This window comes from Aquarana catesbeiana, linkage group LG05 (genome assembly GCF_042186555.1).
Source record: "Aquarana catesbeiana isolate 2022-GZ linkage group LG05, ASM4218655v1, whole genome shotgun sequence".
NCBI classification, from domain to species: Eukaryota; Metazoa; Chordata; class Amphibia; order Anura; family Ranidae; genus Aquarana; species Aquarana catesbeiana.
In genome coordinates, this window is record NC_133328.1 from 25,824,245 (window position 1) to 26,062,882 (window position 238,638).

The following is a 238,638-nucleotide window of genomic DNA, read 5'->3' on the forward strand; positions in this document are numbered from 1 at the left end:
ATGTCAGCCAAGCAAGTCTTTAACAGGAACACAGGAGAGCGCCTCTAGAGATGTGGCAAAGGCGAAGGCAGAGATCAGAGGAGCGGGGCTCCGTGCGGTCGCATCGCTGGACCATGGAACAGGTAAGTGTCTGTTTATTAAAAGTCAGCAGCTATACTTTTAGCTGCTGACTTTTAATAAACAAAAAAAGCCTGGAACTCCGCTTTAACGAATAGTACATGGCAGAGCTCCTCCTGTAAATGGTGCATATCTTCCCATTACAGATGCAGCTGACCATTGATAGTCCCTACTCTGTCCCTCTTCCATAGGAGCCTGACCCTATGCTACTCCAACTGTCCTTTTCCAGCATAATATCTGTCCCTGTCCTAAACCCCTATGCAAAATGCACGCCAACCCAAAGGGGACAGATCTTTTCATAAGCAGTGTACACCTCAAAGACAGCCCCCATTTCAATCAGGGCAGCAGCGCCCAATTGGACAGCTGCTTTCCTACAAAGGCCTACAGAGGCCCCAGCGGAACCTGGCTCCCCCTTGTCCTTCGTCCTCTCTGCACGGCGGCTGTCAAAAAGTGCTACCCTTGCAGGGAGGCTGAACTGCATCTGCCTACAGGCTAAATATCAGACATGTGCAATTCGTTTAGTTCCGAATTCATTTTTTAATGAATTTTGTCAAATTCATTAATTCCAAAATTTCAGAATTTTTAAATTTCTGAAATTTCGAATTTCCGAACTTCGAAATTGGAAATTCGAAAATTCGAAATTTAAGAAATTTGAAATTCGGAAATTCGAAATTTTCGGAAATTGGAACATTTCGGAAATGTGAAAATTCGAATTCGGAAATTCGGAAGTCCGGAAATTTGGAAATTTGAAAACTCGAAATTAGGAAATTCGAAAATTCGAAAATTCGAAATTAGGAAATTCGAATGTTCGAAATTACATAAATTGGAAAATTCTAAAATTTGGAAATTTGAAATTCCAAAAATAAGAATGAAAATCTGAAAATTCAAAAGAATGAAAAACAGAAAAATCAAAAACTTGAAAATCTGAAATAATAACTAACTAATAATAAATATTAAATTATAGGTATTGGAATTTCCTTTCAAAATCAGATTTTCGAATTTCCAAATTCTGAAAATCCGAAAATTCGGAATTTAAAAATTCGGAAATTCGGAATCTGAAAATTCGGAATTCGGAAATTTGAACATTTGGAAATTCGAAAATTCGGAAATATGAAAAATCGAAAATTCGAAATTCAGAAATTCGGAAATTTGGAAATATGAAAATTCGGAAATTCGGAAATTTGAAAATCTGAATTTTCGGATTTCTGAATTCTGAATTTTCGAATTTTTGAATTTCCGAATTTCTGAAAAAAGAAAAAAAACCGAATGAAACAAAAAGGAACAAATTTTTTGTCAGTGCACATGTCTACTAAATATCACAATAATGGGCCCATAGCATCTGCTCCAGGCCATTCAATCTGTGCGCATGCACAGTATGTCCTCTCCCCGTTTCAGCTGAGACTAGAAGCGGCTACTCCGGACCATGAAGACTGTGCAAGGCCGTGCATGGCGCGGTTTTCTTCTCTAGGTGAGCTCACCTGCACCATTTTACAACAGCAGGAGCTCTGGTATGTACAAACCATTGGATATAGGATTGCATAGGGGGATTTTTGAGTGTAAGGCGAACTTACACTTTAAAGAGGAACTTTGGTAAACATAATTCTGTTAGTAAACTGACCATGTAAAGTGTATTTCAAGGGAGGGTTACAACCCTTGTTTTTTTTTTTTTTTTTGCTGGGTATAAGAAGTCCTCCATTGCATGATTTTTACAAATAATTTCAAGTGAGTTGTGGACTGTAGTAGGCATGGCTGAGCCCACTACGCTTGCCTAATTTTAGCCATTAATTTTTTTTTTTTGTCAAAGTGATTAAGCAAGGGTCCTGATTGCATTAGCTGACACACAGCTGGACATCAAGAAAACAATCTACAAATCTGCACAAATACTCTCCTGATATGATAGAGCAGTAAAAATGTAAAAATTGTAATGTTCCAATCAAAATCTACTGCGCATAATATTCACAATACTCACTAACATAACTCAAAAGAGGTAAATACACTTGGATTTCACCTTAAAAAACTCTAAAAATGTATCAAACTCATTACCAGATGGTACGGGTGCCCTGCTGTTCTCAACTGCTTTTATCTATCACGTCTTCATGTTTATTGGCAATGTCAAAGATCTAAGGGTACTATGACCCATATATGGTGGGAATGCCCCCTGATCAAAGAAGTTTGGGCTAAAATTCTTACCATCTACTTTAGGATCATGGGAACATGTATTCATTATGTCTCGAAAATTGTACTTCTCTCAAGAATACCAGGCTCCATCATATCAGCAAAAAAGCTTTCACTGAAAAAAAAAATCTGAAAAAAAGGATGTTCTTTGTCATTTTACTATCTTGAGTTTGGCAGAACGAGCCTCAGAGTTGGATTCTATAAAACATTTAGAAGACCTCCTATCCAAGGAATCTGACAGGTCAGACCAGTTCATGATACCATGGGCCTCCTGGTCAATATTCAGATTCTCCCAGTAGTTTCAGACCATGTTCTCTGAGTAAAGGCTTCTGCTTTTATATAAGCCATGATGGAGAAGGGATGTGACTCCATCAGGGGTGGACTGACAACTCATGGGGCCCCCGGGCAATAGGAGATTATGGGGCCCCCGGGCAATAGAAGAAGATTATGGGGCCCCCGGGCAATAGGAGATTATGGGCCCCCCCAGGCATTAGGAGATTATGGGGCCCCCAGGCATTAGGAAATTATGGGCCCCCCAGCCTTTAGGAGATTATGGGCCCCCCCAGGCATTAGGAGATTATGGGGCCCCCAGGCAATAGATTATGGGGCCACACAGTATACACACACACACATACAGTATACACATACAGACACACAATATACACACACAGTACACACACACAGAATACACATACACACACTGAAAAGGTACTGGAGAGGCGGGGCAGCTATAATCTTGGGATGTAAAAAAAAAAACACAGATTTTTACATACTGTCCCTGGTTTTATTGAGGCTGGAAACCCTGATGGGGCCCCCTAGTGGCATGGGGCCCTTGGGCAGTGCCGGAGTGCCCGAATGTTCAGTCCGCCCCTGGACTCCATCCAACCTCACCTTTTTCTTACTTTTCCCTACCCTTTCTCTCTATCTTTACAGTGCCTTAAAAAAGTATTCATACCCCTTGAAATTTTCCTCAGCTTGTCACTTTTTAACCAAAAATGTAAATGTATTTTATTGGGATTTTATGTGATAGACCAACACAAAGTGACACATAATTGTGAAGTGGAAGGAAAATGAAGAACCTACTTGTAGAACCTCCTTTCGCTGCAATTACAGCTACAAGTCTTTTTGGGGATGTCTCTACCAGCTTTGCACATCTAGAGAGGGACATTTTTGCCCATTCTTCTTTGCAAAATATCTCAAGCTCTGTCAGATTGGATGGAGAACATCTGTGAACAGCAATTTTCAAGTCTTGCCACAGATTCTCAATGAATTTAGGTCTGGACTTTGACTGGGCCATTCTAACACATGAATATGCTTTGATCTAAACCATTCCATTGTAGCTCTGGCTGTATGTTTAGGGTTGTTGTCCTGCTGCAAGGTGAACCTCCGCCCCAGTCTCAAGTCTTTTGCAGACTCTAATAGGTTTTCTTCTAAGATTGCCCTGTATTTGGCTCCATCCATCTTCCCATCTACTCTGACCAGCTTCACTGTCCCTGCTGAAGAAAAGCATCTCCACAACATGATGATGCTGCCACCACCATGTTTCACAGTGGGGCTAGTGTGTTCAGGGTGATGTGCAGTGTTAGTTTTCCGCCACACATAGCGTTTTGCTTTTAGGCCAAAAAGTTTGATTTTGGTCTTATCTGACCAGAGCACCTTCTTCCACATGTTTGCTGTGTCCATCACATGGCTTTTTCACAAACTACAAACAGGACTTCTTATGGCTTTCTTTGAACAATGGCTTTCTTCTTGCCACTCTTCTATAAAGGCCAGATATTTTACGAATTTATGAATTTACGAATTGTGCTCATAATGAATGACCCAAAAAATAAAAAAATAAAAACGAATGAAACGAAAACGAACAATTTTTTTCGGCAGTGCACATGTCTACTGTACATAACCTTTCATTTCATTAATAAAGTTACTGAAAGCAGTTAACCACTTGCCGACCGCCGCATGTACATACACAACGGCAGAATAGCACGGCTGGACAAATGGACGTACAGGTGCGTCCCTTTGTTTTTTCCACCTTGTGGTCACGTGTGACCCTGCCGGGAGCTCCGTGAGTCGGATCGCAGGTATGGCGGACTGAATCACCGCGAGGATACCCGCGATCGTCTCACAGAGCTGAAAAACAGGGAGATGCTAATGTAAACAAGCATCTCACCGCTCTGCCTAGTGACACAGTCACTGATCATAGCTCCCTGTGATCAGGAGCTGTGATCAGTGAAGTGTCGTTCGTAGCCTATCCCCCTAACAGTTAGAAACACTCCGCAGGACACACTTAACCCCTCCCTAGCCCCCTAGTGGTTAAACCCTTCACTGCCAGTGTCATTGTTACAGTAATCAATGCAATTTTATAGCACTGATAGCTGTAAAAATGACAATGGTCCCAAAAATGTGTCAACATTTTCGATGTGTCCGCCATAATGTCTCAGTCACGATAAAAATCGCAGATCGCCGCTATTACTAATTTATAAAAAAAATTATTAATAAAAATGTCATAAAACTAACCCCTATTTTGTAGACGCTATAACTTTTGCGCAAACCAATCAATAAACGCTTATTGCGATTTTTTTTACCAAAAATATGTAGAGGAATACATATCGGCCTAAACTGAGGAAAAAAATAGTTTTTTTTAAATATTTTTTGGGGATATTTATTATAGCAAAAAGTATTTTTTCTAGTATTTTTATAACAATAAGTTTTTTTCAAAATTGTCGCTCTATTTTTGTTTATAGCGCAAAAAATAAAAACCACAGAGGTGATCAAATACCACCAAAAGAAAGCTCTATTTGTGGGGGAAAAAAAAGGACATCAATTTTGTTTGGGAACCACGTCGCACGGCCGTGCAATTGTCAGTTAAAATGACGCAGTGCCGAATCGCAAAAAGTGCTCTGGCCTATAATTGGGCTTACCTGTAGCTACCCAGGATACCTCCTAAACCAGCACGGTTTAGGAGATATCCCCTGTATTTGCCGACATCATTGGCACATGCGCACTGACACAAACTGAAGCAACGGCACGTATATGCCGTTGCTTCAGTGAGTGTGCCGTTACTGCGCGCATTCGCGGGAGTGACGTCATTGCGGCTCCGGCCAATCACAGCGCCGGAACCGTGATACCCGGAAGTAACCCTCGGGAGTGATGTCGGCCGCCGGAGCGGTGTACAGGCACCACAGCGAGGGCTTCGATCTCAGGTGAGTATGCTATGCATACTAGCTCATTATGCCTTTGTCTTGCAGGTGTTAGTTTTTTTTTTTTTTGTAAAGTGGGTTTAAACCACTTTAAATGCCACTGGGACCTCTGATTGTCCCTGGATGCAGACAGTTTGCCTCCAGCAGTCGCAGCATCGGACAAGGGGCACCTTGCTGCAAGAGCCATGTGATGGGTGCCCGGCGCTAGTGACGGCCATGGCATCCAGCCCCGACGGTTCTGGCCACATACAAACTGGCGGCAGCTAACCATCCAGCTATAGCGCAGAGTGCTGCTGCGTCCAGATGTGGCGATGAAGCCCAGTCGCTCGTATGAATGAGCTGTCATTAGTAAATCTTTCTGAATGAGAAGATGTAAGCACAATACATCAGGACTCCCCCCTCCTCTTGCTGCTGGTGGGGTGGGGGGGGGGGGTGGGGGGGCGTTCCTAGCTAGTATTACAGGGCTGGACACACACACCTCCCTGCACTCTGCTGTACAATGCTGCTGGAGTGTGGACATTTCCAGCACTGACCCCCCTACCCCTGATGGGATCCTAACAACTGTGACTATTGCATTTAATCACCAGTAAAGGAAACAAATTGGAAAGCGTTTACATTGTGAAGGGCGCTGAGCAGGGGGGGGCTCCATCAGCATTCCCACCCTGAGATCTTCTGCTACAATGTTACCAAACTTCCCTGGAACGTTCTATACTCTATGGATTATACTCATCATCCTGCAAACAGCCGCCTGTCAACAAGGTAACCATTTACCATCACTTCTATCACTGACATTGTTACAGTTCTTTTATTTCTGTAAATCACAGGAATTTTTTTTTTTTTCTTTTGAACTTTCCTAAACCACTTTGGATTGTAAAGATTATAAAAGCAACTGTTGATTTTAGAAAAAAAAAAAATGTTGAAGAGTAATCAGGGAGTCAACCATGAAGTAAATTTGAAGATGTGATATACTAATTGATAGCGGTATTAAACCCAAAAGCAAACTTTTATTATATTGTATCTTATAAGGATGCACCAATACCGTTTTTTTTTTACAATGAGTACAAGTACTGATACTTTTTTTTTATTTCTCGCTGATACCAATTACCGATACCTACCGCAACTATTATGTTTTAACTTCAGCTGTCAGCAATGGCACAAAGCATTGAAAAGTTATTTACAAATGAAATAAATAGATTTTTTTTTTTTAAATTTAGCGCTTTTTCAATGTGAAATGTGTAAATATATGTTAATATATATGTGTAAAAATATTCACTAACAAAGCAAACAAAAAAAAAAAAAGTTTTAGTTGTTTATCGTTTATAAAATAGACCTGAACAAAAGAAAAAAGCAGGAAAATAATAATTAAATGGAGGAGAATAGGGAGTCAATTAAGGCTGATTAGAGTAAATTAAGAGTTAATAAGGGGTTAAACAGAGGAACATTTGTTCATCCCTCTGATGAAGAAACAGAAATATACAAAAAGAAACAATGTTTCTTTTTATTTTAATGTTTCAGGGCTGAGCAATGTTGTTAATAAACATTTTCGGCTGCTTTTTCTTTTTTTTTGACAGCTCCAATTACCGGACTTCTTTAACACCAGGGAGACCCACCGACAGCTCAAAGAACCGTTCCTGAAAGTATCAGTTTCAGGTATCGGTGCATTTGCACGAGTACCGATACTTGTGCAAATACTCAGTATCGACACCGATACTAGTATCGGTGCAACCCTAGTATCTTACTAATACTTAGATGTGATGGCTGCATTCGTCTTCTTTTTTAGGTTTTCTTTCTTCTATTATCACCTGGTGATCTGACCAATAAGTCTGTTAGTTTTCAAAAGAACAAGCTCTCCTGCAGATGTAACCATTTACCACTGGTGCTTACAATGATCAGCTTTCATTTATTTATTTCAAACTTTTATCCCAAAAGGAAACAAACTGCTGTAACTGCAGTGTGAGCAGGAGTTTGGCTTCGGTTTGTTAATGTATTTAAATCTGCTAGTACATTTAACACTCCCCTGCCCCCCAGACTGACAATACTGCTGTCCATAGGTGCCCTTTGTGCTCCTCCATGCAGGGTGGAGGCGCTCCAATACAGGAGGTGTGTTACTGGCCAGATCACCAGGTGAAAACAGAGGGTGAAAAAAATATAACTTGTCATCAGCATGGGTTTATGAAAGGTCGTTCTTGCCAGACCAATCTGTTAACGTTCTATGAGGAAGTGAGTTGCCATCTAGACGGGGGAGGCATGTGGATGTGGTGTATCTGGATTTTGCAAAGGCATTCGATACAATCCCCCATATGCTCTTGATCTACAAGCTGAGGTCTTCAGGGGTGGACCATAAGGTTTTTTCTTGGGTAAAAAAAAATGGTTACATGGGCGTGTCCAAAGGGTGGTGATAAATAACGTGTACTCAGACTGGCTTGGAGTGGTAAGTGGGGTGCCCCAAGGCTCTGTCTTGGGACCAATTCTTTTCAATGTATTCATAAATGATATAGAGGATGGGATAAACAGCTCAAGCTCAGTTTTTGTGGACGACACAAAATTAGGCAGGGCAATAACTTCACATCAGGATATCGAAATTTTACAGAAAGACCTGAACAAAATAATGGGGTGGGCAACTACATGGCAAATGAGGTTTAATGTAGGGTGACCAGACGTCCCGTTTCCAGGGACAGTCCCCGAACTGAGGACAATGTCCCCGGACCAAGTCTGTCCCCGGTTTTGTCCCCGGATTCAGGGTCGGATTATAACGTAGACTGGGCATCCCATGCTGGCTGAGAAACAGCCTTTTCGGCTTGGATGCCGACGCCCCCTGCTGGACAATCTCACCGCCGCTCCTGCTGCTCTATAGTGGAGCCAAAAATTGACTGTGTGGAGGGCTGAGACTGAGAGGTGAGCCGATGGTGGGGGGAGGGGGGGTCTGTTTGTATACAGGTGAGGGCAGTGGGGGAGCAGGGGTCAGAGCTGATGGAGCGTGGAGCGATAGAGAGTTTGGAGAGTTTAGCTGTTGTGGGGAAAGGGCTAAGAGGTGTTGTGCCTAGCGCTCTGTGTATTATGCAGTCCTGTGACCAGTGCTCTGTGTATTATCATACCTCCCAACTTTTTGAGATGGGAATGAGGGACACCTATCAGCAAAAGTATGCAAGTATGCAGGCATAGGACACACCCCTTGCCACGCCTCCTTAAAGGAGAATTTTACAAGAAAAAAACAAGATTGGTTAAACCCACAAGTACTTTTTTATACCCCTACTGTTCCTTTATATTGACTTTTGGAATTGACAAATGCAGCAATTTAGAAATCAGATGAAAGGTTTAGTGCTGGGAAACACTTTTTGATAGATAAAAAGTGCATTTTATATACAACTATATAGATCAGACCAAAATGAGGGACAAGAGTAGGGATGAGCTTCGTGTTCGAGTTGAACCCATGTTCGACTCGAACATCGGCTGTTCGCCCGTTCGCCGAATTGCGAACGATATGGGCCGTTCGCGCTAAATTCGTGTGGCGCGTCACGGCCCATAATTCACTGCGGCATCGCAGTGCATTGCTGGCTGATGATTGGCCAAGCATGCACTATGACCCGCATGCTTGGCCAATCACAGCGCCGTCAGTAGAGAGAGCTGTAATTGGCCAAAGCCAGGGTGGCTTTGGCCAATTATGGCTCAGGGGATTTAGTACACACCCCACACTATATAAGGCCGCCTGCACGGCGGCCCTGTGTAGTGTGTGTTCCGGTGTGCTGAGAGATAGAGAGAGAGAGAGAGAGAGACAGTGTCATTTGATTTGAGTTAGATAGATTAGGCAGAACAGTCAGTCAGTTAGCTGCACTTACAGTCAGGGCCATCTTTAATTTTGATTGGGCCCTGGGCAAACATTTTCTTGGGGCCCCCCCTCCATTCTGAGACATACAAAAAATAGCAGGTAGACTCAAAATCAGTTTACTGCAGCAGATCACGCAGCGATTGCAATTGTTTGCCAGAGGTTACAGCCTATCATTACTGCTCAATGGCTGGTTTCTAGAGGTTACAACACATAATTTCTGCTTGCCGATTGGTTGCTAGAGGTTAATGTACATTATTAGCGCTCACTAATTGGTTGCTAGGGGTTACAGCACATCATTAGCACTTACTGATTGGTTGCTAGAGATTAAAGCAGATCACTACTGTTTGCTGATTGGTTGCTAGAGGTTCATGCACATCATTACCTCTCACTGAGCAGTGGAGCAATCCCAAATAATTGAGCAAGCAAAGGGGCACATTAATACACATACTACAGGAGAGGTTCAGAGACTGCGGACATACTGCAGGAGATTACCAGAGACTGCGGACATACTGCAGGAGACACTCAGAGGCTGCGGACATACTACAGGAGACAATCAGAGACTGTGTACATACTGCAGGAGACAATCAGAGACTGCGGACATACTGCAGGAGACAATCAGAGACTGCGGACATACTGCAGGAGACACTCAGAGACTGCGGACATACTGCAGGAGATTACCAGAGACTGCAGACATACTGCAGGAGACAATCAGAGACTGCGGGCATACTGCAGGAGACAATCAGAGACTGCGGACATACTGCAGGAGATTACCAGAGACTGCAGACATACTGCAGGAGATTACCGGAGACGGTGGACATACTGCAGGAGACAATCAGAGACTGCGGACATACTGCAGGAGACAATCAGAGACTGCGGACATACCGCAGGAGACAATCAGAGACTGCGGACATACTGCAGGAGACAATCAGAAACTGCGGACATACTGCAGGAGACAATCAGAGACTGCGGACATACTGCAGGAGACAATCAGAGACTGCGGACATACTGCAGGAGACAATCAGTGACTGCGGACATACTGCAGGAGACAATCAGAGACTGCGGACATACTGCAGGAGACACTCAGAGACTGCGGACATACTGCAGGAGATTACCAGAGACTGCAGACATACTGCAGGAGACAATCAGAGACTGCGGGCATACTGCAGGAGACAATCAGAGACTGCGGACATACTGCAGGAGATTACCAGAGACTGCAGACATACTGCAGGAGATTACCGGAGACGGTGGACATACTGCAGGAGACAATCAGAGACTGCGGACATACTGCAGGAGACAATCAGAGACTGCGGACATACCGCAGGAGACAATCAGAGACTGCGGACATACTGCAGGAGACAATCAGAAACTGCGGACATACTGCAGGAGACAATCAGAGACTGCGGACATACTGCAGGAGACAATCAGAGACTGCGGACATACTGCAGGAGACAATCAGTGACTGCGGACATACTGCAGGAGACAATCAGAGGCTGCGGACATACTGCAGGAGACAATCAGTGACTGCGGACATACTGCAGGAGATTACCAGAGACTGCGGACATACTGCAGGAGACAATCAGAGACTGCGGACATACTGCAGGAGACAATCAGAGACTGCGGACATACTGCAGGAGACAATCAGTGACTGCGGACATACTGCAGGAGACAATCAGAGACTGTGGACATACTGCAGGAGACAATCAGAGACTGCGGACATACTGCAGGAGACAATCAGAGACTGCGGACATACTGCAGGAGACAATCAGAGACTGCGGACATACTGCAGGAGACAATCAGAGACTGCGGACATACTGCAGGAGACAATCAGAGACTGCGGACATACTGCAGGAGACAATCAGAGACTGCGGACATACTGCAGGAGACAATCAGAGACTGCGGACATACTGCAGGAGACAATCAGAGACTGCGGACATACTGCAGGAGATTACCAGAGACTGCGGACATACTGCAGGAGACAATCAGAGACTGCGGACATACTGCAGGAGACAATCAGAGACTGCGGACATACTGCAGGAGATTACCAGAGACTGCGGACATACTGCAGGAGACAATCAGAGACTGCGGACATACTGCAGGAGACAATCAGAGACTGCGGACATACCGCAGGAGACAATCAGAGACTGCGGACATACTGCAGGAGACAATCAGAAACTGCGGACATACTGCAGGAGACAATCAGAGACTGCGGACATACTGCAGGAGACAATCAGAGGCTGCGGACATACTGCAGGAGACAATCAGTGACTGCGGACATACTGCAGGAGATTACCAGAGACTGCGGACATACTGCAGGAGACAATCAGAGACTGCGGACATACTGCAGGAGACAATCAGAGACTGTGTACATACTGCAGGAGATTACCAGAGACTGCGGACATACTGCAGGAGACAATCAGAGACTGCGGACATACTGCAGGAGACAATCAGAGACTGCGGACATACTGCAGGAGACAATGAGAGACTGCGGACATACTGCAGGAGACAATGAGAGACTGCTGACATATTGCAGAAGACAATCAGAGACTGCGGACATACTGCAGGAGACAATCAGAGACTGCGGACATACTGCAGGAGATTACCAGAGACTGCGGACATACTGCAGGAGACAATCAGAGACTGCGGACATACTGCAGGAGATTACCAGAGACTGCGGACATACTGCAGGAGACAATCAGAGACTGCGGACATACTGCAGGAGACAATCAGAGACTGCGGACATACTGCAGGAGACAATCAGAGGCTGCGGACATACTGCAGGAGACACTCAGAGACTGCGGACATACTGCAGGAGACACTCAGAGACTGCGGACATACTGCAGGAGACAATCAGAGACTGCGGACATACTGCAGGAGACAATCAGAGACTGCGGACATACTGCAGGAGACAATCAGAGACTGCGGACATACTGCAGGAGACAATCAGAGACTGCGGACATACTGCAGGAGACAATCAGAGACTGCGGACATACTGCAGGAGACAATCAGTGACTGCGGACATACTGCAGGAGACAATCAGAGGCTGCGGACATACTGCAGGAGACAATCAGTGACTGCGGACATACTGCAGGAGATTACCAGAGACTGCGGACATACTGCAGGAGACAATCAGAGACTGCGGACATACTGCAGGAGACAATCAGAGACTGTGTACATACTGCAGGAGATTACCAGAGACTGCGGACATACTGCAGGAGACAATCAGAGACTGCGGACATACTGCAGGAGACAATCAGAGACTGCGGACATACTGCAGGAGACAATCAGAGACTGTGTACATACTGCAGGAGACAATCAGAGACTGCGGACAATATACAGGGAATGGTCAGAGAACTTTCAGCAATGCACAGCTTTACAGTTAAATAACACAGCTCAGAGTTTAAACATTCAGGCATTTTATGGGTGTAAGGACATACCTGGCCAGCCAAACTCACTACATACATTCAGGACTGTGGGCGGGGCTTCCACTCTCTGCTCTCACTAAAGCAGCTGGAAGCTCCACTGATGCTTTGTTGGGGGGCCCACGTCACCCGTGAATTGTCACCCCGATGACAGCTTTGCAGAGCGCACAGAGGACACGGGAGGATATATTCCGCGCTAGCCAGCTGAGAGGGGCGGGGCCAGGAGCTCCACTGACGCTCTGACCCCGCCCACGTGCAGCCTGTGTACTGGGAATAGAGCGCCTGTAGCGAGAGCCAGTGATCGGAGTGGGAGTGTCATTGGAGCTCCCGGCCCCACCCCCGGACCTCTGTATTCACCAGCCAGTATAGAGGGGGCGGGGCCGGAAGCTCCACTGACACTCCCACTCCGATCACTGGCCCTCACTACAGAAGCTCTTTTCCGAGTACACAGGCTGCACGTGGGCGGGGTCAGAGCGTCAGTGGAGCTCCCGGCCCCGCCCCTTCTCAGCTGGCTAGCGAGGAATACATCCTCCCGTGTCCTCTGTGCGCTCTGCAAAGCTGTGATCGGGGCCCCAATTCACGGCTAGCGCGGGCCCCCCAACAAAGATTGGGCCCAGGGCAAGTGCCCCGTTTGCCCTGCGCTAAAGACGGCCCTGCTTACAGTGTATTGTGTATATATATGCATCCCAGGTGTTGCATATATATATATATATACACTGTATTCAGTTTAGCTAGATCCGTTCCACTTAACCACTTCAGCCCCGGAAGGATTTACCCCCTTCCTGACCAGAGCACTTTTTACAATTCGGCACTGCGTCGCTTTAACTGCTAATTGCGCGGTCATGCAATGCTCTACCCAAACGAAATTTGCGTCCTTTTCTTCCCACAAATAGAGCTTTCTTTTGATGGTATTTGATCACCTCTGCCGTTTTTATTTTTTGCGCTATAAACGGAAAAAGACTGAAAATTTTGAAAAAAAATGATATTTTCTACTTTTTGTTATAAAAAAAATCCAATAAACTAAATTTTAGTCATACATTTAGGCCAAAATGTATTCGGCCACATGTCTTTGGTAAAAAAAATGTCAATAAGCGTATATTTATTGGTTTGCGCAAAAGTTATAGCGTCTACAAACTAGGGTACATTTTCTGGAATTTACACAGCTTTTAGTTTATGACTGCCTATGTCATTTCTTGAGGTGCTAAAATGGCAGGGCAGTACAAACCCCCCCCAAATGACCCCATTTTGGAAAGTAGACACCCCAAGGAAATTGCTGAGAGGCATGTTGAGCCCATTGAATATTTATTTTTTTTGTCCCAAGTGATTGAATAATGACAAAAAAAAAAAAAAAAAAAAAAATTTACAAAAAGTTGTCACTAAATGATATATTGCTCACATAGGCCATGGGCATATGTGGAATTGCACCCCAAAATACATTCAGCTGCTTCTCCTGAGTACGGGGATACCACATGTGTGGCACTTTTTGGGAGCCTAGCCACGTACGGGGCCCCGAAAACCCAGCACCACCTTCAGGATTTCTAAGGGCATACATTTTTGATTTCACTCCTCACTACCTATCACAGTTTTGAAGGCCATAAAATGCCAAGATGGCACAACCCCCCCCCAAATGACCCCATTTTGGAAAGTAGACACCCCAAGCTATTTGCTGAGAGGCATGGTGAGTATTTTGCAGCTCTCATTTGTTTTTGAAAATGAAGAAAGACCAGAAAAAAAATTTTTTTTTTTCTTTTTTCAATTTTCAAAACCTTGTGACAAAAAGTGAGGTCTGCAAAATACTCACTATACCTCTCAGCAAATAGCTTGGGGTGTCTACTTTCCAAAATGGGGTCATTTGGGGGGGTTTTGTGCCACCTGGGCTTTCCATGGCCTCCGAAACTGTGATAGGCAGTGAAGAGTGAAATCAAAAATTTACGCCCTTAGAAAGCCTGAAGGCGGTTCTTGGTTTTCGGGGTCCCGTACGCGGCTAGGCTCCCAAAAAGTCCCACACATGTGGTATCCCCGTACTCAGGAGAAGCAACAGAATTTATTTTGGGGTGTAATTTCACAAATCCCCATGGCGTGTTTGAGCAATATAACATTTAGTGACAACTTTGTGCAAAAAAAAAAAAAAAAAAAAAAAATTTGTCTCTTTCCCGCAACTTGTGTCACAATATAAAATATTCCATGGACTCGACATGCCTCTCAGCAAATAGCTTGGGGTGTCTACTTTCCAAAATGGGGTCATTTGGGGGGGTTTGAACTGTCCTGGCATTTTATGCACAACATTTAGAAGCTTATGTCACACATCACCCACTCTTCTAACCACTTGAAGACAAAGCCCTTTCTGACACTTTTTGATTACATGAAAAAATTATTTTTTTTTGCAAGAAAATTACTTTGAACCCCCAAACATTATATATTATTTTAAAGCAAATGCCCTACAGATTAAAATGGTGGGTGTTTCATTTTTTTTTTTCACACAGTAATTGCGCAGCGATTTTTCAAACGCATTTTTTGTGGAAAAAACACACTTTTTTAAATTTTAATGCACTAAAACACACTATATTGCCCAAATGTTTGATGAAATAAAAAAGATGATCTTAGGCCGAGTACATGGATACCAAACATGACATGCTTTACAATTGCGCACAAACGTGCAGTGGCAACAAAATTAATACATTTTTAAAAGCCTTTAAAAGCCTTTACAGGTTACCACTTTAGATTTACAGAGGAGGTCTACTGCTAAAATTACTGCCCTCGATCTGACCTTCGCGGTGATACCTCACATGCATGGTGCAATTGCTGTTTACATTTGACGCCAGACCGACGCTTGCGTTCGCCTTAGCGCGAGAGCAGGGGGGACAGGGGTGCTTTTTTTTTTTTTTTTTTTTTTTTTCTTTATTATTTTTTTGCTTTTTTATCTTATTTTTAAACTGTTCCTTTCATATTTTTTTTTAAATCATTTTTATTGTTATCTCAGGGAATGTAAATATCCCCTATGATAGCAATAGGTAGTGACAGGTACTCTTTTTTGAAAAAATTGGGGTCTATTAGACCCTAGATTTCTCCTCTGCCCTCAAAGCATCTGACCACACCAAGATCGGTGTGATAAAATGCTTTCCCAATTTCCCAATGGCGCTGTTTACATCCGGCGAAATCTAAGTCCTAAAATGCTCGTAGCTTCCGGTTTCTTAGGCCATAGAGATGTTTGGAGCCACTCTGGTCTCTGATCAGCTCTATGGTCAGCTGGCTGAATCACCGGCTGCATTCTCAGGTTCCCTGTTGAGACAGGAGAGCCAGAGAAAAACACGGAAGACGGTGGGGGGGGGGGGGCATTCCCTCCCACTGCTTGTAAAAGCAGTCTAGAGGCTAATTAGCCGCTAGGATTGCTTTTACATGAAAGCTGACCGCTGGCTGAAAAGAATGATACCAAGATGATACCTAAACCTGCAGGCATCATTCTGGTATAACCACTCAAAGTCGTGAATGGCGTACCTGAAGACAAAAAAATGGTTAACAATAAAGCACAGTAAACGGTTAAGTATAAAAAATTGCATACCTGAAAAGCAAACATGATAAAACATAATAACAATAAAACATTGCAGAATAGAATACAGTAAAAAAGAGCAGAACAAGAGAGAGAGAATAGAGAGAGAGAGAACAATAAAACAACAACTATTTTTTTTTTATTTTTGTTTGTGTTTTTTTTTTTTTTTTACACTTTTTTTTTGTAACTGTAACTTTTATAACTGTAACCGGTTCCAGGTTCGGGTCTCTCAAAATGCGATGGCATCTTGGGAGACCCTGTGAAAGTGTGCCTAGTCTGTGCAATGCTGTACCCTACGCTAATACTCAACTAGTGAATGGTAGCGTTCAAAACATTCACCAATGCAAAGACCAGGATTATCAGGACAGGAGGGACAATAATAGCGGGTGTCACGTCTATATACGCGCTTGCTGCAGACACATCTTTTTTGGGGGGGTTCGTTGGGTAGGGGTACTCGGGAGGACATATAAATGCCTCTCATGCAGCCGACTGCATTTGGTTGGGGATGTGAATGGGGGAAGTACGGGCGCTGCAGAAGTGGTGGGTTCCCAATTAGGATTGGCGAATGCAGCAGGAAGGGCATTATGGGCATGACGGGCCTGTGTTTGTCTTTTTGGTGGCAGCGGGACACTACTTGTGCTTGCCACCTCACCAGCTTGAACTGCACTTATGGGACTCGCCACGTCACCAAGTGTTACTGCAGTGCTGGTATGACTACGACCGGGGTGTACTAGGCCGCTGGCGCTTGCCAGTTCACCAAAACGCTACAAAAAAAAGTGACAGTGATCGATCGATACTGCACTTGGGTGGGCTGGGCTGGGCCGGGCGGAGGGGCAAAACGCAGGTGCTAGCAGGTATCTGGGCTGATCCCACTAACACTGCGTTTTTGGGAACCCTAAACTGCTGGGGACGCTAGTATAGATCTGATCGGATCAGATATTGATCCGATCAGATACTATACCACTAAGGGAGGTGTACGGTGCGTGCGTGGGTGTTAGTGGTACTGGCGCTAATCTGACGCTGCTTGGGGCTGGTGCTTGCCAGTTCACCAAAATGCTACCAAAAAAATTGTTAGCGATCGCAGGGATCAGGCCTGACTCTGCGAACGCTGCAGTTATGCGTTTAGTGTTTTGTAAGTGACAGTGATCGATCGATACTGCACTTGGGTGGGCTGGGCGGAGGGGCAAAACGCAGGTGCTAGCAGGTATCTGGGCTGATCCCGCTAACACTGCGTTTTTGGGAACCCTAAACTGCTGGGGACGCTAGTATAGATCTGATCGGATCAGATATTGATCTGTTCAGATACTATACCACTAAGGGAGGTGTACGGTGCGTGTACGGTGCGTGCGTGGGTGTTCGCGGTACTGGCGCTAATCTGACGCTGCCTGGGGCGACGCATATCACCGCCGGGCGATCAGGGGGCTAAACCTTTATTCGGTAATAAACGGCGGGTGCCCTGACACTAAAAAAAATAAACGAACTAACCAGCGTCACCCGTAACAGTTATACGGTGATCAGTGGTGAAAGGGTTAACTAGGGGGCAATCAAGGGGTTAAAACATTTATTAGGTAGTATATGGGGGTCCCTGTCGCTATAAAACGCTGACAGCGAACCTAAATATTTACGTTCCTAACTAGCGTCACCAGCGACACTAATACAGCGATCAGAAAAATGATCGCTTAGCGACACTGGTGACAGGGGGTGATCAAGGGGTTAAAACTTTATTAGGGGGGGTTAGGGGGGTACCCTAGACCTACAGGGGGCTAATACTAACTGTCCTACCACTGCTAACTGTCACAAACTGACACTATGCAGTAATCAGGAAAAAAACAAAACAAAACAAAAAAACCTGCTTGGTGTCAGTTTGTGACAGGGGGGGGGGGTGATTGGGGGGGATCGGGGGGGCGATCGGGGGGGGATCGGGGGTGTTTAGTGTGCCTGGCATGTTCTACTGTGTTGTGTGAGTGTTGGTGCACTTACATGTCTTCTCTCCTCGGTGCTGGAACGGAAACTGGCCAGCCGAGGAGAGATGACATCACATCCTCTGCCTCTGTGTACTATACAGAGGCAGGGGATGTTTCTCATTGGCTGGGAGCGATCGCGAGGGGGGGGCCACGATCGGATGGTCTCCCCCTCGTCTCTCAACTCTCCCAGCCAAACGCCGACCGCCGATGGCACCGGGGGGGGGTCCGATCGGACCCCCCGCCCGCGGGAAGGCAATCACGTACCAGGTACGTGATTTTGCCTGCCCGTGCCGCTCTGCTCACGTATATATGCGTGAGGCGGTCGGCAAGTGGTTAAAGACCAGCCTCGTTTTGGATTTTAGGTGTTTACAAGTTTAAAACAGGTTTTTTTGCTAGAAAATTACTTAGAACCCCCAAACATTATATATTGTTTTTTTTCTAACATCCTAGAGAATACAATAGCGGTCATTGCAATACTTTTTTTTGCACCGTATTTGCGCAGCGGTCTTCTAAGCGCACTTTTTTTGGAAAAAATTCACTTTTTTGAAAAAAAAAATAAGACAACAGTAAAGTTAGCCCAATTTTTTTTTATATTGTGAAATATAATGTTACGCCAAGTAAATTGATACCCAACATGTCACGCTTCAAAATTGCGCCCGCTCGTGGAATAGCGTCAAACTTTTACCCTTAAAAATCTCCATAGGCGACATTTAAAAAATTCTACAGATTGCATGTTTTGCGTTACAGAGGAGGTCTAGGGCTAGAATTATTGCTCTCACTCTACCGGTCGCGGCGATACCTCACATGTGTGGTTTGACCACCGTTTTCATATGCGGGCGCTACTCACGTATGCGTTCGCTTCTGCGTGCGAGCTCGTCGGGACAGGGCGCTTTAAAAATTTTTTTTTTTTTTTTATTATTTATTTTATTTTATTTATTTTTTCACTGTTTTTAAAAAAAAAATTGGATCACTTTTATTCCTATTACAAGGGATGTAAACATCCCTTGTAATAGAAAAAAGCATGACAGGTCCTCTTAAATATGAGATCTGGGGTCAAAAAGTCCTCAGATCTCATATTTAGACTAAAATGCAAAAAAAAAAAAGTCGTTTAAAAAAATGACACTAAAAAAATTTGTGCCTTTAAGAGAGTGGGCGGAGCCGTCGTAATGACGTCGCTCCGGCCGTCACATGGTATGGAGACGGGTAGGCGCCATCTTGGCCTCACTTGTCTCCATACCTCAGCAGGGAAAGGACCCGATCGCCTCCGCCGCTACCGACGGCTCCGGTAAGCGGCGGAGGGTGCGGGAGAGCGGCGGGAGGGGGGGTGGCACCTCTCCCGCCGCCGATAACGGTGATCTCGCGGCGAACCCGCCGCTGAGACCACCATTATCGTGTACAGAATCGCTCACTGAAAAGATGGATATCTCGGTTGTGGCAGCAGCTGCTGCCGTTACCGAGATATCCATCTTCAAAAAAATGACGTATATATACAGTGAGCGGGGCTGAAGTGGATATACACTGTATTCAGTTTAGCTAGATCCGTTCCTGTTATCTTCTATCTAGACTATTTACATTTAATGCAGTGCGTCCTGCTCACAGTGTTCAGCTAGATCCGTTCCTGCTATTTACATTTAGTGCAGTGCGTCCTGCTCACAGTGTTCAGCTAGATCCGTTCCTGCAATTTACATTTAGTGCAGTGCGTCCTGCTCACAGTGTTCAGCTAGATCCGTTCCTGCTATTTACATTTAGTGCAGTGCGTCCTGCTCACAGTGTTCAGCTAGATCCGTTCCTGCTATTTACATTTAGTGCAGTGCGTCCTGCTCACAGTGTTCAGCTAGATCCGTTCCTGCTATTTACATTTAGTGCAGTGCGTCCTGCTCACAGTGTTCAGCTAGATCCGTTCCTGCTATTTACATTTAGTGCAGTGTGTCCTGCTCACAGTGTTCAGCTAGATCCGTTCCTGTTATCTTCTAGACTATTTACATTTAGTGCAGTGCGTCCTGCTCACAGTGTTCAGCTAGATCCGTTCCTGCTATTTACATTTAGTGCAGTGCGTCCTGCTCACAGTGTTCAGCTAGATCCGTTCCTGTTATCTTCTAGACTATTTACATTTAGTGCAGTGCGTCCTGCTCACAGTGTTCAGCTAGATCCGTTCCTGTTATCTTCTAGACTATTTACATTTAGTGCAGTGCGTCCTGCTCACAGTGTTCAGCTAGATCCGTTCCTGTTATCTTCCTACTGACAGGCAGGCTTGTCTGGTTACAGTATATAAAGCTACCTGAAGAAAATTACAGGTGTTCTATTTGATCCTATTAGTACCACGGTCAGGCAGCTAGACTATTTACATTTAGTACAGTGCGTCCTGCTCACAGTGTTCAGCTAGATCCGTTCCTGTTATCTTCCTACTGACAGGCAGGCTTGTCTGGTTACAGTATATAAAGCTACCTGAAGAAAATTACAGGTGTTCTATCCCAGCTTAGTGCAGCTACAGGCCATTAGTATGTCTGGAAGGCCAAGAAGGAGAGGCAGACAGTCACAAGCCAATAAGAGAGGGCAAGCAGGCTCTGTGTCTAGTGCTGGTCGTGGAGATGGTGCATCCTCATCAGCACGTGGCCATGGGACACGCTTGGCCTTTTTTTCGGCAGCTGGCCGTGTTGAGCCGCAACATGCGGAAGACTTGGTCGAGTGGATGACCAAGCCGTCCTCATCCTCCTCATCCTCTCTCACCCATGCCCAGGGTGCTTTGTCTGGCAAAGCAGCGGCCTCTTCCCTCAGCTCAATGTCATCAGTGACTCCTTCCCTAGCTCCACCATGTCCTCATGAGGATTCCCTCGAACTGTTTGACCACAGTGTTGGGTACATGCTCCAGGAGGATGCCCAGCGTTTGGAAGGCTCTGATGACGATACTGAGCTCGATGAAGGCAGTAACATGAGCACGGACAGAGGGGGTGCCCAAGAAGGACAGCAATCTGGCAGTCATGCTCCCCCTGCTGCAGCATACTGCCAGGTTTGCTCCAGTGATGAGGAGGGAGGGGATGATGAGGTCACTGACTCAACGTGGGTGCCTGATAGGAGAGAGGAGGAGGAGGAGGAGGAGGAGGCGGCGGCACATCACCAACGAGGCAGGATGCCCTCCAGGGGCCAGCCTAAGGGCAGCACATTGACTGCATCACACCCCAAAGCTCCACATGTGCAGGGCGCTGCAGTCTCTGCGCGTTATTCAAAAAGTTCTTTGGTGTGGGCCTTTTTTGAGACGAGTGCATCAGATCGCACCGCTGCTATTTGCAACATATGTCTCAAGCGTATCTCGCGTGGCCAAAACATCTCCCGCTTGGGTACCACATGCTTGACCAGACATATGTTGACCTGCCATGCAGTTCGTTGGCAAGCGTATCTAAAAGACCCACACCAAAGAACAAAGAGGATCTCTCCTTGCTCCTCATCAGCTGAGATTTCCAACCCCACTAGACCTTCAGTCCTCTCTGAGACCTGCAGTGAGAGGAATGAAGGTGTAGAATTAGGTGTGTCACAGCCAAGTACTTGTGGGCAATCTGCTTTTGGTACACCGACGTCAGATTGTACCAGGCAAATTTCCCTGCCCCAGCTGCTGCACCGCCGAAAGAAGTTTGCTCCCAGCCATCCACATGCCCAGCGGTTGAATGCTAGCTTGGCAAAATTGCTAGCACTTCAACTGCTGCCTTTTCAGTTGGTAGACTCTGCCCCCTTCCGTGAGTTTGTGGAATGTGCGGTTCCTCAGTGGCAGGTACCCAAACGCCACTTTTTCTCACGGAAGGCGATTCCGGCTCTCTACCGGCATGTGGAAGGCAATGTCCATGCCTCGCTGGACAGGGCGGTCAGCGGTAAGGTGCATATTACCGCTGACTCATGGTCCAGCAGGCATGGACAGGGACGTTACCTAAGTTTCACGGCGCATTGGGTGACTCTGCTGGCAGCTGGGAAGGATGCAGGACAAGGTGCAGTAGTGTTGGAGGTTGTTCCGCCACCACGCCTCCAAAATGCTGATTGTGACACACCTCTCTCCTCCACCCCCTCCTCTTCTTCTTCCTCCATGGCCTCTTCCTCGGAACCAGCGGTGCTCCGTAGGCGTTCAAGGGGCTACGCAAGTACGCAGGCCAAAAGATGCCATGCGGTGCTTGAGCTGGTGTGCTTGGGGGACAGGAGCCACACTGGGGCAGAGGTTCTGTCAGCTCTGCAGGGGCAGGTTCAGAGGTGGTTGACGCCACGCCAACTTAAGGCAGGAATGGTGGTTTGCGACAATGGCACCAACCTCCTCTCTGCCCTCCGACAGGGACAAATGACCCATGTGCCCTGTTTGGCTCACGTCCTTAACTTGGTGGTGCAGCGGTTCTTGGGCAGGTACCCGGGCTTACAGGATGTCCTGAGGCAGGCCAGGAAAGTCTGTGTGCATTTCCGCCGGTCATATAATGCCAGTGCTCGGCTGACGGACCTCCAAAAGGAGTTTAACCTGCCCAAGAACCGCCTAATCTGTGACATGCCCACCAGGTGGAACTCAACGTTGGCCATGCTGCAGCGGCTGCACACGCAGCAGAGGGCCATCAATGAGTACCTGTGCGACTATGGCACCAGGACAGGGTCAGGGGAGCTTGGTTTTTTTTCCCCACGCCAGTGGGCCATGATCAGGGATGCATGCACTGTCCTGTCACCATTCGAGGAGGCCACGAGGATGGTGAGCAGTGACAGTGCATGCATCAGTGACACTGTCCCCCTTGTCCACCTGTTGGAGCACACGCTGCGTGGAATAATGGACAGGGCACTTGAGGCAGAACAGAGGCAGGAAGAGGAGGACTTCCTTAGCTCTCAAGGCCCCCTTTATCCAGACAGTGTTCCTGCGTGCCCGCCGATCACACAGGAAGAGGACGAGGAGGAAGAGGAGGAGGAGGAAGATTGTGTCAGTATGGAGGTGGAGCCTGGCACTCAGCATCAGCAGCAGTCTTTAAGGGATCAGTCCCAAGAAACACATGGACTTGTACGTGGCTGGGAGGAGGTGGCTGCGGACCATGTCGTTCTTAGTGACCCAGAGGACTCCGGACCGAATGCCTCAGCAAACCTACGCTGCATGGCCTCCCTGATCCTGCAAAGCCTGCGTAAGGATCCTCGTATTCGTGGTATCAAGAAGGACCAATACTGGCTGGCAACCCTCCTTGATCCACGTTACAAGGGTAAGGTTGCGGACCTTATCTTGCCATCGCAGAGGGAGCAGAGGATGAAACATCTTCGGGAGGCCTTGCAGAAAGGTCTGTGCAACGCGTTCCCAGAGACTGGGAGGTTACAAACTCCTGTTTCTGGACAACGTGTTGCTGAGGCTTCGGTCAGTCAAAGAAGGAGCGGTGGAGAAGGTGGCCGTCTGACCGATGCGTTCAGACAATTTTTTGGTCCGCAGCCCCAAGGTATGATCGGTTCCAGCAACCATCGCCAGCGTCTGTTTTACATGGTGCAGGAATACCTAGGGGCAAGATCAGACTTGGACACCTTTCCCACCGAAAATCCTCTGGGTTACTGGGTCTTGAGGATGGATCACTGGCCAGAGCTTGCACAGTATGCAATTGAGCTACTGGCCTGTCCTGCATCCAGCGTTCTTTCGGAACGCACATTCAGTGCTGCTGGAGGCGTGGTAACCGATCACAGGGTGCGTCTGTCCACCGACTCAGTCGATCGGCTGACCTTCATAAAAATGAATGAGTCTTGGATCACCACCAGCTACCAAGCACCTGATGCTGATGTAACCGAATAATTTTTTTTAAAATCTCAGATCCCTTCAAAGACTGCCTATGCTGATGCTGAGTGACTATCCCTGAGTAATTATCCTCTTCCTCCTCAATCATCACGCTGATAGCTTGTAAGAACATTTTTGGTTCTGGGCGCCACCACCAGTGCCTAAGGCACAATTTTTCAGCCCCTGTTTAACAGGGGCGTGTAATTACAATTTTTGATGTAATACTTTGCAGCAGGGCTCGTTCCTGCATTCCAACTAGAGTGTCTGTGAGGGGTTGCAGTGTTGTGGCACCAGCACCAGTGCCTAAGGCCCAATTTTTCTGCCCCTGTCTAACAGGGGCGTGTAATTACAATTTTTGATGCAATACTTTGCAGCAGGGCTCGTTCCTGCGTTCCAACTAGAGTGTCTGTGAGGGGTTGCAGTGTTGTGGCACCAGCACCAGTGCCTAAGGCCCAATTTTTCTGCCCCTGTCTAACAGGGGCGTGTAATTACAATTTTTGATGCAATACTTTGCAGCAGGGCTCATTCCTGCGTTCCAACTAGAGTGTCTGTGAGGGGTTGCAGTGTTGTGGCACCAGCACCAGTGCCTAAGGCCCAATTTTTCTGCCCCTGTCTAACAGGGGCGTGTAATTACAATTTTTGAAGCAATACTTTGCAGCAGGGCTCGTTCCTGCGTTCCAACTAGAGTGTCTGTGAGGGGTTGCAGTGTTGTGGCACCAGCACCAGTGCCTAAGGCCTAATTTTTCAGCTCCTGTTCAACAGGGGCATGTAATTACAATTCTTGATCTAATATTTCACAGCAGGGCCCTGTGAGGGCTTACAGTGTTGTGGCCACAGCAACACCTAAGGCCCAAATTTCTGCTGAGTATATAGGGCAGGACCCTACTTTCAAACATCTAACTTACAAACGACTCCTACTTGCAAACGGAAGGAGACAACAGGAAGTGAGATGAAATCTACCCCTAGGAAGGGAAATTCTCTCCTGTAAGAGTTAATATGGGAAAACAATTTCTCCTTTCCACTGATGCTTTCCAATCCTTGTTCCACAAAAAAACCCAAATTTTCAAAAAACATTTTTCATTGGGACAAAAAAGTGAGGTGAAATCTTCTGAAGAGGAGGAAAGACAGCAAAACAAATGTCACAGGGGTGATAACCCTTCCCTATGTTTTCCAAAAAGCTTAGAAAAGATTTTTTGGCTGGAGCTAAACACGTTAAAAATGTTCAAAATTACAAACAGATTCTACTTAACAACAAACCTACAGTCCCTGTCTTGTTTGCACCGCCTGTATACTGCTGTTCAGAGTATATAGGGCCTGGTGGCCCCACACCTTTCCTTATTTTAATTTGGGTGCGGGGTTCCCCTTAATATCCATACAAGACCCAAAGGGCCTGGTAATGGACTGGGGGGTACCCATGCCGTTTGTCTCACTGATTTTCATCCATATTGCCATGACCCGACATGACATTAAACCCGCAAGCAGTTTTAAATGAGATTTTTTCCTTTAAAAATGACATTTGGTGCAGGGACTGTTCTAAACATGGGAAACACGCGTCACTTTACAGGCATACTATAGACACCCCCCAGGTACGATATTTAAAGGAATATTTCACTTTTTTTTTTTTTACTTTAAGCATCATTAAAATCACTGCTCCCGAAAAAACGGCCGTTTTTAAAAGTTTTTTTTGCATTGATACATGTCCCCTGGGGTAGGACCCGGGTCCCCAAACCCTTTTTAGGACAATACCATGCAAATTAGCCTTTAAAATGAGCACTTTTGATTTCGAACGTTCGAGTCCCATAGACGTCAATGGGGTTCTAACGTTCGTGCGAACTTTCGGTCCGTTCGCGGGTTCTGGTGCGAACCGAACCGGGGGGTGTTCGGCTCATCCCTAGACAAGAGGGACATTGCTCCAAATTAAGGACAATCCCTTGAAATCAGGGACAGTTGGGAGCTATGAACTATGAGGGGGAAAATATTAAAAAGGAAAATAAATGCAGCCACCACGTCTAATGATTGGTTACCTGCAATTTATTACATTTTTGGTTTTGGGTTTAATATCACTTAAACCCTAACTGCTGTCCATAGGTGCCCCCCGTGCTCCTTCATCCAGAGTGGGGGGCACTCTAATAGACGAGGTGTGTTGCTGGCCAGATCACCAGGTGAAAACGGAGGGGGAAAAAAGACTCAAAGGGAAAACGAATGCAGTCACCGCATTTAATGATTGGTAAGCTGCAATGTATTACATTTTTGGTTTTGGGTTTAATATCACTTTAACCCTAACCGCTTCGTACACACCCACCGGTATATGTGTTTTTGCAGTTTTGTTTAGTTGCATTATAACATTTCTTTAATGGAAAGTAATAAAGAAATCCAGGGCAGGAAGAAAGTTTTTTTTTTATTATTATATATCTGATCGCCTACTGAAAATGGAAGGTGCCTGGCTGTCTCTGGCTCCTATGTAATGGGATTCTGACTCAGAACAACATGCAGGCAGAAAAATCAGAGTGACGTGCAAGCTCCTAGTCTGCGCACTTGTCCCAAAGCAGTGACTGAAGCCACTGGATCAACATGACAGCCAGGGAACTAGCAATGACAGAAGGGGAGGTCAGCCCTGCTGGAGTCAGTTCTCAGTATAGGTTTCCTTGTATATAAGATGCTGTTCTGTTCATATAGACTAATGCAGGGTTGCCATTTATAATGAAACTGCATTGTATTCCCAGTGAGTAGAATATTTTGAGCCAATACTGTACCAGAAGCTGAAAGAAATATTTGATGAGTATTTCTTTTTTATTATTTGCTGAACAGCTGCTAAGGCAAGATCAGTTACAGGATAAGCCAAAATGGACAGTGCTCAGTTTGTCCAAGCTTGGCTGCCATTGATGAATTTCTCCTTCTGAAAATGCTACATACCTGGCTACCATGCTGAAGTAATGGCTTCAATATTTCCTGAGTCAGGCCCGTAACGAATGTGCGGATCAAGGGCTCCAACTTCTGACTACACTGTAATTACTGCATAGCTTTTTAACTACTTAAGGACCAGGCTTATTTTTCAAATGTGTTGTTTACAAGTTAAAATCAGTTTTTTTTTTTTTTGCTAGAAAATTACTTCAAACCCCCAAACTTTATATATATTTTTTCAGGCACCCTAGAGAATAAAATGGCGGTCATTGCAATACTTTATGTCACACCGTATTTGGGCAGCGGTCTTACAAGCACACTTTTTTGGGAAAAAATATACTTTTTCGAATTAAGAAAAATAAGACAAGTTAGCCCAATTTTTTTCTCTATTCTGAAAGATAATATTACGCCGAGTAAATTGATACCCAACATGTCACGCCTCAAAATTGCGCCCGCTCGTGGAATGGCGACAAACTTTTACCCTTAAAAATCTACATAGGCGACGTTTTATAATTTTTATTCAAAAAAAATTATAAAAATTTCTACAGGTTACCAGTTTTAAGTTACAGAGGAGGTCTTGGGCTAGAATTATTGCTCTTGTTCTAATGATCGCGGCGATACCTCACATGTGTGGTTTGAACACCGTTTTCATATGCAGGCATGACGTACGTATGCATTTGCTTCTGCACGTGAGCTCGGCGTGAGGGGGCGCTTTGAATTTTATTTTTTTCTTATTTATTTTACTTTTTATTTTTTATTTTTACACTGTCTTTTTAAAAAAAAATGTTGGGTCACCTTCATTCCTACCACAAGGAATGTAAACATCCCTTGTAATAGAAAAAAAGCATGACAGGACCACTTAAATGTGAGATCTGGGGGTCAAAAAGACCTCAGATCTCATATTTACACTTAAAAGCAATAAAAAAAATACAATTTCTTTTTTTTTTTTAATAATTTGTTTTTTTTGCCCCTTTAAGACCATTGGGCGGAAGGGACGTTTGACGTTGCTGTGGTATGGAGACAAGTGGGGGCCATCTTTCCCTCACTCGACTCTATGCCTCAGAGGGGAGAGGACCCGATCGTCTCCACCGCTACCGACGGTTCCGGTAAGCGGCGGGAGGGGGGTGGGCACCTCTCCCACCGCTGATAAAAGTGATCTTGCTGCAAATCTGCCACAAAGACCACTTTTATCTGAAAGCGGACCGCTCGCTCTTTAAAAAGATACTGGAGGTTATGGCAGCTACCTGCTGCCATAACCCCGGCATTCAACGTCAAACAGCCGCCGTATAATGACGGTGGGCGATCCGCAAGTAGTTAAGGCCAATCAACTTACAAAGTAGTGGTGTCAAAAGATAAGCACGACAGACAGCAAGCAGCATTCCCTCCATATTTCTCAAATAATTTCATATCTTAGATTGTAAGCTCTAATGAGCAGGGCCCTCTGATTCCTATTCCTACTGTATTAAAGTGTATTGTATTTCTACTGTCTACCTTCAAGTTGTAAAGTGCTACGTAAACTGTTGACGCTATATAAATCCTGTATAATAATAATAATAATAATAATATGCAGTGTTAATTTCGTAGACTAAAATGTTTTTCTCGCCTAAATTAATACCAATTTAGTCGACTAAAATACAACTAAAACTAAAACAATTCAGATGACTAAAATACAACTAAAACGGCATTTTAGTCAAAAGACTATGACTAAAACGAAATTGAAATTAGACGTCAAAATGAACACTGCACTATCACATAAAAATATATAGGGGGCATCTACTAAGCTGCTGAAAGAAATAAAATTAAGAAAAAGGCTTTTCTTATTTTTTTTTTCTTAATATTTAATGTTGGTAATATATTCAGGTAATGTGTGCGATGGCATTACAGCCAATAGAATTTACAGGTTTTTTTGTTTTTATTTTTTTTTTTATATTTTCAAGTTGTACTATTGCTTGTCTAAAAGCAATAATTTTGTTTGTTTCTGAAACTTGGTTTTATTTATAAAGATATTATATATCGCAATGGGTAAATCTGTGTCTGTAGTGAATGTTCAAACCTTAATACCAGAAATAATAAAGTTATAGTTACTCCACGAGTATATAATGTTTGGCAAATCTAAAGAAATATTGCATAAAAATTTAACTAAACCCATTAGATTTTAGTAATGGAGATTTTAGTTGACTAAAATACGACTAAAAAAATTCAGATGACTAAAATATGACTAAAACTAAAACAATTCTCTTAATGGCAGCCCCACGCACTGCAAATCGCATGTGGAAATCGCATGGTACAAAGGCACTAGCTGCGCGTCTGTGTTTTATAAAAGGTGCATCTTTTCCTTGCAGAAAATGCAAGCACAACGGCCCATTGAAATGAATGGGCTGCTGTGCCTGCGCAAAGGCAGTATGGAGAGCTGCACAGATGTGAACCAAGCCTTTATCACGGCTAGGATGCTGGCCGAGGTGGCAACTGTTGTCCACTATCCAAGCCCTGATGAAGGAGTTTTAAACCACCGAAATGCATTGGTTTTTGACCTCTTCAAAAAATAAATTTTTACTGTACTTTGTGGCACTCTCATCCTTTACATACTCTCCTCCTACTCTTTAAAACAAACCAGGATGAACAGCTGTCCCCAATTTCCAGAGACAGTCCCTGCTTTCAGAAGGCTGTCCCTGGTTAAAAAGTGTCCCCGATTGTGTCCCGGGCCCAAGCAAGAGTGAGAAGGAGGGAGAATACCATATTATTTTTCTGAATTCTAGTCATGCTCGCATATTAGCACACTGTTTTGGCATTAGCCAGGCAGATTACCCTTATAGGTATTGTTAATACTGGTAAAATAGGGATTGAAGGGGGCGTGGCCTGACACAGCATGGAGTAGGACGTGTGATCACAGAGCTCCGTCCATTACTCCTTTTCCTTATTAATCCTGGACATTCTAAACTAAAATTCCGGCTGGATTGTTCCCTTGGGACACCTAGAGGAGAACCACCTGGTCCCTGTGAAGAAGGAGTGAGCGCCGACCCGACCGGAGCGGCGATCTCCCGCTCGGCGGCGCAATAAATTTAGACCGCGGCTTCGGCCTACCATCGGAGGTCGCGGCCATCTTGATCCTCCTCCATTGCGGCCCTGACTAAGGCCTACCTCAGTAAACAGGTACACAACTGCTGGATAACCCCCTGGGAGAGCTAGGCAGCACACATCCCCTTGACCACTGGCTTATTTGGCTGTCGGAGACCCGGGGAGACTGTCATCCATAGCTGGCCTGGTTTGCAGCCTGAGCTTACATGCTGTGAACGGCGGCCATCTTGGTACACCTTCCTTCCCTGCCTGCACTCCAGACACAGTCAGGGGTCCTGTGGTTCCCCTCTCAAGAGCATATACTTGACCCCCTGTGTCTTGCAGGACATAGCTTCGGTCTACTGGGCTCCCTGAAGGAGGAGGAGTAACACTCCGCACATTGTCGCAGCAAGATTGGCTCCTGTCCCCGTCTCCCCAGATACCCCAACATCCGGACACCATGTCGCCATCGAAACCCCAGAAAGCTGCCACATCCAAGTTGGATCAATTCCGCCGTCAGGATAGGGAGGACCAGGCGAAGAATGGCGGCGATGCTGCACATGGCGAGGAGCGCACAGCGGGAGACACGGAAAAACTGCTGGAAGCAATAACCCTCTGCAGAACATCACTTGCCTCGCAGATAGAAGAAGTCAAGGTAGACATATCCCTGATCAGACAAGACTTCCACAAACTCCGGGATCGAGTTAAAGAAGCTGAAACCCGCATCAGTGACATGGAAGACACCATTCCTCCAATGAGAACGGAGGTGCACCACATGAAGCAGCAAATCCAACAACTATTCTCCAAGCAAGAAGATCTTGAGAACAGAAGCAGGAGATGTAACCTCCGTCTCATTGGACTGCCAGAGGGGGCTGAGGGTAAGGACCCCGCACTTTTCCTGGAGCAACTGCTCATCAAGACTTATGGTAGAGAAGCCTTCTCCCCCATGCTGGCAGTTGAAAGAGCTCATCGTATGCCCGCCAGACCACCACCACACGGAGCCCCACCACGTACTTTTATAGCCAAAATGCTCAACTACAGAGATAGAGACGCCGCCTTGCGACTTGCAAGGGAGAGGGGTAACATCCCCCTAGACAACGTAAAAATAGCAGTGTTCCCTGACTTTTCGGCGGAGGTGCAGCGACGCAGACAAAATTTTATGGAAGCCAAGCGCAAGCTTAGAAACCTCAACATGAAATATGCCATGTTGTTTCCGGCGCGTCTCCGTGTGGAACATGATGGCCGTGTTTCCTTTTTTGAAGATCCCGCTGAACTGATGGCCTGGATGGAACGCAGAAACAACTTGGAGAAGGCGGATTAAAGTGATTGTGAGTATGTAACTACACATCAATCTTCCACACGCATACCCTACAACAGATGCAACAGCAACTCAATACCAAATTCTCACACTAAGCACTCACCCCCATTTACTTCACCAGTTGTTACCATTGTGAAGATAACCTAAGGGGTAGAGAGACATAGTGGCCACACAAATATACACACGTACTCCCCTATTGTGGGCACCGATCCAGTTTATACTCTGCGGATCACTATTGATACACAATGCTGGAACTTTCCTGGGATAACTTCTTAAGTAACCGAACTATACTCACTACTTTATACACCTCAACGGAGCTCTGGGCAGCTGCAGTCCTGCAATCCACAAGCAGAGTGCAGCGTACTCTGCCCCCATGCAAGTCTGGAATTGACGGCTTAAGAAGAAACTACCACAACAGCATCAATCCTGATAATGTGCAACCCCCAGATATACACCTGAGTGAAGAGAGACTAGTCCTTTCCATGTTTTTTCTTTTATGGAAAGAGAAATTTAGAGGTGCACAGACACTTATCCTACTTCAAATAATTTACTTTCATTACTTTTTTTCTCAATGTGCCGTCAAGGCCGAGACTGCAAAGAAAGTTTTGTTATGGGTGAATGCTAGCATCAGTTGGGGAAGATGCAAAGCAGGGAGGGGGGAGGGGGGAGGGGAAACATACAAGTTGAATTTCAATATATGCGTTTTAATGTTCGAACGTGCAGCACTGACATACCTTATGTTTTACTGGTATTCGAGTGCTGTAAGCAGTGAGTTATATCACATGACCAGAAAGAATCTAACCCCATTTATTTTTTTCCTATCAAGGAGAGAGAGAGGTGGATTGAGACCACCAAAACATATTCTATTACAATTCCTGTATCCATATCAATGCGTTACCCCTCAATATAGTGTCAAGTTTGGGTCCACAGGGAGAGTATTGTCATGCATACATACTGAGACCAATTGGAGAGAATACGTCTTAGGGAAGGGGGAGGAGGAGGGGGAAACTAAAAAGCTGGATTCAACCACACCCGCTTCGGTTTATATATGTATGACAATGCTATACCCCACGTATATCTGGTGTTCATTTGCTACCCATAACAAGTTATATTGCGGATGTATTGGGAACCTGATACTCTCTGTATTGTCTCTCCTAAGAAAAGGGATCTTCAGGCTGGGTACACAGAAGTCCATCCCATCTTACTTATTGCCCTCTTATTATTTCTTCTTTTACTATGCTACCAGACGCAAAAGCATAAAGAAAACTCAATTACTGATGCAAGCAGACATTGGCTGGGCGAGAGACATTGCAGGGAGGAGGGAGAGAGGAGGAGAAGCTGAAAAAATGAACTTAAATGTGTGCACTTTAACTGATACGTCTGCAACATTAACAAGTCCCGGTTCTATCGGATGTCCCCTGGACAAACGCAATGCGTTATATCACCTATCCCTTCTGTCTTACTATTCTACATCGCCCTGCCACAATAGGGCTAAAGGCTACATTAATATACTGATGTATAGTCACAAACAACAATGCCCAAACTGTCATTGAAGTTCCTTACATGGAACGTGAGGGGATTACGAGACAAAATTAAACGGGCGGCAGCTCTCGCATTTCTTAAAAAGCAAAGAGCGGATGTGGTGACCCTGGTTGAGACACACATAGAGGGTAGACTTCGGATGGCACTCCGTCGCCCATGGGTGGGTTGGGCGTTCCACTCGACCCACACAACGCACTCAAGAGGTGTCTCAGTACTCATCGCAAAAACAGTACACTTTGAACTATGCGAGCTACACACTGACCCACAAGGTAGATATATATTTATATCCTCTAAATTACACGGGGAACCCTTCTTGATCCTGGCTGTATATGTCCCCCCCCCATTCTCCACCTCTATACTACTGGAGGGAATCTCCTTCATAGCAAAATACCCAACAGCTCAAACAATATGGATGGGAGATTTCAATAGTACACTTAATGAAGAACTAGACAGACTGAGACCAACTTCACTCGCTATAAACCCTCCCAGAGATACTAGACTCGCCAGGCTTTTCTCACCCTTTCACTTGATAGACACCTGGAGACATAAACATCCACACACACGTAAATACTCCTGCTTCTCAGCAACACACAATACTATGTCAAGAATTGATTTTATTTTTATATCCCAAAATCTGTTAGCACGTCTTCTTGAGACAGAGTTTGGTCCTAGAATGCTCTCGGATCATGCTCCATACTGGATTACCCTTACCTTCCACATAGACAAACCACCAATTTCATGGCGCCTCAATCCGTTCTGGCTGAAGTTGTTGCCAGAGGATGACGACTTGTCATCCGAATGGGAGACCTTCTTCCGGGAAAACACAAACTCTGCCTCCTTCCTGATAGTGTGGGAGACCTTTAAAATACACGCCAGGGCCACCCTAATAACTCGCATCAACAGGATCAAAACAAACTCATCAGACATGTATGAGAAGGCGGAAACTGAATTATCGCGTACAGAACACACATATCAAACTGACCCATCCCAAGCTAACGCCTCCCATTTAAAACTACAATCCAGGGTTATGAATCAACTCCAATACGAAAAAGCAAGACAGAAATTATTTTTTGCCAAACAGAAGTATTTTGAGCAAGGAGAGAGAGCTGGAAAACTCCTGGCGTTCCTGGCTCGAAATGAGGATAGGCCCCCAGTGGTAATTGCACTTCAGGGCCCAGAAGGGCAAAAAATCACAGATCCTCCTGTTGTATCATCTAAGTTCAGGGAGTTCTTCATGGACTTATACAACTCTAGGACCCAAGAGGGACCAGATGAGATGACTCCCTTCCTGGAAGGAATAGCATTCCCTCAACTTACGATTGACCAAAGGGAGCTTCTAGAGGCCCCTCTCACTAGGGAGGAAATAGACACCGCAATTGCGAGTTTCGCCAAATCTAAATCCCCTGGCTCAGATGGGTTACCCATAGAATTTTACTCTCACTACAATGAAATAATCACCCCCAAATTACTTACCCTCTACAATACCATGTTTAAACAATTCACCCTCCCAGCCTCTATGGGTGAAGCCACAATAGTCTTAATACCTAAACCAGGCAAGGACCTGGGTAACCCGGAATCCTACCGCCCTATTTCATTATTACAGGCTGATATCAAGATTCTGGCCAAAATCCTAGCCATGCGACTCAACCGAGCGATACTCAGCCTTATACACGCTGACCAGGCAGGTTTTATGCCAGGACGTAACACTTCCTTTAACCTACGGAAACTATTTATAAACATGCAGGCTACACATGAGAATGTAGGCACAAGAGTGATAGTCACCCTTGATACAGCCAAGGCTTTCGACTCGGTTGAGTGGGGATACCTCTGGTGCTGTCTTGAACGATATGGTTTTGGTCCAAAATTCATTCAATGGGTACAATTACTATACCAGAACCCTAAGGCCAGAGTGGTGGCGAATGGATGGCCGTCTCAGAAGTTCGACCTCCACAGAGGCACGAGACAGGGCTGCCCATTGTCCCCATTACTGTATGCTCTGGTTGCGGAACCATTAGCTATTTCTATTCGGACAGACCCAGAGATCATAGGATTAAAAACTGGAACCCTTACAGAAAAAATCAGCATGTACGCTGATGACACATTATTATATCTGGCGGACCCAGGTCCTTCCCTCCACCGGGCTCTTCAGATAATCGAACGTTTTGGGAAATTCTCGGGTCTCAAAATAAATTGGGGGAAATCCCAAGTTTTACCAATAGACACCTTCCCACTTACGGAATTCCAAGCCACCCTACCATTACAAAGAGTAAACACAATAAAATACCTAGGAATAAATACCTCCAACAATTCAGCAGACTATATAACACTCAATATTAAACCATTATATTCCCTTATTAAAATTAAAATACAGTCGTGGACCAAACTGCCCTTAGGAGTATGGGGCTGCATCAATCTCATAAAAATGATACTACTCCCTAAAATATTATATATACTCTGGCATGCCCCAACATACATACCCCTAAAACACTTTAAAATAATGGAGTCCCTTATCAAACCCTTTGTGTGGGGGAAAAATAGACACAAGATTGCATGGCAAACCCTCAAAAACCCAACAGACATGGGAGGCACAGCACTCCCAGATTTCAATCACTACTATATTGCGTCCCAACTTTCCCAACTTTACCATATAGATAAGGTAGACAGTGAAAGATTCCGGATGCTACTTTGCCCACGGTGGGCCCAAGGAACCTCAGACTCTATATATGCTATCACCATGGGCACTAAGACCAATGAAGGTAACATAAACAGAACATCCCTGATATACCAGTACAGACGCATCTGGGAACTCGCAAACAATAAACTCAACATACCCAGACATAACGACTTCACTCCCTTATGGTGTAACAGGGATCTATCAGAACTCCACAACATCCAGGATCCGCGGCCTTGGATGGAGAGGGGTGTACTATACTTACACCATGTTTGGTCGGGTGGAACCCTTAGGAGTTTTGACACTCTTAGAGAGGAATTCCATTTGGCCAACAATATGGTATTCAAATTCCTTCAATTAAGACATGCAATGCAGGCACAATTTCCACAACTCTCATTACAGTCAGCTTCCAATCCTTTAATAGCAATCATAAAAGACACAGACCCAAAAAAATTAATCTCCTGTTTCTACAACATGCTTACTATCCCAATAGCCACAAAAATAGCATACGGTCTCAAATCCCGCTGGGAAAGGGATCTGGGTAACCTAGAAGATGAGGAATGGGAAGAAGCACTGGACGCGTGTAGGGAGGTGTCCCCCAGACTGTCAGACAGACTGACACACTTATATATAATACATCGCACATACCTAACCCCACATAGGGTAGCTAGATACAAACACAACTACCCAACTTTGTGTCCAATGTGTAAGTCCTCAGAATGTTCATTCTATCACCTCCTCTGGTCATGCCCACAGATACAGGGCCTATGGAAACAGATAGTGACCTTTCTTCACGACAACATGGGCTCACCTGTGACACTAGACCCCAAACAATGCCTGTTAGGGGTATTCCCGAACCCACTGGAAAAATATACCAAGGTATTTCTACAGGAGACCCTCTTCTCATGTAGAAAGATAATAGCTAGGAAGTGGATGCGTCCTTTACCACCCGAGATTAAAGAGTGGAAAGCAGAAGTAAATGGGACACTCCCGTACAAACGAGTGATATACATAAATAGAGGGTGCCCAGACAAATACTATAAAATATGGGATCGATGGATACAGGACTCGGAAACTTGTTCATGATCATTATAAATTGCTTTTACACCTGAAAAATCTCTCCTCAATGAAAGTATAATAATTATATTCTACTTTAAATGATAATATTAATAGAGAACGTCAGTAGAAACGTACAACAAACCATTTATGTATGTAACCATCTTTATTTTACGTACAATTACCTTGTAATGTATACTGGTATAAGTATGTGCAAATAACATAACTTGTATGCAAACTGTTTCACAATAAAATAAAAAACTTTGTTAAAATAAAAAAAATAATAAAAAAAAAAAAAAAATAGGGATTGAAATGTGGGGGACATGGTTTTTTGGGTGTGGTTAAAAGTGGGAGTGGTCAGTAAGATATTCTTGGATCCAATTTTGAAAATCTTTTCACCTTAGGACAAACATGCATGTTCAATAGCCAGATCCAAAATGCATAGCCATCTGAAGCTTGTAGGTATCAATAGAGAACACATTCTGTACAGCATTACATAGCAGGTAGCACAGCATGTATATATGAGATAAGCAATAATGGGGCCTTATTACTTACCCAGTAAAAACACTGACCTGGGATAAAGAGGCAGCATGGTAGTTTAGGCTTTCTTAGACTTCACTGGCTGCCTGCTTGTTCTGTCTTAAGCCATCCATAGATAGACCAAAATTCAATCAGTTCAGCAGGCACTGGCCAAATTTTGATCCATCTATGGGCAGTCATTACATCGGTCGATTTCAGTACAAACAGCTTGTCAGGTTTTTTTTCACCTGATCAACAATGAAAAATACTCCTCTCATCCTCTACTCTCTGTGGTCAGCAACACAGCACCACCTACGGAGGGGAGGTTAAATTGCACCTGCCTACAGACGTGTCTGGTGTAGTTCCCCATATTGGCCATTAGGTGTCGCCATAAATAGAGCTGGGAACCCTGTAGAGTAGGGTAGGTAGTGCAAGTGTCTAGGTAACCTCTAGAGATCCTCAGCATGGGATTTACTATAAAGAGTGAGGTAATGCCAGTTCTGCCAGAGCGGTGCATCTTGGGTAGAGGGCTTTGCATAACTAGTCTGGCAGGAGTCCCATGGTGGTTGGTTGGTCATGGGAAGCAGTGCAAGGGCCAAGGCAGCAGTGAATATTTGAGGATCTAGCTTCTGGGAGCTTCCCCTAAAGCCTGGTACACACCAGAAGTTTTTTTTTCTTTCAACCCAGTGGGCTGAACGAAAAAAAAAAAAAACTGAAGAGCTTGGGAGTTAGTACAGCGATCTTCCCCGTTGAGCTATTGTGTTCTGACAGGAGGGCCGCACCCCCCCCCCCCGCTAGAACACACCGGTAAACTCTCACAGCCAATGGCTGAGACCACTGATCGAATGCTAATCAGCAGGCCTTTTTCAGTCATGCCCCTTCAACAGAAGCCGGATGTTCGGCCAGCTTCTGTTGGACTGGCTGCCGTAAAAGCAGGGCCAATGTCGGACAGTTTGCATTAAACTGGCCGATCCTGCCCGATAAGAAGGAGAGGTGCAGACTTATTGGGTCTACTCACATCTCTTGGGTATAGGATGTAGGACTCTGGCAAACCCCTAAAGGCTGCTCCTTTACTCGGCTCTCTGCTCTGTTGTTATCTGATTGCAGGTGAAGGAATGTGCTGTCATAGCTAGGATGATTGAAAGCGGTAAATATTAAGGTTGTCCCGATACCACTTTTCTAAGACCGAGTACAAGTACCGATACTTTTTTCAAGTACTCGCAGATACCGATTACCGATACTTTTTATTAATGTCATGTGACACTTTTCAAAGCACAATACAGACTAATGATAAGTGACACTGATGAGCACTGATAGGTGGCACTGACTGATGGCTGGCACTGATGGGTGGCACTGATGGGTGGCACTGATTGATGGCTGGCACTGTCAGCTGGCACTGATGGCTGGCACTGATAGGCACTGATAGGTGGCACTTATGGGCATTATAAAAGAAAAAGACTAATGCGTAAACCTAGGCTAGCTCTAATTGACTAAATGAGAAGCTGTCAACATAGAAAAGTGTGTACACACAATGTATCAAATAATAATAAAAAATATGTGACTATATAAACTGGCAATTGACACCTGACTACATCACCCTTTGATGAAGTCACATGTTCAGTGACACAACGCGTCAGGGGGGAGCAAGGTGTCGTCACTATGGTCACGGCCGAGACCGGAAGTACCCTACAGAAGCTGTCCATATGATTTCTAAACTGTAACTTAGTAAGTTTTTTAAAAATCTTAGTGTATACACATTTTTGAGTCAGCGCCACATATTTATTTTTATTACTTATGGGCTCTGATATGTGGCACAGGAAGGAGCTGGGCAGTTGGGGGAAGTGCCCCAAGGGGGTAGGAGTGAGAGAGACGTGCTGTGCCAAACCGTGCTGTGCCGAGCTGTGCATTGCCAGAAAAAGAGTGGACTGCGGTGCTGGACACTGGAACCAGGAGGCTCATTTGAATGCGAGCATCCACTATCCAGAATCGCTCTCCAGGTCAACATTGCATCTGCTACCGCCTATTGTGCTGCTGCTTAAGGGGGTCCCCCACCACAAGAACCACTTGTTGCCATAAGTTGATTACCACAGAGGAGTTTGGTGACAGGGTCTCTGACCCGCTTTACAAATATAACTATCTGTTAACCCTTCTTTCAGTCTAGACTTAACAAAGAGTGACATCTCCACAATCCCCTTTTGCTACAAGAGTTCTATCACACTTGCTGCTGTATCCATCTGTAAGTAAAGTCCCTCAAAGCCAAATACAGAGTCTAAAGCCGTTCCTATCCCAAAACGCTGACTTTGCTTTACTTTTCATCTGCTCCCCATTGTTGCATAATATCCTGATCTGTAAACCCCCCCAACTACCCTTTGAACTTGCCACACTTCTAAGTTGCTGCACTAAGGAGTCTAAAGTCTTACTAAGCCTAACTTTACATCAGATTGTTGTTGAATGCCATCCTCTTGAGTCATCTTAACCTTTTTGAGCACCAATATTTCAAAGGGCCCCAACATTGCCAGCAGAAGCTTATCATAAAGACTGCCCAGGTCAATGCACTCCTGAGGGCTGAACTGGGTTGCTGTTATTAACTTCAGGTTTCAAGGCCTAAGCCTAACTCCTTTGTTTGAGAGCTCTGTTTGAGTAATTTAGCCTGTTATAATCCTCTTTCTAATCCTCCTTGGTCACTTCAGGTGTACCCTCTCATACAGAAAGCTATTGTTTACGCTCCTGGTACTGCAGTATACACTGGGTTTGATTCTAGGGGTACCTCTGTTGGGTGTATTGCATCTGCTTTTGTTGTGTTTATGTGCAATAATATTGATTTACCAAACTGCTTTGTTATATTTATGTTTTAAATCCACCAATACAGTCAGATTGTCCTTTTAAAGGGCAGTGTGTGCAATCTTTGTAAGGTATTCTGGTGGTGCCAGCGAGTATGAGGCTTTGTCTAGGGCTAGAGAGAGGGCAGAGCACACAAACTTACCAATGGCTTCTGTGGGGGTAGCGCTACACGAGCTATACCATGACCTGGATAAATGAGAACCTTCACAGAGACTAAGGACGTGAAGCACCCATAATGCACCCAATATACTAAGAGAACATGTGACTTAGGTTGCCTAGCCTTCAAGTCACATGATGGAATCCAGGGGAAGCAATTTTAATCCGTGGTCAGATAGAGGTACTTTTTGCTCAGGCAATAATGTGAGTTGGTAATGCTGAAGAAAGGGATGTTGAAACCGCTACCGGCTGTAGACCTTGATGTATGTTGTGTATGTAAGCAAGCTGTCTGTACTCGGCAAAGTATGTTTATTCTACAATGCATACATTACACAGCCTGTCTATCCTTAATAATAATAATAATAAGCACACATGGCCTGTTATCAGGCTTTTTCTGGCCCTTTGAAGTTTTTCTGGGTGTTGTAACTTGTCATGTAAACTCCGGTAGACGGTCCTGAGGAACACGATGAATGTCCTTACAAACATGAAAGGAAGTGTCCCATCTATAAAGAGCTTAGCCTCGTCTGGCTAATGATATATAATGTCACTTCTGACTTATCACATAAACATCATTCCATTACAATGGGTGAGAGATAATCTCGCTACATAGTATTTGTTTATCGTGACACGCAAAATGATATTTAGAGTCCCATTAAGTGAAAAAGATTGTATTTTGGTAACTGTGTGGAGTAATATTTATTTATTACAGGTACTTATATAGCACCATCAATTTATGCAGCACTTATTTATTACACATTCACATCAGTCTCTGCCCTCAAGGAGCTTACAGTCTAAGGTCCCCAACTCACATTCATACATACACATACTAGGGCCAATTTAGAAAAGAGCCAGCATGTCTTTGGTCATACCTCCCAACTGTCCCTGATTTCGAGGGACTGTCCATGATTTGGAGCAATGTCCCTCTGTCTCTCTTTCCTCCTCATTTGTCTCTCATTTTGGTCTGAAAAAGTGTTTCCCAGTGCTAAACCTTTCGTCCAATTTCTAAATTGCTGCATTTGAACATTTTAAAAGCCAATATAAAGGAGTAGTAGTGGAAAAAAAAAGCACTTGTGGATTTAATTAACCTTTTTTGGGGGTGTGTCCTATGCCTACATACATTTGCTAGTAGGTGTCCCTCATTCCCATCTCAAAATGTTGGGAGGTATGTCTTTGGTGGGTGGGAGGAAACCAGAGTACCCGGAGGAAACCCACACAAGCACAGGGAGAACCTGCAAACTCCATGCAGGTAGTGCCGTGGTTGGGATTTGAGCTGACAACCCTAGAGCTGCCAGGTGGAAGAGCTAACCACTACACCGCCATCATTAACCACTTGCCGACCGCCTACCGCGTATTTACTGCGGCAGGTTGGCTCCATTGCACAAAATCACATACCTGTACGCCATTTCGTGCAACCGCCACTGGGTTGGACACAGGGGATGCCAATCAGCGGATCCAACGGACCTAATGTCTCACGATCATTCCCGGGAGAGGCAGAACTGCGATCTGCCTCTGTAAACCAGGCAGGTCACCGTTCTGACAGGGGAGAAGATGGAGATCTTGTGTTCCTGCTAAGCAGGAACACCGATCTCTGTCTTCACCCAGTCAGAGCAAGCACCCCCTAGGGAAACAGGTAACCCTTTGATCGCCCCTGATGTTAAAGAGGAGTTCCAGCCGGTTTTTGTGTTTATTAAAATTCAGCAGCTACAAAAAGTGTAGCTGCTGACTTTTAATAAACAGACACTCACCTGTCCCACGGTCTAGCAATGCGGTGCCCGAAGCCTCGTATCTCTCCCTCTCCTCTCCACATTGCAAATGTTGGCACCCGGCTGTGACAGCTTGTGGCTTCACAACCAAGTGTGCACAGCCAGGGGTCCTGAATGCCCGGGCAATCTTCTTGGACATGTGACGTGTCCCAGAAGATTGCAGAGAGGGAGGGGGAGAGGAGAACTTCCACTCGTGGAGCCGTGGCGCTCAGAGCTGAAGTGGGAGCTGGGTACCTGTCACAACTAGGTACCTTCTCCCCCCCCCCCCAAAAAAAAATGACAAGCCAAATATGGCATGACAGGGGGTCGGGGGTCCTTTAACCCCCTCCCAGCCAGTGTCAGTAGTACAGTAAAAGTACATATTTTTAGCACTGATCACTGTATTAGTATCCCTGGTCCCCAAAAAAGTGTCAAAAGTATCAGTTAGGTGTCCGATTTGTCTGCTGCAATGTCGCAGTCCCGTTAACAAATCGCTGATCGCCGCCATTACTAGTAAAAGAGAAAAAAAATTCCATAAAAATATCCCGTCATTTGTAGACGCTATAACTTTTGTGCAAAACAATCAATATACGCTTATTAAGAAATTTGTTCTTTTCATTTGTTTTATTGGATATGTTTTAAAGCAGAAAATAAAAAATATTATTTATTTTTTTTTTAATTGTCGCTCTTTTTTTGTTTATAGCGCAAAAAATAAAAGCCGCGAGGTGATCAAATGCCACCAAAAGAAAGTTCTATTTGTGGGAAAGAAAGGACATCAATTTTGGGTACAGCGTCGCACGGCTGCGCAAATTGTCAATTAAAGTAACGCAGTGCCGTATCGCAAAAAATGGCCTGATCAGGAAGGGGGTAAAACCTTCCGGGGCTGAAGTAGTTAACCGTTTGCCGCCCGCATAACGTCATATGACGTCGCGGACTTTGAGCGGTGATATCATTCAGGCATCATTCGGATATCGCCTTTTAGAGACTGCGATTCCCTTCACCATAAGAATGATAATAGTGGCTGTTCAGCCGTTTGATCGTTCTTACAGGCAGCGGGAGGGGACGCCGCCCTCTGATGCTTCTCCTCTGCCATCGGCGAACTGGAGAAGGAACCGACTGGCCCCAGATGCTGACCATAGAGATTTCTGGCCAGCCAGATGGTCTCCGGAGTCTCTATGATCGTTCGGAGGCCAGGAGTAATGTTATGACGTCACGCCCGGCCTCTGCATTTGAAGAAATGCCGCCGCCTTGACTGGAAAGCTGAGATCTTTTTTTTTTTTTTATTTCAGGCTTCCCAGCCTAGAGGTGAGATCTGGGGACTTATTGACCCCATATCGCACTGTAAAGAGGACCTTTCACGCACTTTTCCTATTACAAGGGATGTTTACATTTCTTGTAATAGCAATAAAAGTGATCAAAAAATACATTTTTAAAAAGAAAGTGTCAAAATAGAAAATGAAATTCACAATTAAAAAAAAAAAAATAAAGCGCCCCTGTCCCCGCATGCTCGCTCACAGAAGCGAACGCATAAGTAAGTTGCGCCCACATATGTAAACAGCATTCAAACCACACATGTGAGGTATCGCCCCGAACGTTAGAGTGAGAGCAATAATTCTAGCACTAGACCTCCTCTGTAACTCTAAACATGTAACCTGTAAAAAATTTTGAAGCGTCGCATATGGGGATTTTCAAGTACCGATGTTTGGCACCATTCCACGAGCGTGTGCAATTTTGAAGCGTGGCATGTTAGATATCTATTTAGTCGGCGTAACATCATCTTTTACATTATACAAAAAAAATTGATCAAGAGCACCTAAGTTGGCTGTTCAGAACTCCCCCCAGCACTGCCACTCATCCCATTCCCTGCACCCACCCACCAAGGAGTAAGAGAATGGATAAAAATAGAGAATACATGGAAGGGAGAGGAAAAGAGAGGGAGGAACAAAAAAAAAAAGGGAGAGAAAGAATAAGAGAAAGAACAAGAAAGACGGCTAGAGAGAGGGATGGGGGGAAAAAAACAAGAAATTAGGATTGAGAGAGATAAAAGGGAAAGAAAGGAGAACAAAGAGAGAGTGCCACATCCTAAAATGTACCATAAGGGGTTTTAATATTGTACGAGTGGAAAGGACTCAGGGAATGCTAAATGTCCGTGGGTTAGGGGCGCAAATTACTTGTCTTGCCTTGGGTGCTGACAACCCACGCTACAAAAATAATTTTACTTTTAGGGGTCCCCACAACTTGGGAAATTTTATCAAGGGGTCACGGCACTAGAAAGGTTGAGAACCACTGCTGTAATAGGAAGTCCAGTCTCTGGCGCTGCCATTGGACGACTGTTCTGTCCATCAAAGGAGGCGGGCCTTTCTATTAAAGAGGCCACAGAGAAAACGGGAGTTTTTCCTGTATTTAATCTTTTGGCGCTCATCCCGCCCCCTCCCTGTCCCCTCCGAGGATGCAAATGGATGGACATCAATCAGGCTGCACTGATGGCAATGGTGGGTGCCGCATTCCTGGCAATACTGGCTGCTGCATTCCTGGCAATGGTGGGTGCTGCATTCCTGGCAATGGTGGGTGCTGCATTCCTGGCAATGGTAGGTGCTGCATTCCTGGCAATACTGGGTGCTGCATTCCTGGCAATGGTAGGTGCTGCCTTCCAGGCAATGGTGGGTGCTGCATTCCTGGCAATACTGGGTGCTGCATTCCTGGCAATGGTGGGTACTGCATTCCTAGCAATGGTGGGTGCTGCATTCCTGGCAATGGTGGGTGCTGCATTCCTGGCAATGGTGGGTGCTGCATTCCTGGCAAACTGGGTGGTGCATTCCTGGCAATGGTGGGTGTTGCATTCTTGGCAATGGTGGGTGCTACATTCCTGGCAATACTGGGTGCTGCATTCCTGGCAATGGTGGGTGCTGCATACCTGGCAATGGTGTGTGCTGCATTCCTGGCAATGGTGGGTGCTGCATTCCTGGCAATGGTGGGTGCTGCATTCCTGGCAATACTGGGTGCTGCATTCCTGGCAATGGTGGGTGCTGCATACCTGGCAATGGTTGGTGCTGCATTTCTGGCAATGGTGGGTGCTGCATACCTGGCAATGGTGGGTGCTGCATTCCTGGCAATACTGGGTGCTGCATTCCTGGCAATGGTGGGTGCTGCATTCCTGGCAATGGTGGGTGCTGCACTGATGGCAATGGGGGTGCTGCATTCCTGGCAATGGTGGGACTGCATTCCTGGAAATGGTGGGGCTGCATCAATGGACCCTTAATTTGCTTCAGTTATACATTTAAAATTTTAGGTTTTTTCCTGAAACTTCCCTCTTGAAGTGAAGGTGCGTGTTATACACCAATAAATACGGTATATCCAAATAATACGCCCGAGCTCAACTCTTTACTTGCACACAGCCACAAAGGCAAGAGAATTCTTGTTGGGCAGTGTATTATTGCTCGGACGAACACACTTAGACCGTATATTAATGGTTCAAAGAATGTCAGGCAAAATGGTCGGCCCTCACGCATGTTCACTTCATCAAATCTGGCCCTCTTTGAAAAAAGTTTGGACACCCCTGCTCTAGAGCAACTGCACTTGCAGAGGGCAACTTTGCAAAGTGAACAGTCTTTTTGCCTTTAGTAAACCACCCCCTATGTGTTCGTGCACACACAGACTTTTCGCAGCATTTAGTAGGAGGGGCTTTTAGAGGCAGAAAAAAAAACCTACTGCCAGTGCATCCAGGAGCAGCAGAGTTTTGGCAGAAAAAAACGCTTGACGCTTGTAAACACATGTAAACAGGGGTTCAAACAAACCATATAACACTGCCACTGGATTAGCTTTCAGCAAATGATAGATGAGAGTAACTTTTGTTAGCTTGACTTTGACTGCTCAAATAAACACGAACCATTGGGGAGGGGGGTCAGGTCAACCAGGTGGGCGCCATGAGACTTGAAAAAAAAAAAAGAGAAAAAGAAATCAAGCATCAGATAATCATATTGAGTGCCCATATAGCTTTATTGACTATAAGGTGCTAATTAGTGGGCAAGCAGTAGACAATGCATTTCAGGGGCCAAAGTATCCCCCTTTATCTGGGCTTGGGCTTTTGGACTATTGTACCCTCTCCTAGAAAGGAGTCTCCATCAGAAGACAAGTGTTTACAATGGTACAATAACATAGCTCCCAACTGTCCCTGATTTGGAGCAATGTCCCTCTATCCCTCTTTCCTCCTCATTTGTCTCTCATTTTGGTCTGGTCTATATAGATGTATATAAAATGCACTTTTTTATCTATCAAAAAGTGTTTCCCAGTACTAAACCTTTCATCTGATTTCTAAATTGCAGCATTTGTAAATTCCAAAAGCCAATATAAAGGAATAGTAGTGGTAAAAAAAAGCACTTGTGTGTTTAACCAATCTTGTTTTTTTTGTACAATTCTCCTTTAAGAAGGGGGCGTGGCAAGGGGTGTGTCCTATGCCTGCATACTTTTGCTGATAGGTGTCCCCAGTGGCGTCGCTAGGGGGTGGCTTTTGGGGCTATAGCCTCAAATCTGGGGCCCATAGCCCCCGAGTCTCTGCAGGGGTCCCCAAGGGGAGGGGTGATACAAGGGGGAGGCTCTCTGGGGATCCTGATTTTAAGGGGGAGGCTCTCTGGGGACCCTGATTTTAAGGGGGAGACTCTCTGGGGACCCTAATGTAAGTAGGGGCTCTCTGGGGACCCTGATGCAAGGGGGGGCTCTCTGGGGACCCTGATGCAAGGGGGGGCTCTCTGGGGACCCTGATGCAAGGGGGAGGCTCTCTGGGGACCCTGATGTAAGGGGGGCTCTCTGGAGACCCTGATGCAAGGGGGGGCTCTCTGGGGACCCTGATGTAAGGGGGGCTTTCTGGGGATATATACATACACACACACACACACACATATATTGCTGTATATACATGTGTATGCCTGCCCAAGCGTATGACTTTCTTTACTACGCTGCTATGGGCTCTAGACCCAGATCTTTTGTAGACCTAGCAATGGCCCTGGGTGTCCCTCATTCCCATCTCAAAAAGTTGGGAGGTATGTAATAACTCAAATGAAAATGGCATTTCCATTACAAAGTCACATTACAGAGTGTTTTACAAATTGATAATCCTAGGGTAAAGGTTTTCCATCAAAACGGGACTGTCCTAACCCAGCCACTTTGCACAGTTCCAGCATACTTCTTATAGGATCTGGACCTTCTCCCTCCCGCACTGTCCTCTTCCAGGATTTCCTGGCCACAGCCTGAGATTTCCTTCCTCAGCAGGAACCTGCCCCTGTTTTCAAGCCTAGCCTCTCCCTATCAAGCAGGATCCTGTCCCTTCATCTACTCCCCAAACTGTAGGCATGCCAAAATTATGCAGAGGGTTCTAGTTAAAGCCCCTCTGTATCCAAGATGGCCACCCAAATCACGTGGGAAAGCAGTTGTGTGGAGGAAAGTGCCTTGTTGATGTCAGGGGTCAGAGGAGAATGGGCAGACTGGTTGGAGATGATAGAAAGGAAAAAGTAATTAAAATAACCACTCGTTACATCCAAGGTATGCAGAATACCATCTATGAATGCACAACACATCAAACCTTGAAGCAGATGGGCTACTGCAGCAGAAGACCACAGGGTCAGAATTTGGCATAAACCAACATGAAAGCATGGATCCATCCTGCCTTGTATCAACAGTTCAGACCGGTGGTGTAATGATGTGGGGGAGATTTTTTTAGGCACACTTTGGGCCGCAATTGAACATGGTGTAAACCCCACGGCCTACCTGAGTATTGTTGCTGACCATGTCCATCCCTTTATGACTACAGTGTCCCCATCTTCTGATGGCTCCTTCCAGCAGGATAATGCACCATGTCACAAAGCTCCAATCATCTCACCACTGGACAATGAGGTCCCTGTACTCCAATGGTCTCCACACTCACCAGATCTCATCCAATAGAGCACCTTTGGGATGTGTTGGGTTGCAATGGGAGGTTGGCATCATGGATGTGCAGCCGACAAATCTGTAGCAACTCCGTGATGTTATCATGTCACTATGGACTAAAATCTCTGAGGAATGTTTCCAACACCTTGTTGTATCTATGCCATGAAGAATGAAGGCAAAAGGTGGTCCAACCTGGTACTAGCAAGGTGTACCTAATAAAGTGGCTGGTGAGTGTATATCCTATTTACTTGTTTTAAACATTTTTTTTTTACATTTCTCCAGTTTCTTTCTGGTTTCTTGCCTAGGCAAATTATGTCATACATCCCAGGAGTCTTCAGGAGGGGAGGAGGGCTTTCTCAGCTAAGCACACGGACTCCAGGAAGTAAATGCTACATGAATCATTTGCCCTTACTCAAGATGTCCACGGCCAGTAATGCTAGGAGGTTGTTTTTCAAACTGATTTCTCAACAGAACATAGGCGTGCGCACAGGGTGTGCCAGGTGTGCCTTGGCACACCCAAATCGCCATGTGTGGTGCATATTCCCCCCTGTTTAGACCACTGATATTTCACCCCCCCAAAAAATGTTACAAAATACATTAATTTATTTAAAAATAAAATAAAACTAATGACACTGTCCACTGCCCTACTGACACCATCAGTACATATACACATGCATATGTATTTGAGCTTTGGGGTGCACACCCTAATGCAAGAGGCTGTGCACACCTATGCAACAGAATATCATCCCAGTCTTAGTCCGTAGGGTTCAGTATTGAGTTGGCCCACCATTTGCAGCTATAACTCCTTCAACTCTTCTGGGAAGGCCGTCCACAAGGTTTAGGAGTGTGTCTATGGGAATGTTTGACCATTCTTCCAGCTTTCCAGCATTCTTCTCCCAACTTTGTGGGAACAGTTTGGGGATGGCCCCTTCCTCTTCCAACATGACCGCGCACCAGTGCACAAAGCAATTTCCATAAAGACACGGATGAGCGAGTTTGGGGAGGAGGAACTTGACTGGCCTGCACAGGGTCCTGACCTTTGGGATGAATTAGAGTGAAGACTGCGAGCCAGGCCTTCTCGTCCAACATCAGTTCTTGACCTCACAAATGTGCTTCTGGAAGAATGGTCAAACATTCCCATAGACACACTCCTAAACCTTGTGGACGGCCTTCCCAGAAGAGTTGAAGCTGTTATAGCTGCAAAGGGTGGGCCAACTCAATATTGAACCCTACGGACTAAGACTGGGATACCGTTAAAGTTCATGTGCGTGTAAAGGCAGGTGTCCCAATACTTTTGACAATTTAGTGTATATGTTAAAACATTGTTTTCATTAACTTTTTTTTTTTTTTTTTAATGACCTGAAACACCCGAGTCTTTCATACTGCTACCTCTTGAAAGACATTTGTTTACTGAAATTCCTGACATGTCGATGAGCAGATAGTTCTACAGTGGAGGTCAACTAGGTATCATTAAAAAGTCACTGCTGAATCACCCTTCAAGCAAAATGTACGATGAGCAAAAAAAACATCAACGGGCATTTTTGCCGAGGGCCACACGATCTAAGAGGCATCATTCCCTGCACAGGGAATTTCATGTACTGCCTATAAGGATTATCATATGGGGGGAAATGCTCCTACAAGTACTCTTTGCGCTTTAAAAAAAATACAGTTCTATTCAAACATGCATTTTTAACCACTTCAATAACGGGCACTTTTACCCCCTTCCTGCCCAGGCCAATTTTCAGCTTTCAGTGCTGTCACACTTTGAATAACAAATGCGCGGTCATGCGACACTGTACCCAAACTACATTTTTTGTTAATTTTGTTCACACAACTAGAGCTTTCTTTTGGTGGTATTTAATCACCACTGGGGTTTTCTTATTTTCTGCTAAATAAACTAAAAAAGACCAAACATTTTGGGGGAAAAAAACGCTTTTTTTTTACATTTCTATTATGAAATTTTGTTTCTTCATAAATTTAGGCCAAAATGTATTCTGCTACCAGGGGCAGACTGACCATTTGGGCACCCGGGCACTGCCCGAGGGCCCCATGCCACTAGGGGGCCCCATCACGGTTGCCAGCCTCAATAAAACCAGGGACAGTATGTAAAAATCTGTGTTTTTTTAAAGATCCCAAGATTATAGCTGCCCCGCCTCTCCGGTACCTTTTCAGTGTGTGTATGTGTATTCTGTGTGTGTATATTGTGTGTGTATATTGTATGTGTGTGTGTGTGTATACTGTGTGGCCCCATAATCTATTGTCTGGGGGACCTATAATCTCCTATTGCCCGGGGGCCCCATGAGTTGTCAGTCCGCCCCTGTCTGCTACATCTCTTTTTGGACAATTTCATGCTCCCAACTTTGTGGGAACAGTTTGGGGATGGCCCCTTCCTGTTCTAACATGACTGCACACCAGTGTACAAAGCAAGGTCCATAAAGGCATGGATGAGCGAGTTTGGGGTGGAGGCACTTGACTGGCCTGCACAGAGTCCCGACCTCAACCCGATAGAACACCTTTGGGATGAATTAGAGCGGAGACTGCAGACTGCGAGCCAGGCCTTCTCGTCCAACATCAGTGCCTGACCTCACAAATGTGCTTCTGGAAGAATGGTCAAACATTCCCATAGACACACTCCTAAACCTTGTGGACGGCCTTTCCCAGAAGAGTTGAAGCTGTTATAGCTGTAAAGGGTGGGCCAACTCAATATTGAACCCTACGGACTAAGACTGGGATGTCATTAAAGTTCATGTGCGTGTAAAGGCAGGCGTCCTAATACTTTTGGTAATATAGTGTATCTCCTCTATTACTTTTCTGGGGACAACCCAAAATTTGGGATTTTCCTTTACTTTAACTTTAACCACTTTAGGACCTGAAGATTTTCCCCCTTAATGACCAGGCCATTTTTTGCGATCCGGCACTGCGTCGCTTTAACTGACAATCGCGCGGTCGTGCGACGATGTACCCAAATGAAAATTGATGTCCTTTTTTTGCCACAAATATTTTTTTACTTTTTTGCTATAATAAATATCCCAAAATAAAAAATGTAAAAAAAAAACAATTTCTTCATCAGTTTAGGCCGATATGTATTCTTCTACATATTTTTGGTAAAAATTTTTTGCAATAAGCGTATATTGATTGGTTTGCGCAAAAGTTATAGTGTCTACAAAATAGGGGGTTGATTTATGGCATTTTTATTATTATTTTTTTTTGTTTTTACTAGTAATGGTGATGATCACTGATTTTTAGCGGGACTGCGACATTGCGGCAGTCAGATTGGACACCTAACTGACATTTTTGACACTTTTTTGGGAACCAGTGACATTATTACAGCGATCACTGCTAAAAATATGCACTGTTGTTGCACTAATGACACTGGCAGGGAAGGGGTTAACGTCAGGGGCGATCAAGGGGTTAAATGTGTTCCCTGTTTGTGTTTACTAACTGTATGGGGGATGGTCTTCCTGCATAGCAGAAAGACAAGATCTGTGTGATTTCCCCTGTCAGAACGGAGATCTGCCTTGTTTACACAGGGAGATCCCCGTTCTGTCTCTGCGGGAAACGATCGTGGGTGGCCAGCGGACATCGAGTTCGCTGGACCCGCTCATTGGCTCGCGCGCCCACAAATCACTGTGTACGAGCCGATGTACAGTGACAGCGATTTGCGGGAAGCAGCCACATTGCCGCAGTACAACTGCAGCGGCTAATCCTTAACCACTTCAGCCCCGGAAGATTTTACCCCCTTCCTGACCAGAGCACTTTTTGCGATTCGGCACTGCGGTGCTTTAACTGACAATTGCGCGGTTGTGGGAAGCTGCACGCAGACAAAATTGACGTCCTTTTTTCCCTACAAATAAAGCTTTCTTTTGGTGGTATTTAATCACCTCTGCGTTTTTTATTTCTTGCGCTATAAACAAAAAAAGAGTGACAATTTTGAAAAAAAAACACAATATTTTGTACTTTTTGCTATAATAAATATCCCCATTTTTTTTAAAAAAGCTAATTTTTTTTCACAATTTAGGCCGATATGTATTCTTCTACATATATTTGGTAAAAAAAAATCACAATAAGCGTATATTGATTGGTTTGCGCAAAATTTATAACGTCTACAAAATAGGGGATAGATTTATGGCATTTTTATTATTAATTTTTTTTCATTAGTAATGGCGGCGATCTGTGATTTTTATCGTGACTGCAACATTGCGGCGGACACATCGGACACTTTTGACACTATTTTGGGACCATTGTCATTTATACAGCGATCAGTGCTATAAAAATGCACTGATTACTGTGTAAATGACACTGGCAGTGAAGGGGTTAAACACTAGGGGGCGATGAAGGGGTTAAGTGTGTCCTAGGGAGTTAGGGGGGGGTTGGGCTTTCACTGACATGACAGCGATCATTGCTCCCGATTAGGGATGAGCTTCGTGTTCGAGTCGAACCCATGTTCGACTCGAACATCGGCTGTTCGATCGTTCGCCGAATTGCGAACGTTATGGGCCGTTCGCGCTAAATTCGTGTGGCGCGTCACGGCCCATAATTCACTGCGGCATCGCAGTGCATTGCTGGCTGATGATTGGCCAAGCATGCACTATGACCCGCATGCTTGGCCAATCACAGCGCTGTCAGTAGAGAGAGCTGTAATTGGCCAAAGCCAGGGTGGCTTTGGCCAATTATGGCTCAGGGGATTTAGTACACACCCCACACTATATAAGGCCGCCTGCACGGCGGCCCTGTGTAGTGTGTGTTCCGGTGTGCTGAGAGATAGAGAGAGAGAGAGACAGTGTCATTTGATTTGAGTTAGATAGATTAGGCAGAACAGTCAGTCAGTTAGCTGCACTTACAGTGTATTGTGTATATATATGCATCCCAGGTGTTGCATATATATATATACACTGTATTCAGTTTAGCTAGATCCGTTCCTGTTATCTTCTATCTAGACTATTTACATTTAATGCAGTGCGTCCTGCTCACAGTGTTCAGCTAGATCCGTTCCTGCTATTTACATTTAGTGCAGTGCGTCCTGCTCACAGTGTTCAGCTAGATCCGTTCCTGTTATCTTCTAGACTATTTACATTTAGTGCAGTGCGTCCTGCTCACAGTGTTCAGCTAGATCCGTTCCTGCAATTTACATTTAGTGCAGTGCGTCCTGCTCACAGTGTTCAGCTAGATCCGTTCCTGCTATTTACATTTAGTGCAGTGCGTCCTGCTCACAGTGTTCAGCTAGATCCGTTCCTGCTATTTACATTTAGTGCAGTGCGTCCTGCTCACAGTGTTCAGCTAGATCCGTTCCTGCTATTTACATTTAGTGCAGTGCGTCCTGCTCACAGTGTTCAGCTAGATCCGTTCCTGTTATCTTCTAGACTATTTACATTTAGTGCAGTGCGTCCTGCTCACAGTGTTCAGCTAGATCCGTTCCTGCAATTTACATTTAGTGCAGTGCGTCCTGCTCACAGTGTACAGCTAGATCCGTTCCTGCTATTTACATTTAGTGCAGTGCGTCCTGCTCACAGTGTTCAGCTAGATCCGTTCCTGCTATTTACATTTAGTGCAGTGCGTCCTGCTCACAGTGTTCAGCTAGATCCGTTCCTGCTATTTACATTTAGTGCAGTGCGTCCTGCTCACAGTGTTCAGCTAGATCCGTTCCTGCTATTTACATTTAGTGCAGTGCGTCCTGCGCACAGTGTTCAGCTAGAGCCGTTCCTGCTATTTACATTTAGTGCAGTGCGTCCTGCTCACAGTGTTCAGCTAGATCCGTTCCTGTTATCTTCTAGACTATTTACATTTAGTGCAGTGCGTCCTGCTCACAGTGTTCAGCTAGATCCGTTCCTGTTATCTTCTAGACTATTTACATTTAGTGCAGTGCGTCCTGCTCACAGTGTTCAGCTAGATCCGTTCCTGCTATTTACATTTAGTGCAGTGCGTCCTGCTCACAGTGTTCAGCTAGATCCGTTCCTGTTAAATTCCTACTGACCGGCAGGCTTGTCTGGTTACAGTATATAAAGCTACCTGAAGAAAATTACAGGTGTTCTATTTGATCCTATTAGTACCACGGTCAGGCAGCTAGACTATTTACATTTAGTACAGTGCGTCCTGCTCACAGTGTTCAGCTAGATCCGTTCCTGTTATCTTCCTACTGACAGGCAGGCTTGTCTGGTTACAGTATATAAAGCTACCTGAAGAAAATTACAGGTGTTCTATTTGATCCTATTAGTACCACGGTCAGGCAGCTAGACTATTTACATTTAGTACAGTGCGTCCTGCTCACAGTGTACAGCTAGATCCGTTCCTGTTATCTTCCTACTGACAGGCAGGCTTGTCTGGTTACAGTATATAAAGCTACCTGAAGAAAATTACAGGTGTTCTATTTGATCCTATTAGTACCACGGTCAGGCAGCTAGACTATTTACATTTAGTACAGTGCGTCCTGCTCACAGTGTACAGCTAGATCCGTTCCTGTTATCTTCCTACTGACAGGCAGGCTTGTCTGGTTACAGTATATAAAGCTACCTGAAGAAAATTACAGGTGTTCTATTTGATCCTATTAGTACCACGGTCAGGCAGCTAGACTATTTACATTTAGTACAGTGCGTCCTGCTCACAGTGTTCAGCTAGATCCGTTCCTGCTATTTACATTTAGTGCAGTGCGTCCTGCGCACAGTGTTCAGCTAGAGCCGTTCCTGCTATTTACATTTAGTGCAGTGCGTCCTGCTCACAGTGTTCAGCTAGATCCGTTCCTGTTATCTTCTAGACTATTTACATTTAGTGCAGTGCGTCCTGCTCACAGTGTTCAGCTAGATCCGTTCCTGTTATCTTCTAGACTATTTACATTTAGTGCAGTGCGTCCTGCTCACAGTGTTCAGCTAGATCCGTTCCTGCTATTTACATTTAGTGCAGTGCGTCCTGCTCACAGTGTTCAGCTAGATCCGTTCCTGTTAAATTCCTACTGACCGGCAGGCTTGTCTGGTTACAGTATATAAAGCTACCTGAAGAAAATTACAGGTGTTCTATTTGATCCTATTAGTACCACGGTCAGGCAGCTAGACTATTTACATTTAGTACAGTGCGTCCTGCTCACAGTGTTCAGCTAGATCCGTTCCTGTTATCTTCCTACTGACAGGCAGGCTTGTCTGGTTACAGTATATAAAGCTACCTGAAGAAAATTACAGGTGTTCTATTTGATCCTATTAGTACCACGGTCAGGCAGCTAGACTATTTACATTTAGTACAGTGCGTCCTGCTCACAGTGTACAGCTAGATCCGTTCCTGTTATCTTCCTACTGACAGGCAGGCTTGTCTGGTTACAGTATATAAAGCTACCTGAAGAAAATTACAGGTGTTCTATTTGATCCTATTAGTACCACGGTCAGGCAGCTAGACTATTTACATTTAGTACAGTGCGTCCTGCTCACAGTGTACAGCTAGATCCGTTCCTGTTATCTTCCTACTGACAGGCAGGCTTGTCTGGTTACAGTATATAAAGCTACCTGAAGAAAATTACAGGTGTTCTATTTGATCCTATTAGTACCACGGTCAGGCAGCTAGACTATTTACATTTAGTACAGTGCGTCCTGCTCACAGTGTTCAGCTAGATCCGTTCCTGTTATCTTCCTACTGACAGGCAGGCTTGTCTGGTTACAGTATATAAAGCTACTTGAAGAAAATTACAGGTGTTCTATCCCAGCTTAGTGCAGCTACAGGCCATTAGTATGTCTGGAAGGCCAAGAAGGAGAGGCAGACAGTCACAAGCCAATAAGAGAGGGCAAGCAGGCTCTGTGTCTAGTGCTGGTCGTGGAGACGGTGCATCCTCATCAGCACGTGGCCATGGGACATGCTTGGCCTTTTTTTCGGCAGCTGGCCATGTTGAGCCGCAACATGCGGAAGACTTGGTCGAGTGGATGACCAAGCCGTCCTCATCCTCCTCATCCTCTCTCACCCATGCCCAGGGTGCTTTGTCTGGCAAAGCAGCGGCCTCTTCCCTCAGCTCAATGTCATCAGTGACTCCTTCCCTAGCTCCACCATGTCCTCATGAGGATTCCCTCGAACTGTTTGACCACAGTGTTGGGTACATGCTCCAGGAGGATGCCCATGCGTTTGGAAGGCTCTGATGACGATACTGAGCTCGATGAAGGCAGTAACATGAGCGCGGACAGAGGGGGTGCCCAAGAAGGACAGCAATCTGGCAGTCATGCTCCCCCTGCTGCAGCATACTGCCAGGTTTGCTCCAGTGATGAGGAGGGAGGGGATGATGAGGTCACTGACTCAACGTGGGTGCCTGATAGGAGAGAGGAGGAGGAGGAGGAGGAGGAGGAGGCGGCAGCACATCACCAACGAGGCAGGATGCCCTCCAGGGGCCAGCCTAAGGGCAGCACATTGACTGCATCACACCCCAAAGCTCCACATGTGCAGGGCGCTGCAGTCTCTGCGCGTTATTCAAAAAGTTCTTTGGTGTGGGCCTTTTTTGAGACGAGTGCATCAGATCGCACCGCTGCTATTTGCAACATATGTCTCAAGCGTATCTCGCGTGGCCAAAATATCTCCCGCTTGGGTACCACATGCTTGACCAGACATATGTTGACCTGCCATGCAGTTCGTTGGCAAGCGTATCTAAAAGACCCACACCAAAGAACAAAGAGGATCTCTCCTTGCTCCTCATCAGCTGAGATTTCCAACCCCACTAGACCTTCAGTCCTCTCTGAGACCTGCAGTGAGAGGAATGAAGGTGTAGAATTAGGTGTGTCACAGCCAAGTACTTGTGGGCAATCTGCTTTTGGTACACCGACGTCAGATTGTACCAGGCAAATTTCCCTGCCCCAGCTGCTGCACCGCCGAAAGAAGTTTGCTCCCAGCCATCCACATGCCCAGCGGTTGAATGCTAGCTTGGCAAAATTGCTAGCACTTCAACTGCTGCCTTTTCAGTTGGTAGACTCTGCCCCCTTCCGTGAGTTTGTGGAATGTGCGGTTCCTCAGTGGCAGGTACCCAAACGCCACTTTTTCTCACGGAAGGCGATTCCGGCTCTCTACCGGCATGTGGAAGGCAATGTCCATGCCTCGCTGGACAGGGCGGTCAGCGGTAAGGTGCATATTACCGCTGACTCATGGTCCAGCAGGCATGGACAGGGACGTTACCTAAGTTTCACGGCGCATTGGGTGACTCTGCTGGCAGCTGGGAAGGATGCAGGACAAGGTGCAGTAGTGTTGGAGGTTGTTCCGCCACCACGCCTCCAAAATGCTGATTGTGACACACCTCTCTCCTCCACCCCCTCCTCTTCTTCTTCCTCCATGGCCTCTTCCTCGGAACCAGCGGTGCTCCGTAGGCGTTCAAGGGGCTACGCAAGTACGCAGGCCAAAAGATGCCATGCGGTGCTTGAGCTGGTGTGCTTGGGGGACAGGAGCCACACTGGGGCAGAGGTTCTGTCAGCTCTGCAGGGGCAGGTTCAGAGGTGGTTGACGCCACGCCAACTTAAGGCAGGAATGGTGGTTTGCGACAATGGCACCAACCTCCTCTCTGCCCTCCGACAGGGACAAATGACCCATGTGCCCTGTTTGGCTCACGTCCTTAACTTGGTGGTGCAGCGGTTCTTGGGCAGGTACCCGGGCTTACAGGATGTCCTGAGGCAGGCCAGGAAAGTCTGTGTGCATTTCCGCCGGTCATATAATGCCAGTGCTCGGCTGACGGACCTCCAAAAGGAGTTTAACCTGCCCAAGAACCGCCTAATCTGTGACATGCCCACCAGGTGGAACTCAACGTTGGCCATGCTGCAGCGGCTGCACACGCAGCAGAGGGCCATCAATGAGTACCTGTGCGACTATGGCACCAGGACAGGGTCAGGGGAGCTTGGTTTTTTTTCCCCACGCCAGTGGGCCATGATCAGGGATGCATGCACTGTCCTGTCACCATTCGAGGAGGCCACGAGGATGGTGAGCAGTGACAGTGCATGCATCAGTGACACTGTCCCCCTTGTCCACCTGTTGGAGCACACGCTGCGTGGAATAATGGACAGGGCACTTGAGGCAGAACAGAGGCAGGAAGAGGAGGACTTCCTTAGCTCTCAAGGCCCCCTTTATCCAGACAGTGTTCCTGCGTGCCCGCCGATCACACAGGAAGAGGACGAGGAGGAAGAGGAGGAGGAGGAAGATTGTGTCAGTATGGAGGTGGAGCCTGGCACTCAGCATCAGCAGCAGTCTTTAAGGGATCAGTCCCAAGAAACACATGGACTTGTACGTGGCTGGGAGGAGGTGGCTGCGGACCATGTCGTTCTTAGTGACCCAGAGGACTCCGGACCGAATGCCTCAGCAAACCTACGCTGCATGGCCTCCCTGATCCTGCAAAGCCTGCGTAAGGATCCTCGTATTCGTGGTATCAAGGAGAAGGACCAATACTGGCTGGCAACCCTCCTTGATCCACGTTACAAGGGTAAGGTTGCGGACCTTATCTTGCCATCGCAGAGGGAGCAGAGGATGAAACATCTTCGGGAGGCCTTGCAGAAAGGTCTGTGCAACGCGTTCCCAGAGACTGGGAGGTTACAAACTCCTGTTTCTGGACAACGTGTTGCTGAGGCTTCGGTCAGTCAAAGAAGGAGCGGTGGAGAAGGTGGCCGTCTGACCGATGCGTTCAGACAATTTTTTGGTCCGCAGCCCCAAGGTATGATCGGTTCCAGCAACCATCGCCAGCGTCTGTTTTACATGGTGCAGGAATACCTAGGGGCAAGATCAGACTTGGACACCTTTCCCACCGAAAATCCTCTGGGTTACTGGGTCTTGAGGATGGATCACTGGCCAGAGCTTGCACAGTATGCAATTGAGCTACTGGCCTGTCCTGCATCCAGCGTTCTTTCGGAACGCACATTCAGTGCTGCTGGAGGCGTGGTAACCGATCACAGGGTGCGTCTGTCCACCGACTCGGTCGATCGGCTGACCTTCATAAAAATGAATGAGTCTTGGATCACCACCAGCTACCAAGCACCTGATGCTGATGTAACCGAATAATTTTTTTTGAAATCTCAGATCCCTTCAAAGACTGCCTATGCTGATGCTGAGTGACTATCCCTGAGTAATTATCCTCTTCCTCCTCAATCATCACGCTGATAGCTTGTAAGAACATTTTTGGTTCTGGGCGCCACCACCAGTGCCTAAGGCACAATTTTTCAGCCCCTGTTTAACAGGGGCGTGTAATTACAATTTTTGATGTAATACTTTGCAGCAGGGCTCGTTCCTGCATTCCAACTAGAGTGTCTGTGAGGGGTTGCAGTGTTGTGGCACCAGCACCAGTGCCTAGGGCCCAATTTTTCTGCCCCTGTCTAACAGGGGCGTGTAATTACAATTTTTGATGCAATACTTTGCAGCAGGGCTCGTTCCTGCGTTCCAACTAGAGTGTCTGTGAGGGGTTGCAGTGTTGTGGCACCAGCACCAGTGCCTAAGGCCCAATTTTTCTGCCCCTGTCTAACAGGGGCGTGTAATTACAATTTTTGATGCAATACTTTGCAGCAGGGCTCGTTCCTGCGTTCCAACTAGAGTGTCTGTGAGGGGTTGCAGTGTTGTGGCACCAGCACCAGTGCCTAAGGCCCAATTTTTCTGCCCCTGTCTAACAGGGGCGTGTAATTACAATTTTTGAAGCAATAATTTGCAGCAGGGCTCGTTCCTGCGTTCCAACTAGAGTGTCTGTGAGGGGTTGCAGTGTTGTGGCACCAGCACCAGTGCCTAAGGCCTAATTTTTCAGCTCCTGTTCAACAGGGGCATGTAATTACAATTCTTGATCTAATATTTCACAGCAGGGCCCTGTGAGGGCTTACAGTGTTGTGGCCACAGCAACACCTAAGGCCCAAATTTCTGCTGAGTATATAGGGCAGGACCCTACTTTCAAACATCTAACTTACAAACGACTCCTACTTGCAAACGGAAGGAGACAACAGGAAGTGAGATGAAATCTACCCCTAGGAAGGGAAATTCTCTCCTGTAAGAGTTAATATGGGAAAACAAGTTCTCCTTTCCACTGATGCTTTCCAATCCTTGTTCCACAAAAAAACCCAAATTTTCAAAAAACATTTTTCATTGGGACAAAAAAGTGAGGTGAAATCTTCTGAAGAGGAGGAAAGACAGCAAAACAAATGTCACAGGGGTGATAACCCTTCCCTATGTTTTCCAAAAAGCTTAGAAAAGATTTTTTGGCTGGAGCTAAACACGTTAAAAATGTTCAAAATTACAAACAGATTCTACTTAACAACAAACCTACAGTCCCTGTCTTGTTTGCACCGCCTGTATACTGCTGTTCAGAGTATATAGGGCCTGGTGGCCCCACACCTTTCCTTATTTTAATTTGGGTGCGGGGTTCCCCTTAATATCCATACAAGACCCAAAGGGACTGGTAATGGACTGGGGGGTACCCATGCCGTTTGTCTCACTGATTTTCATCCATATTGCCATGACCCGACATGACATTAAACCCGCAAGCAGTTTTAAATGAGATTTTTTCCTTTAAAAATGACATTTGGTGCAGGGACTGTTCTAAACATGGGAAACACGCGTCACTTTACAGGCATACTATAGACACCCCCCAGGTACGATATTTAAAGGAATATTTCACTTTTTTTTTTTTACTTTAAGCATCATTAAAATCACTGCTCCCGAAAAAACGGCCGTTTTTAAAAGTTTTTTTTGCATTGATACATGTCCCCTGGGGTAGGACCCGGGTCCCCAAACCCTTTTTAGGACAATACCATGCAAATTAGCCTTTAAAATGAGCACTTTTGATTTCGAACGTTCGAGTCCCATAGACGTCAATGGGGTTCTAACGTTCGTGCGAACTTTCGGTCCGTTCGCGGGTTCTGGTGCGAACCGAACCGGGGGGTGTTCGGCTCATCCCTACTCCCGATGACAGGGAGCAGTGATCACTGTCCTGTCACTAGGCAGAACGGGGAAATGCTTTGTTTACAAAGGCATCTTCCCGTTCTACCTCTCCGTGACACGATCGCGGGCACCCTGGCGAACATCGAGTCCGCGGGACCCGCGGACACAGAGAACGTGCGCCCGCAGTGCCGCTTCTTAAATGGGACGTACCTGTACGCCTCTTTGCCCACCCGAGCTACGAATAAGCATCCAAATGATGTGAAACGCGTTAGCAGTCTACCACCCTGTACGTCTCTGCAATTGACTGTATTGTTGGATTTTGTTGAAATAAAGATGTCCTTATCCCAGAGTGCGGCTATCCAGGATTTCTTTCTACCTCACTCGTGCCATTCTGCCGACGTATATTGGCGTGAAGCGGTTAACCAGTTAAATTATGATGGTAAACAGGACAAATAGAGAGGGTGAATCTCCCTAACGGGGACACAGACGGATGTTCTAATCCCTCTCCACCCCATCCAAAACCATAAAAAAAAGAAAAAAGTTTTGCCTTTAGTAGAAAAGTCACTTTTGTTGCTCCCAGCCTCCAAATCTCCAAATTCTATTTTTTTTTATGCTGCTGTGATCTGCAGGGTGAGGGTGACTATGATCTATAGTCCCTCTATACAGTATGTAGGAACGTAGCCCCCCTCTCTCTTGCTCACTCTCGAAATGGACTATAGACTATGGGATATGTAATGTATACATAGAGCAGAGCACATGACCTCAAATAACATGCTCTGCTTGTTCCAAACAAATGGAAGGGAGTCAGAAAAACGGTTCAGGAGCTCAGGGAGACCATTACAAGGATGCAGAAAAAAAAATGTGAGAAACAATTTAATGGAAAATGCATTACAGGGTCATTAAGTAGAGGATGTCCAAGGATTATTTTTGGGAAAACAAGGATATATTTTAGTGTCACTTTAATTATATATTAATTTTTTTTTAATTTATCCCTTTCATGACTTATGCCCCGTGCACACAAGCGGATTTTCCGTCGGAAAAAACTTGGATGGTTTTTCCAACAGAATTCCGCTCAAGCTTGCCTTGCATACACACGATCACACGAAAGTTCTCTGAACTTTCGACCGTCAAGAACGCGGTGACGTACAACACTACGACGAGCCGAGAAAATGAAGTTCAATGCCTCCGAGCATGCGCAGGAATTTTGCGCATCGGAATTGGTACAGACGATCGGAATTTCCGATCGGAACTTTTTCCGACCGAAAAATTGAGAACCTGCTCGCAATCTTTTGCTGGCGGGAATTCTGCCAGCAAAAGTCTGATGGAGCATACACACGGTCGGAATTTCTGACCAAAAGCTCACATCGGACTTTTTTGTGTGTATGGGGCATAAGCCTATTGCAGTGTACACGCGATCGGAGATTGATCGGACATTCCAACAACAAAATCCATCGTTTTTTTCCGACGGATGTTGGCTCAAACTTGTCTTGCATACACACGGTCACACAAAGTTGGTCGGAAATTCCAAACGTCAAGAACACGGTGACATACAACACGTACGGCGAGCCGAGAAAAATGAAATTCAATAGCCATTGCTGCTCTTCTGCTTGATTCCGAGCATGCGGGGCACTTTGTGCGTCGGAATTGTGTACACACGATCGGAATTTCCGACAACGGATTTTGTTGTCGGAAAATTTTATAGCGAGCTCTAAAACTTTGTGTGTCGGAAAATCCGATGGAAAATGTGTGATGGAGCCTACACACAGTCGGAATTTCCGACAAGGTCCTATCACACATTTTCCATCGGAAAATCAGACCGCGTGTACAGGGCATAATTCTGACGTTTGGTGTTTACAAGTTAAAATCCGTATTTTTTGCTAGAAAATGACTTAGAACTCCCAAACATTATGTATATTTTTTTAGCAGAGAATCTAGAGAAAAAAATGGCGATTGTTGCAATATTTTATGTCACACAGTATTTGTGCAGCGGTCTTTTAAAAGTAATTTTTTGGGGAAAAAGACACTTTCATGAATTTAAAAAAAAAACGAAACAGTAAAGTTAGCCCAATTTTTATGTATAATGTGAAAGATGATGTAACTCCGAGTAAATAGATACCAAACATGTCACGCTTTAAAATTGTGCTCACTCGTGAAATGGAGACAAACTACGGTACCTAAAAATCTCCATAGGCGACATTTAAAGAAAAAATAACGGTTACCAGGTTAGAGTTACAGAGGAGGTCTAGTGCTAGAATTATTGCTCTCGCTCTGACGATCGTGGTGATATCTCACATGTGTGGTTTGAACACCATTTACATATGTGGGCATGACTTCCGTATTCGTTTTCTTTGCTGCGCGAGCTCGTGGGGACGGAGGCGGTTTAAAACATTTTTTCTTTTTAATTTAATTTATTTTTATTTTTTTACATTGTGTTCTTTTAAAAAAAATTTTTGATTACTTTTATTGCTGTCACAAGGAATGTAAACATCCCTTGTGACAGTAATAGGCGGTGACAGGTACTCTTTATGGAGGGATCGGGGGTCTAAAAGACCTCCAATCCCTCCTTTGCACTTCAAAGTATTCAGATCACCAAAAACGGCCATTCTGAATACTGTATATTTTTTAAAAAATGGTGCTATTGGCACCCGAGTAAACAGGAAGTGACGTCACTTCCATGTTTACAGAGAGAAGACTGGAACAAAGCCGTTTCCGGCTTCGTGCCAGTTAGGGTGACCACATTTTCAAACTGCCATTCAGGGACACCAATCCCCCCCCCCCCGCGCGCCGCCCAAAAAGGATGGTTTTTGATACTTTTTTTTTGCCAATTTTTGGGGAAGAACAGAGGGGGACACGGAGGAAGAACGGAGGGGGACAGCAGCAGAACGGAGAGGGACACGGAGGAAGAACGGAGGGGGACACAGAAGAAGAATGGAGGGGGACACAGAGGAAGAACGGAGGGGGACACAGAGGAAGAATGGAGGGGGACAGCAGGACGGAGGGGGACAGCAGCAGAATGGAGGGGGACACGGAGGAAGAACGGAGGGGGACAGCAGCAGAATGGAGGGGGACACAGAGGAAGAATGGAGGGGGACACAGAGGAAGAACGGAGGGGGACAGCAGCAGAATGGAGGGGGACACAGAGGAAGAATGGAGGGGGACACAGAGGAAGAACGGAGGGGGACAGCAGCAGAATGGAGGGGGACACGGAGGAAGAACGGAGGGGGACAGCAGCAGAACGGAGGGGGACATGGAGGACAGATGGAGGGGGAGAGCAGCAGAACTGAGGGGGAGTGGGGGGGGCAGCAGCAGAACTGAGAGGGAGTGGGGGGTACAGCAGCAGAACTGAGAGGGAGTGGGGGGGACAGCAGCAGAACTGAGAGGGAGTGGGGGGGACAGCAGCAGAACTGAGAGGGAGTGGGGGACAGCAGCAGATTTGAGGGGGATTGGGGGGGACAGCAGCAGAACTGAGGGGGAGTGTGGGAGACAGCAGCAGATCTGAGGGGGGTGGGGGACAGCAGCAGATCTGAGGGGGGTGGGGGACAGCAGCAGAACTGAGAGGGAGTGGGGGACAGCAGCAGATTTGAGGGGGATTGGGGGGGACAGCAGCAGAACTGAGGGGGAGTGTGGGAGACAGCAGCAGATCTGAGGGGGGTGGGGGACAGCAGCAGATCTGAGGGGGGTGGGGGACAGCAGCAGAACTGAGAGGGAGTGTGGCTGTGTGGGGGACAGCAGCAGAACTGAGGGGGGTGGGGGTCTGGGGACAGCAGCAGATTTGAGAGGGAGTGTGCATTGCTCACTGCTGTAACTAGGTAGTGGACTGTGGAAGTTACACTAACCTGTCCTGAAGTACTCTGGCTGGCGGGCGGACCTCGTGGGCGGGACGGAGCCGGAGGGAGGACTCGGACGAGGCGGCTCAGTCAGGAGTCAGGACTCACTCAGGACGGAGAGAAGCTGGCTGGCCGCTGGCAATGTGCGGCTGCTGGAGTAGTCGGCTCGGCGGCGGCTCTGGGTCCGGGACTAGCAGGCACCACCACACTGACTGGGGCTGCTGGGCACAGGGCAGGCTAGTAACTAAGTGTGGACTGGACTGGCAGGCTGGCGGCTGCTCTCTCTCTCAGACAGAGGCGCGCTGCTCAGCCGTAGCATGTAGAGTCTAGAGTGCGCCGTGCGGGTGCCCACTGCACTGACTCCCACATGACTGACGGTGCCAGCTGACGTCACTGGTTGCTAGACGCGGGGCGGGCGGCCGTAGCCTAGCAACCAGTTAAGCTGCGCATATCTGTGACATCTGTGTGTGTTACTTGTGTACTGTACTGTAAAATGATAAGGGTGGCAGACTCGGAGACGGAGTCGGACACTGGTGCCAGCCGGCGGTGTGTTTTTTTTTCATTCCGGGACACGGGACAAAAATCTCAAATAAGGGACAATCCCGGGCAATCCGGGACACGTGGCCACCCTAGTGCCAGTCTGTCTCTAGCCGCCGGAAGTGGCGGATCGAGGATCGGGTCTCCCGGTGGGACGGGAGGCCAGGTGAGAGCGGCGGAAGGCGGCGGAAGGGGGGATGTCCCCTCCCGCTCCTCCGGGATAACAACCGAGTGGCTTTTAGCCGCATCGGTTGTTATCTCTGGATAGCCGATCCCCTGCTCTAAAAAACGGTACCGGGATGATGCCTGCAGCTGTTGGCATCATCCCGATATAAACCCCTAAAACCGAGGCTGCATATCTGCGTACGCTCGGCGGGAAGGGGTTATTTCAGGTACTTATATAGCGCCATCAATTTACTCCGTACTTTACATATATATTTAACATTCACATCAGTCACTGCCCTCAAGGAGCTTACAATCTGCAGTCCCTAACTCACATTCATACATACATATACTAGGGCCAAATAACCTCCCAGCATGTCTTTGGAGTGTGGGGGGAAACCGGAGTACCCGGAGGAAACCCACACAGGAACAAGGAGAACATGCAAACTCCATGCAGGTAGTGCTGTGGTTGGGACTATGACTAGTGATGGGAAAATCTGCCCAGGTTCAATTCTGCTTCAAATGCTACTTTATGCATTCACATGCCTCCATGCATTTTAATCTGTCCAGACAGTACGGTCACTTACTGATTCAGCACAAACCACAGATAGCTTAACTCTAAAGCCGCGTACACACGATCGGATTTTCTGATGGGAAATGTTCAATGTCAAGCTGTTGGCGGAAAATCCGACTGTTTGTACGCTCCATCGGACAATTGTCGGACTTTCCGCCAACAGATGTTGGCTAGCATGTCTTAAAATTTTCCACCAACAAATGTCTGTTGTCGGATTTTCTGAGCGTGTGTACACAAGTCCGTCGGACAAAAGTCCAAAGTACAAACACGCATGCTCGGAAGCAAGGACGAGCCAGAAGCGGTCGGTCTTGTAAACTAGCATTCATAATGGAGAATTAACATTCGTGACGCGGCAAATTATGAAATGTCGAAATGCAGCACACAATTCTCTTCTTCTTTAACCACTTAAGGACCGCCTCACGCCGATGTACGTCGGCAAGGCGGCACGGGCAGGCAAAATCACGTACATGTACGTGATTTGCCTCCCGCGGGTGGGGGGTCCGATCGGACCCCCCCCCGGTGCCCGAGGCGGTCCCGTTTTGTTCCCCGGCGATCGGAGTGGAGGGGGAGGCCATCCGTTCGTGGCCCCCCCCTCGCGATCGCCGCCGGCCAATGGGAACATTCCTTTGCTGCTGTATGCTAAACAGCAGCAAAGGAAATGATGTCATCTTCCCTCGGCTCGGTAGTTTCCGTTCCAGCGCCGAGGAGAGAAGACATCAATGTGAGTGCACCAACACTACACCTCACAGTAGAACATGCCAGGCATACAAAACACCCCGACCCCCCCCCCCCCCCCCCCGTCACAAACTGACACCAAGCAGGTTTTTTTTTTTTTCTGATTACTGCATTGGTGTCAGTTTGTGACAGTTACAGTGTTAGCACAGTTACTGTTACCCCCTGTAGGTCTAGGGTACCCCCCTAACCCCCCCTAATAAAGTTTTAACCCCTTGATCACCCCCTGTCACCAGTGTCGCTAAGCGATCATTTTTCTGATCGCTGTATTAGTGTCGCTGGTGACGCTAGTTAGTGAGGTAAATATTTAGGTTCGCTGTCAGCGTTTTATAGCGTCAGGGACCCCCATATACTACCTAATAAATGTTTTAACCCCTTGATTGCCCCCTAGTTAACCCTTTCACCACTGATTACCGTATAACTGTTACGGTTGACGCTGGTTAGTTCGTTTATTTTTTATAGTGTCAGGGCACCTGCCGTTTATTACCGAATAAAGGTTTAGCTCCCTAATCGCCCGGCGGTGATATGCGTCGCCCCAGGCAGCGTCAGATTAGCGCCAGTACCGCTAACACCCACGCACGCAGCATACGCCTCCCTTAGTGGTATAATATCTGATCCAATCAGATCTATACTAGCGTCCCCAGCAGTTTAGGGTTTCCAAAAATGCAGTGTTAGCGGGATCAGCCCAGATACCCGCTAGCACCTGCGTTTTGCCCCTCCGCCCAGCCCACCCAAGTGCAGTATCGATCGATCACTGTCACTTACAAAACACTAAACGCATAACTGCAGCGTTCGCAGAGTCAGGCCTGATCCCTGCGATCGCTAACAGTTTTTTTGGTAGCATTTTGGTGAACTGGCAAGCACCAGCCCCAGGCAGCGTCAGATTAGTGCCAGTAGCGCTAACACCCACGCACACACCGTACACCTCCCTTAGTGGTATAGTATCTGATCGGATCAATATCTGATCTGATCAGATCTATACTAGCGTCCCCAGCAGTTTAGGGTTCCCAAAAACACAGTGTTAGCGGGATCAGCCCAGATACCTGCTAGCACCTGCGTTTTGCCCCTCCGCCCGGCCCGGCCCAGCCCACCCAAGTGCAGTATCGATCGATCACTGTCCCTTACAAAACTCTAAACGCATAACTGCAGCGTTCGCAGAGTCAGGCCTGATCCCTGCGATCGCTAACAGTTTTTTTGGTAGTATTTTGGTGAACTGGCAAGCACCAGCCCCAAGCAGCGTCAGGTTAGCGCCAGTACCGCTAACACCCACGCACGCACCGTACACCTCCCTTAGTGGTATAGTATCTGAACGGATCAATATCTGATCCGATCAGATCTATACTAGCGTCCCCAGCAGTTTAGGGTTCCCAAAAACGCAGTGTTAGCGGGATCAGCCCAGATACCTGCTAGCACCTGCATTTTGCCCCTCCGCCCGGCCCGGCCCGGCCCAGCCCACCCAAGTGCAGTATCGATCGATCACTGACACTTACAAAACACTAAACGCATAACTGCAGCGTTCGCAGAGTCAGGCCTGATCCCTGCGATCGCTAACAGTTTTTTTGGTAGCTTTTTATTGAACTGGCAAGCACCAGCGGCGTAGTACACCCTGGTCGTAGTCAAACCAGCACTGCAGTAACACTTGGTGACGTGGCGAGTCCCATCAGTGCAGTTCAAGCTGGTGAGGTGGCAAGCACAAGTAGTGTCCCGCTGCCACCAAGAAGACGAACACAGGCCCGTCGTGCCCATAATGCCCTTCCTGCTGCATTCGCCAATTCTAATTGGGAACCCACCGCTTCTGCAGCGCCCGTACTTCCCCCATTCACATCCCCAACCAAATGCAGTCGGCTGCATGAGAGGCATTTTCTTTATGTCCTCCCGAGTACCCCTACCCAAAAAACCCCCCCAAAAAAGATGTCGTGTCTGCAGCAAGCGCGGATATAGGCGTGACGCCCGCTATTATTGTCTCTCCTGTCCTGACAATCCTGGTCTTTGCATTGGTGAATGTTTTGAACGCTACCATTCATTAGTTGAGTATTAGCGTAGGGTACAGCATTGCACAGACTAGGCACACTTTCACAGGGTCTCCCAAGATGCCATCGCATTTTGAGAGACCCGAACCTGGAACCGGTTACCGTTATAAAAGTTAGTTACAAAAAAAGTGTCAAAAAAAAAAAAATATATAAAATAAAAAAAAATAGTTGTCGTTTTATTGTTCTCTCTCTCTATTCTCTCTCTCTATTGTTCTGCTCTTTTTTACTGTATTCTATTCTGCAATGTTTTATTGTTATTATGTTTTATCATGTTTGCTTTTCAGGTATGCAATTTTTTTATACTTTACCGTTTACTGTGCTTTATTGTTAACCATTTTTTTGTCTTCAGGTACGCCATTCACGACTTTGAGTGGTTATACCAGAATGATGCCTGCAGGTTTAGGTATCATCTTGGTATTATTCTTTTCAGCCAGCAGTTGGCTTTCATGTAAAAGCAATCCTAGCGGCTAATTAGCCTCTAGACTGCTTTTACAAGCCGTGGGAGGGAATGCCCCCCCCCACCGTCTTCCGTGTTTTTCTCTGGCTCTCCTGTCTCAACAGGGAACCTGAGAATGCAGCCAGTGATTCAGCCAGCTGACCATAGAGCTGATCAGAGACCAGAGTGGCTCCAAACATCTCTATGGCCTAAGAAACCGGAAGCTACGAGCATTTTATGACTTAGATTTCGCCGGATGTAAATAGCGCCATTGGGAAATTGGGGAAGCATTTTATCACACCGATCTTGGTGTGGTCAGATGCTTTCAGGGCAGAGGAGAGATCTAGGGTCTAATAGACCCCAATTTTTTCAAAAAAGAGTACCTGTCACTATCTATTGCTATCATAGGGGATATTTACATTCCCCGAGATAACAATAAAAATGATTTAAAAAAAAAATATGAAAGGAACAGTTTAAAAATAAGATAAAAAAAGCAAAAAAATAATAAAGAAAAAAAAAAAGCACCCCTGTCACCCCCTGCTCTCGCGCTAAGGCGAACGCAAGCGGCGGTCTGTCGTCAAACGTAAACAGCAATTGCACCATGCATGTGAGGTATCACCGCGAAGGTCAGATCGAGGGCAGTAATTTTTGCAGTAGACCACCTCTGTAAATCTAAAGTGGTAACCTGTAAAGGCTTTTAAAGGCTTTTAAAAATGTATTTATTTTGTTGCCACTGCACGTTTGTGCACAATTTTAAAGCATGTCATGTTTGGTATCCATGTACTCGGCCTAAGATCATCTTTTTTATTTCATCAAACATTTGGGCAATATATTGTGTTTTAGTGCATTAAAATTTAAAAAAGTGTTTTTTTTCCCCAAAAAATGAGTTTGAAAAATCGCTGCACAAATACTGTGTGAAAAAAAAAAATGAAACACCCACCATTTTAATCTGTAGGGCATTTGCTTTAAAAAAATATATAATGTTTGGGGGTTCAAAGTAATTTTTTTGCAAAAAAAAAATAACTTTTTCATGTAAACAATGAGTGTCAGAAAGGGCTTTGTCTTCAAGTGGTTAGAAGAGTGGGTGATGTGTGACATAAGCTTCTAAATGTTGTGCATAAAATGCCAGGACAGTTCAAACCCCCCCCAAATGACCCCATTTTGGAAAGTAGACACCCCAAGCTATTTGCTGAGAGGCATGTCGAGTCCATGGAATATTTTATATTGCGACACAAGTTGCAGGAAAGAGACAAATTTTTTTTTTTTTTTGCACAAAGTTGTCACTAAATGATATATTGCTCAAACATGCCATGGAAATATGTGAAATTACACCCCAAAATACATTCTGCTGCTTCTCCTGAGTACGGGGATACCACATGTGTGAGACTTTTTGGGAGCCTAGCCGCGTACGGGACCCCGAAAACCAAGCACCGCCTTCAGGCTTTCTAAGGGCGTGAATTTTTGATTTCACTCTTCACTGCCTATCACAGTTTCGGAGGCCATGGAATGCCCAGGTGGCACAAAACCCTCCCAAATTACCCCATTTTGGAAAGTAGACACCCAAAGCTATTTGCTGAGAGGTATAGTGAGTATTTTGCAGACCTCACTTTTTGTCACAAAGTTTTGAAAATTGAAAAAAGAAAAAAAAAAATGTTTTTTCTTGTCTTTCTTCATTTTCAAAAACAAATGAGAGCTGCAAAATACTCACCATGCCTCTCAGCAAATAGCTTGGGGTGTCTACTTTCCAAAATAGGGTCATTTGGGGGGGTTTTGTGCCACCTGGGCATTCCATGGCCTCCGAAACTGTGATAGGCAGTGAAGAGTGAAATCAAAAATTTTCACGCCTAGAAATCCTGAAGGCGGTGATTGGATTTCGGGGCCCCGTACGCGGCTAGGCTCCCAAAAAGTCTCACACATGTGGTATCCCCATACTCAGGAGAAGCAGCTAAATGTATTTTGGGGTGCAATTCCACATATGCCCATGGCCTGTGTGAGCAATATATCATTTAGTGACAACTTTATGCAAAAAAAAAAAAAAAAAAAGTGTCACTTTCCCGCAACTTGTGTCAAAATATAAAATATTCCATGGACTCAATATGCCTCTCAGCAAATAGCTTGGGGTGTCTACTTTCCAAAATGGGGTCATTTTGGGGGGTTTTGTGCCACCTGGGCATTCCATGGCCTCCGAAACTGTGATAGGCAGTGAAGAGTGAAATCAAAAATTTACACCCTTAGAAATCCTGAAGGCGGTGATTGGTTTTCGGGGCCCCGTACGCGGCTAGGCTCCCAGAAAGTCCCACACATGTGGTATCCCCATACTCAGGAGAAGCAGCTGAATGTATTTTGGGGTGCAATTCCACATAGGCCCATGGCCTGTGTGAGCAATATATCATTTAGTGACAACTTTTTGTAAATATTTTTTTTTTTTTTGTCATTATTCAATCACTTGGGACAAAAAAAATAAATATTCAATGGGTTCAACATGCCTCTCAGCAATTTCCTTGGGGTGTCTACTTTCCAAAATGGGGTCATTTGGGGGGGTTTTGTACTGCCCTGCCATTTTAGCACCCCAAGAAATGACATAGGCAGTCATAAACTAAAAGCTGTGTAAATTACAGAAAATGTACCCTAGTTTGTAGACGCTATAACTTTTGCGCAAACCAATAAATATACGCTTATTGACATTTTTTTTACCAAAGACATGTGGCCGAATACATTTTGGCCTAAATGTATGTCTAAAATTTAGTTTATTGGATTTTTTTTTATAACAAAAAGTAGAAAATATCATTTTTTTTCAAAATTTTCCGTTTATAGCGCAAAAAATAAAAACCGCAGAGGTGATCAAATACCATCAAAAGAAAGCTCTATTTGTGGGAAGAAAAGGACGCAAATTTCGTTTGGGTACAGCATTGCATGACCGCGCAATTAGCAGTTAAAGCGACGCAGTGCCAAATTGGAAAAAGACCTCTGGTCCTTAGGCAGCATAATGGTCCGGGGCTCAAGTGGTTAATAGGATAATAATGAAGCTGGTTTGCTGGTGATACTGATGGAGTTATTGCAAATGAATTTTCAAATACTTTTTTTTTTCTAGTGATATCAAGAATAATATTATTATGCTTTTTTTTTTTTTTTTTATTTGTGCAAGTTACCACAACACCATTATCCCGTAGTTTATAAGATCAAAGATACAACTATGTTGGTGTTCCTTGTTAATTTTACATTGTATTTTTTAAAATGTAACTGCCGACTCCCAAACTGTCATTTGAAGTAAAACACAAAGCCAAGTATTATTCTACACTATTTTTTTATTGTGCAAAAAAGAAAACAAATAAAATTAGACATGCTATCTGCCAATAGAACTTAACCAAAAAGTGCATTCTATGCATCCAAAAATATAGAAAATATAACAAATCAAATCATTATTATTCAACCAAAAAAATAATGTCAAAGCAATAACTCCAAGGCCAATAATAAATAACACGTTATCTCCTCCGATTCCGCAACATGTCTGGTTGATGAACAGCCATTCAGAAACGAACTGAAAAGTGCAAAATGAAAATCGCTAAATGAAAAGCGCAAAAAGAAAAGCGCAAGTCAACACTCACCAAATTTCTACTAACACGAAATTAGCAGAAGGAGCCCGAAGGGTGGCGCTAAAGAGCTGGAAAACCACGTACTACGTCTAGTACATCACTACGTTACACATAATTGTTGGCCAACATTTGTGTGGCCGTGTGCAAGACAAGTTTGGGCCAACGCCCTTTGGACAAAATTCCACGGTTTTGTTGGCCAACAATCCGATCGTGTGTACGAGGCTTAAGACACAAAACTTAAATCTGATGCAATGTTACTTTTCAGAGTTCAGTACAGAGGATACTGCAAACAATCCCGATTCCCGGCCACTCCGTTCCAAGCCTCCCACCACCACTCCACCAACCAAAGGATGTTGGCTCCAAATGTCCATGATCCTCTGGTAATTATATGACTAAAGGCAAAGGTAGAGCCGCTCAACGTCCAAAAGTCCAAAATAAGTTTATTGATGTTTTCTGATACAGGAAAAGTCCACCTGCTCTTCTTCTTCATTTCACTTCATTAGGAGGTTAGTCATTGAGTCTTGACTAAGCTCATAATGTAAGAAAATGCATAAGAGGAGCAGGTGGACTTTTCCTATATCGGATAACAATTTTTCTGGGCTTCAAGTTGAGCAGCTCCATCTTTGCCTTTATCCTATAATGTCACAGGATCATGGACCCTTTGAAGCCAGCATCCTTTGGTTGGATTTGGATGGTATTCCAGTCCCCTGAAGTTTAAAATGTCAATGACCTTCCCAGCCTACTGTCTGTGAAGAAAACTTGACACTAACTTAGAGAGCATGGATAAAAAAAGGGAATGTCTTGCTAAGACTGTATTACTTAGCACAGAACAGGAGGGGAGAACATAGGGACACACCAAATACACAATACCAATTTGTAGTGGTGCTAAACTACCACTAGATGTCAGCATAGATCATAACATTAATAACAGTAATGTAGTTCTTAGCAGTAGAAGAAAATACTCTACCATCATTGGCGGGACAGAAAAAATGTGAATTTTTTTCCCCCACCATATAATCACTTTGAACTGGTGAAAATGTAACAGTTTGGATCATTTAACGATGTTAATGTCTCGTTATAATATTCTAAAGAGGAATGAATCTTTAGTGACTGTTAATATCCTACATCTGCGCACTGTCTGGAATGTTTGTTTATCTGAGTTTTATTTACCTCTCTGTGTTCAGTGCCTGGATCTCGGAATCTTTCTTCTGTAAACAAATAACACTTCGTACACATGAATACTTCGATATGACGGCGAATCACCAGCTGTGGCAAATATTGAATAATTCAAATGTTCATAACGCCCAACTGTCAAACCAACAAGTGCTTTTTTTCACCACCAAGTTTTCTTATACTGGTTTTGCAAAATGACAAATGCAATAGTTTAGTGGTCTCCAAACTGCCACCCGTATGCCAGATGCCACACTTTGCTTGCCTTTATCCGGCCCTTGGGGCACTATTCATCCCACTGATACCAACAGTGAGCAATAATTCCTCCCCTTGACACCAACAATGGGGCACTATTCATCCCACTGATACCAACAGTGAGCAATAATTCCTCCCCTTGACACCAACAATGGGGCACTATTCCTACCACTGCAACCAATTATGGGGCACTATTCCTCCTACTGCAACCAATGATAGGGCACTATTCCTCCTACTGCAACCAATGATAGGGCACTATTCCTCCCGCTAAAACCAACAATGGGTCACTATTCCTCCTAACGCAACCAATGATGGGGCACTATTCCTCCCGCTAATACCAACAATGGGGCACTATTCCAACGCAACCAATGAGAGGGCACTATTCCTCCCTCTAATACCAATCATGGGGCACTATTCCTCTTACCGCAACCAATTACTGGGCACTAATATTCCCTCTAATACCAATCATGGGGCACTATTCCTCCTGCCGCTACCAATGATAGGGCACTATTCTTCCCTCTAATACCAATCATGGGGCACTATTCCTCCTCCTAATGACCACAGGTGCTATGTAGTTTATTTTATTGATACAAAGACATCTTCAACTCCCACTGTCCTCAGTCTGGCACCCCTTAAAAGACAACGAACTTCCCCTTTGTTAGGAAGTTTTGAGACCCCTGGCCTATAGCCCTGGTGCCCAAACTGCGGCCCTCTGGCCCTTTTTGTGCAGCTCTTGGGGCACCTGCAGACAGTACTCTGTTTTTTCACATGTGGCACAAATTATTTTTAAAAGATTTTTAAAAGAAAAGTAGGCAGAAAAATATGGAAGCGTTGATTTGTAAGGGGGCTTTCATACCAGTTAAAAAAACTGTAAAAAACAGTAAAGTGTGATCCCAGCCTTAACAACTCCGTACCCATTATTCTCTGCCTATAATTGTCTAATTTAGAGTGATAATCCAGAGATGAACGCATGAACTGTTCCCGGTCAGGACACAGAAAATTGAATCCAGATCAATGTCCTCTCACATAGGGATGTTATTGTGCGGGGTAACTGCAGTCTGGTATGGAATAATATTCTACATTAGCCTGAAAACCTCAATCCAGATGCCTCCTTCATATGTTTCCTTTTAACGTATGTATTTATCAAAGAAGTCTGAAAAGTAACAACCCTGTTTCCAGGCTTTTTGATTGTGAAGTGTATAATACTTGTAGTGCTATATTATGTTGTAAATCACTACAGAATGTTCTTATTACTGAGATAACAAGAGCTGCGCTCTACTGACTAGTGATCTCCTCTTTGATCAGTCTTGTATCTGAACTGAAAGCCCTCAGAGAAATATTATTTGTAGGTAACATGGTGCAATACAACTGTATTAAAGGGCAAGTTCTCTCTTTTAAAAAAAACTCTCAGCCCCTCCCTGTCCCCCTAACTAGGCTAAGTTGACCAACCCCCTCCTCCCAGTGGCTTATTTGTGTAGCGCTGACCCCCCAAGAGGGCCACTGATTTGTCTTAGGCATAGCTCCCAACGGTCCCTGATTTCGAGGGACTGTCCCTGATTTGGAGCAATGTCCCTCTGTTCCCTCTTTCCCCCTCATTTGTCCCTCATTTTGGTCTGATCTATATAGTTGTGTATAAAATGCACTTTTTATCTTTCAAAAAGTGTTTCCCAGTACTAAACTTTTCATCCAAATTCTAAATTGCTGCATTTGTCAAATTTAAAAGCCAATATAAAGGAATATTGGTGGTAAAAAAACACTTATGGATTTAATTAACCCTTTTTTTTTGGATATGTCCCCTTTAAGGGGTGTGGCAGGGGGCGTGTCCTATCCCCACATATGTTTGCTAGTAGGTGTCCCTCATTCCCATCTCAAAATGTTGGGAGGTATGGTCTTAGGTTCTCTTCCCGCTAACGCAGCAACAGCCAGGAAAACAGCAACTTTCACTCCTCTGGCTCAGAAAACAGTCTAGGGGTTGTCTTTTCAAAAGTTTATTGCAGATCAACTTGGACGGGGTTTAGGGAGCTGTGGGAGACTCCAGAACACTAATTAGGAATGTGACAACACTATTCCCCAAGCAGCAGCTTCTTAACTCAGCCCTCCAAGCATTAGGACATGTAGTAGGCAGCACCGGTACACCATTAGCAATGTCCCAGGCCAGGCAAGCCTTATACTGAGTGGGGCAGGCAGGGCCGGGGCAAGGGGTGGGCAGGAGGGGAAGCCACCCAGGGAGCAGTGGTAGGAAGGGGCGCCTCTTCACCACACACAATCCCCAGATCAGTGGCTAGCAATCTGCAGAACACAGATTAATGTCTACTCTGACAGCTACTGATGTCACACTTTCTCCAACCCCATCTGTCCACAGCTGACACAGAAAACACACTGGGCATATGCAACTACCTTCTATTTGCTAGAAACAAGCAATTGGCCAAACGTGTAGTGAACACTCCAGGGCAACCATGGACAGCCAGTGCTAAGGGGGATGAGAATGGGCACAGGATGATACGTCCATTCTACTGCATGTATTAGCAGCACTGTAGGGGGGCGCAGTTCCATATCCTTGCCCTGAACACTACATGGTACTGGGGGCAGGGGTTAACAAGAGCCACAGTCACTGAGATCTATTCTCCCTTAAGTCTGTACTCTCAGTGTCCCCAGGGCTTGGGTGTCTCCCTCAGACTCAGGCAATCAGACTCCTCTGGAGAGCTCCCTGAACAGATCCTCGGTGGCACCCATCTTTTGGCTCCCAAAAAACTTGCAGCAGGACAGGCCTCGATGAGACCGGAAAAACCCTCAGTAGGACGGCCAGGAAGGGCTGGCAGCCCTTCTGGCTGGGAACCTCTCCACCTTGAAAATAACCCTGATCACTGATACTCCAAACTATTTATGCATTCCCCAACCACCATCTGGGCAAACCTCCCCAGGGATTGGCTGCAGCTGCATAAATATTTAGGCTGCTTATCTGACTCTTCCAGCCACTATATTCTGGAAATCTCCAGAAAACAGGGGGAAGCAATCAAACTTGCAGCCTGTAGAGCCCAGAGCAGCCTAAAGTAATTATACTCTTCTCTACTGATTACAGCTGAGCCACAAAGCTAAATTTACGTACTCCTCACTAGCAGCCTATGTGGGGGGGTGCTATACTTGTCTCCTTCTCTGGTGGTGGCCTCCTACATTGTCTACATCCCAGCTGGTAAAAACATAGGAGGCTGCCAGGGTATAAATGGGTAAGCAAGAACCTGGGGAAATGGGTATGGAAGGGGGGGGTTGTTCAGCTTATCCTAGTTAAAGGGGTTAGGTAGGGGGCTGTGTGGTTTTAAGAAATTAGCGAACTTATTGTTTGTTATGCTTAAATCTTGCCTTTCCTAGTTCCCCCCTCATGCACCTGCTAATGAAAATAAATATTTTCTGTTTTCCCTACATTCCTTAGTTTAGAACCAGTGATAACATCACTGCGTCTATATGCTTTTCTGTGTAATGCAGGCAGATCATGGTTGGTGGGAGCGGCCAGCAGGGTGTTGTACATAGTTTCCTGAAAACATTAAAGCAGCCTGCCTCAGTACTACTCTCAAGAGCCCTTTGCCTCAATAAGCACAAGCAGAACCTTCAGCTGAGCTGCCTAGAAGAGCAGCAGCCCTTCTGGCTTGGAACCTCTCTTCTAAGAAAAGAACCACGTTGTCTAAGGCTCCAAACTATTTATGCACTCTCCCAGCCACCACCTGGGCATTCTCCCCCTAGGGATTGGCTGGAGCCACTTCAAAATTAAGGCTGCTCATTTGACTTTCCCACCCACTACATTCTGGAAGCCTTCAGAAGACAAGGGGAAGCAATAAAACCTGAGTTCCAAGGTGCTGTGATCTGGGATGCAAGGTAGTTGTCAGAGACACGTGAAAAGAGATAAACGATAAATAATGTAGCGCTAAGAAAATAAACACGTAATATATATTGACATAACGAATGCGTGAATAAATCATATACAAATGAAAAAAAAAATGAAATGTGACAAAGTCCAATGGGTATAAAGGTCCTAAAAAGGACCCGTGTGAGTCCACCACCGAATAGTGGCTAATTAGGGATGGAGTACACTGGCATGAGAGCATCAGAGATGGTACATCTTCAACCGAAAAAAGGGAAGTATACCTACTCTTACCGGCACAGGTGGACTTGAATGTCAGCGACAACGAGTCATTAAGGCAAGGATGCCAGGATCGGCAAATCGGCAAGACTACAAAGGACCCGGGTCCTCCAAACACGACTCCAAGGGATATACAGGTGACCACCGAACTGGACCTCAGATGTGGGGAACACCAGGGCTGTAATCCAGACGTGGAGAACCAAACTGGACCGCAAAGAAACAAGCATCAGGGCAGGCCAGAGAGCTTTCTTCGTGTCCCAGGAGACTATCTCTTGTGAAAAGACATAGTCTGCAACTCCTTACTGCTCTTTAAAATCTTCAGAATTTATTGGTTCTCCATAAAAGACACAGTGTCTAGACAGCAAATGTAAATGTGCTTCAGCTTTGTAGGCCTTGTTCACAACCAAGTTCACAACCAGAGAGGCACAGCAACCAGCGAGGAAGGTGGACGGGAGATCCTGTGACTGGAGGAAAGAAGGTGAGGTGGTATGGAGGGGGGATTTAAAAAGGCAGGGAGTCACTGTGACTAGGAGACAGAGTAGCTAATAAAGAGGGGTTGGAGAGAGGTGTTACTTATTATATTATTATTACCATTAGCTAACAGTATTTTGCTCACCTGCCTCCTGCCACTAAGGCCCCATTCCCACCTGAGCATAGGGAGAATGCACGTTCCCACTTGTGAGGTTGTTTTGTATGTTTTTCCAGTGGTGATGCACTACCCTACTTGAATGGGCTGCCCTAAACGCGACAAACACCCCAAAATAGCTCCAGAACCTTTTCGGTCATGGAACGTTGGGTGTTTTTTCAGTGAACGTTTTGGCATGTTTGTAGCATGTATTGGCGCCCGACAAACACGTAGCTGCTCCCCTCATTTGGGGTGCCATTACTAATTAATAGCACAACCCATGTTTGCAGCGCATTTCTAAAATGCATGGCAAACCACAGATTTCTGCTTGTTTTTTCGCACATTTAGGAACCATGCAGGTGTAAATGCAGCCTTAGAGCGTCTTAGAGCTCCTCCTTTGGGTCTGATGCTGCTGATCCCATTTCCGACAAAGAATGCCAGCAAAGTCACCCCCCTCTCCTGCAGTAATCAATGCTGTTGGTCATCCAGAAGAAGCAACAGTCTGCCGTTGTCCCACCTGCTGCAATATCACTCTCTGCATTGTAGCTGAAGTGCAGGATAGGGGTTTGAATGTATTTGCAGTTGTTTTGATTCTGAAGCCAGCGACGCTGTGCTGAAAGCTGCCTGAACTGAGGTGTACTGACATGATTGCAGATAAGTCAGCGCATCTCCAGACAGAGCATGCTAGCAGTAGACTTCCAGCAAATAAATGTCTTGGGGTACATAGAATGCCACCTCCCGCAATTCAGCAGCACAGTGCAGGGATCGCTGCTGGATGGGGGCAGTTTCTGCTGCTTGTATAGGCTGACCAGTGGCATTAAATCAATTTGCATGATAGGGCGGTGGACCCCCCCCCCTACATGGAAATACTGCGCCCTGTGCACAAGCCTACACCCCCTTTGTCCAGGCTTTATCTGTGCTTCAGGTAGCTTGTTTCACATTGCTAGGGATGAAGGTAGAAATGGTAATTGTTAGTATTCAGTCATTTTAGATGCTTTAAGACCCCCTTCACACTTGGACCGCGGCCGCATTCGCTTTTAAGCGGCACTTTACTGCCGCTTTGCGGCTGCCAGAGTAGCGCTTTTAACCCCAAAGAAGGCTTTCGAGGTGCTTTTCAGGTTAAATGGTTTGTCTTAACATTCTATCTGCTACATTTGCTGGAAAGCTTGTTCTGTTGAAAAACAAAAAACAGACTGACTTGCCAGATCACCAGGTGAGAATAAAAGAGAAAGCCTAACAAAATGAATGCAGCCATTGGCGTCCGCAGCATAGGGCGGGGGGGGGGGGGCAATTGCCCCTCTCCCTGGAATCGTAAGAAGGTGTTGAAGACAGTTGCCCTGTGTTGCAATGGCCGCCGCGGCCGCCATCACAGCCACCGCTGACTTTTTTTCTGAGTCTGCTGGCCTGGGGCTGCTCTCTTTTCCGACTTATCACAGATGATACAGACATCCGTCCCTCCCTCCCTCACCTCCGGCCCGATCATCGGATTGGCTCTGCCGCTCGGGCCTCTGCTCGACTTCTCGGATGTTCCGTGATTGGCTGCCTGCCTGTGTATGTACGTTGCTATGCAGATCGGGCTGGCACGGCGCCGGCTCCTCCCACAGGTGCGTGCAATCAGTCAGTGGCCAAGAATACGCTGCCAGTGCCTGGGCCTATCGTATCACTGGATGAAATCCTGAAGAACCACAGGTAACAGCAGTGCCAGTTAGGAGGAGAATTTAGATATATATATTGCTTGGAAAGTTGGACAGCTGAGCTATTGCTGGAAAAGATATTTGTGTGTTATATAATCTTCTTCACTTTGTATGGAAGCTACTCAGTCTCAGGCATACCATGCCCAAATAAATATAGCGTAGAGAATGTACATCTTTCTATATCGCAATACATCTGTTGTGGCCATATTTTGATCTTGGTGAAAATAGCCTATACTGTATTGCAATATAGAAAGATGTACATTCTCTAGGCTATATTTATATGGGCATGGTATGCCTGAGACTGAGTAACTTCCATACAAAGTGAAGCTGAATTATTTCAAGAGCTGTTTCACACTGCCATCTGGCGCGTTATCGGTAAAGCGCCGCTAGTTTTAGCGGCGCTTTACCATCGTTTTAGTGGCGCTATTCGGCCGCTAGCGGAGTGTTTTTAACCCCCGAAGAAAGGGTTAAATGTGACTGAGCATCGCTGCTGCCGAAGCGCCCCCCCCCCCCCCCCCCCAAAAAAAAAGTTATGCAGACCCCATTCAATGCAGCCATCACATCTAAACAATGGTAAACTGCTAAATAAAAAAAATGCTTGCTTGGGTTGTAAAGCCTTGTGTTTTTTCACCTTAATGCATCCTATGCATTTTTATGTGTATATATATATATATATATATATATATATATATATATATATATATATCGCAGTTTTATAAGGCGCTCATTTCTATGCAAGGGCCCCAACACCCGGATTACCTTAGTCGCTGGGAATCTTACTTTCATTCTACTCTTACTAATGTCCAGAAGGAAAAAATCGCACAATTGTCTCACACCTCCTCATTATCATCAAAAATGGCGGAAGTCCACTATAAATTTTTAACTCACTGGCACCACACAACTGTGAAACTTCACTCCATGTTTCCTTCCCATTCATCTTTATTCTGGAAGGATTGCGGAAACCTAGCTTCTCATGCCCACATTTGGTGGGATTGCCCGTTAGTGTGCCCATTTGGCAAGATGTGCTATATCTTATAAGTTTGATTCCTTGGTAGTACTATTCCTTCTAAGGCCCCTTTCACACATGCGGACCGTATGTCCGTATTTCATCCATCCGTTTTCGGATGAAATACGGACATACATGCATCCCTATGGGATAGCGGGTGTCAGCGGATGTACATCCGCTAACACCCGATGTCGTCCGCCTCCGCTCTCGTCCGATTCTGCGGACGGAAGAAAATCCTATTTTTCTATCCGTCTGCACAGCGGATCGGAGGAACACGGACAGACGGTCCGTGTTCCTCCGATCCCCCATAGGGGAGAGCGGAGATCTGACAGGGCGGTCCCTGCACAGTGTGCGGGTCCCGCCCTGTCATCTGCCTGCTCAGCTGGGGAAAGCGGAGCGATCCCCGCTGAGCAGCGGATAAACACGGGGCGGATCAACACGGATCCGTCCCGTGTGAAAGGGGCCTAACCCTTGGACTATATTGTTTCACTGTACAACTGAACCAGATGGCCGATATAAGTTACATAGTTACATAGTAGGTGAGGTTGAAAAAAGACACAAGTCCATCAAGTCCAACCTATGTGTGTGATTATGTGTTAGTATTGCATTGTATATCCCTGTATGTTGTGGTCATTCAGGTGCTTATCTAATAGTTTCTTGAAGCTATCAATGCTCCCCGCTGAGACCACCGCGTGTGGAAGGGAATTCCACATCCTTGCCGCTCTTACAGTAAAGAACCCTCTATGTAGTTTAAGGTTAAACCTCTTTTCTTCTAATTTTAATGAGTGGCCACGAGTCTTGTTAAACTCTCTTCTGCGAAAAAGTTTTATCCCTATTGTGGGGTCACCAGTCCGGTATTTGTAAATTGAAATCATATCCCCTCTCACGCGTCTCTTCTCCAGAGAGAATAAGTTCAGTGCTCGCAACCTTTCCTCATAACTAAGATCCTCCAGACCCTTTATTAGCTTTGTTGCCCTTCTTTGTACTCGCTCCATTTCCAGTACATCCTTTCTGAGGACTGGTGCCCAGAACTGGACCGCATACTCTAGGTGCGGCCGGACCAGAGTCTTGTAGAGCGGGAGAATTATCGTTTTATCTCTGGAGTTGATCCCCCTTTTAATGCATGCCAATATTCTGTTTGCTTTGTTAGCAGCAGCTTGGCATTGCCTGCCATTGCTGAACCTATCATCTACTAGGACCCCCAGGTCCTTTTCCATCCTAGATTCCCCCAGAGGTTCTCCCCCCAGTGTATAGATTGCATTAATATTTTTGCCACCCAAATTCATTATTTTACATTTTTCTACATTGAACCTCATTTGCCATGTAGTCGCCCACCCCATTAATTTGTTCAGGTCTTTTTGCAAGGTTTCCACGTCCTGCGGAAGTCCTGAAGTTATTGCCATGCTTAGCTTAGTATCGTCTGCAAATACAGAGATTGAACTGTTTATCCCATCCTCCAGATCGTTTATGAACAAATTAAATAGGATTGGTCCCAGCACAGAACCTTGGGGAACCCCACTACCCACCCCTGACCATTCTGAGTACTCCCCTTTTATCACCACCCTCTGAACTCGCCCTTGTAGCCAGTTTTCAATCCATGTACTCACCCTATGGTCCATGCCAACGGACCTTATTTTGTACAGTAAACGTTTATGGGGAACTGTGTCAAATGCTTTTGCAAAATCCAGATACACCACGTCTACAGGCCTTCCTTCATCTAGATGGCAACTCACCTCCTCATAGAAGGTTAATAGATTGGTTTGGCAAGAACGATTCTTCATGAATCCATGCTGATTACTGCTAATGATATCGTTCGTATTACTAAAATCCTGTATATAGTCCCTTATCATCCCCTCCAAGAGTTTACATACTATCGATGTTAGGCTAACTGGTCTGTAATTCCCAGGGATGTATTTTGGGTCCTTTTTAAATATAGGTGCTACATTGGCTTTTCTCCAATCAGCTGGTACCATTCCAGTCAGTAGACTATCTGTAAAAATTAGGAACAACGGTCTGGCAATCACTTGACTGAGTTCCCTAAGTACCCTCGGATGCAAGCCATCTGGTCCCGGTGATTTATTAATGTTAAGTTTCTCAAGTCTAATTTTAATTCCGTCCTCTGTTAACCATGGAGGTGCTTCCTGTGTTGTGTCATGAGGATAAACACTGCAGTTTTGGTTACTGAAGCCCCCCGATTTACTCGTGAAGACTGAGGAGAAGAATAAATTCAATGCCTTCGCCATCTCCCCATCCTTTGTAACCAGATGTCCTTCCTCATTCTTTATGGGGCCAATATGGTCTGTCCTCCCTTTTTTACTGTTTACATACTTAAAGAATTTCTTGGGATTTTTTTTGCTCTCCTCCGCTATGTGTCTTTCATATTCTATCTTAGCCGTCCTAATTGCACCCTTACATTTCTTATTGCATTCTTTATAAAGTCTGAATGCTGAGGATGATCCCTCAACCTTGTATTTTTTGAAGGCCTTCTCCTTTGCTTTTATATGCATTTTTACATTGGAATTAAGCCATCCAGGACATTTGTTCGCTCTTTTAAATTTATTACCCAATGGGATACATTGGCTAATGCCCTTATTTAATATGCTCTTAAAGCAAACCCATCTCTCCTCCGTATTCTTTGTTTCTAATATTTTATCCCAGTTTATGCCTTTTAGCAAGGTTTGTAGTTTAGGGAAGTTGGCTCTTTTGAAATTCAGTGTCTTTGTATTCCCTTTATGTTTCCTATTTGTGTGATTTATACTGAAACTAATTGACCTGTGATCACTGTTACCTAAATTGCCCCGCATTTCCACATCCGTGATCAGGTCTGTATTGTTGGTAATCAGTAGATCCAGTAATGTTTTATTTCTAGTTGGTGCGTCTACCATCTGACCCATAAAATTGTCCTGCAAGACATTAAGGAACTGGCGAGCCTTAAATGAATGCGCGGTTCCCTCCACCCAGTCTATGTCTGGATAATTAAAATCCCCCATTATGATAACACTTCCCATCCTTGCTGCTACTCCAATTTGTGATAGGAGATCCGTCTCCACTTCCTCCCTCAGGTTAGGGGGCCTATAGCATACTCCCAGTATTATTTTCCCCTTAGCTTTATCCCTTTGGAGCTCTACCCATAAGGATTCCACCTCCTCTCTAGCTCCCTCAGTGATGTCATCTCTCACATTCACTTGTACATTATTCTTGATATATAGGCATACCCCTCCCCCTTTTTTACCCTCTCTATCCTTGCGGTATAGGGTATACCCTTGAATGTTTGCCAGCCAATCATGAGAGCTGTTGAACCAGGTCTCTGAAATTCCCACAAAATCCAAATCCTCCTCGTACAACAGTATCTCTAGTTCACCCATCTTGTCCGCCATGCTCCTGGCATTGGTGAACATGCCACATAGTTTAGACCGGTCGCATATTGTCTTCGTATTGGGTGTTTCGAGATTGCAACTAGGACTTGCTACTATACTCACCTTGTGTTTTTGTGCTTTGGTTAACCTACCACTAATGCCCCCAATACTACCCTCTGGAATATCTTCCGTGCTGGCTATCTCTGCCTCTGGACCCTCCCCCCCATCGCCTAGTTTAAAAACCCCTCTAACTTTTTGGCCATCTTCCTTCCCAGCAGATCTGCACCCTCCTCATTTAGGTGCAGTCCGTCCCTTCTATAGTACCGGTTACCGACTGAGAAGTCGGCCCAGTCGTCCAGGAACCCAAACCCCTCCTTACTACACCAGCTCTTCAGCCACTTGTTTACTTCCCTAATCTCCCTCTTCCTTTCTGGTGTGGCTCGATGTACCGGTAGTATTCCTGAGAATACTACCTTGGAGGTCCTTTTCCTCAATTTAGCTCCTAAGTCCCTAAAATCGTTCTTTAGGACACTCCATCTGCCTCTGACTTTGTCATTGGTGCCAACGTGCACCATGACAGCCGGGTCTTCCCCAGCCCCTCCCAGTAATCTGTCCACAAGATCCGTGATGTGCTGAACCCGAGCGCCCGGTAGACAACATACTGTTCGGCGCTTCAGGTCTTGGTTACAGATTGCCCTCTCTGTCCTTCTAAGAATTGAGTCCCCTACCACCAGAATATGTCTTTCCTTTCCCTTTTCTGCCCCCCCACTCTCACTGGAGGAGTTCTTCCCCCGGCAGCTAGGAGAGTCCCTCATCTCCAGCAGTGCTGGTCCCTGACTGGTTTCACCAATGTCACTCAAAGTAGCGTACTTATTGGGATGCTTCAGTCCTGGATCGGCCTCCCTGGCACTTCCCCCTCTACCTCTCCTGACTGTCACCCATCTACTCTTTGCTAGTGCCAGCACCTCTTTGTCTCCACCCACCTCTGTGCAGGCCCCTGCCGGCACCTGCCGTGTACGTTCCTGGCTCATCTTTAGTATGGAGGGACTTCTCAGTGCTGACAGTTGCTTCCCCAGATTCAGAACCTGGGCTTCCAGGGAAACAATGTGCTTACATTTTGCACAGCAGTATTCGCCCTCGATCGGATGATCAAGGAACGCATACATGTGGCAAGATGTACAAAGAGTCGCCTCTCCACACCCGCCGGGCATCGTACCTATTAAATTTAGTGAGGATTGGGGATTTTACCCTGTCCAAATTACCTAACAGCTAGCTTCCTGGCACTAATACTCAAGACAATACACAGGTACACAACAAGACTATACACAGGTACACAGGTACACAAGACAATACACAGGTACTCACAGACCTACGTGCAATCGCAGAACAGTTGCAGACCTATGTACACTGGCAATACTCAAGTATACAATACACAATACACAAGTACAAGTGATTTGTTACCCCCCTCCTTTTCAATGCAGCTAAATCTCTTGTTACCACTATGTGGGGTCAAACCTCAACTCCATCTCGAGTGTAGTGGTTACGTAAAGTAGACGATATTTGCTTCATAGAAGAGTTAACACATATTGCAAAGGGGCCTGTCACATTTAAACCTAACACAGGTGGTTAGACACTATAGCTGGCTTCTGTGTTCTTCACCTATAGCAGCCCCTTTCCCATAGGGCAGGCAGGCCTACCAGTACTCGGTTGCCCGCAGGACTTTTACACAATGCTATAGTGCCAGGACAAGCGCAAACTGAGCCAATAGGTCCTTGCGGTTGGCAGACAGGCAGAGTGGTCCAAGTACAGGGCAGACAGGGTTCAGAAGTAGTCGGAGTCAATCCATAGTCAAAAGGCAGACCGAGTTCAGAGAATAGTCAAATCATAAGAGCCTGGAACAAGTATAACATACACTATCACAAGCATGAGACTTCAGGCTTGGCTGGTTTAAATCAGGTTTGGTCTCCTCCCAGAGACTGGCCACATTAATCGCCTTGCAGGTAGACAGACAGGGATACATCATAGTCAAAACCAGGAGGCTGGAATGAAACCAGCAACAGTCAAAGAACAGGAGCCCGCAATTGCCAGCAATCGGGGCCATTAGTGATGCCAGTCAGTGCTGGCTATCAGTGCTGCCCATCATTGATGCCCATCAATGCTCATCACTGCTGCCCATCAATGCCACCCATCAATGGCCATCAGTGCTACCTATCCGTGCTGCCTATCTGTGCCCACCAGTACGGCCTATCTGTGCCCACCAGTGCCATCTATCTGTGCCCAGTGCCCACCATCAGTGCCACCTATCAGTGCTCATCAGTGCCACATATCAGTGCCACCTATCAGTGCCCATAAGTGCGGCATATTTGTGCCTCCTCATCAATGCCACCTAATCAGTGCCCATAAGTGCTGCCTCATCAGCGCCCATCAGTGAAGGAGAAAAATTACTTATTTACAAAATTTACTGACAGAAACTTATGCCGTGTACACACGAGCGGAACGTCCGACAGAAAAAGTCCAACGGGAGCTTTTCATCGTCTATTCCGATCGTGTGTAGGACTCATCGGACTTTTTACGTTGAAAATTCTGACGGACCTAGAAATAGAACATGTTCTAAATTTTTCCGACGGAACGAATTCCTATCGGGAAAACCGATCGTCTGTATGCTGTTCCGACAGACCAAAAACGACACATGCTCTGAAGCAAGTACGAGACGGAACCTATTGATTACTGGCTATTGAACTTCCTTTTTCTAGTCCCGTCGTACGTGTTATACGTCACCGTGTTCTAGACGTTTGGAATGTGGTGTGACGGTGTGTGTGCAAGACCGCTTGAGCAGAATTCCGTCGGAAAAACCTTCAAAGTTTATTCCGACGGGAAAACCGACGGGAAAACCGGTCGTGTGTACAGGGCATAAGAAAAACTTTTTTTCAAAATTGTTGGTCTTTTTTTTAGGAAAAAAGAAAAAACCCAGCAGTGATTAAATACCACCAAAAGAAAGCTCTATTTGTGTGAAGAAAATTATAACAATTTCATATGGTTACAGTGTTGTATGACCGCGCAATTGTCATTCAAAGTGTGAGAGCTCTGAAAGCTGAAAATGCTCCTGACAAAACCCTTCGACGGCATTTCAAAATATGAGCCCACTGGTTCGATTTCAAAGCTGCTAATGTAAATAGAGACGTTATTTCCGACTCTCCTGAATTATAGACATATATTGTTTGCATATTAAGTAGATTTTCTGTGTTACCCCTAGTAATGGGGTCTGACCCACTTGATATTGGCAACCCTCCCTCCCTTCCTCGGTTTTCCCTCATACTTTTACTAATACTCTTATTCTCTTCTTTTCCTTTTTTTTTTCTTGCTTTGGTTTTCACCCCTCTTTTCTCTTATTTATGAATTGTCATACCAACCCGAGCCCAGGATATCTTACCAGGTTTATTTTTGTTTTTCTGATTTAGCGGACCTGTCGGTTCTTGGGAAATTCTCCTTATGTATATGATATTTCTCATGAAGTTTCATACCTTCTACTATACACTCAAATGTACAGTACAGACACCGGCCACTTTATTAGGTACTCCTGGCTAGTACCGGGTTGGACCCCCTTTTGCCTTCAGAACTGACTTAATTCTTCATAGCATGGATTCAACAAGGTGTTGGAAACGTTCCCTTTAGAGATTTTGCTCCATAGTGACATGATGGCATCACGCAGTTGCTGCAGATTTGTCGGCTACACATCCATGATGCTAATCTCACGTTCCACCACATCCCAAGGGTACTCTATTGGATTGAGATCTTGTGAGTGTGGAGACCATTGGAGTACAGGGACCTCATTGTCCAGTGGTGAGATGATTGGAGCTTTGTGACATGGTGCATTATCCTGCTGGAAGGAGCCATCAGAAGATGGGGACACTGTAGTCATAAAGGGGTGGACATGGTCAGCAACAATACTCAGGTAGGCCGTGGTGTTTAAATGATGCTCAATTGGTACTAAGGGGCCCAAAGTGTGCCAAGAAGATATCCCCCACATCATTACACCACCACCAGCCTGATCCGGTGATACAAGGCAGGATGGATCCATGATTTCATGTTTAGTTAAATTCTGACCCGACCATCTGAATGTTGCAGCTGAAATCAAGACTCATCAGACCAGACAACGTTTTTCCAATCTTCTTTTGTCCGATTTTGGTGATCCTGTGCCAATTGTAGCCTCGGTTTCCTGTTCTTAGCTGACAGGAGTGGCACCCGGTGTGGTCTTCTGCTGCTGTAGCCAATCTGCTTCAAGGTTGGATGTTTTGTGAGTTCAGAAATGGTATTCTGCATACCTTGGTTGTAACGACTGGCTATTTGAGTTACTGTTGCCTTTCTATCATCTCAAAATCATCTCAATCATCTGCCCATTCTCCTTTGACCTCTGACATTAACAAGGTATTTTCCTCCACACAACCTCCGCTCACTGGATATTTTCTCTTTTTCGGACCATTCTCTGTAAACCCGAGAGATGGTTGTGCATGAAAATCCCAGTAGATTAGCAGTTCTTGAAATACTCAGACCAGCCCGTCTGCCACCAACAACCACACCACGTTCAAAGTAACCTAAATCCCCTTTCTTCTCCTTTCTGATGCTCGGTTTGAACTTCAGCAAGTCATCTTCACCACGTCTAGGTGCCTAAATTCATTGAGTTTTTACCATGTGATTGGCTGATTAGCAATTTGTGTTACCAAGCAATTGAATAGGTGTACCTAATAAAGTGGCCGGTGAGTGTATATTGTAGAACTGTTTTTCTGCTTTGTATTTCTTGTTTATTCCTCAATAAACAGTTATTAAACACAAAAAAACCTATCTGGGGCTCTAATCCTTCCCCAATCCATTGAAAATAATAAATGTTTTGGATGAACATTCACTTTTTTTTTAAATCAGAATAAAGTTTATTAACAACTTTTAACAGTACAATAAACAACGCACATTCCAAAGTATTACATTTATACAAAACCTTCACAGAATACAAAGTAGAATAATGTTTTTGTACATAGCCAAAGCAGGTTTACAAAACAGATTGAACCTGAGATGTCATTAGTCGATATATCTCACATGCCGCGTACACACGGTCGGATTTTCCGACGGGAAATGTTGGATGTGAGCTTGTTGGCGGTAAGTCCGACCGTGTGTACGCTCCATCGGACATTTGTTGTCGGACTTTCCGCCAACAAATGTTGGCTAGCATGCTCTCAAATTTTCAGCCAACAAATGTGTGTTGTCTGACTTTCCGATCGTATGTACACAAGTTTGGACAAAAGTCCAAAGTACAAACACGCATGCTCGGAATCAAGGACGAGCCAGAAGCACTCAGTCTTGTAAAACTAGCGTTTGTAATGGAGATATCACATGACTATTGAACTCTCTTTTTATTGGCTCGCCTTACGTCTTATACGTCACTACGTTCGTAATTGTTGGCCAACATTTGTGTGACCGTGTGTATGCAAGACAAGTTGGAGCCATAACCCTTTGAACAAAATTCCACGGTTTTGTTGTTGGAAAGTCCGATCGTGTGTACAGGGCAACAGTGTATGAATCCCTAGATATTGTTTAGGAAGACATTCTCATCATATCTCTTCCTCAGTACCTTAAATTAAACTCACTCCAAGGGTGAGGACACACGGAGCGGTTGAGTCCCCATGCTAAGTCAAGAGTCTATCAAGAATTAGGTCTAATGGAGCCAAGCCAGGGGTAGCTAGCCACCATCCCCAGATCTTATTGAACCGGGTTGCTGCCTCTATGCTTATATATCAAGCGCTCATATCTCAAAGTTAATCCAACATTAGCTAATCACATCTCCAAAGATGGAGAGGTTTTAGAGATCCAATGTTGCAAGATCAGCTTTCGAGCTTGGAACAGTGATCTGGACACCGTCTCTCTGATATATTTGTCCATTATAACTTCATCCAATATACCCAATAAGCACAGTTCAGGGTCAAGAGAGACAATTACTTAAAAAGTATTGTTGATGGTGTTTACGAACATTCACTTTAATAACATTTATTTTGGCTAATTATATACCATGTATCCCTGCAGCTGCAGAGTGCTTACCCTCTGGACATAGGATCCTGCAGAACCCCTACAGAAGTTTGGACTTTGACTCCAGCCAGCTTCAGAAGTCCGCCATCCATGAACTGATCTGTGACCACTCCCTGTCTGCCGGATGGTACCGATTTATGATCTTTGATAAGCCAGCTGAGATGCCAACCAAGTGCGTGGAGGTATTGGTACTACTAATCTTGACTACAAACAGGGGCAAAGTGTCTGCATTAATGTCTGATGATTTTACAATTTTAAAAACTGTCAGGTGTGTGCATGTACAGGTCTAAACCTCACGGGTAGATTTTAGATGTAAAGTCCATTCAACAGTTAGGCCATGTGCCAAACAGCTGCTGATGTTATTGATCATGCTGCTATGATACTAAGGATGCCCATAGATATGAAATGATCATTGTTAATTAGGTTGGCTGGATCAGGAGACAGTTTCCCGTACTTTGGCGCTCTTCACAGGAACTAATGAATGGGTTGGTTGGAAGACCTGTCTGAGCAATATAGTTCCTCCACCCTTATGTGTCTCTGGCAGCCACTGACGTGCTTTCCTTCTACTTCTTCCCCTACTACTTAGCATTTAGCCACCTGGCTACCCAATTATTGCTTTTTTAATACATATGTTAATTTACATGAGCAGCAGTACATTTTTAGTAGATTGGCCTCTATCTTTTTGGCACAGTGTTGAAATATAGGTGGGCATAAAGACGTGGATAAGCGAGTTTGGGGTGGAGGAACTTGAATTGAGTCCTGACCTCAACCCGATAGAACACCTTTGGGATGAATTAGAGCGGAGACTGTGAGCCAGACTTTCTCGTCCAACATCACTGTCTGACCTCACAAATGCTCTTCTGGAAGAATGGTCAAACCTTCCCATAGACACACTCCTAAACCTTGTGGACAGCCTTCCCAGAAGAAGCTGCTATAGCTTCAAAGGGTGGGCAACTCAATATTGAACCCTACGGATTAAGGCTTGAATTCCATTAAAGTTCATGTGCGTGTAAAGGCAGGCGCCCCAATACTTTTGACAATATAGTGTATATATGGCAGCTGAAATCTTCTCGTATAATTAATATTAACGTATGTGAGCACGGGGTACATGGTGTGAATTGACACCGCTGGGCATGATAAATTGCCTGGACCATAGGAAAATGTAAATTTCATCAATCATGTACAGTGTCAGTTGGGTATAGTAAAGTACTGACCCTACAAGCAGTACATGCCTCTCTAGTACCAGTCCTTCCACACCTCCCGGGTGATCCGTCAATGGAATGTGTAAGAAATAATGAGATCCAGGTGTTCAGTGGTCCCTGCTTATTGCTGTGCGGTGTTGTGCCAAGTAAAGTAATGTAAATGTGGTAATTTCTACTGCTATTATTTGAGGATATATGGAAGCGAACGGTGTATTAGAACAAAACTCTACTTTTATATCCTAATCCAGCTTTTCTCAAACTTCTTATCCCAGAGAAGAACCCTAGAGATATAGTTTCCAGGCCTCATTAAACCCCTACTAAAAATGATATCCATTAGCAAGATCAGCAAGTTCACTATATAATAATACAGATACATGAATACATAATGTGGCACAGCTAAAGTATTTAGCACCAAAGGTAGATCATTTTTAAACGCTTTTTCTCTATATGATAAAATAGTTATCATTAAAAAAACTATTAAAATGAAACAACAAAATAATGTCCAAAAAAAAGAAACACAGAAAGAACCTCTACATTGGTGGTCAGTAGAGAAATGCCTTCTTACACTGGTACTTAGCGGAGGGTCCCCGTATATTATAGTCAGTGAGAGAGATACCCCCATACATCTATGGTCAATGAAAGCACCATTTCATTGAGGGTTGGAGGGAGCCGTCCTTGCATTATGGTCAGTGAGATAAAAACCACCCCTTACATATGTGGTCAGTCAGAAGAATGCTGCTAGAATAATGGTGGTCTATAGGAAGAATGCTCCATTTACACTGGTGGTCAGTTGGAAGAACATCACCTTAACAGACTGCTACAATGATCATTGGTATGACACTGACAGCCCTGGAATTATGCAGACACCATATGATCAGCTCAGGGAACCCTAGAAACATCTGGAGAAACCCTGGTGGAGAATGGCTGAGCTGGAGGAACCATAAGTTTTTCCAGAATCCTGGGTTCCACAGTACCCTGGTAGAGAATGGCTGCTGTGACAGAACCCCAAATTCCACAGAGCCCTAGTTGAGAATGGCTGCTCTGCAAGAACCCTACGTTTTCCAGAGTCCTGGGTTCCACAGAACCCTGGTTGAGAATGGCTGTTCTGACGGAACCCCAAATTCCACAGAGTATTCGTTGAGAATGGCTGCTCTGGAGTAACCCTAAGTTTTTCCAGAACCCTGGTTCAGAATGGCTGAACTGGAGGAACCCTAAGTTGTTCCAGAGCCCTGGGTTCCACAGAACCCGGTTGGGAATGGCTGCTCTGACGGAACCCCAGATTCCACAGAGCCCTAGATGAGAATGGCTGCTCTGGAGGAAACCTACATTTTTTCAGAACCCTGGTTTCCATAGAACCCTGGTTATGAATGGCTGAGCTGCAGGAACTCTAAGTTTTTCCAGAACCCTGGTTGAGAATGGCTGCTCTGGCAGAACCCCAGATTCCACAGAACCCCAGTTGAGAATGGCTTGTCTGGAGAAACCCTAAGTTTTCCCAGAATCCTGGTTGAAATTGGCAGATCTGGAGGAACCCTACGTTTTCCCAAAACCCTGGTTGAGAATGGCAGATCTGGAAGAATCCTAATGACTGCCCTGAATAAAAATACTTATAAAAAATGCTTCCAATGTGCTAATACATTGTATTTGCATTCAGCATATACTGTACCTTATTTTAAAATAATCTTAACCTTTATTATTCAAATATATCTATAGTCAAATAAAGATATAAGTACAGTTATTTTCTGGTTTTGAATAGAGTAGGAAAAGGTTAGAAACCCCTGTCCATTTTTTTTTCTATGTCCCATTAGTGAAATCTCCATTCATATCCTGCTACAGAGAAACAACAGGAAGTGAGAGGAAATCTCCTCTTAGACAGTTGGAAAGATTTCTCCTCACCTCCTGCTCTCGTTTTAGCTATAAACATTTGGACATAAAGATTTTGCTATATCACACCTCTATAAACTGAAAATATAGCATCAAAAAAGCAAAGCTGGATGAGATATTTCTACACAGATATACAATTGAATTAATAATTAGCTATTGGTAATTCTCTAGACTTAAGAGATCAGGCAGGGATAAGCTGCATATAGATGAGGAAATATGTTCAGGCAAACGGTGAGCAAAGCCAAACAAATTTTCTAGAACAGAAACGCTGCAATTCTTGGTTGACAGCAGGGGCGTTGCTAGGTCTACAAAAGATCTGAGGCTAGAGCCCATAGCAACGTAGTAAAGAAAGTCATACGCTTGGGCAGGCATACACATGTATATAACCCCTTACATCAGGGTCCCCAGCGAGCCCCCCGTTGCATCAGGGTTTCCAGAGAGCCTCCCCCTATAATCAGGGTCTCCCCAGAGCCTCCCCCTTAAATCAGGGTCCCCAGAGAGCCTTTCCCCTGCATCAGAGTCCCCAGAGAGCCCCCCACTTACAATCAGGGTCCCCAGAGAGATCCCCACTTACATCAGGGTCCCTAGAGAGCCTCCCCCTTAAATCAGGGTCCCCAGAGAGCCTCCCCCCTGCATCAGAGTCCCCAGAGAGCCCCCCACTTACAATCAGGGTCCCCAGAGAGCCTCCTCTTCCCTTGGGGACCCCTGCCGAGACTCGGGGCTATGGGCCCCAGATTCGGGGCTATAGCCCCAAAAGCCACCCCCTAGCGACGCCACTGGTTGACAGTGACAGGACTTGTACTCTGTATTTTAATTCTTCCCTTTCCTGTATAGAAATTGCTAAATTCCAATTATTGCTCAAATGTATAGGTGGCTCTAGCTCTGACTACCCTTGTTCCAAAAATGTGTGTTCATTTCTTTATATCTTATGCCTCACTGTGCATCTAGCTTCCATGGCCCAAAGCAAGGATGCCAATATATACCCAGATATGAGTTTCCGCATATAAGCTTTGTGTAACAATAATGTATTCTGTTAAATTAACAAATTTGACCTCTTTTGTCAGCTGCCCACTATTTACAAGGTGATTTTACCTGCTAGTAAAGATAAGCGCTGCATATATTTCCATGTAGACAGTTTTGTTAAGGCAACCTTAAAGATTTTCTCTACTGTACATGGTTTACATTTTTGTATCCATTAACATTTATTGGAACAGATGGTCCCTTCTGGTCGCACTGTATAGGGAACCTTTCACCCTAAGGTGATTGCTGAAATCCAGACCAAATTGGTCATAGGCACAAATCCATAGCTTAATATAAAATATCAGCCATTCAGTGACTGACTGCTGTTTCCATAACATCATTCCCAGCAGATAAGAATCTTTTCCTCAGATGAACCAAATTTTGCATTATATAAATAGAACTCGTTCTATTTATGTAATACAAAATTTGCATTATCACCATTCCTGAAAAAGTGGTCTTATCCGCCATACTCATGTTGCACCTCATGTCCTTCAAGGCCCCTCTTCATCCCTCACAAGTCTTTATATTAGACCAATCCTTTCTTACCCCAGGGGAACCCTTTAAATAATTGTGAGGTCTCAGAGAACCCCTGCTAAAACCAATTTATCAGAGATCAGTGGGTACAATGCCCTTACATTAGTAATATGTAGGAAAAAATGCCCTCTTTACAATGGTAGTCAGAATGTCACCTTTACAAACGGCTAAATATATTCAGGGCTGGTGCAAGGGTTTTTGACACCCTAGGGCCTAGGCGAAACCTCATTTTGGCACTGCCCCCCTTGGCTCCACCCCTGAATCCACCCCCTTTGCCCTGCCCATGTATACCCCATCTTTTTAATGAAGTGCCCAATAAATGCAGCCCACCAGTGCCCATCAAATGCAGCCTCACCAGCGCCCATCAAATGCAGCCTCACCAGTGCCCATGACAGACAGAGGTCTTTTTTTGACTCAAAATATATTATTTGGCTATGTGTGTTATTTATTTATGAGAAGTGTGATTTTTTTTTTATAACATTTCCTCATTACATAGTCCTTCATCCACCTCTGTGCTGTGAATGAAGGGGTAAAGTTGTAACTGATCTCTCAATATTGTCTCACTCAACAGATGAATCACTGTGGCACCCAGGCCCCTGTGTGGTTGTCACTACGGGAGTCTGAGTCCCTTCCTCCACCTGGAGATATGCGCCAGCTGACAGCCTGTGCCACCTGGCAGTTCTTCTTTAGCAGCACCAAGGACTGTTGTTTGTTCCGCATCCCAGTGACTGTCAGGAACTGCGGCGATTTCTACATATATCTATTGCAGCCAACTCAGGGATGTATGGGCTACTGTGCCGAAGGTAAGCAGAAGCTTCAGTATATAAAACATGTCAAGTGATAAAAGTTTGGCAACGCGTTTCAGGGGCTCACAGTTCCCACTTCATCAGAGCTTGTGTGCTGTCAGTTATTTGAGTATACTTGAACATATAAAGAATATGCATTGGGCCTGCAGGCCTTGTGTTTGACACATGATCTAAACCAGGGTTTCTCAACCAGGGTTCCGTGGAACCCTAGGGTTCCTCCAGAGGTTGCTAGGGGTTCCTTGAGTTCCCACTGACACCCTTGATCTTTTTAGCCTTCTGTAGTGGGGGGGGGTAATTCTTCCCAATGTCCACAAATGTAAGGAGCATTCTTCCCACTGACTATCACACTAATGCAAGGATTCTCAACTAATGTTCCTCCAAAGGTTGCTAGGGCTTCCTTGAGCAATGACCAATTTCTGCCTCTCAGATAAGTTCCCACTGACACCATTGATCTTTTTAGCTGTCTGTAAGGAGGTAGATCTTCCCAATGACCACAAATGTAAGGACCATTCTTCCCACCGACCATCAGACTATTTTATCATGAGTTGTAGATATAGTAACACTTAGTAGGGGTTCCCTGAGACTGGAAAGTTTTTTCAAGGGTTCCTCTGTGTTGAAAAGGTTGAGAAAGTGTGATCTAAACAGTGAGATCTGGTGACGGTATCTTTAAGTGTAATGTTACCCTTATTGTAAACACTACCCCCCGACTGTGCTATTGAAGACAATACACTGACTGCTACTTACACCAAGCGTCTACGGGACTGCATGATCCACCAATGACAAAGCTACATAGAAAGCTCAGGAGTGTCTCATAGCAAAATTGTATAATGCGATGAACTGAGTTTGATTATTACTTTACTGATATGGGTTTTATGTTTCAGTGGTTTCAGAGTCTCAGTCACAATGTGAAGATGGTGAATTAGAAGTCAATGGTGTCTGCACAAGTAAGTGCAATTCATTTTCATAACACAGTTGGTATTCTGCTGTACAAGAGCATCTAAAAAAATTTGACTATCATCAAAAAGTTAATTTATTTCAGTAAATCAATTCAAAAAGTGAAACTCATATATTATATAGATTCATTACACACAGAGTGATATATTTCAAGTATTTCTTTCTTTTAATGTTGATGATTATGGCTTACAGCTAGTGAAAACCAGAAATTCAGTATCTAAGAAAATTTGAATATTACATAAGACTAATGAAAAAAGGATTTTTAATACAGAAATGTTGGATTACTTAAAAGCATGTCCATGTACATTATAGTATGCACTGAATACTTGGTCGGGGCTCCTTTTGCATGAATTACTGTATCAATGTGGCGTGGCATGGAGGTGATCAGCCCATGGCACTGCTGAGGTGTTATGGAAGTCCAGGTTGCTTTGATAGCGGCCTTCAGCTCGTCTGCATTGTTGGGTCTGATGTCTCTCATCTTCCTCTTGATGATACCCCACAGATTCTCTATGGAGTTTAGGTCAGGCGAGTTTGGTGGCCAATCAAGCACAGTGATACAGTGCCCTGAAAAAGTATTCATACCCCTTGACATTTTCCACATTTTGTCATGTTACAACCAAAAAGGTAAATGTATTTTATGGGGATTTTATGTGATAGACCAACACAAAGTGGCACATAATTGTGAAGTGGAAGGAAAATGATAAATGGTTTTCAACATTTTTTACAAATAAATATGTGAAAAGTGTGGCGTGCATTTGTATTCAGCCCCCCTGAGTCAATACTTTGTAAAACCACATTTCGCTGCTAAAAACAGCTGCAAGTCTTTTTGGGGATGTCTCTACCAGCTTTGCACATTTAGAGCGTGACATTTTTGCTCATTCTTCTTTGCAAAATAGCTCAAGCTCTGTCAGATTGGATGGAGAGCGTCTGTGAACAGCAATTTTCAAGTCTTGTCACAGATTCTCAATTGGATTCAGGTCTGGACTTTGACTCGGCCATTCTAACACATGAATATGCTTTGATCTAAACCATTCCATTGTAGCTCTGGCTGTATGTTTAGGGTCATTGTCCTGCTGGAAGTTGAACCTCCGTCCCAGTCTCTAGTCTTTTGCAGACTCTTGACAGGTTTTCTTCTAAGATTGCCCTGTATTTGGCTCCATTCATCTTCCCATCAACTCTGACCAGTTTCCCTGTCTCTTCTGAAGAAAAGCATCCCCACAACATGATGCTGCCACCACCATGTTTCACGATGATGATGGTGTGTTCAGGGTGATGTGCAGTGTTAGTTTTTCGCCACACATAGTGTTTTGCTTTTAGGCAAAAAAGTTAAATTTTGGTCTCATCTGACCAGAGCACCTTCTTCCACATGTTTGCTGTGTCCCCCACATGGCTTCTCGCAAACTGAAAACTGGACTTCTTATGGCTTTTTTTCAACAATGTCTTTCTTTTTGCCACTCTTCCATAAAGGACAGATTTGTGGAGAGCACGACTAATAGTTGTCCTGTGGACAGATTCTCCCACCTGAGCTGTGGATCTCTGCAGCTCCTCCAGAGTTACCATGGACCTCTTGGCTGCTTCTCTAATTAATACTCTCCTTGCCCGGTCTGTCAGTTTAGGTGGACGGCCATGTCTTGGTAGATTTGCAGTTGTGCCATACTCTTTCCATTTTCAGATGATGGATTGAACAGTGCTCCGTGAGATGTTCAAAGCCTAACCTAACCCTGCTTTATACTTCTCCACAACTTTATTCCTGACCTGTCTGGTGTGTTCCTTGGCCTTCATGATGCTGTTTGTTCACTAAGGTTCTCTAACAAACCTCTGAAGGCTTCACAGAACAGTTGTATTTATACTGAGATTACATTACACACAGGTGGACTCAATTTACTAATTAGGTGACTTCTGAAGGCAATTGGTTCTACTAGATTTTTGTTAGGGGTATCAGAGTAAAGGGGGCTGAATACAAATGCACACCACACTTTTCAGATATTTATTTGTAAAAAAAATTGAAAACCATTTATCGTTTTCCTTCCACTTCACAATTATGTGCCACTTTGTGTTGGTCTATCACATAAAATCCCAATAAAATACATATACGTTTTTGGCTGTAACATGACAAAATGTGGAGAATTTCAAGGGGTATGAATACTTTTTCAAGGCACTGTACCGTGATCATTAAACCAGGTATTGATACTTTTGGCAGTGTGGTCAGGTGCCAAGTCCTGCAGGAAAATGAAATCAGCATCTCCATAAAGCTGGTCAGCAGAAGGAAGTATGAAGTGCTCTAGAACTTCCTGGTAGAGGGGTGCACTGACTTTGGACTTGATAAAACACTGTGCACCAACACCAGCAGATGGCATGGCTCCCCAAATTATCACTGAGTGTGGAAACTTCACACTGGACTTCATGCAACTTGGATTCTGCGCCTCTCCACTCTTCCTCCAGACTTTGGGACTTTTCTAAATGAAATGCAAAATTTACTTTCATCCGAAAAGAGGACTTTGGAGCACTGAGCAACAGTCCAGTCTTTTTTCTCCTTAGCCCAGGTAAGACACTTCTAATGTTGTCTCTGGTTCAGGAGTGGCTTCACACAAGGAATGTGACAGTTGTAGCCCATGTCCAGGATACGTATGGTGGCTCTTGAAGCACTGACACCAGCCTGAGACCACTCCTTCTGAATCTCCTACAAATTCTTGAATGGCCTTTGCATCACAATCTTCTCAAAGCTGAGGTTATCCCTGTTGCTTGTGCACATTTTTCTAGCACACTTTTTCCTTCCACTCAACATTCCATTAATATGCTTGGATACAGCACTCTGTGAACCAGCGTCTTTAGCAATGACCTTTTGTGACCTACCCTCCTTGTCAATGACTGTCTTCTGGATAGCTGTCAAGTGAGCAGTCTTCCTCATGATTGTGTAACCTACTGAACCAGACTGAGAGACCATTTAAAGGCTCAGAAAACCTTTACAGGTGTTTTGAGTTAATTAGCTGATTAGAGTGTAACACCATGAGTCTACAATATTCAACTTTTTCACAATATTCCAATTTTCTGAGATACTGAATTTTAGGTTTTCACTAGCTGTAAGTCATAATCATCAAAATTAAAAGAAAGAAATGCTTGAAATTAGGGTTGCATCGATACCGATAGTGGTGCCAATACTAAGCATTTGCACGAGTATCGGTACTCGTGCAAATGCACCGATACTTAAAACCAATTCTTACTGGCTCAGTTCTTTTCAGCTGTCAGCGGGATTCTCCCACTGATAACTGAAATGTACACAAAAGAATGCAGCAATTATCGGTTGTTAAGGAGCGAGGCCGCTGCGTCTTTAACAACTGATGACTCATTTATCTGTCAGCGGGCTTCTCCCGTTGATAGATAAATGTGATTAAAACCGGGGGCAGCTGCTGCTAGGGCTCCCTGTAGGATCAGAGCGCTCTCCTGCTGGGTCTCCACTCCATCCCCAGCCTGCAGTGCAGCACGAGCCCAAGAGGAGAGAGCGGGGAAAAAGAAAAGCCAGCAGTCGGGTGTGAGGCAGAAGGAAGGGAACCGTGAGGCGGGGGCAACCGATGCCCTGCATGGAAGTCCTCCATGCCCTGATATTACCATCCTCTACCTCCTCACAGACTGTCGGATCTATTGTGGGAGGACAAGCAGCAGCGCTGCTCTTCTTCAGCTGAGGTCACCTCCTCCCAGAGAATGGGAGAAGAACAGGCAGCATGTCGCACATAGATCTTCAGCAGTAGAGCAGTAAGTAGTACAGTGGGGAACTGGTGTGCAGGGAGGGGCACAGTGATGAATAGGTTTGTAGGAGGTACAGTGGGGAAAAGGCTTGTGTGTGGGGAGGGAGGGGGGCTTTAGCGGGGAAGAGGGGTTAAGGGTGGTACAATGTGGAACAGGTGTGTGGGGGGGACAGTGGGGAACAGGTGCGTGGGGGGGACAGTGGGGAACAGGTGCGTGGTGGGGGACAGTGGGGAACAGGTGTGTGGGGGAACAGTGGGGAACAGGTGTGTAGGGGGGACAGTGGGGAACAGGTGCGTGGGGGGGGACAGTGGGGAACAGGTGTGGGGGGGGGCCAGTGGGGAACAGGTGTGTGGGGAGGACAGCGGGGAACAGGTATGTGGGGGGGACAGTGGGAAAAAGGTATGTGGGGGGGACAGTGGGGAAAAGGTATGTAGGGGGGGCAGTGGGGAAAAGGTATGTGGGGGGGACAGTGGGGAACAGGTGTGTGGGGCGGACAGTGGGTAACAGGGGTGTGGGGGGGACAGTGGGGAACAGGTATGCGGGGGGGACAGTGGGGAAAAGGTATGTGGGGGGGCAGTGGGGAAAAGGTATGTGTGGGGGGACAGTGGGGAAAGGTGTGTGGGGGGGACAGTGGGGAACAGGTATGTGGGGGGGAGACAGTGGGGAATAGGTATGTGGGGGCGATAGTGGGGAACAGGTGTGTGTGGGGGGGGCAGTGGGGAACAGGTATGTGGGGGGGACAGTGGGGAATAGGTATGTGGGGGGGACAGTGGGGAACAGGTGCGTGGGGGGGGACAGTGGAGTAACAGGTGTGTGGGGGGCGACAGTGGGGAACAGATATGCGGGGGGGACAGTGGGGAACAGGTGTGTGTGGGGGGGCGACAGTGGGGAACAGATATGTGGGGGGGGGACAGTGGGGAACAGGTGTGTGGGGGGCGACAGTGGGGAACAGATATGTGGGGGGGACAGTGGGGAACAGGTGTGTGGGGGGGACAGTGGAGAAGAGGTGTGCAGGAAGGGGAAAGACAGGCATTTAGGGTGCTACAGTGGGGAACATGAGTGCGGGGAGGCACGGTGGGGACCTGGGAAACGTAATTGGTATTGGCGAGTACATTAAAAAAGTATTGGTACTGGTACTCATTGCTAAAAAAGTGGTATCGGTGCATCCCTACTTGAAATATATCACTCTGTGTGTAATGAATCTATATAATAGTTTCGCTTCTTGAATTGAATTACTGAAATAAATGAACTTTTTGATGATATTCTATTTGTTTGAGATGCATCGGTACGTTACATTATAATTTTCAATCTTAAGGTCTATGTTGATGGGCTTGGGGTTTGTGTTGATGGCTTCAGTTTGAGGATCTTCTGAGATTATTACGAATTCATTGACTGACCTCATTCTGACCTGCATATGTCCTGCTTTAAACAGTGTTTGCATTCATATAGGCTTTTATGCAAAACATTAGGGGCAAACAAAATAGCCAGGGTCCAGGATAGTTGAATTGAGCTTTTCTTACCCTCACAAGACATTTAAAGCCTATTGCATCCCTTAATTTATGAAATTCTAGGGAGGAGAAAGCTCTAATGTTGGTTTATGCTCAGTGGGAGCTATCAAAGGACAGTCAATCCTCCCAACATATTGTGAAGTGACTAGTTTACTGTACTATATGTAATCTGTCGCGCCCACACCTCAGTGCTACCCTAGTATAACTATTACATCACAAAGACATGGGTGTCCCATCCCATATTCCACCACAATCTTAATACATAAATAAAAATGAGATCCTCACTGGATTCCCGTAACACTGTTGACCAGAGGACCTCTGTACTTCAGTTGCTAAACTAAACTGGTATAGGCTTAATTCACCAGAGAAACAAATCAGAAATCTATGGAGGACATCCATTTAATGCAGACTGACCAATTTTGCTAAAAACCAAGATTGGTGCAAACTAATTTGCTTTTAACTTTTGATTGCTGTAGCTGGATTATGAGAGTTATGGCATTTTGTACACCATGTTTGCTCTATGCATTGCTTCATTGTATAAAACTGAAACCAGCATTGTAAGAAAGGTTCACAAAAGCAAAACAAATTAGACTTTTGACATTTAATTTAATTAAATGTGAATGAAAATTTCATAGAATAAAATGTCCATTTTTTTATCAGGTAGATCGAGTTCACATGGTTTACTCCCTGTGTCACCGAGTCCCCCGGAAATTGTGGTGGAGATGGTAGGCTCCACCGTATATCTGAAATGCGTCTTTGATCCGCCCCCTACAAACAGCTCCCTGGGCTTCATCATTCGATGGTCCAGATTGTCCGCTCACGGGGCGAAAGAAGAGCTGAGGCAGGAGGCCATCATTCAGTCATTCTCTACTATTGAACTAGATGGCATCAATGTCAGACTTGGTGATCGGGTAAGAATTTTTTTTTTTTTACTTTATCTATTCTACAGAGGCTCATTTGTACTGCAGGATACTTGTGGTGACAATAAGGGAAAAGTAGACTTTGGGCAGAACCAAGGATAAAAATGTGTTTTACAAATGAACAAATAAAGCTCACCTAAGCCACAAACTAACCTAATGTCAGCTCTCCACTAACAGGATGCCCCCCTAATGGGCTCCCTAAAAAGAAACAGGCAGCACTAGTACCTTTCTGTCAGCAGCTGATGATCAAAGAGCAAACACCGCTCCAGGTGAAACATATAATATAATCTCCTTTCTGAATCACAGGGTGCAGGTCCAGTCCGTGACCTGGGCATAGCAGAGGGTATCAAAGGAGGGTTGACGGCACTCCAAACTTCAGGAAAAAATTAGCTTAATTGTATAAAATCAACAAAAATAAATAAATCACAGACCCACAATACAAAAAGAGCAGCATGGTTAACGTGTTTCTCGAAGAATTCACTTAACGTGGAAGTAAACCCTTCTTTGTTTTCAGCCAAGGAAGCTGCCATCTGGGCCTCTGTTTACTCTTCAATTGCCATGATGTTGCACATGTGATCGGTTATGACACCAGCCATTGGATGGTTTGTCAGTGTGGTTGAGCACACATCCAATGGGAGTGTTACATTCCCGACACGTGCCAGAAATGTAACTGTTTTTTGAAACTGTTAAATGGATAGGTTTATTTCAGCTTTAATCATAACCTTGAATGCACCCGTACAGCTGAATGTAAAAGGCCCATTGTCATGGGTATTGGCTCTCCCAATAAACAAATAGGCCAATGGCTAGATGGTCAACTACAACCCCTTGCCCAGGATCTACCCAGTTTCCTGAGAGACACCAATCATTTACTTCCTATAATGGAAGATGTGGTATGGAGGGACACTTTATTTGGATAACTTGTCATGTCGCAAATCTTTACTCATGCATACCTCATGACCATCTGTTGTGATTTAATTTTTCTTGAGGAAACATACAGAGCTGTCCCAGAATTTGTATGTATATGTTTTGGAGGTCTTAGAGTAGCTATTAACACACACCTTTTTTGTTTTTGATGGCATTTACTATCTCCATATGTGTGGGGCTGCGATGGGGGCCAGTTTTTGCCCTCACTCACCAACCTGTGATGTCCTTTTTTGTAGATTTTATTTTATATATATATATATATATATATATATATATATATATATATATATATATATATATAAAATATTATTATTGTTATTATTATATTATATATTATTATTATATAGATATTATTATTATTATTATATTATTGTATTATATTATATTTGGAGTGCAGTCAACCCTCCTGTGATACCTTTCTGTCAGCACTCAGCCTTTTCACCCAGCAGCAGGAGAGAGCGAGAGCCCTGAGCATCAGTCAGCTCACATACATAAAGGAATAGGGCATGGGTGCTCAACCTCTGGCCCTCCAGCTGTTGTAGAACTACAAGTCTCATTAGGCATTGCAAGGCTGACAGTTACAAGCATGACCCTCGAGGGCAGAGGCATTATGGGACTTGTAGTTCCACAACAGCTGGAGGGCCACAGGTGGAGCACCCATGGCCAAGGACAGTTGAGACCAGGCTACCAGGTAAGATGTGGACTAAGGAATGGAAGCTTTCTCCCACCCAAAGCTCTATAAAGCCTCTGAGCTCCAGCACCCAATTTTTAGAGAGGAGCTCCAAGCTCCCCCCACAAAAAACATTTTTTTAAAGTCAGCTGCAGTCTTCTAGGACATGTAAAGTGTCCCAGAAGACTTTGGAAGAAGGTAGGGGGTGAAATTTCAGCTCAGTTCGAGGTGGCGAACTAAGCCGGAAGTGAGAGCGGGGAACCTGTCAAAACCAGGTATGCGCTCCCCTCCAAAAGGTGCCAAATGTGGCAGGGAAAAGGGGGGAGGAGGCAGACAAGCGGAGCTTCCACTTTTGGGTGGAGCTCCACTTAAAGTTAATGACAGCCCAAATGCAGGTTGCAAATGCAGTCCATTTGCCCTCACTGGATTGCATGGTACAGAAGTACCATGCCATGCAGTTGCAGTGAGGTTCCAAAAGTAGTGCATGAACCACTTTTGGTGCAGTGTGGTGCGATTTCAGCCCATTCAAAATGAATGGGCTGAAATCCCACTGCACAAAACTGCATGTGAATCACACAAGCATGCACAGCTCGTTCCTGTGCAATTCCCAGTGTGAACCAGCCTTAAATTCAGAGAAGAGGAGGCTAGTGAGGACCATCTCAGACAATTAGTACTGTCATTGATCACAGAGCTCGCTTCGGGGATCACTGTGTGCCTTAATTGTCGGTTAAGTATAATGCAGACAGTTTTGGGATGAAAAGCCCTTATTACTGACTCTTCACTAATCCAAATCACAAAGTGCGTCCATTCTGTATGTGATGTTTTCTCACTGTGTGATAATATAGTATGGGAGCTCTGATTACAGTTTGTGCATCTGCTCTTTAATGTATCCCCAGATATACTGCAGTGTTTCCAGTTTCTACTTAGAGCAACCAGATGTTCATGGCCTTCTTCTGGAGAGCGAGGAATTCTTCGCCGGTATTAAGGTGAATTGTAAAATCATCTTTTATGGCCGATGGTTACTGGATGACACGTAGTCCAAAAACACTCTTTGTTCTGGAATAATTACAGCACTAAAATGCCATTCCTCCTTAAAGGAACAATAAACCTGAACGGCAGCTTAAAGTAGCTAAAAAAGATGAACTTAAAACCTTAATTATAGAAGAACACTGATTAGCAACGTGTGCATCTGAACACGGGAGTTCTTCACAAATACCTCAATTTAAAAAAAAAATACTGCATACCACTAGATGGAGCTGACAATCATAGGAGATAATCATATCACAAACAATATGGCAATTCGTTGTGTCTGTGCAAGGGCTTAAAGGAGAAGTAGGGCCAAAGCTCTTTTGGCCATACTTGTCTTGTAGGTCCCAGGAGTGCACTTAGTTCTGCTCTCCTTTGACTCGTATTCAGCCGACAGCGGGCTAGAGCCCTCTAGTGGCTAGACATTAGACATGTGCAATTCCTTTCGTTCCGAAGTAGTTTTTCGTCAAAATTCGGCATATTCGTTAATTCGGAAACATTAACGAAAGATCGTTTAACAATTTTTTTTTAAAACAAATTTTCTAAAAGAACGAAAATTCGATAAAACAAAAATCTGGAATTCGAAAACCCGAAAATTCAAAAGAGCGAAAATCCGAAATTTGAAAATCCGAAAACCAGAAAGAATGCAAAACCGAAAATAAGAATAAAAATCTGAAAATGCGAAAGAACGAAAATCCGAAAATTTGAAAATCAGAAAGAGCGAAAGTCAGAAAATAACAACGAAAATCAGAGAATTTGAAAGAATGAAAATTCTAAAATAAGAACGAAAAACCCGAAAGAACAAAAAACATTTGGATCATTTCTATTATAATTAAAATATTACGTTTATTAACTATTATTATAGTTTTTTTTATCATAATTATTTATTAATAATAAATAATAATAATAAAAACTATAATAATAGTTATAACCTATAAAATCATAGGTATTGGAATTTCCTTTCAAATTTGGCTGTTAGTGCACATAACAAATACGAATTCATGTTATGAATTATCGTAAATAACGAATGCTGGATTATTCGTAACTTCGGATAAATTCATATTTGTTATGTTCACTAACAGCCAAATTTGAAAGGAAATTCCAATACCTATAATTTAACAGTTTATAACTATTATAGTTTTTTTATTATTATTATTATTTATTATTATTATTTTGTTATGTTCCATTCGTTTAGACGCGGCACTCGTTATTTCAGATAATTATTACTATAGTTGTTATTATTTATGTATAATAAACAAAATACTTTAACCACTACCCGCCCGCCCCATTGCGGATTGACGTCTTCAATGTGGCTCCGTTATCCTGACTGGACATCATATGACATCCAGCATGATAAGCCGCGATTGTGTGTTCGCGGGACATGCAAAGCTGCGATCGGTGGTGCTGTGTGTCACTCTGACACACCGCATCTCCAATCGTGGTAAAGAGCCTATGACGTAGGCTCTTTACCATGTGATCAGCTGTGACCAATCACAGCTGATCACAGCAGTAACCAAGAAGTGCCAGTAATCGTCTTTCCTCTGTTTGCGCTGATGGGGAGAGCCGATTGGCGGCTCTCCTGTCAGAGGGGGGCGTGCGCTGATAGTCAGCGCATTGATTATCAGCACAGCCCCCATCAGGGGTGCCCATCACAGCTGCCAATCAGTGCCCATCAGATGCCAGTCAGTGCCCATCAAAATGCCAGTCAGTGCCCATCAGTAACGCCTGTCAGTGCCCTTCACAGATGCCAATCAGTGCCCATCAGTAATGACTTTCAGTACCTCCTCATCAGTGCTGACTATCAGTGCCATCTATTAGTCCCCATCAGTGACACCCATCAGTGGCAATCAGTGCCGCTTATCAGTGCCCATCAGTGCTGCCTATTAGTGCCCATCAGTGCCACCTATCAGTGCCCATCAGTGCCACCTATCACTTATATACTTTTACCCCTGGACCACCACGGTACGTTTATAGACGTCCTGATATTCAAGGGGTTCAATCAAGCTTGGTATAGATTTCTAGAGGGATCTAGATCACTTTTACGGGCCTCTGAAGGTACCAGCTGTGACAGCCCTGAGTCTGTTGCATCCGATGGCATCACATCCAAGATGGCGGAGCCCAGCCGCAGTCTCAGGGCTTTTGAATGTCTACACAAGGGAAGCTTAAAGTAATACTAAACCCAGGACCCTGCATTCACTATATCTGGTCTCCCACAATACACACAACATGGAAATGCAATTAGTAAATATAAACTGCTAAATACCTTTTCTTATCAGAAGTATATAGCAATCTTGTGACTTCTATCAGTGTCTGGTTAAAGCGTGTAGGTGGAGTTTTAATTCTACTCTAACTGTCCTATGAGGCTGCAGGACCCCTGACCCTCTGTCTGGACAGTGATGATTGGCCCTGTGCTGATCACATGCACCCCCCCCCCAAAAAAAAAAACTCTCTAGCAATTCACACCAAACTGAGCATGTGCAGAGTTCCCCCAAGGCTCTGTACTATCAGGAGACGGATTGGGGACTGTGGAAGAAGGGGAGGATCAGAGAAGACAGGATCAAACAGCCTTTATACACAATGCAGAGGCTTAACCCCTTAGGTTACACAGTGAGTATAACAAGCATGCTTTACTGAATATACAGACTGATTTGTTGTGGGTTTAATAACAATTTAAAATGCATAAATTAAACGCACATATCTTACAGGAAAATTGTTGTTGAAATGAAAGGTCTGGTGACAGGGTCTCTTTATGCATGACATTTATAATAATAACGCCAATGCTCATATTTTTATCCATTTTATTGCTGACAGTTGCAGCCTGAAGCTCTGAGCATTACAGAAGACGGACGGGAATACAGAATGACGGTGCAGAGTACAGTTCCCATTGCCTGCCCAGAGATGAGCCAGTTACACAACGACTGTAGGGTGACCCTGAAACTGCGCACAGCCAGCCAAGGTACAGAATGGGGTGATAAAACCTTCTCATTGTCATTACATACCTTATTGTAGACCCAGTGATATCATCATTAGGTCTCATAGTTACATAGTAGGTGAGGTTGAAAAAAAACACAAGTCCATCAAGTCCAACCTATGTGGTGTGATTATATGTCAGTATTACATTTTATATCCCTGTATGTTGCGGTCATTCGGGTGCTTATCTAATAGTTTTTTGAATTTATTGATGCCCCCAGCCGCCGTACTGATACGGCGGAAGGTCAGTTCTCCTGCGCGAACCGACGTACCTGTACCAGCAGGTCCGGTAGACTCAATGTCCGCTGTCCGTGATCGCTGTATACAGAGGCAGAACGGGGATCTGCCATTTTAAATAAGGCGGATCCCCGTTCTGACAGGGGACATCTCAGAGATCTGCTGTTCCTAGTAATCGGGAACAGTGATCTCTGTCATGTCCCAGGTAGCCCCCCTCTGCAGAGGTGCTTTGCGGTGGTTTTTAACCCTTTCCCCCCCGCTAGTGGGCGAATACCGACGGTAAAGCGCCGCTAACAATAGCGGCGCTTTACCGCCGGCGCCGCCCCCGCCCCAGTGTGAAAGGGGCCTTACCAGTAAAAACAATAAAAAATAAAAAAAAGTCCCTAAATCTATCCCATAGTTTGTGGACGCGATAACTTTTGCGCAAACCAATCATTATACGCTTATTGCGATTTCCTTTTACCAAAAATATGTAGAAGAATACATATTGGCCTAAACTGATGAAGAAATTTGTTTCTTTATATATATTTTTGGATATGTATTATAGCAGAAAGTAAAAAAAAAAAAAAGTTTTTTTTCAAAATTGTCACTTTTTTTATTTATAGCGCAAAAAATAAAACCGCAGAGGTGATCAAATACCACCAAAACAAAGCTCTGTTTGTGGGGAAAAAAGAATGTCAGTTAAAGGGACGCAGTGCCGTATCGCAAAAAATGGCCTGGTCATTAAGGGGGCAAATCCTTCCGGGGCTGAAGTGGTTAACTATAGATAAAAGCAAAGATTTGAAACCTTTATCGTTTATTTCTAAGATTATTTACATTGTGCTGATTTTTATATATTTTTTTTACATATTTATTATTTTCAAGGTTTGCACAGTCTTTTTGTCTCCAGCAGGTTGACCTCTGTAGCAGGTCAAGTTCACCCTGAGGCACAGGCATTGTATTTCACAGCCACAGATATCGGCAATTGAAAATCAGTTAAACGTAACTGTTCCTTTTGAGAAGTGAGACGAATCAGGTGAAGGTTTGATGGTTTAGCCCCAGGTGAATGACAGTGGAGTTATGCGCGCTCCTTTAAATCATGTTCTATGAGCTCTCCAGTGTTTAGACACGCTGAAGGTCAGGAGGAGAAGCTGCAGGATGGATTCTGACAATGAAATTAGCATCTTATGTTTGAAAAACAAATCTACCCAAAGGCATTGCTACATCAGCCTTGTCTTGTTATCAGGTGAAGAGAAATCACGACTAATGATAGCCAAGGATTTATAAAAACGAAATGGTTCTATTGACCAGATTAAATGAAGATCTGGTGTCTATGGAACTGTGCAAGACAACATTCCCATTAAACAGATCCCTCGACTTATAAAACTTTGCTCAACTGCTATTCTTTTCCCTGGCATTAGAACGGTTCATACAGCCATCTCTGTCACCCTGTGGGGCAGTGGAATGGTCCATGTGGTCCCAGCCATTACCCTGAGGAGTTGGAAGGTCCACGCAGTCACCTTCATCACCCTGAGAGGCAAAGGGACAACCCTTGCAGCTACCTCCATCACCAGGAGGGGCAGTGGGACAGTCTATAAGGACTCCTAACTCACCCTGTGGGGCAGTGTGGCAGTCCATGCAGCCTCCTCCATTAACTCATGGGTCAGGAGGACGGTCCATGTGGCCCCATCCATTACCCTGAGGAGGGGTTGGATGGTCCATGCAGTCACCTTCATCTCCCTGAGAGGCAAAGGGATGACCCTTGCAGCAACCTTCATCATCATGAGGGGCAGTGGAAGGTTCCATGCAGCATCCTCCATCACCATAAAGGACAGAACGATGGTCCATGTGGCCTCCCCCATCACAGACTGGGACAGTGGTATGGTTCATGGAGCCTCCTCCATCACCCTAAGTGGCAGTGGGATAGACAATGTGGCCTCTAGCACCCTGAGGGGCAACCAGATGGTCCATCAGACCTCCTCCATCACCTGGTACAGCCTAACTTTCTTTGTACCCTCCTCTATCACCCTGAAGGGCAAAGGAACGGTCAGTGCTGCCTTTTCTATCATCCTGAGGGGCCAGTCAGTGCTGCTTCCTGAATCTCCTTGAGGGGCAGCAGAATGGTTCATGCAACTTTCTCCATCACTTTGAGTGATAGTGGGATGGTCCATGTGGCCTCCCCCATCACCGTGTGGGAAAGCAGTATGGTCCATGCAGCCTCCTCCATCACCCTCAGGGGTAGTGGGATGGGCAATGTGGCCTCTGCCAGCAACCTGGGGGACAACTGAATGGTCCAGGAGCCCTCCTCCATCTCACGGAGGTACAGCCAGACCTTCTTTGTAGCCTCCTCTATCACCATCTGGCCTCCCCCATCACCGTGTGGGACAGAAGCATGGTCCATGTAGCCTCCTCCACCACCCTGAGGAGCAGTAGAATGAGCATTGTGGCCTCTACCGGTACCCTGAGGGGCAACCAGATGGTCCATCAGGCCTCCTCCATAACCCTTAGGGGCAGTGGGATGGGCAATGTGGCCTCCGCCAGCACCCTGAGGTACAGTCAGACTTTGTAGCCTTCTCTATCACCCTGAAGGACAAAGGGATTGTCAACACAGTAAACACCATCACCCTGAGGGGCAGTTGAATAACTCTGCTTGGGATTTCAGTGCAGTACAGGTAGGGTTGTCACCACTGGTACAGGAAGTTATGAGTTTGTTTGATTGGCAGGATTAGGGGGTTTGTTTTACTTGCAATGTTTTTAAAGAGACAATACATAGAGAAAACTGCAGGTATTGCAATGAATGTGTGTTTTTTTGCATACACTTTAATGAAGAGTTTGTATATGTACAAAGTATTAACCGATACATAACTTCATGGAGTGCAGGGAAGAATTTTAGAATCATGAAAGGTTCTTACAGGCAACTCAAAGTGCCAAAAATGTGGCCATGTTATTATTCTGAACATATTAGTTCCTTAACAGGTTGACTTTGAACAGGAAAAAAATATTTTGATTGTTCCAGATAAGGTAAACTTTTGATCCTATTCCAATGTATAAACATTTTAAAATGGGATTATTAAAATTTCCAGAAGAAAGTTAAACATCTGAACCTGGGCTGGACGACATTTCAGATTTCTCCGAGTGACCTCATAATTATTTATCTTGGATACAATTTTCTGACCATGACCCACTTTCATTTTGGCAAGGCAGCCGTAATAATCTTGGAAACTTGGTTTGTTTTGAACAGCTGAAGAAAAACATGACTCAGATCTGGCCCTTTCCTCCTGCGAAGTGGACCTCCTGCCATCGCCCTGCCAGAACGGAACGTGCGGTCACGCTGTCCTCTATTACACGGCGGTCATAGACTTTGCAGCGGACGGGAACAAAGTGACCGGTATTGTAGCAGATCCTATAGACAGTGCCAACTTTCTGTGGAGCGGCTACGTCCCGGATGTGATACAGGTGCAACAACTGAGAGTTATGGGGGGGTTATGCATTCAGATAGCAAGCAAAACATAGTAATACAATAAAATAGTTCTATGTTAATGCCTGTGTTGTGTTAAGATAAAAATTGCAGTTCAAAAAAATGGTGGCCACCTGCACACAGACACCGACTCCCTGTTGCATAAATGTAATGAGATGGGTAAAAGATGGCTTCAGCTCCTGTTCTCTACCTGTAGAGAACTCCTCAGATGCGTTTCACCCTTTTTTGGGCTTAACCGCAGAGGCCTCAACGATTAAGCCCAGAAAAAGGCAAAACGCGTCTGAGGAATTCTCTACAGGTAGAGAACAGGAGCTGAAAGCCACCTTTTACCCATCTCATTACATTTATGCAACAGGGAGTCGGCGTCTGTGTGCAGGTGAGGTGGCCCCCATTTTGTTGAAGTCTACTGGAGCCTGACATGCCGATTCTGTCTGTCTTGCACCAGTCTTTTCGTTTCGATCTTTTTATTAACATTTTCACCTTTGGTTTAACAACAATAGCAAGATATATAAGCATTATATCAATTGCACCATACCGGATACAATGGGTACTTCGTTATTGACACTTAGATGGTACTCATCGAGCTCCTTATTAAACATAAAAAAGGGAAGGGGGAGGACCCCTGGCTCTGGTCCATGCCTCCTGAAGGCCCCTCAGACCTGAGCAGATGCTTAGTTGCCCTCTGAAAATCCATCCATCGTAGATTCCTTTTAGAGAAAGAATAAGTGTGTGAACTTATTCTTAGATAGACCCCAAAAAATAGATCCAAAAATATTGAGGAAAATCACTATTTTTTGTAGGCATGCCAAGGCTTAGCAGGTGCCACAACTAAGAGTTATGGGGGAGGGGGGGTTGTTGTTATGCATAGAGATAGTGAGTAATAAACAGGGTGTCCCAAAATTCGCCATACCTTGGGCAAAATCTACATTTTGGCCACCTCTTTCTACACACATTGTTTTTTTAGAGCAGGTGTCTCCAAATTTTCTAAACAAAGGGCCACTTTGCTGTCCTTCAGGCTTTAGGGGGGGGGCCCAATTGTGGCTAGTGGAAGTAGCATCAATGCCCCATCATTGGTGTTAGTGGGAGGAATAGTGCCCCATCATTGGTATCAAATGGAGGAATAGTACCCCATCATTGGTTTTATTAGGAGGAATAGTGTCCCATTGTTTATATTAATGAGAAGAATAGCGCCCCCATTGATGGTGTCAATAGAGGGAATGGTGCTCCATCATTAGTGTCAGTTGGTGGAATATTGCCCCAAGGGCCAGATAAAGGCAAGCACAGGGCCACATTCGGCCACCGGGCCGCAGTTTGGAGATCACTTTTTAGAATATCTAAAAGTATAAAAATACATAAAGCAAATATATAAATGTAAAAAAATATTACAAATGTAAAATATAATATAAAATATAGTAGGAGTTTGTTCATTTTTCCTATGTATGGCGACTTTTGGGACACCCTATATATTAGTTTCATGTCAATGTCTGTATTAGCATAAGAATTGCATTGCTGTCATGTGTGTCAATTTGTTGTAATGAAATGTTTGCTTAGATTACAGTGAAGGACGTTCCGGGGGCTTACTGCTACTCGTTCACCGATCCCCATATTGTTACCTTCGATGGCAGGTCAGAAGATATCTAAAAGAAAACAATGAAACCATTTAAAATAACATTTATACACATTTATATACACACAATCGTATAAATAAACACACAAAATCACAAACACAGAACATCATTTTTAAAAACACAGTTTTTGATTCAAATGTTCTCTGCAACTCATTGGGTGTGAATGATCTAAAAAAAAATACTTGTTGTTATCATTGAAATTCTGGGTACTTTAGGTTTAGACTAAGGAGGTCTTTAGACATCCGGGGGACACCGCGCCCTTTTGACATCATCGACCGAGGGGATGCTGGGTCGATGATGTCATAAGGGGGTGGTGCCATCTGGTCATGTCACCAGGTGGCTCGGCCTCCTTAGTTATTTAAGAACTGTCAGACAGCAGTCGGTGGAAGCCTTCGTTAGGCCCGGATTTCTTTTTTCTTTGGGGTCGGTGGTGGCAGAGGGCATTGCAATTGACAATGGATCTACATTGGGGGATATTTTTTAAAGGACTTGTCAAAAACTGCCTACTGTCATATTTTTACACTACACTTTTTATCTGGTGAATGAGTAGATGTACTATGTATTACTATTAAAGGGGGCTTCCAGATTCCGATAAGCCCCCCCCACCCGCAGACCCCCACAACCACCATCCAGGGTTGTGGGGAAGAGGCCCTTGTCTCCATCAACATGTTGAGGGCATGTGGCCTGGTATGGTTCGGGGGGGGGCGGGAACTCACTGGTCCCCCCCCCCTTTCCTGACCTGCCGGGCTGCATGCTCGGATAAGGGTCTGGTATGGATTTTGAGGGATACTCCACAACAAAATAAAAAAAAATAAAAAATGGCATGGGTTCCCCCCCGAAATCCATACCAGACCTCTAGTATGGATTTTGAGGGGAACCCCAAAACAAAATGTAAACAAAAAAAGCCATGGGTCCTCCCAAAATCCATACCAGACCCTTACCCGAGCATGCAGCCCGGTAGGTCAGGAAAGAGGGGGGACAAGCGAGTGCCCGACATACCGAACCATACCAGGCCAGATGCCCTCAACATGTTGATGGAGACAAGGGCCTCTTCCTCACAACCATGGCCGGTGGTTGTAGGGGCTGAGGGGGCACGCCATTTTTTCCCTTTTTTTCATTGCTGGCATTCTTTATACAAGTCGCACCTGAATTGCATTTTTTTTCTTTTTTTCATTGCAGGCATTCTTTTTACAAGTTGCACCCAAATTGCATCTATATCATGCAGGTGTGACTTTCATGCGACTTTTGAGGGTTTACATTGAGGTCTATGGCCCTCAAGTCGCATGAAAGGTGGGCCAAAGTAATGCAGGAACTACTTTGAAGTCACACAGATATGATAGAGAAACATGGGGTGCGACTGGTCACGTGCCTTTGGGGTCCAAAGTCGCATGCATGGAGCCTTAGGGTAAAGTTAGATGTAGATTCGATTTCAGACTATATCTTATCTATTGATTTATAAATGTTACAGAAATCTTTCATAGTAACAAATAAAATGTGTCTTTTGCAGGTATTATGACAACTTCAACACTGGAACATTTGTCCTGCATAAGAGCACCTCCCGTGACTTTGAAGTTCACGTGCGGCAGTGGGACTGCGGGAGTGTTGACCACCCAGCGTCCTGTAATTGCGGCTTTGTAGCCAAGGAAGGGGGTGATATGATTACCTTTGATATGTGTAGTGGACAGCTACACGAGTCCCAGCCGCACCTCTCCGTGAAGAGTCAGGATTCTACAGAGCCAGGTTTTCGGATTACAGAGTCTTACCTTGGAAGAAAGATCACGGTAAGGGGGTCACCGCTTTATAAACTCAAAATATTTTTCACCATTCCTGTTCTGTTATTTTCTAAAATAGAAAGTTATTACAAAAAACAACAACAAATATAGGGTTCAATAAAAATTAGCAGACCATGATACAAATCATGTTTAATGGTCACTGATATCCATATATAGTAGGTGATCAGTACTTAATGTTGTATCCCAACATGTTTCGCCAACAATGGCTTCCCCAGGGGATTTTTACGGACCACCAGTATTCCATACAGCATTAGTAATGGTAAGATAATTTACATATTAATTATTTAATACAGTATAATAGATAACAACAGTCATATATAAGTACCGCATTTGGCCAGAGGTGCGGGGGCGCCGGGGACATTCGGAATGGTTCAGAGCTGTTCGGAAATACTCGGAATCACTCGGAAATACTCTGAAATACTCGGCTGAACTCCGAGCCTTTCCGAGTTCAGCCGAGCTGTCCCCAAGTATTTCCAAGGCTCTCCGGCGCCCCCCCACCTCTGACCACATGCAGTATTGCATGTAATAGAAGTCAATGCAGACCGAATTATCTTCGTTTCCATTGACTTCTATGGGGAAACTCGCTTTGATATGCGAATGCTTTGGATTACAAGCCTTCTCCTGGAACGGATTATGCTCGTAATCCAAGGTTCCACTGTAAATTTCAATTTTTTTTTTAATATATAACTTATGTATTCTTTATTGCTATGGGCATCATTATAATCCCAATCACCCTGTTACTATTATTATCCATTTACCAGGGATATCATAGGGTCACCTAACCTATTTTTCAAGCAAGGAAGCAGTCAACTACACTGTAGTCCTCATGTGCTACCAAGTTGCACACTGGTAGGAGGAGAGAGCAGAGTTACAGAGAGATGTTCTTATCAGTCTGCTGCTTCTCCTTTCACTGTCCAGTTACATGACACAAGCCTTGTAAGTGTAACCTAACTGTGACAGAGAAAGACAATGTCTCCTGACCTGCCAAACAGGGCTGTGCTGAGTGACAGAGCTGTGTAAATCTCAGGACTGGATGGACAGAAATACAAAATCCTTTGGTAGGTAAAACAGCTCCCATATATGCATTTCATCTCCATGTTTAGCTGTTTGCCTGGAGTTCAGCTTTAACCGCTTGCCGACCGCCGCACACAGGTGTACATCGGCAGAATGGCACAGGCAGGCAAATGGGCGTACAGGTACGTCCCTTTAAATTTGCCACTTTTCGGGTGTGCGCGCACCGCTGCATGCCACGGGAGTGTGCCCGCGGGTCCCAGGAACTCTATGTTCTCCAACGGCCCACGATTGCGTTGTGGAGAGGTAGAACGGGGAGGTGCCTATATAAACAAGGCATTACCCCATTCTGCCTTGTGTAATGACAGAGATCTACTGCTCCCTGTCATCGAGAGCGGTGATCGCTGTCAAGTCCTAGGTAGCCCATCCCTCCCACAGTTAGAATCACTCCCTAGGACACACTTAACCCCTTCATCGCCCCCTAGTGTTTAACCCCTTCCCTGCCAGTGTCATTTACACAGTAATCAGTGCATTTTTGTAGCACTGATCGCTGTATAAATGACAATGGTCCTAAAATAGTGTCAAAAGTGTCCGATGTGCCCTCCATAATGTCGCAGTCACGATAAAAAAACACAGATCACCGCCATTACTAATAAAAACAAAATAATAAAAATGCCATAAATCTTTCCCCTATTTTGTAGACACTATAACTTTTGTGCAAACCAATCAATATACGGTTATTGCGATTTTTTTTTTTACCAAAAATATGTAGAAGAATACGTATCGGCCTAAACTGAAGAAAAAAAAAATTATATATATTTTTGGGGGATATTTATTATAGCAGAAAGTAAAAAATATTGCTTTTTTTTCAAAATTGGCGCTGTGTTTTTGTTTATAGCGCAAAAAATAAAAACCACAGAGGTGATCAAATACCACCAAAAGAAAGCTCTAGTTGTGGGAAAAAAAAGGACGTCAATTTTGTTTGGGTGCAAAGTCGCACGGCCGCGCAATTGTCAGTTAAAGCGACGCAGTGCCGAATGGCAAAAAAATGGCCCGGTCATTCAGCAGCCAAATCTTCCGGGGCTGAAGATATGAGCCAAGAACCTTCATACTGCAAAATAGCAAATCCAGCCGCCGCGCCACCTCAGTGCTTCTAATGTCGCTATAAGAAAATGCAAATTACCGTAACTTTCACCCCCACATGTTCTGTGCAGTTAAATAACTTTTTTTTTCTTCTGTCCTCTTTAATATGTACATATTCCTTGAAAGACATGGAATACTAAAGTGATTTATTATACTTGGCCGGGGGAGGGGATGGGGGGGGGGGATAGTAACACTTTGAAATGTGATTCATGTTGTTCCTCCCTTGAAGCGCTTAATTCGTTTGCCTGTGGGAAAGTTTAAATGTTGTATCCAGAAAACAGATGTGTTCAGGATGTCGCAGTGCACTCGCTGGAGGCTCTTCAAGAGGAGGAACTCCATAGAGTCCTGAATGATGTGCAGGCTTACACAATAAGACAGCAGCCAATCAGATTGCTAGGATTGGTATCTTGGGTTGCCGCACTTTGCACAGCCTTGCGGGCTCGCTCAGTCGTTCACAATTGTTGTGGAGCGACGAAGAACTACAAGTGCAAACATACCTTGCTATGCGGAGGGAGTTTGCGGCTATTGTACATGTTGCCTAAAAAAACGCCAAGTTTTTAGGCATTCTGGTGTTTTGGTTTTTTTTGCTTTTTTTTATTACGGATCTAAACATGCCCCATTACCATACCTCCCAATTTATTTTTTGAGATGGGAATGAGGGACACCTATCAGCAAAAGTATGCAGGTATAGGACACACCCCTTGACACGCCCCCTTAAAGGAGAATTGTACAAAATAAACAAGATTGATTAAACACACAAGTGCTTTTTTTTACCACTACTATTCCTTTATATTGGCGTTTGGAATTTACAAATTTACAAATTTACAAATTTACAAATTTAGAAATCGGATGAAAGGTTTAGCGCTGGAAAACACTTTTTGATAGATAAAAAGTGCATTTTATATACAACTATAGAGATCAGACCAAAATGAGGGACAAATGAGGAGGAACGAGGGACATTGCTCCAAATCAGGGACAGTCCCTCGAAATTCAGGGACAGTTAGGAGGTATGCATTGTTTGATGGACCTGTGCACACATACAGGTGCATAAACATCCGCTGTGTATCCACGTGCCATCCAGAAGATTTACCCCCCCTCATGACCAGGCCATTTTTTTTCTCTTTTTGCCACTGTGTTACTTTAACCACTTCAGCCCTGGAAGGATTTGCCCCCTTAATGACCAGGCCATTTTTTTTTGCAATGTGGCACTGCGTCGCTTTAACTGACAATTGCGTGGTCATGCAACGTTGTACCCAAACAAAATTGATGTCCTTTTTTTTCCCACAAATAGAGTTTTCTTTTGGTGGCATTTGCTCATCTCTGTGGTTTTTATTTTTTGCGCTATAAACAAAAAAAAGAGCGACAATTTTAAATAAAAAAACAATATTTTTTACTTTTTGCTGTAATAAATATAAAAAAAAAAAAAAAATTTAAAAAACAAATTTCTTCCTCAGTTTAGGTTGATATGTATTCTTCTACATATTTTTTTTTTTTACAAATCCCAATAAGCGTATATTAATTGGTTTGCGCAAAAGTTATAGCGTCTATGACATAGGGGTCAGATTTATAGCATTTTTATGGCATTTTTATTATATATATGTTTTTTTTTAACTAGTAATGGCGGCGATCTGTGATTTTTAGCGGGACTGCAACACTGCGGCGGACAGATCGGACACTTTTGACCCATTTTTGGGACCCTTGACATTTATATAGCGATCAGTGCTGTAAATGTCACTGGCAGGGAAGGGGTTAACACTAGGGGGCGATCAAGGGGTTAAATATGTTCCCTAGTGTGTGTTCTAACTGTGGGGCGGGGGGCGATGACTGACTGGGGGATCGCTGTTAGCAATTACTGCAAACAGCAGATCTGTCTCTACTCCCCTGTCAGAACGATGATTTGTGTGTTTATACATACAAATCCCCGTTCTGGCTCTCGGGCCCGCGATCGCGAGTGGCCGGCGGCGATCGCGCCCGCTGGCCACGTGCATCAGGTCCCTCCTGGCGTGCACCTGTTATGGCTCTATAATTTCTTCATAAATTTAGGCCAATATGTATTCTGCTACATATTTTTGGTAAAAAAAAAAAAAAAATCCCAGTAAGTGTATATTGATTCGCTTGCGCGAAAGTTATAGCGTCTACAAACTATGGGATATATACTGGAATTTGTATTTGTTTATTATTTTTTTAAACTAGTAAGGGTGGCGACCAGCGACTTATAGTGGGACTGTTATAGTGCGGCTGGCAATCTGACACTAACTGACTATTCTGTAACCCCAGTGTCATATGTGAGGATATGAATAAGGCCAGATAGCTTAACTCACCTTCTTATCAAAGCACAACAAAGTCCTTTAAAGCGGAGCGCCGCCGAAAAATTTTTTTTTAAAAGTCAGCAGCTACAAATACTGCAGCTGCTGACTTTTAAAACATGGACACTTACCTGTCCAGGGCGCCCGCGATGTCGGCACCCGAGGCCGAAGCGTCTCTCCGTCCTCGGGTGCTGCCGCCTCCATCTTCGGTAAGGGAATCAGGAAGTGAAGCCGTGCGGCTTCACTTCCCGGTTCCCTACTGCGCATGCGCAAGTCGCGCAGCGCAATGCGGATGGTCCCTGCTGCCTCTGGGACCCGTGTGTTTCCCAGCAGGCAGCGGGGAGGGAGCAGGAAGTGGCGTAAATAACCGCAGATTCTGCGGCTATCTATGCCGGAAGTGGGTACAGATACCTGTAATATACAGGTATCTGTACCCCCCTCCCCCCTGAAAGGTGCCAACTGTGTCACCAGAGAGGGGGAGGAATCTGATGAGTGGAAGTTCCACTTTTGGGTGGAACTCCACTTTAACTTTCTTAACTTTATTTGTAAAATAACAGTAGAAAGTTTGGAGATGTTGTAGGGCGTTGAGAGAGAGCTTCTCTATGTGGAATGCTTATCCAGGAAGGAGATAAAAAAACAGAATGCTTATGGCAAGTCTTGTCAGGATGTACTCCGGATTCACTCCTATGCAGGTTTCAGTTTGCATATTTTAGGTGCATTTTGTGTTTTTCAATACACGCTTTTGATCCATTGAAGTCTATGGAACCAAAAACCAGAAAAAAGTAGACATGTGCAATTCGTTTAGCTCCGAATTTGTTTTTTAATGAATTTTGACAAATTCGTTAATTCCGAAATTTCCATATTTCCGAATTTTTCAATTTCTGAAAATTTAGAATTTCCGAATTTTGAATTTCCGAATTTTAGAATTTCCAAAAATTCTAAATTTCGGAAATTCGGAATTTCGGAAATCGGAATTACGAAATTTCAGAAATTGGAAAATTCGAAATTTCCGAAATTGGAAATTTCGGAGATTGGGAATTTTGGAAATTGGAAATTGGAAATTTTTTCGAAATTCGAAAGTTCGCAAATTCGAAATTTCAGAAATTCAAAAATACGAAATTCGGAAATTCGAAATTTCAAAATTTTGGAAATTCAAAATTTCGGAAATTTGAAAAGTAAAAAAATTTGGAAATGTGAAAATCCAAAAATAAGAATGAAAATCTTATTCGAATTTCAGAAATTGGAAATTCGGAATTACGAAATTTCAGAAATTGGAAATTCGGAAATTCGAAATTAGGAAATTTGAAAACTCGTAAATGAGGAAATTCTAAAATTCGCAGATTAGGAAATTCTAAAATTCGCAAATCTGAAACTTTGGAAATCTGAAAATTAAAAAAATTCGAAAAATTTGAAAATCCGAAAATAAGAATGAAAATCTGAAAATTCAAAAGAATGAAAATGTGAAAAGTCCAAAACCCAAAAATCTGAATTCATAACTAAGTAATAATAACTATTAAATTATAGTTATTGGAATTTCCTTTCTAATTTGGCTGTTAGTGAACGTAACACATACAAATTTATCTGAAGTTACGAATGCTGTATCTAAACGAATGGAACGTAACAATCTAATAATAATAAATAACAATAATAATAATAAAACCTTTTTATTATTATTATTTATTATTAATTTGTTCCATTCCATTTGTTTAGATGCAGCATTCGTTATTTCGGATAATGCGTAACTTCAGATAAATTTGTGCTCGTTACGTTCACTAACAGCCAAATTTTAAAGGAAATTCCAATATATATGACACCAATGATGAGACACCATTCCTCCCACTGACACCAATGATGGGGCACTATTCCTCCCACTGACACCAATGATGGGACACTATTCCTCCCACTGACACCAATGATAGGGCACTATTCCTCCCACCAATACCAATGATGGGGTACTATTCCTCCCACCAATACCAATGATGGGGTACTATTCCTCCCACCAATACCAATGATGGGGTACTATTCCTCCCACCAATACCAATGATGAGGCACTTTTACTCCCACCAATACCAATAATGAGGCACTATTCCTCCTCCTACTAACCACATGCCTTTTGTAATTGTTTTACTCCCACTGACCACCAAGCCTGAGATATTATTTACTCCCAATGACACTTGGGAATTTTCTACTTCTACTGGCCACAATCCGGCCCTCCCTAAAGTCGACAAAAAAATGGCCCTTTGCTTAGAAAGTTTGGAGACACCTGATCTAGGGGCAATCAAGGGGTTAAACAGTGCTTGGTGCATTCACTATGTGCTGTTTTTATTAAAGGGGTTGTAAACCCTCGCGGTATACATTCTATGCATTGAGGTGAAAAACCTCTTGTAGTCCACCAGCCCCCCCAGAGCCCCCCTTTTACTTACCTGAACCCGATCATTCCTGCGACAGGGACGAGCACGCCAGCCCCGGCCGCTGTTTCTGGTCCTGATTGGATAGATTGATAGCAGCGCAGCCGTTGGCTCCGGCTGCTGTCAATTACATCCAATGATATGGGAGTGAGGGGGCGGAGCCGAGTCCTGCTGTCTGTGTCAAAAGATGCAGCAGCAGTACACTGGAGCGTTCCCCATACGGGTGCCGCAAGGGAAAGCGCTTCTCCGAGGGGGCACTCAGGAAGAGGAGGAGAGCTGCTAGGGGACCCCAGAAGAGGAGGATCGGGGGCCACTCTGTACAAAACCAACTGCACAGAGGAGGAAAGTATGACATGTTTGTTTTTTGTTTTGTTTTTTAAACTGAACCTTTAGTTATCCTTTAACTCCTTCAGATCCGCGCTATAGCCAAATAACGGCTACAGCGCGGATCTGCTTTGCCGGGAGGGTGTCAATAGACGTCCTCCCCTTTGCAGGCTGGCCACGCCACCCCTGAAGGGTGCGTGCGATGTGCGCTGTAATCACCCGAGTCAATGAGACTCGGGTGATCACAGATCGGAGTAAGGGGTCGATCCCGGCCCCTTACCACGTGATCAGCTGTCAGCCAATGACAGCTGATCACGTGATTAGGGATGAGCCGAACACCCCCCGGTTCGGTTCGCACCAGAACCCGCGAACGGACCGAAAGTTCGCACGAACGTTAGAACCCCATTGACGTCTATGGGACTCGAACGTTCGAAATCAAAAGTGCTCATTTTAAAGGCTAATTTGCATGGTATTGTCCTAAAAAGGGTTTGGGGACCCGGGTCCTACCCCAGGGGACATGTATCAATGCAAAAAAATTTTTTAAAAACGCCCGTTTTTTCGGGAGCAGTGATTTTAATGATGCTTAAAGTAAAAAAAAAAAAGTGAAATATTCCTTTAAATATCGTACCTGGGGGGTGTCTATAGTATGCCTGTAAAGTGACGCGTGTTTCCCATGTGTAGAACAGTCCCTGCACCAAATGTCATTTTTAAAGGAAAAAATCTCATTTAAAACTGCTTGCGGGTTTAATGTAATGTCGGGTCCTGGCAATATGGATGAAAATCAGTGAGACAAACGGCATGGGTACCCCCCAGTCCATTACCAGGCCCTTTGGGTCTTGTATGGATATTAAGGGGAACCCCGCACCCAAATTAAAATAAGGAAAGGTGTGGGGCCACCAGGCCCTATATACTCTGAACAGCAGTATACAGGCGGTGCAAACAAGACAGGGACTGTAGGTTTGTTGTTAAGTAGAATCTGTTTGTAATTTTGAACATTTTTAACGTGTTTAGCTCCAGCCAAAAAATCTTTTCTAAGCTTTTTGGAAAACATAGGGAAGGGTTATCACCCCTGTGACATTTGTTTTGCTGTCTTTCCTCCTCTTCAGAAGATTTCACCTCACTTTTTTGTCCCAATGAAAAATGTTTTTTGAAAATTTGGGTTTTTTTGTGGAACAAGGATTGGAAAGCATCAGTGGAAAGGAGAAATTGTTTTCCCATATTAACTCTTACAGGAGAGAATTTCCCTTCCTAGGGGTAGATTTCATCTCACTTCCTGTTGTCTCCTTCCGTTTGCAAGTAGGAGTCGTTTGTAAGTTAGATGTTTGAAAGTAGGGTCCTGCCCTATATACTCAGCAGAAATTTGGGCCTTAGGTGTTGCTGTGGCCACAACACTGTAAGCCCTCACAGGGCCCTGCTGTGAAATATTAGATCAAGAATTGTAATTACATGCCCCTGTTGAACAGGAGCTGAAAAATTAGGCCTTAGGCACTGGTGCTGGTGCCACAACACTGCAACCCCTCACAGACACTCTAGTTGGAACGCAGGAACGAGCCCTGCTGCAAAGTATTGCTTCAAAAATTGTAATTACACGCCCCTGTTAGACAGGGGCAGAAAAATTGGGCCTTAGGCACTGGTGCTGGTGCCACAACACTGCAACCCCTCACAGACACTCTAGTTGGAACGCAGGAACGAGCCCTGCTGCAAAGTATTGCATCAAAAATTGTAATTACACGCCCCTGTTAGACAGGGGCAGAAAAATTGGGCCTTAGGCACTGGTGCTGGTGCCACAACACTGCAACCCCTCACAGACACTCTAGTTGGAACGCAGGAACGAGCCCTGCTGCAAAGTATTGCATCAAAAATTGTAATTACACGCCCCTGTTAGACAGGGGCAGAAAAATTGGGCCTTAGGCACTGGTGCTGGTGCCACAACACTGCAACCCCTCACAGACACTCTAGTTGGAATGCAGGAACGAGCCCTGCTGCAAAGTATTACATCAAAAATTGTAATTACACGCCCCTGTTAAACAGGGGCTGAAAAATTGTGCCTTAGGCACTGGTGGTGGCGCCCAGAACCAAAAATGTTCTTACAAGCTATCAGCGTGATGATTGAGGAGGAAGAGGATAATTACTCAGGGATAGTCACTCAGCATCAGCATCAGCATAGGCAGTCTTTGAAGGGATCTGAGATTTCAAAAAAAATTATTCGGTTACATCAGCATCAGGTGCTTGGTAGCTGGTGGTGATCCAAGACTCATTCATTTTTATGAAGGTCAGCCGATCGACCGAGTCGGTGGACAGACGCACCCTGTGATCGGTTACCACGCCTCCAGCAGCACTGAATGTGCGTTCCGAAAGAACGCTGGATGCAGGACAGGCCAGTAGCTCAATTGCATACTGTGCAAGCTCTGGCCAGTGATCCATCCTCAAGACCCAGTAACCCAGAGGATTTTCGGTGGGAAAGGTGTCCAAGTCTGATCTTGCCCCTAGGTATTCCTGCACCATGTAAAACAGACGCTGGCGATGGTTGCTGGAACCGATCATACCTTGGGGCTGCGGACCAAAAAATTGTCTGAACGCATCGGTCAGACGGCCACCTTCTCCACCGCTCCTTCTTTGACTGACCGAAGCCTCAGCAACACGTCCAGAAACAGGAGTTTGTAACCTCCCAGTCTCTGGGAACGCGTTGCACAGACCTTTCTGCAAGGCCTCCCGAAGATGTTTCATCCTCTGCTCCCTCTGCGATGGCAAGATAAGGTCCGCAACCTTACCCTTGTAACGTGGATCAAGGAGGGTTGCCAGCCAGTATTGGTCCTTCTCCTTGATACCACGAATACGAGGATCCTTACGCAGGCTTTGCAGGATCAGGGAGGCCATGCAGCGTAGGTTTGCTGAGGCATTCGGTCCGGAGTCCTCTGGGTCACTAAGAACGACATGGTCCGCAGCCACCTCCTCCCAGCCACGTACAAGTCCATGTGTTTCTTGGGACTGATCCCTTAAAGACTGCTGCTGATGCTGAGTGCCAGGCTCCACCTCCATACTGACACAATCTTCCTCCTCCTCCTCTTCCTCCTCGTCCTCTTCCTGTGTGATCGGCGGGCACGCAGGAACACTGTCTGGATAAAGGGGCCTTGAGAGCTAAGGAAGTCCTCCTCTTCCTGCCTCTGTTCTGCCTCAAGTGCCCTGTCCATTATTCCACGCAGCGTGTGCTCCAACAGGTGGACAAGGGGGACAGTGTCACTGATGCATGCACTGTCACTGCTCACCATCCTCGTGGCCTCCTCGAATGGTGACAGGACAGTGCATGCATCCCTGATCATGGCCCACTGGCGTGGGGAAAAAAAACCAAGCTCCCCTGACCCTGTCCTGGTGCCATAGTCGCACAGGTACTCATTGATGGCCCTCTGCTGCGTGTGCAGCCGCTGCAGCATGGCCAACGTTGAGTTCCACCTGGTGGGCATGTCACAGATTAGGCGGTTCTTGGGCAGGTTAAACTCCTTTTGGAGGTCCGTCAGCCGGGCACTGGCATTATATGACCGGCGGAAATGCACACAGACTTTCCTGGCCTGCCTCAGGACATCCTGTAAGCCCGGGTACCTGCCCAAGAACCGCTGCACCACCAAGTTAAGGACGTGAGCCAAACAGGGCACATGGGTCATTTGTCCCTGTCGGAGGGCAGAGAGGAGGTTGGTGCCATTGTCGCAAACCACCATTCCTGCCTTAAGTTGGCGTGGCGTCAACCACCTCTGAACCTGCCCCTGCAGAGCTGACAGAACCTCTGCCCCAGTGTGGCTCCTGTCCCCCAAGCACACCAGCTCAAGCACCGCATGGCATCTTTTGGCCTGCGTACTTGCGTAGCCCCTTGAACGCCTACGGAGCACCGCTGGTTCCGAGGAAGAGGCCATGGAGGAAGAAGAAGAGGAGGGGGTGGTGGAGAGAGGTGTGTCACAATCAGCATTTTGGAGGCGTGGTGGCGGAACAACCTCCAACACTACTGCACCTTGTCCTGCATCCTTCCCAGCTGCCAGCAGAGTTACCCAATGTGCCGTGAAACTTAGGTAACGTCCCTGTCCATGCCTGCTGGACCATGAGTCAGCGGTAATATGCACCTTACCGCTGACCGCCCTGTCCAGCGAGGCATGGACATTGCCTTCCACATGCCGGTAGAGAGCCGGAATCGCCTTCCGTGAGAAAAAGTGGCGTTTGGGTACCTGCCACTGAGGAACCGCACATTCCACAAACTCACGGAAGGGGGCAGAGTCTACCAACTGAAAAGGCAGCAGTTGAAGTGCTAGCAATTTTGCCAAGCTAGCATTCAACCGCTGGGCATGTGGATGGCTGGGAGCAAACTTCTTTCGGCGGTGCAGCAGCTGGGGCAGGGAAATTTGCCTGGTACAATCTGACGTCGGTGTACCAAAAGCAGATTGCCCACAAGTACTTGGCTGTGACACACCTAATTCTACACCTTCATTCCTCTCACTGCAGGTCTCAGAGAGGACTGAAGGTCTAGTGGGGTTGGAAATCTCAGCTGATGAGGAGCAAGGAGAGATCCTCTTTGTTCTTTGGTGTGGGTCTTTTAGATACGCTTGCCAACGAACTGCATGGCAGGTCAACATATGTCTGGTCAAGCATGTGGTACCCAAGCGGGAGATGTTTTGGCCACGCGAGATACGCTTGAGACATATGTTGCAAATAGCAGCGGTGCGATCTGATGCACTCGTCTCAAAAAAGGCCCACACCAAAGAACTTTTTGAATAACGCGCAGAGACTGCAGCGCCCTGCACATGTGGAGCTTTGGGGTGTGATGCAGTCAATGTGCTGCCCTTAGGCTGGCCCCTGGAGGGCATCCTGCCTCGTTGGTGATGTGCCGCCGCCTCCTCCTCCTCCTCCTCTCTCCTATCAGGCACCCACGTTGAGTCAGTGACCTCATCATCCCCTCCCTCCTCATCACTGGAGCAAACCTGGCAGTATGCTGCAGCAGGGGGAGCATGACTGCCAGATTGCTGTCCTTCTTGGGCACCCCCTCTGTCCGTGCTCATGTTACTGCCTTCATCGAGCTCAGTATCGTCATCAGAGCCTTCCAAACGCTGGGCATCCTCCTGGAGCATGTACCCAACACTGTGGTCAAACAGTTCGAGGGAATCCTCATGAGGACATGGTGGAGCTAGGGAAGGAGTCACTGATGACATTGAGCTGAGGGAAGAGGCCGCTGCTTTGCCAGACAAAGCACCCTGGGCATGGGTGAGAGAGGATGAGGAGGATGAGGACGGCTTGGTCATCCACTCGACCAAGTCTTCCGCATGTTGCGGCTCAACACGGCCAGCTGCCGAAAAAAAGGCCAAGCGTGTCCCATGGCCACGTGCTGATGAGGATGCACCGTCTCCACGACCAGCACTAGACACAGAGCCTGCTTGCCCTCTCTTATTGGCTTGTGACTGTCTGCCTCTCCTTCTTGGCCTTCCAGACATACTAATGGCCTGTAGCTGCACTAAGCTGGGATAGAACACCTGTAATTTTCTTCAGGTAGCTTTATATACTGTAACCAGACAAGCCTGCCTGTCAGTAGGAAGATAACAGGAACGGATCTAGCTGAACACTGTGAGCAGGACGCACTGTACTAAATGTAAATAGTCTAGCTGCCAGACCGTGGTACTAATAGGATTAAATAGAACACCTGTAATTTTCTTCAGGTAGCTTTATATACTGTAACCAGACAAGCCTGCCTGTCAGTAGGAAGATAACAGGAACGGATCTAGCTGAACACTGTGAGCAGGACGCACTGTACTAAATGTAAATAGTCTAGCTGCCTGACCGTGGTACTAATAGGATCAAATAGAACACCTGTAATTTTCTTCAGGTAGCTTTATATACTGTAACCAGACAAGCCTGCCTGTCAGTAGGAATTTAACAGGAACGGATCTAGCTGAACACTGTGAGCAGGACGCACTGCACTAAATGTAAATAGTCTAGAAGATAACAGGAACGGATCTAGCTGAACACTGTGAGCAGGACGCACTGCACTAAATGTAAATAGTCTAGAAGATAACAGGAACGGATCTAGCTGAACACTGTGAGCAGGACGCACTGCACTAAATGTAAATAGTCTAGAAGATAACAGGAACGGATCTAGCTGAACACTGTGAGCAGGACGCACTGCACTAAATGTAAATAGCAGGAACGGATCTAGCTGAACACTGTGAGCAGGACGCACTGCACTAAATGTAAATAGTCTAGAAGATAACAGGAACGGATCTAGCTGAACACTGTGAGCAGGACGCACTGCACTAAATGTAAATAGCAGGAACGGCTCTAGCTGAACACTGTGAGCAGGACGCACTGCACTAAATGTAAATAGCAGGAACGGATCTAGCTGAACACTGTGAGCAGGACGCACTGCACTAAATGTAAATAGTCTAGAAGATAACAGGAACGGATCTAGCTGAACACTGTGAGCAGGACGCACTGCACTAAATGTAAATAGCAGGAACGGATCTAGCTGAACACTGTGAGCAGGACGCACTGCACTAAATGTAAATAGCAGGAACGGATCTAGCTGAACACTGTGAGCAGGACGCACTGCACTAAATGTAAATAGCAGGAACGGATCTAGCTGAACACTGTGAGCAGGACGCACTGCACTAAATGTAAATAACAGGAACGGATCTAGCTGAACACTGTGAGCAGGACGCACTGCACTAAATGTAAATAGCAGGAACGGATCTAGCTGAACACTGTGAGCAGGACGCACTGCACTAAATGTAAATAGTCTAGAAGATAACAGGAACGGATCTAGCTGAACACTGTGAGCAGGACGCACTGCACTAAATGTAAATAGCAGGAACGGATCTAGCTGAACACTGTGAGCAGGACGCACTGCATTAAATGTAAATAGTCTAGATAGAAGATAACAGGAACGGATCTAGCTAAACTGAATACAGTGTATATATATATATGCAACACCTGGGATGCATATATATATACAATACACTGTAAGTGCAGCTAACTGACTGACTGTTCTGCCTAATCTATTTAACTCAAATCAAATGACACTGTCTCTCTCTCTCTCTATCTCTCAGCACACCGGAACACACACTACACAGGGCCGCCGTGCAGGCGGCCTTATATAGTGTGGGGTGTGTACTAAATCCCCTGAGCCATAATTGGCCAAAGCCACCCTGGCTTTGGCCAATTACAGCTCTCTCTACTGACGGCGCTGTGATTGGCCAAGCATGCGGGTCATAGTGCATGCTTGGCCAATCATCAGCCAGCAATGCACTGCGATGCCGCAGTGAATTATGGGCCGTGACGCGCCACACGAATTTAGCGCGAACGGCCCATGACGTTCGCAATTCGGCGAACGATCGAACAGCCGATGTTCGAGTCGAACATGGGTTCGACTCGAACACGAAGCTCATCCCTACACGTGATGTAAACAGAAGATCGGTAATGTTTTTGCTGACAGCGTGAGGAGAAAAAAAGCCGATCACCGGCTTCTGTTGAAGGGACATCCGTCCCGAAGAGGAAGAGGCGAAGCCGCCTCATATGTGCCCACCAGTACCACTTGCCAGTGTCACGAATCAGTGCCCGCAGTGCCCACCAATCAGTGCCCACAGTACCCACCAATCAGTGCCCACCAATACATCAGTGCCACTTATCATTGCCCACGAGTGCCACCTATCAATGCCCACCAGTGGTGCCTATCAGTGTCACCTACCAGTGCCGATTAGTGCCAATCACTGCCATCCATCAGTGCCAGCTATCAGTCCCACTTATCAGTGCCACCTATCAATGCCCTTCAGTGCCGCCCATCAGTGCCACCTCTCAGTGCCCTCCAGTGCCTCCTATTAGTGCCCATCAGTGTCGCTTTATCTGTGCCCATCAGTGCAGCCTCATCACGTACATCAATGAAGAAGAAAAATTACCTGTTTGCAAAATTTATTAACAAAATATAGAAGGGTTTTCTATTTTTTTTTTTTAAATTCAGTCTTTTGAAAAAAATTTTTAACAAAAAATAAAAAACCCACAGGTGATCAAATACCACCAAAAAGAAATCTCTATGTGTGGGGAAAAAATGATAAAAATGGAATTTGGGTACAGTGTTGTATGACCGCGCAATTGTCATTCAAAGAGTGACAGCGCTAAAAGCTGAAAATTAGTCTGGGCAGGAAGGGGGTTTAGGTGCCTTGTAAGCAAGAGGTTAAGGGATGTGCCGATTTTTATTCTCTGCTTTGCAGGGAAACAAAAAACGGCACATCCCCGCAGACAGGATGGAGCTTTGTATTGTTTGCATTGACAGAGCTCTGTCCTGTCATCCTCTTCGCCGATCAGGGGGTACCGGCGGGCAATCATTGGCCGGCAGTCGCTGATCAGCTTGTGCCATGACTAATTACAGCATAGCCGGCGCAGCAGCTGCGAGCACACGTACCCCCTATCTGGAAGTGCTGGATCATGTACTAGATACGTGATCCAGCGCCGGAGAAACGCTCTGCCACCATACTACGTGAAGCGGGTATAGATCAATAAAAGAAAAAATACAAAACTCTGTGTTGCTGGGCAGTATTTTATGCACACATATATACGCCCATATACGTGCACGTGCCGCACCCCAAGAAAAGCTAGAAGAATTTTAATGCCTATGAACAGGGACGCGTGAAAAAAACAAGCAATTACTATGTAGCCCATCCTCATGTTTTTACGCAGGACCTGGTCTGCCAGGAATCTGATGTTCATACATGAGTACCGCGTGTAGGTTGCATGTTGTAGGTTGCCAAAGGAAAGGCTTTGGCAAACAGAGGAGAAACAGACAATGGTCGCTTTTCAGTTTTCCTTTTGCTATATCACAAAATTCCGCTCTTGGACGGAATCTGCTCATTGTGTAATATTCGCTGCCAATATTTTAAGTCCGTTGCAAGTTTATAACAGAGAGGGGACACATCTATACAGTTTCCATTCCAGATGCATTGACATATCATTTTGAAATGTTACATCTGCTTGCACGGCGTTGAGTGTCTGATGGGCGGTCAAGGATAGTTAGTGGATTAGTAACGGTGCAAATTACGAGCAATCTGTAAGCTGTAACTCTGCATGTTAAAGCCTCCGAGACATTCCAGGATTTGTGTGCTGTGGTGAAAAAGAGGACAGAAAGGATTCCGCAGGCCAGCATGTGAGAGGTTGACCATACATTATGTAACCTTCTTTCGGTTGAAATGTTCCTGCTGAACCGGCCGAATTTCGATTCATCTATGGCCAGCTTAAAGTGGCTGTAAACCCTTCCATATACCCAGTGAAGTGACTGGCCTCAGGTAATACAGGGAGATTAAACAAATCCTCCTATATAAGTTGTACCTGTTTATCTGCAGTCTACATCGTTCAAAGTCCATAATCTATAAAGCTTGTCTGAGCTTTCAGAAAACAGGGAGCGGAGAGTTGAAGTTACACTCTGCAGAAATCAGTGAGGAGAGCTCTGAGAGCTGATTGGAGGGAACAGACATACCCCTCTTCACACAGCACACAGGAACAGAGCTGAGGCGGTCAATCAGCTGGAGCTCCCTCCTCTGTCACCTTTTTTTCTCTTGGTGTCAGGAAAACTTATCAGATGCAACTCATGCAGATAGCAGAGGAAGGAGGCAGCTGACAGGAATGAATGAATGAATGAATGAATGAATGATTTGTAAAGCGCTGCAAATGCGAACTAAATCGCCTCAAGGCGCTAGATGTATTCTCTGTAGTCAGCTTCTAGAAAAGGAAGGTCTTTAGTTTTTTCCTGAAGGCCTGATGGTTTTCTTCCATGCGGACGTTGGTTGGAAGAGCATTCCATAGTCGAGGTCCTTGGACTGCGAATCTTCGTTCCCCTTTGCTTTGTAGCGGTATTTGGGAATGATGAGGAGGTTTTGGTTAGCTGATCGAAGACTGCGGTTCGGTGTGTAGTGTTTTTATTTTTTCCGGGAGATATAGCGGATCGTTTCCTTGTATGCATTTGTGGGTAAGGCAGAGGGTCTTGAATGTGATCCGATTCTTCACAGTTAGCCAGTGTAGGCTCTTTAGGGATGGGGAGATGGATTCCCAGGGCTTTTTTCCTGTTAACAGTCTTGCCGCCGTGTTTTGGATGAGTTGCAAGCGCGCAAGCTGATATTGGGGTAGTCCTACGTAGAGCGAGTTAGCGTAGTCGAGTTGGGAATTGATGATTGTTCCCACAACTGCCGCTTTGTCCTCTTCTGGGATGAAGGGGATGAGTCTGCGAAGCAGGCGGAGGAGATGGTGGGATCCGCACACCACTGATCCTATTTGTGCATCCATTGTCATTCCTGATTTAAAGATGACTCCGAGACTCTTGGCTTTGGTGCTAGGAGAGATGGATTGAGACAAGTACACACTATAGAGGGAAATGCTTTGTTCATATTTTATGTCTGAGGTTTACAACCACTTTAAAGTGGTTGTAAACCCTTTACATCCACTTTTTACTACAGGTAAGCCTATAATAAGGTTTACCTGTAGCTACCCCGGATATCTCCTCAACCTGCACGGCGTCATCGGCACGAGCGCACTGAAGCAATGGCACGTTCGTACCGTTGCTTCAGGTAGTATGCCGTTACCAGCAGCTCCCGCGCGCATGCGCTAGAGTGACCTCATTGCAGCTCCGGCCAATCACAGCGCCAGAGCCAGCGATACCCGGAAGTAACTCCGGGAGCGATGTCGCCGGCCAGAGTGGTGTACGAGGACCGCTGCGGGGGCTTCGATCTAAGGAAAGTAATTCATAATAAGCCAGTATGTTATGCCTACTTGTTCCTTATGCCTTTGTCTTGCAGGTTTTATTTTTTTATTTCTTTTTGTTAGTGGGTTTACAACCACTTTAAATCAGCTATTGTGTCCTTGTGACAGACTAAAGTGGGACAGGCTTTTGGAGGAGACATGGGGCAAGCCTCCTACCCATTGATTATGGCCCATTTTGTCTGCTTCCTCCGGTCAGAGCATAGAAAAGAGTTCAGTTCAGCATCTGATCCCATGGAGAGAGCAGATCATTCTCTAATAATGGACAACAATGTGATGAACGCGAGGCTTGGATTAATTCTCTGAATAACGACAATAAAGCTTCCCTTCTTACATAGTTACATAGTTACATAGTTAGTCAGGTTGAAAAAAGACACAAGTCCATCCAGTCCAACCATAAAAAAAAAAAAAAAAACAAAAAAAAAAACAAAAAAAAAAAAAACGTACAATCCAATATACCCAATACTATACCCACAGTTGATCCAGAGGAAGGCAAAAAACCCCAGCAGAGCATGCTCCAATTTGCTACAGCAAGGGAAAAAATTCCTTCCTGATCCCAGAGAGGCAATCGGATTTTCCCTGGATCAACTTTACCTATAAATGTCAGTACCCAGTTATATTATGTACATTTAGGAAAGTATCCAGGCCTTTCTTAAAGCAATCTACTGAGCTGGCCAGAACCACCTCTGGAGGGAGTCTATTCCACATTTTCACAGCTCTTACTGTGAAGAAACCTTTCCGTATTTGGAGATGAAATCTCTTTTCCTCCAGTCGTAAAGAGTGCCCCCTTGTCCTCTGTGTTGACCGTAAAGTGAATAACTCAACACCAAGTTCACTATATGGACCCCTTATATATTTAAACATGTTGATCATATCCCCCCTTATTCTCCTCTTCTCAAGAGTGAACAAATTCAGTTCCTCTAATCTTTCCTCATAGCTGAGCTCCCCCATGCCTCTTATCAGTTTGGTTGCCCTTCTCTGCACTTTCTCCAGTTCCCCGATATCCTTTTTGAGAACTGGTGTCCAAAACTGAACTGCATATTCCAGATGAGGTCTTACTAATGATTTGAACAGGGGCAAAATGATATCTCTCTCTCTGGAGTCCATACCTCTCTTAATACAAGAAAGAACTTTGCTCGCTTTGGAAACCGCAGCTTGGCATTGCATGCTATTATTGAGCTTATGATCTACCAAAACCCCCAGATCCTTCTCCACTACAGATTCCCCCAGTTGTACTCCCCCTAGCATGTATGATGCATGCATATTCTTAGCCCCCAAGTGCATAACTTTACATTTCTCAACATTAAACCTCATCTGCCACATAGTCGCCCAATTAGACAGAGCATTGAGGTCAGCTTGTAAATTGGAGACATCCTGTAAGGACGTTATTCCACTGCATAGCTTGGTGTCATCTGCAAAGACAGAAATGTTACTTTTGATCCCAGATCCAATATCATTTATAAAGATATTAAAGAGTAAGGGTCCCAGCACTGAACCTTGGGGTACGCCACTGATAACCTTAGACCATTCAGAGTAAGAATCATTAACCACTACTCTCTGAATTCTGTCTTTTAGCCAGTTTTCTATCCATTTACAAACTGATATTTCCAAGCCGGTAGACTTTAACTTACACATGAGCCGTGTGTGCGGAACTGTATCAAACGCTTTTGCAAAATCCAAATAAACCACGTCCACAGCCACCCCTCTGTCCAAGGTTTTACTTACCTCTTCATAAAAAGAAATCAGGTTTGTCTGACAACTTCTGTCTTTCATGAACCCATGCTGTCTGTTGCTTAAAATGTTTTTTTCCAGCAAGAACTCGTCTATGTGGTCTTTTATTAAACGCTCCAGTATCTTCCCAACTATAGAAGTTAAACTAACAGGTCTATAGTTACTCTGGAGTGGATAGAAGGGTGTAATATTAATCTTGTAAAGGTTAATGAGGAGGAAATATGGTGGCCCTCCTGCAGACTGGGTTGAAGAAGTCCCTCCACTTGCAACAGAAATATTTATCAACAATTTCCCTCAAGAAATCTATGAAGATAAATTAGTTCTACTTTTTCAGACTGCTGGAACATTGTATGAGCTTTGTCTCATAGACTGTTGTAGACTGGTATGGGACAGTCTGAGATTGGGTGGGATCCCCGATTATTCAAAGCATTGTCTGGGTGGGCGGTAATCTCGGTCACCTAGGCTTGTTTAGGTGACTACCGTATTTATCGGCATATAACAGGGGAAAATCGTGGGTGCGTGTTATAGGCCGATCCCCGCCGATTTTGTGTCATCAGAGCGATCGCGGCAATTGCCGCAGTTGCTGCCGACATACACAGCCGTGAGTAGATTCAAATATTGCGCCGAGACTGCAGGGATACTTTGGAGCCGAGATACACATACCCGAGTGTTCTCGGCTTTTTTCGGCGCCGCCGTTACGCCCAGTCCCGCCCTTGGACCTGTGTTATGTCCATCATAGGACGGGACTGGGCGTGACTGTGAGCGGCGCCAAAAAAAGCCGAGAACACTCTGTTATGTGTATCTCAGCTCTCGTCGGAGCCGAGATACACATACCCGAGGGGCAAAGCTGCACTGGGGCAAAGCTGCACTGACAAGGCTGCACTGACAAAACTGCACTGGGGCAAAGCTGCACTGACAAGGCTGTACTGACAAAACTGCACTGGGGCAAGGCTGCACTGACACTGAAAAGGCTGCAGATGGACAGATAAGGCTGCATTAATGGGCATTTTAATGTAAGTTTTTTTTCCTTAAACTTCCCTCCTAAACTTGGGGTGTGTGTTATACGCCGATAAATACGGTAGTTGTTATTTAGATCTCTGTTAGCTGATGGCTGTTCCTTTAGATGTGCTAGTGATGCTACTGTTTACGGTTTGCATTGTTAGGGGATTGTGATCAGGCTCTTACCTGATTTTGTGTGGTATATATTATTTGTGAATTTACATCAAAGAGAGTTCCAGGTTGCACCTACGCTAGTGTCGTATAGTTCTTGGATGCAGTGTTCAGCTACAATGCCCGGTTCCTGGTTCCGGAGTGGAGGAAGCTGTATCTTGATGGAGGCACCCAAGCTGGGTGCCGGACAGTATGTCACAGTCCTCATCTCCAAAGCTCAGAAAAGGGCAACTACATCCAAACTCTTTTAGTCCTCTGCCAGGTCTTCATGGTTGTCCTGAACCGCAGAATAACTGATGATTTCATGAAAATCTGTGCTAGGCTTTTCAGTTAAAATGTTTAGAATGGTTGTTAAGCCACTCTAACCTGTATACACCATGAGCACAGCCTCCTGTTGTAGTGTCCCCCAATGTGTGTGATTAATAAAAATAAATGCTGCAAATACTTAATTTCACTGCCGAGATTGTGATCACATGACTAGCCAGCTTTCTCCTTTTCTCCTCTGAGAGATGCAGCGGGCGGGGCTGAGATTCCTCTGCTGATGTCAGTCTGGAGGGGAGGAGGAGAGAGAGCTGGCCGGTCATGTGATCGCAATCTCGGCTCTTGAATGAGGTATTTACAGCATTTATATTTATAAACCATTCACAGAGGGGGACACTGCAATTGGAAGCAGTGCTGATGGTGTATACAGGTTAGTGTTATGAGAGCAGCAGGAGGGGGGAGGGGCGGTTCACACACAGACAGAGAGGGGAGGGGGGAGGAGGACACAGGAGCAGCGAGGAGAGCTGATAGCAGGCTGCTGATGACAGAGGCAACTAAACTGACCACGGTGTCTGGTCTCAGCAGCCATGATACACCGTGGTCAGTTTACAGAGGGGTGGGGAGAAACTGTCAGGATCAGCCAGGTTTTTTTCTTTAACCACCCAAAAAAAAAATAGAGATCCTGGTCCCTTAAAGAAGATTAAACAGCACAGTGCTTGTGCTGTGTAATTTGTCCCCCTCTAAACTGTAAAAAAAAAAATCTTCCCTGAACCTGCCACTTCCTGTATCCCCCTCTCTGGCTGCTGAGCCCTGAAAACCATGGTCAGTGTAGGTCCCTTCATCATCCACATCTCTCCTGTCTCCCCCTCACCCCCTCCTCCCTTCCTGTCAGCTCTGTGTCTGTGTATCTGTCCCCCCCCCCCCCCCGCTGCCGCTATTAGTACAAATAAAAAATTATAAATGCTCACTGCCAGCCCTGTTTTATAGGCAGGCATAGCACACTGTATAAATCTTTTATAAAAACAAGGCTTTTAAATACAGATTTAGCGTGATCTTCAGGTGGGTCACGTGACTCTCGGCCGGTTTCCAGGGCTACTGCAGGAGGGGCTGAGCGGTTATGTGATCTCCGAGGCTGACGTCAGAGGGAGAGCTTGGCCCCTCATTTTTATAAAAGACAGGTACTATATGCTATGTCTGCCTATTATAGAGGGGCTGACAGTGATTTATAGATATGGGTTAACAAACACTTTAAAGTAGTATTAATCCCATTATTTTTAGCCTACCACATTGAGCGCAATGGGGGCCATTTACTAAAGTAAAATAGACTGTGCACTCTGCAAGGACATTTGCTCCAGAGCTTAGTGAATGAGGTGAAGCCTCACTTTGCAAAGAGCACCCAACCACATGCAAGGACAATAAAAAAAACAGCATTTTTGCCTGGACATGATTGTATGATGGAAGTCAGCAGCGCTCCCCCTCATTTCCTAAGCTCTGAGACAAATGCCCATGCACAGTGCACAGTCGATTTACCTGTAGTAAATCTACCCCCAAGTGTTCAATGGGTCTAAACTCTATGTAAGTTCAGTGTCAGTATTTGTCAGAGCTTAAACAGGGGAATGACCTGCTCAATGTGTTCAGGCTTAGCGGATGGCTTCATCCTGGAAGGGAGGGGGAAAAGTCACATGCTCTCCCATACCTGGAAGGACCATGGGGAGCAGAGTATGGTAAAGTTATCTTTGGGTGGGGGGTGCTTTAATTTTGAATGTACCATGTTGTAGGAGAACAAGAGCATCATCAGAGTTCAGTCATAGTTACTTCCAAGGCTCTGCTTCAGACACAAGGGTTTCTGGGTGTTCAGGACCACACTAGCTATTAAAGTGGTTGTACACCGTGTACAACCACTTTAACCTACAGGTAAGCCTATATTAAGGCTTACCTGTAGGTACAGGAAATATCTCCTAAACCTCCGCAGTTTAGGAGATATCTACAATAAACGTGTGTCTATGGCGCATGCGCACTTTAGAAAGGGCAGATCGTGCCGTTTCTAAGGGGGGTCAAGCCGTGACTGGCGGTTCCCTCGCGCATACACGGGAGTGACGTCACGCGACTCCGGCCAGTCACAGAACCGGAGTTCGCGGCCCTGGAAGGAAGAGGGGTGAAGATGGAGGCTCACTGCTAGTGGGGACAGCGGTGACATCGCAGGCTTTGTTTTCAGGTAAGTTATACTTGATGGGCTACTATGCAGTGGTGGGCTGCGGGGTGAGCCGTCCCCAGCCGGGAGAAAACACAGTGGTTATTGCTAGCGGCTACAGCCACTGGCAATAATCGCAAGAACAATCCTACAGCTGGTTTTACTGAAGGGGCTCGATCGATCAACTTGAGTACAATTAGCCTGCCCATACATGGTTCAAATCTCGTACGAGCCCTACTGAACTGGCCAAGATTTGAACTGTCTATGACCGGCTTTAGTGACTTTATCTGAGCCAATATGCCTTTACTCAACCATGGTGAGCAGTACATCAGCTTCATCATCCTTTGTCCAAAGAATAAGCCTATAGCCACGAGTGTAATGTACTGTATGTGTTGCTATAGTATTAGAGTATAACCCATTTCCATGAAGACTATATTGTTCTTGTGACCTCCATCATATTCTTTGGTTCACTTTCTACATTTTCTTTAGATCTCCTTCTCCTCGGGAGCTTTTGTCCGAGCCGATGTTAGTGAATGGGGGATGAGTTTAACACTCAGAGCTCCGAGCTCGGACTTTAAGGAGACGCTGGGACTTTGTGGGACGTTCGATGGAAACCCTAATAATGATTTCCATGACACCAAAGGAGCCCAGCTGGAGGAAACATCACACAGCCACTTGTACTTCATCAACCATTGGAAGTAAGAAATATGCACTTGGATTACAACCTGTTGAAGTTAAATTGCATTCTCTCATTCTATATAGTCCTTATATATATTACCATCTTATGATTTTTACCTGAACTTCAGTTGGAAAAGCCTAAAGCCTTGCACACTTTGGGTAGAACAAAAAAAAAAACTAACTGCTCAGGAGGAGCCGCTATACTAACAATCTGATGTTAGTACAACAATGTCCCCTGACAGGGGGACGCCCCCAACCCCCCCCCCCCCCCCCCGTGCCAGAACACTCCAGTCAGTGCTTTCAACCATTGGCTGAGTGCATTGACCGGGTGCCGGTCGGCAGACCTTTTGCGGTCACGATCCTTCGATAGAAGCCTCTGACGGACCAGTTGCCGTACACTTCGGTCGAATGTCGACCGGTTTCTATTGAAACACCACCCAACATTTGGCCCATGTGTACTAGGCTTTACGATGCCTTTTTTCTAAGAATGTGCTTCCCATGCTTTTACTCCAGGGCTCTCTGTGCTCTTACTACAGCGCTCAGTCCTGTATTACCATGTCATGATTTTTAACTGAGCTTTACTTGGAAGTTACTTACAACACCTTTGTTTCTGAGCATGCACTTCCTGTGCTTTCACTCCAGTGCTCTGTGCTGGCAGAGCTGAGAAAGTCACACCCCTCCTTACCAGAATGTAGTGCAGAGGAAACGACGGGTCTCACCAGAGAAGTTAGATTATGAAGTGTGCTGGGCAGTGTGGTCAAAACATAGTGCCTATTGGACAACACAGACATAATTAGACACATTGCACAACTTTTACAGCAGGAGAGTGAAGGTGATACTTTGGAAATGGGGTGTGTTAGTACAATATCTGAATAAATATAATTTCTGTGACTTCAGTTGGGCTTTAGGCTCTGTTTTATGAATCCACAATAAGGTAGCAACATTAAAATGTTTTTTAAATAATCGCATACAAAACACACATGCTGGGCAGCCATTAGAAATTGTGGGGCCCCTTACACAGCTTTAGGCCTGGGCCCCCCCGAGCCTGACCACCAACATTCCCCAGGGCCCGCCCACTGGCAGCCCCACAAAATCCACCCACTAGCCATCCCACCAAGTTCTTTAGTGCCTCAGCCCCCCTCACACCTGTACACTCTCAGCCCCCTCACACCCCCACTTACACCTGTACACTCTCAGCCCCCCTCACACCTTTATACTCTCAGCCCCCCTTACACCTGTATGCTCTCAGCCCCCCTCACACCTGTACGCTCTTAGCCCCCCCTCACACCTGTACGCTCTCAGCCCTCCCCTCACAGCCCCCCCTTACACCTGTACGCTCTCAGCCCCCTCACACCTGTATGCTCTCAGCCCCCCTCAAACCACTCTTTACATCTGTACGCTCTGAGTCCCCCTCACACCTGTACACTGTCAGCCCCCCCCTCACACCTGTAAGCTCTCAGCCCCCCTCACACCCCCCTCACACCTGTATGCTCTCAGACCCCCTGCACACCCCCCCCTCACACCTGTACGCTCTCAGTGCCCCCTCACACCTGTAAGCTCTCAGCCCCCCTCACACCCCCCTCACACCAATATGCTCTCAGCCCCCCTCACACCTGTACGCTCTCAGCCCCCCTCACACACACCCCTTACACCAGTATTCTGCTACATTTTTGATTAAAAAAAATCCCAAAAAGTGTATATTGAGTGGTTTGCATGAAAGTTATAGCGTCTACAAACTATGGCATACATACTGGATTTTTTTTTATACTACTAATGGCGGTGATCAGTGACTTATAATGGGACTGTGATAGTGCGGCGGGAAATCTGACACTAACTGACCCTGGGGGGAACTGACTAACTGCCACTGACATCACAAGTGACACCAATACAGTCATCAGTGATAATACTATACACTGTCACTGTGCTAATGACACTGGCTGTGAAGGGGTTAACATTAAGGGCGATCAAGGGGTTAAATGTGTAATATGTGTAAAGTGTGCTGCTTTTACTAACAGATCTCTTAGTTTCTCATCCCTGCAAAGCATTTCCCTCTGTACAGATCCCTGTGTTGATTGTCAACACAGAGCTCTAAGCTGTGTGCACACAGCCGATCAGCAGGTCCCTTATGAAAACATATGATTCCCCAAAGGGGATCCAGCATGCTTAGAAAGTATCCTCTATAAGAAGAGCCACAGCTCACTCCCAAGCAGGTTCACAGATATCCTGATAGGATCAACTTTCCAGCTCCAACAGATATATATGTCAAAAGCAAAGAGGAGAGCTCATAGTGCATATTTGTTAAACCGTTTATTTAAAAACATAAAGCATTGCACCTAAAGACTGGTTGAGTTTTCAAGGCAAAGACATTACTCACAGACATGGCCGCCACACTACTCGATCAGCACATGCGTGCTGACGTTACACCGCTGGCTCCGCCCCTTGCGTTTCTCCTTAGAAGGCGTCAACTGGGATTTGAACTCGGGACTGAAATTTTATTAACAAATTAAAAATAGTGGGTGTAGCAGTTGTATACAGTATACAGTAATCATGCTTATTCATGGACATAAATGCAAATCCTTTAGCTGGTCAAACAACTAATAAGGGCATGCATTCCATTGATGCATTTACTTGTTTGCCTGTAGTTTGAACTTTACCATTTAATATTTTTTTTTTGTTATATTTTCCCTCAGAATTGCTGCTGGAGAAAGTTTCTTTGACAAAATACCAGAGTTCACACCACCAATCACTAAAAAAAAGGATTTTTGCAGCTGCATGGCAGATACAAACCTGCTGCATTCATCTATGAACATGCTTTTCAGCAATTCCCAAGATGCTTCTCTCTGCAGTGGTATGGAGAACGTAAGGTTTCCCTCCATAATACCTGCACTTGATGTTACCAATGAGTACACCTACACTGATCCAGAACGAGAGCTAAGCAAGCGTTCATTGCCCGATGTTTCAATACAACATGACACATCACCTAGTGAGGAGGACCTTCATAATGATCCTAGCGATCCAAAAGAACTCAAGAATGAATTGAAAAGAAATGTGATTTCCAGAAGATCATCTCAATCCCATGGAAGCAACAAGAACCAAGAAAACCGATGGGATCATAAAGGACATGTTAGGAATCGGACTAAACGTCAGAATTACTATGAGTATCTGCAAACATTTCCATATCAAAGCCTCAGCCAAACTGACTTGGAAGGATTCAGCTACTTCTTCCCTGAAGATCACACCAGTGACTCACATCGTGCATTTCATCCTTCTTGGCCAACTCCATCAGGACTGACTCATTCATACGCTTCGGCAGTTTGCCAAGAGGCAGTCTTTAATGCGAGCATTGGGAGACTGTGTGTTGGGTTTTTAGAGAAGAGACTCATGAATGTGGTTGATATGTGCATCATGGATATTATGCTGAAGGACGACCTTGGCTGGGTGGAAGCAGGGGAGGCCCTACTGGAGAACGAGTGTGAAAGGAAACTTTTGGAACTCGGACATGATAAAGGAAAACACTCTCAGATACCCATTGACCCCATCATTCTAGCCCTGAAATGTCCCAACATGTGCAGTGGCAATGGACAGTGTATGGAATGGGGCTGTGCGTGCTTCAATGGTTATAGTTCATATGACTGTAGCGTTTTGTCTGGTAAGTTGGTGCTTTGTTTGTAGTTAAAACCTTACATTAGTTGCCCATGTACACCTATGTACAAAGACAGCTCCATAAAGACATGTCTGACCAGTTTGGTATGAAGAAACTTGAGCAACTTGCACTGAGCCCTAACTTAACCCTAATGAAACCCTTAAGGATGAATTAGAATGCCATTTCCAAGTCCTCACAAAGGCTCTATTGGCCGGGCAGGCACAAATTCACACAGATACACTCCAAAATCTTACAGAAACTCTTACCAGAGGAGTGGAGACTTCCATGGTTAGGGAACAGCAGAATCTGTTTTCTGTTCGACTCTCTCTCTCTCTAATTGTAACTTTTTATGGAGCCATCTTAAATTACAACCAAAGGCTCCTGTATGGCAGTCTAAACAAGTACCAGATCCTGTTACTATGTGATGAACAACGCTTATAAATGTAGCCCCTACCCCCAAAGGAGCTACTTGATGTGTCAGGTCCTCTGTTCTTGTGCCCATGGCTCTGAACAACTATGTACCCTCTGACACACTTGATTGGGCTAAGAAGATGGATGCAGACATCTGTGCTTATAAATATCCCCAAACTCACTAACTCAGCAACACATATACACCAGAAAATGATCAGTTTAAGTATTAGTCAAGCATACTGTAATCGGTGTGAGGAAGGAGAAATGATGTTTGCGTATATATATCATGAAGATGTTGCGGTACTGAAATGGGTTCATCATCACAGATTATAACGTAGCAGTTAAACGATCAAACATTAGCAAACAGAAATATTGTAGTGATTAACTAAGATGAATAGCAAGCTGCCAAATATGAAAACTTTATAGTACACCTCATTCTTTAACCTGCACAAGGTGGCCTAGCTAAGATGGTGGAGAGGACCAATAAGTGGTTACTGCAGCAGCATTCAACTGTCAGTAGTCCACATGTACTAAACCTTATGCTGGCTAGCTCGTTGGGGCCCAAAACATTGTGCTGGAGCACTCTAGGCAGTGTCCCTTTAACAGTTGGTGCATGCAAAAGTCAAATGTTCCTAGCAGGCAAGTCTGTACCTCTGTTAGGCTGCAGTGTATGGTTGGCCAGCAGCCGCTCACCAGTCCTGTACAAGCAGAGAGTGTCTGTCTCAGCACCAGGCACAAAGGGCTTCCCTCTTTGTCTCTAGTGGTATTATCAGCCTGTGGCTCTTTACTGCACAGCAGGCTTCACACAGTCCATGTCCTGATCCAAGGCTTAAGGATAGCACCGCTCTGCTTCCTCTGCTTCCAGATAAAAATGTCCCGCTCACTGCCCTCACTGGACACGGGTGGATTATGGTCTGTATAGTGCTGGTCTTCCCGCAGAAAGAGATTTCTTTGAATTTAAAAGCAGCACAGCATTGTTGGCACACCATCACAGGAAGCCACCTGAGATGGACTTCACTTCCCTATCTACACCTCCTCACTTGGTCACTTGATAACTGCCCACGGCTTCCAATACCACTTATACGCCGATGACACCCAAATCTATCTGTCTACTCCTCACCTCACTCCTTCAGTCTCCTCTTGCATTACTAACTTACTAACTGACATATCAGCATGGATGTCGCACCACTAAATCTCTCTAAAACTGAGCTATTAATATTCCCCCCCCCCCCCACCCGTGCCCCCCTCTATGACTTTTCCATCAAAATCAACAATGCAACCATCAGTCCCTCCCCTCACGCCAGGGTACTAGGTGTAATCCTAGACTCTGACTTGACATTTCAGCCCCAAGTCCAATCGTTGTCAAAAGTTTGAAGAAATTATCTCTAAAAACATCTCTAAAATTCGCCCCTTTTTAACAAATGAAACCACCAAGCTCCTTATTCACTCCCTTGTTATCTCTCGCCTTGACTATTGCAACTCCCTTCTCATTGACCTGCCTCTCCATAGGCTATCCTCTCTTCAGTCTATCATGAATGCTGCTGCCAGACTTATCCACCTTACCAACCACACAGTATCCTGTAACCCTCTCCTCCAATCCCTACACTGGCTCCCAATCACCCAGCAAATTAAATTCAAAATACTAACCACAACATACAAAGCCATTCACAACTATGCCCCGAGCTACATCACCAATCTTGTCTTCAAATATCACCCAAATCGTCCTCTTTGCTCTTCTCAAGACCTCCTACTCTCAAGCTCCCTCATCTCCCCCTCCCATGCTCATCTCCAGGATTTCTCCAGAGCCTCTCCCAACCTCTGGAACTCATTACCTCCACCGTCCCTACTCTTGCTGCCTTCAGGCGATCCCTGAAAACTCATCTCTTTAGGAAAGCCTATCACGTCTCAAAGCCTATCAACTAATCTTTTACCACTTCCATCAGCTCATTCCCCACAGTTACAACCTTTTGTACCACCTGCCCCACCCTATTAGATTGTAAGCTCTTCTGAGCAGGGCCCTCTTAATCCTCTTGTATTTTATTGTATTATAACTGTATTGTCTCCCTTTTATATTGTAAAGCGCTGCGTAAACTGTTGGCGCTATATAAATCCTGTATAATAATAATAATATTTAGGAAAGCGATGAACTAAAAAGACTAACCCTGCTCCTTCAGTGTCCATTCACAGACTAGGAGTAGGGAGATGACTATTCAGTTTTTTTACTTAACTGCAGCAGCTTCACCAACTTGTCTGTCCAATCTGAAATGGCTCTGTAAACTTCAGTAAAAACTGGACAAATCAAAAAGTAATTTCACAGGCAAAACAAATTATGTACATAAAAAACTGCTTATTGAGACTTTAGAGTTGCTCATTATAGATAATGATAGACTTCATAAACATAAACTACACAATTTATTGAATCACAGTTTAAAGGCATTCCATATTAAAATCATGCACACTAATGTCTTGTGTGTTTTTATTGCCACAGCGGTGTAAAGATGTATATTCCTAACATGTTTCGCCCAATTGGGGCTTCTTTAGGGTAAAAAGATAACCACTAATATTCTGAAAAGTATATCAAAAAGACAAAATCACTTTCACTTATATATTTTTCTTTTTAATATAGTTTTCAGAACGTTAGTAGTTATCTTTTTCCATGAAGAAGCCCCAAACATGTCGGAAATATACATCTTTACACCGCTGTGGCAATAAAAACAGACAAGATTATGTCATTAGCGTGTATGATTTTAAGTCTGTCATTGTCTATATTGTGCACCTCTAAAGTCCCAATAAGCTATTTTTAAGTTTTCATTATCAAGGGATGTGGTGCTGTAAAGTTTTGGTCCCTTACCCACATCACTAACCAAATTCTGTACATACTGTACTTTATAAATTTGTAGTTTGCCTGGAGTTTACTCATGTCTACCGGTGCCCAAACCAAAGATCATGGTCGAAGTGTATCATTGTAGTCCAAGTCCACCATTCAAATGGGCAATTTGGACAGGCAGGGTGATATATTTCAATTAACATGTTGTCTTCTTTTACTTTGTAAAGACCAGGGTCCTGAAATTTCTGAGCTTGAAAATTCTGGGCTCTGTGATGTTCGGAGATACGACTGCACCTCTGTACGAGTCTTTGGGACGGGATTCAAAGAATCAGCCAGCCTTAAATGTGAATTTACCAAGCAACAGGTATGTAGCTCCTGTGAGGTCACTGTTTGGTGGCAAATGTTGTGTTTGTTGAGTAGCATTCGTGTTAACGGCATTCTATTTGATGCTTAGGAGATCAACTTTATGTTAATATATACCAAATAGGCCCTTAATTCACCTATGTATGCCTTCAAATATCATGAAATCTCAGTTCAGTGAGTGTAGTTTGACTTTTTACTTGGTTGCCTCATAAAAAGTAAAATATAACATCAGGTGCATGGGGATGGGTGGGAATAGAAGGTACATCATTAGATTCTTTATAGCAGGAAAGCTAAAGGTGGATATATTGCATGTTTAATGATGTGCCTTAGTAGACCAAGGACCAGGAGATCAGAAGAGTTTTATCACCCTCCACAAGTGTATATGCAACTTTAACACTTCTCAGACAGACACACTAGAATTATTTAAGCGGAGCTACACCAAAAATCCAAAGTTTGGCTCCATGGATTCATTAGCACAGTAGAAAAATGTATCTTTAGCAAAAAAAATTCCTTTTTAGAAGCAATGGAACACTCTTGCATGGTGGCACTGCCTAGTCACACTCTGTTCTCCAAGGTTTACAGGGGCCTATCAGGAGTTTTACATTAACAGAGGCAGATCCCACCCACTCCTGCTTCTGACTACTGGATTGCATGTGTCATATTATCAAAGGGTGGGACCTAGGAACAGAAGGAGCTTCTCAGTGATAGCTTTCAACTCCACATATATGGTGGCCTCCCTGCAGGCACGTACTGCTGTAGAATGGATTTCAAAGCATGCTTAGGCAAAAGATCAGCTGCAGAATATCTACTGTTAATGGTCTGTCATTCACAACTGGCTTGTCTCACCCTGCTTGAAAGTCTGTTTGTCTTTGTCTAGGTCCACTTTAAATGAATGCGTGACTAAACCATTTTTTACACTTGTGCATTCTTCCCATACTCCCAGTATAGTGGTGGCAAATGGATCCTTCTTGAGCCAGTGCTCATGGATGCTACTTTCAGGAATTCCAGAGCCATTGACTGCCAGATTCCTGTAGATGCCAGCCAAGCTCATGGAATGGAACCAGTGGATGACAAACCAATTGCAAGGTGGAGAGTCAAGGTATTGCATTTTTCCATAATCTTGAGGGAATTCGTTTTAATACCAGTTTACAAACAGTGTGAGTGCTGATTGATATCATCTGGTTGGAGAATTAAGGTTAGAGAATTAAGGATCCAGCAATGTATTATTAAATAGCAACATGTTAATGTAGCTTAGTGGACCATATATGCACCATATGCACATAGGCTGCGAGTCTACGTGGTCTTTGAGTGCACGTAGCCTGCTAGTGCATGTAGTCTGTGAGTGCACATAGGCTGCGAGTGCACGTAGGCTGCGAGTGCACGTGGTCTGCGAGTGCACGTAGGCTGCGAGTGCACGTGGTCTGCGAGTGCACGTGGTCTACGAGTACACGTAGGCTGTGAGTGCACGTCTTCTGCAAGTGCACGTAGGCTGCGAGTGCTCATGGTCTGCGAGTGCCTGTAGACTGCGAGTGCACGTGGACGGCGAGTACCTGTGTATTGTCTTGTTGAGTACCTTTCTATTGTATTGCTGAATATTAGTGTCAGGAAGCTAGTTGTTAGGTAATTTGGACAGGGTATAATCCCCAATCCTCATTAAATTAGTAGGTACGATGCCCGGCGGGTGTGGAGATGCGTCTCAGTGTATATCTTGCAGCATGTATGCGTTCCTTGATCATTATGTGATAGCTCCATATTGCATGATTGCTGTTATCTGTTTGCGCCCCTGCACTAATCTATGTTTAAAGCGGAGTCTTCCTGGTCCCTGTATATTCCCTGTGATCACACATTGCCCCTCCCCTTCCTAATTCTGTGGACTTGCTCTGTGTTTTCATCTGATGCTCCCTATGGAATATTGATGGTCTGTAAAAAACCCCTGAGAAAGCCATTGTTGGTGAAACATGTTGGGATATTACATCAAGTACTGATCACCCACAATATACGGATATCAGTAACTATAAACATGATTTGTATCATGCTCTGCTAATTTTTACTGAATCTTATATTTGTTGTTGTTTTATGTAATAAATTTTTATTTTTATATAACTTATGTATTCATTATTTTGGGCACCGCTATAATCCCAATTACCCTGCTGTCACCCTTTTACCTTCACATAACTTCTTGAGTGCCTCGGAGCTCTGAATCACAATACCCTTTTAAAGGCTAGTTTGAACTTCTGTTGAGGAAGTTAACCGATGGCCCTTCTTCTTTTCCCCACCTTCTCAGGGCAATAAGGAGTTTAGACAAGTTTCGGAATGGATTTCTGGGCAAGGAACTTGTGAACCCCTTAATGCTTCATGGCCAGGAGCATTGATGTGGTGGAGAATTCACTTGTCAGGCCAGAGTTCTGCTCTTTTCCTCCGAACAGATTCCCATAACCTTTTCATTTTCCACATTTGCATCCTTCATTTGCGTTCTTGGATGCCCACTTCTTGCGTCATGGTGGACATCTTTCCGCCCATTAAACCGCCTGTGCCTGCGGTAGGCAACCTTTCAGAGGTTGAGATCCACCTGGACAACATGGAGTAAGTCATCATAATGATTACTTAATGATCACACTACCTAGATTGGAAGAATAAAAAAAAGCACAGGAACCATCTGGAACTGGCAAACACCTTCACATAACTTCTTGAGTGCCTCAGAGCTCTGAATCACAATACCCTTTTAAAGGCCAGTTTCAACTTTTGTTGATAAAGTTGAGCGCTGGCTCTTCTTCTTTTCCCCTCCTTCTCCTACAGTTTTCTCGTGGACATTGAGATTTCCCATCCTGTTGAAGGACCAATAGGCAATAGGGAAACAGAGCATGTTGAGATTTGCATAGTGAAAAGTGAAGAATATCAAGAGCCTGACATGGTCTAACTTTGTCCTTGTGTTGTACTGGATTGTTTAGTTGCCAACCTGAACATTTCTATATGATTTATTCAAAATATTAGTAGGGAGGTTGCAAAAGAGATTTGAGTTTTGGACTTGGCAATTTCATACAATAGCAAGAGGTTCTTGAATCTTTTGTTCGAACTAAGAAAGGTTTGCTATGCTAGGCTGACTTTCCCACCAGTTTCTGTCCCACTGACAATGGTTTCCAGGAGAAATAAAGAGAGGGAATCTTTCCTGTTGGGAACACAGGCAGCAATAAAATCTTTACAGGGCTTCTAATCCTTCTACATTTTATCCAAAACTAAAAAAAAAGTTTTGGCTTTAGATTGACTATAGTTCGTTTTTAGTTTTACTGTATCAGCTCTGCCATCACAAAGTACTTCTTTAAATCTTAAGTGAAGGGAATGCAGCTTGCAGCTATTATTATGTTTCTGACTGTTTGAAGTAAAACTCCACTCTGTACAATTGCACTGTATTATTATGTGTTATTGAGAAGCAATTTACATTCCACATCTCTATGTGCAGGTCTCCAACGATGGCGAGGTCTTCAGTAACATTAAATCAATGACTTTGTATGATGGAGCTTGTCAGACCTGCGATCCTGTGTCTGATGGACTGTGTAAGCTAAAGGTATATTACGCCATTCCTTTCAACCCTGCTCCCCCCCCATTAATGAGCTGATGGGGGGTATGTTACATATGTGTCCCATAGAATATATAAAAAGAAACAATTCCCTACAAAGTATAGCACCATTGTCAATGACTTTGGTGTAGATCAGGGGTCTCTAGAGTTTCTACACAAAAGACCATTTTATTGTCCTTCAGAGATTAGGGGGCCAGACTGTGGCCAGTGGGAGTAGAAAATGCCCCAAACATCAGTGATAAACAATGCTCCAAGCTTGGTGGTCACTGGGAGTAAAGAAATTACATAGCACCCGTGGTCTGTGGCCTGTAGAAGGAGGAATAGTGCCCTGTCACAGGTATATGTGGGAGGGATAGTGCTTCACCATTGGTATTAATTGGAGGAATAATGCCCTATTGCTTGTGCCAGTGGAAGGAATAATGCCCCATCATTGGTGTTTTTAGGGGGGAAAGAGCCCCATCATTGGTGTTCTTAGGAGGAAAAGTGCCCCATCATTAGTGTTAGTGGGAGTAACAGTGACCCATAATTGGTGTCAAAGGTAGGAATAGTGTCATTGGTGTCAGTGGGAGTAATAGTGAAACCCATAACTGTTGTCAGTGGGAGGGACAGTAACCCCCTCATTGGTGTCAGTAGAAGGAATAGTGTTCCATCGTTTATATCAATGGAAGGAATTATGCCCAATTGTTGATACCAGTGGAAGAAATAGTGCCCCTAGGACCGGATAAAAGCAAGCAAAGGGCTGAAGTTTGGTGACCACTAGTGTAGATAAAGGTATGGACACAACCATTTCTAGTTTCTTTTTCTAGCAACAATCCCAAAGGAGCAAAATGGGAGACTTAGGTGCTGCCTTTTCTCTAGCTCTAGTAACACTCTTTGCATGCAGTACCTGGTGGAGCGATTTGCTGCCCAGCAGCATCTGTATAGTTCTATTGCCAACCTCAATCAACAGAGCTGGACCTGTGTGCAAGTAGCACTGGACCTGTGGAGTTCTTCTCTTTCAGGAAAGTGACCCCTAAACACTGATATCCTATTTTACTGAGCACTCACTCAACACTTACAAAAAGGGGTACCCACTACTGTTTAGCAATGAAAAGGGGCACTAACCACTTATAACAATGGAAAGGGTTACTTACCACTAATAATAATGGAAAGGGGTGCTCACTACCGATTAACAATGGAAATGTTTATTTACCACTGATTAGCAATTAAAAAGGTATACTCACCACTAATTAACAACAAAATGGGGGAACTCACCACTGATCAGCAATGGAGAGGGGCACTCCCCACCGATTAAAAATGGACACTGGGAAGGGCATTTCATTTATTTGGATGGTATTTAATATATGTCCCTTGTGTAGCCCAGAAACTGCTGCTGGGTGCCACCATCTTGGATGTGATGTCAGCAGACCCAGAGCTGTCATTTAGGTGACTTATAGCATTCCCTTCACTCCTCCTTTGGCAGCTACATAAAGGATTATATGTGTAGCGGTACCCCCGTAGGGTCTGCAGAAAGTAGTAGTTCCACCTGTCACCCTGCCCAACCTGGCATTCACTTCCAGACACTCCAAAACAATGAACAGTCCATCAGCTTTGTTTTTTTTTTGTTATTTAATTGAGGGATTAAACTTGGATGGGGTAAGGGAATTATGGGATGCCCAGAATCAATAGCAGAAATCAATATGAGCAATTGGAACCTCTATTTACATCTTCTAGAGCTCCAGCCTCCTCCAGCACAACGCTTATTTGTAGACTGTTTTTCTCTCTCTCCTGTACAATACTTGGTTCCTGGCACAGCTAGCACGTGGCAGGCCCAACTCTAATCCAGTCAGACCCGAGAAATCGCCATTTGCTGGCAGGGACCGCGGGCCCCTCTGGTGTAGCAACCGATGGTGAAAGAAAGTCCTTTCGTGCTAGCTGTATTGAGGTGGACTACTGATCCCAGTCAGTCCTGTGCAGACTCTGACAGCCCTCCTGGCTGCAGCCGCCTGACTTCAATGCCAGCAACATCACAGTCTCTCCCGCTGGCTCTACATCCACTCCTGGCATGCCTCTCCCAACTCTCCTGACTGTGCCTGTCATTCACCAACACCTGTTGGATCCCTCCTGAAGACTTGCCCGGCAGTGTTCCCCGCTGTCTTCTCCTGCTCCTGTTCAGGACACCTCTTGGGTTGTGTGGGGTACCTTCACAGCTCCGAGCCCCTGGCCCAAGGTCACCCCCCCAGACTGGGGGGGCTCCCTCCAAGGCCCCCGACAGCCTAACACTCCATCTCTCAGTTCTTCCATCCGAACAACTCCTCCCCAGCAAGCCTGACCCTGGGTATATCAAGGCCTGCCCCCTGCCAATCCTAGCTGGGGATTGGTCAAGGCTAACTGTGACACCTCAAGCCTCTAGAAGCCAGAGAAATGATGCTGCATGTGAGTCACCTGCTTCTATGCACTCCCAGCCCCACAGATCAAAACAAACAGGCCTAGCTCACAGCTAGGCCTGAATAAATGTACCTGTGCTCACTAAAAAAAAATCTACATCTAGCACCTACCTAAAGTAGATGGTGCTACATATGGGTAGATGAGCGTAGGGGGGTGGTGGAGCTAGGCCAGCATAGAAAGAAAGTAATTTGACACTCCCAGAAGAGGAGAGGACTATGACATGCAAGAGGAAGAAGGCTGTGCTAGGGAACTGACTCTTCCTGGAGTTCTCAAGTTCTCCGGAAAGTTCAGAGTCGCATTGCAAGTCAAAAAATATATTTATGGAAAGAAAAAATACTGTAAGTAAGCATTTAAATAGTTAATATTTCTGTGATTTCACATGCAATTATTTAAGTTAGTGACAGGGTCTCTTTAAAGTTCTAGAATCTGGTAAAGGTGCTGGAAAATAAATGCATCAACTTGCACATGTCTTCCACTGCTCACTTCCTCGGGGTATTACAATCATTGTCCTGAGTATTTGTTGTACTGAGCAGAATGTCAAAAGGAGTGACATCAGTCCCCAGATGATGATTCTCTAATACTTAGCTAAACCGGCCAATGGCATCATCGTTCCCAGAGCAATATGTTCTGGACACATTGCAGCTCTAGAGCGGGTGGAGACCTGGAACGCTGTAACAGAATAGATAATAATGGTGAGATGAATTTTTAGCCCAGTCATGTTTCCTGAACCATATGCTTGTTGTTTTCCAGGAGAAGACCTGTAATATAGATGGACTTTGTTACGCTGAAGGTGACACCAACCCCACCAGTCCTTGTCTACTCTGCAAGCCTGGGGTCTCCAAGTTAACGTGGTCAGTCACTGAAAGTAAGCCCTCCATCATTGTCTATGGAAGAAAGTGACACTTTTGATCTGCTGAGGGATTTGTGGAGTGGTTTAGATTTACACAGATTAAATATACAAAGTGTGACAATTTAATTCTCGGATCGTTAACCAGTTGCTGACCAGCCGCCACATTTATACTGCGGCAAGTTGGCTCGGCTGCGTAAATCGACTTACTGGTACATCGGTTCACGCACTGGCTTTTGCGGGAGCTTGCCCGCGGGTCTGGCAGACTCGATGTCCACCGGCCACCTGCGATCTCAGGAAAGAGAGCCAGAACAGGGATCTGTCAATGTAAGCAGACAGATCCCCGTTCTGACAGGGGAGTAGAGAGAGATCGTCTGTTGATAGTGATCAGGAACAGCGATCTCTCTCTTCTCCCAGGCAGCCCATCCCCCATACAGTTAGAAACACCTCCAAGGGAACACAGTTGACCTTTTGATCGCCCCTGGTGTTAACCCCTTCCCTGCCAGTGTCATTTATACAGTGATCAGTGCATTTTTATAGCACTGATCACTGTATTGGTGTCACTGGTCCCCAAAAAGTGTGTGGCAAGTCTCTATCTAGCAAGAGCAAAGTTGCAGCGGTGAGTCTACAGCAAGAGCTTTGCAAGTCTACAACATGAAAATTCAGCCACAGTGACCCCCTGTGGTGGGAGGAATATTGCACAACATAACTGAACCAGAACGTGCAGCAGACAGACTTGCAGAATGTTTGCAAAGAAAGTTGATCTAGAGTCATGCAATGCGGATTTGCAGCAATTGTGCAACAAACCTGAAGTCTGGCAAGTCTAGCAATAGCTTAGCAAGTCATTTTTGAACTTGCAGCTCATTTGCTTTCTATCTGGGATATTGTACTGTATATATGGGCTCATGCACACAGGCATACATTAAGTTGCGTTCAGATTCATAACAGATCTGAATGCCACAGTGTTGTTTGCCATAGACCCATTAACTTTGCTCCTTAGCATTTAGCTGCCAACATTGAAGCTACAAATATTTTGTGTTCACAGTCCAATTTTGACTGTATTTTATGCTGTACGCATGTAGACACTTGTGCTAACATTTACATAAATTTAAATACATAAATATTATGCGCTGCCACCTCTGCCTAGGGAATTTGGGTTTGTTGTATAAATACCAACCACGTGCAGGCAGTGGCAGCAGCACAGACCATTGAGTCATTATAATTGGCTGTAGGCCAAGGTCATTCTGCACCGCCGCCGCTGATTACATGCTATTGATGTTTACATCTCCACCAGCATAAGTCATTCATGTGGCAGCGGTGCAAGCCCTGAATGACCTTGGCCTTTGGTTTTTCAGAATGACTGAAGGCCAAAGTAATTCTTCACCAATGCTGTTGCTGCCTGAGTGACTGATTCAGGGGAGATGTAAACGTCGATAGTGTATAATCAGCGGTGGCCAGGAACTCACAGAATGTATGCACCTCCACTTATACAGACGTGTAAAGTGTAAAAAGTGTATAACGTGTATGTTTGTATGAGTTCAGATTTAGTGTATACTAGACATATGCAATTCGTTTCATTCCAAATACGCTTTTTAACGAATTTTGACAAATTCGGAAATATCTGAATTAACGAAAACCCGTTTAACAAATTTTTCCAAATATTCATAAATTTGAATATTCGAAAAATCCTGAATTTACGCATTTTCGAATTTACAAAATTTTAAAAAATTCGAAAATCTGGAAATTTGGAAATTCGAAAATCCGAAAACTCTGAAATTCGAAATTCAAAAATCCAAAAATTCTGAAATTTTAAAATTCAGAAATTCGAAAAATCTGAAAATTCTAAAATTCGGAAATTTGAAATTCGGAAAAAAATCCGAAAATATACGAAAATTCAAAAGAACAAAAATTCGAAAATTCGAAAATCTGAAATAATAACTAACTAATAATAACTTAACTATTACTAACTATTAAATTATAGGTATTGGAATTTCCCTTTGGCTTTTTTGGCTGTTAGTGAACATAACGAATACAAATTTATCCAAAGTTACAAATTTTCCGAAATAACAAATGCCATATTTAAACGAATGGAATGTAATGAATCAATAATAATAAATAACAATAATAATAAAAACATTTTATTATTAAATTATTTGTTCCGTTCCATTTGTTTATATTTGTTATTGGTTATTATGGATCATTTTTAACGTCTGATAAATTTGTATTCGTTACGTTCACTAACAGCCAAATTTGAAAGGAAATTCCAATACCTATGATTTAAGTTAGTTATTATTAGTTAGTTATTATTTAGAATTTCCAGATTTCGGATTTTCGAATCTTTGAATTTCCGAATTTTAGAATATCCGAATTATCAAATTTCCGGGTTTTGAAATTTTGATTGTTCGAAAATTTGAAAATGAGAAAAACAGAAAATTCTAATTTTTCAAATGTATAAATTTTCGAATTTTCAAAACCCGGAAATTCGAAAATTCAAAAATTCGGAAATTCGAAAATTTTGATATTTGAAAATTCGGAAATTCAAATTTCCGGATTTCGAATTTTCGAATTTAACGAATGACCCGAAAAACCGAAAAAACCCCCCAAAAAACAAATTAAACGAATATGAACACATTTTTTGGCAGTGCACATGTCTAGTGTATATAAAACAGGATCTTGCCGGCCAGTCCTGAGATTAACACAGCACAGTCCAGTTCCCCTCTTTTGGAAGATTTGAAGAGTGTCTGGCACACCAGTAAGTTACAATTTTGTTGACAATATCAGCTGAACCAGTTTCACAGTCACAAGTACAGTGGCAAGCCAACTTCCACCATCTATCTGCCTACGTACGGCCTTTATGTTCTGCTGTTCAATGAATTTGGTAAAATTTTAACAAAAATTTAAATTGAAGCGCCACTCCGGTGCTAAGAGGTCCACATACAACTTTTATTCCAATAAAAGTGAGGAGGACAATCCCCCCAAAAATTTCCAACTCGCTTCAGAGTCCAAGAGCGCCCACTCACCAGGGCAAGAAAAAAACATAAAGATATCTGCATATCAATTTGATATTAATGCGATATCAATACAATATCCCTGCCTCAAGGGTCATATTTAAAACCAAATAGCTAGTAGTAGTAATGAAAGTATCAAAATTCATAGTAACATTTTGGCTGTGGTTCCCTCATTACCCAATATTCACCAAACACCTGGACAGAAAATGAACCCATACTGATGCAATTAGAAGATGGTTTGCCATGGTGCTTGCCGATTTGGCAGTTTGTAGCTGGATGCGCTCGTCTCTGCATAAAACCTCATAAAAGCTGTGATGACGCTCATGAATCTCTTGCAGACAATCGGCCTCCAGTGCTCCATTCACTATCGGGAAAACTACAGACGTTTTACAGTGAAAACTTTGTATACCAGTTCATGGGGTCAGACCCAGAGGGCTCCGCCATTTTGTTCATGCTGGACTCTGGACCGGAGGGAGCCGCTCTGTCTGCGGCAGGACTGTTGGTTTGGAAAGTCATGTCACAGACCGCAGAGAAGTTTGTGTTCTCCATCTCTGATGACTGCAATGCAAAGACCACTGAGACGGTGGAGGTAAGGTATAATGTTCTATCACTGACTTTTGCTTACTATAGACTACAGCAGGGGTCTCCAAACTTTGGCCTGCTTTAAGATTTTTCTCTGGCTCGCTCCCCCAGATTTTAGATGCGCCCCCCAAAACCGCCACCCACAACCAGGGGTGTTGCTAGGCCTACTAAAGATATGGGGCTAGAGCCCATAGCAGCGAAGTAAAGAAAGTCATACGCTTGGGCGGGCATACACATGTATATAATAAAAATGTGTGTGTGTGTGTGTGTGTGTGTGTGTGTGTGTGTGCGTGTGTATATATACAAGAGGTGATGCAGAGGCTGCGGACATGGTACAGGAGATGTCAGAGGCTGCGGGCATGGTACAAGAGATGTCAGAGGCTGCGGGCATGGTACAGACCACCCCCCTCCATCAGTATAGACCCCCCCTCAGTACAGACCACCCCTCCCTTAGTATAGACCTCCCCCATCAGTATAGATACCCGCTCAGTGCAGCCACCCCCCCTCAGTGCAGACCCCCCATCAGTATAGACCCTCCTCAGTGCAGACCCCCATCAGTATAGACACCCCCCTTCAGTGCAGACCCCCCCATCAGTATAGGCACCCCTCTCCCCTTCCATAGTCCCCTGCACATGTCCACCTACATACTGTATAGTAAAAATGTACAGACCTCAGAACAGCGCTGACGGATATACTGTACACAGGGGTGTGTCCCTCATGATCCTCCTCCTCCTGTGTGGATGTAAACAGAGAGGAAGGGAAGGCAGCCCCCACCCCCCCAGCGACACCACTGCCTCGGGCTCCCACTGTGTCACTCAGGTTACGTGACATCACGGGTTGCTAGACCCTGGGTGGCTCTAGCAACCAGTGCAGTGGCAGAACAAAAGTAAAATGGCTGAGATGTTAGTTATATGCACAGCGCCCACATCTGTCACTTATGGCATCGCTTCCCCCAGTGAGAGACTGGGGGCTATGGGCCCCAGATTCGGGGCTATAGCCCCAATAGCCACCCCCTAGCAACGCCTCTGCCCACAATCACCCCTGGCGCTGTACCCGGCTGTCTCTCACCTCTGCACTGTACACAGCCTGAGCACAGGCAGCAAGATCTCCTCCCCACACAGCACATAGCTGAAACTGAAATTGGATTACACACAGCTACGATCTGCACAGTGTATAGCTGGTCACTCCAGCTGAGCTGCTGTTCTCGAGCAGGGAATTTCAAGGCCAGGACTGCAACCTGCAACAAGTAACCAGCTTCAAGCTGTGCAGATTGTAGCTGTGTGGGGAGGTGCCGAGAATAAGATCTTACTGACTGTATAAAATGAGATTTTAACTGCATTTTCTGTCTCCGCCTGGTTTATGGTTCCTGACAGGGACAAGCCAAGGTCAGTACAGGCAGGGTTCAGAGACAAGCCCGGTCAGAAACTGGAATTCTGGATACAGAATCAGAGGATACACAGGAGGCTGAAGACAAAGCAGCACTGATGCTGAGCACTGGCCCAGTTTACATAGCCTGTTCGGCTGTCAAAAGTGCGCGTGAGCGCCGGCGCGCATGGGTTTATGCGCATGCGCATTAGCATGTGCCCAATTCCTGGGAACACAAGAGGGAACATGTATTAGCCTGTGCACAGAAGTCTGTCCAGAGGAGCCATATCTTCTATTGGTATGCCTTTATTATATTGGATCACACCAGTCGGCACTGTAAAATGTAACATTTTATCGTAAAAGCAGTTGTCAGCGTGAGCTCTTAGATTTCTTTCATCCAGCTCACAGGCCAGGATTAGACATAAAAATACAATAGCTGCAGCGGAAAATTAATCCATCCACACTGTCAGTGGCGGCCCATCCCTTCAAAATAGGGTGGGCTGGGGTCACAGAGAATGCGCTCCGATCCCACCCAGGTGTGTTACAACAGCAAAATAATATTCACTGTTAAAACACTGATCCTCAATCCGGCCAACCAGAAGCGGATGTGGGACCCGTTTTCCGACTGGCCGAAAAAAAAACAACTCCTGATTGGCCACCGAGAAAGGGAAGCCACCGGTGATGGGGTAAGTGCTACCGATGATCAACCGACCGGGGGGGGGTTGGCATACTGTTTGCCGCTCCCCCCAAACACTGTCCGCCACTGCTGCACACTATGTAGCATGGATGGAGGAATCTGTTAACTTTTTCTCATTTAGCCCCCAGGCGGAATAAAAATAAGCTATTAGTGTACGGCTGGCATAAGTGTATGGCTAGCTTTACTTTAGCGCCAGTGTCAGTATTTCCTGAATGAAGTACTTCAAAGAACGAATGTTGTTATTATTCAGGGGTTTTTTTCTAATGTTATTCTGATGCACATGCTCAAACATTGACTGTCTGGAAGTGGCTCCTCTATTAATAATTATGTCACAGAGATCACAGAGATAGAATGCCTTTGAAGTCCTAGAGGTGGTGATTTACTGGGTAAACCTTCATCCCGGCATCTCATGAACATCAAAGTTCTGGACACCATAGAGGAGTGTGTGTGATGATATCTTCACCCTTGTATATATATCATAAAATGAAAATGTATCCTGCCTGACTCTCGTGGAGTCTGGATGAAAGATGATTTATTTCCGATATAGTCTAGATAAGGTTGGGGCAGCCAGACAGAAATGCCAAAACACGAAGAGTCAGCTTTAGTCCATTTGGTCATTTGATAAAAGATTTTTGTTTCCAAAACAAAATACATAAATGAAATAAGAAGCATAAGACCATCTCCAACCTAAATTGTATTTCCAAGGCTTCCTATCACCTTCTGATTCTATACCACATTGGATAGCACCTATGGCAGTGATGGCAAACCTTGGCACCCCAGATGTTTTGGAACTACATTTCTCATGATGCTCATGCACTCTGCAGTGTAGTTGAGCATCATGGAAAATGTAGTTCCAAAACATCTGGGGTGCCAAGGTTCGCCAGCACTGACCTATGGCTTCTTGTACACAGTACTTACTGTATACTGTATATAAATGCCGGATCTCCTGGTGCAAACATATATAGGGTCTGTATACCGCACTCATTGACACACATTATATGCATGTATACATATTTAAAAATTCTTCCAGCTATACCATACTCTATTACTCAAGTGGAGGTGTGATTTATGCATGCATACTTTCATATGCAAAATACTCACCAGTTACCCAGATTTTTGTACTTTTTAATTTTAATGGTCTAAATATGATGCTGGTTTACTTATATGCACAGTCCCATTGAAAGCAATAAGCTGCATAAAAAAACAAAACAAAACAAAACAAAAAAAACGACACAATGCTTAAAAATGTGGCGTTTTTGGTGCCCATGTGCAAGAGCCCTTGCAGCCCAACAAAACTTTTAGTAAGATCAGTAATATTAAATAAGTACAGTAGTATTGTGTTGTATTAGTCGTTGATTAATGCAGAACGTTTGGTGTATAAGTGATCCTCTTTATTGGCTATTAAAGATGCAAGCTTTCAGGTTAACTTAGATCCCTTCTTCAGGCTTTATGCACTTCAGTTTAAATGACATAAAAACATTCCAGGGGCATCAGAAAAAAATGTGTGTAGTCTAATGCCCTGTACACAGGATCGGACATTCCGACAACAAAATCCATGGATTTTTTCCGACGGATGTTGGCTCAAACTTGTCTTGCATACACACTGTTACACAAAGTTGTCGGAAAATCCGATTGTTCCAAATGCGGTGACGTAAAACACGTACGTCGGGACTATAAACGGAGCAGTAGCCATTAGCTTTCGTCTCTTAATTTATTCTGAGCATGCATGGCACTTTGTGCATCGGATTTGTGTACACACTATTGGAATTTCCGACAACTGATTTTGTTGTCGGAAAATGAGTGATGGAGCCCACACATGGTCGGAATTTCCGACAACAAGGTCCTATCACACATTTTCCGTCGGAAAATCCGACCGTGTGTACGGGGCATTACAGTTTCTTTCTTTGGAATGCAATCAAAGCCTGAGTACAAAAGGTCGAAGAGAAGGAGCCTTACTCTATGTGTAGAAGCAGGGATCTCTCTGTAGAGGTCCAATACACCCTGGACCTACACTGTAGAAGCTTTGCCAAAAAAAAAAAGCAAGCAGAAGGCCAAAGACTAGCAATTAATATATAACAGAACTACTATACCTTGTTCTACACTATGTCTCAATATGGGGGTGGCCACCATGGGGGTTTTGCTTCTTCATGTCAGAGCTGCCTCCCTGATGACTGGTGAGGGGATATTCAAGAAGCAGCCAGAGAGGAGGAATCACAGATTAACAGAATGAATGAAGCAGTAGCAAGGAGATCCTTATACTGCAAGTCCTCAGGTACAGCTTCCTCTTCATCCAGGAGAACAGTGAGCAGCACAGTAGTGACATCACCAAATCTCACTCCAGATCTGTTGAGAGTAGCAGTCAAAGGAATAACTGCCTTCAATAAACTCACTGCAGATATACAGCTAAGAGGCAGGTACAGCAGTGTGCTGTTATTTTTCAGCAGGCATTCAAGACACAAGTAGACTTTTCAGGTCATTACTTAGGTGCAATCAACTTTTCTCCATCGCCCAGTGAGGGACACAGCTTAAGAGTAAGAAACCCAAGGTTATACTACTAGGTTTCTTACTATCAAGCTTTGTCCTTCATTTTACTCTGAGAAAAGGATGTTACAATGAGTACAAATATCTCATCCTCTAGATCAGGGGTATACTGTACAATCTATGGCCCCTGGGCCACATCTGGCCTGCTACAAGATTTAGCCTGCAACTAGGAGCAGTCGTGTTCTCTCAATGGGTACAGTTTGAGGATTCAGGTCAGCAGAGGTTGCATATGGTCTCCGCTTCAACAACCCCACCCCCCGCACCCCTTACCTCCCTCATGTAGTCTCCAGTGCAGGTCTTTCCTTAACAACCCCCCCCCCCCCCCCCTGCTGTGCTGTCATTACCCTGTTATTGGTTGCTGGGAATGCTGGCATCTTAGCAACCAACGACATTCACAGTAGGATTGAACCTCATGCAGATCTGCTACAGCTCCTGCTCTGCTTCTACAGCCATATGGTAAGCTTTACAGTGTTGATAGGAACCCTGATGTATGTGGGAGCTCTAATCGGGACCCTGATGTAAGGAAGGGCCCTCTTGTAGAAGGAGCTTTGATGGGTACCCTGATGTAAGGGGGGACACTGATAGGGACCCCAATGTAAGAAGATCTCTGATGCATAAAAGATCTTTAATGGGGACCCCGATGTAAGGGGGGATGCTGATAGGGACCCTAATGTAAGGAACGACTCTGATGTAAGAGGAGCTCTGATGGGGATGCTGATGTAAGTGGGATTCCCTAATGTAAGGGAGGACTCTGATGTAGAGGGGAACTTTGATGTGGGCCTTGATGTAAGGGGTAACTTTGATGGGTAACCTAATCTAAGGGGGACTCTGACCGTGACCTTGATACAAGGGAGGACCCTGATGTAAGGGGGATTCTGATGAAGACACCGATGTAAGGTTGGACTCTTATGCCGCGTACACACGGTCGGACTTTTCGTCTACAAAAGTCCGACAGCCTGTCCGACAGACTTCCGACGTACCTTCGGCTTGCGGCAGACTTTCTTACGAACGGACTTGCCTACACACGACCACACAAAAGTCCGACGGATTCGTACGTGATGACGTACACCGGACTAAAATAAGGAAGTTCATAGCCAGTAGCCAATAGCTGCCCTAGCATGGGTTTTTGTCCGTCGGACTAGCACACAGACGAGCGGATTTCGGGGTCCGTCGTACTTACGACGTAAAGATTTGAAGCATGTTTCAAATCTAAAGTCCGTCGGATTTGAGGCTAAAAAAGTCCGTTGAAAGTCCGGAGAAGCCCACACACGATCGGATTACCAGCCAGCTTTAGTCCGTCAGCGTCCGTTGGACTTTTGTAGACGAAAAGTCCGACCGTGTGTACGCGGCATTACTAAAGTTTTTGTTTTGTTCTGAATCATATCACACTCTGGGAGCCGGATGTGACCCTGTGCTTGCCTTTATCCGACCATTGGGGCACTATTCTCCCACTGATACGAGACACTATTCTGCCAACTGACATCAACAATGAGTTTCTCCCACTGACACCAACAATGGGGCACTATTCTTCCCACTGACATCAACGATGGGGCACTATTCCTCCCACTGACACCAACAATGGGGCACTATTCCTTCCACTGACACCAATAATAGGACACTATTCCTCCCACTGACACCCATGATAGGACACTATTCCTCCCACTGATACCAATGATAGAGCACTATTTCTCCCACTGACACCAATGATGGGACACTATTGCTCCCACTGACACCAATGATAGGACACTATTTCTCCCACTGATACCACTGATGGGGCACTATTCCTCCCAATAATACCAACAATGGGGCATGATTCCTCACAATTATACCATCGATGGGGCACAATTCCTCCTCCTAATACCAAATGTGGTGATGTTTACTCCCACTGATGCCAGGAAAAATTTCCAAACCTGCTGGCCACAGTTTGGCCCTACTAAAGTTTTAAGGACTATAAACTAGCTCTTTGTTTAGAAAGTTTGGAGACCCCTGCTCTGGATGTTCATTATAAGATAGCACGTCTTAACTTTTTGGGTTCAGATCCACTGTAAAATTTGTAATATGTCTTATTTGACCTATTTTGTTGCTGCATGTGTTCTTATTTTGTGTTCTCAGGTTCTAGTGAAAGCGTGTGGCTGCAAAAATGGTGGATCATGTGTGGCAAATATTAACTTCCCACCAGGAAAAGGGGAATATCTATGTGTCTGCACAACAGGATTTGAAGGAGAGAACTGTGAAACGGACACCGATGACTGTCAGTCTAATCCATGCAGTGCAGGAAAATGTGTAGATGAGGTCAATGGCTATCACTGTGAATGTCCTCCAGGTCTGAAAGGTGGGTCATGAATGACTGGATGTACTGTACACCAAGTGAGAATCATTTACCAAAAGATATGTTTGATCTCAACTGCAGGACATTTATTAAAAGAATGCTGTTATTTAATGATAACAAATAATAAATATCTGGCTTAGTGGTTTGAAGGTCATAAAGAGTCTGGTCAAAAATTCTATTTTTATTAGAGGTAATTGAGTAGTGTCCGTGATACTTTTTTTATTTGCACTAACATACAATTTTTCAGGACAAGCTTTCGGGGTATTTCCCCTTCTTCAAGGTCCAAGCAGTACCGATTTACAAATTTTTAAGCAGAATGTTAAAAAAAAAAACAAAAACACATCACTGAGGGAAAGGAGAGAGAGAAAAAGAGAAAAACAAACACATACAAATCAATGGTAATAAAGATAGCAGCAGAGTTAGTAAGATAAGACAGAGGGAGAGCTATAGAATGTATATAGAATGGAGGGGGGGGGGAGTGATAGTCACAGAGGGGGTCCTAAAACTTTAGTATAACGGGTAAGGAAACCAATATCTAAATTCAGGCCATTATTTTTTGTGTCAAAAAGAATTATCATTCTTAGTTCAAACGTTTCCCTTTCCTGGATAGTTCTGAAATTCCCTTTAAGAACTAAAACACTGAGGTCTTCTATAGTGTGTCCGGTTGTGAGAAGTGATGTCCCACAGGTGTGCATAAACTGTCTTCTTTATGTTCCTTGATGGTATATCTGTGCAAATTCATCCTCGCTTGCAACTTCTGTCCTGTTTCACCAACATAAGATCCTTTGCTGCACCTTTAGCATTGGATGAGGTACACTACATTACTGGAGGTACAGTTGATCCCGTGATATTGAAGGTCCCATTTGTGTGTGTGACACTTTTGGATAGATTGATCTGGTTGCATAGTTTGCAGCGTTTTTTATTGCAGGGTTTGCTTCCATTATTTGTGACTTCATAATCAGAGTGAAGTTTCCTGCTGATTAGTTTGTGTCTGAGGTTGGGTGGTTGTCTTAAAGCCAATAATGGGGGTTGTTGGAATATTCCTTTCAGAGTTTCATCCTCTGTTATAATGGGTTGTAAATCTTTGATTATCTTTTTGATCCCTTCAAGTGCTGGGTTGTATGTGGTGACTAGAGGTACTCAGTTATTTGTTTTTTCTCTGTGTATTGAAGGAGATTTTCTCTTCAGGTTTTCATCAAGGCTGTGTTTATGCTGTTGTTGATCGTTTTGTCTTTATTTATTTATTAGAGGTGAAAGTCAGGGAGATGAGGCGTTCCCTGGCTTCTTGTATGTCTTCAATAATCCAACAGTGAGCTCTTCTGTCAACATTACCAGCTCTGTGCCTGTCCACCTTTGTGTTTTCCAGGTCATCCTGTTAGATTTTCCATAATATGAAATAAAAAAAATGTGGGAGGGATGGTGGGAGCCCCTTATAATGTGTGTAGGGCCAGGAACCCAGTGCAGAGATCTCATCAATAGGATCCCAGAGATAGAAAACATAATCAGGTCCTTAAGCAATCAGGTTGAGTCATTGTAGTTGCCTCTAGCAGCTAACTTAAAGATCTCTAAATGTAATATGATGACAGATATACAATATTTGGAACAGTAAGTAAAGATGTGAAATGAATGATCTGGTGATAGCATCTCTTTAATATTGGCCAACAAAGCTCATTTATAAAGTGAGTGTGGAGGGAGGGAGAGACACCCTTGGCAGAAGCCTTATCTCAAGGGATTATCATGATTTGCTAAAAAAAATAAAAAAACATACAACCCAGTAGGGATGAGCTTCGTGTTCGATCGTTCGCCGAATTGCGAACGATATGGGCCGTTCGCGCCAAATTCGTGTGGCGCGTCACGGCCCATAATTCACTGCGGCATTGCAGTGCATTGCTTGCTGATGATTGGCCAAGCATGCACTATGACCCGCATGCTTGGCCAATCACAGCGCCGCCTTAACAGAGAGCCATAATTGGCCAAAGCCAAGGAGGCTTTGGCCAATTATGGCTCAGGGGATTTAGTACACGCCCCACACTATATAAGGCAGCCTGCACGGCGGCCCTGTGCAGTGTGTTCCGGTGTGCTTAGAGAGAGAGAGAGACAGTGTCATTTCATTTGAGTTAGCTAGATTAGGCAGGACAGTCAGTCAGTTAGCTGCACTTAAAGTGTATTGTGTATATATATGCATCCCAGGTGTTGCATATATATATATATATATATATATATATATACACTGTATTCAGTTTAGCTAGATCCGTTCCTGTTATCTTCTAGACTATTTACATTTAATGCAGTGCGTCCTGCTCACAGTGTTCAGCTAGATCCGTTCCTGTTATCTTCTTACTGACAGGCAGGCTTGTCTTGTTACAGTATTTTAAAGAAAATTACTGGTGTTCTTTTGATCCTATTAGTACCACAGTCAGGCAGCTAGACTATTTACAGTTAGTGCAGTGCGTCCTGCCCACAGTGTTCTGCTAAACCTACAAGTTAGTGGGGTGCGTCCTGCTCACAGTGTTCAGCTAAACCTACAAGTTAGTGGGGTGCGTCCACCTCACAGTGTTCAGCTAAACCTACAAGCTAGTGGGGTGCATCCTGCTCACAGTGTTCAGCTAGATCCGTTTCTGTTATCTTCTTACTAACAGGCAGGCTTGTCTTGTTACAGTAAATACAGCTACCTGAAGAAAATTGCTGGTGTTCTTTTGATCCTATTAGTACCACAGTCAGGCAGCTAGACTATTTACAGTTAGTGCAGTGCGTCCTGCTCACAGTGTTCTGCTAAACCTACAAGTTAGTGGGGTACGTCCTGCTCAGTGTTCAGCTAAACCTACAAGTTAGTGGGGTGCGTCCACCTCACAGTGTTCAGCTAAACCTACAAGCTAGTGGGGTGCGTCCTGCTCACAGTGTTCAGCTAGATCCGTTTCTGTTATCTTCTTACTGACAGGCAGGCTTGTCTTGTTACAGTAAATACAGCTACCTGAAGAAAATTGCTGGTGTTCTTTTGATCCTATTAGTACCACAGTCAGGCAGCTAGACTATTTACAGTTAGTGCAGTGCGTCCTGCTCACAGTGTTCTGCTAAACCTACAAGTTAGTGGGGTGCGTCCTGCTCACAGTGTTCAGCTAAACCTACAAGTTAGTGGGGTGCGTCCACCTCACAGTGTTCAGCTAAACCTACAAGCTAGTGGGGTGCGTCCTGCTCACAGTGTTCAGCTAGATCCGTTCCTGTTATCTTCTTACTAACAGGCAGGCTTGTCTTGTTACAGTATTTTAAAGAAAATTGCTGGTGTTCTTTTGATCCTATTAGTACCACAGTCAGGCAACTAGACTATTTACAGTTAGTGCAGTGCGTCCTGCTCACAGTGTTCTGCTAAACCTACAAGTTAGTGGGGTGCGCCCTGCTCACAGTGTTCAGCTAAACCTACAAGTTAGTGGGGTGCGTCCACCTCACAGTGTTCAGCTAAAGCTACCTGTAGAAGGTTGGTGGTGTTCTCATACTACAGGCAGGCAGTTGATTTTGCTAGCTGCAGTATCAGTATATATATATATATATCCCAGCTTAGTGCAGCTACAGGCCATTAGTATGTCTGGAAGGCCAAGAAGGAGAGGCAGACAGTCACAAGCCAATAAGAGAGGGCAAGCAGGCTCTGTGTCTAGTGCTGGTCGTGGAGACGGTGCATCCTCATCAGCACGTGGCCATGGGACACGCTTGGCCTTTTTTTCGGCAGCTGGCCATGTTGAGCCGCAACATGCGGTAGACTTGGTCGAGTGGATGACCAAGCCGTCCTCATCCTCCTCATCCTCTCTCACCCATGCCCAGGGTACTTTGTCTGGCAAAGCAGCGGCCTCTTCCCTTGGCTCAATGTCATCAGTGACTCCTTCCCTAGCCCCACCATGTCCTCCTGAGGAGTCCCTCGAACTGTTTGACCACAGTGTTGGGTACATGCTCCAGGAGGATGCCCAGCGTTTGGAAGGCTCTGATGATGATACTGAGCTCGATGAAGGCAGTAACACGAGCACGGACAGAGGGGGGTGCCCAAGAAGGACAGCAATCTGGCAGTCATGCTCCCCCTGCTGCAGCATACTGCCAGGTTTGCTCCAGTGATGAGGAGGGAGGGGATGATGAGGTCACTGACTCAACGTGGGTGCCTGATAGGAGAGAGGAGGAGGAGGAGGAGGAGGCGGCACATCACCAACGAGGCAGGATGCCCTCCAGGGGCCAGCCTAAGGGCAGCACATTGACTGCATCACACCCCAAAGCTCCACATGTGCAGGGCGCTGCAGTCTCTGTGCGTTATTCAAAAAGTTCTTTGGTGTGGGCCTTTTTTGAGACGAGTGCATCAGATCGCACCGCTGCTATTTGCAACATATGTCTCAAGCGTATCTCGCGTGGCCAAAACATCTCCCGCTTGGGTACCACATGCTTGACCAGACATATGTTGACCTGCCATGCAGTTCGTTGGCAAGCGTATCTAAAAGACCCACACCAAAGAACAAAGAGGACCTCTGCTTGCTCCTCATCAGCTGAGATTTCCAACCCCACTAGACCTTCAGTCCTCTCTGAGACCTGCACTGAGAGGAATGAAGGTGTAGAATTAGGTGTGTCACAGCCACGTACTTGTGGGCAATCTGATTTTGGTACACCGACGTCAGATTGTACCAGGCAAATTTCCCTGCCCCAGCTGCTGCACCGCCGAAAGAAGTTTGCTCCCAGCCATCCATATGCCCAACGGTTGAATGCTAGCTTGGCAAAATTGCTAGCACTTCAACTGCTGCCTTTTCAGTTGGTAGACTCTGCCCCCTTCCGTGAGTTTGTGGAATGTGCGGTTCCTCAGTGGCAGGTACCCAAACGCCACTTTTTCTCACGGAAGGCAATTCCGGCTCTCTACCAGCATGTGGAAGGCAATGTCCATGCCTCGCTGGACAGGGCGGTCAGCGGTAAGGTGCATATTACCGCTGACTCATGGTCCAGCAGGCATGGACAGGGACGTTACCTAAGTTTCACGGCGCATTGGGTGACTCTGCTGGCAGCTGGGAAGGATGCAGGACAAGGTGCAGTAGTGTTGGAGGTTGTTCCGCCACCACGCCTCCAAAATGCTAATGATTGTGACACACCTCTCTCCTCCACCCCCTCCTCTTCTTCTTCCTCCATGGCCTCTTCCTCGGAACCAGCGGTGCTCCGTAGTCGTTCAAGGGGCTACGCAAGTACGCAGGCCAAAAGATGCCATGCGGTGCTTGAGCTGGTGTGCTTGGGGGACAGGAGCCACACTGGGGCAGAGGTTCTGTCAGTTCTGCAGGGGCAGGTTCAGAGGTGGTTGACGCCACGCCAACTTAAGGCAGGAATGGTGGTTTGCGACAATGGCACCAACCTCCTCTCTGCCCTCCGACAGGGACAAATGACCCATGTGCCCTGTTTGGCTCACGTCCTTAACTTGGTGGTGCAGCGGTTCTTGGGCAGGTACCCGGGCTTACAGGATGTCCTGAGGCAGGCCAGGAAAGTCTGTGTGCATTTCCGCCGGTCATATAATGCCAGTGCTCGGCTGACGGACCTCCAAAAGGAGTTTAACCTGCCCAAGAACCGCCTAATCTGTGACATGCCCACCAGGTGGAACTCAACGTTGGCCATGCTGCAGCGGCTGCACACGCAGCAGAGGGCCATCAATGAGTACCTGTGCGACTATGGCACCAGGACAGGGTCAGGGGAGCTTGTTTTTTTTTCCCCACGCCAGTGGGCCATGATCAGGGATGCATGCACTGTCCTGTCACCATTTGAGGAGGCCACGAGGATGGTGAGCAGTGACAGTGCATGCATCAGTGACACTGTCCCCCTTGTCCACCTGTTGGAGCACACGCTGCGTGGAATAATGGACAGGGCACTTGAGGCAGAACAGAGGCAGGAAGAGGAGGACTTCCTTAGCTCTCAAGGCCCCCTTTATCCAGACAGTGTTCCTGCGTGCCCGCCAATCACACAGGAAGAGGACGAGGAGGAAGAGGAGGAGGAGGAGGAGGAAGATTGTGTCAGTATGGAGGTGGAGCCTGGCACTCAGCATCAGCAGCAGTCTTTAAGGGATCAGTCCCAAGAAACACATGGACTTGTACGTGGCTGGGAGGAGGTGGCTGCGGACCATGTCGTCCTTAGTGACCCAGAGGACTCCGGACCGAATGCCTCAGCAAACCTACGCTGCATGGCCTCCCTGATCCTGCAAAGCCTGCGTAAGGATCCTCGTATTTGTGGTATCAAGGAGAAGGACCAATACTGGCTGGCAACCCTCCTTGATCCACGTTACAAGGGTAAGGTTGCGGACCTTATCTTGCCATCACAGAGGGAGCAGAGGATGAAACATCTTCGGGAGGCCTTGCAGAAAGGTCTGTGCAACGCGTTCCCAGAGACTGGGAGGTTACAAACTCCTGTTTCTGGACAACGTGTTGCTGAGGCTTCGGTCAGTCAAAGAAGGAGCGGTGGAGAAGGTGGCCGTCTGACCGATGCGTTCAGACAATTTTTTGGTCCGCAGCCCCAAGGTATGATCGGTTCCAGCAACCATCGCCAGCGTCTGTTTTACATGGTGCAGGAATACCTAGGGGCAAGATCAGACTTGGACACCTTTCCCACCGAAAATCCTCTGGGTTACTGGGTCTTGAGGATGGATCACTGGCCAGAGCTTGCACAGTATGCAATTGAGCTACTGGCCTGTCCTGCATCCAGCGTTCTTTCGGAACGCACATTCAGTGCTGCTGGAGGCGTGGTAACTGATCACAGGGTGCATCTGTCCACTGACTCGGTCGATCGACTGACCTTCATAAAAATGAATGAGTCTTGGATCACCACCAGCTACCAAGCACCTGATGCTGATGTAACCGAATAATTTTTTTTTAAATCTCAGATCCCTTCAAAGACTGCCTATGCTGATGCTGAGTGACTATCCCTGAGTAATTATCCTCTTCCTCCTCAATCATCACGCTGATAGCTTGTAAGAACATTTTTGGTTCTGGGTGCCACCACCAGTGCCTAAGGCACAATTTTTCAGCCCCTGTTTAACAGGGGCGTGTAATTACGATTTTTGATGTAATACTTTGCAGCAGGGCTCGTTCCTGCATTCCAACTAGAGTGTCTGTGAGGGGTTGCAGTGTTGTGGCACCAGCACCAGTGCCTAAGGCCCAATTTTTCAGCCCTTGTTTAACAGGGGCGTGTAATTACAATTTTTGATGCAATACTTTGCAGCAGGGCTCGTTCCTGCATTCCAACTAGAGTGTCTGTGAGGGGTTGCAGTGTTGTGGCACCAGCACCAGTGCCTAAGGCCTAATTTTTCAGCTCCTGTTCAACAGGGGCATGTAATTACAATTCTTGATCTAATATTTCACAGCAGAGCCCTGTGAGGGCTTACAGTGTTGTGGCCACAGCAACACCTAAGGCCCAAATTTCTGCTGAGTATATAGGGCAGGACCCTACTTTCAAACAACTAACTTACAAACGACTCCTACTTGCAAATGGAAGGAGACAACAGGAAGTGAAATCTACCCCTAGGAAGGGAAATTCTCTCCTGTAAGAGTTAATATGGGAAAAACATTTCTCCTTTCCACTGATGCTTTCCAATCCATTGGGACAAAAAGTGAGGTGAAATCTTCTGAAGAGGAGGAAAGACAGCAAAACAAATGTCACAGGGGTGATAACCCTTCCCTATGTTTTCCAAAAAGCTTAAAAAAGATTTTTTGGCTGGAGCTAAACACGTTAAAAATGTACCCGTTCAAAATTACAAAGAGATTCTACTTAACAACAAACCTACAGCCTGTATACTGCTGTTCAGAGTATATAGGGCCTGGTGGCCCCACACCTTTCCTTATTTTAATTTGGGTGCGGGGTTCCCCTTAATATCCATACAAGACCCAAAGGGCCTGGTAATGGACTGGGGGGTACCCATGCCGTTTGTCTCACTGATTTTCATCCATATTGCCAGGACCTGACATTACATTAAACCCGCAAGCAGTTTTAAATGAGATTTTTTCCTTTAAAAATGACATTTGGTGCAGGGACTGTTCTAAACACGGGAAACACGCGTCACTTTACAGGCATACTATAGACACCCCTCAGATACGATATTTAAAGGAATATTTCACTTTTTTTTTTTTACTTTAAGCATCATTAAAATCACTGCTCCCGAAAAAACGGCCGTTTTTAAAAGTTTTTTTTGCATTGATACATGTCCCCTGGGGTAGGACCCGGGTCCCCAAACCCTTTTTAGGACAATACCATGCAAATTAGCCTTTAAAATGAGCACTTTTGATTTCGAACGTTCGAGTCCCATAGACGTCAATGGGGTTCTAACGTTCGTGCGAACTTTCGGTCCGTTCGCAGGTTCTGGTGCGAACCGAACCGGGGGGTGTTCGGCTCATCCCTACAACCCAGTAATGGACTGTTCTCTCAGGATCTATTAACTCTATTTGTCTATTGGTAGCCGAAGGTGTAACAGTCTTCATTCTATCTGGCTAAACTTTACCTCCTGCTTCTATTGGGGCTTTCATACAGAAGCCACTTTTTGAGGTTTCCGATGGAATTATTCCAACCAGGAGGAAGCAGAACAGACTCAGAATTGTATAAGTATTATATCTTCCATCTTGAACTGTGTGAGAAGGGCGACAGTAGAGATAAGCACAACCAAAACATTTGTCTTGTTTAGTTTCAGATTTGTTTGTTAAGTAAAAAAAAAATTGAATTTCATCATATTCGTTATGTTAAAATGATTAGTTTTCAAAATGTATTTTTATATTCAGATTCATATCGTATATTTTTTATTCTCAAACCAATTCGAGATTCAAATTATCATCCCCTCAATTATTTACCCTCTATTGATGTTAGGCTGACTGGCTTGTAGTTTCCAGGGATTTGTCTCTGCCCTTTTTTGAATATTAGTGCCACATTGGCTTTTCTCCAATCAGCTGGTACAATTCCTGTCAGTATGCTGTCTGCAAAGATTAGGAACAAGAGTTCTCTGAGGACTCACCGAGGTAAAGCCATCCAGTCCTGGCGATTTATTTGTATTGAGTTTATCTAGTCTTTCCTTGACTCCGGGCTCTGTTAGCCACAAGGGTATGTCCTGTGATGTGTCACTAACAGTACTGTCACAGTTGGTATAACCCTCCTTTTCCTGTATAAAAACTGAGGAGAAGAAGGCATTTAGTACAGTTGCCTTCTCTGTGTTATCTGTAACCATCCTCCCACCCTCATCTTTTATGTGGGAAATGTGCTCTGATCTCGCCCTTTTACTGTTAATGTATCTAAAAAATGTCTTTGGATTTTTTTTACTCTCCTCCGCTGTGTGTCTCTCATAATCTTTTTTAACCGCCCTGATTGTGTTTTACACGTCTTATTGCATTCCTTGTAGTGCTCAAATGCAGAAAATGACCCATCTCCTTTATATTTTTTAAAGGGTATGTTTTTCTATTTAATGAGGCTTTTCACATTACGGTTTAGCCACCCAGGTTTAACCTCTGGTCTTCTATATTTATTGCCCATTGGAATGCACTGTGTGATACCTTTGTTTAAATATGCTCCTAAAGCATTCCCATTTTTCTTCCGTGTTCAATGTTTCTAGGATTTGGTCCCAATTTATGTCATGTAATAATGACCGCAGTTCAGAAAAATGTGCTCGTTTTTTTTGTGCTATCCTCGTGCCTTCTTTTTCTATTTTGTACGCTAAATGTGATCACATGGTCGCTAGATCACAAGTTGTCCCGTATTGCCACGTCTGAGATCAGTCTTGGATTGTTCGTAATGAATAAATCTAGCAGGGCATTCTTTCTAGTTGGGGAATCCACCAATTGGGCCATGAAGTTGTCCTGTAAGACATTCCTGAAATGAAGGGCCTTTAATGAGTGTGCTTTCCCTTCTGCCCCATCAGTATCGGGATAATTGAAGTACGCCATTATGATGACATTTCTCTGTCTCGCTGCCATTTCTAACTGTGATAGTAGGTCCAGCTCCTCCTCCTCCTTCAGGAGGTCGTTCCATTTCAAATGCAAATTTTCTAATTCAAATTATTTTTCCAATTCGAATTAAGATAAATTGTTCCCTTATAATTTATTTTTTATTAGTTGAAATTCATTACTATTGTGATTCAGATACTGTATATTCAAATTTCCGAATAACGAAAATTTTGTCTGAATTTATATTCGTAACAAAACCGATTATACATATCAGGTGATAGTAAATATAGGTAAGGAATAGAAGCACCATTGTACATCTAAAAGTCCAGAATAATATTTTATTTAAAATTGATAGAGAAAAGCAAACATCTTTCAGGGTTTGTGAGGGTCTCCTTTCTTCAATGTTGCCAAAATGAATCGGGAAAGAAAGCTTCAGGCAGAACTAATCACATCAACTTTTCCATGCTTCCATTATAATTGGTCCAGATTTCAGGTCTTGAATCCTTTTCAGCCCTGAAGAAGTGGGGATTGTCACAACAACCCCCAAAACATGTTGGCGGTTTTAAATAAAATATAATTCTGGACCTTAAGATGTGGTGTGGTGCTTTCATTCCTTATGCTATCTTCACTTTTTCCTAAGGGTCACCTATGGAAGGCCTAGCTGCCAGTTGACTCCAATACACATTAAAAAAACTGGCTCTCCTCACCACCTGAATAAGTTCTGAGAGGGGTGAAAGTTTGTCGGCCACTCTGAAGGCTATGCTAGCTTGTTAGCCTTTGTCTTCACACAACAAACTCTTCTAGGAAAATAAATTATGGTGAATAATTGTATGCATTTCTTGTATCTATTTCTAGGAAAATCTTGTGAGGAAGATGTTGATGAGTGTCTATCTTTTCCTTGCTATCCCAGCGTTCTCTGTACAAACACCTTGGGTTCCTACAAGTGTGGTCCTTGCCCACAGGGCTATGAAGGAGATGGAAAGATATGTGGTAAGATGATAATTTTATATATTCTACACTTACTCCACAACAATAGTGACCTATTTGGAGGTTAAATTAAAGTATATGTAAATCCAAGAATTTAATATATTGAATATATATACTGTATAGTTGTAATATTTAATATGTTTTTATATATTTATTTATTGTTATTTAAAATTGAATTAGTATATTTATTTAATAACATTTAATATATTTCAGCTTACCGGTCCTTGGATGTGGTGGCTGCATTTGTTTTTTTTCTTTAAGCTTGTTTCTGTTATTTCCACCTGATGAGCCTGCAAGTAGTGAACTTGCTGTCCTTAGGCTCACTCACTATACTGTACAGTAGGAGAGGAAGTATGTTTGGACTATAAAACACCCTCCCCTCTCAGCATCTCTGAAACATAGAAGGGGATGAGGGGTTCTATAGTCCACAGAGAGAACTAGAAAAATGCTAATATCCGTCATCATAGAGACAAAATTCACCATTCCATTTAAAAGTTCATAAAGAAGATTACATTCAAGGAGTGCTTTCAGCACTTTCAGCGCACAATTTACTGGCAGTGTTCAGCATCGGACTCTGGTGCTCTTACCATTCTGTCTCCACAGTTTTACATACACCACACACAGGGTCTCCAACGCGTTTCGTCAGTGGGGCTTACTCAAGGGCTAGCCTTGATGGTAGAGCATTAGACTTTTTATCTCTGCCTCCAAAGTTAAATTCCTTGCTGGGGCAAAGCCCCAATCATATCAAGTGCAAGGATTTTGTGTTCATACAAATGTGCTTGAGAGGAGTTGTTCTTCTGAGAAATTTCAAAGCTACTACTTGGTCATATGTTCAAATTTACCATAATCATTTAAGCAACAGTCACATTGCTGGCAGACAAAGAATCCTAAAGCAAGTGAATGAGAATGACATTTCTGAAGCTAGCCCTAATCTTAGTGATTAAACACATTGAATGGGTATGAATTACAGTCCTTGGAGGCTACCCTCCATTACCTGGGGTGCTCCTGGCGATCCCCAGCAGGTCTGAAGGTCCATATAAAAAGGATGAGAGTGTGGCTGGCCATGGAGCAAGATGGCCACTTAACCCATAAGCTCTGCTCAGCTATGGGACAATCAGCAACCCTCTGTCTGCCATAGCAGCCTTTCTCCCCTCTCTCCTACACCAGAGGGGAGCTGGAACTCTGAGGATCACAGCAGCGGTATGTCAAAGAAGAAATACCACTGCACATACAAGTTGCGCTGCCTCACAGACTTCTACACACAGAGAGGCACAGTCACAGGCAAAGGCATGCAGCACAGCCAAAGTGGCGCCGGAGCGGCGTCTACCCCTCCTCCCGTGCCAGCAACAGAGGCATCACAAGGTCCAGCACGCATTCGGGAAGACATGGACAGCACTGAGCCCGACTTCTCACCTTATCAAAACTCACCTGCTGATAGAGGTAAGCGGGCAGCACAGTCCCCAGCACCCTCTCCCTCCAAAGCACTGCTTTACAAAAGACAGCACTGGGGTGAACTTGAGGAAAGTAAAAGTACACAGGAATCCCTGGCTGCTCTACCTGCCAGTGACCAGCCCGCCTCAGAATACACCCTGAAACTGATGCTAATGTCCCCTCAAAAGGACTTACGCAATGAGCTCCGCTCATCCTTATCCTGCCTCCACTCCAGAGTGGATCAGATAGAGGAGCGTACAAATATGCTTGAGAGGCAAGTTACAGAACATACCACTGCCCACCATGAAGCATCTGAGGCATACCACCAGCACTCGCAAGAAATCCAATTTTTACAAGCTAAAGTGACCGACCTCGAGGAACACTCCAGGAGGAATAATATATCTCAGCTGCCACTGCCCAGTCACTACAGTCCTCTGGGATCGCAACATCACCTACAAGTGGGGTTTCCCCACTAAATTGATGGTGACATTCCAAAGTCAATCAACCACCATCTTCACCCCTAAATAAGGCATTAAAAGACTGCTAAATTGGGGCCTCATCTCTTCACCCCCACCAGCAATGCACTCACGCCGAGAACAATCATCCAGCCACGGCCGCGACAACACCAACCGCGCCTCATCCCGTGACCAACGCCTCCATTGACATCCCAGTCTCATTTGGGGCCACCTATGTTCCTAAACAAGCGATTTGGACATTACTTCTCTCCTTAACAACTTAATGTCTCAGATGAGTTATTCTATCTTCACCCTGCTTTTTCTGTTTCATTTTTTGTCTTTGTTTCGCTGCTTTTTTCTCTCACACTTCCCCCTGGATAACACAGAATGCTAAGCACTCTACCACAAGTTCTAAACTGTACTAGAAGTAGAATAAGCTATCCTTATTGCTTTTTACGCTTTCTTGTATCTACTATTGTACCAGTGATCAGTTAGTACTATTGTTATATGTAACATGTGTTCACAAAAAAGATCTACCCTTTGTTCACCAACGTTTACTGGTGGGATGGGAGCTCCTAATATTTCAGCCTACTTTAAAGCAACCATTCTGGATCAAATGAAATACTGGTGGAAAGCAGATTTACAAAACCCTTGGATACAAATAGAAGCAACAGTCATGGCAACTCACTCTAAACTGACCCTTAGTGCACTACGCCTGCACCACCACAAAAAGCAGAGCTATCTTACCACAATCAATGCAACTCTCAAAATATGGAGAGCAATCTTTCAACAATCAGGAGGCATACCCCACCGACTACTACAAGACATACCTCTCAAGGCTCTGCAAACAATTCTACCTGATATCCCAATCTCAAACTGGCTACATAAGGGCATTAATACCATTGGAGATTTCTACCAAGACTCCCTGCTCCTACCCTTCCAGCACCTACAAAGGAACTACCACATTCCATCTAGAGACTTTTTCATGTACCCCAGAATCCGCTCAGTGCTCTCACGGGTAACGTGGTCTAAAAATCCCTTCTTCTGGCTCCTACTAAAATTCTACAACACAGACCATCCCCGTCTGAAAGGCATCTCCTATATCTACAAGCTCCTCACTAACCTGGTACCGGACACCAAAACTACTGCTATGCTGAAATGTGAGAACCTCCTCGAGTGTACCTACACTCACCAACAATGACATAGCGCCCTCAGGAGACCACCGAAATTCTCCCGATGTATCACGCACTGGAAAACGGTACAAAAAATCCTCAATAACTGGTACCTTACACCTTCTAAACTGGCAAAGATTTACCCTACCACATCCGACAGCTGCTGGAGAACCTGTGGCCACTCTGGCACAACTCTACATATCTGGTGGTCATGCCCCAAACTGACACCCTTTTGATCTGCCCTCACAAAACTTCTTTCCTCTATCCTATCAACTGCTATCTCACTATCCTCGCAAATGGTCCTTTTGGGTCTAGGCTTTGACTCCTGGCCATCAGCCACTCACCCCATTTTAACTCACATCCTTATCGCCACCAGGCTGACAATTGCCAAAAAATGGAAATCTCCTGATCCCCCCCTCACTCACAGAAGTGATTCTGTCACTAAACAACCAATGTCTCATGGAATTCATGTATGCCAGGGCCCATTTGCTAGTCCCCGCATTCCTAAACGGACGGAACCCCTGGTTAGCACACCCTAAATGTTTACCCCTACCTTAACTTCTTACGCTCACAACACAACCCTAACATATTGACACCCAAAAGGATCATCATGTGTGGACCAGTAGCGCAGTAGAGCAGTCTGAAAGTCTCTATAGGAGGAATGTGCTACAACTCAAAATCTGGTCCAGTGAATGTTTATTATTCACAAAAAAAAGGTAATAAAGGGTAGCCAAAGCGTTTTGGGGGTTTTCAAATCCCCATTCATCAGGGCATTGTATGCTGCAGGTTGGTTATCAGACAAGCCAACTATGCTGGAATTACCTAATCTTAATTTCCAAATACAGTATGTCTGTGCAATATCATACATCATTGTACAAGCATACAAGCCCTGATGAAGGGGGATTTGTGAGCCCCAAAACCTGTTGGATATACCTTCTGACCTTTCACTGTGAATATTAAACATTTCAAACGAAAAACAAAGAAAATTCCCAGCTCAACTTACCGACCAGCCTGCAACCAATTGTCCTGTCTAACATGCTTTAAAAACATGGGTTTAGTTTGTTAACCCCAAGGCTCTCCTGTCCTCTGCCTATCCATTATAATACATGTGCTTCTACTATGGAGGCTCTCAAAATATAGAGTTAGGACTGCAGATAATACTGGGGTGCCATGAAGAGGCTCTGCAGCTTATGTATGTATTTGCAAATGTGTGCAAACTAAACCCCTGTTTTTATCGCATACTGTTAGGACAATTCGGTTGGTTGGAGGTTGGTCGGTAAGTTGAGCTGGGAATTTTCTTTGGTTTTTGTTTGACTTACCTCACCCTTCCACCTGCTCTTTGCTGCAAAGGCCAGTTATAGGCGGGAACAGTGGCCATTTGTTTGTACTGTTGGAACATTAAACATTCACTGGACTGAATCTTACAAACTAAAGTTATAAACTAGAAAAACTGTATCCACGCTCAGCTGGTCTATCTCTGCATGAATTGCTGAGGGCCAGTGCACGTGGCTTGAGTGTGCGCTCCCGAAACATCAATCCATGAAAAAAGTTAGCCGGCAACCAGGCACAGCTGTACATAGCCTAATAAAGAATTTGGAATCTGGAATGTAACGGGTTGCCGGATAATTTTCTTCATGGATTGAGTCTTGAGTTATGGTGCACTCATCTTTTTATATAGACATACAATAATGCAGGGAATGTTTCTGAAGCCTTCAAGTCAAGGATAGTCTCTGCACCAGAAGGAAACCACCTAGCACTGGAGCAGAGCTAAAGAGGAAGAGGACCTTCAGCTGCAAACCTTTTGCTCCTGTTTTTTGTTTTTGTTTTGCCTTTTTTGTATATAAGACTATAAGAATAAATCAAGAAGTCTTATCTGTTTTATTTTTATTTGTACAGTACAGATGTTAACAACTCCACCAACCACTGAGTCACCGGCCACATTCACAGAAAGTTATTACAGGCACAATGTCAGTAGAACAAATGGAAGACAACAAGGTAATGAAATGTATAACTGTTACTGAATCTTCATAATAAGGGCTATTTTCATAAAGAGGAGAGGCGGAGGAAGATACCCCAGAAATAAAATTTCTAACTATGCATTTTGACAACAATTTATACCTTCAGGTTGGGTTCACACTGCTGCATGGAGTGGATCACAGCAGGGGTCCTGTGCATCCCTGTTCACTGTTTTCAGGTCCGATTTCAGTCCGAATTTTTGGCTGAATTTGCACCCAAAACGCACCAGAAGACACACAGGACTCCTGTGCAATTCGCACCGGAGATGTGTGAACAATCTCCTGAAATGCGAATTGGATGCGGTGGAAGCCAACATTAAGTTCTCGACAGTGTGAACCCATCCTTAGCCAAGTAAATCAAAGGATTAACACCTATACAGACTTCTTGATACCAAGGATGGGATTATGTAACCAGAACAGAATGGTTCAACAACTTTCACACTTTCCATTCTGTTCTTGGCCAATCAACATCTCCCATGGTGAGTGGATTAAGGTGTTCCTGATAAGTGAAGGTTATGGCTTAACCTGTGGGAAGCTGTCACATGATAGCAGGCCATCAGCCCAATCAGCTATGGCCAAGCCACATGTAGCGCAAAGGGCAGGGATGCTGGCTGATGTCATTATCCAATATGACCACATGGCCATATTTGAACAATGTCATTGGCCAAATATGACAATATGACCATATTAGGTCAATGATGTCACCAGAATCCCCATCCCTTTGTTTCATGCAGCTGTAGGGCGGGGAATTCCCCGGCCGCTGCTGATTGGGTCTGACAGCCTGCTATCATGTGACAGCTTTCTGTGGGTTTGGGCCAAACTGTGTTCAGTTTAGCTTATTACTACTTAGAACTAGGGATGAACTCAGGCACATTTGGATCGTAGTCCGAATCCGCATGTACTATCCAGCCACAAAGATGTCACGGTGCCTCAACACTCCTAAGGAGCTGGAGCAGTGTAGAGACGTAAGTGGTTACTTTGGGTAATGGAAGTTTAACAAGCAGCCTGTTGGTAGCGTGTACCGGTTATTGGTGGAATGTCCTTTAGCAGCGAGGGAGATGTTATCGACTCTCTTTCCACCAGCGGTCTGTCTCCCACAGCTTCGGTAGCAGATTCACACCGCAGAAGTTTCTATTCTGTACAGAGGTTCAACAGTCAAGCTAAGAGCATGTGTAGCGCCTGCGCAATGTAAACAGCGAGGCCCACTCTGCTGGGAATTGTAGGGGAAAATGCTGGATGGCTGGATATGGACAAGGCTCCCTTCTAAATGCAAGTTACAGTGAAAGTGTGCATTATCACGGGAACCCCGAGAGTTAACTGGAGAACAGTTACAATGCAAGTGTACATGGTGCATGTTGATCCCTAATGCCGCGTACACACGATCGGGATTTTGGTCGGAAAAAGATATGATGGCTTTTCAGACGGGATTCCGCTCAAGCTTGCCTTGCATACACACGATCACACAAAAGTTCGCTGAACTTTCGACTGCAAAGAACACTACGACGAGCCAAGAAAATGAAGCTCAATGCTTCCAAGCATGCGTCAAATTGTCAAATTGTTTCGGAGCATGCGTAGGAATTTTGCGCATCGGAATTGCTACAGACGATCGCATTTTCGGATAGGAACTTTTTCCGACCGAAAAATTGAGAACATGCTCCCAATCTTTTGCTGGCTGGAATTCAACCAGCAAAAGTCCGATGGAGCATACACACGGCCGCATTTTCTAACCAAAAGCTCTCATCGGTCTTTTGCTGTCTGAATTTCCGATCATGTGTACGCGGCATTAGAGTAAGGTCCCACTTTAAGGTCGAGTATCCCCCCAGCCTGGTCCCAGGGCATTGATGAAAACAGCACAAGAGTACCTCATGTGTAAAACAGTGACCTTGCACAGAGTGCCCATCGTAGCCCACAAGAACCCATCCCGGAGTAGGCCTCTCATGTGACCCTTGCTAGGGACCCAACAAGGAGGGAAACATGGAAAACGTGACACCCCAGCACCCTACCCTTACAGACAGGATAGCTTAGGCTGGTTTGGACTAGGATTCAAACACAACTTTTTTGTTTTTTCTATATTGGTTGAACTGGATAGACCTGTGTCTTTTTTCAACCTGATTAACTATGTATAGTGGAGAAAATAATTATTTGATCCCCTACAGATTTTGTAAGTGTGCCCACTTACAAAAAAATTAAGGCTCTATAATTTTATCATAGGTGTATTTTAAATGATAGAGTCAGAATATCAACCAAAAATCCAAAGAAAACACATGATTAGGGATGAGCTTCGAGTTCGACTCGAACATCGGCTGTTCGCAAGTTCGCCGAACAGCGAACAATTTGGGGTGTTCGCGGCAAATTCGAATGCCGCGGAACACCCTTTAAAAGTCTATGGGAGAAATCAAAAGTGCTAATTTTAAAGGCTTATATTCATGATATTGTCATAAAAAGTGTTTGGGGACCTGGGTCCTGCCCCAGGGGACATGGATCAATGCAAAAAAAAGTTTTAAAAACGTCCGTTTTTTCGGGAGCAGTGATTTTAATAATGCTTAAAGTGAAACAATAAAAGTGTAACATTCCTTTAAATTTCGTACCTGGGGGGTGTCTATAGTATGCCTGTAAAGGGGCGCATGTTTCCCGTGTTTAGAACAGTCTGACAGCAAAATGACATTTCAAAGGAAAAAGAGTCATTTAAACTACTCGCGGCTATTAATGAATTGCCGGTCCGACAATACACATAAAAGTTCATTGATAAAAACGGCATGGGAATTCCCCACAGGGGAACCCCGAACCAAAATTTAAAAAAAAAATGACGTGGGGGGTCCCCCTAAATTCCATACCAGGCCCTTCAGGTCTGGTATGGATTTTAAGGGGAACCCCGCGCCACAATTTAAAAAAAACGGCGTGGGGTCCCCCCAAAAATCCATACCAGACCCTTATCCGAGCACGCAACCTGGCAGGCCGCAGGAAAAGAGGGGGGGACGAGAGAGCGCCCCCTCTCCTGAACCGTACCAGGCCACATGCCCTCAACATTGGGAGGGTGCTTTGGGGTAGCCCCCCAAAACACCTTGTCCCCATGTTGATGAGGACAAGGTCCTCATCCCCACAACCCTGGCCGGTGGTTGTGGGGGTCTGTGGGCGGGGGGCTTATCGGAATCTGGAAGCCCCCTTTAACAAGGGGACCCCCAGATCCCAGCCCTCCCCCCTGTTTGAAATGGTAAGGGTACCATTTCACTAAACAACTGTCAAAAATGTTAAAAATGACAAGAGACAGTTTTTGACAATTCCTTTATTTAAATGCTTCTTCTTTCTTCTTTCTTTTATCTTCTATCTTCCTTCGGTTTCTTCCTCCATCTTCTTCTTCTTCTGGTACTTCTGGTTCTTCCTCCGATGTTCTCGTCCGGCATCTTCCTCCGCGGCATCGGCGTCTTCTTCCCTTCTTCTCCTCAGGCCGCTCCACATCCATGACGGCATGGAGGGAGGCTCCCGCTCTTCTCTTCATCTTCTTCTCTTCATCTTCTTCTCCGGGCCGCTCGGCATCCATGATGGCATGGAGGGAGGCTCCCGCTCTTCTCTTCATCTTCTTCTCTTCATCTTTTTGTCTTCATCTTCTTTTCGGGCCGCTCCGCATCCATGATGCCATGGAGAGAGGCTCCCGCTGTGTGGCGCTTCTCCTCTTCTGACGGTTCCTAAATAATGGGGGGGCGGGGCCACCCAGTGCCCCGAGCCCCCCTCTGACGCAAGGGGACTTGACGGGACTTCCCTGTGGCATTCCCCATGACACATACCAGTTATCAATGAACTTTTATGTGTATTGCCGGACCGGCAATGCATTAATAGCCTCGAGTAGTTTTGAATGACTTTTTTTCCTTTGAAATGTCATTTTGCTGTTAGACTGTTCTAAACACGGGAAACATGCGCCCCTTTACAGGCATACTATAGACACCCCCCAGGTACGAAATTTAAAGGGATATTACACTTTTATTGTTTCACTTTAAGCATTATTAAAATCACTGCTCCCGAAAAAACGTCCGTTTTTAAAACTTTTTTTTGCATTGATCCCTGTCCCCTGGGGCAGGACTCGGGTCCCCAAACACTTTTTATGACAATAACTTGCATATAAGCCTTTAAAATTAGCACTTTTGATTATTCATGTTCGTGTCCCATAGACTTTAGATAACTTTTTCTGGTGCAAACCGAACAGGGGGGTGTTCGGCTCATCCCTACACATGATACAAATGTATCATAAGTATTTGATCCTCTACCAACCAACAATAATTCTGGCTGCCACAGACTAGCTACAGTATGTGCTCATGTGGTACACAGATTAGTCCTGTCCATTTAAGAAGGTGCACCTAACGACAACTCGTTATGTGTATAAAAAACACCTGTCCACAGAATCTTTCTTCCATTGAAACCTCACCATCATGGGCAAGACCAAAGAGCTGTCAAAGGACATTAGGGACATGATTGTAGACCTGCACAAAGCTGGAATGGGCTACAAGACCATCAGCAAGAGCCTTGGTTAGAAGGAGACAACTGTTGGAGTGATTATTGGAAAATCGAAGAGAAACAAAATGACCATCAATCGCCCTCTGTCTGGAGCTCCATGCAAGATTTTGCCTCATGGGGTAAGGATAATAATGGGAAACGTGAGGGATCATAGTCACCAAACCAACCATTGGTAACACAATAAGCCGCCATGGATCCTGCAGCCCTATAAGGTCCCCCTCCTCAAGAAAGCACATGTACAGGCCCGCCTGAAGTCTGCCAATGAACATCTTAATGATTCAGAAAAGGAATGGGAGAAAGTGCTGTGGTCAGATGAGACCAAAATTATGCTCTTTGGCATTAACTTGACTCGCCGTGTTTGGAGGAAGAAAAATGCTGACTATGACCCTAAGAACACCATCTCTACAGTCAAGTATGGAGGTACAGGCCGACTTTGCCACATTGTGGGGCCAATGGACAGGGGGCCATGTATTGTAAAATCTTGGATAAGAACCTTTTTCCCTCAGCCAGAACACTGAAGATGGGTCTTCCAGCATGACAATGACCAAAAACATACCGCCAAGGCAACAAAGGAGGGGCTCAAGAAGAAGCAATAAGGTCATGGAGTGGCCTAGCCAGTGTCCAGACCTTAATCCTATAGAAAATGTATGGAGGGAGCTGAAACTTCGAGTTGCCAACTGACAACCAAGAAACCTTAAGGATTTCGAGAAGATCTGTAAAGAAGAGTGAACCAAAATCCCTCCGGAGATGTGTGCAAACCTGGTCACCAAATACAAGAAACATCTTACCTCTGTTTCTCCACCAAGTACTAAATCATGTTTTGCTTGGGGATCAAATACAATACTTATTTTACTCACTGAATTGCAACTCAATTTATAACTTTTGTATCATGTGTTTTTCTGGATTTTTGGTGGATATTCTGTCTCTATCATTTAACCACTTAAGCCCCGAAAGGATTTACCCCCTTCCTGACCAGGCCATTTTTTGTCGATATGGCACTGCATTACTTTAACTGACAATTGAGTGGTCGTGCGACGTTGTACCCAAATAAAAATGCAGATGAATGTGACCAACTACTATTTGATATCCTGAAAATACATTTTTAGGTGGTGTTGGCCTTTAAGAAACACATTCCTGCATATGTACAATATTAGGAATGTTACATAAGATGTGACTGTTTGTAACACTGAATAGAAAGTTACATTCGCTGCTCCTGAACCCCTCTCCATGGAACATTTGTTCTGTTAATTGAGCGGAGCGCTAAAGGAATAATAAACAAGTGTTAATTTCCTGAACTGGGTAATGAATTATTGTGCAGCCAATGACAGGAGATATTTTTCTACGTTCCAAATCAGAGAAGTGGAACAACTATTTATTTTATATAGACAAAGGAAAGAGGATATTGGTTCTAATGTTGAGCAAAGCTAGGCACAATGACACTGTGTGGATATACAGTATTCTTAAAGGAGTAACGTAATTTTCCCCCTAAATTTAATTAAAAAAAATGAATCACAGCTGCCAAAAATAAAGCTTTTGGATGAAAAAAAAAGCTGACGTTTTACTTTTCTGGTGTACTGACTCAGTTTAAAGTATATACTAAACCCACAACAGTAAAATCAGTCTGCATAAATATGTGTCACCGGCGCAAAAAACAATGTGTTTGTCAGAATGGCTGCATTAAAAAAAAAACCTTTTTCTTAAAGGGATAAGGAATAAGTGAATTGGATGAGTGTGAATGCGCTATTCCTATCTTTACACCACTTGTAATAATATGTGATCAAAAAAATTAATAAACAAAGCACTCTATCATGTGATAATACAATTAACCATCTCCTGCGTGCAAATAGAATACATAAAAAACACAATTCAAATAAATATATATAAACCAATATCCTTCTCTTGTGTGTGAATTACACAAAAAACCTGTAAAAATAGTTAAAAACCATGTGCAAATTGCCCCTCCTGTGCATATACACAATATTAAAGTCCCATAAATTCCATAAACCATAAAACCAAAAAAACTTAAAAAATCCAAAAAAAGGAATCCAAAAAAAGAGAAGATCCAAAAAAAGAAGAGAAATCCTCTTGCAAATGCTGTGACTATATTGTGCTCTTGTATCTCTTCTTAACTATAAGTGACTTTGTGACCCACCACCATCTTGCAGATTGGCCACTCACCAGATACTGTAAAATGATGTGCCTTTGGTTCATTCATGGGATAACCACTCCACCTTAAAAGCCGCTCCACCTTAAATGTGCTCCACCTTATTACCACTTTTCATCAGCTATGCTATGGTTTTTCCTCATGTAGGATACATAAATGGGCGATCATAGCGTAATATGTTTAAAACATTTATTGCGTAAAAAACAAAACCAGATATCACACTCACATTTAAAAGTGCCTTTAGGCCGGCACTGAGCAAATCCAGCAGATAAGGACAAGTGATAAGCGGTTCCGTGGTCCGTGTATGGCCTCCACGTTTGGCTTGCGCCTCACCCCTCGTTCTCGTGTGTGTTTCCGCCCGCTGCCCGGACGTTTAGCGATTACCTGTTCCAGAGATTCCCCAGCAGCCTCTACGCGTTTCACATCATCATATGCGTCATCAGGAAGCTGCCGTATGATTGGTGCGTGCTATATTTATACCCCGTGTAACCGGAAGTGCGTGTGTCGCCATCTTAACTAAGGGATACTGTTGCCAATTCCTGTATTTTTAAAGCCGGAAGTGCGTGTCCCGCCATCTTAGCTAAGGGATGTGTTGCCCAATTCTTACTCTTTTAATTGCCTTCCTTATAGCATCATCTACCCCGCTTGTTTAACTAAGTTTACTTATTCTATTGCCAAGAACGATGTTGTTTACGAAGATGTAGCCCATCTTTATCTGCTGAAGAGACTCTCACAATATTTTAAAATTATTAACAGTTGTAATCTGCGGAACATTATAGTCTGTTAATAATTTGGCAATAGAATAAGTAAACTTAGTTAAACAAGCGGGGTAGATGATGCTATAAGGAAGGCAATTAAAAGAATAAGAATTGGGCAACACATCCCTTAGCTAAGATGGCGGGACACGCACTTCCGGCTTTAAAAATACAGGAATTGGGAACAGTATCCCTTAGTTAAGATGGCGACACATGCACTTCCGGTTACACGGGGTATAAATATAGCACGCACCAATCATACGGCAGCTTCCTGATGACGCATATGATGATGTGAAACGCGTAGAGGCTGCTGGGAAATCTCTCGGAACAGGTGATCGCTAAACGTCCGGGCAGCGGGCGGAAACACACACGAGAACGAGGGGTGAGGCGCAAGCCAAACGTGGAGGCCATACACGGACCACGGAACCGCTTAGCACTTGTCCTTATCTGCTGGATTTGCTCAGTGCCGGCCTAAAGGCACTTTTAAATGTGAGTGTGATATCTGGTTTTGTTTTTTACTCAATAAATGTTTTAAACATATTACGCTATGATCGCCCATTTATGTATCCTACATGAGGAAAAACCATAGCATAGCTGATGAAAAGTGGTAATAAGGTGGAGCGCATTTAAGGTGGAGCGGCTTTTAAGGTGGAGTGGTTATCCCATGAATGAACCAAAGGCACATCATTTTACAGTATCTGGTGAGTGGCCAATCTACAAGGTGGTGGTGGGTCACAAAGTCACTTATAGTTAAGAAGAGATACAAGAGCACAATATAGTCACAGCATTTGCAAGAGGATTTCTCTTCTTTTTTTGGATCTTCTCTTTTTTTGGATTCCTTTTTTTTTGGATTTTTTAAGTTTTTTTGGTTTTATGGTTTATGGAATTTATGGGACTTTAATATTGTGTATATGCACAGGAGGGGCAATTTGCACATGGTTTTTAACTATTTTTACAGGTTTTTTGTGTAATTCACACACAAGAGAAGGATATTGGTTTATATATATTTATTTGAATTGTGTTTTTTATGTATTCTATTTGCACGCAGGAGATGGTTAATTGTATTATCACATGATACAGTGCTTTATTTATTAATTTTTTTGATCACATATTATTACAAGTGGTGTAAAGATAGGAATAGCGCATTCACACTCATCCAATTCACTTATTAGTAAAATCAGTCTGTATATGCAGTAAAGCATGCTTGTTATACTCACTGTGGAACCTAAGGGGTTAATCCTCCGCAATGTTTAAAAAGGCTGTTTGATCCTGTCTTCTCTGATCCTCCCCTTCTTCCACAGTCCCCAATCCGTCTCCTGATAGTATAGAGCCTTGGGGGCACTCTGCACATGCTCAGTTTGGTGTGTATCGCGTAAACTTTTTTTCTTGGGAGAGTGCATGTGATCAGCACAGGGCCAATCAGCACTGTCCAGACAGAGGGTCAGGGGTCATGCAGCCTCATAGGACAATCAGAGAAAAAAAACTCCTCCTACAAGCTTTAACCAAACACCGATAGAAGTCACATGACTGCTATATACTGCTAATGAGAAAAAGTATTTAGCAGTTTATATTTACTAAATAATTGCATTTCCATGTTCTGCGTACTGCGGGAGACCAGATATAGTGAATGCAGACCTCCTGGGTTTAGTAAGACTTTAAATTGGTATTAGGTCAATTTTTTCTTCCTAAATCAGATATTAATATAACTTACATGAATTTGCTGTTTTTTTTTGTTTTTTTATTTTCTTTTTATAAGCTTCCTCCTCAGAGCTTCCTTTTTACCCCCTTTCTGCCCTGGTGTTTCTTTAGCCAGTTCGGAACACTCGGGGACGGGAAGGATGGGGATCATGTGACCGCCAGTTGCCCATCTTTTGCCTGGACCAAGAGCTGTTGGGCAGCTTAGACTTGAGAGCGCACAGTATAATCAAAGTAAACTTCAACTTTAATGCCAGTTGTCCATTCTGATCCATTGGTTTGTGGCACATATATCACCTATACAGTAGATAGCCTATATAGCCTTCAAATGCCATGATAATTACCATTTTTACATACAGGTTTTGTGGTTTCTTAAGCTTTTTAGGTAAGTATACCATAGCTTCTATTGATGAGCGTTTGGGCAGAAAAGATATTAAACCAAAGCTAAGGTCATAAAATACGTTCTAATGTGCTAACATTTTTTTTTTTTTCGTTTTAGGTTACCCAACAAAATCCATCAGTGAGCCTTTATTGCCCCCTGCTAATCCCAGCCCAGCAGCACCGAGCAGAAGTTCTGAATCTCATATTATGCAGACCACTCGGAATGTTCCATCACTTCTGACCATTGGTGATACAAGAAGATCCACAATCTCCAAGATGCTGAATGGTCGGAGAACGCCTTCTTACCTGTCTCGGAATGGCTTGTTTACCAGTCACATAGCCAGGACCAGTTACAAAGGAACTTACAGCAATGGACTTCCAACTATACAAACCGTTACCAACACCTCCAGATACCATTCAGGCGTGCAAGAGTGGACCTCAAAGGAGTATACGGTCAAAAAGACTGCTGAGGGCTCATCATCCAACACTGTTGGTGATACAAACCCCGGGCACAGCTTCCAGATTCCAGACATTTCTCCACCTCTGCGGAACTTGACTGAAGGGAAGGGAGAATTAAAGAGTCCGGGGACAGCACCTCCAGAGAGACTAAGCTGTGCAGATTCTCCTTGTTTCCTGAACGTGGCCTGTGAACCAAACAAGGATGGAGGGTATAAATGTGGAAGGTGTCCATATGGCTATTTTGGTGATGGAGTCAATTGCAAAGGTATACAATTATCTGTATAAGTATACATATTGTGGCCCTTAGGCTGTCCTCAAGCCATTGGCCCATGAAACAATTACAACCTTAAGCAATAAGTCCACTCCAAAGTGATATTTTACTTACAAGTGGAGCATAGTGGGCTGAGTGAGCCCTTGGCTTTGAAAATGTATTGGATGCTCCCAACAGTGGGGTCTCCTTGCCAAAATTACTGACTCCTGTCCACCTGGGAGTTCTAGGTGTTCTTGCTGAGCTTTGTGTGTTCTAACTTTTCCTGTCATGTTATCCATACATACAAAATCCAACAGGTAGAGAGTCCCTCAAAAAAGGCCATAGCAGCTTTAATATCACTTTTGTGTGGAAAGACCTTTAAGAGGCTGCCAGTGGTGGACAATGATACAGCATGAGCAATCCTACAAAGGCTAATATAGCTTTAAAGGTTTAACGACAGGGTCATATCTGGGCTGGGGGTGCAGTAAAAACAAAACAAAAATCAGGGGGCATAATGTCAACAGTGTGGCAGAGATGCTGGGAACCAGTATTCCCTGTTCATTTTGCAAGCTTCTGTACAATGGAGTCACAACCTGGAAAGTAACATCTTACAGGTAGTACATCAGGGTGCTCCCCTACACCAGTTATTCAATCAGAGTGCCCCATTACATCAGGTGTCTCCATCAGAGTGCCCCTTTACATAAATTGCCCCATCAGAGTTCCCCTTACATCAGTTGCCCCATCAGAGTGCCCTCTTACATCAGTTGCCCCATCAGAGTGCCTCCTTACATCAGTTGCCCCATCAAAGTGCCCCCTTACATCAGTTGCCCCCATCAGAGTGCCCCCTTACATCAGTTGCCCCCATCAGAGTGCCCCCTTACATCAGTTGCCTCCATCAGAGTGCCCCCTTACATCAGTTGCCCCCATCAGAGTGCCCCCTTACATTAGTTGCCCCCATCAGAGTGCCCCCTTACATCAGCAGTCCCCATCAGAGTGCTTCTTACATCAGTTGCCCATCAGAGTGCCCCCTTACATCAGGTGTCCCTATCAGAGTGCCCCCTACATCAGTCGCCCATAGGAGTGCCCCCTTACATCAGCTTCCCCATCAGAGTGCCCCCTTACATCAGCAGTCTCCATCAGAGTGCCTCTTACATCAGTCATCCATCAGAGTGTCCCCTTACTTAAGGTGTCCCTATCAGAGTGCGTTCTTACATCAGGTGTCCCTATCAAAGTATGCTCTTACATCAGGTGTCCATCAGAGTGCCCCCTTACATTAGTTACACCCGAATATAAAAAAAGAGACAAAATGATGCAGTTTTCTATTCATTAATGCATGCTGATAGGAGGGGAGAGCAGAGTGACAGGGAGCTGAGCTCACCACTGTCCTGCTTCTCCTTTCCCTGTCCAGTCACAGGCTGGGGGAAGGACATAACAGCTCTGGTGGGTTGAATGATGCTGCCTGTCATTCAGCTTGGAAGAGCGAGGACATCTAGTGGCATAAAATGAGTACTGCGGTTAAGGGTGAGCATTGCCGCACAAGCATTTTTTTTTTTAATTTTATCTTTCGATGGCCTATTTGTTTTGTTATTTTTTTTTTTTTTTTTTTTAGTGTAGCTCTGCTTTAAAGAATTGAATAATCTCTTACGGAGCACAGCGAATACTTTGATGAATATGTTTTCAAGTAGCTTTTTTTATTTAATCCTGTTTAGAAGGCTCTGACTTCTGTTAGAACAGATTTAATGACGCCATTCATTATCTGTCCCCCCACCTAGCAATTTGCCGGCATCCGTGCGGAAGAAATATGGAATGCACAGCGCCGAATGTTTGCAAATGTAAGCCGGGTTATTCCGGATACAACTGTCAGACTGGTAAGCGGCCGCACACACTCATTTGTCCGAGTAAATGTTTACATATGAGAGTAATGTGCCTCCCTGTAATTACATTTGATGTGCTGCAGCTGTGTGCCGCCCGGACTGCAAGAACCGTGGGAAGTGTGCGAGACCCAACGTGTGCGAGTGCGCGCCGGGATACGGGGGAACCAATTGCGAAGAAGGTGACGATCCTCTGCTTCCTGTGTCCTGTGATTGGATGAATATTCACCCCGATCGTTTTCTAAGCTGAATCCACCCAAAAGTGGAATTTCATTTCTGGGGGGGGGGGGGGGGGGGGGCGCACTGGTGGATTCTCATCATAAAGTGGAACTCCGGCCTTCCCTTCAGTCTTGCACAGTTGTACCGGCTCCTCTCCTGGACCGAAATGGCTTACTCTGATTTCAATGCACACTGTGAGCTTCTCACATTGTTCATTAGAAGCTGCAGCAAGTCAGATTGAGACAGGGAGATAGGAAAGCATCCAACAGGGACAACTGTCCAAAGGATTAATTACCCTTTCCATCCAGAATGCTATAAAACGTTTTGGCGTTAGATACATTTTAACCACTTGCCGACCAGCCGCCGTCATTTTACTGCGGCAGTTCGGCACGATCCCGCGAACCGTCGTAGCTATACGTCGGCTCACGGGATCAAGATAGCAGACACGTGCCTGCTGCACAGCGGGGGTGCCGATGCTCGTGGCCTATGGTCGCGATGACCTCCGGCCACGAGTGAACGCGAGCACGAGAGGCAGAACAGAGAAGTGTGTGTGTACAAATCTCTGTTCTGCTCTGAGAGGAGTGACAGATCGTGTGTTCCTATTAGCTAGGAACCACTATCCGTTACTTCCTCTAGTCAGTCCCCTCCCCCTTCAGTTAGAAACACGTAGCAGGGAACACAGTTAACCCCTTGATCGCCCCCTAGTGTTAACCCCTTCCCTGCCAGTGACATTTATACAGTAATCAGTGCATTTTTATAGCACTGATCGCTGTATAAATGTCAATGGTCCCAAAAATGTGTCAAAAGTGTCCGATGTGTCCGCCATAATGTCGCAGTCCCAATAAAAATCGCAGATCGCCGCCATTACTAGTAAAAAAAAAATAATAATAATAAAAATGCTATAAATCTATCCCCTATTTTGTAGACGCTATAACTTTTGCGCAAACCAATCAATATCCGCTTATTGCGATTTTTTTTTTTTTACCAAAAATATGTAGAAGAATACGTATCGGCCTAAACTGAGGAAAAAATTTGCTTTTTGAAAAAAAAAAAATGGGGATATTTATTATAGCAAAAGGTACAAAATATTGCTTTTTTTCTAAATTGTCACTCTTTTTTTCTTTATAGCGCAAAAAATAAAAACTGCAGAGGTGATCAAATACCACCAATAGAAAGCTCTATTTGTGGGGAAAAAAGGACGTCAATTTTGTTTGGGTGCAACGTCGCATGACCGCGCAATTGTCAGTTAAAGCGACAGAGTGCCAAATCGCAAAAAATAGCCTGGTCATTCAGCAGCCAAATCTTTCGGGGCTGAAGTGGTTAACCAGTTGAGGGCACGAGACATGCTACACACGTCCAAAAAATGTTTTTTCATGAAAGCAATATTAAATTGAAAAGCCAACATTTATTATATTGCAGCTTACCAATTCTTAGATGTGATGGCTGCATTTTTTTTTTGTTTTGTTTTTATGCTCCCTTCTTCTGTTTTCATCTGGTGATCCAGCCAGTAAACATTTTTGTTTTTCAAAAGCACAAGCTCAGCAGCAGAACGTATCAGTTTACATGGATGAGAAACCACTTAAGAACCGGAAGGATTTGCCCCCTTAATGACCAGGTCATTTTTTGCGGTATGGCACGTTGTACACAAACAAAATTGACGTCCTTTTTTCCCCACAAATAGAGCTTTCTTTTGGTGGTATTTGATCACCTCTGCGGGTTTATTTTTTGCGCTATAAACAAAAAAAAGGCCAATATGTATTCTTCTACATATTTTTGGTAATCAAAAATTGCAATAAGCGTATATTGATTGGTTTGCGCAAAAGTTTTAAAAAATACTACAAAATAGGGGATAGATTTATGGCATTTTTATTATTTTTTTTTTACTAGTAATGGTGGTGATCAGCGATTTTTAGCAGGACTGCGACATTGCAGCGGACAGATCGGACACCTTTGACACTTTTTTGGGACCATTGACATTTATACAGTGATCAGTGCTATAAAAATGACTGATTACTGTGTATATGTCACTGGCAGGGAAGGAGTTCACACTAGGGGGGGGGGATAAAGGGGTTAAATGTGTTCCCTGGGAGGTTTTTCTAACTGTGTGGGGAGGGGACTGACTGGAGGAGGAGAGAGATCGCTGTTCCTGATCACTAGGAGCAGCAGATCACTCTGTACTCCCCTGCCAAAATGGGGATCTGTCTGTCTACATTGACAGATCCCCATTCTTGCTCTCCGTGGAGAGATCGCGGGTGGCCGGCAGACATCGCGGACGCCGGCCACGCGCATCAGCTCCCCCGCCGTGCAGCGCGCGTGCCTGCTGTAGCTTTTAAAGGGACCGCCGTACTGTACCGGCAATCGGTTAAATCGGTATCAAACACCCAAAAGCAAACATTTATTATATTGCAGCTTACCAATTCTTAGGTGTGATGGCTGCATTTGTTTTTTCAAAAGCACAAGCCCTCCAGCAGAATGTATCAGTTTACATGGATAAGACAAACCACTTAACACTGGCAGGGGTGCTTACAATGATGAGATTTTATTATTTCATGTAAAGCCTTTATCCCTAAAAAGAAAGAGATGGAACTGATTATTATAAAGTGTGAGCTGGAGTTTGGCTTCAATTTGTTAGTGTATCTAAATATGCTAATACATTTAACCTTCCCCTTTCCCCAAACTGATGAGGCTGGAGGCACTCTAATACAAGAGGTGTGTTACTGATCACCAGGTGGAAACAAAGCCTAAAAAAAAAAACAAATGCAGCCGCCACATCTAATGATTGGTAAGCTGCAATATATTACATATTTGGTTTTGGGTTTAATACCGCTTTAAAGCACACAGGTCTGGTGTAGTAGGTCCAGTCCTTCGGCCCCTCTTCCAGACCCCCACCTCCCAATTGCTGGCAATTCTAAGCTCAGAAATGACAGCGGGGAGTTGCTGTGTACATACCGCAGCTCTAGCAGCTACTGCTGTCAAAAAAAGAATAGCCTGACGCAATGTTTATAAACACAGTTCAGACTCAAAATATAGAGATACAAACATTGCTACATTCATATCTACTTTGTTTCATTCATCTGCAGATCAAAGGGATGAACTTCAGTTTGCAGATGATGTCAGTTAAAGCAAAACTGAACTCCCAAAAGAAAGTTAGCTCTGTTTTAAAACTCCCTTCCCCTCTTCATCCACAATCAGAATGGTAGGGAATTTTTTGTCTTCCTTTTTTTAAAATTGTTTTATTTGTTAGCCCCCCCCCCCCTCCCCCCCGCTGCCATTATGGTCAAGTCCAGGATGATGTAAACCTGGTCCTGCAGCCTCCTGGGATTCTTACATCAAATCTCCCAGGAGACTGCACTATCAGACACAAAGCAGCTGGTGGGGGGGGGGGTCGCACTAGAGGGCAGTCGGGGGTGGGGGTCCAGCATGTCATGTCGAACAGCGAATCGCAGAGGGACAACTCCGGATTTACTGTGTGGGTGAGTATGTGCTATGAAGAGCATTAGAGCATTACAGGTAAGTGGGGTAAAAAAACATGGGGGTGTCAATGGAGTTGAGTACCACTTTAAAACAAGAATTTTTTTTACTCTTTTTAAATATATTTTGTCTATTTAACCCCTTATTAACCCTTCGTTTACACTAATCAACCCTAATTAACTTCTTATTCCCCTTCTCTCTTCAACTAATAATTAATTACCTGCTGGTATTTTTTCTATTTTATTACCCTTTAATATTTAAAAAAAAAATGTATTTGTAATGTATATGTATATGTAAATGTATATATCCAGCGATGTTGCACAAGAGACTCAGGTGTCCGGGACTCTCCCCCTTCTAATTGGCTAAGGCAAGCGCCATTGGCTCCCACTGCTGTCAATCAAAGTCAGTGCGCCAATGAGGAGAGAGAGAGGGCGGGGCCGAGCCACAGCTCTGTGTCTGAATGGACACACAGAGCAGTGGCTCTGCTCGGGTGCCCCCATAGCAAGCTGCTTGCTGGGGGGGGGGGAGCACTCAACAGGAGGGAGGGGCCAGGAGGGCTGGAGAGGGACCTGAGAAGAGGAGGATCTGGGCTGCTCTGTGCAAAACCACTGCAACAGAGCAGGTAAGTATAACATGTTTGTTATTTTTAAACAAATTTATAAAAACGAAACTTTAATATCACTTTAGGGCCAGGTCACACCACAAAAACATCCTCCAGAACCTTTTCCAAATGCGTTTCTTACGTGTTTTTATGTGTTTCTGAGTGCATTCCAGATGCTTTTTTTCTTGCATGTAGGTGTGTTCTGGTGCATTTTGATGCGTGTAGGTGTGTCCGGTGTGCTTTTGATGAATGTAGGTGTGTTTCGGCGTGTTTTTTATGCATTTTACCTAGTGGTGCACCAAATGGAGATTCTGGTGCCAAAACCAAAAATGCAGGATGCACTTGGCCGGAAACCGAAAACAAAAATGACAGTTTTTAAAAAATATTTAGATTTTTATATATAATTGTATTATTTTTGACTTTTTAATGAATATCATCAATTTAAATTAACATGAATTTATTGTTGGCCATTACTGACACCTTTAGTGCAGGAAAAGCTGAAGAAAATTCAGTCTGCAGTCTCTGACCAGTGCCCATCAGATGCAGCCCTCCAGTGCCCATCAGATGCAGCCCTCCAGTGCCCATCAGATGCAGCCTACCAGTGCCCATCAGATGCAGCCTACCAGTGCCCATCAGACGCAGCCTACCAGTGCCCATCAGATGCAGCCCTCCAGTGCCCATCAGATGCAGCCCTCCAGTGCCCATCAGATGCAGCCCTCCAGTGCCCATAAAAAAATAAATTTAATAAAAATAGGAAAATTCATTTTTTTTCATTTTGTTACTTTTTTTGTCTAAGGATTGCATAAAAAATTATTTATGCAAGATAGTTTTCATGAAAATAAAACCTTTGTTCTTAAAAAAAAGTGTGTGTGTGTGTGTGTGTGTGTGTGTGTGTGTGTGTGTGTGTGTGTGTGTATATATATATATATATATATATATATATATATATATATATATATATATATATATATATATATATATATATAATATATTTGTAAACCTTAAATGAAATGTATAGCACATTGTGCACATGTAATTGATAAATACGGAATGCCCATATTCATCTATAGCTAAACTCTGCAAAAGATAATATAGAGAATAATAGCAAAAGTGCAATATTTAGGCGATCATTTGTTTAGTTAGGCACAGTTCCCTATTATCTTCCTGAATATAAGAATTCCATGTTGTAGTGATTTTATAATAAAATATTTGGGTATCCCTGTGATCTTGCTTGTTTGAAAAGTCAATGTAGCTCACCCTCTGCTGGGTATTACGGGTATTACAATTATCATTTGTTTGGCTTTCAAAATATTGAAACCCAGGAACAAAAATGTTATATATATTGCAGCTTCCAGGTTGTAGCAGCATTAGTTTTATTTCTTTAGGTTAGGTACATCCTTCCTCCTTCCAAGAAACCTTGTGTTCTTTTAAAGTGGTTGTAAACCCTTCCATACACCCAATGAAGTGACTGGCCACTCGCTGCTGTCATTGGGGAAGATTTTTTTCTTTAATTTTCTGACCCACAACAGTAAAGCCGGGTTCATATCTAGTGTCTCATGAACGCGTGTTTTTAAACGCTTTTTGCATTACGAGCATAGGGCAGCCCATTCATTTCAATGGGCTGCCCTTCGAGCGACAATGGTCTGCCCTATGTGAGATTGTCGCCCAAAAGAAGTTCCTGCTCCTTTTTGGGTGACAAGCTTAGTACGTTTTTTTAAATGCGCAATTGCTGTGTGGTTTTGTTGAACAAAAATCGTGCCAGAAACGCATCGCGTTTGGGATGCCATTAAGAATATTCGCACCCAAACACGCATCACTTAATGTGAACGGGGCCTTAGGGAAAACCATAATATAGTTTGAACTAGGATCCGAACCCGCACGAGGTCATCCCTACTGCCCAGTAGACATGCTTAGTTTAGTTCCAAATTAGTTTTTTAACAAATTTTGACAAATTCGATAATTCGGAAATATCCGTATTATCGAATTTTCGAAAAATTTGGAATTCGAAAATTTTTCGAATTCCGAATTTTGGAATTTCCGAATATTCGGAAATTTGAAAATTCAGAAGTTCCAAATTTCGGAAATCCAAAAATAAGAACGAAAATCCGAAAATTCAAAAACCCAAAAATTTGAAAATCGAAAATAATAACTAACTAATAATAACAACTTAACTATTACTAACTATTAAATTATAGGTATTGGAATTTCCTTTCAAATTTGGCTGTTAGTGAACGTAATGAATACAAATTTATCCGAAGTTATGAATGATCCGAAATAACGAATGCCATATCTAAACAAATGGAATGTAACAAATTAATAATAATAAATAACAATAATAATAATAAAAACATATTATTATTTATTATTATTTCATTCCTTTCCATTTGTTTAGATGCGGCATTCGTTATTTCGGATAATTTGTAACTTCAGATAAATTCGTATTTGTTACGCTCACTAACAGCCAAATTTGAAAGGAAATTCCAATGCCTATAATTTAATAGTTAGTTATTATTAGTTAGTTAGTTATTATTTCGAATTTTTGGATTTTCGGATGTTCGTTCTTTCGAATTTTCAGATTTTCCTTTCTTATTTTTGGATTTTCGAATTTTCAAATTTCTGAATTTTCGAGTTTCTGAATCCCGAATTTTCCAAAAAAAAATTTAAATGAATGTAACGAAAACTAACAAATTTTTCAGTAGTGCACATGTCTACTGCCCAGGACTTTACCTCATTGCTGGCGACATCTATTGGAAGCCCATGGGTATTACCACAGAATCTACTCCGAATTTACAGAATTTGACCCGTTAACAGGTCAAAGGTACCCAACTGAATCAAGGAGGTTGAAAAAAAGCTCAGACACACCCAACTGAATCCCCTCGCATGGTGCACATAGTAAAAGTTATTTACCATCGGTTCTTTCAGTAGTTGTAATTTATCAGGGAGGAGAGAAACACTTTTCAAGAGCTGACTTGCTGATCTTGTTTCAAGAAACAATTTACACAGACACACATTTTCATGGACAAACCTTCAGCTGTTTAACAGGCAGAACCCAAATTGTCAGAATTATAGAATTCTACAATGATTATTATAATGTATTGGATCAGAACCAGAACCAAGGTCCGGTATTATTATTTCTGCCCCTGGTCAAATTGAATATAGAGCGTGCACGCGTTGAAGTAATTACCCCGAGATACTCAGTTCAGAGTAAAATACTTTCTCTTTAATATTTCCTCTTTTCAAGACTTATATACCATTTCGTTAAGATTAAGATACGTCAAATAAGACTGGCGCATGCAAACCACAAAACAACCACAAGATATATATATTCATTGTGACAAACAAATATAGGCTTCCATATGAGGAAGTAGCTATGTTCTTGCAATGTTCTTGCTTCTTCTAAAATGTTGGTGTTAACTTTGAGTGTATTTTCAGAGCAGGTGCGATTCTTCTGTTAACTGTTCTTTCTGTTCACTCTTGCAGTTCCACAGCAAGGGAGGGATAAGCTTTGCAAATATCTGCTGAATATGTTTTAAGGTTGATAAGCAGAAGCTGATATATGTCAGGCTATAAAGGCTATATGTCAGCCTGTACTTATATTTATATTGGAATAGACATTTCATCATGACATTCCCACATCCATTACATAATAATTATTTTTATTTTTTTTTAGCTCACTGTGACCCACCCTGTGAACATGAAGGGATCTGCCAGGCTAGGAATGTTTGTTCCTGTCCATTTGGTTATGTTGGACCTCGCTGTGAAACAAGTAAGTCTGGATCATGCAATATATCCAAAAGGCTTGTATTTTTGGCCCCTGCCTCTGAAAATGCCAGTTGCCTGGCTGTCAGTCATGATAATGCAATGACCTCATCTGAAAGCAAGGAAGGGGATGAGAATCGTTGGCTTCATTTGCTGAGTGCTTGTTTCACGTCCAGTGACTGAGAAATGATTCAACCCAGAGTATCCATAGAACAGCCAGGCAGGTAGCATGAGGTCTGTCATTTCAGAACATGCTACCTGTCACTCCAGGCTTTCACACTGGAGTGACAGTAGAGCTTTACAGGCGCTATTTTTAGAGCTATAGCGCCTGAAAAGTGTGAAAGTTACTTAATAGACCTTTTTCAATTATTGACGCTTTTATTTAAAGCTTGATTGGACCTTCATTCAGGCTGCATAAACATTTTCTGCAGCAAGGGTTAAAATACCTTGTTCTAGCAGCACGCTAGAGAGCCAGACCCCCTGCTCCACATAGAATGAAATGGTCTGACACACCCCTTGCCCAGTGCTCCAATCAGCAGTGCTCACATTCCCTAAGCAGGGCTGTTTATTGGAGTATTTGGCAGGGGCGTGTCAGACCGCTGTACTCTGTGTGGAAGAGAGGAGAGGCTCTCCAGTATGCTGCGAGCACAGAGTTCTTTAACCCTTGCTGTAGAAAATAGTAAAAAAATAAAAAGAAGCCCATTTATTTCTTATGCTGCCTGACTGCATTACATCAATAATTTAGAAAGGTTCAAATGGGCTTTAAATAACTGTCTACTCTATATATTACATAACTATAATCTAGGAAATGGACAAGCTGCCATCTTGGAGGTGGTTCTTCTTTTCCTAAAATTAAAGTATATGTAAACTAAAAATTAAAAAATGTAATATACTGCATATTAGCAGTTCGTAGATGTGATGGCTGCATTTTTTTTTTACTTTTTCAGGCTTCTTTTCCTTTTCTATTTAACTGGTGATCCTGCCAGTAACACACTCCCTGTCCCTTTGTGTCTACACTCATTTCTCCATTATATCTATGGGAGGGAACCATGGTTGTCATACAATCTGGAATCTTCTGCCTTTGCATGCATGCCACACTTTTCACATATTTATTTGTAAAACATTTTGAAAACTATTTATCATTTTCCTTCCATGTCACAATTATGTGCAACTTTGTGTTGGTCTATCACATACAATCCCAATAAAATAAATTTACGTCTTTGGCTGTAACATGACAAAATGTGGAGAATTTCAAGGGGTATGAATTCTTTTTCAAGGCACTGTAGGTCGACCATTCAGACAAAATGGAGCTCTGTGAGTTGTGTTGTATCCGTAGTGAGGGACTAATAGAGACACAAGATAACTGATGATTGATCTAGTTAGATCTGGAAATGATCTATGTCTATAGGTGGTCATCCCAGCTAGAAATCAATAGCAGAAGTGCTCTACAGATGCTGTGATGTGTTCCTAGAGGACAGGTGGCAAGGATGAGATCCATCCCTTACAGTAATGCTCTTATAGCTGCCAATCTTTTATTTTCTTCATACAGTGGTTTGTAACCGGCACTGCGAGAATGGAGGCGAATGTGTGGCCCCCGATGTGTGCAAATGCAAACCCGGCTGGAGTGGACCTACCTGCAGCACAGGTAAGTGTTATTGATGAGAATAATGGAATAAATTATTTAAATGCATCAAAGGTGCCTAGGCTACCTGCCTAATACTTAGCTTTTATAACCCCAGCATTAGAGTAGTGCACCAGTCCACCCCATTCCTTTAATTCTGGGTCTCCAAAATACAATACAAAATTCAATACTTTTCTTTTTACCAAAATTAATGCTATCTTGGACTCTTTCATCCGGTTTTGGTCTGGCGTTCCTTTCTGTATTTCTATGACCTGGGAAAAGTCCATCTGCTTTTCCCACCTGTGAAAAAGCCCACATTCAAAGATCTGTTGACTACATCCTTACTTGTTTAGAGTCCTTACCCCAAATGGTAGTATCCCCAAAGGGGACCATCCAGCAGAAGACAGCCAGCCAAACCTTATCTATAATCTGTCCCTTAGGGCACATACCCACAGGGAGAGTTCTTTTCCCAGGTACCCAGAGGCAGGTTTACAACTAAGGGGCTTTTCACACTAATACCATTAGGAATGGTATTAGGTGTGTTCGGATCCAAACCAAACCCACCTGAGTGATCTGTCCAAGAGGCACTGGCCACCCCCTATTCGCATACAAGGGGCGTGTATATGTGTGGCTGCTGAGTGGGGAATGCTATGCCCAATTATGATTGACCCAGTACAGTAATGGCTTCCTGATAGGATCACTCAAGTGTGTTTGGACTAGGTTCCGAACATGCACGAGCTCATCCCTACTGCCCATGACTTTACCTCATTGCTGGCGACATCTAGTGGAGGCCCAGAGGTATTACTACAGAATCTACTCTAACCACTCCTGCTCCCCCCTACAGTGGTACACTAAGCAGAGAAAGCAGAAATTGTAAAAAAAATTGTAAGAAATACTTACTGTCATTTTCCTTTCCTGGCGCCAGTTCATGGCAGCTTACATGTGGTAGTATGCTTCCACGCTGGCAGCAGGAAAACTGAAAATGTTATTAAATACATACTGTAATTTTACTTTCCTGGTGCCAATTAATGGCAGCATACTACCACATGTATGCTGCTATGTTGGCACGAGGAAAGAAGAAGTTGGACAGCACAGGATTTGGAAAACAGGGCCACCCAGTCCACATACGAGAAGCAGAGTCATGTCAGAACTGCTTATCTCTATATTTTAATATTCTCAATGGAAAGTTCAATTATTGTAGCCTCTATTAATCTCTCATGACAGTGGCCCTTTAAATACTGCTGAAATCATTTCGGGGTGTATGATTTCTGTATATTGCATATGTTTGAACTGCATAGACAGTATTTTATAAAGTTTTCTTTTCTGTTTGAATTTATTTAGTGGTGTGCCACCCCGTGTGCCTCAATGGTGGCACTTGTCTGAAGTCCAACGTGTGTCTCTGCCCCAATGGCTTCTATGGAGCTCAGTGCCAGAATGGTGAGTCTCCTGCTGTCTACAGTCTATGTCAACTAAGAATATGAAACACAAGTCTCATACAGATGACTTTATAATACATGTACTGTATGTACTGTCTTATAATCCTATAATCTTATAGGAATATTTTATTATGATAAAGGAATATGGTACAGCGCTGCGCTAAAAGCAAACTAAGGAAGCAGCCAACACACCCGTAGACTCAGGGACAAAAATAACAATAAAAAATTCAAAGTGTGGCGCTATTTGTTAAGTGTATACAATATAAAGGCCTAAGCGTTAAGTAACATCAAATCATTACAATGTGAACAAGAAGAATACCACGTGAGCACATGTGACTGGTGAGCAAAATAATAATACATATATGTGTTCAATTCAAATAAACATCAAAAACAATGTCAAATATAAAGTCCAAAACACCAAAAAGAAAAAGTCTGTAATAACAGTGCCTAAACGATGATGAGCAGGTGTTTTCTTGTACGTGCAGAAAAATTATTTAGACCCGGTAGCCTGGTAGATAAATTGACCATGGAAGACCAGAGGTGCACGGAAGTTTGAAAACAGTGCCAGGACCATCACCAGAAAATATGGAGGCTTACCAGAAGTAATGGCCTGAAATAGCATATGCCATACAGGTCAAAAAAGCTTGATGACCAACAGGTCTAGGTGTGTTATCTGGTCAGATGTCATCACCGCACAAAACGAGGGGGAGGGGGAAATGGTCAGCACGACAATCCATCCATGTGTCTATTATTTATATGGTTGAGAAATCACTTTGAAAAACACCCCCTAGCAATTCTCCCTCAGTCCCTGCTCCAATTCTGAAGACTCCGGGGGTATGACATAATTTGCCTAGGCCTGGATCCAGGAAGTAACAGAAAGCATGATTGTCCTGGCAAACTTGGGACAGTTGGCAAGTATAGATGTGACCTCCGCTGTCTCAGATCCTACTGCAGGCGTCCGGAAGAGTGCAGATCACATGATTGATGAGGATGAACGTTGACAGGAATGTGAATTTCTAACCCTTACCGGGTCTAAATAATTTTTCTGCACGTACAAGAAAACACCTGCTCATCATCGTTTAGGCACTGTTATTACAGACTTTTTCTTTGGTGTTTTGGACTTTATATTTGATATTGTTTTTGATGTTTATTTGAATTGAACACATATATGTATTATTATTTTGCTCACCAGTCACATGTGCTCACGTGGTATTCTTCTTGTTCACATTGTAATGATTTGATGTTACTTAACGCTTAGGCCTTTATATTGTATACACTTAACAAATAGCGCCACACTTTGAATTTTTTATTGATATTTTATTATGAAACTTGTGTATTATGTGCATATTGTTAATGTGTACACAAATTCTAACAATTAACTCTTTTTTTTCTTTGCTTCCCTTTGCTCTGTTTATTCTACCATTGAAATTGTTGTGCTATATCTGTTCAAAAGGTGCACAAAAATATTGAATAGGAAAATTATATAAAGTAATGTACGGCCAGGTAATAATGATATATTATGATATATTCATTTTCTGTTATTAGTCTCACACTGACCTTTACATGATTTGACAATGATGGGTGATGTATACCCCTGTTTACTGTGTTGTATGATTTCAGCGGTGTGCAGCCCCCCATGTAAGAATGGCGGTCAGTGTATGAGGAATAATATGTGCAGCTGTCCAGACGGATACATCGGGAAAAGATGTCAGACAAGTAAGTGAATGTGAATGTCTCTGCACTGAGCTCTGCTTCTTCTCTGTTCTGTCCCCAGTTTCTGGTTTATACTGAGGAAAAAATGCATATGAGACAAGAGTGAGAGAGGAGAGAAAAGAGAGATAGTAAAGCAAGAATAATATAGAGAGAGAAGGACAGAAGTAATGGGCAGAGAAAAAAAATAGAGGTGAAAGAAAGAGAAAAGAAAAGTAAAGGAAAGAAAGAACAAAATAGAAGAGAAAGGAGAAGGAAAGAAAAAACGAAAGATCTAAACTATGTGGCATGTTCACCAATGCCATCAGCATGGCGCACAAGATGGGTAAACTAGAGATACGAGGAGGATTTGGATTTTGTGTGAATTTTAGAGATCTGGTTCAACAGCTCTCATGATTGACTGGCAACCATTCAAGGGTATATATACCCTTTATCGCAGTGATAGAGATGGTAAAAAAGGGGGAGGGGTATGCCTGTATATCAAGAATAATGTACAAGTGAATGTGAGAGATGACATCACTAAGGGAGCTAAGGAGGAGGTGGAATCCTTATAGGTAGAGCTCCAAAGGAATGAAGCTAAGGGGAAAATAATACTGGGAGTATGCTATAGGCCCCCTAATCTGAGGGAGGAAGGGGAGATGGATCTCCTATCACAAGTTGGATTAGCAGTAAGGATGGCAAGTGTTATCATATTGGGGTATTTTAATTATCCAGACAGGGTAGAGGGAACCACGCATTCGTCTAAGGCTTGACAGTTCCTTAATGTCTTGCAGGACAATTGTATGGGTCAGATGGTAGACGCACAAACTAGAAATAAAGCTTTACTGGATCTACTGATTAACAACAATACAGACCTGATCACGGATGTGGTAAAACGGGGCAATTTAGGAAACAGCGATCACAGGTCAATTGGCTTCAGTATAAATAACACAAATAGGAAACATAAGGGGAATACAAAGACACTGAATTTCAAAAGAGCCAACTTCCCTAAACTACGAACCTTGTTAGAAGGTATGAGTCGGGATAAAATCTTAGGAACAAAGAACATGGAGGAGAGATGGGTTTGCTTTAAGAGCATATTAAATAAGAGCATTAGCCAATGCATCCCATTGGGTAATAAATTTAAAAGAGCGAACAAAAGTCCTGGATGGCTTAACTCCAATGTAAAAATGCATATAAAAGCAAAGAAGGCCTTCAAAAAATACAAGGTTGAGGGATCATCATCAGCATTCAGACGTTATAAAGAATGCAACAAGTAATATAAGGGTGCAATTAGGGCGGCTAAGATAGAAAAGGAAAGACACAGCAGAGGAGAGCAAAAACAAAAACCCAAGAAATTCTTTAAGTATGTAAACAGTAAAAAAGGGAGGACAGACCATATTGGCCCCATAAAGAATGAGGAAGGACATCTGGTTGCAAAGGATGGGGAGATGGCGAAGGTATTGAATGTATTCTTCTCCTCAGTCTTCACGAGGGAATCAGGGGCCTTCAGTAACCAAAACTGCAGTGTTTATCCTCATGACACATCACAGGAAGCACCTCCATGGTTAGCAGAGGACAGAATTAAAATTAGACTTGAGAAACTTAACATTAATAAATGACCAGGACCAGATGGCTTGCATCCGAGGGTACTTAGGGAACTCAGTCAAGTAAATACCAGACCATTGTTCCTAATTTTCACTGACAGTCTACTGACTGAAATGGTACCAGCTGATTGGAGAAAAGCCAATGTAGCACCAATATTTAAAAAGGGCCCAAAATACATCCCTGGGAATTACAGACCAGTTAGCCTAACATCAATAGTATGTAAGCTCTTAGAGGGGATGATTTTAGTAACGAGAATGGTATCATTAGCAGTAATCAGCATGGATTCATGAAGAATCGTTCTTGCCAAACTAATCTAACCTTCTATGAGGAGGTGAGTTGCCATCTAGATAAAGGAAGGCCCGTAGACGTGGTGTATCTGGATTTTGCAAAAGCGTTTACTGTACAAAATAAGTTCAGTTGGCATGGACCATAGGGTGAGTATATGGATTGAAAACTGGCTACAAGGGCGAGTTCAGAGGGTGGTGATAAATGGGGAGTACTCGGAATGGTAAGGGGTGGGAAGTGGGGTCCCCGAGGGTTCTGTGCTGGGACCAATCCTATTTATTTTGTTCATAAACGACCTGGAGGATGGGGTAAACAGTTCAATCTCTGTATTTGCGGACGATACTAAGCTAAGCAGGGTATTAACTTCTTCACAGGATGTGGAAACCTTGCAAAAAGATCTGAACAAATTAACGGGGTGGGCAACTACATGGCAAATGAGGTTTAATGTAGAAAAATGTAAAATAATGCATTTGGGTGTCAAAAATATGAATGCAATCTATACACGGGGGGGAGATCCTCTGGGGGAATCTAGGATGGAAAAGGACCTGGGGGTTCTAGTAGATGATAGGCTCAGCAATGGCATGCAATGCCAAGCAGCTGCTGCTAACAAAGCAAAGTAGAATATTGTCATGCATTAAAAAGGGATCAACTCCAGAGATAAAACAATAATTCTCCCGCTCTAAAAGACTCTGGTCCGGCCGCACCTAGAGTATGCTGTCCAGTTCTGGGCACCAGAAGGAAGGATGTACTGGAAATGGAGCGGCAACAAAGCTAATAAAGGGACTGGAGGATATTAGTTATGAGGAAAGGTTGCGAGCACTGAACTTTTTGTCTCTGGAGAAGAGACACTTGAGAGGGGATATGATTTAAATGTATAAATACCTGACTGGTGACCCCACAACAGGGATACAACTTTAGACACGTGGCCACTCATTAAAATTAGAAGAAAAGAGGTTTAACTGTAAACTACGTAGAGGGTTCTTTACTGTAAGAGCGGCAAGGATGTGGAATTCCCTTCCACAGGCGGTGGTATCAGTGGGGGGCATCGATAGTTTAAAAAACTATTAGATAAGCACCTGAACGACCGCAACATACAGGGATATACAATGTAATACTGACATATAATCACACACATAGGTTGGACTTGACGGACTTGTGTCTTTTTTCAACCTCACTTACTATGTAACTATGTAACTATGAAAGAGAAGAGAAAGGGGGAGGAAAGAAAGAACAAATGAGAAGAGAAGGGGAAAGAAAAAAGAACAAAAAAGAGAAAAGAAAGGAGAAAGAAAGAAAGAATGAAGAAGAGGAAAAGAAAGAACGAAAGGGAAGAGAAAGGAGAAGGAAAGAAAGAAAAAAAAGAGAAGAGAAAGGAGAAGGAAAGAAAGAAAAAAAAAGAGAAGAGAAAAGAGAAGGAAATGAAAGAAAAAAAAAAGAAGTGAAAGGAGAAGGAAAGAAAGAAATAGAAGAGAAAGGAGAAGAAAAGAAAGAAAGAAAGAAAGAAAGAAAGAAAGAAAGAAAGAAAGAAAGAAAGAAAGCAGACAATGAGTGAGTGAGAAAGAAAGAAAGAAAGAAAGAAAGAAAGAAAGAAAGAAAGAAAGAAAGAAAGAAAGAAAGAAAGAAAGAAAGAAAGAAAGAAAGAAAGAAAGAAAGAAAGAAAGCAGACAATGAGTAAGTGAGACAGCAAGAAAGAAAGAAAGAAAGAAAGAAAGAAAGAAAGAAAGAAAGAAAGAAAGAAAGAAAGAAAGCAGACAATGAGTAAGTGAGACAGCAAGAAAGAAAGAAAGAAAGAAAGAAAGCAGACAATGAGTAAGTGAGACAGCAAGAAAGAAAGAAAGAAAGAAAGAAAGAAAGAAAGAAAGAAAGAAAGAAAGAAAAAGCAGACAATGAGTAAGTGAGACAGCAAGAAAGAAAGAAAGAAAGAAAGAAAGAAAGAAAGAAAGAAAGCAGACAATGAGTAAGTGAGACAGCAAGAAAGAAAGAAAGAAAGAAAGAAAGAAAGAAAGAAAGAAAGAAAGAAAGAAAGAAAGAAAGAAAGAAAGAAAGAAAGAAAGAAAGAAAGAAAGAAAGAAAGCAGACAATGAGTAAGTGAGACAGCAAGAAAGAAAGAAAGAAAGAAAGAAAGAAAGAAAGAAAGAAAGAAAGAAAGAAAGAAAGAAAGAAAGAAAGAAAGAAAGAAAGAAAGCAGACAATGAGTAAGTGAGACAGCAAGAAAGAAAGAAAGAAAGAAAGAAAGAAAGAAAGAAAGAAAGAAAGCAGACAATGAGTAAGTGAGACAGCAAGAAAGAAAGAAAGAAAGAAAGAAAGAAAGAAAGAAAGAAAGAAAGAAAGAAAGAAAGCAGACAATGAGTAAGTGAGACAGCAAGAAAGAAAGAAAGAAAGAAAGCAGACAATGAGTAAGTGAGACAGCAAGAAAGAAAGAAAGAAAGAAAGCAGACAATGAGTAAGTGAGACAGCAAGAAAGAAAATAGAGGAGAGAGAAGGGAGAGAAGGTTAAAAGGAAGGGTGAGAAAGGGAGAGAAAAGAAAAAAGAAGAAAAAAGGGAGAGAGAAAGATATAAGGAAGAAGAGGGAGATAATTAAATAAAGAGAGAGAGAAAAGAAGGATAGAGATAGATGGGATTGGGAGAGGTGTCATTGGAGTGATAATAGTGTCATGACCCCTAATCCGCCTTTATAGCAGGTGAGGTATGGGGCCCTGTCACTCACCCAGACCAATCCAAATAGGACTCCAGTCCAACAGAAATATTCAATCTGGAATTCTGCAAACACCTCCTTCAAGTTTGGTGGATCACCTCCAGCATTGCTTGCCAGGCTCAACTGGGAAAATTCCCTCTACAGCTTACAGTACAGAAGAAAGTAGTATTATACTGGGACCACCTAAAAAACAGCAGCCCCGACTCATATGACCATAAAGTCTCACTGACCAACAAAGACCATTCCAAACTGTGTGGCCTGCAACAACTCTTCAGAAACTTGTCCATCCAAAACTCCCAACAATGTGGCCTGACAGAATCCCAAATAAAGGGCATAATAAATAACTGTAATGAAGAAGTGTCAAGGAATAGAGATATAAAATAAACTCTCAGAAACTACTTACCAGTCACTACAAAAAAGACTACAACTGGCCCCATACCTTGAGATGCTTCAAGACCCCAAAGACAGACAGACCCTGTGCCTGTACAGACTGAGTGCATACAGCCTGGAAATCGTCTCAGGATGGTACAGACAGACCTACAAACCCAAGGAGATTAGACTATGCAGGGATGGGACCAATTGGTCCTGGAGAATGAGGCCCATTTCCTGCTGTGGTGCCCCAACTACTCATCAGTGAGGGGCACTAACCAGAGACTCTCCGATCTCATCCCAGACTTAACTTCTATAGAATAGAAAGAGAAACTCCACATTATACTGGGAGAAGAGGAGCCAATGGTGAAAATAGCTGCACAATATGTCAGATAGAGAGGGACATGAGAAACTGTTGACTTCCAAATCCCCTCCATGGACTTACCTCCTATTCCCCTTTATCACTTACCCTGGTACCATTCCTGGACTCACCTCCTATACCAGTTTATATAATCCCTTACCCTAGTAACGTTCCTGGACTAACTTCCTCCTCCCATTATATTATACTTTTCTTCCAACATTGTCCAAAGAGTTAAGGAGTAGAAGGGAGATGGAGTGAAAGAGTAGGACAAAAAAAAAAAGACAAATAAGGGCAAGAGGAGGGAGTGGGATATATACTGTATATTTTATAGTGAACAGAACTTAAACCAAAACCTAAAGGTTGTCGTGTCACAACACAACTGGAGGATAATCTTTGTAATTACCTCCAGTGTATAAAAGTCCAGAGGACAAGTAGTTGTAGCACATGTCTGTTCTTTATTCCGTCCATACAGGATATAAAGTATATACTCTGGATTCTGGATTGTCTTTTTTTAGGTGTTTGTGACCCAAGATGTATGAACGGAGGAAAGTGTGTCGGTCCCAATATTTGCTCCTGTCCATCAGGCTGGAAAGGAAAGCGATGCAATACACGTAAGGGGAGATTTCTCAATGAATGCAGGATCTATATGTACTATACATGCGTGTGTGTGTGTAATCGTATACTACCCTGGCCGCATGGCATGGGGCACTGTTTTTTTTTTATCTGCCCTTGGGGCCCCTGCAGACATGAATCTGTGCTTCTCTATTGCCCTGTATTGGCAGTGATTTTCAGCAGTGTCATGTAATGGGTATCCAGTCTATGACTGTCTCCTGAAGCATGTCCCCAGTCTCCAACAACTTCTCTAGCATGTTCACAGTCTTTGACAATCTTCTACAGCATGTCTTCAGTCTCTAACCATCTCTTGTATCATGTCCACAGTCTCTAACTATCTCTTGTATTATGTATGCAGTCTCTAATCATCTCCTGTATCATGTCCACAGTCTCTGACCATCACCTGCACAATGTCCGCTGTCTCTGACTATCTCTTGTATCATGTCTGCAGTCTCTGACCATCTCTGGGATCTTGTCTGCAGTCTCTGACCATCTCTTGTATCTTGTCTGTAGTCTCTAACCATCTCTTGTATCATATCCACAGTCTCTGGCCATCACATGTACAATGTCTGCAGTCTCTGACCATCTCTTGTATCCAGTCTACTTTCTCTAACCATCTCCTGTAACATATCCACAGTCTCTGACCATCTCTTGTATCCTGTCCATAGTCTCTAACCATCTCTTGTATCCACAGTCTCTGACCATCTCCTGTACAATGTCTGCAGTCTCTGACCATCTCTTATATCATGTCCGCAGTCTCTTGTATCATTCCATTAGTCTTTGACTGTATCCTATTGTGTGTCTGCTGTCCCTGACACTGATTATTCACTGAATATTATGTTCGGCCCTTTGGTGATGTTAAGGGCCACACATCAGGCCCCCTACAAGAAAGTTGGCCACCACTGGTATACTATATGTGAGTTCTGCCTTTCCACAATAAAAGAAGAAAAATGGGACTCTTGAAAACCTCATAAGCTCTGTGTTACTTTAACTAATTACAAAAACATATAGTTATCCTCTATTTGAATAGAAAACACAGGGACAGTGAATCTGATACATTCATATGTTCAATATAACAACGTTTTATAGCACTTACTGTGTTTTTCTTCCCGCTGTATATTTACCTTGATTAATTGAAATGTTGGTCTCTGATTTCCACAGCAATATGTCTCCAGAAATGTAAGAATGGGGGTGAGTGTATTGGCCCTAACACATGCCAGTGCCCCCCGGAATGGGAAGGGGCTCAGTGCCAGAGCCGTAAGTAATGCTTTGTATCTCAGGGTGGTGTGCCATGTCTGTTTATATACATTTATATCACAAGACAGGAAAATGTCTCCTTGTTCATCAGGTTTTCTGTGTTATTTCAGCCGTGTGTAATTACAAGTGTTTATATGGCGGTCGATGTATCTCACCCAACGTATGTTCCTGTCGCCCTGGATACACTGGAGTAATGTGTAGTCAGAGAATACAGGTAATGGATGGGTGCTTTTTTTTAAGTATGCTCCATATATCTAGTAGTAGCTAGTCACAATCATCTGGACTTTTCGTAGCATTTCCCATAATTCAGGCCTTTGAGGTCTGGTATGGATTTTGAGGGGAAACCCTATGCAAAAATCAAGAATAAAAAGTGTAGGGTCCCCTCAAAAAACCAACACCAGACCCTTAACTGAACATGCAGCCTGGCAGGCCATGAAAAGAGGGGATGATCCCACAATGTACATCCAATATCAGCTATGTCATCCAATGATGAAATTGACGTCAGTCACCATGCCCAACGCTCTCCATCCCACAAAATGAAAGACCTTTGACTGCCGGTACAATCCGATCCCAATGACTGCTTGCCTGCAAATATCAGTTCCCGGGATCTTCTGGGTGACTTCATTGACCAGATATGGACATGACTAAAAATCACTGCCCCTCGCAACTCGGATTCATTTTATTTTTTTTCTTTGGTGAAAGTTCTTAAGGGCAGTGCCCAGGGGCCCAAGGTTTCATGCCATTTGTTAGACAATCCCTCGCCTAAAAAATGTCCAGAACTGATTTTTAACATACAGCTTCCATTAACTTCGATGAGGTTCAGATTTGGCACCTAAACTTCTGTGGTGTTCACCGAATCTGCCTCGAACCAAACCCAAGTATGTTTGGCTCATTCCTACTTTACACTGTTGCTCTGAGATCTTCCAACTGCCACCTTATTTCCCTTTATGTTGAGTTTACTATCCTAATTTGTTTTAGAAATATAAAAGAGCGATGGCAAAAAAATTACCAAGTGGTCCATCAAGTCTTCCCCCATATATATATATATATATATATATATATATATATATATATATATATATATATATATATATATATACACACGGTATAATATAATTTTATATATATATATAATATAGTTTTTTTAATTTAATCTTCCTTTTCTGGGTATAGCTCTATATTTGTCCCAAGCATGTTTAAATCCACTTACTGTTGACTGACTCTACCTCTGCTGGAAGTCTATTCCAAGCATTAGCTATTGTTTCAATAAAATAATACTTCCTGGGATTAGTTTTTTAGTTTGAGCTTATTTTTCCATGTTCTGTGTCTTAGCTTAATTTTAAAAATATTGCCAGGAGTGCACATGTGAGCCATTGTGTTTCATGTACCAAGGAAGGTTTTGGTGGCCCTCTCAGTCGGCTTGACCTTTATTTGATGATCTGCCATGACATACCAGCACTATCAGAGAGGATCTATTCTAACCATACTGCATGTGATTCAGTTCATGGACTCCTGTAGTACTATACTTCCATGCAGGGGGTGCCTGCCCTTAGTGCTCTAAGAGGTGCTCCTATACCTGGCCGTTGAAGCCCTGAACTATCTTCCAGAGATGTGTTCAATTGGAATGGTTTTATTCAGATTTTTATGCTCCATAACTGGATAATTAGGTAACGCTGCATAGCATAATATTTGATCCCTTTGGACTTACTCCTCTTAGGGAGCAGGGGGGGGTAAGCCCCATGAAACGCGTAGAGGAACTTGATACTGTCAACACAAGCAATAACATTTGCCAAGTGGAGTTTACCTCTCTGTATGGGAGGAATGTAGTCATCAGTAGTAAAAATGGTTTATGTTTAATAACCAAGGAGAACATATCTATGCAGTATAAGTCTTGTCTATAGGTCTATGTTTGTTTAAAGTGGTTGTAAAGTCAGAAGGTTTTTTTTAAGGTAAAAATCCTTCTGCATACAGCTTCTCCCGCAGCTCTCCTAAATACATACCTGAGCCGGCCTTGATCCAGCGATGTGCCAGAGAGTCAAGGCTCTCTGGGGTCTCTTGCTCCTGATTGGCTCAGATACAGCATCAGGAGCCATTGGCTGCAGCTGTTGTCAATCAGAGCCTGTAGGGAGGGTGTGGTGGGCAGAGCCAAGTTCCGCTCTGTATGACTTATGGACACTCAGAACGGGACTCTGGAGTAAGCATACTCAAGTGCCCCTATAGCATGTGGCTTTCTATGGGGGCACTCAGCAGGGGAGGGGATGGTGGAGCCAGAAGCGCCAGCGGGGGGACCTGAGAAGAGGAGGATCGGGACTGCTCTGTGCAAAGTCATTGCACAGAGCAGGTAAGTATGACATGTTTCTTATTTTATAACAAAAAAAAGCAAGCCTTTGCTATTTTAATGTATAGAAGTTTAGTTACGGTGAATTTTATTGTTTTTGTAAAAATAAAACAGTACAGAGGTGTTTATTACCCCCTTATTTTTCTTTATGATACTGCAATGTGTGGTATTACTGGGGCACCCTAAAAGTCCATTTTGTGCTTTGTGCATTTTTTGAGGGTTAAAGATACTGCCCTCCTGAACCTTATTCACCCCCTTGATGTATTTAGAGGTTTCAATTACGTCTCCCCTTTTTCTTCTTTCCTCCAGACTGTACAGTACATATTAAGTCTCAACTGATTTGTTTTATTAGGTTTGTTGCAAAGTTTGGATAGAGTCCCTAATAAAAAAAAAAGTTTGGATAAAGTTTCAGTATTCAAACTTTCTCCATTTTTAATCTACAGGGAGCACGCGGGTGAAGGAAGACTCAACTGAGTGCTACAGAAAACACTGAGTGAACTAAATATCCAGCAGGACTCGACTGTACTCAACACCCAATATTTAATATTCCAATGACGAATATTAGTGGCATTCTAAGACCAGAGGACGTGACTCAGAGGACACAGAGGTAGAGCTGGCTTATACCTGGATCGTCATACAAGAAGAGAATCACACCTGATCAAACAGCAAGATCTGAGATCTCTTTTTATACTGTATTTTTTTTTCTACAAATGTAGCATCTGAACAGCTGTAATCCAACCAGGACCTGCTACTGTAACTGTTATTTATGTATATTCTCAGATATGGAAACTTTATTTGTTATTTTTAATTTGGGTTTTTGGATGTAATTTAAAAATTTACTATAACAAGATTTTTTTTTTTGTAACAAAACTTATTGTGTGTCTCTTCAACCATTTCATGACTAGAAGTCATTGATGCCTAGGCCAAAGTTTAACAGCATCAGCATGCAGTGAACTTACCAAATACTCTATAACTAATTTGCACACCTAAATATTTTTTTTAATGACATATAAGGTTTTTTTTTGGTTTTGGTATGCTGCTTTAATAAAAAGCCCTGCTCTGTTTTTCTAAAGGCTGAAAAATGCATATGTTTTTAAAATTACTTTATTGCTATTTTTTAATAGTGCAACTGTATCTGACAGTTACACTATTAAACAGATGGTGATGCAGATCAACAATGCAGCCTGAAGGTGGCAGTCTTCATTTACAGACTGAATGCTTTTATTTTTATCAATAACAACTCCAGCCTGCATAACTGACGTAGTGATCACATGATCAGGAACCACTTCGGCTGCTGGCTCTCATAGGGGAGAACATTTATTAACTTGTGCTCGACAAGGGGCATCAATATGCAGATTGCAGTCACAATGGGTTAAAAAAAAGTTAGAAGCCTGTTTAAATAGTTTTCACAAAGGGCATCACATCTATAGCAGTCATATCTACATGATCATATAATTCTTCCTGAAATCTATTGTTTCCCTATAGTGAGCTGTCAGACATATAATAAATGCATGTGGGTATGGAAATAGTCACATGAAGGCAATAAATTATAATGGCAGCTGAGCTTCCCTTTAATTATGAAATTATTAATTAGAGGGAGTACCAGGAAACCCTATAATTATAAAATTATTAATTAGAGGGCGCACCGGGAAATCCAAACCATCAGAGGTTCCTGTAATTGCAGTTTGACAAATGACACCGTGCTGTACAAGATAGATTCCACACTATTGCACTCTGCACATTGGATATTGTTTCGTAGATGCTGCCTGTACGGTATGATTGCATTCATTGTTTTTTTTCACATGGCCAAAAGGGCAAACCTTTAATGTAGTGTAGTATAAACAGATAGATTGCAACTTTTTGTTATCAATGGGAGGATTTTGCTACCATGTGCAGCATGTGTGAGTCTCAGTTCTGACCAGCTGTTCACAGCACACCAATGGAAGAACAATAGACCTAGCAGCCCATGCAGCTGCTAAGGGGCCTGGGATTGGAGGGGACCCTATTAGGCTAATAAGGAAAATCAAGGCATTTTTTTCAACTAAAAAGTGGATGAACGCCTCCGGCCAACGCTCACCCCTGTGCTTGCCGCTTGAAACTTACCAGTGTCATTTCGTGTTTTGTGTTTATAAGTGACAGAGCTCCTTATCTAGTGGCTGCCACAGAACCTCCCTGCCCTGCACATCCTGATCTCTGCAGGGGGTGGGCGGCTATCCCCTAGTTGTGTTGTTCCTGACCTCCTCCCTTTGTGAGTGCATTACTTTTAGCTTTGTTTTACCTATTTATGTGTCATTAAATACTACACTATATTGGATTTTGTTGCACTGCTCTGTTTTTTCTCTACTCTTTATTTACATAGCACACTGGACCCATACTCCTGAACCCTACACTCTGTATGTAGCGCACCCCTGAACCCTGTACTCTGTATGTAGCGCACCCCAGAACCCTGTACTCTGTATGTAGCGCACCCCAGAACCCTGCACTCTGTACATAGCACACCCCAGAACCCTGCACTCTGTACATAGCGTACCCCTGAATGCTGTACATAGTGTACCCCTGAACGCTGTACTCTGTACGTAGCACACCCCAGAACCCTGCACTCTGTACGTAGCGTACCCCTGAATGCTACACTCTGTACGTAGCGTACCCCTGAACGCTGCACTCTGTAGGTAGCGTACCCCTGAACGCTGCACTCTGTACGTAGCATACCCCTGAACTCTGCACTCTGTACATAGCGTACCCCTGAACGCTGCACTCTGTATGTAGCGTAACCCTGAACACTGCACTCTGTACGTAGCATACCCCTGAACACTGCACTCTGTACATCGCATACCCCTGAACGCTGCACTCTGTACGTCGCATACCCCTGAACGCTGCACTCTGTACGTCGCATACCCCTGAACGCTGCACTCTGTATGTAGCACACCCCTAAACGCTGCACTCTCTACATAGCACACCGATTTCTGAGCGTAGCGCACTCCTTAATGCTGCAGTTTGTATGTTGTGCACTCCTGATCTCAGCACTTTGTACGTAGTGCACTCCTGATCTCTGTACATAACGCATCCCTGAACTCTGCACATTTCTGATCTCTGTACATCACACACTCCTATAGTCTGCACTCTATACATAGCGCACCTCTGAACTCTGCACTCTGTACGTAATGCATCCCTAATTTCTGCCCTCTATATGTAGCGCACCCCTGAACTTTGTACACTGTACATAGCATAACTACAAACTCTGCACTCTGTTCATAGCACACATCTGAACTCTGCACTCTGTATATAGTGCACACCTGAACTCTGAAATCTGTATGTAGCACACCCCTGAACTCTGCACATCACACACCCCTAAACTCAGCACATAGTGCACTCCTGAACTCTGCACTCAGTACATCATGCCTCCCAGAACTCTGCACTCTATATGTAGTGCACTCCTGAACTCAGCACTCTGTAGGTAGTGTACCTCTGAACTCAGCACTCTGTATGTTGGGCACTCCTGAATGCTGCACCCTGTGCATAACATACTCCTGGTTTTTAATAATGCCTCTTTAAGACCCCCTCCTCTGTAATTGTATTAGTGCTATTTGACCAAACCCAGGACCACACCCAGGGGACATGTTTGAGCCCTAAGGAAAACTAAACTGAAGTTTTCAGTATACAAGGGCTGAAGTCATACCTCACCATAATCCCTAGTCACAGATTCCCCTCTGTGCAACAAGAAGTGTTTGCTTAGATTTTTTAGTATAAATGTATTGTTCAATGAGCTTCTGTTAGAGACTAAAATTAAAACCTGTATGCCTAATGCAGTTACAAATCCCAGAGCTTTTACTCTGCTAACACCTAATAGGACAGCTTATGTTTGTAAAATATATAAACATGTTTGTATTCGGGTTATAGAGTAATTGTCTGGAAGAGCATTAATATTGGTCAAAAACATAAAATGTAATTATTATTGTTACTACTTCAACTCTAGCTCTTATCCCTAGCAATGATCCCTAGTAGTCTCAATGTGCTGACAACTTTTCTGCTGCTGGTGCTAGATTCAGGCACACTTTATGACAAGGCTCTGTGAATTCACAAGATGACTGAGCAGAATTGCAATATTTTTTCAGATACCGTATAGGTAAACTATTGTATCTCACAAAAGTGAGTACACCCCTCACATTTTTGTAAATATTTTATTATATTTATTATATCTTTTCATGTGACAACACTGAAGAAATTACACTTTGCTACAATGTAAAGTAGTGAGTGTACAGCTTGTATAACAGTGTAAATTTGCTGTCCCCTCAAAATAACTCAACACACAGCCATTTATGTCTAAACTGCTGGCAACAAAAGTGAGTACACCCCTAAGTGAAAATGTCCAAATTTGGCCCATTTAGCCATTTTCACTCAACGGTGTCATGTGACTCATTAGTGTAACAAGGTCTCAGGTGTGAATGGGGAGCTGCTGTGTTAAATTTGGTGTTATCGCTCTCACTCTCTCATACTGGTCACTGGAAGTTCAACATGGCACCTTATGGCAAATAATTCTCCGAGGATCTGAAAAAAAGAATTGTCGCTTTACATAAAGATGGCCTAGGCTATAAGATTGCCAAGAACCTGAAACTGAGCTGCAGCACGGTGGCCAAGACCATACAGCGGTTTAAGAGGACAGGTTTCACTCAGAACAGGCCTCGCCATGGTCGACCAAAGGAGTTGAGTGCACGTCCTCAGCGTCATATCCAGAGGTTGTCTTTGGGAAATAGATGTATGAGTGCTGCCAGCATTGCTGCAGAGGCTGAAGGGGTGGGGGGTCAGCCTGTCAGTACTCAGACGATACGCCACACACTGCATCAAATTGGTCTGCATGGCTGTCGTCCCAGAAGGAAACCTCTTCTAAAGATGATGCACAAGAAAGCCTGCAAACAGTTGGCTGAAGACAAGCAGACTAAGGACATGGATTACTGGAACCATGTCCTGTAGTCTGATGATACCAAGATACATTTATTGGTTCAGATGGTGTCAAGCGTGTGTGGCAGCAACCAGGTGAGGAGTACAAAGACAAGTGTGTCTTGCCTACAGTCAAGCATGGTGGTGGGAGTGTCATGGTCTGGGGCTGCATGAGTGCTGCCGGCACTGGGGAGCTACAGTTCATTGAGGGAACCATGAATGCCAACATGTACTGCGACATACTGAAGCAGAGCATGATCCCCTCCCTTCGGAGTCTGGGCCGCAGGGCAGTATTCCAATATAACGACCCCAAACGCACCTCCAAGACGACCACCGTCTTGCTAAAGAAGCTGAGGGTAAAGGTGATGGACTGGCCAAGCATGTCTCCAGACCTAAACCCTATTGAGCATCTATGGGGCATCATCAAACGGAAGGTGGAGGAGCTCAAGGTCTCTAACATCAATCAGCTCTGTGATGTCATCATGGAGGCGTGGAAGAGGACTCCAGTGGCAACCTGTGAAGTTCTGGTGAACTCCATGCCCAAGAGGGTTAAGGCAGTGCTGGAAAATAATGGTGGCCACACAAAATATTGACCCTTTGGACATTTTCACTTTTGTTGCCAGCGGTTTAGACATTAATAGCTGTGTGTTGAGTTATTTTGAGGGGACAGCAAATTTACACTGTTATACAAGCTGTACACTCACTACTTTACATTGTAGCAAAGTGTCATTTCTTCAGTGTTGTCACATGAAAAGATATCATAAAATATTTAAGAACAACTGGAAATATATAAGAACAACTGGATATTGAATACTGAGAATAAACTATTTAGTATTCTGCTATACATTCGATATAGGAGACATAACTCATCTTTTTACTATCTGCCCCCAAAATTACAACCATATGGAGGAAATAACAAACCTGTTTCTAGAAGGATGTTTCCAATCTAGTGAATTCATGTTTTCAATTGTGGTAGCTGTATTCTTAACGTTGCTTATACAGTCCTGTAGTCGCTCAATGACCCCAATACCAGGTGTCACCTGAACAGAGCTGTGAAAAGTCCCAACGCAGCCAAGAAATACTCAGAGAAGACACATTCATATATCAGATGCACTTCATATTATGGAAACAACAGTGAACATGGAGACATTTCCCTAAAGACACCCTCCTGAATGGAAACTTCATCCTTTATATTCATCTTCAGCCACATTTCATTATGTTCCACTATTGACAGTCACTCCTCCGCTGTATGTGTTAGGGGGAGAATAAGGTCTTATTCACATGCAGCATAGTAAAGTGTACACCCGTAGAGTGCCATGTTTTTGTGCACAGGTGTTACTTGCATCCCTTCTTTGTGTTAGTAGGTGTTGTGTAAAATCAGGGGTCTCCAAACTTTATAAACAAAGGGCCAGTTTACTGTCCTTCAGACTTTAGGGGGCCAGACTGTGACCACTGGGAGAATAAAATGTCCTGGTGTCAGTGGGATTAAACAATGCCCCATTATTGGTATTAGGGAGTGTGATAGTGCCCCATCATTGGTATCAATAGAAGGAATAATGTCTCATTGTTGGTGCCAGTGGGAGGAACAGTGCCCCATTGTTGGTATCAATGGAAGGAATAGAGTCTTATTGTTGGTGAATAAAATGCCCCGGTGTCAGTGGAATTGAACAATGCCCTATCATTGGTATTAAGGGGTGTACTAGTGCCCCATCATTGGCCTCAATGGAAGGAATAGTGTTCTATCATTGGTATCAGTGGGAGGAATATTACCCCATCGTTGGTATCAATGGAAGGAATAGTGTCTCATTGTAGGTGTCAGTGGGAGGAATATTGCCCCATCATTGGTATCAATGGGAGGAATAGTGCCCCATTGTTGGTGTCAGTGGAAGGAATAGTGTTTCATTGTTGGTATCAGTGGGAGGAATTGTGCCCCATTGTTGGTATCAATGGAACAAATAGTGTCTCATTGTTGGTGTCAGTGGGAGGAATATTGCTCAATTGTTGGTATCAGTGGAATGAAGTGTCTCATTGTTGGTGTCCGTGGGAGGAATAATGCCCCCTCATTGGTATCAATGGAAGCAATAGTGTCTCATTGTTGGTGTCAGTGGGAGGAATAGTGCCCCATTGTTGGTATCAATGGAAGGAATAGTGTCCCATTGTTGGTGTCAGTGGGAAGAATAGTGCCCCATTGTTGGTATCAATGGAGGGAATAGTGTCCCATTGTTGGTGTCAGTGGGAAGAATAGTGCCCCATTGTTGGTATCAATGGAAGGAATTGTGTCCTGTTGTTGGTGTCAGTGGGAGGAATAGTGCCCCATCGTTGGCATCAACAGAAGGAATTATGTCTAATTGTTGGTGTCAGTGGGAGGAATAGTGCCCCACCCATCATTGGAGCACAGGTGTGTCAGGAGGAGGCTGTCTCTCTGGAGCTGCTGCAGATCCGTGTGAGAGGGGACTGGTGAGGAAATCTATCCCAGCTCTCCTGGCCCCTTTCTGGGGAAGCCATGGAGGCCAGCAGGGCCTCTCCTGCTGGAAGCTCACAGCCATCTCCTGGGCCATCAGGTAACATACCTGCCCCTATACAACCCATGGTTGGTGATCTCTCTGCCCCTGGTGAAGATGAAGGTTCCGGGGCCATCCGGGAGCGAGTGGTGGCTGGGATTAAGGTCCTGAATAGGGAAAGAGACAAGCTCTACAAGCTCAGAGCGGAGCTGAAGCGCCTGAGAAGGCAACGTGAGGGCTTGCATAGCCAGAAACGTGGATCCATGGATCCTGAGATCCAACTGGCCAAGGTTCGGGTGGAACACCAGGAGACCATTGTGGCCATGATGGAAGGCAGAGATGGGCCATTTAAAGAAAAGTTTTGTAACGATAAAAGATTTGCGAGGATGACAAAGATGGAGGTGGAGGAGGAGACCCCCAGTTCTGACCCCCTGCCCCTTCAGGGAGAGGTAAGCAGCCCCATGCCTTCCCAGGACTCAGGAGGCATGCTCAGGGCCATCCAAGTAATGGAGTCTCCTATGCGGGGGGATCAGCTGGCATTTAATGATGAGGACATTACAGACAATGTGCCTGACAAGGTAAAGCCTGTCAAGTCCCATATTGTGGATAAAACAATTTTTGTGGCATTCAACACTGTGACTGATACAGACAATGTGCCCAGTGAGAGTCAGGCTGCTAGTCCTATCTCTAGCAATGCTGTGCCTGCTGATGCTGCAGTACAGCAAAGTTTGCTTTTAAAAAATGACATTCCTGCAGATGAACTACAAGATTCAGCAGAGCCTATTAACCCCCCTTTGGCTGAAGCTGTTTGCCCCACAGCTGCTGAGGACTCTACAGCACAGCTTCAGGAGAGAGCTGGTATTACATCAGAAACTGTGATTATTCCTGATGGGAATGTGAAGTTTTGTGTGACTGATAAAAATCATCCCAGTACCAGTGTGATGAACAATGGTCCCAGTTCAAGTGTGATGGACAGTCCTACCAACTCCGTTCAAGCAGTGAATAATAATAGTAATGTACAGACTGCTATGACTTCAGTGTGGGGCCTTGGCCCTGAAAAACTTACCTTTGCTCAGGTGGTACGCTCTGCTCCTGGTAGCTCTGCCCCCAAGCGGGGTTTTCCCCTACAGGCTACCACTTTGAGCACCCCAGGATCTGGTCTTGGGTCTCTGGCTTCTGCTGGGGGTCCCAGACGTAATGTTGTTATTCTGAAATGGGAAGGTGGTGCGATCCCTCCAGCACGGCGTGCAGTGGTGGACATGATTTTAGAGATGGGTTTTGGGGCAAATGATCTGTATGCCTTTATACATGTAGCTGGGAGCCGGGATTATACAGTTAGCTTCACCAGGCCAGAGGGTCTTGACCTGTTCTGGGAGAGATATGAGGCTCGTTGCAGGTCAAGACCTGAATGGGAAGGTCTGGCCCCAGTTGCAGTTTCTCAGAGGTCTACAGTAAAAAAAATCACAATTATCCTCACTAATGAGAGTGTCCCTGCCCGGGATCTAGAGGTTTGGTTAAGGAACTATGGGGAGGTTTTGACCAAGCCCAATAAAATCTTTGATGAGCGTAACATCTGGACTGGGGGTTGGTCAGTTACAGTCAGGTTGGCCAGGGATGGGAATGTTGTCCGTCACCTGCCCTCCTCAGCTTTTATAGGGAGGGATAGGATGACTGTTTTTTACCCTGGTCAGCCGAAGCTGTGTCACCGCTGTGGAGAAAAGGGGCATTTGAGTTCCTCCTGTTCAGCCTTGATATGTTCAGTGTGTCGAGGTCAGGGTCATATGGCTAAGGACTGCACCGAAATGATCAGGTGCAACCTGTGCCTGCGCCTTGGCCACCCCTACAGCAGATGTCCTGAAGCCTGGCACAATATGGAGAAGGAGGTAATTGATGACATGTCAAGGCTGGACAGGATGGAGGGTGAGGCCCCTGGTGTACCATCCTCCTCTGCGGTGACTGACTCCCCTGGTCCTGCTCAGGATCCCTCTCCAGTTCCTGTGGCCACCCCTCATGTGTCTGTAAGTATTCCTTCTGTATCTGTATCTGTCTCCCCCCAGCCTACTGTACCCTCTCCTCTTGTGTCAGAACCTTCCAAGTATGTGCCCCCTGAGTCAGTTACCCCCCAGGAGTCTACCCCTCCTAAGTCTGATTCAAAGGGAGCACCCCCCCCACCAGCAGTGGTAGTGGGTACTTAAAAGGTTGCTTCTTCCTCTGTAAAGAAGTCTTCTGTAAAGACTTCACAGAAAAAAGTAAGAGATGAGGGCATCTCTGAAGCTGACCTGCAGTACCTGGAGGAGAGAAGGAAGGTTGGGAAGCGGAAGAAGCAGATGGTGAGGACGGAACAGGCTCCAGTGCCTGTCTCCAACCGATATAGGTCCTCTAATTGGGATATCTCTTCATCTGGAGCTTCTTCGGAGCGAAGTTCTGATTCCGAAATGGAGTTTGAGGCGGCCTCAAGAAAGAGAGAGGCTTCTGGTGATGAGCAGCAGAGGGGAGCTAAGAAGCAAACCACCCAATAACCCAAATGGCGGTTCCCCCTCCGTTAAAAGTGGTGACAATAAATGTCGCCAGCATTAAGTCAGTAAGAGCTCGTTCTATGGCCTTCTTTTTGTTCAGCCAATTAGATGCTGAAATTTTATTTTTGCAAGAGACTAGGCTCACCTCCTTGGCAGATATTCATATGGCCAAGAGAGAGTGGAGGTATGGTCCATCTTACTGGTCTCTTGCGGCCGAGCCTTACGGCGGTGTGGCGGTATTGTTTAAAACCGGCATGGTAACTGTCCGGCGGGTTATTGAGGTGGAGATTGGGAGATGTATGGTCTTAGACGTCCTTGTGGGAGGGCAGGACCTGCGCCTAATTAATGTTTATGGACCGCATACAAAGTGGGACAGGAAATGCCTTTTTACAAGGATCAAGCCATTTCTTTTTACATCCCGGCAAGTGGTCTTTGGAGGTGACTTTAATACAGTAACTAGGCCCAAGGACAGGAAGGACTTCAAGGACAGGCTGGGATATGATAGCGTTTTTTTAAATAGTATGGTTAGGGATGCTGGTCTTGTGGATGTGCACATTAAGCACCTCCCGGATGACACTGGGTTCACCTTTCATCGAGGTAATAGTCAGAGTAGAATAGATAGGTTTTTTTTGAAGGAGACCTCTGCTTTCTCACCCCCAGTGGTGCAGGCAGTAGAGTTCTCTGATCACTGTATGCTATCTGTGGTCCTGAATGCTTCAGACGCCCCTCAGAGGGGCAAGGGCATCTGGAGATTGAATTCGACTCTACTCAAGGAAGAACATGTTAGACAATCCTTTGAGGAATTCTTTCAGGCACAGGTGACCATCCTGGACTTTTGTAGCAGCAAGGCTGAGTGGTGGGAGCTGACCAAAAAGAGGATTGCTGGATTCTTCAGGGGCCTAGCCAATAGAAAGCAGTTTAATAAATACATGACCTACCAACGTTTACGGAGGAAGCTGGATATTCTTGTCTCGAGAGGAGGAGATCCTGGGGCAATCTCCGAAGTGAAACTCCTTCTCAGGAAGTGTCAATATGACCGGCATGCCTCTTTGGTTCTGGAGAGGGACTATGGGAAGTACCACTCGCCTGACCCTTACCAGAACTGCAAACAAGGTGTAGCTGTTAAAACGGTCGTTGGCCTTAAGGACAGTACAGGTTCCTTGACAAAGTCCAGGTCAGGGATTCTGGAGGTCGTGAGGTCCTTTTATGCTGACCTTCTTGGGAGGAAAGAGCTTGACCGTGACAAGATGGAAAGCTTTTTGGACTCTACTCCAGGTCTAAATGATGAAGATGTCCCATTGATGAATTTGACAGAGGAGATCACAGTTGAAGAGGTGATAAGGGCAATTGAACAGCTTGCCATCAAAAAGTCACCTGGACCGGATGGCTTGACGGCTGAGTTTTACAAAGCTTTTAAGTCTATTCTGGCCCCACATTTGGTAGAGGTTTTTAACAGTTGCCTTGCTGAGGGGGTACTTCCCTCTTCCATGAGGCACTCAGCTGTGATTCTTCTTTCAAAGGGTAAAGATCCTTCGATGATTGAGAATTGGCGCCCCATCAGCCTTCTTAATGTCGATAGAAAGATACTGGCAAAGATCATTTTCTGGCGCCTATCGTCAGTAGCAGAGTCTTTGCTTTCTCGCCATCAGCACTGTTCGGTCCAGGGTAGGTGCACCTTCACAGCAGTTTTAGCTGTCCGGGAGGCCTTGGAGCGGTGCAGGGCTGCAGGCTGGGGAAAGTATTTGCTGACATTGGATCAGGCAAAGGCTTTTGATCGTGTTAACCATGAGTACCTGTGGTTGCTCCTTAGTAAGTACGGTCTGCCGGGTGGTTTTGTCGATTGGTTAAAAGTCTTGTATGAGGGGGCAGAGAGCTTTCCTCTTGTTAATGGTTGGGTTGGGCAGTCCTTTGAGGTTGGCTACGGGGTGCGCCAGGGTTGTCCCCTGAGTCCCTTGCTCTATGTGTTTGCAATCGACCCCTTCATCAGGAGGCTAGAGAGCGGCATGTTGTGTGGGGTGCCAGTGGGGCTTCCGGGTGAGCCGCCTTTGAGGGTTGTTGCCTATGCGGACGATGTGTCGGTGATTGTCACTGGGGCGGATGAAGCAGAGGAGGTGGTCTCTCTGACATCACGGTATTCTGAAGCATCAGGCTCCAAGATCAATCAGGAAAAGAGTGAAGTTTTCTGGATGGGAAAGGAAGGTGAGGGGTTTGATCTCCCGGACACCTTTCCAGTGCCCCAGGAAAGAATTAAGATTTTAGGCATTGAATTTGGACCTGGCGATTATGGCCTAAAAAACTGGGAAGGCAGACTGGAAATTGCCAATACTAAGGTGGTCAGCTGGAAGAGATGGAAGTTATCTATGAGGGAAAGGGTTGATCTGATTAAGACTTACCTGATTCCGATCTTCTTGTATGTCAGCTTTGTCTGCATCTTGCCAGTGTCTCTCTATGCTAGGGTCAGTAGTGTGTTCTTCCAGATGTTGTGGGGGAACAGACTGAACCCCATCAAGAGGAATGTCACCTATCTATCCAGGAGGGAGGGTGGCTTAGGTATGGTCAACCCAGTTCTTTTCTGTTCACTGCTTTTTCTCAAGTTTAATATTGGTAATATGCTTGCAGTGGAACCTCCTGGATGGGCAGGCATATTTAGATCTTGGTTTAGGCCTTTTCTACGACTTTGGGAAGAAGGTGGCCAAGTGAAGAATCTCAGGGGTCATCGTGGTCAGCTACCAGCCTATGTCGCTCCGTGCCTGAAGTTACTACGGCAGTGGCGATTGTCGGCTGAAGATCTCAGATCGGTTCCGAGGAAAGTCCTTATGAGCCGAGTCTTGAGCGAAGTCTTTCATGACCCACTGGCCTTAAGGGATTGCCCAGGCCCAGTTTTGAGGGCAGGGTTAAGACTTATTAATTTGGACAGAGTACCCCCTAAATTCAGGGATCTGGCCTGGTTGTGCTTCCATGGGAGACTCTATGTTAGGGGCAATTTGAAATTCCGCAGTGGGGTGGATCGTAGCTGTCCTCGGGAGGAGTGTGCAGGTGAGGAGGAGACTATGGACCATTTTCTGCTTCATTGCCCTTTTAACATAGAGGTGTACAAACAGGTGGGACGGGCCCTCGGTGTCCCTTTCCTCTCCAGGCTGGGTTATGCTGAGTGGGTGTATGGAGCATTCAATACTGGTGGGGTTTTTTGTTTAGATACACTTTTTCTAGTTAGCCTAGTAGTCCGTTATTTCACTTGGAACGCACGGTGTCAGGTCTGCATTCGGCGTAAAATCCTTCCTGTTCAGGTGGTGGTGTATGACATTCTGCATGAGGTGGAGAAGATTCGGGTGCTCGAGAGAGACAAGCGGAGTCAGGGGGCTTGGTTGAAGGCGTGGAGGGGTTTCAGGCCTCCCTGACTGCCAGGAGTCTCTTTCCCGGGTGTGGCTGTCTGTCTCTTATCACCCTAGATTATTTTTTTTTTTTTTGGATTAATTTTTGATAAATGGCTACGTACATAGGTGATGGGTTGTGCCTCTTAGGCCCTCTCTGCTGCTTTATGTAAATAATTTTGGTAGTGGATTATGTATATATTGTATATATTCTGAACATGGATGTGTATTCCTTGGATTTCTGTTGAAGTTTTGTACTATGGTTTTGTTTTTTACTTTTGTATAAAATTGGTTGCTTGATTCTTTTAATAAAAGATCAATAGTGTCTCATTGTTGGTGAATAAAATGACCTGGTGTCAGTGGGATTGAACAATGCCCTATCATTGGTATGAAGGGGTGTGAAAGTGCCCCATCATTGGTATCAATGGAAGGAATAGTATTCTATAATTGATATCGATGGAAGGAATAGTGTTCCATCGTTGATATCAATGGGAGGAATAGTGCCCCACAGTGTCAGTGGGAGGAATATTACCCCATCATTGGTATCAATGAGAGGAATAATGCCCCATTGTTGGTGTCAGTGGGAGGAATAGTGCCCCATCATTGGTATCAATGGAAGGAATAGTGTTTCATCATTGGTATCAATGGGAGGAATAGTGCCCCATTGTTAATATCAATGGAACGAATCATGTCTCATTGTTGGTGTCAGTGGGAGGAATAGTGCCCCATCATTGGTATTAGTAGGAGTAATAGTGTGACAAGTTTGCATCAGTGAGAGGACTAGTGTCCCATTGTCGGTGTCAGGAACTATGCCTCATTGTTGCTGACAGTGGGAGGAATAATGCCTCAAGGACCAGATAAATAAGCAAGTAACGGGGCGCATCAAGCCCCAGGCCGCAGTTTGGAGACCATGTTAGGTTAACAAAATCAATACATAGACCTACACCAAAGGGCGAAAGGTTTGTAGACACCCGACTATCAACCTATGTGGGGCTTGTTGGACAACCCATTCCAAAACCATGGCCATTAATGAGGACTTACCAGCACCCTTTGTGGGTATTACAGCACCCAATCTTCTGGAAAGGCTTCCCACAAGATTCTGGATTTTTTTTTCTCTGGGAATTTGTGCTCATTCGGCCAAAAGAACACTTGTCAGGAACTAATGTTGGATGAGCAGACCTGGGTCAATAGCAATTGCAATTAATCTCAAAGGTGTTCAGTAGGGTTGAAATCAGGGATCTGTGTAGGCCAATCAAGTTCCTCCACCCCAAACTCATCAAATCATGTCTTTATGGAGCTGGCGTTATACACCAAGGCACAGTCTTGCCGGAAGAGAAATGGCCCTTCAAACTGTTACCACAAGGGTGCCAGGGCACAATTGCCATCTCAGATTGGGTGGACACAGAATACATTATATATGAAATGTACAACAGGAGATATATGTTCAGCCCATTAGTTTAATAATTACATATCAATTTTACAAATTTTAGCATATGTTGATAGTGGTTTGTGGTTTTTACCAACGACCAAAGATGATAAGAACTCTGTCAGTATAGTAAGGAACCAGTAGGTCTTACAGTAATACGGTTCAGAAGTTTAAAAAGAGGAAGTATCAATATGTACTCTAGAGAAAGTAAACCTGGGAACTTTCACCCCTCTCACACTTTGAATGACAATTTCGCGGTCATGAAACACTGTACCCATATGAAGTTTTTATCACTTTATCACACAAAGAGAGCTTTCTTTTGGTGGTATTTAATCACCACTTGGTTTTTATTTTTTGCTAAATAAATGCAAAAATATTGAAATTCTTAAAAAAAAAAAAAAACAAAACGCATTTTTCTTCATTTCTGTTATAAATTTTGCAAATAAATAATCTTTCTTCATAAATTTAGGCCAAACTACATTGCTCTGGTGAAAAACCCAAATCAGTGTTTATTATTTAGTCTGTAGGAAAGTTAGTTACAGTTAGGTTCAAAATAATAGCAGTCCAACATTGCCAACCAGATCAATCGCTGTTTTTGGTATAAATTACATTTCTACATGGAAAATAATACAGTGGGGCAAAAAAACCCTAGTTAGACTTACCGGTAACGGCATTTCTACGAGTCTTTCAGGACAGCACCTGGAGAGAGCGCAGCTCCACCCACTTTTCCCAGGAAACACTGCAGTCAGTTTTTTCTTTAAAGACCGGACACTTCCACCATGGCCTCAGTTGTTCATAGAGTACCTCCAGCCATGCTGAAATTAGATAAGCAGAACATAGCAATAACACCACATTTTTATAAACCAATTAGGGCGGGTCATCGGTGCTGTCCTGAAAGACTCGTAGAAATACCGTTACCGGTAAGTCTAACTAGGGTTTTTCTCCCCTCGTCTTTCAGGACAGCACCTGGAGATGATAAAAGAGTACTTACTCTAGGGTGGGACCACCGCCTGCAGGACCTTCCTGCCAAACGATTGATCCGCTGCTGATAGCAAGTCCAACCTGTAGTGGCGGGTGAAGGTGGAGAAACTTGTCCACGTGGCCGCTTTACAGATCCAGCCTGGAGAAGCCCCCGCTCTTTCTGCCCAGGACGTTGCTACTGCCCTTGTTGAATGGGCCATTACCCCTGTGGGAGGATCAGCCCCTGCAGCCTTGTAGGCTTCACTGATCGCCATTCTAAGCCATCTGCCTATAGTGCTTTTAGAAGCACAATGACCCTTGCGTGATCCAGAAAAAAGAATAAAAAGAGAATTTGTCTTCCTAAATTCTCTCGTAATCTCTAAATAATGGAGTAAACATCTCCTCGCATCCAGGGTATGAAAAGCCTCCTCTTTAGAGTTGGATGGTGTAGGACAAAAAGTAGGTAAAACTATCTCTTGTGCCCTATGAAAAAAGGTTGCGACCTTTGGCAAGAAGCCCGGGTCAGTTTTCAGCACTACCCGGTCTGAAAATATCAAACAAAAGGGTTCTACTATAGATAGAGCCTGTAACTCACTAATTCTTCTGGCTGAGGTAACTGCCACCAAAAGAACCAGTTTAAACGTCCATACTTTTAAAGTTGCTTCCTGTGGTGGCTCAAAGGGTGATCTGATCAACCCTTGTAGCACCAGAGATAAATCCCATTTAGGAAAGGATTTGAAAGGTACCGGCCTAAGCCTGGCCAATGCTTTGAAAAATCTCACTATAAATGGTTCTTGAGATAACTTTCTCTCAAGAAACACCGACAAGGCAGCTACCTGGACCTTCAGGGTACTGGCTGCCAGCCCCATCTCCATACCCTCATTGAGAAACTCTAAAATTGAGGGCAACTCCTGTGGTGAACATTTTTTAGTCATGCACCAGGAATTAAACCGCTTCCATGTCTTAAAATAAATACCCCTGGTAACCTTCTTTCGGCTATTTAACAGGATTGATACCAGCTTATCTGAGAAGCCCCTTCTTTTTAGCAGCTGCTCCTCAGTAACCAACCTGTCAGCCTGAGCTGATTGACATTTGGATGCTGAAGGGGTCCCTGGGATAGCAGATCCTTTCGAAGTGGGAGAACCCAATGTGGTTCCACTGCCAACCTCTGTATGGTTGCAAACCAGGGTCTCTTGGGCCAAAAAGGAGCCACTAGGATCAAACTTGTGGTCTCTCGCTGTAGTTTTTTCAACACCCAAGGGATCATTTGAAAGGGGGGAAAGGCGTAGCACAAGTGGAAGTTCCATGGTTGTGCCAGCGCATCCAAACCTTTCGCCTGATCTTGCCTGTTTAGTGAGTAATAGGCTCTCACCTTTGCATTCTTGTGGGATGCGAACAGGTCTATCTGAGGAGTTCCCCATTTCTTTGTTAATTCCTGGAATACCTCCTTGTTCAGACTCCATTCTGCCTCTAGTATCCTTTCTCTGCTTAGAAAGTCTGCCACTAGATTCAGCTCTCCTTTTAGGTGTACAGCTGCTAGGGACTTTACGTTGCCTTCCGCCCAGGATAGCAACTGAACTGACAAGGCTAGCAAGACCTTGCTTCTTGTGCCCCCCTGTCTTGTAACATATGCCACTGCTGTGGCATTGTCTGATAGCACCTGAACATGATGCCCCCGGACTATTCCCTCGAAAGCCCATAGTCCTAGGAGAATAGCCCTTAATTCCCTCCAATTGGAGGATCTCCTGGCTTCCCTTCTTGTCCAATTGCCTTGAGCCATCTGTCCTTCCAGGTGGGCTCCCCACCCCCAGGAACTCGCATCTGTTGTTAATCTCCTCTCCTGGGGAAAAAACCAGAGCAGGCCCTTGTTCAGATTGGAGTACCTCCTCCACCACCAGAGCTTCCTCTGAACTCGGGGAGATATCGTTATCATCTTTTCTAGGGACTCTCCATAAGACCAACTTCTCAAAATTGTCTGTTGAAGTTCCCTTGCATGCAACCGTGCCCACTGTACTGCAGGTATTGCTGCAGTAAGGAGCCCCAAAACAGACATCACTGCCCTGATAGAAATTGGCAGGTTTGTCTGGGCCTTTTTTACAGCGTTCTGAAGCTTTACTATCTTCTCCTCTGGGAGATACATTTTTCCCTGTATGGAGTCGATAGTGTAACCTAGAAAGGTTATTGCCTGTGATGGGATCAGGTTCGATTTTTCCTCGTTTATTAACCACCCTAGGCTCTCCAGATGCCTCCTCGTCCTTAGTAGATCTCTCTCCAATATGTGCCTTGATTTGGCAAATATTAGCAGATCGTCTAGATATGGGACAATCGAAATTCCTTCTATTCTGAGAGGGGCTAAGGCCTCCGCCAGAATTTTTGTAAATATCCTCGGAGAGGATGACAGCCCGAAGGGGAGAGCTCTGAATTGCAGATGTAGGACAGATCCCCCTATCCTGATCGCAAATCTGAGGTGCTTCTGTGATGCTGGGGCTATAGGCACATGGAGATATGCATCTCTTAGGTCTATGGATACCATAAAGCAGTCTGGGGTCAGGAGACCCTTTACCGAAAAGATCGTATCCATCTTGAACCTTTTGTACCTGACCGCTCTGTTGAGTATCTTCAGGTTCAGGATCAATCTGAACTTGCCTGAAGGCTTCTTCACCAGAAAGATGTGTGAATAGCACCCCTGTTCTACCTCGTTGGGGGGAACATTTACTACCACCTTCTGCTGAATTAACTCCTGCAGAATTGCTGACATAGCCGTAAGCTTCTCCGGGTCTCTGGGAGCCTGAGTTAAATAAAACCGAACCGGAGGGGGTTGGGCAAACTCCAGTCCGTAACCCTCCCTTATAGTTTTTAGGATAAATGGACTGTCTGTTATCCTCTGCCACTGTGGGAAGAAGGTTTGTAACCTTGCTCCCACAGACTGGGGACCGTCACTGGCTCTTAGTATTTGGGGTAGGGGGGCGAAAGAGTACCCCTGACTTGCCCCTGCCTCTCTGAGACCTCCAAGGTCTTTTATATACTGTCTCCTTTGAGTCTGTGGTTTTCCGAAAAGGACGAAAATTTTTGTTGCCCTGAGGAACCACCTTTTTCTTAATGGGGAAGGCTTTCTTTTTGTCAGCCGTTCTCTCAAGAATGGCTTCAAGACCTGGGCCAAAAACCAAATCCCCCTCAAAGGGCAAACCGCATAACTTGGCTTTAGAGGCTGTGTCCCCGGTCCAAGTCTTGACCCACAGAGCCCTGCGCGTTGAGTTGATTAGGGCAGATGATCTGCCCGACATCCTAACTGATTCGGCCGAAGCATCTGCTATATATCCAACGGCTTTCATAAGCACTGGTAGGGTCTCCAAAAGATCCTTACGAGGTGTACCTGCCTCGATATGAACCTTTAGCTGTTCCAACCAGTGCTCCAGGTTTCTGGCTACCACTGTTGATGCCATAGCTGGCTTTAAATTTGCTAGGGTGGAATCCCAGGCTTTCTTTAGCAGGGAGTCCGCCCTCTTGTCCATGGGGTCCTTGAGGATACCCATGTCCTCAAACGCGAGGTCAGTGTTTCTCGACACCTGAGAGAAGGCCGCATCCAGTCTAGGTTTTTTGTTCCAGACCTGTGCGCTATCTTCCTCAAAGGGAAACCTGCGTTTGAGGGATCTAGAAAAGAAGGGGGCCCTCTCTGGGTCCTTCCATTCTCTTTTAACTGTTTCTGACAGAAACTTGTGCACCGGAAACATCCTGTGTTTCACCTCACCCATGCCTTGAAACATCTTATCGTGTAACGACAGCTGGGCCTTGTCCTCTGTAATATTAAGAGTAGTGTGGATAGTTTTTAGTAGATCATCCACCTCCTCTAGAGACAACTTATATCGAGAAGAAGAAGAAGAAGACTCTTTCTCCTCATCTGCCTCTTCCTCTGATTCCGTAGCCACGCTACGATTTTCCTCCTCCGAGTCACTGTCACCCCTATATGCGGAAACAGAAGACTGGGAACGAGGTACTGAGCTGCCTGCGGCTGGACGTTTGTCAAGGTAGGATTTAAATGACTCAAAGGTCTCCGCCAAATCCTTCCTAAATGAGCTCAGTAAGTCCTGCTGAACCACAGGTACACTAGGAGTGGTTTCCTCCCTAACTAAGTCTGCAATGCACCCTTTGCATAACACCTTTGCCCAAGACTCTTTAAGCACATTTTTACAAGATGGGCATTTTCTTTTAACAGGAAAAGACGAATGCTTGGTCTTTTCTTTTGCCTTCTGAAATACACAAAACAGAAAACACCTATAAACAGCATGCTGAAAAAAGAGTGGAAGAGCTAACAATTTAACCCCCCTCCTTCACTCAGCCAGTAAATCCCCCCACAGATTTACTTCACAATCTTAAACACATTTACTTCCTGCTTCAATACCCAGGAAGAATGTTGCAGGCTCTTTAAAACATTTACCAAAGAGGGAACTAAAACATGCCCATAGAGTAAGTTACAGAGACACGCTGTCCCCGCTTACCTGAGCCTGGCTGACTTGTGTGGCTCCTGCTCCTGCCACCACCGATTGTTCCTCCTCCATACTGACAGGATTTGCAATGGCGTTTGGTGCTTGTCTTTTAAACCTTCCCGGTCCACTCGCCGCTGCGAGGGCCGGAAATGACGTCAGCCAGAAGAGACCTGCCCTCCCCTCCTGCGTTCCAGAGGCCGGAACCGGAAGCCGCGTCGCGCCGCTGGAGGTCCCGCCCCCGGCCGTAGTGACGCGCTCGCCACCGGAACCCGGAAGGCTGTGCAATGGGGTTGAAGAGGAGACGCCGCTCCTTCCAAGCCAGCCGCCGGTCTAAAGGAGCTGGGACCCCCCGCAGCCTGACCCTCGCCGGGTATGAAGAGGGGAGGACGCCGGAGCAACCCCCGCACGTGAAGGGAGGAAGCTGGGCTGGCCTGCCACAAAAAGAAACAGAATACCGGTATGCCCCAACTCTCTCCACCTGGAGACAGCGCAGCACACCCCTGGTTCCCTGCAGCGCTTCCACCATGGCGGAGGAAACACTACAACTGAGGCCATGGTGGAAGTGTCCGGTCTTTAAAGAAAAAACTGACTGCAGTGTTTCCTGGGAAAAGTGGGTGGAGCTGCGCTCTCTCCAGGTGCTGTCCTGAAAGACGAGGGGAGAAAAGTATTTAGTCAGCCACCAATTGTGCAAGTTCTCCCACTTAAAACGATGAGAGAGGCCTGTAATTGTCATCATAGGTATACCTCAACTATGAGAGACAAAATGTGGAAACAAATCCAGACAATCACATTGTCTGATTTGGAAAGAATTTATTTGCAAATTATGGTGGAAAATAAGTATTTGGTCACCTACAAACACACCAAACACACCAAATAAACTATTTCAAAAATCAATGTGATTGTCTGGATTTGTTTCCACATTTTGTCTCTCATAGTTGAGGTATACCTATGATGACAATTACAGGCTTCTCTCATATTTTTAAGTGGGAGAACTTGCACAATTGGTGGCTGACTAAATACCTTTTTTACCCCACTGTATACTAGTAGGTGTAGTAGAGTAATAGAAAGTAATAGTAATAGAAAACCAACAGACCAAACAGTCATGACATGCATGCTGCTGATTCTGTGTATATAAATCATTAATTGAAAGGGGCGTGTTCAAAATAATAGCAGTGCGGGGTTCAATTAGTGAGGTCATTCAGTTTGGGGAAAAAAACCAGATGGCCCTTATTTACCCTAGGTTCACACCTATGCGTTTCTTAGTGCGTTTTGCAGTTTGCAGAAACGCACTACAGTCCATTTTAACATTGTTTCCTATGGTACAAGTTCACATCTATGCATTTGCGGCCGGTGCGTTTTTGGAAAGGGTATTGGACTTTTTTCCCACGATTTGCGGGTAATAGACTTCAATGGAACCGCACCAGAAACGCAAGTTTTGTGTTTGTAATGGGATTTTTAATATGTTTTGCAGTTTTTATTTTAACACTGTAAATAGCTGGTTGCTAAGCAGGGGGCCAGGAAGCCAGCCGCTGCGTCCTTAACAACTGATGAGTCATCAGCTGTCAGCGGGCTTCCCCCGCTGTAAGCTCCGAATGTAAAAAAAAAAAAAAAAAAACGGCATGGGGTTCCCCCCAGGTCTATACCAGGCCCTTCATGTCTAGTTTGGAAGTGGGGTCCCCCCAAAATTCATACCAGACCCTTATCTGATCATGCCGCTCGGTAGGTCAGGGAAGGGAGGACGAGCAAGCAGCGTCCACCCTCCTGAACCATATGAGATGGCATGCCCTCAAAATGGGAGGGGGGGTGCTCTGGGGCCCCCATGTTAATGAGGACAAGGGCCTCTTCCCAACAACCCTGGCTGGTGGTTGTCAGGGTCAGGGTCTGCAGGGGGAAGGCTTATAGGAATCTGGAGCCGATGTCTCCCGATGCCCGTTGCCGTTGTCTTCTTCCCAAAAAAACAAAAAGAAGCCGGTCTTGTCCTGAAGCCGTCTTTCTCCGTTGTGATGTTCCCGCTGTTTCATCAAATTAGGCGACCCGTCAAAATGTCTAACGGAAGTAAAGTTTCATCGCCGCCATCTTGCTACACCCCACACTCCTCCACAGTAAGGATACACAGAAAGCGGACATATTGTTACACCCACCGGAGTTTTGCATTTTACACTTTTTTTTAACAGTAAACTGAGTTTATATAGTAAAATACAGTACTTAGAACTCCGTATGACTGGTTAGATGTTGAATTTTAAAAGCAGCGTCAAGCCTGCTGATCTCACAGGTTTGCTAATCGGACAGAAGTTTGCTGCTTTTAAAATTCAACATGTAAACATTCACACGGAGTTCCAAGTACTGTATTTCACTAGATACACTTTTTTTTAACAGTAAACTGAATTTAACAAGGGGTGGGTGTGGGTGTAACAAGATGTCCACTTTCCCTTTTCTCAGTGTATTCTTACCGTGGAGGAGTGCAGAACGTAGTAAGATGGCGGCGATGAAACGTAACTTCCGTTACACATTCTGATGGGGCGCCTAATCTGATGAAACACCGGCATCTCTTATATAGGCAAGGGGCGTGGCCATCCAATGACATCGCCCAGAGAGCCCGCCCCTTGTGACGTCAGAGAGGCAGAACCGCGGTCTGCCAGAGGGGAAAATGGAGATCTTACGTTTTTGCTAAGCAGAAATACGATTCTCTGGTTTCCTTTAGGCCCCTCTCACACTGGGGCGGCGGTAAAGCGCCACTATTTTTAGCGGCGCTTTACCATCGTATTCGGCCGCTATCGGGCCACTTTTATCCCCCCCTAGCGGCTGAGAAAGGGTTAAAACCACCACAAAGTGCTGCTGCAGCAGCACTATGCCGGCGGTATAGCCGCGCTGCCCCATTGATTTCAGTATACACCGCTCCAAAGATGCTGCTAGCAGGACTGTTTTTACCGTCCTGCCAGCGCACCGCTCCAGTGTGAAAGCCCTCGGGGCTTTCACATTGGAGACACAGCAGCGGCTCTTTCAGGGCGCTTTGCAGGCGCTATATTTAGCGCTGTAGCGCCTGCAAATCGCCCCAGTGTGAAAGGGGTTTTAGTCAAAGGACATCCTCCCCAATTAGAAAGCACCCCCCCCGGGACACATTTTGATTGCCCCTGATGTTAACCGATCGCCGTCATTACTAGTAAAAAAATATTAAAAAAACCCCAAAAATTCCATAAATCTATCCCATAGTTTGTAGACGCTATAACTTTTGCGCAAACCAATCAATATTAGGGGTGCGCATCTTCACTGGTCTCACAACTCGATTACGATGATCCTGTCCACGATTCAATTAGATTAGATTCCACGATGCATCACGATTACTGCGCAAGGTTAAAAACATTTTATCCAAAAATTCAAGCAGTCAGAAAAGCTACATTTTTCTACAGTGGCAGAGGGATGGCTGGGATCA

The 238,638-nt window shown here is 44.5% G+C and overlaps 1 protein-coding gene across 1 annotated transcript; it reads left to right on the forward strand.

Moving 5' to 3' along the window:
• The first annotated feature begins 5,977 nt into the window (after positions 1–5,977).
• Positions 5,978–217,329, forward strand: VWDE (von Willebrand factor D and EGF domains). The gene is made up of 31 exons (XM_073629535.1): positions 5,978–6,248; positions 90,761–90,945; positions 95,972–96,203; positions 97,088–97,150; positions 103,073–103,323; positions 105,823–105,912; positions 108,764–108,908; positions 112,380–112,594; positions 114,168–114,241; positions 115,752–116,025; positions 139,839–140,047; positions 142,718–143,676; positions 147,136–147,272; positions 148,215–148,370; positions 150,729–150,833; positions 154,023–154,137; positions 157,466–157,716; positions 164,425–164,644; positions 175,408–175,542; positions 180,494–180,592; positions 190,232–190,837; positions 192,595–192,690; positions 192,780–192,875; positions 200,655–200,750; positions 202,293–202,388; positions 203,706–203,801; positions 205,421–205,516; positions 211,324–211,419; positions 212,582–212,677; positions 212,788–212,891; positions 215,459–217,329. Exons 1-31 carry the CDS (start codon positions 6,170–6,172, stop codon positions 215,471–215,473), a joined length of 5,487 nt encoding a protein of 1,828 aa, XP_073485636.1. The 5' UTR covers positions 5,978–6,169; the 3' UTR covers positions 215,474–217,329.
• The last annotated feature ends 21,309 nt before the right edge of the window (positions 217,330–238,638 follow it).

Bases quoted from the DNA above. Each gene is read 5' to 3' on its own strand.
- VWDE (XM_073629535.1), top strand. From the start codon at position 6,170: ATGTTACCAAACTTCCCTGGAACGTTCTATACTCTATGGATTATACTC. The intron at 164,645-175,407 runs GTGGGTCATGAA...ATCTATTTCTAG, and splicing joins ATGTCCTCCAGGTCTGAAAG to GAAAATCTTGTGAGGAAGAT. The intron at 203,802-205,420 runs GTGAGTCTCCTG...GTATGATTTCAG, and splicing joins TGGAGCTCAGTGCCAGAATG to CGGTGTGCAGCCCCCCATGT.